The sequence below is a fragment of the Lagenorhynchus albirostris genome, chromosome 18 (genome assembly GCF_949774975.1).
Source record: "Lagenorhynchus albirostris chromosome 18, mLagAlb1.1, whole genome shotgun sequence".
NCBI classification, from domain to species: domain Eukaryota; kingdom Metazoa; phylum Chordata; class Mammalia; order Artiodactyla; family Delphinidae; genus Lagenorhynchus; species Lagenorhynchus albirostris.
This window is the reverse complement of record NC_083112.1, coordinates 31,343,776-31,632,133: the sequence shown is the minus strand read 5'-3', so window position 1 is coordinate 31,632,133 and position 288,358 is coordinate 31,343,776.

The window sequence follows — 288,358 nt, the reverse complement described above, 5'->3', positions numbered from 1 at the left end:
GAGGCTTGTCTGCTCACCCGCCGGGGTGGGCGGGGGCTGGGAGCTGAGGCTCGGTTTTGGAGGTCAGATCTGAGGGAGAAGTCTGGGGATGGCTGCGTGAACACAGCCTGAAGGGGGCTAGTGCGCCACGGCTAGACGGGAGGGAATCTGGGAAAAGGTCTGGAACTGCCTAAGAGGCAAGAGAGTTTTTCTTGCCTCTTTGTTTCACGGTGCACAAGGAGAGGGGATTAAGAGCGCTACCTATATAAGCTCCAGACATGACCCATGGCTATCAGTGCAGACCCTGGACATCGGCATGAGACGCTAAGGCTGCTACTGCAGCCACCAAGAAGCCTGTGTGCAAGCAAAGGTCACTATCCACACCTCCCCTCCCGGGAGACTGTGCAGCCCACCACTGCCATGGTCTCGTGATCCAGGGACAGCTTCCCCGGGAGAACGCACGGCTGCCTCAGGCTGGTGCAAAGTCCGACTGACTGCTGCCACCACAGGCTCAACCTGCATCCGTACACCTCCCTCCCCCAGCCTGAGTGAACCAGAGCCCCCTAATCAGCTGCTCCCTTAACCCCATCCTGTCTGAGCGGGAACAGACACCCTCAGGAGACCTACCTGCAGAGGCAGAGTGAAATCCAAAGTTGAACCCCAGGAGCTGTGCAAAAAAGAAGAGAAAGGGAAATCTCTCCCATCAGCCTCAGGAGCAGCGGATTAAATATCTACAATCAATTTGATGTACCCTGCATCTGTGGCATACCTGAAGAGACAACAAATCATTCCGAATTGAGGCGGTGGACTTTGGGAGCAATATATATATGTATCTTTTTTCTCTTTTTGTGAGTGTGTATGTGTATGCTTCTGTGTGTGATTTTTGTCTGTATAGCTTTGTTTTTACCATTTGTCTGAGGGTTCTGTCTATCCATTTTTTGTTTTGTTTTGTTTTTAGTAGAGCATTTAGCACTTGTTATCATTGGTGGATTTGTTTTTTGGTTTGCTCTTTCTTTCTTTCCTTTTTTTATTTAATTTTTTTCTTTTTAATAATTATTTAAATTATTAAAAATAATGTATGGATGACAGGGTCTTGGTGCTCCAGCCAGGAGTCAGGCCTGTGCCTCTGAGCTGGGAGAGTCAAGTTCAGGACATTGGTCCACCAGAAACCTCCCAGCTCCACATAGTATCAAACAGCAAAGATGTCCCAGAGATCTCCATCTGAACAACAAGACCCAGCTCCACTCAACTACCAGCAAGCTACAATGCCAGACACCCTATGACAAACAACTAGTAAGACAGGAACACAACTCCACCCATTAGCAGAGAGGCTGCATAAAATCATAATAAGTCCACAGACACCCCAAAACACACCCCAGATGTGGACCTGCCCACCAGAAAGACAAGATCCAGCCTCATCCAACAGAACACAGGCACTAGTCTCCTCCACCAGGAAGGCTACACAACCCTCTGAACCAACTTTAGCCACTGGGGGAGACAGAAAAACAACGGGAACTACGAACCTGCAGCCGGCGAAAAGGAGACCCCCACACACAGTAAGTTAAACAATATCAGAAGACAGAGAAACACACAGCAGATAAAACAGCAAGGTAAAACCCCATCAGACCTAACAAATGAAGAGGAAATAGGCATCTACCTGAAAAAGAATTCAGAATAATGATAGTAAAGATGATCCAAAATCTTGGAAATAGAATGGAGAAAATACAAAACGTTTAACAAGGACCTAGAAGAACTAGAGAGCAAAAATGGCAATGATGAAAAAAATGATAAATGAAATTAAAAATTCTCTAGAAGGAATCAATAGCAGAATAACTGAGGCAGAAGAACAGATAAGTGACCTGGAAGATAAAATAGTGGAAATAACTACTGCAGAGCAGAATAGAGAAAAAATAATGAAAATAATTGAGGACAGACTCAGAGATCTCTGGGAAAACATTATACATACCAACATTCAAATTATAGGGGTCCCAGAAGAAGAAGAGAAAAAGAAAGGGACTGAGAAAATATTTGAAGAGATTATAGTTGAAAACTTCCCTAATATGGGAAAAGAAATGGTTATTCAAGTCCAGGAAGTGCAGAGAGTCCCATACAGGATAAATCCAAGGAGAAACAGGCCAAAACATATATTAATCAAAAATTAAATAAAAGAAAAAATATTAATAGCAACAAGGGTAAAACAATAAAAAACATACAAGGAAATCCCCATAAGGTTAACAGGTGATCTTTCAGCAGAAACTCTGCAAACCAGAAGGGAGTGGCAGGACATATTTAATGTGATGAAAGGGAAAAACTGAAAATCAAGATTACTCTACCCAGCAAGGATCTCATTCAGATTCAATGGAGAAATTAAAAGCTTTACAGACAAGCAAAAGCTGAGAGAATTCAGCACCAACAAACCAGCTCTACAACAAATGCTAAAGGAACTCCTCTAGGCAGGAAACAGAACAGAAGGGAAAGACCTACAATAACAATCCAAAACAATTAAGAAAATAGTAATAGAAACATACATATTGATAATTAGCATAAATGTAAATGGATTAAATGCTCCCACCAAAAGACATACACTGGCTGAATGGAAACAAAAACAAGACCCGTATATATGCTGTCTACAAGAGACCCACTTCAGACCTAGGGACACATACATACTGAAAGTGAGGGGATGGAAAAAGATATTCCATGCAAATGGAAATCAAAAGAAATCTGGAGTAACAATATTCATATCAGATAAAATAGACTTTAAAATAAAGAATCTTACAAAAGACATTGAAGGACACTACATAATGATCAAGAGATCAATCGAAGAAGAAGATATAACAATTATAAATATTTATGCACCCAACATAGGAGCACCTCAATACATAAGGCAAATGCTAACAGCCATAAAAGGGAAAATCAACAGTAACACAATCATAGTAGGGGACTGTAACACCCCACTTTCACCAATGGACAGATCATCCAAAATGAAAATAAAGAAGGAAACACAAGCTTTAAATGATACATTAAACAAGGTGGACTTAATTGATATTTATAGGACATTCCATCAAAAAACAACAGAATGCACTTTCTTCTCAATTGCTTATGGAACATTCTCCAGAATAGATCATGTCTTGGATCACAAATCAAACCTGGGTAAATTTAAGAAAATTGAAATCATATCAAGCATCTTTTCTGACCACAAGGCTATGAGACTAGATATCAATTACAGGAAAAAATCTGTAAAAAATACAAACACGTGGAGGCTAAACAATACACTACTTAATAACCAAGCGATCACTGAAGAAGTCAGAGGAAATTAAAAAAATACCTAGAAACAAATGGCAATGAAAACATGACAACCCCAAACCTATGGCATGCAGCAGAAACAGTTTTAAGAGGGAAGTTTATAACAATACAATCCTACCTTAAGTAGCAAGAAATATCTCAAATAAACAACCTAAACTTACACCTAAAACAATTAGAGAAAGAAGACCAAAAATACCCCCAGAGTTAGCAAAAGGAAAGAAATCATGCAGATCAGATCAGAAATAAATGAAAAAGAAATGAAGAAAACAATAGAAAAGACTAATATAACTAAGAGCTGGTTCCTTGAGAAGATAAACAAAATTAATAAAGCATTAGCCAGACTCATCAAGAAAAAGATGGAGAGGACTCAAATCAATAGAATTGGAAATGAAAAGAGAGAAGTAACAACTGACACTTCAGAAATAGAGGATCATGAAAGATTACTACAAGCAATTATATGGCAATAAAATGGATAACATGGAAGAAATGGACAAATTCTTAGAAAAGCACAACCTGCCAAGACTGAACCAGGAAGAAATAGAAAATATGAACAGACCAATCACAAGCACTGAAATTGAGACTGTGATTAAAAATCTTCCAACAAACAAAAGCCCAGGACCAGATGACTTCACAGGCCAATTACATCAACCATTTAAAGAGGAGCTAACACCTATCCTTCTCAAACTCTTCCAAAATACAGCAGAGGGACGAACACTCCCAAATTCATTCTACAAGGCCACCATCACCCTGATACCAAAACCAGACAAAGATGTCACAAAGAAAGAAAACTACAGGCCACTATCCCTGATGAACACAGATGCAAAAATTCTCAACAAAATACTAGCAAACAGGATCCAGGAGCACATTAAAAAGATCATACACCTAGATCAAGTGGGGTTTAACCCAGGAATGCATAGATTCTTCAATATATGCAAATCAATCAACGTGATACACCATATTAAAAAATTGCAGAATAAAAATCATATTATCATCTCAATAGATGCAGAAAAAGCTTTCGACAAAATTCAGTACCCATTTATGATAAGAAAAGCCTCCAGAAATTAGGCATAGAGGGAATTTACCTCAACATAATAAAGGCCATATATGACAAACCCACAGCTAACATTGTCCTCAATGGTGAAAAACAGAAATCATTTCCACTAAGATCAGGAACAAGACAAGGGTGCCCACTCTCACCACTATTATTCAACATTGCTTTGGACGTTTTAGTCACAGCAATCAGAGAAGGAAAAGAAATAAAAGGAGTCCAAATAGGAAAAGAAGAAGTAAAGCTGTCACTGTTTGCAGATAACATAATACTATACATAGAGAATCCTAAAGATACTACCAGAAAACTACTGGAGCTAATCAGTGAATTTGGTAAAGTAGCAAGATACAAAATTAATGCACAGAAATCTCTTGCATTCCTCTATACTAATGAGGAAAAATCTGAAGGAGAAATTAAGGAAACACTTCTATTTACCATTGCAACAAAAAGAATAAAGTACCTAGGAATAAACCTACCTAAGGAGACAAAAGACCTGTATGCAGAAAATTATGACACTGATGAATGAAACCAAACATGATACAAACAGATGGAGAGATATACCATATTCTTGTATTGGAAGAATCAACATTGTGAAAATGACCATACCACCCAAAAGCAATCTATAGATTCAATGCAATCCCTATCAAACTACCAATGGCATTTTTCACAGAACGAGAACAAAAAATTTTCACAATTTGTATGGAAACAAAAAAGACCCTGAATAGCCAAAGCAATCTTGAGAAAGAAAAATGGAGCTGGAGGAACCAGGGTCGCTGACTTCAGACTATACTACAAAGCTACAGTAATCAAGACAATGTGGTACTGGCACAAAAACAGAAGCATAGACCAATGGAACAGGATAGAAACCCAGAGATAAACCCATGCACATATTGTCACCTTTTTTTGTTAAAGGAGGCAAGGCAATAATATACAGTGGAGAAAAGACAGCCTCTTCAATAAGTCGTGCTTGGAAAACTGGACAGCTACATGTAAAAGAATGAAATTAGAACACTCCCTAACACCATACACAAAAATAAACTCAAAATGGATTAAAGACCTAAATATAAGGCCAGACACAATCAAACTCTTAGAGGAAAGCATAGACAGAACACTCTATGACATAAATCACAGCAAGATCTTTTTTGACCCCCCTCCTTGAGAAATGGAAATAAAAACAAAAATAAACAAATGAGACCTAATGAATCTTAAAATCTTTTTCACAGCAAAGGAAACCATAAACAAGATGAAAAGACAACTCTCAGAATGGGAGAAAATATTTGCAAATGAAGCAACTTACAAAGGATTAATCTCCAAAATTTACAAGCAGCTCATGCAGCTCAATATCAAAAAAGCAAACAACTCAATCCAAAACTGGGCAGAAGACTTAAATGGACATTTCTCCGAACAAAATATACAGATTGCCAACAAACACATGAAAGAATGCTCAACATCATTAATCATTAGAGAAATGCAAATCAAAACTACAATGAGCTCTCACCTCACACCAGTCAGAATGGCCATCATCAAAAAATCTACAAAGAATAAATGCTGGAGAGGATGTGGAGAAAGGGAACCCTCTTGCACTGTTGGTGGGAATGTAAATTGATACAGTGACTATAGAGAAAAGTATGGATGTTCCTTAAAAAACTAAAAATAGAACTACCATACGACCCAGCAATCCCAGTACTGGGCATATACCCTGAGAAAACCATAGTTCAAAAGAGTCATATACCATGATGTTCATTGCAGCTCTATTTACAATAGCCAGGACGTGGAAGCATACTAAGTGTCCATCGACAGATGAATGGATAAAGAAGATGTGGCCCATATATACAATGGAATATTACTCAGCCATAAAAGGAAATGAAATTGGGTTATTGGTAGTGAGGTGGATACACCTAGAATGTGTCATACAGCGCAAAGTAAGTCAGAAAGAGAAAAAGAAATACCGTATGCTGACACATATATATGAGATCTTAAAAAAAAAAAAAAAAAGGTCATGAAGAACCTAGGGGCAGGACAGGAATAAAGGCACAGACCTACTATGGAATGGACCTGAGGGCGCGGGGAGGCCAAAGGGTAAGCTGGCACGAAATGAAAGAGTGGCATGGGCATATACACACTACCAAAGTAAAACCGATAGCTAGTGGGAAGCAGCTGCATAGCACAGGGAGATTAGCTTGGTGCTTTGTGACCACCTAGAGGGGTGGGAAAGGGAGGGTGAGAGGGAGATGCAAGAGGGAGGAGATATGGGGTTATATGTATATGTATAGCTGTTTCACTTTGTTATAAAGCAGAAACTGTCACACTATTGTAAAGCAATTATACTCCAATAAAGATGTTAAAAATAACTAACTTAATAAAATTATGTTTGCTCCTGTTGAGTGGTTAAATTCTTTCTGAATGTGAAATGAGATACTTCTTTTAAAATGTATATGCTGAAGCAGGTTTAGAAATGTGGCAAAGTTGACATTTGTACACAGATGCCCAGCTGTGCAAAAATTTATCTGTAACTGATTTGAACTTTCTTATAACCACCATCCATATAGTGTTAGATGAAATATAAACTTACTAAGTAAATATATCAGAGTGTCATCTAGCTTAAGCCCTTCTCCTTTTGGATTCATATTGAGTCAATACAGAGCTCACCCCATTTGGGGGGTGTTCTTTCCTTGGGAAATATTACAAAGTGCAACACAGACTGGAGGGGGAGATTTCTGTGGCCTTTCTCAGTGTGTGGGTGGAGAGCATGAATCTAGGCATGGGCCCTTGTGTGGACTTTGGTTTCATTGTTCGCCTCTGTGATACGTCTTTTGTTCCATCTACTCATTGAGCTTCCAGCCATCATTTTGGGAAGAGCTGGGAAACTTGGTGACACTTGGAGTACCTCCTGGGCTGAGTTGGCCTCTCCTAGGCTTTCCTTTTTTCTATGAATTCTCTTAGTCTCAACCAAATTCTCCTTTTGCCCTTGGCTTACACTTTTCATCTCAGCCTCTGGCAGTGTCCTGTGGGAGGCAGGCTAGCTTTTACTTCCTAGTTACTTCTAATGTCCCCTGTTATTATATCACATCTCACAGTAGCCCTGGCAATCTCAGTGACCTTAATCCCAGATCTTCCTTTCCCTACACACATCCCACCATCTCTTCTGTGCAGCGGTTAGTTCATGTTGGTGGGAGACATTCTAGGTGGTATCTTCCCAGTAGGGCATACAATTACTTACAGGACCTGATCTCCTTAGGTTGCTTTCCTCATAAACTGTCTAGTGTCTTTTTATCATACCTCCTTTCTACTCACACATGCTAGGAGAGCAAAAAATGAGGATTAACATTTCTCTTTTAGTCTCTCTCTTTTTGTCCTCTACCTTGGATAAAACTCCTATTCCTCTCTTCTCCCCCCTTTTCTTTTGTCTTCAGGAATGTTTCCTATATTGTATCTTTCTCAATTCAATATAACATTTCCTAAGGAGGTATCTAATTACTGAGAAGAAAATTATGTCAGGAAATATTAGAAAACATTATCCTCATTTTTCACTATATTGAGCGGACATGAATTACTGAATTATATCTTAAGGGAAAATTCTCTAGTGCCATTAAGTTGATATATATATATATATATATATATATATATATATATATGTATATATATATATATATATATTTTTTTTTTTTTTTGCGGTACGCAGGCCTCTCACTGTTGCAGCCTCTCCCCTTGCGGAGCACAGGCTCCGGACGCGCAGGCTCAGCAGCCATGGCTCATGGGCCCAGCCGCTCTGCGGCATGTAGGATCTTCCCGGACCGGGGCACAAAACCATGTCCCCTGCATTGGCAGGCGGACTCTCAACCACTGTGCCACCAGGGAAGACCAAGTTGATATATTTTTATATATTATATGTTTTAGTTCAATAGTTACCAAAATAGCCCAATCATAAGCAAAGTAAATAAATTATTTGCTTTTGAAATTTTAATAACAAAATTTAGACATGCCTGTGAAGAGATGCTTTGCTGAGACCTACCACTGTCATAAATATATGCCACATGATTGAGTTTTGAAAAATATTTTTAATAATACTTATTTGATACTTTTTATTTTTCAAAGTACTTTTACATTCATTACCTTATCTTCTAACCTTCACAACATTCTTGTGATGTAGGCAAGGTAGCTGTTATTATCCCATTTTATAGATGGGGAAATGAAAGTGAAAAATGATTAGGTGAATTGCTCTGTATCACATGGTAAATGGATGTTTGTGTTTGAGCAAGGAAGGATCTATAATCTCCCATTCTGCTTCTGATTTGGTATTACATCCTTGAAACTATGTTTGTAATATTTTATTACCTGACAAATAAAAATGAAGAGACAGGGAAAAAAAGGAAAATTAAACCACATTTTTCTCATTTTCTTAAAAAGAGAATTACTAATATGCTTGCTTCTTCTGCACAGACCTTATATATCTGTGCAGGAGTCTTTAACCCAACTTCCCTTGCTCCAAATGCAGGTAGGCTTCTTTTCCTGTTGTACTGACAGCCGTGTCCTGCACACCTCCCAGCCTTGCCCATTTTAAGGTTCTTCTGGACATTCTCACCTCCTCCTTTCTTGACCCTCTACTTGTTTACAGTCTTTGTTTATCACTTGGAAGTGACATTAGGTGTTGTCCCTCCAACTGTGACTCTGTCCTCTCCATGATCATATCTAATGTTGATTTTATTACTATATTTTCAGTTGTTCTGCTTACATACTTGTTGAATCTACCCTGGTGTTTGATATCCTACACAATTTCTCACAACCTATTTCTTCTTTGGTCTAATCTGACATACATGCAAATCAGTACAGAAAAAAAAAGTTTTATTCCTTGCTTCAGATGAAATGTTAAATGTATAGAGCCTATTGGCCTGGATGACTGCATATGCTGAGAATGTCAGGCACTGATTTGCCTTGTTACCATCAAATCTACATAGCTTTCTTTAGTTTTGGTGAATCTTGGAAACCAGCACATTATTCACAATGAACAATAATTCATCACAGTGAGTAGAAAGAAGAGTGATTAAATTCCCTTTATCACCCTTCGTATCAGTCAGCATCAAGGAAGTAAACAGATGACACACTTAGAGGGAACCATTTACTAAGGTGTGGGCAGCGTTTAAGGAATAAAACAAGAGGTGTGGTCAGCAGCTTCTAAGATGATCCCCAGTGATGCCAATTTTGTGGTAAACACTGCCTTATGTAATCTCATCCTCTTGATTAAATTGTTTATAATCCATAGAATATCTTTAGTTTGAGGGTGTGCCACCTCTATGATTAAATTACACAAGATTCTGATTTCTGTGTTGCTAGCAAATGCTTTCCTTTGTCAGTTTTGATGAAGCAAGTAGTCATGTTGAGGAGGCCCACATGTCAAGGAACTGAGGATTGTCTCTGGTCAACAGCCAGCAAGAAATGCAGGCCCTTGGATCAACTGCTGAAAAGGAACTAAAAACAGTCAACAACGATGTAAATGAATTTGAAATAGATTTTTCCTAGGCTGAACCTTCAGATGAGCTCCAGCCTTGGTCAACACCTTGATCTCAGCCTTCTGGGAGACCCTGAAGCAGAGGTTCCAGTTAAGCTGTGCCTGACTCCTAACCCATAGAAACTTTGTGATGATAAATGTATGTTGTCTGAAGCCACTAACCCTAACCCTAGCCCAATTTCTTATGTAGCAATAGATACTTAGTATAGATGGTAAAAGTTGGCAACTGCTAACACCCAGGAGCCTGAAGGGGAAAAGGAATAGGCAGTTCCAGACCCAGAGAGCATAGATGTATGGAGAGGGAGAAATGGCCTAGTCAAAGCAACTAGCAGGAGGGAGCTGGGAATAAATACCTGTCCCCACTCTTTCTCTGCCTCTGAATTTCCTGCTAGAATTTTATTTTGGCCTAACTGAACCAGTTGTGAGAAGCTCATTGTTGCAGCCTGGATGGATACAATGCAGGATGGACAGTGTATCTGTTTCTTAGGGTTGGAAAGAGCTACAAACCAGGTGGCTTAAAACCACAGAATGGTATTATCTTATAGTTATGTAGGTTAGAAGTCAGAATCCAAGATTTTGGCAAGACCATGCTCTCCTTGAAGCCTAGAGGAGAGCATCCTTCCTTGCCTCTTCACAGATTCTGGTGATTTGCCCATAATCCTTGATGTTCCTTGGCTAGCAGCTGCTTTGACCTCTGCCTCTGTCACCATGTGATGTTCTCCTGTCGGGTATTTGTGGCCTCTTCTTATAAGGACACCAGTTATATTGGATTAGGGCCACCCTCATGCAGCATGACCTCATTTTAAACTTGATTACCTCTGCAAAGACCACATATCCAAAAAGACCACATTCACAGGCACTGGGGATTAGAATGTCAACATCTTTTGGGGTGATACAGTTCAACCCCTAACAGACAGGAGGCAATGTATGTCTGGAGGGGCAAATAGAAGACATTCAGTACAAAACTCCATGGAAAAAAGGTACATTCTGGGTGCTTACTTATGGTGTTGCTATTAAATGTAAGCTTGTCACTAATAAAATGAACTGAATGAGCATTTTTCTCATCATTCTTGAGGACAGATTTCTTTTACAATCTATGTTTTGTGCAGAAGAGCTATCACAGGAAAGTGACTGTACAGCTGCCTGAACACAACAGACACAGAAGACAGGTTTGTGGCCTTCATTGAATGCACCACCCTGGGCTTTGAAATTGGCATGTCTTTTATAAATCTTCCAAACCTACTAGAATGAGGCTCATGCAGTTTTGAAAGTTGTGGGAAGAGAAAACTATATCACCCGTAGTAACTACATCTTACAGGGCAGAATATCTAGACTTGTGAAATGCATTTTATAAAGGGTCACACATTATTCAAGCTATTCATTTGTTCTCTTTTTTTAAATTTTGCATATTTAGATTGGAAATAATTTCTAGCAGGAAAATGTTTCATGGATTCTGTGGCTATATTTTTATTTTATATAGACTTTTCATGACGTTAATAGAAAAATATCTGCAGTTTAGCTACTGTATTTTTTTCTTTTCAGAGACACTAAAAATGATTTTCTTCAAGTAAAAATAATTGGGTAAATTTCAGTGGCATAAGAAAGTAGGAAATATCCCATTATCAAATATTAGGACTTTCCATGTTTAAATTTTAATTACTTAATCTGGGAGACAGCTATAGTGATTTAAAATTGTGGTAAAAGTCACTGCAAGCCTTCAAACCCACAGTCAATTTACAAAAATATGCCAGTTCTGAATTTATTGACCATCTGTCAGTCTTCATTCACTACTAGCTAGTTGTCAGTGTTTATTATTTGATGCACTCTATAATGAGTCACTGTAAGGAGCAACCCATATCTCCATCACAATGATTAATGAGGTCATTTTCTATCCACAACCACCTCAGACATCATTCTTTCCTTCCAGGCAGGGACAAATGGCAATTTCCAAATCAGAGGGTGATTCCCAGAGCCATCCCAAAGCACAAAGTTACTTGAGTAATGTGCTAATTCAATTAGCATGTAATCAATGCAGCTACACTCAGTCAAACCTCTTCTATGACAAAGCTTTCCAAAAGTAATCATTAAAAGGGACATTCTGAAAATTCAGGGCTTCTTTTTTTACCCACACACTATAGTTATTTGCCTATAATGTGCACCATGTTGAAAGATGATTAAATTTGAAACAGACGAAGTGAAATCTTGGGGTACTGTTGGCTCTGGTTTTTTGTGAGATACCACAGGTAGACTTAAAGCATGCATACAGCTTTCTCATTGTGAGGCAGGCTGTTACAGTGGAAGGGCATAGACATTTGAGTCTGGCAGGTTAGAATCTGCTATCGATTAACTCTGATGCATTGGACAGCTATTGTTCTTTCATCTTCACTGCCTCTGCATGTAAAATATGGATAATTTTCACTACCTGGTATACTTGTTAGTAATATTAACTGAAATGAGATTGGAAAGCACCTGGCATACAGAGACACTCAATAAATGTCTGTTCCGGGTCTTGGTATTAGTGGCAAAAGAAAGTAGAGTACAGGGAACCAAAGGGAAAAGATTTGGGAAAAAAATCTCAAGTCCAAGTTTCAGCCAGGTGAACCTCCATGTAAGAAAGTTATAGAACTTTATATCTTTTAAAAGAGCAAACTCTTATGGTTTAGGACAAGAAACTCTAGGATTTATGTAAGGACAGTGCTGATCATTTGATAGTTCCCTTAATCTGTTTTAAGGGACATAAAAACACTTAGGAGAAAGGGCAAAACATAGAGACAAAATGAATAAGGGGATATCTGTCTATCTATCTATCTATCTATCTATCTACCTATCTATCATCTACCTACCTATTAAGATATATGAGTATATATTTGGAGTGTGTTCATACACTTGTGCTATTCTTAAAATAGAAGCAGAGCTATCATATTGGAGATGGAAGGCATCCTGAGACATAAATAATAAAAAAAACAGAAGGAACAAATATGGTTGTATCTAGCTAAGAGCCATACCATGTCAACAGAGGGTGTATTTAATATGATTTGAACTATTAACATATCCCTACTCCTTTTAGTAATATATGACAAAAAGACCCTTCTTCCAGACAAGTGATTGTTATTACCTGGATGCATATGTGCAGAATATAGAGTAAACTAAAGCAAGTGATGAAAGTAGCATGGCAGGAAAAGTTTGGTCCAGAATGAGGATGTCTACTTATTCTGACAAGGCTAAGTCAAAATTAGATGTAGAGCTTCTCTAAATGGAAAAAAATCCATCATTTGAGGTGAAATAGTTCTTCAGGCTGTGTGTACAGAGATGAGCTTCCAGGTTCTGGTGTTAGGCATTTAAGTTATTAGATAAGCCTTGATATTGGGTATAACTTAATAATTTGAGCTGTAGTTCCATCATTCACTTTAATTCCTGATCTGGAATTAGGTATTTGCCATTATGATTGTAACCTTCTCACATTTTCTTAATATTTATATGGGAAAAGTTGAAATTTCTGATTGGTGGTTCTTATCTAACACTATTTTTCTATCAAGTAATTCCCTAAGAATTAGGTCTGACATTACAAGAGCCCATTTTTACCTTAACAACTTTGATAGTTGGCTTGAAGCTTGCAAAATACCCAAGGTAGAAGTAGGAAATTACACAATCCAAGAGAAACTTATGGTGAGGTGGGGTCATCACTGGAGCAAGGGCTACTGACTCTCTATTATCAGACTTCAACCATCAGATCTCATCAAGATCCCTGGATGAATTTATCAGGGCCTAGGCATGATAGTTTTGTTGATCCAGTGGTATAGAAACTTGATTTTTGCCAGTATTCTAGAAACATCAGAACCTGAAGGGGTTGTTTCATACCTACCAAACTCACATGAGAATAAAATATTCACCAGAATGCATTTTATGATATTGTGGGAATTATCAGGCAGATTAGAATATTTGTGAAGCCCCTGTATGAAAGCAAATTTTCATGGAAGCAACATTATAATCAGAGGCAGTTTGGTGAGAAAAGAAAGAGGGAAATATTTAGTTGAATAACACAAATATTTACTAACATAAAGAAAAAGCATGCATAGTAGAATCTCGTGATTTGGATGTTGATAATTTGAATTAGTGATATTTTATTTTAGACCATTACTAATGCAGAGTTAATGATATTTTAGGCTGAAGTTACACATACCTAATCTATTAAAAATAATAGACATAGGAAGTTAAGTTAAATATATGTAAGGAGCAAGTGGTTTGATATATATACAAAGTAGAACAACATCATTTGAATACAATGTGTTAATTAGAAATATAACCAGAATCACAATAATTTTTCTTTAGAATGAAAGGATTTTAGGTCTGAAAAACCCTCAAGAGATCATATTATCCACTTCTTTTCTTTTACAGATAAATAATCAGGGTGAATGATGGTTATTAACTAACCCAGTATCACATAACTAATTAGTATTGAGCTGAATTTGGATGCCGGGTCTCCTGACTATTAGACTACTAGAGCTTTACTCGATCTACTTATCCAAATCATCTCTAATCTGTACAGGCAGCAAAATGCATTTAGCAGGAAAAATTAGTTTGTTTTAAAATAAGTATTTGAAAGCTGTAAGTTTTATCAACAATTAATATGAAATTTAGACTTTTTGCTAATTTCTCAATCAGTCCATAACAGTAAAACTTTACTCTACAACCAAAAAGTAAATAAATTTCCCATTATCATAAAATAGTAAATGTGATGGCTAATTTTATGTGCCAACCTACTTGACTGGCCTAAGTGATGCCCAGATGGCTGGTAAATCATTATTTCTGGGTTTGTCTGTGAGGGTGTTTTTGGAAGAGTTGAGCATTTGATTCAGTAGACTGAGTAAGGAGATTTACCCCCCAATGTGGACAAGCATCATACAATCCTCTGAGAGGCTGAATAGAACAAAAACATGGTGGAAGGGCGAGTTGTCATTCTCTTTGCTTGAGCTGGGACTTCCATCAGTTCCTGCCCTCAGATATTGACACTCTTGGTTCTTGGGCCTTTGGTCTTTTATTGAATTTTATTTCCTGGTTCTGTAGCTTGCAGAGGGCAGATTGTAGGACTTCACGGTCACCATAACTTCTTGAGTCAATTCCTATAATAAATCAATCTCTCTCTCTCCCACCTCTCCCTCTCTCTCTTGCTCTCTCCAAATATATATCTCCTATTGATTCTGCTTCCCTGGAGAATCTTGTATATATAGTACACTTTTCACATTTTCTTATCACTCATTGAACACTCTATTGTGCTGTTCAGAAAATTTGTGTTGAGAATTAGAAGTAAAGTGGTATCATAAAAGCCAAAATATAGTGGCCTTCAGGAGTAAAAGCATAAATTACAATTTAAAAAAACCCTGAACTCCCAAGCATTTAGAAAATCACCTTTGAAGAAATTTCTCCACATATTTTCTTAGTGAAGAAGAGTGTCCTCTTTCTCTACTATTGTGCTGATAACAAATCTAATTGTAAAAATATAGAGTGATTTCTTCAATTTTCTTTTAAGCTTCACAATAAAGATAGACTTAGAGATTTCTTCAGGAGCAGGGAGACTTTAAAAAGAAAGAATAATTGATGACATGTTAGTGAATATATCTAGATACCCTTCTCTTACTTCTCAGGTGCACTCAGATCATTTAAGTAATTGTGTTCTTGGTAGTTTTTCCTCCTGGTTCTTATTAGAGACTGTTAGTTTTGCTAGGATTCAGTGTTCTTTGTGCTGGAGTTTTAATGCAGTTTTAGAATTATGTTTCAATCAGATGTTGTCTTGAGAATGATTACCTAGTAAAAAGATGTATATAATACATAAAACATTTTCCTCTAATGTTTAAATCAGTGCTTTCTCTTAACTTAGTTAGATACATCTATTAACTATTAACTATTAGTTTATTCACAATTAATAATGACTCCTAACATATGATCTAATAAATATAGAAGGAATCAGAAAATCACCATTTGGCAATTTTCATATCAATAACTGTTTCAGGTACAAATCATCATTGTATGGTAAAACTAGTGGATATAAGTGTAGTAAGCAATAGGACATTTACATAGCCTCAGAAGATCTCCTTATAAGGTACTTATTGATTACAAATGGAGATGCCCATTACACCATCTTAATCTAGTGATAAAGTTAATATCACAATTTATGGGACAGATTGACTTCATGTGCCTCCTGATATGTTGCAATGAGGAGAATACAATATCACTCTTGTGTTATTTTTGCCAAAAGGGCAAAAACTGAACTGAGTCCAATCATGAGAAAACCTTGGGGAAACCAAAATTAAAGACATTCTACAAAATCATTGGCCTACATTCCTCTTCTTCTTCTTCTTCTTTTTTTTTTTTTGAAGGAGGCAAGAATTTAAGGGATATGCACAATTAAACTAAAATTTCAACAAAATGTCTAATAGAAGTCTTCATGACTAGGTTCAAAGTAGCACAGAATGATGAATTCTGTCCAGGGTCAAGAAAAGGATCATTAAAAGGAGATGCATACATTAAGTTGAATATGAATAAGGGTTCTTATGTAGGGTATATAGTGGGTCAGGGGTGTTGTGAGAAGAGAGTTCTGTCAGTCATTCTAGTGAGTTCTCAAACCTAAAGTTTGAGAAGCCCCCAGATTTGTATTCAGTTGATAAGAAGTACAGATGGCCTAGGGATCCCCAATGTGGCTCGTGTGGCCTATATTCTTTAAAATGTCCAGGTTAACAAATACAAAGAAATATACAGAAATTTTTCCAGATTGAAGGAAACTAAACTGACCTGACAACTAAATGAAATGTATCATTCTGAAGTGGATTTTGGATGAGAAAATGTTGTTTTCTTTTGCTATGAAGGATATTAGTGAGATAAGGGATGAAATTTGAGTAAGGTCTATAGATTAGGTGACAATATTTTATCATTGTTGGTTTCTGAGTTTGATAATTCTATGAGGTATTTGAAGTAGTTTCACATGGTCCTAAAAGTAGGGCATCATTATAACAATTACATAGATAAGGACACTCATACCTAGGAGCAACCACTTAACTGAGACCTGTTCAAGTCACATAGCCAGAAAATGGCAGACATGAAATATGAACTGAGATTGCTTAATTTCATTTCCAACACTTTCTCTACCACATCAGACCATCAGTCTACATTGTAGCAAATGACTTCATCTTCTAAGAGCATTGAATGGCTTTAGAGATAAATGTGTGGAGAGGTCTATCTAGGAGTGATTTTAGTCTCCTGGGTTATAAAGTCAACACATCATGGAAACTGTAGATCCTGAAAGTTTTTGAGTTCCCTGGACAGGGACTTTATTATCTTGATGTCTTTTTTTGAAGCATCTAGAAGAGTGTATAGCAGTACTCAGTGAATAACTTTTGAATAAACAAATGAACGTGAAACAAAATTTTGATATAAGAGACACAGAGGCATGGTGGAGAACAGGTCAGGAAGATTATCAGAGGACTCTAATAATAACAAGATTAGAGTTAGAGTTTCCATTTCCAGTCAATGGAAAGAACTTCTCCCTCTGATCTGTACACAGATTGTTTTGGCAACATGTGTCTCTTGAAGGAGTAAAGACAAACACACCCACATTGAGACCCATGGCTTCTGAAAGGTAGGAATTGAGACAGCAGTCTAAACTACCACAGAGAGCCAAGAGGAAAGATCAGTTTTGAGGTGAGAGTGAAGGGAATTACTGGATCCTCTGTATGAGGTGGAGTCCTGGGAAATTCTGGGAAACTGAACACAGTCTCGAAGTGTCATCCAAGGCCTCCAATTTTTCAGGGCTGCAGAAAGCATCATCGCTGGTTGTCAATGTGATAAATTAGTTTGGAGGTCAAGCCTTCCCAACAATTTTCACTGTTTATTTGGATTCTCTTCACTATACATCTGACATCTGTGTAATCTATTTTGTTGTTGTTTTTGTTGTTGTTATTTAAACAAAACCTCTTAAGTTGGTTTTAAGAAGTTAGTCATTCAAATATTGAGAAAGGTGGGATGAAGCAGGTATGACATAATATTATTTGCCTGTGGAAGCTTATGAAAAATTGAATTCATAGATGTGTTACAAATGAATGAATTTCAATCACGTAAGTGTCACCCTAAAGATTATGACAACACAAGGTCCTGGCAATCCTCAGACAACATATGTGCAAGAGCCTAGCCAGACATGAGACATTTAGGTCCAGTTGGATCATATGTCTTTATTATTTCTGATATCAAACTTGAATAGGTGGGAAAAAATAGACTTTCCAGTCACAACTAAAGTTGAATGATGACTGCATTATAGACAATGCAGTGACCTATAATTCAAATAGTTAGAGATCCCCATTTATTTTCTAGTTTTCTGGTATTTCACCATTGAAAATTTTAATCAGCATCCTTTGGTAAATAACACATTCCTAAAGTAAAAATGTGCTGAAACTAGCTCCAACGACATCCAGTATCTTTAGAAATAAATTGGAAAGCATCATCACTTTAAGACAACGTTTCATGAAATAGCAATGCAATGTTTCACTCCAATTAACTGAATTGTAGTGCACCTTTGGATACCAGTTCAGTAGAGCAGATACAACTAATGACAGGGTCTAATTATAACATTGGTGATATCACTGACATTAATAGCTTTATCTAATGGAGAAAAAATTAGAATAACAACAGACTATGAGATGTACTATGAATCCACTGCACTTGAGGAATTGAGCTACTGGTCTCAGCTGTATAATCAACTGGTTTATGAACTCAGTAAGTCACAATCTGTTTCCCATCAGTAAAATGTTGGAGATTGTACGAGATCTTGAAAAACTAGATTGTAAATTCTGTTATTTGAATTGTGTCTTCATTATGGTACAAAGTAGTGTGAAAAATGATAGAATGAGTTTAGCGTTTCTACCTCAATAGGTACGTATTTATTTACCTTGGGCCTTCAATTTTTCATCCTTCCATTTTGCCCAAAGATGCCACACAATAGAGGCCACTGCTGGCCTTATAAGATTAAGAAATATTCAATTACTCCGTTTTTACTCTGCTTTCTGATGCCCCATCCTTCTAAGGTGCTTAAATAGACAAGCTCTATAGGTCAAGTCCTTTACCAGGACTTTTTGCTTTCATTTTGTCATTAATTGCTCTCTCTCAGACTTTAAAAAAGAAGTAGAAGATTATTAAAATTAATATGCCTTTAAAATAATTTTTAAAAATTGCTGGTTGTATTTCAAACATTGTAACTGGTGGTAGACATAGTGTGGGGAAGGTGCTTATATCTGTCTTCTTTGGATCTCATTGTAGGTGAGCAGACTGCTCCTCTAAATTTGTGAGAACAGCCCTGATTTACACTGTTTCCATGGCTTTTGAATCATGCATATTTACCGTCTATCTGATATAGTATTATAGACAGATAGTCCTGCATTTTTTATTATTGCTTGTTATTACACTGTGCTATTTGTTAAATGTTGCTTATTTGTAAAGAATTTTTTATAAGGCAATGTTTGCAAAATGATCAGAAATGTTCAACTTAGTAGATACAAACTATTATTTTCCCTTACTCTTTTTTGTGATAAGTCATATTCCTCATTTAAGAAAATTAAACAAATGTGAATTAATGAAAATTAAATTCCTTTTTATTAACAGCTGTCTCTTTCCCCTTGGTATTTCTACTGAGAAGTTCTCATTACAAATTTTTAGCCAGAGGTCTGCTGAAAATCATCCAAGTCCTTTAGAAATTTAGGTGTCAAATCCTTCTAGATGTATATTTTAACACTCCGGACTTGTTTGAAACATTTATTCCCTTTAGACCTTTCAGTGTCATGCTTTTAATCAATTTACCTTGAAGAACTTACTTTTTTTCATTTTCTTTTGACTAATAGCCCTGGATTTTTATTTTATTCTTTTGCCCTTCCCTATACAAATTCACTCTGCCAGTTCCTTTCAATATCAAGGGGAATAAACATTATATCAAATAATCCCCTCTCCTCTTTAAAGCACAAGACATTTTTGTGAGGTGTTAGTGATGGCATTGGGTATTGAGACTTACAAGGCGATCTGAAGACAGCATCTGGGTTACCCATCACCAAATTTCTTTCAGGTTTACTTTTTACAGCAACATAAACTTTTAAATATTTTTCCATATATCTGCATTATGATGAAAATTTATTGAATTAGGATCATCTTTTTAAAAATTAGCTTAGTATTTCATGTTGTTATTTTTAAATTTTCTTTTGTAGCATTGGAAATATTTCTGTGTTCAGTAATCAAAGTGCTCACTCCATGTATTAATTGACCTTTCTCCCTTTATTCACTCATTCCATGCCTTTGGCTTATTATCCCTTTTCTTTGGATATCAATATATTAAGTGTAAATAGTTAGTCATTTAGCCATTTTTCTGGTCTCACTTTTGCTAAATTCTTTCCATTTATAATTGTGCTGGTATTTCTAACCACCTACATATTCTTCATATTCTTAGTGTCTCACCTGAACTTGTTATTTTCTGTTGGATTTTGAGTGCCATCAGTTGCTTAGCAAGAGGTACTTTTGGAGTGTGGCAGGAGGGACTCCTCTGGGTGGGACATGTGTGAAAGATGTGTGACAGCTGGTTGCTTAAGCACCTGCTTGATAGCAAACGGAGGAGGGAGCCTTCAAGTACGTGGGCAGAAGGACACAGTGAAGCAAAACTCAAGCAGTGAGGCATAGCTGTGAAACCTGGGAACGTGTCAGCAAGACCCGCCAAAACTGGAAATCAGGGCCTCATTTAGAAATTCAAAATAGCAGCTAACTTTACTGTCTCTTAAGACATGTCATTTTCAAACAAGGCACATTAACTGCCTGGTTTGTAATCAAGAGCAGTCTTCTGTTCTTCACCAGATGAGCAACATTTGCTGGCTGAATATCAGTTTCCTTAATTCCAAAGGTAAAATTTGATTCAAAAGATCTTATATCTGAACATTTTAGTCAACTGATTGTTTACAAAGACATTTAACTTACGGTGTGAAATGCTCTTTCTTTTGGTAGGTTAGTAGGTATACATCTGATAAGATGATGTTGCCTTAAAGGCAATTTACAGAAAGATTTGGAGAAAGCTTTAAGGAACACAGCTCTGTAAAATAACTAGTTCAAGTAAATCTACAGTCAGGCAAAATATAGAATATATGAGCTCAGATACTAAGGAATTTGGCATTCTAGAAATACTGTATATGAATTTAAGATTTTATATGTCTAGGGTTAAAATAAAGGGATATTTGAGATTTAAAACCTGAGGACCTTTATGTTTCCTGTATTACCTCTGAATTAGTGTCTATTAATCCAAAGCAAATATTTTTTAGTATCATACTTGTGGGCTAAATATTTAGTGGGATAGGGTAATAAACAATGCTAAGTTTCTTAAGGTGCTATCACTCCATTAGAAGATAAAAATCCACATCAGTAAAGTGTGGTATAAGAGGGGTACAAATTAAAACCCCACATTTGATCTAGTAAACAGTCCTGGCAATTTTCAAGATAAATTGGAATTGGAGAAATGAATAAAAAATGTCTCCCTTCTGAGAGTGGCCGGCATAGTCAGAAGTGCTCTTACTCTGGGTCTGAACATCATGATGTCATGAGGAGCTACAAAAGTGCCATGGGACTGTCAGAGTACCATGCTCAAATGGTGACAGAGACCAAGTCATGATATACATGGGGTTCACCTTCTACAAAGATGCAGAGGTCTTTAGGAACCTGATGAAATCCTCCCCTTTATGATGATTTATTATTTCTATGTGCTACAGAGCATTTAAAATGCCTTGAAATTATTTTTAAAAATCAATTGCACCATAATTTTCTTTCCATGAAGTGTTTTGTTTCAAGGGTTAGTTCTCCTGTAACTTTCCAATTTCTTTTCATAGCTCTTAGGATAGTCAGGTTTTTTGAGGCAGATTTAATTTGTTTTTTATTTACCTAGAAGTCATAATTTTCAATCATATTTTCCAATTTGCTTTCAGAGAGTTGTAAAAATAGTTTTAGGGATCTTTCAATTCCTGTGGAGATGTATATATATATATGGCTATATGCTCTATATGCATATGCTTTATAGAACATATATTTTTTATATATATATATATATGCTCTAAATTTGTTTTACTGTTTTTTTCAATTCATTTCTTGATATGATAGCAACTTTTTTTTAATTTTTGAATTTTATTTTATTTATTTTTTTTATACAGCAGGTTCTTATTAGTCATCAATTTTATACACATCAGTGTATACATGTCAATCCCAATCACCCAATTCATCACATCAACATCCCCACCCCCCAGTGACTTTCCCCCTTTTGTGTCCATATGTTTCTTCTCTACATCTGTATCTCAACTTCTGCCCTGCAAACCAGCTCATCTGTACCATTTTTCTAGGTTCCACATACATGCAATAATATTTGCTTTTCTCTTTCTGACTTACTTCACTCTGTATGAAAGTCTCTAGATCCATCCACGTCTCAACAAATGACCCATTTCCATTCCTTTTTATGGCTGAATAATATTCCATTGCATATATTTACCACAACTTCTTTATCCATTCGTCTGTCACTGGACATTTAGGTTGCTCCATGACCTGGCTATTGTAAACAGTGTGGCAATGAACATTGGGGTGCATGGGTCTTTTTGAATTATGGTTTTCTCTGGGTATATGCCCAGTAGTGGGATTGGTGGATCATATAGTAATTCTATTTTTAGTTTTTTTAAGGAACCTCCATACTGTTCTCCATAGTGGCTTCATCAATTTACATTCCCACCAACAGTGCAAGAGGATTCCCTTTTCTCCACACCCTCTCCAGCATTTGTTGTTTGTAGATTTTCTGATGATGCCCATTCAAACTGGTGTGAGGTAATACCTCATTGTAGTTTTGATTTGCATTTATCTAATAATTAGTGATGTTGAACAGCTTTCATGTGCTTCTTGACCATCTGTATGTCTGCTTTGGAGAAATGTTTATTTAGGTCTTCTGCCCATTTTTTGATTGGGCTGTTTGTTTCTTTAATATTGAGCTGCATGAGCTGTTTATATATTTTGGAGATTAATCCTTTGTCCATTGATTATTTTGCAAATATTTTCTCCCATTCTGAGGGTTTCATCATGTTTATGGCTTCCTTTGCTGTGCAAAAGCTTGGAAATTTCATTAGGTCCCATTTGTTTATTTTTGTTTTTATTTCCATTACTCTAGGAGGTGGATCAAAAAAAATCTTGCTGTGATTTATGTCAAAGAGTGTTCTTCCTATGTTTTCATAGACCAGACACTATATGGTGTCTGGTCTTACATTTAGTTCTCTAATCCATTTTGAGTTTATTTTTGTGTATGGTGTTAAGGAGTGTTCTACTTTCATTCTTTTACATGTAGCTGTCCAGTTTTCCTAGCACCACTTATTGAAGGAACTGGCTTTTCTCCATTGTATATCCTTGCCTCCTCTGTCATAGATTAGTTGACCATGGGTGCGTGGGTATATCCTGGGCTTTCTATCTTGTTCCATTGATCTATGCTTCCGTTTTTGTGCCGGTACCATATTGTCTTGATTACTGTAGCTTTGTAGTATAGTCTGAAGTCAGGAAGTCTGATTCCTCCTGCTCCATTTTTTTCCCTCAAGACTGTTTTGGCTATACGGGGTCTTTTGTGTCTCCATACAAATTTTAAGATTTTTGCTCTAGTTCTGTAAAAATGCCATTGTTAATTTGATAGGGATTGCATTGAATCTCTAGATTGCTTTGGGTAGTATAGTCATTTTCACAATATTGAGTCTTCCAATCCAAGAACATGGTATATCTCTCCATCTGTTGGTATTATCTTTAATTTCTTTCATCAGTGTCTTATAGTTTTCTGCATACAGGTCTTTTGTCTCCCTAGGTAGGTTTTTTCCTAGGTACTTTATTCTTTTGGTTACAATGGTAAATGGGAGTGTTTCCTTAATTTCTCTTTCAGATTTTTCATCATTAGTGTATAGGAATGTGAGAGATTTCTGTGCATTAATGTATTCTGCAACTTTACCAAATTCATTGATAAGCTCTAGTAGTTTTCTGGTGACAGCTTTAGGATTGTCTATGTATAGTATCATGTCATCTGTAAACAATGACAGTTTTACTTCTTCTTTTCCAATTTGTATTCCTTTTATTTCTTTTTCTTCTCTGATTGCCATGGCTAGGACTTCCAAAACTATGTTAAATAATAGTGGTGAGAGTGGACATCCTTGTCTCATTCCTGATCTTAGAGGAAATGCTTTCAGTTTTTCACCATTGAGAATGATGTTTGCTGTGGGTTTGTCATATATGGTCTTTATTATGTTGAGGTAGGTTCCCTCTAGGCCCACTTTCTGGAAAGTTTTTATCATAAATGGGTGTTGAATTTTGTCAAAAGCTTTTTCTGCATCTATTGCGATGATCATATGGTTTTTATTCTTCAGTTTGTTAATATGGTGTATCACATTGATTGATTTGCATATATTGAAGAATCCTTGCATCTCTGGGATAAATCCCACTTGATCATGGTGTATTATCCTTTTTATGTGTTGTGGGATTCTGTTTGCTAGTATTTGTTGGGGATTTTTGCATTTATATACATCAGTGATATTGGTCTGTAATTTCCTTTTTTTGTAGTATCTTTGTCTGGTTTTGGTATCAGGGTGATGGTGGCCTCATTGAATGAGTTTGGGAGTGTTCCTTCTTCAGTCTTTTGGAAGAGTTTGAAAAGGATGGGTGTTAGCTCTTCTCTAAATGTTTGATAGCATTCACCTGTGAAGCCATCTGGTCCTGGACTTTAGTTTGTTGGAAGATTTTTAATCAGTTTCAATTTCATTATGTGTGATTGGTCTGTTCATATTCTCTGTTTCCTCCTGGTTCAGTCTTGGAAGGTTATAACTTCCTAAGAATTTGTCCATTTCTTCCAGGTTGTCCATTTTATTGGCATAGAGTTGCTTGTAGTAGTCTCTTAGGATGCTTTGCATTTCTGCAGTGTCCGTTGTAACTTCTCCTTTTTCATCTATAATTTTATAGATTTGAGTCCTCTCCCTCTTTTTCTTGATGAGTCTGGCTAATGGTTTATTGATTTTGTTTATCTTCTCGAAGAACCAGCATTTAGTTTTATTGATCTTTGCTATTGTTTTCTTTGTTTCTATTTCATTTATTTATGCTCACATCTTTAGGATTTCTTTCCTTCTGCTAACTTTGGAGGATTTTGTTCTTATTTCTCTAGTTCCCTTAGGTGTAAGGTTAGATTGTTTATTTGAGGTTTTTCTTATTTCTTGAGGTAGGCTTGTATAGCTATAAACTTCCCTCTTAGAACTGCTGTTGCTGCATCCCATAGCTTTTAGATTGTTGTGTTTTCATTGTCATTTGTCTCTAAGGTTTTTTTTTTTTTTTTTTTTGCAGTACGCGGGCCTCTCACTGTTGTGGCCTCTCCCGTTGCAGAGCACAGGCTCCAGACACGCAGGCTCAGTGAACATGGCTCACGTGCCCAGCCGCTCCGCGGCATGTGGGATCTTCCCAGACCAGGGCACAAACCCATATCCCCTGCATCAGCAGGCAGACTCTTGACACCTGGGCCACCAGGGAAGCCCCTGTGTCTAGGTATTTTTTGATTTCCTCTTTGATTTCTTCAGTGATCTCTTGGTTATTTAGTAACATAGTATTTAGCCTTCATATGTTTTGTGTTTTTTATGTTTTTTTCCCTGTAATTTATTTCTAATCTCATAGCATTGTGGTCAGAAAAGATGCTTGATATGATTTCAATTTTATTAAATTTACTGAGGCTTGGCTTGTGACCCAATATGTGATCTATCCTGGAGAATGTTCTGTGTGCACTTCAGAAGAAAGTTTAATCTGTTGTTTTGGGATGGAATGTCCTATAAATATCAATTAAATCTATCTGGTCTATTGTGTCATTTAAAGCTTCTGTTTCCTTATTTATTTTCATTTTGGATGATCTGTCCATTGGTGTAAGTGAGGTGTTAAAGTCCCCTACTATTATTGTGTTACTGTCGATTTCCTCTTTTAGAGCTGTTAGCAGTTGCCTTATGTATTGAGGTGCTCCTATGTTGGGTGCATATATATTTATAATTGTTATATCTTCTTCTTGGATTGATCCCTTTATCATTATGTTGTGTCCTTCCTTGTCTCTTGTAACATTCTGTATTTTAAAGTCTATTTTTTCTGATATGAATATTGCTACTGCAGCTTTCTTTTGATTTCCATTTGCATGGAATATACTTTTCCATCCCCTCACTTTCAGTCTGTATGTTTCCCTAGGTTTGAAGTGGGTCTCTTATATACAGCATATATATGGGTCTTCTTTTTGAATCCATTCAGCAAGCCTGTTTCTTTTGGTTGGAGCATTAAATCCATTCACGTTTAAGGTAATTATCGATACGTATGTTCCTATGACCATTCTTTTATTTGTTATGGGTTTGTTTTTGTAGGTCCTTTTCTTCTCTTCTGTTTCCTACTTAGAAAAGTTCCTTTAGCATTTATTGTAGAGCTGGTTTGGTGGTGCTGAATTCTCTTAGCTTTTGCTTGTCTGTAAAGCTTTTGATTTCTCTATCGAATCTGAATGAGATCCTTGCCGGGTAGAATAATCTTGGTTGTAGGTTCTTCCCTTTCATCACTTTAAGTATATCATGCCACTGCCTTCTGGCTTGTAGAGTTTCTGCTGAGAAATCAGCTGTTATCCTTATGAGAGTTCCCTTGTATGTTATTTGTCATTTTTCCCTTGCTTCTTTCAATAATTTTTCTTCGTCTTTAATTTTTGCCAATTTTATTACTGTGTCTCAGCATGTTTCTCCTTGGGTTTATCCTGTATGGTACTCTCTGCCCTTCCTGGACTTGGGTGGCTATTTCCTTTCTCATGTTAGGGAAGTTTTCAACTATAATCTCTTCAAATATTATCTCTGGTCCTTTCTCTCTCTCTTCTCCTTCTGGGACCCCTATCATGTGAATGTTGTTGTGTTTAATGTTGTCCCAGAGGTCTCTTAGTCTGTCTTCATTTCTTTTCATTCTTTTTTCTTTATTCTGTTCTGCAGAAGTGAATTCCACCATTCTGTCTTCCGGGTCACTTATCCATTCTTCTGCCTCAGTTATTCTGCTATTGATTCCTTCTAGTGTAGTTTTCATTTCAGTTATTGTACTGTTTATCTATGTTTGTTTGTTTGTTATTTAATTCTTCCTAGTCTTTGTTAAACATTTCTTACATCTTCTATGTCTTTGCCTCCATTCTTTTTCCGAGGTCCTGGATCATCTTCACTATCATTATTCTGAATTCTTTTTCTGGAAGGTTGCCTATTTCCACTTCATTTAGTTGTTTTTCTGGGGTTTTATGTTGGTCCTTCATCTGGTACATAGCCCTCTGCCTTTTCATCTTGTCTATCTTTCTGTGACTGTGTTTTTTGTTCCACAGGCTGCAAGATTGTGGTTCTTCTTGCTTCTGCTGTCTGCCCTCTGCCTTGTAATTTTTAAAAGTTATACAGGTTTGTTTAAAACTGAACTCCTGATTTTTTGTCTATTTTTTGATTGTGTGTGTTGTATATTTTATAATTAATAAAATTCTCTCTTGCTTTTCTTCAGATATGTAAACATTTACAAATATTCAAAGACTTAGAATATACAAGTACCTTGTTTTAAGTTGTACTAGTGTTCACAAATATTTGCTGTCACATCCTGAAGGAGGGATATATTTCTATGTCCTGTTGACAGTAGATGTCATCATGTGACTTACTTTGAGCAATGAAGTATGAGAAGAGTAGATGTCATTCTAGTTGAAAACCATATGAACTAGTTCACAATTTACTTTGTTCTTTTTATTTTTTATCCTTCTGCCATGACAACCAGAAATGTTTCATATAGAGGGTGCTCTGTCAGCCTGGTGATATGGAACAGAGCTGCATGCACCCCAGAATGCAGAGCCAAAAGGCAGAAAACAAAACACAAAACAAAACAAAGAAAAAACTTTGTTGGTATAAACCAGTGAGATTTGGGTTTGCTTCTTACAGAAGCATAACCTAGATTCTCTGCCTCATGTATATTACTGAAACAAATAAAAAAGAACATAAAGAGTCAAGTTAACAGTGTGAGAAGTTAAATATCTGAAGAGAGTATTTCTTGATATACAAACTATTGTATTATTGGGCAGAAGTTTGGAATAGATTTTAAAATATCAAATTCTGAATTAGAGAGACTTAGGTTTGGTTCTCCATTCTGATACTTACCATACATCTGATCTTGAAAATTTTGCATAACCTGTTTAAGGCTTATTTCCTCATTTATAAAATGCAAGTAATAACACCTGTATTATATAGTCCTAATAGAAAGAATTTAGTGAAATAAAATGTTTAAAGTCCCTGGCACATAGCAAATAGTTGTAAATGGTAGTTACAATATTGTTGACAGTACATTAAGACTATTTTGCACTTGGAAAGTATCTTTTTCCTTAGAGTCATGTGTGCTTTGGATTCTTGGAATTTGTATTTGGCTTTGGAGATATTTTATTTGTAGTTCTCAAATATTATAATGATTTACCAGTATTATCCTTTAACTTTTTAATCTGTTATTTACAAAATTCTGTTTTACTTTGGGACCCCATGACTTCTTTCCTCTGGATTTCTTATTTATTGTGCTATTGATTACCTTGGAGTTTAGGATTTCTCAGATTTTCACACATCTTACAGTTTCTTAAAGCATTAATAATTATGTATATACATAACTGAATTTACTCCCAAAGTCATCAGGAGGTAAGCACAAGCAAACACACAGTTTATGCTGTAATATGAAAAGCTTTCAGTAGGCACTGTGAGAAAAGAAAGACTTTAATGAACTCTCAAAGTTGCTTTGATTCTCTCCAACCAAACAGAATAATTAGAGACCATTTGAAATCAATTTTCAAAACATAAATCTGTTGTTTTTTTATCATTACCGAACAAATTTAGTGATGTAAGACAACACCTCTAAATTATTTCACTGTTTCCATGGGTTTGTCAGGAATCTGGATGTGGCCATCAGGGGTCTCACAAGAAGTTGCCAGGGCTGCAGTCTCATTTGGAGCTCAGGGTCTTCTTCCAGGTTTATTCAAGTTGTTGGTAGAATTCAATCTCTTGAGGTTATAGAACTGAGGCTCTCAGCTCCTAGAGGCTACCTGCAGTTGCCTGCTATGTGACCTTCTCCACAGGCAGTTCAAACTGTAACAGCTTACATCTTCAAGGTCATTAAGAAAGTCTCTTTTGTGGGAGGTGGTCAAGATGGTGGAGTAGGAAGACCCTGAAGGAGTTGATTACAAGTTACTGAATATTGTTCCCTGTGCTATACAATGAATACAAGTTTTAAGAAGAAAAAAAATGCAAATTTAAATCTCTTTGAAAATTAAAGATGTATGCATCCAAGTGTTTTTATTGTTTTTGCTGTCTCTTAAGAGGGCAATACTTGAAATGGACGGTTTACTACATCCTGTTTCTTCTTTTTCTTGAATAACCAGTTTTCCTCATCTTATTTCAGCCTTCCTAACCTTCACAATTTTAGACCATATCTATCTCATCAAGCCATTCCAGGACAACTCTCTTAGAGGCAATCTGTAGCCACATTTAGTGTGTGTAATTTGGAGATATTGGGATTTCTTTAACTTTCAAACTTGACTTAGAATTTCTGTCATTTCTGGGCTTGCTACCAGCAGTCACTGGTACTAAAATCACCAGGTAATGAAGAGGCTTAGTCACTCTGGTCATTAGGTTCAGGGCTAATGCTTATCCCAAAGTCTTTTGAAAGTGAAATCATCATTCTCTTAACACAATTTTCATCAGTCACTGACCAAAGTACTAGGCTATGCTTCTCACTAGCATCCCCAGAATGCTTGGGAATTCATTGCCCTTGGTTCCATCTTCTCCTTTTTCTTTTAAACACTTTCATTATGCCCCTGGAAACATTGCTTCATAGTCATTACTCCTATGTCCTCATCTTCTTCTTCAAGTGACTATCTGCTTCCTTACCTTAACAGAAAAGAGAGCGCTCCCATGATACTTTTTCCATCATAATTTTTTCAAGGGGTGGTTTTTCATTCTTTCAAAATTTGAAACCCAAGGTCAGCCATAGGATTAGTGTCTTTGTCTCTTCTTATTTGCATGTCAATACATTTATCTCCCTATGATTTTCTAGAAAGTTCTGTGCTTCTCATGTTTACACTATTTAACTTTCTCTCTTGCCTCACACTGTCATTCACCAAACTCTGTCACTCTTTCTCATTAAATAGACACTTTAATGAGCCTTTTCACTCCCAGTCTTCCCCTCATTCAAAGTCCTACAATTATTCTGACTGATTTAATCATTCACACAGACAATGTTCCAGTACAAGACCCTCATTTTCTTCACCTCCAATCTCCAGTGACACGCACATTCCATTTACTTCAGACATGCTGTTCCACAGTCTCTCCCTGCACTTTGTTATCATCTGAAATTGCTCTGCTTCCAAAATCACTAATCAAATCCCCCAGCTTACTATCATCTTTTCTCTTTCTAGTCTACACATCACTACTTCCACAATCATCATACTTCCACCACATTAGGGTCTCCATAGTCAACTGACATTTTAATTTTCCCCAATCCCTCTTTTTCACTTTCTTTATTTTTCTTCTGCTTTTTTTATTAACCGATTTTAATTGAAGTATAATTTACAATGTTGTGTTAGTTTCAGGTGTACAGCAAAGTGATTCAGTTATATATATATATATATATATACATATATATATTATATATATATATATTATTTTTCTTTTTCAGATTCTTTTTCCTTATAGGTTATTACAAGATATTGAATATATTTCCTTGTGCTATACAGTAGGTCCCTATTGGTTATCTATTTTATATATAATAGTGTTTATATATTAATCCCAAACTCTCCTATTTTACCTCCTCCCCCACTGGTATATCTTGAGTTTATTTCTGCTTTGTAAATAAGTTCATTTGCACATTGTTTTCAGATTCCACATTTAGTGACATCATATGATATTTGTCTTTATCTGTCTGACTTACTTTACTTAATATGATAATCTCTAAGTTCATCCATGTTGCTACAAATGGCATTATTTCATTCTTTCTTATGGCTGAATAATATTCCTTTGTATATGTATAGTACATCTTCTTTATCCTGAATCCAACTTTCAGCAATAATCTTCCTATTACCTTAAGGATTACTCATTTTTCATTTTCTTGCCTCCCCTGGAAAACTCTAAACCAGGTTAAATGTTATTGTCATCTTTCTTCATGCCTACCTGAGTATCTGGGCCTTGGAGGCACATCACAGAGAAAGTTAGTGTCAGTATAAATTCATGATCAATAACCTCAGCTTGGCTCTTAATCCTGCCCAGAAATCCATTACCCATCACTTTCTTTGGCTGCTTCTAATTTCAACAAAAACTATTTCAAGTCTTCCCCACTATCATTAAACCTCATAATTCCCACATTTCCTCTTGCTTTCTCAACAGATATCTTTTCTCACTTGTTTTTTTCTTTGTAATCACACTTTCTGAAGGATTATCTATGTTGCTGTCGGCATGTCTCTACCTTCTACTCCTGAGTCACTTCAGTCTAACTTCTACATCATTACTCCTCAAAAGAACTTGCATTACATCACTAAATATCTCCATGTTTCTATGTTCAATGGGCACTTTTTAGTTATCTACTACTTTGGACTTCTAGCATCATTTAATGATGCTGACTATATCCTTCTTAAAACTTCTTCCTCCTTTGCCTTTCTTAACATCATATTGCTCTGGATTTCTGCTGCCTAAGTGCCTTCTTCTTTCTCTTTCTTGTCAGGCTCATCTTCCTCCACCTGGCTTGTAAAGTTGAAATTTCTTAAGGCTTAGTCTACTATTCCTGCTTTTCTTATGCCATATTCTTTTCCTAAGCAGCTCCATTCATGCCATAGCCTTAGTTACCACATATAAAATGATGATCCCTAAATATATATCTCTACCTCAGTCCTCTTCTCTGATTTTCAGAACTTACTGCCTGAGTGCCAACTTAACATTAGCTAGTTGACTGTTTCAAAGTATCTTAAAGTCATCAGGTACAAAATTAAACTCTTTATCACCAAACTATTGCCCAGTTTAGAACATTTATTACACTTTACTTGTTAAACAAGGAAGTTGGGAACAATCCCTAAATACTTCAACTGCCATAGCAGAGCCATTCTATTTTCTTTTCTAAATATTTCATGATCAATCCAGTTCCCTTTATCTTCAACAACACCATGATAATCCAAAATACGCTTGTAAGTTGCATGTATATTGTTCAGGGTTCTTCAGAGAAATAGAACCAATAAGATATACATATGTGTATATATAAGAAGATTTTTTTTTATAAGAATGGGCTCATGCAATTATGGAGGTTGAAAAGTCCCAGGATCTGCCATCTGCAGGCTGAAGAATCAGGGAAGTTGATGACATAAGTCTCAGTCCAAGTCCAAAGGCCTGAGAAGTGGGGGGGCTAATGATGTAAGTTCCAGACTGAATCCAAAGGCCCAAGAACCAGGAAAGCTAATATCCAAGGGCCCAAGAAGATCGATGTCCCAGCTTAAGCAAAGGGAGAGAAAATTTGGCCTTCTTCTGTCTTTGTGCTCTATTTAACCCCTCAGTAGATGGAACTACACCCACCCACACTGGTGAAGATCGTCTTTTTTACTCAGTCTGCTAAATCAGGTGCTAATCTCATCCAGAAATGTCTTCACAAACACACTCAGAAATAATGCTTTACCAGCTGTCCTGGTGTCCCTTAGCCTAGACAAGGTGACACAAAATTATTCATCACAGCCTAGAATACAGAATTAACCAATAACAGTTAACTTTTCCCCTGTGATATATTCTTTTTACTGCAACAAGTAATTTTAAAATACCAACCATGGAGACCCTCATCAAGCTTAAAAACTTTTAATATCACCGATTTTAGAAAAAAATAAAGACTAAAGTCCTTATAATGGCCTGGAAGGCCCCAGTAGCTGACTTCTTGCTACCCTTGCAGTCTCTGGTCTCCCATCTTCGTCTCTGCTTTTCACTACATTGACCTTTAGTCCCTGGGAACTGGCTGTTCATTTCCACCATTTCTCCCTCTCACTTCTCCCTCTCACTTCTGCTCATTTCCTCCCTCTTTGTATGTTAACTCATTCATTCTTAATATCATAGCTAATTATTTCTCAGGAAACTTTACTTGCTTTCCAGTATAAATCAGATATATGTGATATATTTCCTCACAGAACTGTGATTATTTCCCTCAGTACCTCTATCTCAATTCATAACCGTACATCATCACTGTGATTATTTGGTTAATATATGACTCCCCTATTAGAATTCAGACTCACTGAGAATAGGGACCGTGTACTTTTTACTCATCATTTATATCACCAGCATATAGCCTAGTGGTTGTCACATTATAGACATTCTATAAATATTTGTCTAATTAATAAATTAATCTTGGCAGATGATACAAAACAGAGGGGCATCCACTTAAGTTAAACAAATTTGGAAGGAAAATTTACCTGGCCAGATAAAATTAATTATTAAATTCAAATCCTGATGCAAAATGACTTTTTTTTGCTTTTTCTAGTTTGTTCCAATATATGTGTCTATTAAGGTTGGGTATATATTGGTAATTTTTAAGTAAGGCAGAGCAATACAGAATGACTAGGGGAGTTTTTCCAAATAACCATTCTTTCCCCCACTCTCACCCCTAAGGAATAAGATATCCTTGCTGTGAAGTGCAATGAGGTGGGGGATAGGGATAGTAACAGAGAAATCTGTTGTTTTAGGGTGGCTTAGTAAGTGATCCAAAAGTCAATGAATAAAATACTCTTAACATGACTATTTGGGAGACTGAATCAATCTACCTGGAGAGCAAATGATTTGTTAAGTTCAGCCACTCAAAGCCATTAAATTACTGAAGATATTTATGTGTTTATATTCACACACACATATGAAAAGAGTTCTGTAATGCTGTAGGGTATAGGATGAGACAGGAATTATTAAGTTGGTGACATAAACATAGATCTGATCATTGATAGCCATGTGTGCCACCTTAAGGAACTGTTTACAGGTTATCAACAGGGAAGCAACAAAGTCAAATTTTTGCCTAAATTCCTGATTCTCAAACAGTAGGAGAGTGTGGGGATAGAAGTAAGAGGCAATGCTTCAGAAATTTTTGTGGGATTCATTCAAATTACCTTTGCCTGTATAACATCTGGAAGTTATCGATTATGCATCTGGCAAGGAGGGTGTCACCTCTTGCTTTCCTGTATAGTTAAGAATTTTTGGAATAAGTGGAAATGAGCTCTACCTTTGAGATGTGATGAGGATAAACAATTACAAAACTTTAGGAACCACTCAAAAATGTTATCCCTCTATTGGCTGAATGGAGATGGGTTTGAGAAAGGAGAGAGACCATTTGTTCATTCCACAGATATTTGTTGAGGGTCACTGTATCCCAGTTAATATACAGCTACTGCATGACCATGGCATAGTTTTATATCTTCCTTCATGGAGCTTGCATTCTGATGAGGAGATAAATAAGAAACAAGTGAACATACATAAATGAAATTTTATTTAGTGATAAATGCAATGAAATAAATAGAGTCCTATGTTTGAGAGTAATAGGGAGAGGTGAAAATTATTTTTTTTATGAAAAGCTTTTTGGAAGAAGAAATATCTAATCTTATCACTGAAGGACAAACATCCAAAAGAAAGGTGTTCAGACAGAACAATTGAGCCCAAAGGTGAGCAGAGGGTAGGAAGTTACTGTACTGTAAGAACTGAAAGACATTGTAGCCTGTGGCACAGTGAGCTGCAACTACAGATCCAGAGAGCAAGTGTCATGCCCTGAGGTGGAAGGGTGACCAGGGGCCAGGTCATGCAGGTTTGGTTCATGATGACAAATTTGTACTATGTTCTAAGTGAAAGGAGCAGCCGCAGAAATGTTTTCAGCAGTGTGATAAATGACATTATAGCTCCCTTGTGGAGAATGATTGGAGGGGGCAGGAGTGGAAGATCAGTAAGTAAGTTACTTCAGAATTCCAGAAGAATTATGGATGGGGCTTGGGCCATAGTGAGAACATTGACAGTGAGTTGGTTTGAGATTTATATCAGATCTTGATTCTTCACTCTTGTTTCTCTGTTGCCTAGAAAGGAGATTTGGTTGTTACTTGTTAGAGAACAACAGCAGAAGTGACTATGGAAAGAAAGGCTAGGGTTTTAACTGAATGAAGAGGAACAGCTGATAGGTCAGAAGATGGCAGAATTGAAGTGGAAAACTGATAAAATGGCTAAAATGGTTTGTACTTCAATGAGCAGAATTTTGCAGGCAGGAAGGGGAGAAATGATCTGGAAGAAGCAGGAGGACAAGACGGACAACTACTCCATCTCTTCACTGAGACTGAGAAAAAGAACATCTGCTTGAAAGGGCTAAAGGAGAACTTGTGACTTCAAAGCATTTCCAAGTTAGAGTTAAGGCAAGGAGGTGTAGGGATTATTCAGAGAGAAGGATGAGGACTCAGAGGAGTTTACTAATCCTACACTGGGAGTGATGGAACAAGAGAGGAAGCATGTGGGACTGTGGAGAAAATATTCTTATGTTTCTGCACAGCCAGGGCTTTCTGAGAAAATTTTACTGAAACTTGGGATCTGAACTAAAAGACAAACCTGGAAGTTAAATTACGACTGAGTAGATAGTGAGAAACCATCCAGAGATACTGACCTTTCTGGAGGTATGTGTTTATATTTTAAGTGGGGATGAGACCTGGGCCGGTGGTGATACCTCTGGGTTGTGGATATGAGTGTTACCTTTCTCCTTGAGAATTTATTTACATTCCAAAGGGTTAGAACCCAGGATCCTTTCCTTCACATTTCTAAGGAAACTTTCTCAGGAGGGGAGGCAGCAGCTGTCTCTCTCTTGTATAAATGCATAGATTTATGTTTTCTAATTTCTTCCCCTACAGTAAAGAGGGCCTATGAGTAGAATTTTATCTACCTTTCACCATATTCCCTAGAGGTAAAAATTGGGACACAAGAGAACTACACATTTATTATTTGTTGTAAATAAATAACAATAATTTATTCTGCTTCAGAAACTTTGCCTGTTCATTTAGGATATTAATACATATAGATATAAAAACATAGCAGAGATTTTTTTTCAGGAAAAAAAAAAGATAGTGAATTCTGCCAGATTTTGGCAATATCCAGATGAGCCCCACTGATGAAAGGAGGAATGGGGAGTCTTGTTATTCCAGAGGTGATTTCAGTACAGTTTTGCTTTATTTTTTTATTGTTTAATATCTTTATTGGAGTATAATTGCTTTACAATGGTTGTTAGTTTCTGCTTTATAACAAAGTGAATCAGCTATACATATACATATATCCCCATATCTCTTCCATCTTGCGTGTCCCTCCCTCCGACCCTGCCTATCCCACCCCTCTAGGTGTTCACAAAGCACTGAGCTGATATCCCTTTGGAAGCAGATATGCGGCTGCTTCCCACTAGCTATCTATTTTACATTTGGTAGTATATATAAGTCCATGCCACTCTCTCACTTCGTCCCAGCTTACCGTTCCCCCTCCCTGCATCCTCAAGTCCATTTTCTAGTAGGTCTGCATCTTTATTCCCGTCCTGCCTCTAGGTTCTTCAGAACAATTTTTTTTAATTCCATATATATGTGTTAGCATACAGTATTTGTTTTTCTCTTTCTGACCTACTTTACTCTGTATGACAGACTCTAGGTTCATCCACCTCACTACAAATAACTCAATTTCATTTCTTTTTATGGCTGAGTAATATTCCATTGTATATATGTGCCACATCTTCTTTATTCATTCATCTGTCGATAGACACTTAGGTTGCTTCCATGTCCTGACTATTGTAAATAGAGCTGCAGTGAACATTGTGGTACATGACTCTTTTTGAATTATGGTTTTCTCAGGGTATATGCCCAGTAGTGGGATTGCTGGGTGGTACGGTAGTTCTATTTTTAGTTTTTTAAGAAACGTCCATACTGTTCTCCATTGGGGCTGTATCAATTTACATTCCCACCAACAGTGCAAGAGCATTCCCTCTTCTCCACACCCTCTCCAGCATTTATTGCTTGTAGATTTTTTGAGGATGGCAATTCTGACTGTTGTGAGGTGATAACTCATTGTAGTTTTGATTTGCATTTCTCTAATGATTAATGATGTTGAGCATTCTTTCATGTGTTTGTTGGTGATCTGTATATCTTCTTTGGAGAAACGTCTGTTTAGGTCTTCTGCCCATTTTTGGATTTGGCTGTTTGTTTTTTTGATAATGAGCTACATGACCTGCTTGTAAATTTTGGAGATTAATCCTTTGTCAGTTGCTTCATTTGCAAATATTTTCTCCCATTCTAAGGGTTGTCTTTTCATCTTGTTTATGGTTTCCTTTGCTGTGCAAAAGACTTTAAGATTCATTATGTCCCATTTGTTTATTTTTGGTTTTATTTCTATTTCTCTAGGAGGTGGGTCAAAAAGGATCTTGGGCTTCCCTGATGGCACAGTGGTTGAGAGTCTGCCTGCCAATGCAGGGGACATGGGTTCATGTACCTGTCTGGGAAGATTCCACATGCCGCGGAGTGGCTGGGCCCGTGAGCCATGGTCGCTGAGCCGTGTGTCTGGAGCCTGTGCTCCACAACAGGAGAGGCCACAACAGTGAGAGGCCCGTGTACCAAAAAAAAAAAAAAGGATCTTGCTGTGATTTATGTCATAGTGTGTTCTGCCTATGTTTTCCTCTAAGAGTTTGATAGTGTCTGGCTTTACATTTAGGTCTTTAATCCATTTTGAGTTTACCTTTGTGTATGGTGTTAGGGAGTGTTCTAATTTCATTCTTTTACATGAAGCTGTCCAGTTTTTCCAGCACCACTTATTGAATAGGCTGTCTTTTCTCCATTGTATATTCTTGCCTCTTTTACCAAAGATAAGGTGACCATATGTGTGAGGGTTTATCTCTGGGTTTTCTATCCTGTTCCATTGATCTATATTTCTGTTTTTGTGCCAGTACCAGGCTGTCTTGATTACTGTAGCTTTGTAATATAGTCTGAAGTCAGGGAGCCTGATTCATCCAGCTCCATTTTTCTTTCTCAAGTTTGCTTTGGCTCTTAGGGGTCTTCTGTGTTTCCATACAAATTGTGATTTTTTTTTGTTCTTTTTCCGTGAAAAATGCTGTTGGTAGTTTGCTAGGGATTGCATTGAATCTGTAGATTGCCTTGTGTAGTATAATCATTTTCACAATGTTGATTCTTCCAATCCAAGAACATGTATATCTCTCCATCTGTTTGTATCATCTTTAATTTCTTTCATAGTGTCTTATAGTTTTTGGCATACAGATATTTTGTCTCCTTAGGTAGGTTTATTCCTAGGTATTTTGTTCTTTTTGTTGCAATGGTAAATAGGAGTGTTTCCTTAATTTATCTTTCAGCTATTTCATCCTTAGTGTATAGGAATGCAAGAGACTTCTGTGCATTAATTTTGTATCCTACTACTTTACCAAATTCATTGATTAGCTCTAGTAGTTTTCTCGTAGCATCTGTAGGATTCTCTATGTATAGTATCATGTCATCTGCAGGTGAGACAGCTTTACTTCTTCTTTTCCTATTTGTACTCCTTTTATTTCTTTTTCTTCTCTGATTTCTGTGGCTAAAACAGTTTTGCTTTAGTTAAGTCAGAGAAGATGAGAGTCTGGTCACTTTCTCTAAGGAGGGGAGGAATTTGAAGACATGTTTTAGAAGTTTAGATTAGCTGGTCTTGGCGATGGACTAGGTGTGGAATTTTAGGAAGAGAGAAGAATCAAAAGCAACTTTAGATTTTTCCTTATATAACTAGGTTATTGGTATAAATTGACATTAAAAATATAGGTATAAGAAAATATTAAGGGAGAAGATAACAAATCTGAATTCATTTGATATTTTGGTTTTTTAATACCAGGGTTATTAAAATATAATTTACATGAAATAAAAACAACTCTTTTGGGGAAGTATAGTTCTGTAAGTCTTGACAAATATATGTGGTCATATAACGTCTACCAAAATCAAGTTAAAGAATACATTCATCACCATATGTAAGTCCTTTTACAATAAATCTCTCTCATAGATCTTCTACATCTGATAAACACTTAGCTGTTTTCTGTCCTTAAGCCTTTGCTTTCTAGAATGTCATATAAATAGATTCATACAGTATATAATATTTTTTGTCTCACTGTTTTTAATTAGCTTCATGCTTTTGAGATCCATGGGATGTTGTTTCATATTATCAGCAGTTTGTTTTTCTATTTATTTATTTATTTTTTGTTTACTGCTGAGTAGTATTCCATTGTATAGTTAAATTACAATTTGTGTATTCATTCTTTAGTTGATGGGTATTTGTGTTATTTCCAGTGTTTTAGTGATTATGAGTAAAGATACTCTAAACATTCATGAAAAGTCCTCAACTCAGAAGAGAAACCTGAGCTAATTAAAACTTTCAGAGAAATCGGCTTATGTGGAATATATAAACCTTATGAAGTATGCGTACATTAAGGTGATTAAAGGGCCAAAAAGGAAATCCTTAGAAAATCAGCTTTTAAAAAGCAGACAAAGAAGAGGAAGCCCTGACAGAGACAGAGAAAAGATGATAGGGAGACATAGTATGCACCATAACAAAGTGTTGGATCACAGAAACACAGAGAGAAGAGTTATAAGCAGTCAAACAAAGTTTAAAAAGAAAAAGATGTGAAAACTGTCTCATGAAACAAAAGCCAAGTTAAAGTTACCAATGGTGAGCAGGGTTGGGTAGATTCGTCACTGTTAAAAAAATGAATTTAAGATAATTGAATGTAGGGAATTAAAAATATCTTCAGTTTTAGGTGGCATCAGGTTTAGACTACCACCTTCAGAAAAAATGTTTTGGGGTTTGAGATTCCATATTACCGTTCGTATTCATTGTCACCTTACTGAGACTCAGGTGTAAGAGGAAGAGTTGGACAACTCCATCCAGGAGGTCCAGTTTCTACTAGATCAACTGTCCTTCCTGACCTGTCTTTAACTAAGGTAGGCAAGGGTTCTAGTGAAGAGGACTCATCAAGCTGGGAATGAGTAGAAAATCATGTCTTTAAGAAGACTGAATTCTTCCTACAATCTTGTAAATGAGTCTAGAAGTGCCTCCTTGCTCAGCCAGGACTTTGATCTCCAATGAAGGCTCAACTCAGCCATGCCTGGATTCTTTACCAACAGACACTATGAGAAAATAAATATGTATTTTTTTAAGCTGTTCAGTTTGGGGATAATTTGTTATACAGCAATAAATAACTAATATATGTCCAGGTTCTACATTTAGGAAGACTCTTTGTAGCTTGAATTGGTCTCTGGTGGACATTTCTGCATTAAAATTGGTAAATGCTATAAATCAGAGCTTTTGCTCCCCTTGGAGAGCTGGTTGCTAAATATTTACTAGCACACCACTACATACAAAATCAAGAATTTTGGAAGGCAGAGCAGGGATTCCCTAGATATGGGAATAAAGTTCAAGAATGGAATTGTGTGTCTGGGCAAGGAAAAGAATTGGCCTCATAAAGCATGAGCAACAGACAAAGGGTGCCAAGAATGAAGCTTAATAGAGAACAAAAGACATCTTATACACTTCACATCCAAGGCCAGAAGTGGTCTCTTCAGGCAGGTGTACGTGGCTCAAGTATGAGAATACAGTGGCAGGTGCCCAGGTATTATTATGTGGAGCATGAACTGGTGAGCAATGTAAATTTCTTCTGCTTTATTTTCCAACAAGCAGACTTATCACTACTAAATTATCATTTTTAAAATAGCATGATACTTAGCATTCTACTGAGTGCAAAATTCTAATTATTATTTTAAAAAATCCCTGAATATGATTAAAAATTGCCCCAAACAGAAAAATCTAGAACATTAGAAAATTAGTTTAGATTAAAATAAAAAAACAATTAATTTACTCTGTTAATGAAATTAGCAAATGAGATTTGTCTAACAGCAATTAAATATGTTACATTCATTTAGGATTGTTTTTCTTTAATGTGGGATATTCTATTTTAAATTCATATATACTATTAATGATAATTTTGAAATAAACCTCACACCACTATCTTTGTATTAAAATTAGAGAGGTATTTTGTTTCTCTGAATTTTGTTTATTAATTACAGCTACATATATATTACTCATCATTTGTGGTAGCAAGCTGCTGCTATTGGAAAGATTGAATAATAGAGTGTTTCCACAAGCAAGGAGACACAACACAGAAAAAAATACAATGCTCAAGAAACTAAGTATATTGACACTCAGGGAAGCAGATAGGCAGCCAGGTAAATAGTGTCAGAGGTGTCAGCATGAAGCAGAATATGGGATTCAGAAGCAGAAATCTCCAGTTCCTGGGGTGAGAGGAAGATGAATCGCTGGTAAAAAGACAGAAAAACTCATGCCACAGGAACTAGAAAACTGGTCACATTATAAAGATGGAACTAAAGCCAACACAGGGGAGAAAGGTGGGAAAAAGCTTCAAATTAGACTCAGGAAGATGACAGAAACTCAATTCTACAAGTGAGCTGTAAGGCTAGACCCAGGTTAACAGCCGGGGTCTGGGCTGTCAATCTCAGTCTCTATAGTATTGGACAGAACTCCTTCGGTGTCCACCAGCTACAGAGTCAGGATTGGCTCTTGGAAGAGTGAAGCAAAGCTGACTCCTCAGTGAGCCCTCAAAGTGCTTAACGGCAAAGAAAAGCAGATGGCTGAGGACATATAATTTCATGGTCTAAGCCTGAATTTAACTATTTGTCTGCTATTGCTCTGAACACCTTATAAAATTTTTGCTTTCATCTCTAAGGGCAAACAAAAAATGAAGAGTATTGATGAAATTTAAGCAAAAAGCCACCTTTGTCCAATTTTCTTGATATTTTAAGAAATGGTATCTTCGCAATATAATGTTAAGCATTATTCTATCGACTTTGTTGTTGAAATACAAATTCTGTAGCAGTCCTTTTTTGTGTGTTTTCAAGTTTATTACTGAGCATATTTGAACTAAGTACTTTGGGCTGACGCCTTTCATAGATTGATTCTTGGATTAAATGGCACAAAGGATTTAATTAACAGGTTGTCTCTTCTTTCCTCCTGATCATTGATGAAGTTGTTAAAAGAGCCTAAAGGGACCTAACATCAGTCCCAGTGACACATAAAAGACCCTTCCAATCAACTCGATAAACTGTATTTGTCACTACTCTTTAATAACTTTTCAAACAGCTTTTAGTTCATGTGTTAATGTCAGCATGCAAACTAATGTTTATTTTTCAAGCATTATTTCTTGAGACACCCTGTCAAAATATGTCCCTAAAATCAAATTTACTATCTCCAAAATATTGCTTCTAAAATAATACAGTGAAAAAAATATAAACTTTACAAATATTTTAAGATATTATAGATATCAAAATTTTGTAAATTGGTATTTAAAATTTTTTTCACAAATATCATTTTGTAATAATACAATGAAAGATGAATTAATCTTAAAAAAGCAAACATGATGAAAATACAGTCATTCTAATTCTTGATTCAACATTCGATCTAACAGGTGAACTTTGTAGTTGAGAGAAAGAAGTTTCATATAAAATTTTTAGATACAATTAGGAAATCAGAAAATTATTTAAATAATATTTTCTAGGTAATAATTCTCAAGAAGACTTCTTAAGTGCAATATATCCTTCTTTTCCAGTTATCTAAACTTCCCAGAATCTTTTTAGGTAACATTTATATAAGTAAAATAAGCAATATATGCAGATATTTTTGGTGAGAATTAGAAGCTGATTTGCAATTGCATTTCTGAAGAAAAATAATGACATTGGTGGCACCCAAGAGTATGACATTTTTAATGTTTTCTTTTGTAGGCAGAATAAGCTTGGCATTAATTGCCAATAGAAATTCATTTTTTTTAAAGAATTTATAGAGTGCCATCTATCTGTCACTACTCTGAGTTGACTTATGCAGCCATTTTATGAATAATGGTATTTTATTTCAAAGATACAGTTTACGAGTTTGACTGTGTAGTCAAGCATTAGTCTACATTAAGCATTATTATCTATTTTCAGGTTTTATATTCCCATGGTTTTAAAACACATTCTTGGCCATTTTCCAAACTCAACACTATTTTAAGACCAAGGTCTTTGCCAAAGTTAGAATATTTATAATGAAATGAACACTCTCTGCTGTTATCAAATGACAGTATTTCCTACTAGTTATCTTAAATTATAAATACAGTTTTCTATTTTACCGACAAATAAGTAATCATATCCTAAAATAAATTTGAAGCCTATGCCTTTGAAATGATCTTTCCAAGATTTTTATGGCTGCTCATTTTTCTTTGAATAAGCAATTTATAGCAAAAAGAGATTTAAAATATTAAATAATTATACCATGTTCGTTGATGAAATAAAAACTGCTACTTCCAAGTGAGAAAGGATAGGAAAATCTTTAGAAAGGGACTTGGTAACAGGGCCAGGGAAAAAAGATTTTTAGATTCTTATCATCAAATACTACAAGGCTTGATGTTGGTAAGACCAAACAAGGAAAGGCTTTCTACCTTATATGAACATTCTTTCCTCTATCTCAGGATATCTTTTCATGAATTATGCGAGAGAACAATACTAATGTTGTACATGCTGATTGACCGGGATGTTCTCACTATGTTAATCTGGCCAATCACATTGAGTTTTGTCTCATCATCCACACAGTTCCTAGCAGAGAAAATTGTCGATAATCAGAGAAAATCAAGGTAGAAAATTGATGCTTTTTGGACACTTGGAGCAACATAGGTCAGGATGCCCTTCAGGAACGCGCTAACAAGATCATCTAGGAAAGGTACTGCCAATTTGGTTGTGGAGTGTCATTTGATTGTTGTTAAAGCTTTCAAAAGACCTGAAAGTTAGACAGAGAGTTTTCTCAAGATGGTTACAGGCCCAGGATTAACTTTTCACTGTCACCCTTTTCACTGTTTTTTTTTTTTTTCAGTATTGCTCTGTCAATAAATATGGAATAAACAATCTACACATTTGCAATTACATAAAAGAATTGGGGATAGTTTATCCTTCTCTTTAAATCAATATTAAGCAGCACTAGAATGGAACACTCTTTCACACACCTTTGTTACATTATTTTCAGACATAGCACTGGGCTGAGAGCTTAGCTTCATAACAGTAGGGAAAGTAGAACTGGTTCAAACTCTTTCACAGCCTTGTGTGACATCAAGCAAGTTACTCAACCACTCAGTTTCCTTATAAGTAAATTAGAGTAACAAGATACACTTTACAGAACTTTTATAAGGATTCAATCGATAAGAAATACATAGCATTTGGTATCTCTAAAGTTATTTAATTCAGAACATACCTATTATTGTTGACTGTGTTGTCAGTTTCCCTCTCTGAACTTTATGTTGTAAGAAGTTGGCAAAGAATTTCAAGCACACAAGGTCTCATCTCCAAGCACTAAAATCCTTAAACAATACAAATACATAGGAATATAGACACATGCAAAACATTAAAATATAGAAACTCTACACATGAACACTTCATTTTTCAACACTAGCTTTAGACCTAGAATAGAAACATGTTCTTTGGTTTGCCCATGTAGATTTTCCTTTACCTAGGATTCACCTCTGTAATCTTAATAAGCACAGTTCCTTTTATTTGTTTTATAACACCTTATGGCTTAAATGTATAAACAAAATTATAAAGTGTATTTGAAGTGTGAGATATAGTTGAAATACATTTGTGATATGTGTTATAAGTGTTAAGGAAGTGAGAGTCATGTGATTTGCTCAGGAGACCTAGAATTTCATCTCTGTTATAACAGAGTGTTCTTCAACTGCTGAGAAAGTAACACATAACATGTGTCACACCTCTCACTTCAGTAATCAACAAACATACAACAGTACCACTGTTTGAACAACACTGAATGCAATGCATTGGTACCATAAGGGTGTTATACTGCTGTTCCACATATTTCACTGATTAAAATACTCTTGAATCAGATTGTATCCAATTCAACAGGTAGTCTCATACAGCACCTACTATTTACATTTCAAATGACAGCATTTGCTTAGGCAAAGTTCTTATTGAGAGAAAAAGTATGCACCACCATAGCATAGTTCCATGGATAATATTCTCATCATGAAACATTGCTCATTTTTGCAGTGAAATATGTGAAATTTTAATCAATACTGTCACATAACTTTGTTGACCCATCTGTATAGGTCTTGTTTTTCCACTGAATTTATAAGTGCTCAAAGACATTAATATTTACTAGGATCCATTCAGAGCAAATAAGAGTTTTTTTTTCCAAATCTAGATATAAGGAGTTAACAGTTTTAGTTATATTGTTTGTTACCCATCAGCTTCAGCTTTGTGTAAAAATCGGGAGATTCTATCTGTAAAACTATACCTTCTTCTCATTTAGGTACTTGATATAAATAGGCATTTTTAAACAATCATGCTTCAATAATCTGGAAGTCAAAATTTGACCATATCAAACACAAAGAGAAGCAGCAATGACTAGAATGTAAGTAATATGGACCACTGACTATCAAGAAATATTATGAGTAAAGCTCCAAATTTGGTGTATTGAAGAACACATAATTCAGAATTTGGGAATTGTTTTTCACACACTCAATTCTAATCATATTGCTTATCTAATTTTTGAACTATGAATCTAATAATTTGAAAGCAGGTATCTAGCAAAACATTTTTAATAACAGAAGTAGAATCTCACAGAATGTATAACAATACATTAATGCATTCAACAAATATTTATGTGCTTCTACTATATATAAGGGATGAGATTCAAAGATGAACAAACAGTATCTTTGGCATTAAAGAAGTTAAGAATTACTGAATTTTGTTAGTTATCTTCTTCTTAGGAAAAATAATTAAAAACTGACACATAAAGAAAGTTAAATTTTATGAGTTGCACAATTTTCCTAGGTGAACATCCTCCCAAGAATCATACAAATTAGGTGATAATGTATAATTAATCTACTGCTGTAAGTGAGAGTGGATAACGCCACAGCATTGAACCTTAGTTTCATTCACAGAAATTCTGTTTACCATACTTCCTTTAGGTATGTATTTATACCATGTAATGATACATTTGTCATAATTTTAAGTTCATAATTCCTACAAGTGAGTTGTTCTTAGTCTCTTTATCTGCTCATCCACTGTATGTATTGCTTCAGCAATCTCTCCTTATGGTTTTCTGCAGTGTCCCAGATACCCCAGTGGGTTCTAAAGAGGAGAAAAAAATGAAATTTCTTTGTAGAAAGTATTCTTATTCTAAATGTAAAGGCTAAAATGTAAATAATGCATAGTAAAAGCTATAATACAAATATGAAGGAAGTTATTAGTGAGAAAGCTGGGGTAAACATTTCCAGTAGGTTAGCTGGACAAAACTTCATAGGAGATGGGAAAATTGAGTGGGGTACTGAAATATGAGTAGGAGTTTGTCAGATGGAGAATGATTGGGAAGAAAGTATTCCAGAGTATGGAACATAGAGTTTGGATGTAATGATAAAAATTGATAAAGTATTGAGGATTTCTTTAGGCAAATAATCCTAGAAGTGAATAAAAATATTAGCCAAGGGCATGGATTGTTTCATGTCAAAGAAGTTAATGTCAATGTGGCTTTCAGTTAGGGCAAATATCAAAGAGATTATTGAAATAAAAAGCTATTGTCCCTAGACATTCTTATTAATTTGGAAAAAAGACCCCATCAGTCCCTACTCTAAGCATGGAAATCTATTATTCAAATCATTGAAGACTCCTGACTCTAACTTTCTTATGTTTTTGTTTGTTTTGTTTTGTTTTTGTTACAGGGATGTTCTATCAGTTGCTAAGGAACTCTTAATAACATGTATTTCTAGCATAACTAGCTTCTTCCTAAGGAATAGAAACAAATACCATGTAGGAATAGGGACGTAAGATCTTAAAGTCTGTTCTTTAAAAAAGAGACGCATACTTATTAGTACTTAAGATAATAAAATTGGTAGGCAGATACCTATATGAGGCCTGTGATATACCAAGAATTATACAAAATATAGAACCATAAACTTTTAGAGTTAAAAAAAATATAGGGATTATGAAGTCCTACTTCTTTCACAATTAAGATTTTTTTTCACAATATCCTGACAAATGGTCATTCAACATTTTATCAACTTTTCCCAATGCTGTCTTCTTTTAAGGAAATACATTTACCAATCTCTATCATTTAAATGTCTTTCTTAAATGGAGATATAATCTGCCTCTCTATAACTTTGCTCACAGATCTTAGTTTTAACCTCTGAAAATGTTTAGAATGTCTACTTCCCTTTACACAAAATAGGCTTTCAAATATTTTTTGATTTCAATCAGGCACTCCACTCTCCAAGCTAAATATTCCACATTCCCAGCATCTTTATAGACATGATTTTGGGGACCCATTACCACCCATGCCCCCATTTCCTGCTCACTGCTGAGTTTGTTAACTCCATGAACTAAAGGTATAGAAGGCTCGCGCTATAGCCTTGTTCCTCTTTTTGGAATGGCTCCTACTGATTCCATGTTTACTTAAACCTCTTATTTTTTACCCAAATTGCAAACAATTACAGTTTCTTCCAGCCTGAATTTTTATACTTAATTGAATCAAACAAGGATATGTGAAATTTAAATGAAAACTTTACATGTCATGTTTCTGCTATCCAAAAATTTAGCCATCCCACTAATATTATTGCATCCTGAAAATACACTAAATATGGCTTCTATGGCTTCATCTGACCTGTGATTAAAAACACTGCACAGGACAGATACATCAGAAATACATCTACACATTGAACAACTCTTAGAGAACACTCACTGAACGCTGGCAGAAGACCTCAGACCTCCCAAAAGGCAAGAAACTCCCCACGTACCTGGGTAGGGCAAAAGAAAAAAGAATAAACAGAGACAAAAGAATAGGGACTGTACCTGCACCAGTGGGAGGGAGCTGTGAAGGAGGAAAGGTTTCCACACAATAGGAAGCCCCTTCGCAGGCGGAGACTGCTGGTGGCAGAGGGGGGAAGCTTCGGAGCCGTGGAGGAGAGCACAGCAACAGGGGTGTGGAGGGCAAAGCGGAAAGATTCCCGAACAGAAGATAGGTGCCAAGCGGCCCTCATAAGCCTGAGAAGCTTGTCTGCTCACCCGCCAGGGCGAGCGTGTCTGGGAGCTGAGGCTCGGGCTTCGGTCAGAGTGCAGGGAGAGGACTGGCAGCGTGAACACAGCCTGAATGGGTTAGTGCACCACGGCTAGCCGGGAGGAGACCGGGGGAAAAGTCTGGACCAGCCGAAGAGGCAAGAGACTTTTTCTTCCCTCTTTGTTTCCTGGTGAGCAAGGAGAGGGAATTAAGAGTGTTGCTTAAAGGAGCTCCAGAGACGGGCACAAGCCGCGGCTAACAGTGCGGACCCCAGAGACGGTCATGAGACGCTAAGGCTGCTGCTGCTGCCACCAAGAAGCCTGTGTGCGAGCACAGGTCACTATCCACACCTCCCTTCCGGGGAGCCTGTGCAGCCCGCCACTGCCAGGGTCCCAGGATCCAGGGACAACTTTCCCAGGAGAATGCACGGCACGCCTCAGGCTGATGCAATGTCCCGCCGACCTCTGCCGCCACAGGCTCATCCTGCACTCCGTGCCTCTCCCTCCCCACGGCCTGATGAGCCGGAGCTCCCAAAATCAGAGGCTCCTTTAACCCTGTCCTTTCTGAGCGAAGAACAGATGCCCTCAGGTGACCTACAAGCAGAGGCGGGGCCAAATCCAAAGCTGAGCCCTGGGAGCTGTGCGAACAAAGAAGAGAAAGGGAAATTTCTCCCAGCAGCCTCAGGAGCAGCGGATTAAATGTCCACAATCAACTTGATGTACCCTGCATCTGTGGAATACCTGAATAGACAACAAATCTTCCCAAATTGAGGAGGTGGACTTTGAGAGCAAGATTTATTATTTTTTCCCCTCTTCCTCTTTTTGTGACTGTGTATGTGTATGTTTATCTTTATTTTATCCTCTTTCTTTCTTTCTTTCTTTGCTTCTTTCTTTCTTTCTTTCTTTCTACTTTTTCTCCCTTTTATTCTGAGCCATGTGGATGAAAGGCTTTTGGCGCTACAGCCAGGAGTCAGTGCTGTGCCTCTGAGGTGGGAGAGCCAACTTCAGGACACTGGTCCACAAGAGACCTCCCAGCTCCACGTAATATCAAATGGTGAAAATCTCCCAGAGATCTCCATCTCAACACCAACACACAGCTTAACTCAATGATGAGCAAGCTACGGTGCTGGACACCCTATGCCAAACAACTAGCAAGACAGGAACACAACACCACCCATTAGCAGAGAGGCTTCCTAAAATCATAATAAGTCCACAGACACCCCAAAACACACCAACAGACGTGGACCTCCCCACCAGAAAGAAAAAATCCGGCCTCATCCACCAGAACACAGGCACTAGTCCCCTCCACCAGGAAGCCTACACAAACCACTGAACCAACTTTAGCCACTGGAGACAGACACCAAAAACAATGGGAACTACGAACCTACAGCCTGCAAAAAGGATACCCCAAACACAGTATGATAATCAAAATGAGAAGACAGAAAAACACACAGCAGATGAAGGAGCAAGATAAAACCACACCAGACCTAACAAATGAAGAGGAAATAGGCAGTCTACCTGAAAAGGAATTCAGAATAATGACAGTAAAGATGATCCAAAATCTTGGAAATAGAATAGAGAAAATGCAAGAAACATTTAACAAGGACCTACAAGAACTAAAGAGGAAACAAGCAATGATGAACAACACAATAAATGAAATTAAAAATACTCTAGAAGGGATCAATAGCAGAATAACTGAGGCAGAAGAACGAATAAGTGACCTGGAAGATAAAATAGTGGAAATAACTACTGCAGAGCAGAATAAAGAAAAAAAGCATGAAAAGAACTGAGGACAGTCTCAGAGACCTCTGGGACAACATTAAACACACGAATATTTGAATTATAGGGGTTCCAGAGGAAGAAGAGAAAAAGAAAGGGACTGAGAAAATATTTGAAGAGATTATGGTTGAAAATTTCCAGAATATGGGAAAGGAAATAGTTAATCAAGTCCAGGAAGCACAGAGAGTCCCATACATGATAAATCCAAGGAGAAACACATCAAGACACATATTAATCAAACTGTCAAAAATTAAATACAAAGAAAGCATATTAAAAGCAGCAAGGGAAAAACAACAAATAACACACAAGGGAATCCCCATAAGGTTAACAGCTGATCTTTCAGAAGAAACTCTGCAAGCCAGAAGTGAGTGGCAGGACATACTTATAGTGATGAAGAAGAAAAACCTACAACGAAGATTACTCTACCCAGCAAGGATCTCATTCAGATTTGATGGAGAAATTACAACCTTTACAGACAAGCAAAAGCTGAGAGAGTTCAGCACCACCAAACCAGCTTTACAACAAATGCTAAAGGAACTTCTCTCGGCAAGAAACACAAGAGAAGGAAAAGACCTACAAAAACAAACCCAAAACAATTAATAAAATGGGAATAGGAACATACATATTGATAATTACTTTAACTTTCAATGGATTGAACGCTCCCAACAAAAGACACAGACTGGCTGAATGGATACAAAAGGAGGATCCTTGTATATGCTGTCTACAGGAGACCACTTCAGGCCTAGGGCCTCATAGAGACTGAAAGTGAGGGGATTGAAAAAGATATTCCATGCAAATTGAAACCAAAAGAAAGCTGGAGTAGCAATTCTCATATAAGACAAAATAGACTTTAAAATAAAGACTATTACCAGAGACAAAGAAGGACACTGCATAATGATCAAGGGATCAATCCAAGAAGAAGATATAACAATTGTAAATATTTATGCACCCAACATAGGAGCACCTCAATACATTAGGCAAATACTAACAGCCATAAAAGGGGAAGTAGAGAGTAATACAATCATAGTAGGGGACTTTAACACCCCACTTTCACCCATGGACAGATCATCCAAAATGAAAATAAATAACGAAATACAAGCTTTAAACGATACATGAAACAAGATGGACTTAATTGATATTTATAGGACATTCCATCCAAAAAAAAACAGAATACACATTTTTCTCAAGTGCTCATTGAACATTCTTCAGGATAGATCATATCTTGGGTCACAAATCAAGCCTTGGTAAATTTAAGAAAATTGAAATTGTATCAAGTATCTTTTCCGACCACAATGCTATGAGACTAGATATCAATTACAGGCAAAGATCTGTAAAAAATACAAATGCATGGAGGCTAAACAATACACTACTTAATAACGATGTGATCACTGAAGAAATCAAAGAGGAAATCACAAAATACCTAGAAACAAATGACAATGGAGACATGATAACCCAAAACCTGTGGGATGCAGCAAAAGCAGTTCCAAGAGGGAAGTTTATAGCAATACAATCCTACCTTAAGAAACAGGAAACATCTCGAATAAACAATCTAAGCATGCACCTAAAACAATTAGAGAAAGAAAAAACAAAAAACCCCAAAGTTAGCAGAAGGAAAGAAATCATAAAGATCAGATCAGAAATAAATGAAAAAGAAATGAAGGAAACGATAGCAAAGAACAATAAAACTAAAAGCTGGTTCTTTGAGAAGATAAACAAAATTGATAAACCATTAGCCAGACTCATCAAGAAAAAAAAGGGAGAAGACTCAAATCAATAGAATTAGAAATGAAAAAGGAGAAGTAACAACTGACACTGCAGAAATACAAAAGATCATGAGAGATTACTACAAGCAACTCTATGCCAATAAAATGGAAAACCTGGAAGAAATGGACAAATTCTTAGAAATGCACAACCTGCCAAGACTGAATCAGGAAGAAATAGAAAATATGAACAGACCAATCACAAGCACTGTAATTGAAACTGTGATTAAAAATCTTCCAACAAGCAAAGGCCCAGGACCAGATGGCTTCACAGGCGAATTCTATCAAACATTTAGAGAACAGTTAACACCTATCCTTCTCAAACTCTTCCAAAATATGACAGAGGGAGAAACACTCCCAAACTCCTTCTACGAGGCCACCATCACCCTGATACCAAAACTAGACAAGGATGTTACAAAGAAAGAAAACTGCAGGCCAATATCACCAATGAATATAGATGCAAAAATCCTCAACAAAATACTAGGAAACAGAATCCAACAGCACATTAAAAGGATCATACACCATGATCAAGTGGGGTTTATTCCAGGAATGCAAGGATTCTTCAATATATGCAAATCAATCAACGTGATACACTATATTAACAAATTGAAGGAGAAAAAAAACATATGATCATCTCAATAGATGCAGAAAAAGCTTTTGAACAAAATTCAACACCCATTTATGATAAAAACCCTGCAGAAAATAGGTATAGAGGGAACTTTCCTCAACATGATAAAGGCCATATATTACAAAGCCACAGACAACATCATCCTCAATGGTGAAAAACTGAAACCATTTCCACTAAGATCAGGAACAAGACAAGGTTGCCCACTCTCACCACTATTATTCAACATAGTTTTGGAAGTTTTAGCCACAGCAATCAGAGAAGAAAAGAAAATAATGGAATCCAAATTGGAAAAGAAGAAGTAAAGCTGTCACTGTTTGCAGATGACATGATACTATACATAGAGAATCCTAAAGATGCTACCAGAAAACTACTAGAGCTAATCAATGAATTTGGTAAAGTAGCAGTATACAAAGTTTATGCACAGAAACCTCTGGCATTCCTATATACTAATGATGAAAAATCTGAAAGTGAAATTGAGAAAACATTCCCATTTTCCATTGCAATGAAAGGAATAAAATATATAGGAATAAACCTACCTAAGGAGACAAAAGACCTGTATGCAGAAAATTATAAGACACTGATGAAAGAAATTAAAGATGATACAAATAGATGGAGAGATATACCGTGTTCTTGGATTGGAAGAATCAACATTGTGAAAGTGACTCTACTACCCAAAGCAATCTACAGAGTCAATGCAATCCCTATCAAACTACCACTCATATTTTCACAGAACTAGAACAAAAAATTTCACAATTTGTATGGAAACACAAAAGACCCCAAATAGCCAAAGCAATCTTGAGAAAGAAAAACAGAGCTGGAGGAATCAGGCTCCCTGACTTCACACTATACTACAAAGCTACAGTAATCACGATAGTATGGTACTGGAACAAAAACAGAAATATAGATCAATGGAATAGGATAGAAAGCCCAGAGATAAACCCACATACATAGGACACCTTATCTTTGATAAAGGTGGCAGGAATGTACAGTGGAGAAAGACAACTTCTTCAGTAAGTGGTGCTGGGAAAAGTGGACAGGTACATGTAAAAGTATGAGATTAGAACACTCCCTAACACCATACACAAAAATAAGCTCAAAATGGATTAAAGATGTAAATGTAATGCCAGACACTATCAACCTCTTAGAGGAAAACATAGGCAGAACACTCTATGACATAAATCACAGCAAGATCCTTTTTGACCCACCTCCTACAGAAATGGAAATAAAAACAAAAATAAACAAATCGGACCTAATGAAACTTAAAAGCTTTTGCACAGCATAGAAAATCATAAACAAGACCAAAAGACAACCCTCAGAATGGGAGAAAATATTTGCAAATGAAGCAACTGAAAAAGGATTAATCTCCAAAATTTACAAGCAGCTAATGCTGCTCAATAACAAAAAAACAAACAATCCAATCCAAAAATGGGCAGATGACCTAAATCAACATTTCTCCAAAGAAGATATACCGATTGCCAACAAACACATGAAAGAATGCTCAACATCATTAGTCATTAGGGAAATGCAAATCGAAAGTACAATGAGATATCATCTCACACCAGTCAGAATGGCCATCACCAAAAAATCTAGAAACAATAAATGCTGGAAGGGGTTTGGAGAAAAGGGAACACTCTTGCACTGCTGGTGGGAATGTGAATTGGTACAGCCACTATGGAGAACAGTATGGAGGTTCCTTAAAAAACTACAAATAGAACTACCATATGACCCAGCAATCCCACCACTGGGCATATACCCTGAGAAAACCGTAATTCGAAAAGAGTCATGTACCAAAATGTTCATCATTGCAGCTCTATTTACAATAGCCAGGAGATGGAAGCAACCTAAGTGTCCATCACCGGATGAATGGATAAAGAAGATGTGGCACATATATAAATGGAATATTCCTCAGCCATAAAAAGAAACGAAATTGAGTTATTTGTAGTGAGGTGAATGGACCTAGAGTCTTTCATACAGAGTGAAGTAAGTCAGAAAGAGAAAGGCAAATACCATATGCTAACACATATATATGGAATGTAAGAAAAAAAAATGTCATGAAGAACCTAGGGGTAAGATGGGAATAAAGACACAGACCTACTAGAGAATGGACTTGAGGATATGGGGAAGGGGAATGGTAAGCTGTGACAAAGTGAGAGAGTGGCATGGACATATATACACTACCAAACGTAAAATAGATAGCTAATTAGAAGCAGCCGCATAGCACAGGGAGATCAGATTGGTGCTTTGTGACCGCCTGGAGTGGTGGGGTAGGGAGGGTGAGAGGGAGAGAGATGCAAGAGGGAAGATATATGGGAACATATGTATATGTATAACTGATTCACTTTGTTATAAAGCAGAAACTAACACACCATTGTAAAGCAATTATACTCCAATTAAAATGTAAAAACAAAAACAAAAAACACTGCACAGGAAAAGACCAAGGACACCTTCTTGGTCTTGCCCTTAGAGACTGGTTTCTAGATTGAACAGAATTCATAAGTCAATTCTGTTCAGCCATTTATGAGTCTACCTGTGTTGAATATCATGTAGAAATATCATGAGGGATTGTCAAACACCACTCTCCCAAATGATTTCATACTAAACCTAATGACTGGTCCTTCTCCACCCATGAGGTGAGCTGTATTTTTGCCTTTTTCTTTGTTTGTAACAAGTTTTTTTGTTCATTCAGTTTTTACTGAATAAAATGTAAGACATGCAAGCGGTGACCTTATTATGTAAGGGATACTGTTATGCAGAGATACAAAATATCTTATCCATTCTTCAAAATATTTAAAATAACATCAAAGAGATTTGAGGATACTTGAAATAAGAAACATATACAAAGAAAATTACTAAAATAAAGGGTCAGATTCATGTTAGTCAAGGATACTTGTTGAACTTGTATATTATAATAAACTAAGGCGTATAATTTGTTGCTACTTATTGTCTGTTCGAAGCAAGTGTTAAATAGAGTGACTTTTTTTTCCCTTAGTGTCTATACCATATTATGACTCTAGATAACTTATACGATTTTGGCCTTCAGCATTAGAATATAAGTTTCTTAAGGGCAGGGACTAAATCTTCATCATTAAGCAGCCTCAGATTCTTCTAAGCACAGAATCTGGTACTTAGAATCTATTTTTTTCAACAAAGATGTAATAAATGAATGTTTATGAGTTTCTTGGATTGCTAACTGCAAGTTGTATCACTGCTACCACTAGCCCAGACAGCTAAATTAATAATCCTGTTGGATGGACTTCACTCACACTTTTTATCTGCAGGTTGGGAGTGTCTGTCGAAAATAATTTTGGTTTTAGCACAGTAGATATTAAACTGACAGTATTTAGCCAGCAGGCTAGTGGCTTATTAAGGCAGCTCCTCAAACCTAATGAGAAATCCATGTCATCAGCACAGAAGTAGGTGCTTGTCTTCTCATTTCTTGTGGCAGGAAGATATTCATTCAGATAATTTGAAAGCTGTATCAAATTATTTTCACATAAATTAAAAAGAAGGAGAGCTAGGACACAAGTCTCTTTCTTGGCTTTTGATTGGAATTTGATGTTGAGAGTATGTCCCTACCTGCTCTGATTCTCACAGTGGTATGGTTCAAACTTTGAAGGAACCTTCACAGTCTGAGATCTGTGCTGAGATCACATAGTTTGGCCCATAGTGATTCCCGTCTATAGAATCAAAGCTTAACTGTAGATCAATACTGCTGACAAAGGCTTACATTGTTCTCAAATATTTTCCCAGTAAGGTGAAAATTTCTCCACAAAGCACAAGGTGAAAAATTGGGTGATGTTTAGCAATGGTCAACAATGGAATAGCTTCATCTGAGACCCACATTTCTCTCATAAAGGATATTTTGTTGAGGGATCCAGTTCTATAGCATTCCAAAGGATAATCGTCCCCAGGGAGGTTCTCATTCACCCTGTCTAAATTAAGAGTTGTCTGAACATATTTGCAATTTTTAAATATGCTTTTAGCAAACACAACCCTCCGCTCAAGTCAAATTATTTGGATTTATCTTTCTAAATCCAAGAACCTAAAATAGTACTTTAAAAAAAATATATTTATTTGTTTTTGGCTGTGTTGCGTCTTCGTTTCTGTGTGAGGGCTTTCTCTAGTTACGGCAAGTAGGGGTCACTCTTCATTGCGGTGCACGGGCCTCTCACTATCATGGCCTCTCTTGTTGCGGAGCACAGGCTCCAGATACGCAGGCTCAGCATTTGTGGCTCATGGGCCCAGTTGCTATGCGGCATGTGGGATCTTCCCAGACCAGGGCTCGAACCCGTGTTCCCTGCATTGGCAGGCAGATTCTCAACCACAGCACCACCAGGGAAGCCCCCTAAAATAGTACTTTAGTACCCACAGTTAACAAATAGATTTTGTCAGTTGTGATTCCTTGAGATGTAAGGGACAAAACATCCAACTAAAACCAGAATTAAAATGAAGAATATGCTGGCTCACTTATCTGAAAAGTCCTGAGGTATGGCTAATGTCAGTCTAAGCCAGATCCAGTGGCTCAGCTGTTGCTGCCCATTTCTCTTTCTACTCTGTGCTCAGCACCCTGTTGTGTTTGTTTCGGCTTTGTCCTCACACAGTCTCGCTTACTGTCCACTGACGTGCCGCCCTTCTCTACACTTTCCCACTTGGTCCCTTCTTTGGTCCAGAGATAAGTGGGAGAATTAATCAATTTCCAGTGACATTGAAACTATGGCTTTTTAGTTTATAGACTTTCTCAAATGAGCAACAGTTACTTAACAGTCTTCAAGACACTTTTAGATCGATGATTTTACCTGATCCTGACAACACTCCCATGAAGTAGATAGAGCCCTAATCATTGTCTTCATTTCACAGTCAGGGAATTAATTTCCTGATTGAGGTCACAGTTAACAAGGGTCTAAACAGAAAGTAAGTAAAGTTTCTCATCCTAGACCTTATGCACTTTTACCTCTATCATGATACACCTGAATTGTTCAGAAAATGAGATGACACTATTGTACAAAAAGGAGCCCAGTTTTGATTGGGGTTGATTGTACTGTTCTGGCAAATGCTAGCAATGAATCTGACTTCTCATCTTATGCTGGCACATCCTGTTTCACGTTTGAAAAGGAAAGAATAAAAAGGTGCATGAAAATAAATAAAACAAAGATACATTGACAGATAGTACTTTAAAGGAAAATGAGATGAAACAGTAAAAGTAGACAAGGTGAAAACATAGAATTCAACTGAACAGACAGAATATCCTCAAAGGCCTAAGCTAAGTCTTTTGTCTGAATTTAAAATAGTTAAAAGCAAGAAGTTAGTGCACTGCCAGAGCAAGACTGGGGGCTATTGTAGCAATCAAAGACTAGGGTTGTACAGAAGACTATAGGTGGAATTTCCTGATCTAATATCAGCAAACACTGTGGCATGTGAGGATAGAAATAGGGAGGTTTTTTCAAAAGCTAGAAGTTAATCAAAGGTGAAAAGAAGAAACATAAATCCCCCAAATTTTACAAATTTGGATTTCCTACAGTTTGAACCAATTTAATCTAAATCTCAGAGATAAGGTAACTGTAACTAACATTTTGTTTAAAAGTGAAAGCATTACCTGCTGTCAGAATGAAGAAACTCTTTTAGGAATGTAGCTATTAGCTAATAATGTGGGTTTCCAACCTCAACTAGAAAACAGAAGTAGTTGGAACTCCTGTTAAAAATGCAAATTACGACTATGATAAGTGTCTAGTTTTTTCCAGAACATTGATTTGTTCGTTTCATCAAATGTCAAATGCAATGTTTTGTCATTGTCAGGCATCCTGACCAATTCCACAACATGTTAATGCTTCTATGAGTTGAGCTTAATGTGTTTCTGTGCTTATCTTGATCCTTACAGCAACAGAAATTAATAGTAAAACTTACTATGTATATGTCTCTTTTCATCTTCAAAATGCTCTAGAAATATTAACTAAGTTATGTCCCTCTGCACAAAATGTAGTACAAACCTTATTACTGCAGGGGAAGAAAATCTGTCAGAAATCTGCTCTGGGAGCTGTTGTACTGCTTGCTGTGGGTTATGCAGACCCAGCACTTTGTCAGAGTGCCAGTGGACATTGACAGATAACAGATAGAATTTGGCAAGAAAAAGCAAGAGGGCCGCAGAGCCAGAAGAACAGAGGTTGTGGATATAATATTCATATGCCTTCCTTTGATATTCTGCTTTTTACCAAAGTTGGTATAAGTATACAAGTGTATTATATGGTATTTATTATAGATTCAAGCCCAAATCACAAAAAGGACCCAGTTATTAAGAACTGTTAAGGTCTCATAATAAAATCTTGTTGACTTTTCCAATGAGAAAAATACTTATGTATTTAAATGAAACTTTTCTTTTGACTGGATATTCTTGTCCTTTTGTTTTAACTATCATGCAAACTGATCTGAAAGTTTCCCTTTTGTGGGGGCGTTGTAAAATATTCTAGAGTATTATTATAGTCTATATCCACAAATTACCACTGATCTCTCTAACTCTCTATCTGGGTTTCAGCGTTGTGTTTCTATCACAAGTTTTGTTGGCTACTCAATAACCAAGTTCATGTTCCAGTTTATCTTTAACAACCTCTCTAAACCAACTTTATAGAAAGGCGAAACTTGAATGAGGTATGATTGGTAGTATTTCCTCTGTATACGTATTGTCTCACTAATACATTGCTTCACTCATTATTCAGTCAGTCAAAAATTTCTATTGATGAAATAATGTATACAGAATACTTAACATGGTCACAAAGTGAGTACTCAGAAAAAAATGTTTCCTATTTCAATTATATAATATGTACTGAAAAAAATATTAAGTGCCTAATATGTGCCTGTCACTATTTAAGTTACATTATTTCTTTATCTTTTTACTCTTACATGAAGAGCCTCAGTGCTGAAAATAATTATATAAGCATCTGGATACTGTCCACCTGCTTCTATATCCTGTATCCTTCTAAACTTGACCAAATTCTTTCCTTATTTTGCTCTTATTCCAAAAATTACTTAGTCTTAGGGTATGCATTGATTCTTTCTTACCCAGTGTCTTATTTCTGAAATTATCACCTACAATGAGCCCTGTTGCCTAGCTAGAAGTCACTGATTTCTTATTCCTTTCTAAAAACATCTGTTTGCCTCAGGTCTTGACCTCTACTTTTCATAGTCACATGATTCCTGCAAGGCTGATTCCATTTACTAATACAAGAGTGCATTTTAACTGGTGTAGCCAATCAGTGCCTGGAAATCCCCAGGTGACTGTTAACCTTCTGGAGGTGAGTTTGAGCTTATATCTTTAAATGACCCAATTGTATTGAAGGGAAGGCCAGTTGAGAGGGAAAAACTTATGAAACAGAAAGCATGCTTCCTCAGTTGTTGCTGGCAGCCATTTTAGGACCATGAGGAAAACTCACTTTAGGATGAAAGTGACCCAGCTGATGGAAGAAGAGATAAATTTCCTGGATACTATCTCTAAAGCACTAAATCAACTATTCCTATCTATGTTGGGACTGTTATGGCTGAAATAATTATATTTTCTTATTAACTGAGCCAGTTTGAGTGGAGGAGTTTGCTACTTGAGCAGAAGACTTTCTAACTGTTCCATTGTGGAACACTCCTAGTCTCTTCAGCCCCAGTGACATGACACCTGCTATCTGCTGAAAGATCCCTCTAACTACAACTGTGCAATAATTTGGGGGTGAATTGTAGATTCATAAGGTGATAGATCTTAATGTTTTTTCATCCAATCACCCATCTGATATTTGACTCTTTTCTATTCATCTCCATCAAATGGACATCTTTTCAAGGTGATACGTTTTATCTTTGAGAAGCAAAACTCAACAGATTTTTAAAAAATTGAGCCAAGAAAGATAGATCATTATGCTACGAACTTTTAATAAACTTTCATTTAACCATAACCACCATATAAAGAAGGTTACTGTTACTGTTGCTGTTGTTTTTATACCCATTATAGAGTTAAGGAAATAAAGAGTTCGAACAGTGAAGTTGTCCACAGCTATAAGGCTTTTAATAAACATCACAGATTATACTTTAGTTTCATTCAGATTCTCAAGCTGAATGATGTTCTTTGTAATTATTCTTTGAATATGGTATTAAACCAGTTACTAATTCATTGGCCTTTCTTCTTTCAAAGAACTTTTATAACTACAGCTCTCCTTAATTCCCATTCTACATGAGAATCTTTGTCAACTGTTTTGATAAACAGTGATGTACTCTATCACGATTTTTTCAGTCACAATTCTAATAACTTGAAAGATTATTCTGATAGAATTTATGGTAAGATGATTTATCTTTGAGGCTGACAGCTGAAGGGAAAGCCGGGGACAGGATCTAATAGCCTCACACTTGATCTGAATCATCATAAACATCTAGAAAGGGTGTGTGTGTATGTGTCTGTGTAGGTGTGTGTGAGAGAGAGAGTGAAAGATACTATGAGTATGTGAATGAGTGTGTGACTGTATTTGTGTGAGTGTGTACAAGATGTTTGGAGCTAGCAAGAATTGCCCTTGACCCTGTCTTTTCCAAATTTTAATACTTCAAATGTATATCCAGAAATATCCAGGTTTTGCTCCCCTTTTATTGTCTCCACATGGAAATTAACACACTAGTAAATCTGAAGCTCCATGTATAGGCCAAGAAGGATTCAGAATTAATCTCTCTTATACCTTAAATTAGCTGAGAAGTGTCAGACTGTTTCCACAAATTGGCTGAAATTTCCACAAATTATTTTTGAAAGCAATGAGCATTCCAACTTTTCCATCACCTTTCAGGGTTCATTTTCAATTCCCAGACAACTTGCTGAGTCAGGCTGCTGGGTCCCAGTCCTATTGTCTGCTCAAAACCCTGAAAGAATTTCCCCCACTTTGCATTCCCTGGAGCTCTATTTTGACACTGTCTCTCAGTGTCAGTTGTAAAATTCAGCTCCTCTTGCCTGCAACTTACCTTGTTTTCTCATATTTTTTGGTCAGGTTCCACACTTTATTCCATATAAGTTAATTATTGCCATACCCCCAGCTTACCTTGCAATCAAAGTGGGTAGGTGATTAATGGCAATCCACAGCAAATTAGGGCTGGGAGCTTAGGGTTAGCTTTAGGTACTGAAATATCAACAGAAAATAAGATAGTCAGCCAGGCATATTTACTGGCCTAACACAGAGGATTTAGGAAAAGGCTACAGCTTTGGGAAAAGTATGGAGACATGGAGACTCAGGGTTTATTCAAAGCACATGGGCTTCCAGACCTTAGATAGTTCAGTGTCATTTATGCTACATCTTACCCAACAGTAGGGTGGAAAATTCTGACATATTCTTCCCTGGTCAGTCTTGACTAAATAATTTTGTAGGGACAGCTGGACTGATCTGAAAAAAGGCAGTCTTATTTTACCAAAGACTATTTTCATTTTTATTATCCAAAGGTAAAAAGAAAATCCTGGTTAAAGAGACTGAAGAAAAAAAGGACCTTCTAATATCTATATATTAACTTTTATCAATGCATTATGATTCACAAGCAGGGGGGCTTACTTCATCCTGTCTGAATATCATCATAATCATCATGTTCATCAGCCTGAAGTGACATTTCTTGATTATTAGAACATCCCACATATTGTGCATAACACTTTATGTACATTGTTTTCTTGGTTGTCTACCAACTCTGGGAAGCAGAAAGTGAAGTTTAGGGAACTTGAGTAAATTGTCCAAGGTTAAATAGGTAAAAAGTGACCTATAGTAGTCATCACAAGCCTTTTGGATATAAAGCCTGTGTTGCTCACCACTGTCTTTCTAAAGTGATTAGAAATCACTCCCTGACATACCCCATCCTTTTTGTTTTTTTTCTCTAGGATAACTGTCTGCCATTTGGACTTCCAGATGCTGTTTTTGGTTGGATTGTTATAGATCATTGTGAATTCTTCTCAGCTACAGGTTATGTGCACCCATCTGGCCTCCTGTCCCTTGGACAGATTTCAGGTTGATCTTCTGGATTCAAACCCATACTGGTCTAAACCCAAAGTCAAGGCTGCCTAACTTTGTCCTTTGGTTTTGACCCGTAACCTACCTGGGGCCTTGGCACATCTTCCCTCTCCTTAGCCTGGCTTACCTTCTATTGCCTGAGCATTAATTCTGACAGCCCGCACCCTAACTGCTACCTAGTTTCCATTGACAATTGCTATAAATTCTCAGTATTACTTAATAAATAAGAGTGAGCCACCAGTGTTGTATATTAAAATGTCAAAGTTAAGTTGAATCTAGGTCTAACAATATTTTTCGTCCACAGTGCTGCATTGTTACTTACATGTTTATGAGATAGTACATGAGAAGGGAACTGATGCCAAGTAATTAAAATGAAATGTTTTTATGCAAACTATTACATACAGAATGGATAAACAACAAGGTCCTACTGTATAGCACAGGGAACTATATTCAGTATCCTGAGATAAACCATAATGGAAAAGAATGTAAAAAAGGATGTATATATATGTATAACTGAGTCACTTTGCTGTAAAGCAGAAATTAACACAACATCATAATCAACTACAGTTCAATAAAAAAATGAAATGTTTTAATCTCTGATTTCCGTCTTTCAAAATTTCATGTCTGAAGTTTATAGTCATCTGCTCCATGAAAAGGGATAGTAAGTGTTATGACTCTGGCCTACTGATCCTGACTAGCCTTCATTCCTAAAGACTGGAAACCCCAAAGCTGAACAACAAAATGTTATAGCTCATGATTTGCCCATAAGCTTAGACAGAGCCCTGTTAGGACCCAGTCTCATACCTTAAACTTATGTTTTTTATCTAGCTGTTTATTCTGGATGAAAAATAGTGTGTAGGGCTCAGATTGCTCTTTTTATACCCCAGGGCATCCACTTTTCAGCTGTGAGACTCTGAAAAAATTACTATTGACCCTTGAACAATATGGAGGATAGGGGTACTGACCCTCCATGCAGTTGGAAGTCCAAGTATAACTTATAATTGGCCCTCCATATCTGCACATATCTGTGGTTTCCACCAATCACAAACTGTGTAGTACTGTGGTACTTACTATTGAAGAAAGTCCCCATATAAGTGGGCTTGTGCAGTTCAAACCCCTGAGTTCAAGGGTCAACTGTACTCATCTTCTCTGTACTTCACTCTTCTCATCTCTAAAGTGGACTAAAAATAGTACCTATACCATAGTAAAAATTAACTGTCTAAATTTCTTAAGAAATTGTCATACAAACAGAGGTATTATTATTTTATTAATGTGTTATTTATAAATGATTATTACCAACATTTATTATTTATTATTATTAATATTTTTCATTAATGTCATGTTTGAAGTTCCAAACCCATATCTTCCTTATCTACTGCTCACTCAAAATCTTCAGTCACTGAAAAATCAACACCTCTGATCTGGGTACATTCTCTTTTCTCTCCACCTTCTACCTTCCCCCCAATGTTTCCACTTTAAGTGGAGAAGTCCATGATTCATTCAACAGCTCACGTCAAAAATCTAATTTTCAACCTTGCTAGTTCCCTCTACCTCAATGCAAACCCTCCAATCTGATAATTCATCAAGTACTATCCATTTTACTATGTAAATCGGTCTCAAACCCCTCCACTTCTCTCATTTCTACTGCTGTCTTCCTACTCTACTAATCCAAGTGTGCTCCATGGGCTAGTGCCAGCCCACAAACTTTCTTTTTCTTGGGGAGATAAACATTGAAATGTAGAGTTACAATTTAGGAATTTTTAATGGAATTTTAAATTGCAAGGCATTCAAGCATGTGATCATTTTCCTAGTCTTTCACATTTTACTGTATTTAAGATCATTTAAACTACAGCAGTGCCCCCTAATGTGTCCTTTCTTCATCATTTACCCCACTTTGACCCAGGTCTCACTAAAGCTGAGGGCTTTTTCAAATGCCAATAGTTCTATTACAATCCATGGCCTCTTAGGTTCCCTCAATAACCTCTCATTGATATTAGCAAGAAATTAAAACTCCTTATCAAGAATCACCTGCCTCTTGGCTACTTATCTAGATTCCTCTTACACCCCCATCCTTTCCCACCTAACATCACCCACTCTGGCCCTCTCTTCTGGGGTCTTCAAACATGCTGTTGCCTTTGCCTTGTGTCCTGTGCATCTTTCAGTTTTTCCTAAAGCAGGACTTTCTCAAGGGGCATTCCCTGAACCCCAGAACAGGCAGAATCTTATATGGCCTTATATTACCCTAGAGTTTCCTCTTGTGGCTCTTGTCACAACTTTAAGTAATTATTTGTGTAATTGTCTTCCAAAACTAATGCCCTCTGCCCTTGGATGTATATCCTTGAGGACAGGTGGTGTAGTGCTGTATAAAGGTTAAGAGCAAAGGCTCTGAAGCTATGGGTGGGGTGCCCGTGTTTGACTTTAGGCTTTATCTTGTATGTCCTTCTGTGTTTCACTTTCTCCATCTTAAAATCACGATGACTGGACTTTCCTTAAAAGACTTTTACAAGGAGTAAATTAATACATTTTATTAGTTAATGGTTCTTCAGAGAAACAGAACCAAGACAGTTATTATAAGGGAATCGCCTCACATAATCATGCAAGCTGAAAAGTCTCAAGATCCGCAGTCAACAAGTCGGAGACACAGAAGAGCCAACAGTATAGTTTCATTTGTGATCAAAGGCCTGAGAACCAGGGATACTGAGGGTGTAAGTTCCAGTTTGAGGGCAGAAGACTGATGTCCCAGCTCCAGCAATTAGGCAGGAGAGATTCCCTCTTACTCAGCATTGTTGTTCTTTTCAGGTCTTCTGTTGATTGGATGAGAGCCACTCACTTTAAAGAGGGTAATCTGCTTTACTCAGTCTTCTGATTCATATGTTAATCTTATCCAGAAACACGCAGAATACTGTTTGACCAAATGTCTGGGCACCTTGTGGCCCAGTCATTAATATTTATGAAACTCTTTGTACAGTGCTTGGCACAAGATGAAAGATAGGAAATATTGGTAAGTAATGGCTCTGTCAGCTTTACGTAACAGTATGCAGTTAGCAAGTGCTGAAAGAATGAATCAGAAACAAAGGGAGTAGGCAGTATGTGTTTTTAAGCCACTTCATCAAAGAGAAGATATTCTTCTTTTGGAAAAGCCTCAGTGAATTATTTTGTGTGTCTCATTCAAATGTCAGTATGTCTAACTGGCCAATCTGGCTTTGCTCTCATCATTAATTTGAGCTGACTCTGAATCTCCATTGAACCCATTTTTTCTTCTTCCTTTTTTCCATCTTATGTAGCTTTCAGGTATGTCTCCTTCTCAGCTCAAGCCAGCATCTTCCTCTGTTAGACCACTTTGGTCCGATTCTAGGTGGTCTCCTGTCTCAAGTGGTGTCCTTTTCATTCTTCCCCACAGCTGCTTGAGTACTTTTCTAAAACAAATGTACAACCATGTCACTTCTTTGCTAAAATATGTATAATCCTTCCCCACTGCTCACCAGATGAAGGCCTGATACCTTGACATGAGATAGAAAGTGTCAAAATTTGGGGCCCAACCTTGGCTTTCTAACTTGAATTTCAATCTCTCTTATATATACCATGTCCAGATCCATCAAGTCCATCTTGCATCCTCTCACTGAAATCTTCCTTCCCTCCTTGTTTACTAAATAAAGCAATACCTAACCTTTAACATTTTGCTCAAACATCACTCTTTTCCTCTCTCCCAGGAAATGTGACTTGCTTCTTTCTATATTTCATACCTCTTAATACATTTGACAAGAACCCTTTGTTATCTGCACATTGTGCTTTAACATTAAGATCTTAATTACAAATACATGCATTTATTTTTACACGCCAGTCAGTTTGGATCTTCTCAAGGATAAGGGTTGCATTTGGTGTACATTTGACTACCCTCTCTCCCATAATCTTGTGCCTGGAACAATAGTTGGAACATAATAAGTGTTAGTTAAATATGTATTGAACACTTGTATCCTGGGCTCCTCCATGTACTCTCCTATCCCCCCACTGACCACCCTGTCATCTTCCTTCCATAATGAAGTAATGCACTTCATTACTTTATCAAACTGGTATTGTTTCTGAAGGCTTTCCAGAGGGCTCCTTCAAACATCAGAACTTGCATTCACCAACCACTTTCCAAATTCTACCCTAACCAGTGGTTGGGAGTGATGGAGATAAGGATGTGGTAAGAAAGTTTTGCCCCAGTTGATATCACACCTGCTTTGCCTTCCAGGGCATTATAAGCAATGAGAAGCACATCAATACTTTGTGAATTATCCTTCTGTGAACTTTAGCACAGACAAAACATATCTCAGTAAACACATGTAGATAAAATTTATTTCTTCTTCCCACTGATTAGTTTATTTTTCAAAACATGTAAATAAAAACTGTGATCACAGTGGGAAATTGCAAAGATAATCATTTTTCCCCTCAAAAATTCTGCTCAAGAAGAAAACAATAATAAAAACTAATGTGCATTGTGCACTTGATGTATGTCAGGCACTGCATCCTGATGGATTTATATACACCATCTCAATTAATAAACACACTAAGCCTAGGAGGTGGGCAGTTTTAGGATTGCCATTTCACAGATGAAGATCTGGTACTTACTGAGATTAAGAGAAATATGCCAGACTCACAAACATAGAAAACAAACTTCTGGATACCAAAGAGGAAAGGGGGTATGAGACGGATAAACTAGGAGTTTGGTATTAGCAGATATACACATTGCTGTATATAAAACAGATAAAAAACAAAGACTTACTGTATAGTGCAGGGAAATATATTCAATATCTTGTAATAAATGATAATGGAAAAGAGTATGAAAAAGCATATCTATGTATAACTGAATCACTTTGCTGTACACCTGAAACTAACACAACATTGTAAATCAACTATACTTCAATTTAAGAAAAAGAGAGAGAAACATGCAACAGTAGTAGAGGAAGAGGAGAGGATATATTATCTTGAGATTTGATTTGCTTGGAAACTGAATTTTGACAGTATGCTTGTTCTGCTGTCTTTCAGGCATTATTTAAAGAAAATAATACAACTGCATGAAAAAAGTTGCAACTGCAATGTCCTAGCTTAGGAACAGACTAGCTTGATTAGAGTTGCTGATGATGGGTTAAAGGAGCAGAAGATATGTGTCACAATTTGTTTGCTCACTAAATTAGCCATTCAGGTCTTTATATAGAATGTCTGTCTCCCTCAGGATTACACATCTCTCATGTGAAGGTGTTAAGACAAAAAAAAAATAATACCATCTACTAGGATAGGAAAAAGTTAATTTCACTGTGACTCTCTTCTTTGTAGTACAAGTTCCTTGGTTTAAGATCTGAGGCACTTCAAAAGCATTGTGAATTTGGAGAAGTAATACATCAGCTAAAATCTAGAGGCTTAAGGCTTGCACTCCTTCACCCCATCAGGCTTTGTGTGATATGTAACAGAAAATGTCTTTTCATTAGTGGAGTTGATAAAGTTAAAACTTTTCTTGATTAATATTCTCTTGCAAACATCAGTTACTGCCATGGATTTACACTGCAGATTTGCCATAGCAGTTCTAATTTCTTCTGTACTAAAGATTCAGCTGATACAGATTTTATTTAATAAGGATAATTGTTGTTGAAGGGCTGAGTTTGTTAATATTCCTGAGGTATCTCTGCTTGCAGATCTAAAAAAAGTTAGAATCTCTGCTACTTGACTATGACCGTCAGTGATATTATGGGGATTTTTACAAGTCTCATTTAGGGAGATGGTGTGGCAACAGGCTGTTGCATTGTTGGAGGCAATGCAATGTGTAGCAAAGGTACATGCCAGATAACTGTATTAAATCCCAAAAAAGAACATGAAAGTTTCTGCTATTCCACTTACCTTTTTGAATTGGCACTTTGTAATAATATATCAGTGAATGTATTTAATTTCATGTATAAATCAAGTTTATTTAATTTCACATTCTCATGTAAGGTATTTTTTAGAAGTAACTTTCTTATCCCTATAAGGTAAATTAATCCTATCAAGTCTTCATTTGTTGCAACAGGACAACTAATTCACAGGTGTTCCATGTGATTAAACTCATTTCGTATGGTTGATCACTGGCTTTTTTCTTCATCATCCTGTCCCATCTCTAGTCTTCTCTCTCACTCTCTAATTGTGTTCATTTCTTTCCATAACTTCTTCTGAAGAAAAGTGTATTTTTCCCAAAACCAGATTTATAAAAGTAAAAATGATTAATTCTTCAAAGGAAGGTTTACTTTTAAGATGAGTTATTTATAAAATTTTTGAAGGCTATCTAAATTTGTGGTCAATTATCTTAAATCCTTAGATGTATAACAGAGCAGAAAAATGAGTGCATTAGTCAGGAAAGCATGACTTTTTCCTGGCAAATTCAATCCAAATTAGGTTTGTTCTTATTTTATAGAATTAAATATTCTTATTGTATTTTCCAAGGAGGGTCAATTACACTCTTTTCAGGAGGAGAGTCTTGCATTCACCTCCCAGTTTTATCTTTTAATAAGAATTGAGATCCATTAAAGAAAGAGGCTTTTCTGTGGCACTCAGTATTTGAGGGCAATTTCTTGAAGAGACGTTTTCTGTATTATTTCAAAAGCTAACGTCACTCCTGTGTTTGTAAAGCCTGCCTCCTCCTTCCTATCAGGCCACCCAAGTTGTAAGTTTGTAATAGGTATATTTTCTTTTCCCACTAAACTTCTTGAAGCATTTTTCCTCAAAAGCAGAGAATTTACATTAACTACCTACAGTAATACTACCAAGCCAAGAAGATCCTCAGTGCTGATGATCAATCGTTTTTGAGTCAACCTCTTTTGAGACCCTTGAAAGACTGATTAAAGCAATGGACTCTGTCCTGAGTTCAAGAATGTAGGATATTTACATTAAAAATTTTTTTTTAAATAATTTTATTTTATTTGGCCGTGCCGTGTGGTATGTGGGATCTTAGTTCCCTGACCAGGGATTCAACCCGTGTCCCCTGCACTGGGAGCTCAGAGTCTTAACAACCGGACCGCCAGAGAGGTCCCTATATTTTTTGATTACTGTTTCAGGAAGTTCATCTTCAAGAAGGCTATCTTTGAATTCCAATTAAGAATTGCCATTTTAGGACTTTGTTCAGTCTAGTGTCCTAGGATCTCTAATTTGGAATATTATTGAGAAGAAATGAGGAAGAATTAAAAGGACATTATTATTTGTCAAATGATGCCATGTCAAATGACAATAGCTACCATTTCCTGAACCATTATTAATGCCAACTACCACTTCCTGGAATTTATGTGCCAGACACACCTGCTCTATGCACGTTATTATTATTATTTTTAATCCACTCAACAATTCCTGCAAGTTGCCAACATTACTCACATTTAAAAATTGTGAAAATGGAGTTTCAAAGACAATAAGATGCTTGTTTACAGACATGCAGTGAGAATATCTTCAGTTGCATGAAAGACATCACCTAACAAAAGTGTGCAATGTAATAGAGGACTGTTGTTCTCTCATGGCTAGAAGTCTGCACATAGGTAGATGCTGGCTTTGAGCAAGAGCTTCAGAGCACTGGGGCTCTTGATCAGCATGCCAGATATGTTTTGACTTTCTTCTCATGCTTAAAACATGGCAGCCTCAGCTCTAAGCAAAGCAGTGACCAAGACAGAAAAAAAAAAGGGGGCTTTCCTGAGGGAAGACATTCATTTCCAGCATTTTGTCATCATATTTTCCTTACATCTCATTGATTAAAACTGGGTCACCTTTTCCTCCCTAAACTAGGAGGGATATTGAAAAAGTTAATCTTGTCTTATGTATCTTCAGTGGTTCTAAACCAAGGGCAATTCTATCCTTCAGTGAACATTTGGCAATGTCTGGAGACATTTTTGCTTGTCACAACTTTGGGGTGAAGGTGATATTGTAAGTATCGGATAAGATTTCACAATATTATGTATTACAGTTTTGCATTTGCTTTTTCAGTGTCTCATTTTTAGTTAGTACTGAATATCTGCTTGAAAATTTCTTTGGCATCTTGTATAAAACATGAAGCCTCAGGTAAGATTTGGGGTTTGCTTCCTAAGCACAATTCTCCTACAATATTGAAAAGATTTTGTTATAAGTACATACATGAGGCTCACTATATTTAGGTTAAATTTAATTAATTTATATTAAATAAGAGAAAATGCAGAATATGTATTTTTTACCTTGCACAAAGCTCAAAAAATAGGATACAGGTTTTATTTGATCAATCTTTAGCCTTATCTTAAGTATATTATTTGTAAAACTATTTCTATGGATTCAGGGAGTAGTCTCCCTGAGACAGCTGCAGTAACCCTGACTAAAAGGTAAATAGAAAAAATGAAGGCTCAGGAGGACAGAGTATTTTTAGGTGAGACTACTCTATGGGTACTATAATGGTAGATACATGTCATATTAAATCTGTCCAAACCCATAGAATGTACAACATCAAGAGTAAATTCTAGGTACTTCCCTAGTGGTCCAGTGGTTAAGAATCTGTCCTCCAGTGCAGAGGATGTGGGTTTGATCCCTGGTCAGGGAACTAAGATCCCACATGCCGTGGGGCAACTAAGCCCATGCACAGCAACTACTGAGCCTGCATGCTCTGGAACCCGCGTGCCACAACAAGAGAGAAGCCCACGCACCACAACGAAAGATCCCACATGCCTCAACTAGGACCCAATGCAGCCAAATAAATAAACAAATAGATTAAAAATATATATACATGTATATATAATAAAAGAGTGAATTCTAATGTAACCTATGAACTTCCGGTGATAAACATGTAACAGTATAAGTTCATTAGTTGTTACAAATGTACTACTGGGGAGGGGGTGTTGATAACAAGGAAGGCTATGCATGTGTGGAGGCAGAGGGTGCATGGGAAATCTCTGTCCTTCTGTTGTTCAGTTTTGCTGTGAACCTAAAACTTCTCTAAAAATGAAAGTATTTAAAAAATGAAGGATCAATAATAGGTCAGCTAATAGAATATATAAATTGGGATGGGTGTGTAGAGACTTATTCCATGGTATTTAATTATGAGTTTCAGAAAGGATGGCTCATTTTCTTAAAGGTCTTACTGAGAATCAGCTACAGATAATGAAAACTAGTACAGTTTCAGAAGACCAGTGTCCTACTGATCTCATCATGTCATTAGAAAGGAACAATTGCTTGTCACAAAAAAATGTGTTTTTTTTTAACTTTACATAGTTTGTTATTCAGATAGTCCTGATTCCCTTGGATTGTGTCAATTACTCTAAATTTTTCATTAATAACATTAAATGTCACACTTTTAATTTTTTTTACAGCTTTATTGGAGTATAATTGCTTTACAATGGTGTGTTAGTTTCTGCTTCATAACAAAGTGAATCAGTTATACATTTACATATGTTCCCATATCTCTTCCCTCTTGCATCTCCCTCCCTCCCACCCTCCCTATCCCACCCCTCCAGGTGGTCACAAAGCACCGAGCTGGTCTCAGACAAAATTAGTTAACTCACGTTGCTTTTGGCCACAAGGAAATGAGGCTGTAATTGGGTAAAAGCTTCAATGTGTGAGGTTCTGAGGTTGTGGGTATATGTGTCTGTTAGACTAGTGTATAAATGGATAATTTAATTGATCTTATTGATGGTGATTTACTTATATGGCATTTTAATTTAGGGATTTAAAAAGACTAGTCTCTCTTCCTTTTGGGCAATCATAAAAAATCAAGCAAAGGAATGGTAGGGAAAAAATTCTAAAACTAAAAGGCAATGCTGGGAAACAAATCCAAATCTTCTGACAGTAGCAGCCTTTCATGCCAAAGTCTTGCTTCCTCTGGTAAATCATGTCTTCCTGTGTTTTTCTTTGTGTCAAAGTGTGTCATAATAATGGAATATTTTCTGAGCACCCCTTTGCAGCAGGTGCATCTGTTAGGATTCATTTACTGTTTGCATCAATCTGAAGAGGTAGGCACAATTATTCACCCCATAATACAGATGCAGTCACAGAAGCAGCAAAAGGAACTTGCACATGTTTATTTAGCTGGCAATTAACCGGGGGAGGTAGAATTCAAAAGAGGACAAGGTCTTGGGTTAGACCTTTTCTTAATCCTTATGTTGTGAAAATGAAATGTTTGCAAAATTATCTTGGACTTTCTCCTCTTTCTCATCCCCTTGCAGCTGGTCAATCAACAAATTCTGTTACTTTGACATTTGAAAGTTTCACATCTCCTTCCTTTAATTCCTTGCTAGGGTTTCAATATGTCTTCTTCTTTCCATCTTCTACATTCTCAGATGCATCATCTCACTGATTTAGATCCTCAAATAAAGCTCATATCATGTCACAACTACCCACAATGCTCAGTAGCTCTCAATGGCTTTCAATAGCTCTCCTCCAACCTCCAAATCCTAACTCGGACTTGCCCTGTCCCCAGGGATCTGTCCCAGATGAACTTTCCAGTTTTATGGTCCATGATTCTTTCTCAGATTCTTGAGATATATTACTCCTATTTCTTGAAGATGCCCTTTTCTTTCTGACCCTGCTTCTGGTTATGGTGTTTCTTTACCACCATCTATCTTTGTCTTTACAAAGAAAAGTGCTTGAAATACAAAATGTACTCAACAAATATTTCCCTGTTGAAGAAATAAAAATTGAGCTCAAATGTCCTGTCCTTCACAGAGTGTCTCCTGAAACTGTCTCCCTGACCTCACTTACATTTTTTTGTCCCCTTTATTAATTCCTGTGGACATAATGCCACTCACCATTTTCAAAATGCTGGTATTTCCTTCAGAAGGCAAGAGAGGTATAAAATAAGATTTGCTAGTAATCACTAGAGTATCCTGAAATTATAATTTATTATTTTAAGGAGTTGTGGTATAAAGATAAAGATACTGGAATTGTTCTCAGATATCTTAAATTTGAGTCCTGGTTCTGTCAAATAAGTCTGAGAGTTTCCCAAGCTTCAATTTTTTATAATCAATAAAATATATCCAATAATATTTTTGTCACGAGGCTATGGTGACAACTAAGGGGATATTAAATAAAACATTTTATAAGGTGAAAAGTGCTGCATGCTTTCAAAGCAATGTTGGTATTCTCAAGTTTAAAATTTTCCTACCATTCTTAAAGGCCTACTCTAGGCCAGGTACTTCACACGCTTGATCTCATCTTGTCCTCCCAATAGCTTCATATTACTCTTCCTATTTTACAAATATGTACTGTAAAATCAAGTTACAAACTCAAAAATCATAAGGCCAGGAGGTTAAAGCACTTATGTTAAAATCAGTCTCCTTATTCTAAATCCTGCATTCTTTCTGCCACCCATAGGAATGCCTTCACCTGGCAAACATTCACAGCACGGAATGTCGAGGTTTAGAGCATGATCTCTTGAGCCAACAGTGCCTGAGATCGAAGCCAAGATTTACCATTTATGAGCTAGGTGACCTTATCCATGCTCTTGATCTCTCTGTGCATTAGTTTTCTCATTTGTGAAATGGGTATAATAGTAGTAATTTCTCTATAAGGTTGAATGAGTCTTAGCCTTTATGTGTCTTAGGTCTGAGTTTTGAGAAACAGAGCTGCAGGCAGAGCTTACTGTGCAAATAATTTGTAGAGAGAGAGCGATCTCAAAGAAAGGAGAGAGAGGGAGGAGGAAGAGGCAGGGGAGAAAACTAAGCAAAGACAGGTTCTCAGCAGGAGACTAATGTCAGCCTTATCCCACTGGGAACCATGAACCACAAATGACATCACAGAGTTGGCCCTACCTTGGGCGAAGGTGATCTTTCTGTGTCAGTCATTGGCTGCAGCTCGGTCCAGGGAGGGCACAGTGCATAAACTCCTAGGCTCATTGGCTTTCTTTCTAAGGAGGGCCCTTTTCTGGAAAATAGTGAGCTTTGAGCAATTTGCAGCCAACGCATATCGCAGCTGGGTGTTGGGAGCACCATGTCACTGACGCAGTTCTGGGCAGCACACCAACAGAATCCACTGCAACATACAAAGTGCTTACAAACGTATCTGGCTCATTGTAAGCTGCCAATAAAAGTTAACTTTCATTACATTATTTTGCTCGTAAGTCTTCTCACACTGTTTCATATGTTTAAATTTGGCTTTCTAACTAGAATGTAAATTCCTTAAGGTCAGGGACCAATTCTAATTCTACCTACTGTGCAGCTATAAATCAATGCATTATGATGGCTGCCTAGCAGCTCTGATTTATGTCTGGCTCTGAGGGTATGACCTCAGCCTACTTTCTTTTTTCCTACTCAAATGCATGTTTTTTATTAAAAAATGAAATGATAAATTAGAAATTTATTATTAAACTTGATCTTGGGGGGGAAATCTCCCCTTTCAGAGGTATGTATGGAAGAATATAATTGTATTTTTATCTGTACCAGACACATTTTTGGCTAACTTTGTGCTCAATACAATTCCTTAAAATGTGTTATTTTATTTGTGAACTGAGTTTGTCAATATTTAAAGTGGAAATGCTTAGACAAGGCAGACATACTTTTATTTTTGCCAATGCAGACTAGTTCTGGAATAATTACTTTTTAATATCTAAAGCAATTCAATTGATCAGAATATTGATCCTGTTCTCATTTTTGATCATTGTGCCATTGATTTAACATTATCACTGCCTTACCAAGTAGAGTAGACTATGAGGTGTCTTGCGCATTCATCTTTGTTGAAAGACCAATGCATGAGACAGGATTTAAAAGCTTTTTAAAATGCAAGTTGCTGGAACTGCATTTTCAATCTGCATTCTCTCCTGCTGTTATATGGAATTTATTGAAAATGTGCCTCTTAGAGGTCATATCATTTCTTTCTTCAAGTGGAAAAAAAGATATAAGTAATATATTAAAAGACCTCTAGGATAATATCAAGAAATTAGAAAAACCTCATTCTATATTCAGTTACTCCTCCTCTTGAACATTATGACTCATCAAAAATAAGAATTGCAATTCATCTGTTTCTAGATAACTTCAGACTTTTGCATTTTTAGGTTTTATTAGAACCAGGCATATAGGACATCTTTTTTCCCCCCTTTTTTTCCTCTGTATTTTTCCCTTTTGTCAGTCTCCTCCTATTAAATAATTTAGAAAGACACAGACTGAATTAAAAAGGAAACTCTTACCATTTTATCTAATTTGAAATCTATTAATTGATTAAAATGCTTCTCAATTCATCAGTTTTCCTGAATAATTTAGTGTATTATTCTTTATTAGGAAAACATTCTCCATATGGACAATATTTAAAATGTATCATTTGCATGGTGCTTTTCAATAAGTGTAACATACAAAGAGTTGGTGTCTAAAAAATATTTTTTGGTATTGAAAAAAATGATAAAGTTTTTAAAAATAAGAATGTAGCTAGTCTAACTTACGTATTATTCTAGTTTTCTAATCTACACATGTGCTACAATAGATTCTCTTTATGACTAAGATAATATATACGTATGTATTAATTTATTCAGGGCTGAGTGCTGTTCATTTTTTGCCCTTCTAATCTGGAGAGAAGTTCTTAATCATTTCTGGTCACAGTTGGAAGAAAATATTTCCACCTTTTTTGATTTCCTGTCTTACAGTTTGAAGTACTTTAGTAAGTCTTTAAACATGAACCATTTGCTTTCACCTAGGCAGAGAGAGTCCCTTTTCATTTAGTCTAATTAATTGTTAATAGATTTTTCTCTTTTAGTTATTAAAAAGTTTAATGATTCAAGAGCCATTTGGGAAAGGATCCTATTTTTAAGTATTATAGGTGAGCCAAGCATGAAAAGGTCTGAAGCCAAAATAGGAGTAGAAGGGGGTGGTGGGATTCAATGGCAGTGTTGAATCTGGGGGGGATTTATAAAGCAGTGCTTGAGGGAGATCCACCTGGTTGATGGGGACAAAACTGTAGGCAGAGAGAAAAGTATAGTATAGACTAATGCAGGTTACCAGGATGTGAAAATGGAGCTCTTTCTGTTTGATTTTTTGCATGAAGTCCTAAGACTGAGAAAAAGGATGTCAACTGCCTGTATGACTTGCTTATAGCACTTGTCAAGGAACTCTCCCCAGACTGCCTTGTGAGGCTCATCCCCTCTCCCAGGGATGGATAAAGCAGGTCTAGGGCCTTGTCGGATGGCAACAGAGGTTAGGATTCCTTGGGAGGCATTGTCAAAACTCAGAGCACTTCCTCTTTCGTCTGAGATGCTTCTGTTCCCCTTAAACCCAACATGAAGAGCTTCAGGGGACATTTTGAAGAGCTTGATATTTATCTTCTGGGGTTTGAGGAATCTAAGGGAATGTTTTTATACATATCTGAGAAATCTTAAGATGAGAGATTGTGACTATCAATGTAAGATGGCATAGTTTTGAGAGTGAGGGTGGAGGGAGGAGGGAGGAAATGGCTAGAGAGAGAGAAAGAGAGAGACAGAGAGAGGCAGAGACAGAGAGACAGAGATTGAGTCAGGTATGCTTTGGAAGTGAGCCCAAAGTAGTGGTGTGGGGAAGGGTTGCAGGCACTTTCCTTGAAGTCAGGTGGACCTCTGGGAGGGTGTTGGCCTGAGGCCTTGAGAGTGCCTGAGGTCCAGGTGAGAAGGAGGTAGTAACCAATCAGAGCAGTGGTGCCGCCTGAGGCCCAAGGAGTGAACGAGAGCATTATGGTGGGCTTCCCCGGGAAACCACTTATATCAAAGTTACTGCAGAAGAGCTGAAAGACCCAGAGAGAAAGTATCAGTTTTGAATGCCCTCTTAAAAGCCAGAGGATCCAAACATAGATCACCAAATTTCTAGCCCCTAACTCTTTCTTCCCTTGGGCCTAACCCTGGTAGGGGCAACTTCCGGGTGGAGGCAAGAGCTGGCCGACTACAGAACGATGAAGTCCACCAAACCTCACCTACACCTGGTATAGGTTTAGAGATTGAAGTGCTATCAATCTGGTTGTGGGAGAAGCTCCAGATTAGATAAGAGCTTAGAATTTTGATTATTACACTGAACTGGAGTTATTAGTACCAGAATGAAGTGTTCTTGTGAGTCAAGGTACCTGAAACCTAGTCAATCTGACTGAAATGTATCAAAGGACAAGGACAGAATTACTCTACAGAGTGAGTTTGAAGAGACATTGAGACAAAAGAATCAAATGACTTTGTGAGCTTGTCTGAAGTTCAGTTCATTCAATAAGATGCTTACACAGATGTGAATGATTTAAATTCAGAGCCAGGATTAAGACACTGGGAATGAAAAAGTAAGAAATGGACAACATAGAAATAAGAGTAACGATAGGCGATGTGTGATCAATACTTGATATGTTCCAGGATATCATCTCATTTATTTTTTACAACAACGCTGTGTTGTAGGAACCATTATCCCCATTTTAAAGAGGAAGAAACTGAGACACAAAAATAATCTGCATACAGCTGCAGAGTTAAGCGACTTTTATTCTTCTTATTTGAACCCAGCCTATGTTGCTAACTACTACCTGGTACTACACTTGTTTTAAAAAAGGAATCAATAGAATTTGGTGAAAAAGCAGATGTCAAGAGGGAGGCAGAGGGACAAGTTCACAAGGACTCAGAGGTTTGGAGCTGGTCTGGATAAGTAAACATTGATCTATCACCATGAATTAGAAAATGAAGGGAAATTAATGTCAGTATGAGAATGAAAAGTTTGGTTTTAAACATGATTTCTTCAAAGGCATTGCGGGGCAGGTATCCAGCAAGAAGGAAGAAAGGTGGACCTAAGTTGCACAATGGCAGAGATGCAGACACTCAAGGGTAAGACATCCTTAGGAAAGTGATACTGTCATATCTTCTAGGGAGTTTGAGCCTGCCTTTGTCTACATTCCCCTCCCATCTCTTAGATGATGCCAAAGCAGTGTACGGCTTTATCTATGCACTTTCTGCTCTATTTCATAACAGATGTCTCTGTTACGTGCTCTTTCCTAAAAGACACTGAGTTCTTTGAGGGCAGGGCCTGTGTCTTATTCCCTTTTTTGATCACCAGGTCCTAGCAGAGTGCCTGCTGTTTAGTAGTCAATCAATTAATATGTGTTGAATTAATGAGGGAGTAGATGAACAAGTGAATGTGAAATAGTGAGTGGGGTGACCTCATTGAAGAAGACAATATAGAGAAAAGTGAGGTGTGAAGACAGAATTTTAGGAGCTGACACCAGAGATGAAGTAATAAAGAATGCAAAAACAGATGACAGATCAAGCGAAGGAAAGTAGGAAGAGTTCTGGAATAGCAATGCAGAAAGAGCTTCCAGAAGATTTATGATGCCCTGTGCTTCAGAGAAGTCAAGGAGGGTGTGGGCCCAAAAGACCATAGGACTTAATGAAGAACTGGTTGTGATTTTCAGGAGTGTAGCTACTACAAAATGGTGGAGATAGGAGACAAGGAGCTCCTAGAAAGAGGGACTAAAAACAGCGACAGTAGAATTAAAAAAAAAAAAAATATTACAGGGCTTCCCTGGTGGCGCAGTGGCTGAGAGGCCACCTGCCGACGCAGGGGACACGTGTTCGTGCCCCGGTCCGGGAAGATCCCACATGCCGCGGAGCGGCTGGGCCCGTGAGCCATGGCCGCTGAGCCTGCGTGTCCAGAGCCTGTGCTCCGCAACGGGAGAGGCCACAAGAGCGAAAGGCCCGCGTACCGCAAAAAACAAAAAAACAGTTACAATTGGTGAAAGAGAAATAGAGAACAGTGGAAAGGTAGATTAGTCAAATGAAGGATTATTTACTAATTTATGTGCTAATTAATTGAAGAGAGAGAAATAAGCATGTTTAAAGGAAAGAGCCACTGTAGCATGGCAAAATAAGGTTGCTGCTGAGAAAAGAGTTGTGAAGTCCTATCACTAAGGAATTATTCTTTCTAGAGTGACTTGTTTTTGTTCCCACATAACACCTTTTAGAGAATCACAAACCTGGGCAGAACTAAGGCTTGTGAGAGCAGTGTTCTGTGAGTTGAGCTCAATAGTGGGTATTTGTCATATTTTGTCACTTAGCATCTTTTAATCACACTCTCTCTATATTTTTTAATTCCCTGCATCAGAAGGCAGTCCTCATCTTTTCTGCCTCTGTGGCAACTGGGATGAAGACTTAGGATCTTGATTCAATGACTCAGATGCACCTGAGCTCAGACACACCTAAGCATCAAGAAGTACTGTGGTGGATCTGCACTGCTGCTGTCCTTAAACGAACGAAGGTTGAAGACGTGTCCGGTTTCAGCTGTAGTGAGGTGATTGTTCTAGGGATCATGCTCTGGATTCAGCTTTGGTAATACTTTAATATATTGCATATTTCAAATACAGATTTTACCAGTCCTTCCTGTGTGCAGGGTTATCTATTTCAGCATTGCTTAGAGACCCTCTCTGTCCAGATGCTATCATTCCTTATACACATGGCTATTGTTGCATCATTTTTAACAAGAGCAGAAGTTCACATCTAAGTCCTACTTTCCCTCACATTTTATTTTATTTTTTCAGAGTCTTATTAAAATAACCTCTTCTTTTCCTCCACCATTCACTTTATCTCATACTTCTTACATCCTCCAGTTAGTTCTCTCTTTTAAAAAAAGTTCCCAAGAGAATTGAAGAGTGACTTTTGATAGACTATGGCATAGTCATATGTGTGTATGCATGTGTGCATATTTGTGTGTGTGTGTACAAGTATATGTGTAAGTCTGTGTCTATGCTTATGTCTACCTCTATGTATATGGGGGAGTTGGTATAAACTTGTAGTTTCTTTTCACTAAAGAATTGTTGAGTACCATACCGAACAGAGCCAGGACGATACTTTTAGTTTGTTTTTGCCTGGACTCATTCTTCTTCCGGTACTGTGAAAATCAGATGCTCTTCCTCTGTTTATGCCACATTATGCTCGCTCTACCACTGTCTATGAGAAATGTCATTTCCTTGTATCACTATTTATAGGAAATATCTGGTTGTTTCTTACGCGTTCACTCAAAGGTTACAAAAGACAAATTTGATAAAGATCACAGTATTCTGTTGCTATTCCTTTCAAAGTGCTGATTTGGATAGTAATTTTAAAATTGTTTTTGTTATAATCCAAAGAACAACAAAATTATTTGAACCTTGAGTCAATGTAAATAGAATAATGTAAGTGTTAATTTATCCACTTACTCAATCAACAAGAATTTATTTAAAATGCACTATACTTATTTGGAGGCGACAATGTAATTTTTTAAATGAAAAATGACATAAAAAAATCTGTACTTCATGGATCTCAGCGGGTCCAAGTATGAGAATTAGGGGCATTTGAAATAAAACTTTTAATCCCATGATGACTACATCAATGTTTTAGCTAATTCCTATACATAAAGAATTCATAAACCAAAGACTAGGGAATAAGAAAGAGTCTATGGATGGGCTTTAGAAGGTCTATGAACTCACTGGATCTATATGATATTCTTTTCCTTTAAAGGGAGAGGGTTCGTAGCTTTTATTATATTTTTTTATAAGTCCATATTATGTTATATTTTTTTATAAGTCCATATTTCAAGAAAGTTATGAACCCATAATATAATACAATATAAAAGTAAATAGCTTAGGAATGCCATAAAAATTCCCCAAAGTATCTTTCATTAGTTTATCTTATCAAGCATATTTGGATTTTTTTGCTGAAGCTCTAGAAATTTTTAACACAAAAAGCAAAAACTATAACTTCCTTATCTCTTTCCTCCTTTTCCCTCCCATTATTAGATATTCTGATAGAGAAGGACAGAGCTGGGATACATATTTGTAAAAAAAAATCAATGTTACCATCTAGATGCTGGGTTTTCTAGCCAGTTGCCTTTGTTTTCTGTCCTGTCCATTCTATCCTTGTAAAATAAGAATGATGGCATTATTCCTCACTTTTAATTGGAAGGATATCTACTACTTGAGGTCTGAGCAGAAAATAGATTACCCATGGGGAGCAATATAGATTTTATACTTCTTGTGTATTCCTATATGAGGTACTTCCAAGTTTCAGTGGTTAAGGAAGTTATTTTTATAAATATTTCTATGTCCAACCTGTGCAGATTTATATTTGTAATATTATTTTTATAATTTTCTATTTTTATTACTATATTCAATATAGTATTCAAACAGACCACCTGAACTATGTAAAGGGAATCAAAATTTGGTGATTACTTACTATGGTTTAAATGCTGAGTTAGATATTTTACATGTAAAATTGTATTCACTATTTGTAATAATCTATGGTATGGATATTATTTCACAAGTGAAGGAACAGGTTCAGAGTCAAAATTATTGTCTTGTGTGGCATTTCTGAATGTTTGAAATATTTGAAAACTATATTTATTGAGTAGGGTTTTTTCATTAAATGTTTTGAACACAGTCTCATTTAAACATGAAAGCCAGCAAAAAGATATTCCCTGAACCCTCTTTATATTTTCCAGAATTAGTAGCTAAAATTTAATATGTGATAATATAATCAGGGAAGAATGAGAACCTTTATGGGTGATGGTTTAATTTGAACTCAATCATTAATTATTCTAAGGTATAACGTCAGAAGTTAATTAATTTTGTTTTCTCTTTTTTCCCAAATTTTTGTCTTGCACTGCAGAGTATTGCAATGATGTTACTAAAATTTCAGATATTTTTGTGTACTAAGGCTCTCTAAGGTTTGCAATGAATTCACATGCATTCTTTATGCTATTAGGAAGAGAAGAACAATTGTTTCACAGAGCAGGTGAGGGAGAAAGTACTACTGGACAGGGCACCCAAAGAATGAAGCTGTAAGTGGCATTCTGCCTTTGCTTTGGATGGTGTTGGTGGCATCAGAAAGAACAATACCAATGACTAATTTTATAACCTAGTTCATGGTTTCATCACATATCTTTTTGTTTGTTATGCTGCGACATGAATGAATTATACTTCTGAACCTTTTCCTAGGTAATTACAGAGTAAATGCAAGTTAGATTATGTGAGCTACTATAATCTTGTCAGTATGTTTGGCTAAAATCTTTTTTATTTAATGCTTTTTTTTGTGAAGGCTTTTCAAAGAACTGCAACTTTTAATATTGTTATTCTTCATTGACCTAATAATGGGGAAAAACAAAAAAAATTAGACAATTTGAAAAATAAAAACTTTCTGAGATTAGAAAAATGTTATCACAGAACTTCATTAAGTAATATTCTTTTATAATGTCACAAAGACTCATGACATGTTTTCCTGTTTATAATGTAAACTTGTAAGAAGTTGTCCATATTCAGATACCTAACTGAATCCATCATGGCATTTGAGAAGCTCACACCAAAATTGATTACAATTGTCACTCATATCGTTTTAAAGGACATCAAATATATTTTTTCAGCTGAGCATCTCAGACAATAACACAGACTATAAAGTCCCTTAGCTCAACAAATAACCCACATTTATTAATATCATATATAGAAGCAAGCACTGTGATAGGTCCTGGATGGGGAGAGGAACTCAGCACCTGTCTAAGAGGAGTTTAAGTAAGATATAAGGACACGACAGTACAGAGGAAATCAGTTAGGCCGATTTAGGGGGTGATAAAATAGAGTACTGAATTTCAAATAGAGCTCCTCACAGACCACTCCAAGTTGTATAATATTACTGCCTTGCTCCTCCCCTAATTGGCTTCAGTCTATGCAGTGAGTTATCTGATGTCATCTGCTTTACGTATTGGGTTAACTTTATGTAGTGCATCAGCTGACTAAGCCTTTGAATCCAGAACGTCGTGACTAAACCACTGACTTTGATAGCATTAGGGAATGTTCTGAGTTTACAAAAATGAACCTCAAAATTCCTTTATCTTTTCTTTTATAAAACTGTACTGTGATAAGCCCCTCTGTGTATCTATCCTTACCTTCTGGTGCTTTTGGTTATATGAGACAAATCCCAGGAACTGGATTGTTGGAATGAAGGGCATGTGCATTTTGAATTTTAGCAGATATTGCAGGGTTACTTTCCAAAATTGCTGCAACAATGTATGAGAGTACATTTTACATTCTGACTCAGCATTAAGTGGCTGTCTTTTTTACTTAATTCATACTTTCCTGACACCTATAAACACGGAGCATGTTTTCACATGTTTATCAGCAATTTGGATTTGCTCTTTGCTGAATTGTATGCTCATATTATTTTCATTTGTATGTTGTAGGTTGTTAAGCTCTTTGTTATCATTTTGCAAAATTTCTTTATGCATTCCAGAGAGTTAGTCTTTCATCTGTCATTTGCATTGCAATTTTTTGTAAATTGTTACATTTCTAGCGTTTAATATATTTTGCATAAAAACATTTTTATAATATCTATATTTTATTTCTTAGTTTGGAAAGATCTTTTCAATCTTGTAAGTAGAGTCTCCTAAATATTCGTCTAAGATTTTTTATTGGGCCTAAATTTTTTGAATGTTTAAGTAGTTTCTTTTTTTTTTTTGCTTTTATAAATAGCAGTGTGCTCTAAAATAAGTTACATGATGTTTACCCACCAGACCACTAACATGGCTAGTTATTAAATCAACCAACTAACCAACCAACCAACAAAACTTCAATCATAACAATTTCTCACATTAATGTATTTAAATATTTTTGAGAGTCTATCCTGATCAAGTCAATTCTAGGGGACTCCCTAGTCATCATGGCATAAATAAAATACTCAAATTTCATGACTTAGAATTATCTCAAGTGGAAAAGTGTTACCGAACTTGAAGAAAGATAAGAGATAGAGATATACCTATGAGTTCTCCATTTGTGCTCCTATAATACTCCCTTAATTTATCTTATTGCATTGTGTCAGAATAATTGTTCTATACTATGACTTCCTGCCTATAAAGATCTAGGTTATAGTCTTATATTCTTTGCATCCTTGGTGCACAGAAGGATATCTGAAACATAGTGGGAGCATAGTATATGTTGGACTAAATTAATAAATAAGTTAAAATTTAACCAGTGATAAGACTTCATACTAAGAATAGTAGACTAAATTGGATCTGACTAAGGCTCTTTCTTTTTTTTTTTGTATTGAATGTTTAAATTTTATTTTAGTTATTTTTTTATACAGCAGGTTCTTATTAGTTATCCGTTTTATACATATTAGTGTATATATGTCAATCCCAATCTCCAAATTCATCCCACCACCACTGGCACACCCGCCACTTTCCCCCCTACCGTGGTGTCCACACGTTTGTTCTCTACATCTGTCTATTTCTACCCTGCAAACTGGTTCAACTATACCACTTTTCTAGGTTCCACATATAGGCATTAATATACAATATTTGTTTTTCTCTTTCTGACATACTTCACTCTGTATGAAAGTCTCTAGATCCATCCACATCTCTACAAAAGACCCAATTTCGTTCCTTTTTATAGCTGAGTAATATTCCATTGTATATTTGTACCACAACTTCTTTATCCACTCATCTGTCGATGGGCATTTAGGTTGCTTCCATGGCTATCGTAAACAGTGTTGCAATGAACATTGGGATGCATGTGTCTTTTTGAATTATGTTTTTCTCTGGGTATATGCCCAGCAGTGGGATTGCTGGGTCATATGGTGATTCTATTTTTCGTTTTTTAAAGAACTTCCATACTGTTCTCCATAGTGGCTTGATCAATTTACATTCCCACCAACAGTGCAAGAGGGTTCCCTTTTCTCCACACCCTCTCCAGCATTTGTTGTTTGTAGATTTTCTGATGATGCCCATTCCAACTGGTGTGAGGTGATACCTCATTGTTGTTTTGATTTTCATTTCTCTAATAATTAGTGACTTTGAGTAGCTTTTCGTGTGCTTCTTGGCCATCTGTATGTCTTCTTTGGAGAAATGTCTTTTTAGGTCTTCTGCCCATTTTTGGATTGGGTTGTTTGTTTCTCTAATATTGAGCTGCCTGAGCTGTTTATATATTTTGGAGATTAATCCTTTGTCCATTGATTCTTTTGCAAATATTTTCTCCCATTCTGAGGGTTGTCTTATCATGCAGTTTGTAGTTTCCTTTGCTTTGCAAAAGCTTTTAAGTTTCATTACGTCCCATTTGTTTATTTTTGTTTTTATTTCCATTACTCTAGGAGGTGGATCCAAAAAGATCTTTCTGTAATTTATGTCAAAGAGTGTTCTTCCTATGTTTTCCTCTAAGAGTTTTATAGCATCCAGTATTACATTTAGATCTTTAATCCATTTTGAGTTTATTTTTGTGTATGGTGTTAGGGAGTGTTCTAATTTCATTCTTTTACATGTAGCTGTCCAGTTTTCCCAGCATCACTTATTGAAGAGACTGTCTTTTCTCTTTTGAATATCCTTGCCTCCTTTGTCATAGATTAGTTGACCATAGGTGTGTGGGTTTATCTCTGGGCTTTCTATCCTGTTCCATTGATTAATATTTCTGTTTTTGTGCCAGTACCATATTGTCTTGATTACTGTAGCTTTGTAGTATAGTCTGAAGTCAGGGAGTCTGATTCCTCCACTTCCTTTTTTTTCCCTCAAGACTGATTTTGCTATTCGGGGTCTTTTGTGTCTCCATACAAATTTTAAGAATTTTGTTCTAGTTCTGTAAAAAATGTCATTGGTAATTTGATAGGGATTGCATTGAATCTATAGATTGCTTTGAGTAGTATAGTTATTTTCACAATATTGATTCTTCCAATCCAAGAACATGGTTTATCTTTCCAGCTGTTTGTATCATCTTTAATTTCTTTCATCAGTGTCTTAAAGTTTTCTGCATACAGGTCTTTTGTTTCCCTAGGTAGGTTTATTCCTAGGTATTTTATTCTTTTTGTTGCAATGGTAAATGGGAATGTTTCCTTAATTTCTCTTTCATATTTTTCATCATTCGTGTATAGGAATGCAAGAGATTTCTGTGCATTACTTTTGTATCCTGCAAATTCATTGATTAGCTCTAGTAGTTTTTTGGTGTCATTGTTAGGATTCTCTGTGTATAATATCATGTCATCTGTAAACACTGACAGTTTTACTTCTTCTTTTCCAATTTGTATTCCTTTTATTTCTTTTTCTTCTCTGATTGCCTTGGCTAGGACTTCCAAAACTACATTAAATAATAGTGGTGAGAGTGGACATCCTTGTCTTGTTCCAAATCTTAGAGGAATTGCTTTCAGTTTTTCACCATTGAGAATGATGTTTGCCATGGGTTTCTCATATATGGGCTTCATTATTTTCAGGTAGTTTGCCTTCATGCCCACTTTCTGGGGAGTTTTTATCATAAATCAGTGTTGAAATTTGTCAAAAGCTTGTTCTGCATCTATTGAGACGATCATATGGTTTTTATTCTTCAGTTTGTTAGTAGGGTGTATCACAGTGATTGATTTGTGTATATTGAAGAATCCTTGCATCCCTGGGATAAACCCCACTTGATCATGGTCTATGATCCTTTTAATGTGTTGCTGGATTCTGTTTGCTAGTATTTTGTTGAGGGTTTTTGCATCTATATTCATCAGTGATGTTGGTCTGTAGTTTCCTTTTTTTGTAGTATCTTTGTCTGGTTTTTGTATGGGTGATGGTGACCTCATAGAATGAGTTTGGGAGTGTTCCTTCCTCTGCAATTTTTTGGACGAGTTTGAGAAACATGGGTGTTAGCCCTTCTCTAAATGTTTGATAGAATTCACCTGTGAAGCCATGTGACTCTGGACTTTTGTTTGTTGGAAGAGTTTTAATCACAGTTTCAATTTCGTTACTTGTGATTGGTCTGTTCATATTTTCTATTACTTCCTGGTTCAGACTTGGAAGGGTATACCTTTCTAAGTATTTGTCCATTTCTTCCAGGTTGTCCATTTTATTGGCATAGAGTTTCTTGTAGTAGTCTCTTAGGATGCTTTGTATTTCTGCAGTGTCTGTTGTAACTTCTCCTTTTTCATTTCTAATTTTATTGGCTTAAGTCCTATCCCTCTTTTTCTTGATGAGTCTAGCTAATGGCTTATCAATTTTGTTTATCTTCTCAAAGAACCAGCTGATCTTTGCTATTGTTTTCTTTGTTTCTATTTCATTTATTTCTGCTCTGGCCTTTATGATTTCTTTCCTTCTACTAACTTTGGGGTTTGTTTGCTCTTCTTTCTCTAGTTCCTTGAGGTGTAAGATTAGATTGTTTATTTGAGGTTTTTGTTTCTGAGGTAGGCTTGCATTGCTATAAACTTCTGTCTCAGAACTGCTTTTGCTGCATCCCATAGGTTTTGGATCATAGTGTTTTCATTGTAATTTGTCTCTAGGTATTTTTTTTTATTTCCTATTTGATTTCTTCAGTGATCTCTTGGTCATTTAGTAACATATTGTTTAGCCTCCATGTGTTTTTGTTTTTTTATGTTTTTTTCCCTGTAATTGATTTCCAATACTATAGCATTGTGGTCAGAAAAGATGCTTGACATGATTCCAATTTTCTTAAATTTACTGAGGCTTGATTTGTGACCCAAGATGAGATCTATCCTGGATAATGTTCCATGTGCACTTGAGAAGAAAGTGTAATCTGCGGTTTTTGGATGGAATGTCCTATAAATATCAATTAAATCTATCTGGTCTATTGTTTCATTTAAAGCTTTTATTTCCTTATTAATTTTCTGTTTGGTTTATCTGTCCATTTGTGTAAGTGAGGTGTTAAAGTCCCCCACTGTTATTGTGTTACTGACAATTTCCTCTTTTATAGCTGTTATCACCTGCCTTAAGTATTGAGGTGCTCCAACGTTGGGTGAATATATATTTATAATTGTTATATCTTCTTCTTTGATTGATCCCTTGATCATTATGTAGTGTCTTTCCTTGTCTCTTTTAACATTCTTTATTTTAAAGTCTATTTTATCTGATATGAGTATTGCTACTCCAGCTTTCTTTTGATTTCCATTTGCATGGAATATCATTTTCCATCCCCTCACTTTCATTCTATATGTGTCCCTAGGTCTGAAGTGCGTGTCTTGTAGACAGCATATGTATCGGTCCTGTTTTTGTATGTATTCAGTGAGCCTGTGTCTTTTGCTTGGAGCATTTAATCCATTCACGTTTAAGGTAATTATTGATATGTATGTTCCTATTACCATTTTCTTAATTGTTAAGGTTTTGTTTTTGTTTTTGTTTTTGTTTTTGTTTTTGCCGTAGCGGGCCTCTCACTGTTGTGGCCTCTCCTGTTGCAGAGCACAGGCTCCAGATGTGCAGGCTCAGTGGCCATGGCTCACAGGTCCATCTCCTCTGCGGCTTGTGGGATCTTCCCAGACTGGGGCATGAACCCGTGTCCCCTGCATCAGCAGGCAGCAGGCAGACCATCAACCACTGTGCCACCAGGGAAGCCCCTATGGGTTTGTTTTTGTAGGTCCTTTTCTTCTCTTGTGTTTCCCACTTAGAGAAGTTCCTTTAGCATTTATTGTAGAGCTAGTTTGGTGGTGCTGAACTCTCTTAGCTTTTGCTTGTCAGTAAAGCTTTTGATTTCTTCGTTGAATCTGAATGAGATCCCTGAGGGGTAGAGTAATCTTGGTTGTAGGTTTCCGTTTCATCACCTTAAGTATATCATTCCACTCCCTTCTGGCTGGTAGAGTTTCTGCTGAGAAATCAGCTGTTAACCTTATGGGAGTTCCCTTGTATGTTATTTGTCATTTTTCCCTTGTTGCTTTCAATAATTTTTCTTTGTCTTCAATTTTTGTCAATTTGATTACTATGTGTCTCAGTGTGTTTCTCCTTAGGTTTATCCTGCCTGGGACTCTCAGTTCTTCCTGGACTTGGGTGGCTATTTCCTTTCCCTTGTTAGGGAAGTTTTCGATTATAATTTCTTCAAATATTTTCTTGGGTCCTTTCTCTCTCTCTTCTCCTCTGAGACCCCTATAATGTGAATGTTGTTGCATTTAATGTTGTCCCAGAAATCTCTTAGGCTGTCTTCATTTCTTTTCATTCTGTTTTCTTTATTCTGTTCCACAGCAGTGAATTCCACCATTCTGTCTTCCAGATCACTATCCGTTCTTCTCCCTCAGTTATTCTGCTATTGATTCCTTCTAATGTATTTTTTATTTGTTATTGTATTTTTCATTTCTGTTTGTTTGTTCTTTAATTCTTCTCAGTCTTTTTAAAGCATTTCTTGCATCTTCTTGATCTTTGTCTCCATTCTTTTTCCGAGGTTCTTGATCATCTTCACTATCATTATTCTGAATTCTTTTTCTGGAAGGTTGCCTATCTCCACTTCATTTAATTGTTTTTCTGGTGTTTTATGTTGTTCCTTCATCTGGTACATAGCCCTCTGCCTTTTCATCTTGTCTATCTTTCTGTGAATGTGGGTTTTGTTCCACAGGCTGCAGGATTGTAGTTCTTCTTTCTTCTTCTGTCTGTCCTCTGGTGGCTGAGGCTATCTAAGAAGCTTGTGCCAGTTTCCTGATGGGAGGGTGGTTGGTAGAGCTGGGTGTTTCTCTGGTGGGCAGAGCTCAGTAAAACTTTAATCTGCTTGTCTGCTGATGGGTGGGGCTGCGTTCCCTCCCTGTTCATTGTTTTGTCTGAGGCAACCCAACACTGGAGATTACCTGGCTCTTTGGTGGGGTTAATGGCAGTGTCTAGAAGGGCCCACACCAAGGAATACTTCCCAGAACTTCTGCTGACAGTGTCCTTGTCTTCACGGTAAGACACAGCCACCCCCCACCTCTGCAGGAGACCCTCCAACACTAGCAGGTAGGTCTGGTTCAGTCTCCTATGGGGTCATTGCTCCTTCCCCTGGGTCCCAATGTACACACTACTTTGTGTGTGCCCTCCAAGAGTGGAGTCTCTGTTTCCCCCAGTCCTATCAAAGTCCTGCAATCAAATCCTGCTAACCTTCAAAGTCTGATTCTCTGGAATTCCTGCTACTATTGCTGGATCCCCAAGTTGGGAAGCCTGACATGGGGCTCAGAACCTTCACTCCAGTGGGTGGACTTCTGTGGTATAAGTGTTCTCCAGTTTGTGAGTCACCCACTCAGCAGTTATGGGATTTAATTTTATCATGATTGTGCACCTCCTATGATCTCTTTGTGACTTCTCCTTTGTCTTTGAATGTGAGGTATTTTTTTTGGTGAATTACATTGTCTTCCTGTTGATGATTGTTCAGCAGTTACTTGTGATTCTGGTGCTCTCTCAAGAGGGAGTGAGCACACATCCTTCCACTCTGCCATCTTGAATTAATCTCCTGACTAAGACTCTTGAAGACAACAATTATAAGCTCTGAACAAATTAAGAACAAGTATTCTAAAGCAATGAGAGTGATTGAAACAGGCAGAAATTGGGAGAGAATTTAAACTTAAGACAAGGGAATTAGATGGGTAAAATTTCAAATTACATAAATTTTCATCTGATGGAAGTTAGAAATGAAGCAAAAAACTTCAAACTTCGTGTCTTTTAGAAGTTTAGAGCTTTCAGGGCAGCTGAAAAGTAAGGAGAAAAATGCTGGCAATAAGAGACCCACAGAAAGATCAGTTCCAAAATGTGCCTATAACCTCCACCTTATCCACTCAAACCCTCAAGGAACACTCCAACTTTCTGACAAAAAGCAACAACCAGAAGGCTGAAAGAAATGGGCAAAAATTTCAGCTGCTGATCCCTGCAAGACAGAGAGAATTCAAAGTTTGAGTACATTCAATTTAACCAATTGATAGAAAAGAAACACTTTTGTATTATCACAATATTCAGTGTATAATCAAACATTCCTAGACATGGGAAGAAATGAGAAAATGCCATTTATACTCAAGATAAAATCAGTGAATAGAATTTGATCATGAATGACAAAAATATTGCAGTTAGCAGGAAAGAATTTTAAAACATCTATTATAAATATGTTCAAGAACTAGGAAAAATATATTCATAATGATAAAATAGATGGAGAATTTCAACAGAGAAATGGAGCTTATAAAAGAGAACCAGATGGAAAGCCTAGAACTTAGAATTGCCAAACTGATAATGAAAGATTCACAAAATGACCTTGTAAATTGGAGATAGCAGAATACAGGATCAGTGAACTTGCAGATGGATCAAAATACATTACCCAATCTGACAAACAGAGAGTAACTGTTAGAAAAACCAGACAAAAAGTCAGTAATGGTATAGATGTGAACAAGCCTTCAACCACCTTGACCTTATTTATATTTACAGTACTTGACCTCCTAAATATTTATAATACACACACTTATTCAGTATGAAAGGAACTTTTATTAAGATAGACCATATTTGGGGCTCTAAAAAGAACCTCAGTATATTTAAAAAGATTGAAATCTTACACATATATGACCAAAAACAAAATATAAATCAATTATAAGGTATTGGAAACTGTTTTAATGTTGGTGATTAAAAAACATACTTATAAATAACATAAATAATGCATGAATAAAAAACTGAAAAGAAAATTAGAAAATATTTCAAACTGAATGATAAAGAAAATGCAATATATCACAATATGTGAGGAGTTACTAAAGCAGTATTTACAAGGAAATTGATGACATTTAATTAAGTTTAAAATGAATTATCTAAATTTCCAACTTAAGAAGCTAGAAAGAAGAGAGCAAATTAAACTTAAAATAAATAGAAAGAATAAAATAATAATAGCAGAAATCAATGAAATCAATGCTAGTGGGAGTCTAAAACAGTGCAAACGATATGGGAAACAATTTGGCAGTTTCTTATAAAGTTAAATATATACATACCTTAGGACTCAGCAAATGTGTTTCTAGGTACAGTCAGTTCTGCTATAATGCTTATTTTAAAAATGCAAATTTTATTCAATGCCATTGATATATTACGGAGCAATCTGAGCACAATACACATATTTTACTTGTTTATTTATAATTTTGTCAATGAAAGTGCAGAAAACACTAAGTTCGGCTTAGTGTTTTCTTAGTGAGCTGTATAGAAATATATGCACGTAAATCAAATACACATATGTACATATATCAAACATCTACAAGTTACTTCACGATTCATCCCTGTGTTATGAGCCACACCCATCCACATCTGGTATTACAGCTTTTCTTCTTATTTCCGATAACCCTTAAAATAACTCTCAAACTGCAACCCTTTGAATTCCCACTTCTACAAGCCATCTTCTTTTTCATGAGAAATGAGATCCATACTTGTAGTTTTTGTACTCTTAGTCATTAAATGTGTATAAGAGTTTAACTGTTTTCATAAGGGTTTTTTTTTGTTGTTGTTGTTATGTTTTACTGACAACAGTATTGAGTGTCATGCCCCAAATCTCATTTTCCCCATAAGCCCTGTCTTTTATTATTGCACAATTTTTCATAGCATGGTAATTTTTAAGAACATGTATGTGACATTATAGCAGAAATGACTGTATTTATCTAATGGAAATGACAATAAATAACCACAAAGATATTGTTCAAGAATGTTCATAGAAACTTTATTCGTAATAGTAAAAACTTGAAATATCTAAAATGTTTATCAACAGGATAATGGGTAAAAGAAATTGTGGTATATTTATATATAGAGAAATACTACCCAGGAAGAAAATTAAACTACTGATTAAGTACAATACATGCATGAATCTCATAGATATTATTATGAGCAAAAAGTGCTAGACACAAAGTAGTACATAATGTATGATTCCATTTATATGAATTTCCATAGCAGAAAAAACGAATTTATGTCACCTAGTAAGAGGGGAGGATTGTATAAGAAGAATGCTAAGGAAATTTTGAGGGTAATGGACATGTTCTATATCTTATGAGAGTATGACAATTAAATAGGAGTGTTTATTTGTCAAAACTAGCTAAGTTATAGATATAAGACATGCATTTTTCTTAATGTATGTTCCCCCCTCTCCAAAAAAATAAGAGGATTATAATAAATCCTGAACTCTAGTTAGCAGGTTTGTATTTTGCAGGTGTATGGATTAATAATAATACTGAAACTGCTCTTGATGTATCCTAGGCTTGGGGAAATGAGCAATTATTTTGACAATGATGGAAGTCAGGTTTGTCAGTGAGAGGGAAGTTACAAAAATGAAAAAGTGAAGACAAGAAGAACCTGTGGTTTTGGATTGGATTTGGATTTATCAGTATGAACTACATATACTATATACATACACACATTTTATATAGCTATATCTAAATCTGTATATAGATATATGGATATACATAGATTGAGAAAAAATTATAGACATTATGTGTATATGTATGACTTAGCACATATATCCTCACTGTCTGCTGGGATAGCTTAGAAGTAATGACATAACAGTAACTAAGCTCACCTAATGACCGGACTTTAAGCTTATAAGGGATGTCTGATACTAGCAGATGATTTTGATTCAATGTCTGCATTTTGACCGCAGCCTGGTTTGGTTTGGAATCATAGACTGCCTGGGTTGAAAGGGACCTGAAAGGTTATCTGGTTACCTTTGCTATTTGGTGTTTAAATTTCCTGTTCACCTTCCTTGCCAAGCAGAATATATTAATATTTCTCCAAATATATTCTTTTAAAAAGTAAGAGTGAGTTAGATTAGTGAGAATTCTGTTTTTATTAGACACACCCCCTCTCCCCAAGAAGTTAATAAAATCTACTCCTTTAGAAAAGAATATCCCACTTCCCTAAGAAAATGAAAATATATCAATAGGGCGAAACTTAGGTGAATCATATGTAAGACCCTGTAACACTGCATTATGACTATCATGATTTTGTTTGGATCGTCTAGGATGGACAGGATTTCTCATTTTATATTAAGAGAAAACTTGCACATAATTATTTCTTGGTCTAGTTTTTTAGAGCAGTTTTTTTTAACATCTTTATTGAAGTATAATTGCTTTCCAATGGTGTGTTAGTTTCTGATTTATAACAAAGTGAATCAGCTATACATATATCCACATATCTCCTTCCTCTTGCGTCTCCCTCCCACCCTCCGTATCCCACCCCTCTAGGTGGTCACAAGCACTGAGCTGATCTCCCTGTGCTGTGCAGCTGCTTCCCACTAGCTATCTATTTTACATTTTGTAGTATATATAAGTCCATGTCACTCTCTCACTTCATTCCAGCTTTCCCTTCCCCCTCCCTGTGTCCTCAAGTCTTGGTCTAGTTTGTGTTGGATTTACATTTAACATCCTATCTTTATAAAATTATTTTGTCATGGAGAATGAGATGCTTGGGTCAGTTGCTCCTGGGGTATTTTAAATTTCCAGTCTTTATTTACTTGTCAAATTTAGAGTCTAAATTGTTTGGAAGATATTCATCAGAAATTAAGAATGTATTAAGTGGCAGTGAAACATTGGACCTGGACATCAGGGTCCTATTGAAGTCTATTACAACATTAGTGTTTATATCACTATTCTTCCTTATGTCTTCCTTTTTTGACTTAAGCATGCAAATCCAACTTCTTATTTTTTATATTTTAAAATATTTAAAAGTAGTTAATGAGTTCAACACCCTTTTCTGCCTTTAACTGCATTCATATTCTTTCGCTTGATATTTTAATGAAGAAGACCTGTCCTTTGTGTTAACTTAAAATCACATCCTAGGTTTTTTTTTTTTTTTTGGTTTTTTTGTGTTTTTTTTTTTTTTGCGATACGCGGGCCTTTCACTGTTGTGGCCTCCCCGGTTGCGGAGCACAGGCTCCGGACGCACAGGATCAGTGGCCATGGCTCACGGGCCCAGCTGCTCTGCGGCATGTGGGATCCTCCCGGATCGGGGCACGAGCCTGTGTCCCCTGCATCGGCAGGCGGACTCTCAACCACTGCGCCACCAGGGAAGCCCCACACCCTAGATATTTTTTCAAGTACCTGAGCTTATATTTGGTGTTTGGGGACTTGCAACTCTCCCTCCTTTTCTTTCGATGTTCTCCCTCTCTATTTCAAATTTCCCCAGTGTCTTTCTGAGGAAGGAATCCTAAATTGTTCACCTTTAAATATAATTAACAATTACTTAAAGTGCTATATACTTTAAAGCGTTATACATTTTAATGAAATCGTAAGTTTAAACTAAAGGCAGGTATTCTTCCAGCCATCAGTTAGTAGATGAGGTAAATACTTTCAGTATCTCCCCTTTCCTTCTGAACTTATAGACTATTTCTTACTCTGCTTTTGAAAAAAATAAATAACCAGGAAAAATTGCATAATTATTAAAGTAGTTGGCTCTTGGAGATGTCTAACTTCAGTCTTTGTCAGATAATCCTTTCAAAAATGCATTTTGATTTTTAAACACTGAATAAATGAAAATACTTTTTTTTTTTTTTTTTTTTGCGGTACGCGGGCCTCTCACTATTGTGGCTTCTCCCATTGCGGAGCACAGGCTCCGGATACGCAGGCTCAGCGGCCATGGCTCACGGGCCTAGCCGTTCCGCGGCACGTGGGAACTTCTTGGACTGGGGTACAAACCCGTGTCCCCTGCATCGGCAGGCGGACTCTCAACCACTACGCCACCAGGGAAGCCCGAAAATACTTTTATTGAAATATCCAAATATTCCAGAAATATATGGAGTAAAACATCTAAGTTTTATTCAAATCTTTCTACTCTTCTCTCCTCCCCTGGAAAATTTGATATTCAAATTTGAGTACATTTCCAATGTATTTAATTGCGTGAATTCTTTTACACATGTAATTATTATCATTTTTTTTTGCGGTACGCGGGCCTCATCACTGTTGTGGCCTCTCCCGTTGTGGAGCACAGACTCCGGACACACAGGCCCAGTGGCCATGGCTCACGGGCTCAGCCTCTCCACGGCATGTGAGATCTTCCCGGACCGGGACACGAACCCATGTCCTCTGCATCGGAAGGTGGACTCTCAACCACTGCGCCACCAGAGAAGCCCACATGTAATTATTTTTAAAATATGAATTGGACATAGTTTCCATACAGCTCTAAAACTTGCCTTTTCATGTAAAAATATGTCTTGGAGATCTGTCCATGTTAATAAAATTGCAGGCTATTCCATATTAAGGATGCACATAAGTCTTTTTAACAACTTCTTTGAGGCAGGTATTAAAATCCACAGCCAAAGACCACCAGAAATACACCTGTGGTCCAAAAAAAAAAGTAGTTTTACTGAGCTTGCTGCAGCTAGGGAGAATGTACCTCAGAGCATCTGTAGGTCTTTTTTTTTAAAATTAAGGGATAGGCTTAATTTTTTTAGATGCTCAGATTTTGAAAACTAGAGGAAGTAGCTATATTTCAAAATTTACAATTCAATTTTTTAGTTTAATTAAATTTTTGTGTCTTTGAAATGATCATACATTACCCTGTTTTTAGAATAGGGAATATATATATATATATATATATATATATATATATATATATATACATTCATACACAAATATGTATGTTACTTTTTATATTATTAAGTCTTCTATGTCCTTTTTTGTCTACTTGATTATTGTTTCATTTTTACTTTAGTTGTTTCCTCCTATAGGTGACTTCCTTATTTAATATATTAAATCCAATAACATTGCTAGGTCATGTCATAATACTAGTTGTTAGGCATACATATTTCCAAGAGATGCTGTTCCCTTGATGTGCATATTAAATTTCTCCTTTATTTCAGAAAATATTTTTTCTTTTCTACCTTTGAAAAATTTTTCTATTCCAATTTTTATGTTATTTTAATTTGCAGTTCACAAAGTTTTTGTAAATCTATTTATGCTTTTATGAGTTTGTCGGCCTTTTAATCTATCTGAGCTCATTGTAAATAGTGAAAGTTAGATTCCTTTTCTTTTAAAATTTTTATTGGGGTATAGTTGATTTACAATGTTGTGTTAGTTTCAGGTGTACAGCAAGGTGACTCTGTTATACATATACATATATCCACTCTTTTTTAGATTCTTTTCCCATATAGGTCATTACAGAGTATTGAGTAGAGTTCCCTGTGTTATACAGTAGGTCCTTATTAGTTATCTATTTTATATATAGTAGTATGTATGTGTCAATCCCAATCTTCCAATTTATCCCTCGCCTGCCTTACTTCCTGGTAACCATAAATTTATTTTCTACATCTGTAACTATTTTTGTTTTGTAGATAAGTTCATTTGTAGCCTTGTTTAGATTCCACATATAAGTGATATCATTAGGCTCCTTTCTTTTTAATAAGCATATTGATAATTTATTTTTCAAGTTTTATTGTGCTTTCTAAAACTGCTCTTAAAATAGTGAATGATGGTATGATAATCACAATTTTTTTTTTGATAATCACAATTTTAATATGATTATTTCTTATTTTTTTCAGGTTATAATGTTTTCCTTATAAATTTCTATAGATAAACTTTATCTGATCCTACATACTTTCCTTTGTTTTTAGAATCAGAATTTGTTGTGTCTTTTTCTCTTTATTTGTTTATTATTCTTCATGGAGCTGTTAACATTTGACATTGAAGAATGTCAAAATTTTTATTTATAGATTTCCTACTGTAACCTTCCATGTATTGAGGGTTACTATGTTGATTGTGGTGTATTATTCTTTAAATTCATTTAACATTTAATAACATTTAATTTATTAATATTTTATTTTAGTTTGTAAATGTGTATTAGTCTACTTTTTATTTTTGGGTGCTAAGTTTAACAGCTTTTAGAATTGGATTGATGTTAGTTTCTTATGACAGACTTGGAATCTTTCTAGTTTTCTGTTCTGAGTGTTTTCATAGATATAGGAGTTAGCTGTTCATTTTAAGTTTAGTAAAACTCATTTGTAACCCTACTTGGGCCAGTTTCTTTATAAAGCAAAGACCTTTCTACTTTCTTAAATGGTTATACAACTATTCAAGTTTTCACTCTTTTTGAAGTTAAATGTTAGTAATTTTTTCTCTTTCTTTTTTTGAAGTCCAGAAATTTTTACCAGCATGTGGTTCAGTATTGATGATCCCAGATCAGCTTTTTCTGAGACATGATGCAATGCTCCAGTCTATATATTTGGGTCATCTTTTATTTCTAGAAATTTTAAAATAATATTCTTAAAAGTTATTTTAAAATGTTTTAAAATTACATTTGTTCTGTGTTCTTTTTCAGCTATCACTGTCTTTTGAGTCTTTGATAATTTTGACTTTTATTACCTCTCTTTTCCCAAGTCCTCACTGCAATCCTGACTGTGTCTTTTCCTCTCCTCTCCTCTCCTTTCCTTTCTTTTCCTTTTGAACAACAGAAATTTATTGTCTCACAGTTCTGGAACCTGGATGTCTGAAATCAAGATGTCAGCTGGAGCATACTCTCTCTGACTGAGTCTTCCTGACTCTTCGCAGCTTCTGGTGGTAGTTGTGGTGGTGCTGGTGGGAAATCATTGGCATCCCTTGGCTTGTGGCTTCCTCAGTTCGATTTTTGCTTCTGTCTTCACATGGAGTTCTTTTTGTGTGGCTTTACACCATCTTCCCTCTGTAAGCATCTGTCACTGTATCCAAATTCCCCCTTTTTACATTGCATTAGGGCCCACCTTAACTTCATTTTAAACTTGATAACCTTTTAAGGCTCATATTTCCAAGTAATTTCACATTGTGAGGCACTCGGGGTTAGGACTTCAACATATATTTTTTGGGAAACATATTTCAACCTATAACAATAGAATGGTTGACCTTTAAAAGGGAGTTTATCCAGATGGGCCTAATCTAATCACAGAAGCCCTTAAAAGCAGAGAATTTTCTCTGTCTGGTGGCAAAAGAGGAAGTCGGAGAGATTCAAAGCATGGATGGGATTTGATGTTATGTTACTAGCTTGAAGGTGAGGAGGGCCATTGTCAAGGAATCTGGGCAGCCCCTAGGACAAGAGGGTGGACTCTGGTTGACAGCCAGCAAGGAAAGGGGACCTCAGAATGATAGCTGCAAGAAAATAAGTTCTGCCGACAATCTGGATGATTTTGAAAGTGAATTCTTCCCCTGAGACTTCATATAAGAATCTAGCCCAGTCAACATTTTGATTTCAGCGCTATGCAGAGAAACTAGCTGGGTTTACCTGGACTTAAGACTGTAAGATAATAAGTGGATATTGTTTTAAGTCACAGAGTTTGTGGTGATTTTTTATACAGCAATAGAAAATAAATACAGTAAGGTATAGGGAGTTGTGAGCATCTCTCTAGAGTTGATGCTGAAAGAGCCACACTGGGATCCAGAACCATTTTTTCTTTATTTATTTTTTAAAATTTCATTTTATTGTGGTTAAGAAAACTGAACATGAGATCATCCTGCCTAACAAAATTTTAAGTGTACATTATTGTTGACTATAGGTACAATGTTGTATAGCAGCTCTTGCTAAACTGAAACTTTGTGTTCCTTGATTAGTAACTCCCCATTTCACCCTCTCCCTAGTCCCTAGCAACCATCATTCCACTCTTTGAATCTGTGATTTTGACTATTTTAGATATCACACACAAATGGAATCAGGAAGTATCAGTCTTTCTGTGACTGGCTTATTCCACTCAGCATAATGTCCTCAAGGTTTATGCATCTTGTCTCATATTACAGAATTTCCTTCTTTTTAAAAGCTGTGTAGTATTCCACTGTATGCATATACCACATTTTCATTATCCTTTCATCTGTGGATGGGCACTTAGGTTGCTTTCACATCTTGGCTCTTTTAGATAGTGCTGTCATGAATAGTGCTGTCATGAACATGGAAGTGCTAGTATCACTTTGAGATCTTGACTTCAGTTCTTTTAGATAAATATCCAGACGTGTGCTTGCTGGATTATACAGTAGTTCTACTTTTAATTTTTTGAGAAACCCTTTTACTGTTTTCCATAGAAGCTGCATTATTTTGCATTCCCGTGTACAGTGTGCAAGGGTTCAAATTTCTCTACATCCTCAGCAACACATGTTGACTTTTGTTTTTTTTTTTTGATATTAGCCATCCTAACAGGTATGAAGTGATATCTCACTGTGGTGTGACTTGCATTTCTCTGAGAATTAATGATATTGAACAACTTTCACATGCTTTTTGGAACATTTGTATGTCTTCTTTGGAGATAGGCCTATTCAAGTCTTTTGTTCATTTTTAAGTTGAATTACTTTTTTTGCCATTGAGTTGTAGGAGTTCTTTAAATAGTTTGGATATTAACCCTTATCAGATATATGGTTTGTGAATTTTTTCTCCCATTCCATAGACTACGTTTTCACATGGTTGATTGTTTTCTTTGCTGGGCAGAACTATTTTGTTTGATGCATTTTTGCTTTTTTTTACTCATGCTTTTGGTGTCATGTCCAAGAATCATTGCTAAACCAATTTCATGAAGTTTTTCTATAAGTTTTATACTTCCAAATCTTATATTTAAGTCTTTAATCCATTTTGAGTTGATTTTTGTATTTGGTATAAGATAAAGGTTCAATTTTGTTCTTTTGCATATGGATATTCAGTTTTCCTGAAACCATTTGTTGAAGAGACTGTGCTTCCTCAATTGTGCCTTCTTGACACCTGTTGAAAATCAGTTGACCATATATTTATGAGCTTATTTCTGAGCTCTCCATTTTGTTCCGTTGGTCTCTGGTCTAATTTTATGCAGGCACCAGATTATTTTGATTATGGTAGCTTTGTATAACATATTTTGAAATCAGGAAGTGTGATACCCCTAGTTTTGTTCTTTTTTCTTAGGATAGATTTGGCTGATTGTGGTCTTTTGTGGTTCTATATGAGTTGCTTTTTTCTATTTCTGTAAAAAAAAATCATTAAGATTTGATAGGGATTACACTGCATCTGTAGATTACTTTAGACACTGAACATTTTAACAGTATTATTAAGTACAACATATGGGATGTCTTTTCATTTGTTTGTGTCTTTTAAATTTTCTTTCATCAATGTTATGTATTTTTCAGTATACAAGTCTTTCTTCTCCTTAGTTAACTTTATTCCTAAGTATTTAATTCCTTTTGATACTATTGTAAATGAGATTGTTTTTCTAATTTCATTTGCAGATAGTTAATTGCTAATAGAAATTACAATTGATTTTGTATGTTAATTTTTGTACCCTACATCTATACTAAATTTTTTTTATTAGTTTTAACAGTCTTTTAATGGAGTCTTTGATGTTTTCCCTATATAAGATCATATCATCTGCTAAAAGGGGAGATTTTACTTCGTCCTTTCCAGTTTGGAAAGTGGAAAGCATTTTATTTCCTTTACTTGCCTAATTGCTCTGAATGGGACTCCCAGTACTATGTTGAAGATAAGTGGTGATAGTGGGCATCCTTTCCTTGGTCCAGATCTTAGAGGGAAAGCTTTCAGTTTTTCCCCATTGACTATGATGCTAATTTTTAACTTTTCATACATAGCCTTTATTAGGTTGTGGTACATTTCTTCTATATGTTCTTTTATCAACAGGTGTTGATTTTTGTCAAATGTTTTTTCTCCATTTATTGAGATGATGATGTGATTTTAATTCTTTATTCTGTTAATATTGGGTATCACATTAATTGATTTTCATATGTTGAATCATCCTTGCATCTCAGGGATAAATCCCACTTGGTCATGATATATGATAATTATAATGTGCTGTTGGATTTGGTTTGCTAGTATTTTGTTAAGGATTTTTGCATCTATATTCATCAGAGAAACTGGCCTGTAGTTTTCTTTTCTTGTTATGTCTTTGGCTTTGGAAACAAAGTAATGCTGACTTCATAAAATGCATTTGGAAAAGTTCCCTCCTATTTAATTTTTTGGAAGATTTTGAGAACAATTGGCTTTAATTCTTCTTTAAATGTTTTATAGAATCCACTAGTGAAGCCAGTTGGTCCTGGACTTATCATTGTTGAGGGTGGGTAGGGGAGGGTTGATTCCTCACTCAATCTCTATACTAGCTGTAGGTCGGTTTAGACTTTCTATTTCTTCATGATTTAACATTGGTTGATTGTATTTTTCTCAGAATTTGTACATTTCTTCTAGGTTATAGATTGCTGGTGAATAATTGTTTATAGTAGTATCTTATTAACCTTTTATTTCTGTGGAATCGATTGTAATGACATCTCTTTTATTTCTGATTTTATTTATTTGTCTTTTTTTCTTAATTATTTTAGTTAAGGGTTTTGTGATTTTGTTTATATTTTCAAAAAAACCCTCAGTTTTATTGAGTTTTTCATTTTAATTTTCTATCTTGCTTATTTCTGCTCTAATCTTTGTCATTCCATTCCTTATACTAACTTTAGGTTTACTTTGTTCTTCATGAGCTCCTTGAGATGTAAAGTTTAGTTGTTCATGATGTTCCTTATTTTTTAAATAAACATTTATTGTAATAAACTTCCTTTTTAATATTGCTTTTACTATATTCCATAAATTTTGGTATAATGTGTTTTAATTTTTATTTATTTTGAGATATTTTCTGATTTCTCTTTTGATTTCTTCTTTGACCCAATGATTGTTCAAAAGTGTGTTGTTTAATTTCTGTGTATTTGTGAATTCAATTTTCCTTCTGATATTGATTTCTAGTTTCACTCCATTGTATTCAATAAAGATATTGATATGATTTCAATCTTTTTGTCCATTTTCTTACTCAGATTTGGAAAATTTTCAGCTATTATGTTTTTGAATAATCTTTCTGTTTTTTTTTCTGTTTCTCTCTTCCTTCTGAGGCTCTGATAATGTATACATTTCTGTTTAATGTTGTCTCATAAGTTCCTTAAGCTTTCTTTACTCTTTTTTTTTCTTTTAAAATTTTTACTCCTTTGAATTTTTTTCCAGTGGCTTGTCCTTAAGTTTACCAGTCCTTTCTTCTACCTGATTTAGTCTGCTGTTGAACTACTCTAGTGAAATTTTCAATTTAGTTATTGCATTCTTTAGCATTGTGATTTCTGTTTGATCCTTTTTTATACTTTCTATCTCTTTGTTGAAATCTCACTTTGTTTATAAATTATTCTCTTGACATCAGTGAGCATCTTTATGACAATTATTTTGAATTTTCTGTCTGGTAAATGTTATAACTCCATTTTATTAGATTCAGTTTCTTGAGATTTATCTTGTTCCTTTGGAACATCTTTGTCTGATTCTTCATTTCCTTGGATCTGTATGTTGGTGTCTGCACATTAGACAAAGCAGAGACCTCTCCCAATCTTTACAGACTGGCCTTATACAGGAAAAGCATCCCACTAAACAGCTTAGCCAGATTCTGGGGCTGTTTCTTTTTAAAATTTTACATATTTGATTGAAATAAATTGTTGGACCAGTATTTGCAGGAGGATCACATGGGGGTCAAGGTAGAGCCATGTTTCACACTACCAGGTATTCTGGTTCATAATGAAGTTTTCTTTGTAGGTGCATTACATGTAAGTAAAATTTTTGGCTCTTATCTTCTACTGGTCCAAGGAGATCAGAAGCTGTAGAGTTGCCAACAATGTAGAATTTCTTTCTTTTGCTCTGCCTTGCTGAAAGACTGCTTCCTGAAAAATTGAAAACAATTTTTCAACGGCAAAATTGTTTTGCCATTGAAATGCCTCATACAAGTTAATCTCTCTGGCATCAACTTGTTGCCATCTAGGTCCAGGAAGCTTCCTGCCACCAGCTTGTACTTATTTTGTAAATAACAAATTGCTGGATTTCTTCCAAAAATATATGCCATCTACTATGGAAAACTACACTTTGCTGGTTTTGTCTGAGATCTGAAACCTTGATATCCTTTTTCAGCAACTTTCTGCATTCTTCTTTGACCTTTATTATGTTTAGGGTTACAGATATCTTCTGGCTTCACAAAGATTGAAATTTATCTTTTGATTATATTTTATTTCATATTGTGATAGCCAAGGAAAGAAAGGGAAATTCAATGATTGTTTTACTATCAGAAAATAGGAAATTGAAATTTTAAATTAAAAAAATACCATTCTAAACATTAGCTATGTAGATTATGTGCAATTGTTTTCTAAATCACATTCTGGTTAAATTTCTTTAAATTGAATTATGAGATAAAGGCCATAAATACTTAAGAATCAATACAGATTGACAAATTGTGGAAAATATGCATCAATTTATGCTTCCTCTAAAATTATATAAAGTTTCATGATCTCCGTTCCTTCATGTACATGGGTATTATTATATGCTGAAATCTTTGCTAATTTCAAATCAAGATGTTAGCTTAGATTTTGATTTGCAATTTTAGTAAAAAAAAAAGGATAAAGAATTTTTTCATATTTTAGTAGAGTTATTTTTCTTTCTTTTGGAAATTGACTTTTCAAATCTTTTGCTTTTTTTCTCTTTTCTGTGTTTTTCTACAATATTTTTAGACATTTTCTATTAAGAAACAATGCTTTATAATCTATATTGTATTTTAATAGAGTTTATCTTTTGTATCATAATTTTATTTTTATTTATTAAAACTTAGTTACCTCTTTGTGTGATTTCCTGATGATTCTTCAAACCCAAGTCCTTCATTTCCAAGTTTGCAATGGCATTTTCACATGAGGGGAGGTTTGCCAGTTTTGCTAACACAACATACACGGATGCCGCTCATCATTTTCACCTTACAATTTAGCTCCTCCTTCTGATTTTTTGCAGATGATTTCCAATATTCACTTTTAGTCACAGAAGCTCAAGACCTCTGAGTGTTCTTTGATTTACCTCTCTTCTTCCTCCCATTACCAATGATTCATCAGGGGCTGTCAATTCCTTCTTCCTACTGCCTCACACTGCCCTTTCTTCCTGTACATTACCCTAGCCCTAGTTAACAGTCTTATTACTGCTTACCTAAACTATTGCTATAACTCTTCTCCCTGCCTCCAGTCTTGTTTCTAATCTAATCATTCTGCATTTGGCTGCCAAATTAATCTTCCTATAGTACAGCTTTGATTATGTCACCCCTGCTCAATAACCTTCAAATCTCTCTTCTTTGCTTACCAAATAAAGTCCAAACTTTTCAGCCCTTGACATTATCATCTAGGCTTATTTTTATGGGTTTAGCATTAATATTTTCCTTTTGTTGAAACTCTAGCAAAACTGAACAATTCAACATTCTGCAACCAAGCCTGGAAACTTCCTTCCAGCAAAGGTTTTAATAATTATTTTTTTCTACCTAGAATGTTTTTTATGCTATCTATTAAAACCCTCTTCAGCTTTTCAGTGGGAGCTTTGGCTTTCATTGAAAGATCTTGGATACACAGGCTGGAGTATTCTCACAAGGACAGATGAGGACCCAAAACGAATGAAGTAGAACCAGAGATAGAAAAATAAGGGAAGAAGATGGAGTAGTAAGGGATGAAAGCCAGAGGCAAGGAAGTTTGAGAATTCTAATATGAATCCAATCTTCCAGGTCATTGTGAAATTATGCTCATCAAGGTAGGATGATGAAACATACTTTATTTAATAGTTTGTTAGTCCAATTTCTAAATATTCAGGCATGTGATATTGAGGTCTCTATTTATATATTCTTGCTCTGGGCCAAACAAGTATTAGAAGCAGGCCTACATTTTATCCATGAAATCCAAGGCTAGAGCACATTGTCTGTCATCTGGTAGACCTTTATTAATATTTGTTGACTGTAGGAAATAGTCTGCTGCTCTTTCCTTGAAACTCCAGAGCATTTTTTATATACCTTTCCTATGGTACTAATCACAGTCCTCTTTAATTTCTTGCATTTTGTGTATGTCTTGGCATATGCATGTGTAATCTCTGTGAAAGAAATATGTGTAAAACTGTACATCTTGCATTCGGGAAGATGGCGGAAGAGTAAGACGCGGAGATCACCTTCCTCCCCACAGATACACCAGAAATACATCTACACGTGGAACAACTCCTACAGAACACCTACTGAAGGCTGGCAGAAGACCTCAGACCTCCCAAAAGGCAAGAAACTCCCCACGTACCTGGGTAGGGCAAAAGAAAAAACAGAGACAAAAGAATAGGGACGGCACCTGCACCAGTGGGAGGGAGCGGTGAAGGAGGAAAAGTTTCCACACTCTAGGAAGCCCCTTCGCGGGCGGAGACTGCGGGAGGCGGAGGGGGGAGCTTCGAAGCTGCGGAGGAGAGCACAGCCACTGGGGTGCGGAGGGCAAAGCGAGGATATTCCCGCACAGAGGATCGGTGCCGACCGGCACTCACCAGCCCGAGAGGCTTGTCTGCTCACCCGCCGGGGCGGGCGGGGCTGTGAGCTGAGGCCGGAGCGCAGGGAGAGGACTGGGGTTGGCGGCTTGAACATAGCCTGAAGGGGTTAGTGCACCACAGCTAGCCGGGAGGGAGTCCGGGGAAAAGCCTGCACCTGCAGAAGAGGCAGGAGACTTTTCCTTCCCTCTTTGTTTCCTGGGGCGTGAGGAGAGGGGTTTAAGAACGCTGCTTAAAGGAGCTCCAGAGACGGGCGCGAGCCGCGGCTAAAAGCGCGAACCCCAGAGACGGGCGCGAGCCGCGGCTGAAAGCGCAGAATCCAGAGACGGGCGCGAGCCGCGGCTGAAAGCGCGGAATCCAGAGACGGGCGCGAGCCGCGGCTGAAAGCGCGGAATCCAGAGACGGGCGCGAGCCGCGGCTGAAAGCGCGGAATTCAGAGACAGGCGCAAGCCGCGGCTAAAAGCGCGGACCCCAGAGGCGGGCGGGAGACGTTAAGGCTGCTGCTGCCGCCACCGAGGGGCCTGTGTGCGAGCACAGGTCACTCTCCACACCCCTCTTCCGCGGAGCCTGTGCAGCCCGCCACTGCCGGGTTCCTGGGATCCAGGGACAACTTCCCCGGGAGGGCGCACAGCGCGCCTCAGGCTGGTGCAAAGTCACGCCGGCCTTTGCCACCGCAGGCCCGCCCCGCACTCTGTGCCCCTCCGTCCCCGCCGGCCTGAGTGCGCCAGAGCCCCCAATCAGCGGCTCTTTTAACCCCATCCTGTCTGAGCAAAAAACAGACGCCCTCCAGCGATCTACACGCAGTGGCAGGGCCAAATCCAAAGCTTAGCCCTGGGAGCTGTGAGAACAAAGAAGAGAAAGGGAAATCTCTCCCAGCAGCCTCAGAAGCAGCGGATTAAAGCTCCACAATCAACTTGATGTACCCTGCATCTGTGGAATACCTGAATAGACAATCAATCATCCCAAATTAAGGAAGTGGACTTTAGGAGCAAGATCTATGATTTTTTCCCCTTTCCTCTTTTTGTGAATGTGTATGTGTATGCTTCTGTGTGAGATCTTGTCTCTATAGTCTTGCTTCCACCATTTGTCCTAGGGTTCTATCCGTCCATGTTTTTTTTTTTAATTTTTTTTCTTAATAATTAATTTTAATAACCTTATTATACTTTACCTTCGTTCTTTCTTTCTTTCTTTCCGTCCTTCCTTCCCTCCTTTAGACAACGAATCATCCCAAATTGAGGAGGTGGTCTCTGACAGCAAGATTTAGGATTTTTCCCCATTTACCTCTTTTAGTGAGGGTGTATGTGTATGCTTCTGTGTAAGATTTTGTCTGTATAGCTTTGCTTCCAACATTTGTCCTAAGGTTCTTTCCGTCCCTTTTTTTTTTTTTCTAAATAAGTTTTTAATTCAATAACTTTATTATACTTTATTTTATTTTTACTGTATCTTCTTTCTTTCTGTCTTTTTTCCTTCTTTCCCTCCTTCCTTCCTTCCTCCCTCCCTCCCTCCCTCCTTTCTTTCCTTCTTGCCTTCTTGCCTTCTTTGCTTCTTTCTTTCTTTCTTCCTTCCTTCCTACCCTCCTTTCCTTCTTTCTTTCCTCATACTTCTACTAATTCCCTCTACTTTTTCTCCCTTTTATCCTGAGCCTGTGGATGAAAAGCTTTTGGTGCTCCAGCCAGGAGGCAGGGCTCTGCCTCTGAGGTAGGACAGCCAACTTCAGGACACTGATCAACAAGAGACCTCCCAGCTCCACATAATATCAAACGGCGAAAATCTCCCAGAGGCCTTCATCTTAACACCAGCACCCAGCTTCACTCAACGACCAGCAAGCCACAGTGCTGGAAAACCTATGCCAAACAACTAGCAAAACAGGAACACAACCCCACCCATTAGCAGAGAGGCTACCTAAAATCATAATAAGGCCACAGACGCCCCCAAACACACCACCAGACGTGAACCTGCCCACTAGAGAGACAAGATCCAGCCTCATCCACCACAACACAGGCACTAGCCCCCTCCACCAGGAAGCCTACAAAACCCACTGAACCAACCTTAGCCACTGGAGACAGTCACCAAAAACAACGGGAACTACGAACCTGCAGCCTGCAAAAAGGAGACCCCAAACACAGTAAGATAAACAAAATGAGAAGACAGAAAAACACACAGCAGATAAAGGAGCAAGATAAAAATGCACCAGACCTAACAAATGAAGAGGAAATAGGCAGTCTACCTGAAAGAGAATTCAGAATAATGATAGTAAGGTTGATCCGAAATCTTGGAGATAGAATGGACAACAGATTGGACAAAATGCAAGAATCAGTTAACAAGGACCTAGAAGAACTAAAGATGAAACAAGCAACGATGAACAACACAATAAATGAAATTAAAAGTACTCTAGATGGGATCAATAGCAGAATAACTGAGGCAGAAGAACGGATAAGTGACCTGGAAGATAAAATAGTGGAAATAACTACTGCAGAGCAGAATAAAGAAAAAAGAATGAAAAGAACTGAGGACAGTCTCAGAGACCTCTGGGACAACATTAAACGCACCAACATTCGAATTATAGGGGTTCCAGAAGAAGAAGAGAAAAAGAAAGGGACTGAGAAAATATTTGAAGAGATTATAGTTGAAAACTTCCCTAATATGGGAAAGGAAATAGTTAATCAAGTCCAGGAAGCACAGAGAGTCCCATACAAGATAAATACAAGGAGAAATACGCCAAGACACATATTAATCAAACTGTCAAAAATTAAATACAAAGAAAGCATATTAAAAGCAGCAAGGGAAAAACAACAAATAACACATAAGGGAATCCCCATAAGGTTAACAGCTGATCTCTCAGCAGAAACCCTACAAGCCAGAAGGGAGTGGCAGGACATACTGAAAGTGATGAAGGAGAAAAACCTGCAGCCAAGACTACTCTACCCAGCAAGGATCTCATTCAGATTTGATGGAGAAATTAAAACCTTTACAGACAAGCAAAAGCTGAGAGAGTTCAGCACCACCAAACCAGCTTTACAACAAATGCTAAAGGATCTTCTCTAGGCAAGAAACACAAGAGAAGGAAAAGACCTATAATAACGAACCCAAAACAATTTAGAAAATGGGAATAGGAACATACATATCGATAATTACCTTAAATGTAAATGGACTAAATGCTCCCACCAAAAGACACAGATTAGCTGAATGGATACAAAAACAAGACCCTTATATATGCTGTCTACAAGAGACCCACTTCAGACCTAGAGACACATACAGACTGAAAGTAAGGGGATGGAAAAAGATATTCCATGCAAATGGAAGCCAAAAGAAAGCTGGAGTAGCAATTCTCATATCAGACAAAATAGACTTTAAAATAAGGACTATTAAAAGAGACAAAGAAGGACACTACATAATGATCAAGGGATCGATCCAAGAAGAAGATATAACAATTGTAAATATTTATGCACCCAACATAGGAGCACCTCAATACATTAGGCAAATACTAACAGCCATAAAAGGGGAAATCGACAGTAACACATTCATAGTAGGGGACTTAAACACCCCACTTTCACCCATGGACAGATCATCCAAAATGAAAATAAATAAGGAAACACAAGCTTTAAATGATACATTAAACAAGATGGACTTAATTGATATTTATAGGACACTCCATCCAAAAACAACAGAATACACATTTTTCTCAAGTGCTCATGGAACATTCTCCAGGATAGATCATATCTTAGGTCACAAATCAAGCCTTGGTAAATTTAAGAAAATTGAAATTGTATCAAGTATCTTTTCTGACCACAACGCCATGAGACTAGATATCAATTACAGGAAAAGATCTGTAAAAAATACAAACACATGGAGGCTAAACAATACACTACTTAATAATGAAGAGATCACTGAAGAAATCAAAGAGGAAATCAAAAAATACCTAGAAACAAATGACAATGGAGATACAACGACCCAAAACCTGTGGGATGCAGCAAAAGCAGTTCTAAGGGGGAAGTTTATAGCAATACAAGCCCACCTTAAGAAGCAGGAATCATCTCGAATAAACAACCTAACCTTGCACCTCAAGCAATTAGAGAAAGAAGAACAAAAAAACCCCAAAGCTAGCAGAAGGAAAGAAATCATAAAAATCAGATCAGAAATAAATGAAAAAGAAATGAAGGAAACAATAGCAAAGATCAATAAAACTAAAAGCTGGTTCTTTGAGAAGATAAACAAAATAGATAAACCACTAGCCAGCCTCATCAAGAAAAAAAGGGAGAAGACTCAAATCAATAGAATTAGAAATGAAAAAGGAGAGGTAACAACTGACACTGCAGAGATAAAAGAGATCATGAGAAATTACTACAAGCAACTCTATGCCAATAAAATGGACAATCTGGAAGAAATGGACAAATTCTTAGAAATGCACAAGCTGCCAAGACTGAATCAGGAAGAAATAGAAAATATGAACAGACCAATCACAAGCACTGAAATTGAAACTGTGATTAAAAATCTTCCAACAAAGAAAAGCCCAGGACCAGATGGCTTCACAGGCGAATTCTATCAAACATACAGAGAAGAGCTAACACCTATCCTTCTCAAACTCTTCCAAAATATAGCAGAGGGAGGACCACTCCCTAACTCCTTCTACGAGGCCACCATCACCTTGATACCAAAACCAGACAAGGATGTCACAAAGAAAGAAAACTATAGGCCAATATCACTGATGAACATAGATGCAAAAATCCTCAACAAAATACTAGCAAACAGAATCCAACAGCACATTAAAAGGATCATACACCATGATCAAGTGGGGTTTATTCCAGGAATGCAAGGATTCTTCAATATACGCAAATCTATCAATGTGATAAACCATATTAACAAATTGAAGGAGAAAAACCATATGATCATCTCAATAGATGCAGAGAAAGCTTTTGACAAAATTCAACACCCATTTATGATAAAAACCCTGCAGAAAGTAGGCATAGAGGGAACTTTCCTCAACATAATAAAGGCCATATATGACAAGCCCACAGCAAACATCATCCTCAATGGTGAAAAACTGAAAGCATTTCCACTAAGATCAGGAACAAGACAAGGTTGCCCACTCTCACCACTATTATTCAACATTGTTTTGGAAGTTTTAGCCACAGCAATCAGAGAAGAAAAGGAAATAAAAGGAATCCAAATTGGAAAAGAAGAAGTAAAGCTGTCACTGTTTGCAGATGACATGATCCTATACATAGAGAACCCTAAAGATGCTACCAGAAAACTACTAGAGCTAATCAATGAATTTGGTAAAGTGGCAGGATACAAAATTAATGCACAGAAATCTCTGGCATTCCTATACACTAATGATGAAAAATCTGAAAGTGAAATCAAGAAAACACTCCCATTTACCATTGCAACAAAAAGAATAAAATATCTAGGAATAAACCTACCTAAGGAGACAAAAGACCTGTATGCAGAAAATTATAAGACACTGATGAAAGAAATTAAAGATGATATAAATAGATGGAGAGATATACCATGTTCTTGGATTGGAAGAATCAACATTGTGAAAATGACTCTACTACCCAAAGCAATCTATAGATTCAATGCAATCCCTATCAAACTACCACTGGCATTTTTCACAGAACTAGAACAAAAAATTTTGCAATTTGTATGGAAACACAAAAGACCCCGAATAGCCAAAGCAATTTTGAGAACGAAAGAAGGAACTGGAGGAATCAGGCTCCCTGACTTCAGACTATACTACAAAGCTACAGTCATCAAGACAGTATGGTACTGGCACAAAAACAGAAAGATAGATCAATGGAACAGGATAGAAAGCCCAGAGATAAACCCATGCACATATGGACACCTTATCTTTGATAAAGGTGGCAGTAATGTACAATGGAGAAAGGAAGCCTCTTCAATAAGTGGTGCTGGGAAAACTGGACAGGTACATGTAAAAGTATGAGATTAGATCACTCCCTAACACCATACACAAAAATAAGCTCAAAATGGATTAAAGACCTAAATGTAAGGCCAGAAACTATCAAACTCTTAGAGGAAAACATAGGCAGAACACTCTATGACATAAATCAAAGCAAGATCCTTTCTGACCCACCTCCTAGAGTAATGGGAATAAAAACAAAAATAAACAAATGGGACCTAATGAAACTTCAAAGCTTTTGCACAGCAAAGGAAACCATAAACAAGACCAAAAGACAACCCTCAGAATGGGAGAAAATATTTGCAAATGAAGCAACCGACAAAGGATTAATCTCCAAAATTTACAAGCAGCTCATGCAGCTCAATAACAAGAAAACAAACAACCCAATCCAAAAATGGGCAGAAGACCTAAATAGACATTTCTCCAAAGAAGATATACAGACTGCCAACAAACACATGAAAGAATGCTCAACATCACTAATCATTAGAGAAATGCAAATCAAAACTACAATGAGATATCATCTCACACCAGTCAGAATGGCCATCATCAAAAAATCTAGAAACAATAAATGCTGGAGAGGGTGTGGAGAAAAGGGAACCCTCTTACACTGTTGGTGGGAATGTAAATTGATACAGCCACTGTGGAGAACAGTATGGAGGTTCCTTAAAAAGCTACAAATAGAACTACCATATGACCCAGCAATCCCACTACTGGGCATATACCCTGAGAAAACCATAATTCAAAAAGAGACATGTACCAAAATGTTCATTGCAGCTCTATTTACAATAGCCCAGAGATGGAAACAACCTAAATGCCCGTCATCTGATGAATGTATAAAGAAGATGTGGCACATATATACAATGGAATATTACTCAGCCATAAAAAGAAACGAAATTGAGCTATTTGTAATGAGGTGGATAGACCTAGAGTCTGTCATACAGAGTGAAGTAAGTCAGAAAGAGAGAGACAAATACCGTATGCTAACACATATATATATGGAATATAAGAAAAAAAATGTCATGAAAAACCTAGGGGTAAAGCAGGAATAAATATGCAGACCTCTTAGAGAACGGACTTGAGGTTATGGGGAGGGGGAAGGGTGAGCTGTGACAGGGCGAGAGAGAGTCATGGGCATATACACACTAACAAACGCAGTAAGGTAGATAGCTAGTGGGAAGCAGCTGCATGGCACAGGGATATTGGCTCGGTGCTTTGTGACAGCCTGGAGGGGTGGGATGGGGAGGGTGGGAGGGAGGGAGACGCAACAGGGAAGACATATGGGAACATATGTTTATGTATGACTGATTCACTTTGTTATAAAACAGAAACTAACACACCATTGTAAAGCAATTATACCCCAATAAAGATGTAAAAAAATAAAAAAAATAATAAAATAAATAAAAAAAAAAAAAAAAACAAAACTGTACATCTTGCATTGCTTGCATAGGAATGGGGGTTAAAAATTATTTGTTGGATGAAAAATAAAAACCCAGAGTTTGCTTTAGAAGAGATATAAGGGCCCGTGGGATTTGAGAGCTACAATATAGCTTAGACATGAGAAACTAACTCCAGAAAAGTTAAATGGGTTATATAGGGCTTGTGACTATTAGTAGCCACTGTGTGGCTAGAATTCAAGCATTATGATGCCCTCCTTTCCCAGTGAAGGCTGTGTTAGCACACTGTATTAAACATTAATCGGGAAGTGTCATTAAGAAAGATGTAGAATTAATATTGTGAGTATCTGTAGCAGTACTTCCTTTCATGGATGCTACAGTCAACTTCTGGCATAGAATAAACTCAGATACAGATGCTAAGCTTATAAAGATTGAAACGTTCCAGAAAAGCTTAGTTTGGTCACATCCATAATTGCCACGCATTGAGAATTTAGCCAAGTGTACCCAGTGTTGACATACAGTTCACTCAATAGACAGCAGGATTATGTTGTGGCAGTTATCAAGATTTAGTACTAATGTCATTTAGAACACCCGACCTGCATTTGTGTTTGTATAGGGCATTACTGTGAGCAAATAGTGTCAGCTAAGGTTTAATTTCTATAGCAATAAGGCACTTGACAAAGATGGTTTACAACCCTAAAATCTGTTTAGGTATATAAAACACAACAACCCTAAAATCTGTTTCATCACATGAAACAAAATTCTTGGAGATATACATATATAGTAGCCATGTATTGCAATATACCCATCTAACAGGTGGGGGTGAGGAAACATAATATTTGAAATTGTAATGGCCTGTGAGAGTGATCTCAATACTGGTCCTATAGCGCTTGATAAGTCATTTATTTAGTAAAATAAATCATAGTTGTTTTTCATTGTTTCAAGCTGTTACCAAGAGAAAATAAGATTAAAGTGTTTGGCAATGTATACACATTATTTGTGTTAAGAAAATATCAAGTGAAGGAAACTTGGTGGTAAGAAGACATGATATTGCAATTATTTCCAAGAGGGATACTTCCTTCTAGCATGTTGATACTGTGATAGCACTTAGCCTAGGTGTTGAATATATACACTGAATTGTGCTGTTTTACTTTTAACACCTTAGTTCAGATATCCTTTCTCCTTGATAATACCCAATAATACTTAAAAAATAGGAGAATGGAGTTAGGCCTGCTTCTGAAACATATGAATGAGACTAGAAAGCTAGGTGTCTTGATAACTCACCTGATTGGACACTTTAAAGTCATTGTTGTCTAGAATGAGATTGTGAGGTCTGCTCATCTTGTAAAGGAGGATAAACCTTAGCCATCTGTTATAATTTTGATTGGATGATGCCAAAGTACAGTAGACAACAATAACGAAAAGAAAGGTGGATTATATAGGGGAGTGCTCACATTTGTGGTTTCAATCATTGGAACACACAGATTCTGGAATAAAGTGGTCCTAGATTGTGTTTCAGTGTGAGGATTTTGAACTTAGTATGGCTTGAAACAGGGTCACTGAAGTGCCACACTAGGATGGAAATGACAGTAGAACGGATGCATTTCCAGGGCATGTCTATAGTGCACCTTGCAAAGACCAAGGGAAATGGAGCTGTGCTCTTCAGGGAGGTGTGGGAGCATTGCCATATCCCTCTCCTCCCTAGGGTAGCAACCTTGTTTCCAACTACTAGCTGGGGTTCCTTAGCTCATCTTGCTCTCTCAGGTATCAGGCTGCACACCTGGGAAGTGGTTACATGAGCCTCAGGAGGCTCCTGTGCAAATCTAGGGAACTATTAATTGTGTCCCTTGCCATCTAACTTAGACACCTACTTCCTTTTCACTTGGCCAGTCTCCACCTATGCCTCGAGACTAATGGCTTCAGCGTGATCTCATGTTTTTCAGTTACCCTCCTGGTACTGCAATTAAATGATACCCTGGTATGCTATCTGCCATAGAGAAAATTCAGCATCAATTTTGGACCTCATTGCTCACCATTTAGACATCTGGGTACCAAAGACTGCTCCATAAGAGAGAACAGGGAAGTTCAAGTTCAGATGAAAGAGCACTGTCCATCTTAATGTCTTGAAGTTCTGATTTATTGAATTTCATTCGTTTAAAAGTTAGATATTGTTATTCAGTATTGGATAATAGACTTCTATATATAATTATTTCCCATGAAATGTGACACAACATAGATAAAATGGAAAAAAAGTGATAAATGCCAACCTAGATACATAATTATAGCTATGCCATTGAGTGTTGTCTCTGGCTCTAGGCTGCCTGGGTTTGAATATTGCCTCTTCTACTGATTGGCTGTGTGATTTAAGCAACTTATTTAACATCCTTGTGACTTACATCCTCATTTGTAAGATGGCAATAATAATGGTACCTAATTCATGGGGTTGGTAAAGGGCTTAAATGAATTGACATATTTAAAATACTTAGAAAAATGACTGGAACTTAAAGAACATTGAATCACCATTTTTAAAAATGTTATTTTGTTCTACTTCCTGTAATTACTTTTCCTGTTATTTTTTTGTATAAATTACATTTTGGTTATATTTTATTTTAATTATGTAACATTATAAATAGCTTCATGTGTAACATGTTTTTCTAAACAATATTTTTAATTTATTCATTTATTTATGTTAGACTGCATTGGATCTTTGTTGCTGCGTGCGGGCTTTCTCTAGTTGCCTGTTCTCTAGTTGCGGCAAGCGGGGTTTACTCTTCATTGAGGTGCACGGGCTTCTCATTGCAGTGGTTTCTCTTGTTTTGGACCACAGGCTCTAGGCACTCGGGTTTCAGTAGCTGTGGCTCATGGGCTCTAGAGCGCAGGCTCTGAAGTTGTGGCACACGGGCTTAGTTGCTCCACGGCATGGGGGATCTTCCCGGACCAGGACTCGAACCCATGACCCCTGCATTGGCAGGCAGATTCTTAACCACTGTGCCACCAGGGAAGTCCCTAAACAATATTGTAAATAGCTAAATAATTTCCAATTGAACGTAGGTGTTAAAACTTATTTAACCATTTTCTGCTTGCTGGTTACCTAGGTTATTTCCTGTGATTTGTTGCAATATATAATGAATTGACGTTTCTTTGTAGATAAAATAGCTTTCATACTTGAATTAATTTGTAAGTGGAATTTTTGAGTTAAATGGTATGAATATTTTAAAGATTTTTAAACTGATTTTCTAAAACATAGTGGTACTTTAAATTGCCACGAACTATAAATAATCATTCAAATTTAAATTAAACTTAAATCATGCAGTGGGATATAGTTTAATTGCTTTATTTTATTCCTAAGTTGAAGAAGCTTATTTGATAAATATCTACGGTGTTTAATGTATTATGTTCCCAAGAAGAGGACTTAACAAGATGGCAGTTAAGTGAAATGTCCACATTGAAGCTGAAGTACATTCCTCAGCTTAAATATACCACTTTTTCTAGCATGCAGCTCAAACACTTGAAGTGTCTTATGACTTAATTCTTCTTAAATCTTATCTTAGTTTAGCGATTTTCTGATATTGATTTAAAGATTTGTAATTGTGCATTTTGGAATTATTTCATGACTCTCCTTACTTCAAAATCTGTTGAGTGGTTCTTGTTTTCACACAATTTTATTGCAGATTTTACTTCTTTATTCACTCAACAAATAATTCTTTTTTTAAAACTTGCTTTTTAATTAATTAATTTATTTATTTTTGGCTGTGTTGGGTCTTCATCTCTGTGCGAGGGCTTTCTCTAGTTGCAGCAAGCAGGGGCCACTCTTCATTGCGGTGCCCGGGCCTCTCACTATCGCGGCCTCTCTTGTTGCGGAGCACAGGCTCCAGACACGCAGGCTCAGTAGTCGTGGCTCACGGGCCTAGTTGCTCCGTGGCATGTGGGATCCTCCCAGACCAGGGCTCGAACCCGTATTCCCTGCATTGGCAGGCAGATTCTCAACCACTGCTCCACCAGGGAAGCCCAACAAATAATTCTTGAGCTCCACTGGTTGCTAGGTTCTAAGACATAAAGGTGAATAAGAAATGGTCCTTGTCCTCAAAGAGCTCTCAGTCTAGTGAGAGAGAGACACAAAAATGGAAGAGGGAGGTGATAAGTAGAAGGCTATCTACAGTGGATGATCTGAGACCTGAGAGATATAAGACTGTCTAGTTAAAGAGAGTGAGATGGAAGACATTCAAAAAGAGGAGATAGACTGCTACAACTTTGTGTCCTGTAAAGAACAAACTGTTTCTATTTTCTTTCACGGTGTTCTCTTTAAAACTAAAAACCACTTCATAATTCTACCAAACTTATGTTAATACACATTACAGGTCATACTTTGAGGCTGGTGGGGATTGTGTAATAACAGATACTTTTATTCTTAATCCCTCCCATTGACAAGATTGATTACCTAAAGCGAAATCGGGGCAAGGAGGGGACTATTAGTATCATTTTTAGTATTGACGTTTCATCTGGATTCTCATCTCCCAAACCTCAACAAGCCTGCTGTAAATCACCCCTCCTTTTTCCACCTCTCCAGGCCCCATGGGCATTTAGGTATACATCCCTAAATGCAAGTATGCAGTCTCTAACCGGGATTGGAAATTGGTTTTAAGTCTCTATACCATTTCCTGTCCTACTGTTATGAACTCAGATGAGCAACATATCACTCTTGCCCTTTAGTCCAATCTAAGGTTGGCAGTGTTAGAAAATAAAAATATAGAAACAATTACAGAAAAAAACTGAATTTCAGATTAAAAAATGATTTTTAAGTATAAGTATGTATCTTGCAATATTTAGAACATACTTACAGTTAAATAATATTTATAGTTTATTTGAAATTCAAATTTAACTAGACATCCTGTATTTAATCTGGCAATTCTAATCCAATCTTTAGAGCGAAACTCACTTAAACTGCCCATATCATGGGTCCTTACTCTTCATTCTACCTTCAATAAAGGAGGGCTCCTTCAAAGTGGAAATCCACACTGGATTCATCTCAAGTAACATGGAGAAGAGAGAGACTGGTGAGAAAATACAAAAGAAAGTATCCCTTGAGAAAGAAAGACCTTCCCTACTTCATTTCTCCCACAGAAGCTCCCTGTTTCTACAAACTGCATTTTTGAACAATATGACGAGTGCTTTATCTAGAGACTAGTCATACTATCAAAGATACATTTTCTAAGATGCTTTCTCTTGTTCCAATTGCAAAGTAAGCAAAACAGACCTAGAGGTTAAATGAAAGGAAAGATACTTCCTCCCTCGTTTGCCTCGTTGCTAAGAAAGTGAAAAATAGCAGCCCTGAATATTCCCCAAAGAAGTGCTGCTCTGCCGAAGTGTAACATCTGGGATGCACATGACTGACGATGTAGCAGGCAGCATGTGTAAGGCCCCTGGAATATTCATTTTGACCTCTTGCAGGGTGTAATTGTTGAGAGAAGTGGGAATCACAGTTATAAAGAGTCTTTGCTAGTGACAAGTTCCAGGGTGGCCTAAATCACAGAGGCAGAACCATATACTAAAGCCAAGGGAACAAAGTCAGATGGAAATCAAAGTATGGCATTATGTACCTGGGCGGTGGGTGGGGCTACATGGCAGGAGAGTCTTTACTTGTATATGACCTAACTTAGGGTACAAATGTTCTTTAAGTTTCTGAAGATGTTTAAGTACAAAAAGAAGAAAGTCTGTATTCACCTATCACCCTGAGCAAAGATTTAGCAGATGAAACCACAGGTGTTTTACTCAAAAGAACGTGAGGGGAAGACTGGAGTCAGTTAAATGTTTCATTTGTTCCTCATAAAAATCTCTAGTCGAGGACATTCCTAGACTTTTATAGATTTTATACAGCATTTAGTCTTTGAAAAAAATTTTTCCAGGACTTCTGTCTATTATTAGATAGTTATACCTAGCTTAATTAAGCCTAATCATTTAAAATATACTACATACTGTACAATCCTGAATGTAGGTTTGCAAATACATGAACATATTTATTAACGGTATACTGCTAGAGTCTTTTATTTATTGCAGGCAAATGGTTGTATGTTCTACACTCTCATTTCTTGTGCAAAGAATATTCTCATCTATTCAAAGACTCAAAATTATACAGCACAATGCCTTCTGGATTTTAAGAGGAAACAAAACTAAAAGCTCAAAATAAAGAATCATAATATAAAAGGGCTTGTAATATATATTACTGTCAATTAAACATTTTGTCAAGTTTAAATAATTGTTGTAGATATAATTTTATATAAATATTTTTAAAATAATATTTTGTAACTAAATTAGAGTGATGCAGCTAGGAAGTGAGGAAAGTGGAGAGAAGAAATCTAAGGGGATGGACCAAAAGGGGCACCTCAGTTTTGGTGTTTACAACCAAAGATATGTGGGTGGAACTGTAGTTTTTAAATTTTTAAATTGTTTATCTCTATAGCCCTGAAACTTTACATTGATAAAGAAATATACCATGCAACATAAGACCAAATAGAGGGAGCAAAGAAAAAAAGATGTTTAAAGTCTCAGGGGACATATACAAAATGTATTCTTATGGTGAATCAAAAATTATCTCTGTATTCTTCTCCATGTTGAAATTGAGGAATGCTTTAAAACTTTAGATGCTCTAAAACTCAAAATAATACTAAAACTTTAAATAAACTACTCAAAAATTAAAAATCCTCTGAAATAACTAGTTGGTACAACTGGAGATCTAAACTAGTGTTAATGCCCTTTGACACTTTTGTGAATGTTGTTTCCATTTAAGAGACTGTCAAAATTGTATGGTTAGTAATGGTCATATATAAGATAAATGTGCAAAAGTCAATTGCTATCAACCATTAGAAAGTGACCATTAGAAGAGGTGACCATTAGAAGGTAAAATAAATGACCATTAGAAGATAAAGGGGACCATTAGAAGATAAAATAAATAGGAACCATTGCTTATACTCAATAGCAACGAAAAAAACTTATATATTAGTTAAAAATAATCCTAACAAGAAAATGAATAGGACCAATAGGGAGAAGTTTATAAAACTTTACTGAGAAAGATAAAGTATTTAGGTAAACAGAGAGCTATATCAAGTTTCTGAATGCAAAGCCTGAATAATGTAAAGATAGCTTTTCTTTCCAAATTAATGTGTGGATTTGTAATGGGACAAGTCTCTTAGAAAACACTTGATCTCTACATATTCCTCACTGCTTATGTTATTTTGATTCTACATATGCTTCCACTATCAAATGGAATTATTAAAGATTTTTCTGTGATCATATCTTGAGCAATATTACTGAATCGTTAAGTTACAATTGTTCAGTTATGCCTTGGAATATCACGTACCAGGTTTAAAATGTGTGTGTTGGGAAGGGTGTGGGGATCAAAAACTCATGAATTTCTCGAATGCACAGAAATAAAGATATGGGATTTCTGGTAAGGGATGATTTGCCCAGATAATTTCTTTTGTTGCTTGTCCATATCACTTAAATTTTGTCCCAAATTAAGCATTAGATTTTTCTTTTTTTAATTTAATTTTTATTTTATATTGGAGAATAGCTGATTTACAATGTGCTAGTTTCAGCTGTACAGCAAAGTGATTCAGTTATTCATATACATATACCCATTCTTTTTCAGATTCTTTTCCCATATAGGTTATTACAGAATATTGAGTAGGGTTCCTGCTCAGTAGGTCCTTGTTGATTATCTATTTTATATATAGTAGTGTGTATATGTTAATTCCAAACCCCTAATTTATCCTTCCCCTCTCTAAGCACTTCAGATTTTAAAGAACCCACTAAAGAAAGCCTGAAGTTCCTTCACCAAGACAAGTGGGTGAAATGATTGGGATGGATGGGTGCATATTTACTGATTTGGAAATAATGATTGTGGCCTCGCTCTGTGCTTATAGACCTTCTCCAGAGTGGACAGTGGTACAGCCCAAGCTGAGGTCAAGCAGGTCAGTAATGATCTGAAGAGCTTATCTAAACTCACACTGTTTTTTGTAGGTCTCGGCATATAAGAGAAGCCTGTCTCTAAAGGAGAGGAGTGGCAATAAGAACAGTCATATGATCTCTTTTTTCCTACGTGACTACTGAATCCAGAATAACTTTGTGTTTTAAAACAATGCGTGCCCATGTGTTGCTTAGGGAACATGAAGAAAGGCTATGGCCTTTGCCCAGCCAGTTTTGATTAAGCTCTTTGAACATCTGGATTGAAAAGCCTTTGGGGTGGCACCCAGACAAATACAACCTAAGCCTCTTTGTTTGGGCTGCACTAATGAGATCAGACTCACCTTATTCTCTGACACACATCCTGTTAGTTTACTTCATATCTCTTATCAACATCAAGTGGTTAATTATTATTCCAGTTTTTTGTCTAGCTGTTCTTGTCTATTTTCCCCCAATAGATTCTCACCTTTTTGCAGCAGAAATCATATCTTGTCCTCCATTATACTCTCAGCTTCTGCCGAGGCAACTCAAGAACATTCATTAAATAAACAAATGAATGAATAAATGAATAATAAAGAGATGGTCTATTTAATAGATATTTTAGTATGGAGACATTTGGCCTTTGAGGGGAAAAAAGGTAATGTTGATCACATAATCTCTATTAACAATATAGATTTGTAATCTGGGTACTTGCTGCAAAGACACACAAAAGAAATGGATGGATTGCCACCAGATTTTGAAAATATATTTCGTGTTATCTGACGTAAGTTATATGTTCTACATGAAACTGACCTGGAGAGCCCTGAAGGCACTGTGAAACCTTGTATTCCTCAGGGTCAGAGAAGCGGAGGAGGACTGAGGGGGCCGCTGAGTTGCCTGTCCAGAAAGACATGCCACACATATTGGGACATCCTGAACAAGGCCATTAACAGTTGTTTGAGTCTCAAATTAAAGGTCGCTGAGACAGAGGCACTTGCTTGCAGCAGTGATTTGTCCTTAAGATGCTTTTTCTTGGACAGCTCTATATACCAAGGAAGCTCTGGTGAGGAGTGAATACAAGTGTGGGGAACCAGGGTCCCCACTTCTTGATGTTCATGCCTTTGAGTAATCCACGCACTCCCTTGGGTGTAGATGGGACCTGAGACTTGTTTCCAACCAATAGGATATGGCAAAAGTTACAGAAGTTACTCCATGATTATGTAACATTATATAAGGCTGTTCTTTTCAGCTCTCTCTCTCACTCTCTTTCTGGCCTTGAAGAAGCAAATGACTTGTGAACTGTTTATGGCAAGAGTCACGTAGCAAGGAGGGACTGATGACCCCTTGTGGCTGAGGGTAGGTAGTCTCTGGTCCACAGTCAGCAAGACATTCAAGAGCTCTGTTCTACAGCAGTAAGGAGATGAATTCTGCCAACAACTTGAGGGACATTCAAAGCAAATCTCTCCCAGTGGAGCCTCTAGATGAGAAAGCAGCCTTCCCAATCTCCCAATTCATCCCACTCCTCCCTTCTCCTACTGTGTCCACACGTCCGTTCTCTATGTCTGCCTCTCTATTCCTACCCTGCAAATAGGTTCATCTGTGCGATTTTTCTAGATTCCACATATATGCCTTAATGTACGGTATTTGTTTTTCTCTTTCTGACTTACTTCACTCTGTATAACAGACTCTAGGTCCATCCAGGTCTCTACAAGTGACCCAATTTTGTTCCTTTTTATGTCTGAGTAATATTCCACTGTATATACGTATATACACTACCATGTGTAAAACAGTTAGCTAGTGGCAACCTACTATATAGAGCAGGGAGCTCAGTTCGGTGCTCTGTGGTGACCTAGATGGGTGGGATGGGGGGGTGTGAGGGAGGTCCATGAGGGAGGGGATATATGTATATGTATAGCTGATTCACTTTGTTGTACAGCAGAAACTAACACAACATTGTAAAGCAACTATACCCCAATTAAAAAAAAAAAAAGAAAGAAAGAAAGAAAGCAGCCTTGTGGACATATTAACAGCAGTCTTGTGAGACCCAGAGCAAAGGACTCACTTAAGCTGTGTCTGGTCTCTGACCAGTAGATACTGTCATAATAAATGTGTGTCATTTTTAGCCATGAAAATTCTGAAAATGTGTCATATAGTAGAGAAAACTAATATAAACAGATTAATGAATTTAGTATTAAAGATCTCATTAAGCTCCTGAGTAAGACTGAGTAAACCTGCTATGCCTATATCTACAATATATAGCAATTATTAAATAAATTGTGATACAATTAATTGGCTATTCAAAAGCATGCTCTGAATGAAGATTTAATGACATTAGGAAATGCTCGGTCTATTGATAAAGCAGAGCTTTGTAAAACCAAAAGTAACTATAAGAATATTCACCAAGATATTAACTATTACATCTGGACAATGGACTTACAGAAAATGTTTATTTTCTGCCTTATCTTTTTCTGAAGTTTCCATATTTGGAAAGTATTTTGTATAGACAGAAAAATATCTTGTTCTTCATTTCACTTTGGTCATATATTAAGATCTTCTGCATTTGGTTAGTGCGAGATCCATGTCACAATCTCTTCTTTGAGAGGTGGAGTTCAATCAGTGTACCATCTAAGCTTGGAAACTGACTACTTGGTTGGGAAACCCATCTCTGCCACTTAGGATTAGTGTGACCTTGGTAAGTTACTAACTGCCCTTTCTAATTTTTCTCAATCTGAAAAATCAGAATATTATCATAATAGCTTACCTTATAATACTGTTTAAAAGATTAAGTAATTTAATAGATAAGAGCTTATAAGAGTGTTTGACAAATAATAATCAATCAATCTTCTCATTCCTTTTAAAAACAACTTTGATAACTAAGATGTGCAGACAAGGATTTCAGGCCCCTTCCAACCAAATTCTGTTACTTTTCAGTGTATTGCTTAGAACTAGTGAATTACAAATGTATGTATGTACGTATGCATATATGTATCTGTATCCTCTCACGTAAGTCAAATGATGTAGGATATTTATTATGAGAGGACTAGAGACTGTCATTCTCCACCTTTTGATATTTATTTGACATTTATCTTCCATTCTATTTTGTTCTTAATATATTAGGGTAATAAAAATTTGGAACTGACAAGACCTTGGGCATTGTCTGGTCCATTGTCTGGTTTTCCATTTCTATTTTGTGAATATAACTAGTGACATAACTGTGGGAATGTTAACACTGAAGCCACACAGAATATCAGAAGATCCAGGAATTAATCACCTTCTCATTCTCTCTCTGTCTCTCCCCTTCTCTCTCTCTGCTCCCCTCTCCACATATACACAAAGTGAATATTTATGCACATGTTTATTTTCCATTTCTTTAGTTACAAGCTCACTTATCAACAGTGTCAAAGCATTTCCTGTCTTGGCTTCATCCTGAAGGAAATGTTTATTATGAATTTTTAAAATCCACAAGCAACATAGGATTTCATAGAAGAAGTGCTGACAGAAACTTATTTATCCTCTTGAGAATGCAACACTGTGCATAATAAACATTTAGTAAATTGTTAAACAGCATATGATGAAATGTTAACATAAATAAAAGAGAGTACCTAAATGAATTTTCATTCCTTTTGTTTTCTCCTTGTTGAGCTACAGAGCCATTTCAATAAATAAGAAGAAAATAGTGGGAGAAGTGACAGCAAAACTTACAAAAAAAGCATGTCTATCCTCCACTCCAGTTCTGTTTCTTTCTTCATGTCTTTTCATTGGTAAGAACTTGTTTTATCAGTGAACAATTAAAACCACCACTATAACAACAATAACAGCAATAGCAACAACAAAAGGTAGTTCCCAAAGACTAAAGCAGTTTTAATAGGCACTTAGCACAAATGTGGACAGCTTAACTACTTCAGGAATCTCTTCATTCAGGGTAATAATACTCTATCAGACACAGAGGAGCCTTTTTTATGAGCAGGGTCATTAAAACATACTCTCATGAAGATTTGCTGGAAAAAGGAACCAATGGGCACCACTTGACATATTGAAACATTCATTGTAAAATACAATTTAAGTATAATTTTGAACAAAGCATGGGTACCACTTATAATTAATTAAATGCTCAAAATATTTCAAAACTCTCCTTTACAATTACATTTTAAAAAAATACAACAGGAAAAAATCTGCTAAGATTTCAAAAGGAATGTGTTCACAGAGGTGCATTTGTAGAACTTTTAGAATAATAAGCAGCTGTCTTGCCTCTGATTTATAAATTTACTATTACTGCTACTTGGGAGCCAGCTGCTAGCTTTAAGTGTCTCATTTTCCTTGCTTACGTGGTTTAAGAATTCAGTTGTGGGTGGTCTTGGAGCTCATTTTCTGAAAACACTGGGATGATATTCCTACTCGAAGATCTTCAACTCGGGATTTAGGGTGTGTTTCTTTCACTTGTCGCTGGTGAGGATTTTACACCTATTACATTCTGAGGTTTGGCACTTTTTTTCCAAGTAAAAGCTATAGCTTCTGAAATGGTTTCAACTAGCTAATGTTTAAAACAATTGCAGAAGTGATCAATTCCAGGGTGTAGATATGATTAAGGAGATAATGTTTCATGTCTTTTGGAAAACTCCCAAATATGAAAAGTGGCTTTCTTAACATAGTGTCAATAAGTTGCCTGCATATCTGCCTCACCAAACTGCTGGCTGAATTAACACCTTTGACCCTGTACTTCAGGTCCTCTTTTGCAGCCTGAGACCAACAGCCCTTTCTCTGAAGGGAAATATGACATTTTCTCTCTCTCATATTTCATATGAAGGATTTTTTTTTCAAAGTTTATGTGTAGGATTTGACTATTGTGCATCTTTCTTTTTCACTGCTCTGAGCTGGCGTGGATTCTGTCACACAGAAAAGGTAGAACTTGTCTTACAGAGGTGGTAATGTGGAGGCAAGGAGGTAGTCTGCAGTCTTTACCGCATATTAACTATAGGATGTTTAATGAGATACATTTCCATTTAGATTTTCATTTCTTAACATATAAACATCATATAGCATATATGCTATAAATATATATTGAGGAATAAAATAAATACTACATGTAAAGTACCTGGCATATAAGTACTCTTCCATATTACCACACTATCTACCTTCACTTTCTTTTTTTTTCCCTACAGAATAATAGAATTATTTTCATTGAGTATTCTAAAAAATGGGTTTTAGAGCCAAATCACTTTTTTGTGCATAAGTTCTTCAAATTTCTTTAGATTATATATATGTGTGTGTGTGTGTTTATATGTTACCTTTAAACAGTAAAATAATCTCTATTCTTTTTAAGCATATGTTTTATGTCTCAATTTTCCATTGACACCCAATAACTATCTAATAAGCCATGGAAGTTACCACTAACAACTTTGGGGAGGTTTCTGGTTTAGTGTCTCTAGACTATCAACTTTACATCATGATCTATGAAGTGTCCTTTGCCCCTCAAGAAACATAAACTTTCCTTGCTCACTTGTTCTTCCACTCTCACATGAATGAAAGAAATAATAGGGGAAAATATAGGAAAAATTATAATATTCCAAAGAGGTCCAGGAGGTAGACACATGCTACATCACTAGGGAAGAAAAGGTAGAAGAGCATCTTTGGATGAGACAGCCCTGATGCTTCCAAATAATTCATAAGCAGCCATTCCAAAGTGGAAGCTGTCAGTGAGCAGAAGATATATAAAGTATGTTAAGTGGGAATAAGACGGCTGCTCTATCACTTACAATTTACTAGGCTAATAACATTCTTATATTCTTCTTTGAAATATTAAAAATATGTATAAAATGGATCTGAGTGTCATTCCACTATAATGTAGCTCTGTATATCCATGTTGATATGTATCTAGGGATTTTATTTACTGATGTTTTGACATATGAGATTTTGGTTGTTGCTGAATGATAACTTAAACCTGCTACTCTGGAATTCAAACAGATTGGGCATGGCTTCTTTTTATACTGATGGTGATTGCTTCATAAACATTTACTGTTTATTTTTATATATTCTTATTTTGCTTAGGTACTTCAAAGTGAGGACTGAAGTTAGCTTTTCTACTCAAGAAGGACTATTAAGAAATACTGGTTACAGTGAGCAGAGATTTTTGTGCACAGACTATAGTGACCGAATGCCTAATCAGGGAGAGTCTGGGAAAAATAAAAGAATTGTTTTGGGTGCAAGAATATGCTGACTAGAGTTGAATATAAGCTCTACAATTTAGGGGCTTCTTTCCCTCTAGGTACCCAGAGACGAGAACATTCCTAGGCACATGGTGATAATAAAAGAACATTTGTTAAATAAATATAGTGTTCATGCTTGATGTAAACTTCTATATAGTATAAAATATATATTTATTTGAATACAATGGGAAGGTATATAAAATCATGTAATATTACTATTTCATTTTAAAATGAAGCTCAGAAATTTGAAATGATTTTCTCAAAGTTTCACAGCAAAACTTAGCTTAATTATCTAGTACCAAAAGTAGATGGGCTTGGTAGAGATGATTATCAAAAAACGTTTCTTTATCAAGAGGGACTGAACAGTCTCTTTGGGGAGAATGTATCTAAGGAAAGAGGATCCCAGGCATGATGCATGTACCCTAGGAAATTTCTGAAACTGGAGGGACTCACTATTCTGAGTCCAGCTTGATGGCTCTGATTTGAATCTGTCCCCAGTCCAACCTCATAGATTCATAGGAGAAAGGTCCAGAAGAACATACCAAAGTTAGCTGATTCTCAAAGGTCTATATAAACCTTTGGGATGTAGTGGAATTGCTTTGAGTTACAGTTAACAATACAGAGTATAAAACAGTATTACAAAGAATTATTTTGTTAAAATCATGGCTATCATAGCTGTGGGGAAATTGAATTACATAAATTGCTAAATACTATAGAATATAAATATATAATACAGCCAGTATAATTCATGATTCATCTTCAGTAGTTAAGAAAATATGTAGATTAAGAGTCTGATAAATAAAACATATAGTCAAATATATTTAGTGACTTATGATATGAAAGGCACAGTGCTCCTGCAGAAGATTTAATGTATTTATTCTTCATTTTGGAGAAAGATGGATTAGATATAGATTGTTATAGAGGAAAATTATATAGTAAATATATTCAAAACATGTAAGTGTACACAGATAAATGTTGAATCTCAGTAAATACACTTAATTTATACTTGTTTGGATCAGTTCTTCAGGTGTTTTGTTTTTTGGGGTTTTTTTGCTATGCCATCAATTTGACTTCACAGCACAATTAATTTGACTTTGTTAAGGTGTAGAATTATTATTTATGATTAAAAAAAAATTCCAGGAAAGAGTCAAAATTGCATAACAATATTTTGCTGATATTTACTGGTCAGCAAGTATTGAAAAAACTTGTGTTTTTCCTAACTTCCTTGAGTCCATAGATTTTAAAAAAAAATCTAAAATGATTTTTTAAAAAAGTAAAATTTTGGTGATATTGGAAACCAAGTTTAGAAGATGTCAAAGTAAAATAGGAGCAAAAGCCCTATTTAATACAAAATAAAGTTTATCTATTTTTTCCTCTAAACTATATCACTTTTAAAATGCTGTCACTGGTTCATTCTCTCATAGTATAGAAAAACATTTGTCTCAAGTTGTATACGTATGGAGACTTTGGACATATCATTTTGTTTTCTCCCTCTCTCATAAAATGATGAGTAAATGGTTACTTATAGATAGTATTGAACATTGTTCCCCTCATGGGTTAAGTGCAGCAAGTGGGAAGGAAGAGAAAAAAGTACAATGAAGTGCTCATGGACCCTGCCAACACACTAAATTATTATAATTGGGGAGGTATATACTAGTGCAGACACTTGGGGGCTCCCAGGAGCAGAAGTTTTATCTTGATTAGAGTACTACTAGTGCTGCATTCATGAATCCTGGCTACATGCATATAGCAAGATGTGGCTTTAAAAGTTGGGTTGTAACAATACAGGAAATATTCACTAATTAAAAAAAAATCTCTTTGCTATGAGTCATCCTGGCCCTCATGTTGTTGTAGGGTAATTGATATCACTTTAATGGATGCTGTAAACCTCAGGCTCTCTTCCTTTTCTCTTCATTTCTAAAGTGAGCATAGTTGTTACCAGTGAGTATGAGCTTTGTGAGCAAGGATGCTAGGACCTTATGATGATGAAGTCTCATTACTGCATCATCTTTAACATCACCTCAGCTGTGAAACTTGAATTACTAAATTCTCCCCTTCTAAATTCAAGTCACTCCTTTATTTTTATTAATCTTTTCCCTAAAACTTGGATCCTTATCATTAACACATTCTATTTTAAATGCCAAGCATTAGGTAAGAAGTGTGTATATATGATTCTAGTTAAGTATACATTAAAATATTCAAATATTAGAATTCAACCATTACGAAGCGCTTATCAAATTCCTTGCTGTTTGTACAAGGATCTGGCATCATATGGATGAATCACATCTTCTATTGTCAATGAACTTTCTGTCCCTAGATGGATTTGACAAAAAGCTGCAACTAAAGGAAGATTCTTGACTGGCAGTAGAGAAATTTCCCAGAACCACTACAGAAACCCCACTGTTATTTGAAACTTAACTGCCCAAAACTGATTGGGTTGTCACTGGTATTTCCCCTCAGGGGCAGAGCCTCATAACTACATTTATATTTTAAAAAGCCAATATTAGAAAGCCAGGAAACACTGAATTCAGTCTCTTAATTATGTCTTAATGCTAGTAAAGCCATGTTATGCTCTGGGGGATGGCAATATCAATTTCAGTCTAGAGGAAAATGTAAAATGGGAGCAAGCAAAAGTGGTTGAAGTACAAATATAAAAGTAGGGGATCTATTTTTAAATGTACAAATGACAGCAAATATTAAATTAAAAGGACATTTTACACTGGCAAAATATATCATTTACTGAAATTCTTAGAGCTCAGTGAAAAATCACAAACCTGTGAGTGAAAATGAAAGAAATTATACCATTAAATAAACTTTCTAGAATACTACTAAGCAAATTGTCAGCAAACAAGATATTAAGACATTGGCAAGATGGTGGGTAGTCACATTTTAAATGAGAACTGTTGATTCAGTTTTTATGGCTTTAAAAGAATTATTAGAGGGGTTTCCTTTAAGCTGCTTTGACTTGCATCTTTCTAAGTATACTAATTTCACATCCTTTTCTTGCCTCAGTGCAGTTTTACCATCCCATGCAGGGGTCCATATTTAAGGCAGGGGGTAGAAGGAGTCACAGTAGGTTGGAAAAGCTTGAGATCCATTTCCACAGCTTAGCCTGGGGTAAAGTATAGTTATCCTGTGAGATACTACAGAGGACATTCAGAAGCAGAATGATTTTCTTTAGAAAGGAGAAAATGGCAGGATGTTCCTCACACTGTTTTTAGGCCATTCATTGGGGATGTGTTTATAAAACAGTATGAGAAACTTGCATGAACGATTTGGGTAAGAGTGAAAGCAATAGAGTGACACCTCTCTGGAACAATTGACTAGGTTATTTTCATAATGTTGGGGCACAAAATATAAAGGGTAAATGTTATGGCTTGAATTTAAATGGAGAGCCAATTTTTATCTCAGCTCCTTTTCAATAGGAGTTGTAGATAAAATTTACTTTCCCCCTACTGCATTACGATTTTGCCTTCTTTTTGCTCTCAGCTCACTTTTTCAGTTTATTAATTTATTTTTAAGTTTCTTACTTAAAAAAATTTACACCAAAAAACAAAACAAAGGTATAAAATGTCATAAACACCATCAATAGGATGTCAACATGACACCAAACAGCATAATATATTGTTAAGATGAGTGTTTAATCTGGTGACTAAAATTTCTAGACGTTTGGTATTTTCATAGAAGAGAAAAATGCAAGCACTTTTCCATTTTATTACCACCTTCTTCAGACAAATAATAATTACTTTGAATTCATTTCATTTTGCCACAGTGGGAACAGAATGCCTGGCATAGGAGGAATTCCACCTCGCAAAGCTCCTACAGTGGAAGAGAAAAACATGTGTTTGATAAAACTGAGCAAAGTCCAATGTTCCAGGTTGTAGAGAATTTAAGGTACCTTGTGTTGGGGAGACCATCCTCCATGAGCCCTGAGCATGTCTGCCCATTCTTGCTGAGTGCTCCAGATTACAAGGCTTATGCTTGTCATATAGGCCACTAAATAGGTCACAGTGATCAAAATGTGCCTATCTGGTCACGCTCAATCCCAGGCAAGGTAGACGTGTCTGCTGCTTGCGCAAACAGAGCTGGGTTCTTGGCCTTGAGTTTCTCTCCTTTAACACAATTCACTGTTTATGTAGGTGTCATCTGCTCCTTTTTGTCCTCTCCAGGAATTGAGCCTAGAGAAACTGAGCCAAATTTGCTGACCCTCTGGCAACTGCTTCTGTTGTGAGTAATAAAACCTTTAATCTCTGATCCATCAGTCCTGTGTCTTCTCTCAGCGTTCAGAAAGCTGTAGCAAACTAAGTTGTTAGCTTGCAACCAAAGTAAAATCTAGACCTTTTCCAGCTCTTGAAATGTTAGAGATTCAAAGGTGAAAATAGAAAATGTGTTCATAGAAATGTCTGGTCGATCTCGATATAAATATTGGAATCACATGTACATAGGTAGAAACTGAAGTTGTGGGCATAAGGAGAGAATAGAGTCATAAGAGTATAGGCTAGAGTTTGGGTTTTGGGTAACGCCAATAAACACAGGTTTGCTAGAAGAGCATGGGCCCAGACAAAGACAAGAAGAGAGAGACCGGAGAGGTAGGAAGTTAAACAAGAGAATACTGTGTCATAGAAGTCAAGAGAAGGGAATTTTTCAAAAAAGGTAAATATTCAACACTGTTGAGAGTTAAGTAACATACCAGTAAAACCACCACTGGATTTAATGAGATGAGGAAGAGAGATACAGAAAGTTACTAGAAGGGAGGGGTTGAATAAGGCTTATTAAAATACTGGGGAAGGATCTATGGACAAGTTGTGGTTGACTACACCAAGGGAACACATAACCTATTCTCTAGAAGCCAGGATAGGATGTCATGGGATGAAGAAACATAGATCCATGGGATTGCATGGATACATTGAAAGCACAGGTGAAAGGAATTCCTCACATAGAAGGAGGAACAACTTGTCCATTATTACAGGAAGAAAGGAAAACAAGATGGGTGTGATATTATAGGATTTAACATTTGTTAGCTGGAAGATTAAGTTTTAATGGCTTCATTTTCTCTAGGAATAAAGTCAAAACATGAATTGACATATACTGGGCCTTAAAGTTTTCATCAAATTTTAAAAACATGTTTTGATAGAACATGAGTAAGTCAATCAGAGAGTTAGAGAACCACAGTTAGACAGTGTTGAAGACCCTTTTCAAGGTTATGGCTTTGTATTACAATTTCATTGGCGACTTTGTTCACAGAATTTAGCTTTGAAGATAGAGGAACTTAGTATACGTCTGGGTTTAGCAAAGGCAGTGGTTTTCAACCATGGGTTGTACATTAGCATCATGCTAGTAAGTTTTGAAAATCCTAATGCCTAGGACACATCTCAGACCAATTAAATGAGAATCTTTACTGATGAGACTCAGAAATTATATCTTTATAACTTCCTAGATGATTTCAGTGGGATAGCAAGGTTGAGAATCACTGACGAAAAGAATGAAAGAGGTAAAGTTTAAAGGTGAGAGGTATAAGTTTCTTTGCATGTTAACAGGTAAGTCATTTGAATTTTTGGTTTCTCTGAGTGGAAGCCCTAAATAAACCCTCAAAGTGTCTTCTGCAGACAGGAAGCAGTCAACCAGTGATCTTGCTTCACAACCAGGCTAATAAAACCAAACAAGGAATCCTACTAAACTTTTTGTCAGAGACAAAACTAGCAGGACCCTTCAAAATAAATCTTTATTATTCACCACAAAAATTTATAGTTTTAACTTATGAGTTATTTTCTTGCTACAATCACCACCAGGGGCAGGGAGGTGTGGGGATGGGGAGAAGTTGGTCAAGAGGTACAAAGTTTCAATTATGTAGGATAAATAAGTTCTAGAGCTCTAATTAACAGCATGGTACCTGTAGTTAATAATACTATACTGTACAATGAAAATTTGCTAAGACAGTAGATCTCAGATGTTCTCAGCACAAATCAAAACCAAACAAAACAAAACGAAAGGTAAGTATACAAGGAGATGGATAACCTTAAATATACACAATTTTTGTTTTTTAAAAAAGTACAAAAATAAACCCTGCATAATATTGAATTTAAAATGGATAGAATGATTTCTTTTTTTAGGTATCGTGAAAACAGAATGAATAATCGTTGCATATTTGATCCTACACATCACTTGAAAATATTGTATTTTGACACATTTTGATTTGAGAACATCCACAGCAATGTGAAACACATTTCCCCTCATATATCTTGCTTTAAGCCCACTGGAATCATTAGATTGTATTTACTCAGGGTTATATACTGCTGTTACAGCACAAGTACCATTGACACGAATGCTATTATGTCAATCTAAATTTACTTAATTATTTGAATAATTTCATCATTAAATAAATTTTTCATTGAACCATTTTAAAGAAAAAAAGCCCATTTAACTGATTATATTTTAATTGGGTTAATTTCAATTACTTTTTGCTTTCAAACTTATTGTTGCAAATTTTTTTTAAAAATGTTGTTCCAGTTTTCTATTTGACTAAGTTTAATGTGGTAACCAAATAATCCGATATCTTTCTGACAATGTCATGCCCCTAGAGTGACTGAAAATTATAATTCAGACTATCAATTTTAATTGTACAATATTACAGAACTAGAACACTGGAGAGCATTGTATTAGTCACAAACTACATCTAAAGTTTCTTTTTGTTTTGTCTTTTGTTTTTAGTTAAAATATAAGTCATGATACTTGTTTATTTTCTTATCACCCAAGAAGAGGCAAGGCAATTCCACTCCTAGGTATGTACACAAGAGAAATGAAAATATATCCACACTAAAAGTTGTACACAAATGTTTATAACAGCATCCTAATAGTCAAAAAGTGGAAACAACTCAAATGCCCATCAACTGATCAACCGATAAGCAATTTGTGGTGGCCATACAATGGAATATTATTTGACAATTACAAAAATGAATTATTGCTATATGCTATAATACAATATGCATGAACCTTGAAAACATGCTGAATGAAAAAAGAAAAGCCAGTCACAAAAGACCATGTATTGCATAACTCCACTTATATGAAATGTATAAAATATTGAAATCCATAGAGGTTGCAAGTAGATTAGGGGTTGCCTAAGGAAGGCAGGTTGAGGAATTGGGAGAAAATGGAGAGTGACTGCTAATGGGTATGGAGTTTCTTTGTGGGATGATGATAATGTTCTAATATTAGTGCTGATTGCATTACTGAATATACAAAAAAATACTGACTTGCACAATTCAAAAGGGTGAATCTTATGATAGGTAAATTTCATCTCCATAAAGCTGTGATTAAAGAAGAGGCAGGTAGTTTTAAAAATTATTGAGGATTTTGTTAAAGTTTAATTCTAAAGAGATACATTTTCTTCTTTTTCTCTTTTTACTTATTATAGCTAGAGTAGATTATAGTTCCCCCAAATGATGAATTTTTAAAACATTCTTTGATGTACTACTCCTAAATTTGCTTCTGACTCATCCGTTACTCAGTACTTCAGCTTTTCTCTATCAATAACTGCAGTCTTGTGAATCACTTTTCTAAGATTTGTTTCTGTCTTTCTTTTAAACATAGTCTTCTGGAGCTGTTGTGCATGGTTTAGTGATAAAATTTTGTAAATTTTTATTACACAACTATAGATTTGCTATTGTAAGTACTACATTTCCCAGGTTTCTCTATAAATAATTCTCTCATCTTTTACTTTTGAAATATATTTTGAGGAATCTGTGTCTTTACTAAAGAATAAGCATAAAGCCCTGAAAGAACTTATTTGAATAGAAATAACAGTTAAAAATGTTGCATTCCAAATTTATGATTAAATGCAAATGCCTCATTAAAAAGCAAATCCTTCATTTAAAGTTGTTCAGTGGAATGGGACTCAAAATATTCAATCTGGTTAAATTTAATATGCTGAAAAATCATATTCAGAAATATTTAATGGGCTTAGAGAAATGTTAGATCAATCTGCTTCTACCTCTAAATTTCTAGTAAACTAGTGACTTCGTTTACACAAAACCTTCTTATCGACAGAAATTCCTTGCTTATCTTAATCTATTTACATCATTTTCTGGAAAAATATGGTTCAAGTTTTATCTCATCTGGAATACCTTTACAGATAAACCTGTCTTCAAGATGTCCTGATATTATACCATTTAAATACTGAAACACACCATTTGTGTGTTACACATTTGAACCTCATAATATCTTCTTTGTGATGGTTCTCAAGTTATTTCATGTTATATACTTTGTCTTATAATTAGATTTTCAGTATTTCAATGGCATGTCTATGTGTCTGATTTGTTATATATTTTAGAGTGTATAGACATAAAATGGCCATTATACACACACTGGATTATTTACAAGGCAGATATATATAAATACATTAAAATAACACGTTTATCATAATATATTTTGTCTCCTACCTCCCTCCACTTCCTCAGTATTTCCTTTGTAACTATTGCCCTTCTAATAATAATAACAAAGGAAACACTGAGGAAGTATAAATGGTATATGGCTGCAGAAAAGGAGGTTTTCTGTATAATCATAATCTACTTTGTCAAAAACTGAGGGAAGGTCAGAGAGAAGCAACACCAAAAAAATGAATTTTAGCTTTGGCAATATCAAAATTGTCATTAATAAGTGCAATTTTGCTATTGTGGAAATGACAGAGCCATGGTAGAGCTGCTTAGGGAAAAATCAGCCAGTAGGAAATTCGTAGTGCTGAGTTTCAGAGACAAATGCTGAGGGGAGAAAATATGCTGTTTATGCAGCATCCCAAACTTACATATTATTTTCTTCCTTTGAAAATCGGAGTGAACTAAGTGGAGAGAACAGGATGCCTGGCGAGTATATTGGATGGGTTGGGTTCTGCCATTGCCTACCCACCACTGTAACTGCCTTGCTTTCATTCATTTAGTAATTCACTCCTTGGCTGAAGACTTCCTTTGCCCTGCACCTTCCTAGGTGTTGGAGCTGATACAACATATGCCTCCATTTGTGTCTCTTCAGCTTTTGATGAAATGGATAAGCATTAGCTCTTGAAAGTGAGGTAGCTGTGCATTGGGAAACAAGCAGGTTCTGTAGAAGGAAGTAACTAAGGTTTAGTGAAAGGGCATGTATATTTTTACAACAGGAAGAAAATGTACAGTTGGATGGGATCGTGTGTTGTAGGCTATAACTGGCTTATTTTTCCAGGAAGTTTTAGTGTATAATCCTCATCACATTTCATACTCAATGTCTTCAAATCCTGTTTGCACTTTTTATTTAAAGGGCTCTTTCATCCCACTGAGTTGTTTATCCTAAAACCTCATCATGCCTTGCGTTAAGATATAATTCTCCGCATGGGTATTTGTTTTTTAAATTAATTTATTTTATTTATTTATTTTTGGCTGCACTGGGCCTTCATTGCTGCATGCAGGCTTTCTATAGTTGTGGCGAGCAGGGGATACTCTTCATTGTGGTGTTCATGCTTCTCATTGCGGTGGCTTCTCGCTGTGAAGCACAGGCCCTAGAGCACGTGGGCTTCAGTAGTTGTGGCTCGTAGGCTCTAGAACGCAGGCTCAGTAGTTGTGGCTCATGGGCTTAGGTGCTTCACAGCATGTGGGATCTTCCTGGACCAGGGCTTGAACCTGTGTCCCCTGCATTGGCAGGTGGATTCTTAACCACTACGCCACCAGGGAAGTCCCTCCACATGGGTTTTGTTCATTGCATTTCAGCACAATGACCCTTTTCATTTCACCCGTGTCCTGCCCATTATGCCACCTGCTATCCTGGGGCAAACCTGGCCTTAAAACATCTTCCTAAAGCAGACCATAGAGAGTATGTCACTCTATCTGGTTTTTTCAATTTAATATTTTGTAATTTAAAAGTTAAAAAAGTACTTTTTAAACAAAAGTTACATCCTTAATAGGATATCTCTTTTTCACTCTCAAGGAAACTGAGATGTGCCACGTGTTCATCTCCTATGTCAAACTCACCATGTATTTACTTTGCCTGGTTGACTGCTTCCTGTACGTTTCCTTTACTCCATCTGGATGTTTACAATTGTTCCTTCCCGGGTAAACTACTCCAGTGAAATCTTTTCAAAGCCCTCTTTCCTGCTCCCTTCTCCTCTTGTTATATTCTCCTGCTTAAGCACGGGGAGCCACAGTTACAAATGGGAGACTGCAGACATATTTATTTCCATTAACACAACCCTCCAGTTAAAGAACACTTCAGTGGCAAACAAGGGATTGTTTCCATAACGTATCTTTTAAAGGACATTGGACCAATGTTTCTTGGTATGCTGAAGGTTTTTTCTCCCTATATTTAATTTAGTTCTCTCATTTGATGATTCGTTACCCTCTAGTTTAAAAAAAGTGCTACACTCTAAATTAAAAAGAGATTCTAATTATCTCTCTTAGAAGGAAAAAAGAATCATCCAGTAATTTAAAAATATTTGAGCTATATTTTGATGTGTTAAGCAAATAGACATATATATATCATTTTAATGAAACATAGCAGGATGCTTTAAAACATGTTTTCCTTAAGAGAGTTGTAAGCACAGCTCTAGACAGATATGTTTTCACTTTAGTTTTAAAGGCAGAAATGACAGTGCTCTATGAATAAAAATCAAAAGTAAATTTCCGAATCAGGGAGCCTACTTGCTGCAAACTCTTGTTCCATGGGATTTGAGATTATACATCAGGCAAACTAATAGCCTGCTGATTTCAACCTCAGTGAGTGACAGGCGACCAGTGGTGACAAAAGATCTAAAAATATATCAGGCTTTGGCCATTAAAAGCCTTATCAGCAAGTAACAAAAATCAACAGAGCTTTAAGATTGCCAGTGCAGGGATTTAAAAAGGCTCCTAGCAAGGGAATATTACTAACCATCCTGATAATCTGTTGACATACAATGCAGGCCGCCTCTGTCACCACTTTCTGGCTGAGAGCTTTAGGTGATGAAAGGCAAAGTGGTTGGTGGTGGGCCGTCAGCGTTAATACTGACAGTCTACAGCGGCGCTGGATCTGTGGTGAGGGGACATGGGCACTAAACCTGTGGCAAATTGTAGCCATGGTTCTGAAGTCAGCAGGTGTTTAGATTTGCATGTTTCTGAAAGAGGGCTATATCTATTTTCATATTCTCTATAGCATCTTGATAGCTAATCTTTAATTTTAATACTGTAAATCCTATTTAGAGTCAAAGCTTTTTCCATTAGTACAGTAAGTAATTGGTTCTTTGTCTTGTCCCCCAAGTGCATTTTGGCACAAAAAACTGTAAGTAAACAGAAGTGCATTAAAATGTTAAGTCACTATTTGTGAATTCTAACTATTCCCACTAAAGGGATATAAAAGTGGTGTGCCAAGGATATACTTGGGTAGAACCAGTAATTGTACAGTGTTTCCTGTTTGCATTTTCCAGGTCTGTCTCCTGATAGATTCTTTAAAGTGCCACATCAGAGATCTGTTAATGAGTTGATAAGTGACCAAGGTTGAAAACTGACATCTAGTGTAGTCTGTCATCTAGTGCAGAGATGGTTTTCTATCCATTCTGCCAACGCAGGCACATTTCTAATGTCTTCCCAGATATAGAGTGGAGATGAGAATCAAACTATTTAGCTAAAGAAATAGAAAAAATAATTTGCCGTCTGATGCATAGAATAAGATACTTAGCTGGAAGGCTGAAAGGAAGAGAGAGAGAGAAAACTAGGGACAGTGGGTAAGACAGATGAGAAAAGAGCTGATGATAGTGGGAATATGAAACATAAACCAAAACAAACAATTAAACACCCACCAATGTAGCTACTACCAGACTCAAGGAGTCAACATACATCATCAATAGCAGAGAATTAGTGGGGGAGCCAGTTAATGAAAGATTTTATGACACCCTTATTGGCAAGTCAGTTGCCAAAATTTTCTAAAGATAGCTTCATGAATAGCAGTAAGGAAATCCTTGCCACACAAATAAATGTATTTTTTCCTTTTTGTTTGAGGTATATATAACGGCTCCACTAGTAATTTCTGTCAAGAATCTGGTCAGGTGTCATCAATCTGATGTATAGTAATGGCTGAGTGGAGAAAAATCAGTGGAATCAAATTAAGGAGTAAGACACAAAGAAACACATGAAAAACTCCACAAAGAATGGAGAAAATACAGCTGAGGATGTCCTGATGACTCTAAATGAATTGGTGCCAGAAATAATGTCATATTCTCTCTCCACCTCCACATTAGTGTCTCTCTCCCGTTACTTCCCCCCATCGCATTCTTCACCACTTTTTTCCAAAATAGGCAGATCAAAGGCAATCTTAAGGGGGAAAAAGCAGTTGCATAAGGGTGGACTTCAGCCTCAATAGAGTTCACACGGTGGAGGTGAGGGGGAGAGAACTTCCCCTTGTGTCTGTCATGGTGACGACAGGGAGATAGAAGAGCTTAAATTTTTCAGTGATGGAGGCCAGCAGGGTTCCTCCTCCCCTCAGCATCATCCCTCACATTTCCCTATCTGCCCCAGAGTCTGAAATTCACTAATTCCAATTCTGCTGTTTCAAAATATCTAAAGATAGTTCTCACTTGTGTTTTGGTAGATCAGTGGTTGCCTCCTTCTATGTAACAGTTTATTTGATATTCAATATTTCCAAAATTCAACTGAAATAATCCTTTGAGAAGATTTTCTCCTTGCTTTTACCCCTTATTTTGCATACCTCTTGCCATGCTAGTATTGACTTGTCTCATTCTGTGTCCTAGAGCAGGAACTATAGAAAATCAGAGAAATAATGATCTGCAACAATTTGGTTAGTAAGGGTCTAAGAAAGAAAGGTGCTTTTAGGACAGGGATGATATAATAGAGTGTAAAACTGCTAAACATTATGTTAAAAATTTAATTTCACTTGATAACATTTGTTTGCTTGCTCCCTATACAGCCCTATTACTAGTACAGTGCATAGAAAAATTCTTTTCATGGTCACAGACTATCTACAGTTATATTATAAGACGTGGTTGGAGTAGCAAAGTGTCAGGATGTTTTCTAGCTCTCATACCCTACGATTCTACAGCTGGTATTTAAAAATATGCATGTTGTTCCAAAGGAAAATAGAGAGAGGGAGAGCGTTCCTGGAAAATAACTCTATTTCAATAAGTGAATATATATTATCAACTTTGAAAAAAACATTTTTCTACTGGTATTAAAATCAAGGATGAGTAGATCCTTCAGAATTCTTTGCTTTATGCTAAGAATGTAACATAACCAAATTCCTAAGATGAAAGCTGTTTTTGCAAGAAAGAAAGAAAGAAAGAAAAAAAGAAAGAAAGGAAGAAAAGAAAGAAATAAAAAAGCAGACCTCAGCATTTACTATATCTGGAAAATAACATATAGAGTATATTCAACTCTGTTAAATGTCTGTGAATGTAAAAATAACTTTCCCTCAGAGTATTGGATGAAATGATAAAAGCAAAAATAAAAACAAAACAAAGAGGGCTTTTTGAGCATTATCTGCACTTTCCTTCACCACAACCTGGTGTCCATAGATTGGCTTTACTGTGCACAGGCTATCTCACTGGAGGTGTCCTGCAAGGTTGGACATACAAGGCTCAAAAGAGTGATCTGGGCTGGAGATACAGATAAAAGGAGTTGCTATCATACAGAAGACCTTCAAGATGGCAGAAATACATCAAAATACATCAAAAATACATCTACATGTGGAACAACTGCTACAGAACACCTACTGAACGCTGGAAGAAGACCTCGGACTTCCCAAAAGGCAAGAAAATCCCCACGTACCTGGGTAGGGCAAAAGAAAAAAGAAAAAAACAGAGATAAAAGAATAGAGATGGGACCTGCACCAGTGGGAGGGAGCTGTGAAGGAGGAAAGGTTTCCACACACTAGGGAGCCCCTTCACTGGTGGGGACAGAGGGTGGGCAGGGCAGAAGCTTCAGAGCCATGGAGGAGAATGCAGCAACAGCAGTGCAAAGGGCAAAGTGGAGAGATTCCCGCACAGAGGATCAGTGCCAACCAAAACTCACCAACCTGAGACTCTTGCCTGCTCACCTACTGAAGTGGGTAGGGGATTGAAGCTGAGGCTCGGGCTCCAGAGGTCAGAACCCAGGGAGAGGACTGGGGTTGGCTGTGTGAGGACAGCCTGAAGGGGGCTAGTGTGCCACAGCTAGCTGGGAGGGAGTCAGGGAAAAAGTCTGGAACTGCTGAAGAAACAAGAGACCATTGTTTTGGGAAGTATGAGGAGAGGGGATTCAAGCTCTTTGTGCCAACAGAAGGCAGAGCACATCCTAAGTGAGCTTCAGAGATGGGCATGAGCTGCGGCTATCAGCTCGGACCCCAGAGACGGGCATGAATTGTTAACGCTGCCACTGCTACCACCAAGAATCCTGTGTGCAAGTGCAGTTCACTGCCCACACCCCTCTGGGATCCTGTGCAGCATGCCACTGCCAGGGTACCATGACCCAGGGACAACTTCGCCAGGAGAACACACAGCATGCCTCAGTCTGTTGCAATGACATGCTGGCCTCTGCCACTGCAGGCTCGTCCTGCATTCCAATTATGACTATAGCACCCCTCCCTCTCTCCAGCCTGAGTGAGTAAGAGAAACCTTATCAGCTGCTAATTTAATCCCATCCTGTCTGGGTGGGGAACAGATGCCTGAGGGTGACCTACATGCAGAGGTAGAACCAAAACCAAAGCTAAACCCCACGAGCTGGGAGAACAAAGAAGAGAAAGGGAAATTTCTCTATGCAGCCTCAGGAGCAGCTGATTGAATCCCCACAATCAACTTGATAAACCCTGCATCTGTGGAATACCTGAATAGACAATGAATGTTCCCAAAATTCAGGTGGTGGACTTTGGGAGCAACTGTAGACTTGGGGTTTGCTTTCTGCATCTGATTTGTTTCTGGCTTTAAGTTTATCTTCATTTAGTTTTTAGTGCTTGTTATCATTGGGGGATTTGTTTATTAGTTTGATTGCTCTCTTCCTTTTTTAAATTTTTAAATTTTCTTTTATATTTTAATTTTTAAAATTTATTAAAACATTTTTTCCCATTTTCTCTTTTTCTGATTGAGTATCTGCATGTTTCTTTGTGTGATTTTCTTTGTTTAGTTTTGCTTTTACCATCTGGTTTGCAGTTTGATCTGTTCTTTTCTTGATTTTCTTCTTGTTTTTCTTCCAAGCTATGTGGTTGGCAGGACTTGGTGCTCCGGCCAAGTGTCAGACCTGAGTCTCTGTGGGGGTAGAGCCGAGTCCAGGACATTGTACCATCAGACACCTCCCAGCCCCACATATTATCAATTGGCAAGAGCTCTCCCAGAGATCTCCATCTCAACACTAAAACCCAGCTCCACTCAACGACCAGCAAGCTCCAGTGCTTGATGCCCCATGCCAAACAACTAGCAAGACGGGAGCACAACCTGAACCATTAACAGAGAGGCTGTCTAAAGTCATACAAAGCTCACAGATACCCCAAAACACACCACTGGATGTGGCCTGGCACACCAGAAGGGCAAGATCCTGCCCCACCCAGCAGAACACAGGCATCAGTGCCCTCCACCAGGAAGCCTACATAAGCCACTGAACCAGCCTTACCCACTGGGGGTAGACAACAAACATAACAGGAACTACGAACTTGCAGGCTCAAAAATGAGACCACAAACACAGTAAGCTAAGCAAAATGGGAAGACAGAGAAACCCACAGCAGATCAAAGAGCAAAGTAAAAACCCACCAGACCAAACAAATGAAGAGGAAATAGGCAGTCTACATGAAAAAGAATTCAGAGTAATGATATAGTAAAGGTGATACAAAATCTCAGAAACAGAAAGGAGAAAATAAAATAAACATTTAACAAGGACCTAGAAGAAAAGAAGTACAAACAAATAATGATGAACAACACAATAACTGAAATTAAAAATACTCAAGGAGGAATCAACATCAGAATAACTTTAAAATAAAGACTTGTACAAGACACAAAGAAAGACACTACATAACGATCAAGGGATAAATACGAGAAGAAGATATAGCAATTGTAAATATTTATGCACCCAACATAGGAGCACCTCACTACATAAGGCAAATGCTAACAGTAATAAAAGGGGAAATTGACAGTAACACAATAATAATGGGGTACTTTAACACCCCACTTACAACAATGGACAAATCATCCAAAAAATAAATAAGGAAACACAGATTTAAATGACACATTAGACCACATGGACGTAATAGATATTTATAGGACTTTCCATCCAAAATAATAGAATACACTTTCTCCTCAAGTGCTCAGGGAACAATCTCCAGGGGAGATCTTATCTTGGGGCACAAATCAAGCCTTGATAAATTCAAGAAATTTGAAATCGTATCAAGTATTTTTTCAGACCACAACGCTATGAGACTAGATATCAATTACAAGAAAAGAACTCTAAAAAATACAAACACATGGAGGTGAAACAATACTCTACTAAATAACCAAGAGATCACTGAAAAAATCAAAGAGGAAATCAAAAAATACCTAGAAACAAATGACAATGAAAACATGACAACCCAAAACCTATGGGATACAGCAAAAGCAGTTCTAAGAGGGAAGTTCATAGTAATACAGTCTTACCTCAGGAAACAAGAAAAATCTCAAATAAACAACCTAACCTTACACCTAAAGCAATTAGAGAAAGAAGAAAAAAAAACCCAAAGTTAGCAAAAGGAAAGAAATCACACAGATCAGATCAGAAATAAATGGAAAAAAAAATGAAGGAAACAATAGCAAAGATCAATGAAACTAAAAGCTGGTTCATTAAGAAGATAAACAAAATTGATAAATCATTAGCTAGACTCATCAAGAAAAAAAAGGGAGGAAACTCCAATCAACAGAATTAGAAATGAAAAAGGAGAAGTAACGACTGACACAGCCGAAATACAACTGATCATGAGGAACTACTAAAAGCAACTCTACGCCAATAAAATGAACAACCTGGAAGAAATTGACAAATTCTTAGAAAAGCACAACCTTCAAATACTGAACCAGGAAGAAATAGAAAATATGAACAGAACAATCACAAGCACTGAAATTGAAACTGTGATTAAAAATCTTCCAACAAACAAAAACCCAGGACCAAATGGCTTCCCCAGGTGAATTCTATCAAACATTTAGAGAAGAGCTAACATTTATCCTCACCATCACCCTGATACCAAAACCAGACAAAGATGTCACAAAAAAAGAAAACTACAGGCCAATATCACTGATGAACATAGGTGCAACAATCCTCAACAAAATACTAGCAAACAGAATCCAACAGCACACTAAAAAGATCATACACCACAATTAAATGGGGTTTATCCCAGAAATGCAAGGATTCTTCAATACATGCAAATCAATCAATGTGATACACCATATTAACAAATTAAAGGATAAAAAACATATGATAATCTCAGTAGATGCAGAAACTTCTTTCAACCAAATTCCACATCTGTTTATGATAAAAAAGCTCTAGAAAGTGGTCATAGAGGGAACTTACTTCAACATAGTAAAGGCCATGTTGGACAAACCCACAGCCAACATCATTCTCAGTGGTAAAAACCTGAAACAATTTCCTCTATGTGCAGGAAGAAGACAAGATTTCCTGCTATCACCACTATTATTCAACATAGTTTTGGAAGTTTTAGCTAGAAAATCAGAGAAGAAAAAGAAATAAAAGAATCCAAATTGGAAAAGAAGAAGTAAAAGTGTCATTGTTTGCAGACGACATGATACTATACATAAAGAATCCTAAAAATGCTACCAGAAAACTACTGGAGTTAATCAATGAGTTTAGTAAAGTAGCAGGATACAAAATTAATGCACAGAAATCTCTTGCATTCCTATACACTAATGAGAAAAAATCTGAAAGAGAAATTAAGGATTACCATTTACCATTTCAACAAAAAGAATAAAATATCTGAATAAAACTACCTAAGGAGACAAAGAGCTGTATTCAGAAAACTATAAGACACTGATTAAAGAAATTAAAGATGGTACAAAGAGATGGAGAGATATATGATGTTTTTGGATTGGAAGAATCCATATTGTGATAATGACTATACTCCCGAAGGAATCCACAGATTCAATGCAATCCCTATCAAATTACCAATGGCATTTTTCACAGAACTAGAACAAAAAGTTTTACAATTTGTATGGAAACACAAAAGACCCTGAATAGTGAAAGCAATGGTGAGAAAGAAAAATGGACTGGAGGAATCAGGCTTCCTGACTTCAGACTATACTACAAAGCTACAGTAATCACGACAGTATGGTACTGGCATAAAAACAGAAATATAGATCAATGGAACAGGATAGAAAGCCCAGAGATATAACCATTGACCTATGGTCACCTTATCTTTGATAAAGGAGGCAAGAATATACAATGGAGAAAAGACAGCCTCTTCAATAAGTGGTGCTGGGAAAACTGGACAACTACATGTTAAAGAATGAAATTAGCATACTCCCTAACACCATACACAAAAACAAACACAAAATGGATTAAAGACCTAAATATAAGGCCAGACACTATGAAACTCCTAGAGGAAAACATCGGCAGAACACTCTATGACATAAATCTCAGCAAGATCCTTTTTGACCCACCTCATAGAGAAATGGAAATAAAAGCAAAAATAAATAAATAGAACCTAATGAAATTTAAAATCTTTTGCACAGCAAAGGAAACCATAAATAAGATGAAAAGGCAATCCTCAGAATGCGAGAAAATATTTTCAAATGAAGCAACTGACAAAGGATTAATCTCCAAAATATACAAACAGTTCATGCAGCTCAATATCAAAAAAAACAAACAACCCAAACCAAAAATGGGCAGAAGACCTAAATAGACATTTCTCCAAAGAAGATATTCAGATTGCCAACAAACACAAGAAAGGATGCTCAACATCAATAATCATGAGAGAGAAATGCAAATCAAAACCACCATGAGGTTTCACCTCACACCAGTCAGAATGGCCATAATCTAAATATCTACAAACCGTAAATGCTGAGAAGATGTGGAGTAATGGACACCCTCTTGCACTGTTGGTGGAAATGTAAATTGATACAGCCACTATGGAGAACAGTATGGAGCCTCCTCAAAAATCTAAATATAGAAGTGCCATACGGACCAGTAATCCCACTACTGGGCATCTATCTGAGTAAACCATAATTCAAAAAGAGTCATTTACCAAAATGTTCATTGCAGCATTATTTACAATAGCCAGGACATGGAAGCAACCTAAGTGTCCATCAACAGATGAAGGGATAAAAAAGATGTGGCACTTATGTATAATGGAATATTACTCAGCCATAAAAAGAAATGAAATTGTTAATTGTAGTGGGGTGGGTGGACCTAGAGTTTGTCTTACAGAGTGAAGCAAGTCAGAAGGAGAAAAACTAATACTGTATGCTAACACATATATATGGAATTAAAAAAAAAGTTTCTGATGAACCTAGGGACAGGACAGGAATAAAGACGCAGACGTAGATAATGGACTTGAGGACATGGGGAGGGGGAAGGGTAAACTGGACAAAGTGAGAGAGTAGCATTGACATATATACACTACCAAATGTAAAATAGATAGATAGTGGGAAGCAGCCGCATAACACAGGGAGATCAGCTCAGTGTTTTGTGACCACCTAGATGGGCGGGATAGTGAGTGTAAGAGGGAGGAGCATGAGGGGGCATATATGGGGATATATGTATATGTATAGCTGATTCACTTTGTTATAAAGCAGAAACTAACACAACATTGTAAAGCAGTTATACTCCAATAAAGATGTTAAAACAAAACAAGACAATACAAAACACCAAAAAACTTCAGTTTCACTCTGAATAGCAAATGTATCCAACAATCTCTAAAGACTTTGTGTTCATCAAATACCATCCTGAACACAAACATGAAAGGCAAATATTCCTATTATCTTTCAGTGGTGGCACAGGAACTTTGTGGATCACTCTCTCAAGCTGTGTCATACCACCAAGGTCAACGATTCAATAGAAAACATTCATAAGCAGTCAATTATAGAGTGTTTAACTCAGCCTGTGTGTACAAAAAAAAAGCAAACACGTGTTTGGAAAGTAATAAATCAGTGCATTCCAGAGTAGGCATTAGATTCTTAATGAGAGCTTCATATCAGCTCAGCAAAATTTTCCATCTGCCATTCTCTCTTATCTATTATTATTACTATCTATTATCACTATCTATTATCTGCCAGATCTCTCTATTTTAGCCTAGTTAGTGGAGAAATTAAGTCACACCAGTATTTCAAAAACTAATAATGCTGCGTCTCTGTATATGAGAATTCCATAAGGATAGTGAATAATGAATGATGTTATCAAAGGAGACAAAAGGCCAATATGAGGCTGGATGAGGGTGATTTTTCAGATTATTAATTCCACAAATAAATTTGGTTTTCAAAAATATAGTTGGGATTTAATGCAGGTATGCAGTAAAAGGAAAATGAGTAGGAAAGGAACAGAATGTTCATTGTTGCATCTGAAAAGACTTCTTTTCAGTAAACAGGGTATGAAGACCCCACCCATTCATTTTATGCACAAGATATCCTCAGATACATGAAGAAATCAAATTATTTATATGAAAAGTGCTTCAGATAAGTTTGAAGGATAAAGAGAACTGTTACCTCTTTCATGCCAGGAAATGCATTTTGTATGTATTAAAAGAGAAAAAATATCCATGACTTCTATATTCAGGCTTTTGTTCCCTTTCTGGTTGCTCCAGAGACCTGGAGAGTGATGATCAGGTTTTGTGAAGGTGTTTTGAGTTCACAGAGTACACTTTTGAAAACATCTGGGCACAGACTCCTGAAAACGCTGGATCTCAGCATACTAAAGCCCAACCCTGATTTCTCCCCTAAACACCATTGGTGAGACCAGTTTATACTACACTGGGACTTATCTAGAAATAAAGAGTCAAGGGTTTTCGCCTTTTTAAACGATTCTCTACTTTCTGGTTTTCATGCAAGTCTGAATCTGGATGCTAGAGTAAGGATGGGTTTGGACACTATTATACTGTGAGGGTGGTGGGGACTTCTCTGAGGCTTGGGGTGCGTATGCAGAGTTGGTGATGGGGCTTGTTTTCCTCTGATTCAATTCTCCTTTTGGCTGGGAATAGTTTTGGACCACCATCATTGAGTCTCAGCTTGAAGAAAAAACTTGATTGTGATCCTGGTTTTTAAGAGGATTACATTATGTCATATAGTCATATACCCATTGGAGGCTAGCTTCCCACAATGGTGGTGGTGGGGAAATTTGTATTTGTGTGAGGGGATGGAATAAATAAATCCATTGTAATTTCTTATGTTCTTTTCCTCATTCTCATATTTTCCAATCTATTTATTCCTAGGAATATAAACACTGTTTGTTTTTTTTTCCATGTTTTTTTTCTTTTCTTCTTTCTTTTCTTTGTATAAACACATTTTGAGCAGCTTGAAATATCATGACAAATTTGAGAGTTGAAAACTGAAAATTTAATAACTTGTCTAGTCTCAGAAACTAGATATCAGAATCCAGATCTTTTGTCTAGCCTCTCTTTTTGCTATAAGCAATCAAAGGCCTTGAGCTGTGAAGTGATTTGTTCATAGTCATACTGACCGAGTTACTGACAGAGTCGGAGTCAACTTTGAGTCTCTTGTCTCCCAGTTGTTGCTACTCAATCTTGCCAAATAATGAACTCAAGCATCACATAACAGTTTTAGTGGAATTTAAAATGACCAATTGTAGTACAGTCCTTAGGATAATGGAAAAGATAGCTTTTCAAAGTTTAATATTTGTGGCTCACTAAATGATGTATCTGCCCTTTATATGTGGCTATTGCTTAGTAGCAAAAGCAAATTACTTATTTTGATCATTCATCCTATAATTTACCACTTGAGGGTGGATTATTTTGAGTCAATTGTCATAGTCAGTTCATTCGTATTTTATAGCCAAGTCTGTAGAAAGTAAAATTCATCTTTTTCAATGACATGGCTATTATGGTCAAAGCAATTGTGTAGGTTGACACAGTGAAAATATGACTATAGAAGATGTCTAGGGTGCAAAATTTTTAAAAATGTATACTTTGTGCTTTATGACATCACAGAGATTCAACCAGGTTCGTGGCTCCAAGAGCAACAAATCCGGTAATTTTTTACCTTCACAGGTCACTGAGTTTTATGATGACCTCAAAAGCAAGGAGAGCTTTTCTTCCTCATAAGCTAGTCTAGATGTATGAATATACTATGTTAGAAATTTCCATATATTCTACTGCAGTGTCCTTCTTGTAAGAGGAGAAATAAAATGAGCCTCCTTGTCATATACACATATACCCGTGAATTAAATGACACCCTGACATTTCATATTTCAGACTCTTTATGTGTGAAATGAATTTGTATTGTGTTTTGTTGTGAATGCATAGAACATTTTAAATATTTATGAAAGTATCTATATGCAATTTTTTTCTTTTGTAAATCTAAACAACCTGTTGCTTTTCAATTTTCTTTATTTATAGTAGAAAATGATTGCAGATTTCCTTAAAATCACTTGGCCTGTTTCTTCTTTTATGATTTTCTTTCCCACAAAGCTATTGCTGCTTGAGCAACTAAAAGTTAATCTGTGGATAAATCTTTATTCATCCTTGGTCTTATGTAGCAACAGTCAAGTAATCATTAAGATAAAATGGACATCAATCCAAAAATTTTGACCGTCAATTAACTATTATTTCTGATTATCTATTTATTTATTATCTTTCTAGTCAGCTCTTTTCTGATTTTATTGAAAAAGATATGGAAATATTTTTGAAGCTAAATACTTACTCTAAAGCTACATATATAAATGTGTGTGTGTGTGTGTGTAACTTAGATTTTTGTATTAACTTTGAGAGGTGTTTGATGTAATGCAGTTACTTTTTAGCAAGACATAATGATCACTGTCTTTATGGGGCACTGAAATATAATAAATTGACAGTTTTGGATAATGAAAGGCTGGGGAACTTTTTAATGATCGCCTTAGCTTTTTGGAGATCATTTTCACTCTTGCTGTGCTTAATCATTTTCTTCAAGCTCTTTTCCCACCAACTTGAATATGTGCTTAAACTTCAGTGTAAACAATACATGTTGTGTATGAAGAAGAATCTGTCAGAATTCTCAACATTATATCTATAGTAATAACAGAAAATGCTTAGATAGCAGTATATGCCAGACACTAAATTCTTTACCTAAATAAACTCCTTTAATCCTGACAAAAACTCTATGAGGTAAGTAGTATTATTATCCTCATTTTACTGGTGAGGAAACTGAGGCACAGAGAGATTAAATAACTAGCCCATGGTGCCACAGTTTGTAAGCATAGAGCCTGGATAAGAACTGAAGCAAGTCAATCCAGAGTCTGCTCTTAACCCGTTTGCTAATAGTTAATAATGTGCTTTGCCTTTGATTCCTGCTGCAGTTCTCTTTGGCAAGTACACGTATCTTATTTCCTCAATATGTAGATGAGGACACCGGGGCTCAGGAATAGATAATGTTGTGCTCATCATCACTCGCCCACTCAAAGGAGGAACTGAGATCCCAGGTACCTGTTGCCAACAGCAGAGTGTCATTTAGGTTTGATGTAACGTAAAAACATTTATGAAAGATGGTTGAATTAATCCATCTTGCTCCCTTGAGACCAGAGTCAGAATAAATAATATATTTTCTCTTTTTTCATATACTTTGTAGAGCTTAAAAATTCATTTTTAGAGATAACAAGGACTATCCATTTTGTGAATCTAAGTAGTAACATCACTCAAGTTTAGGGTTGGGAGAGTAAGTGGTGGAATGGTTTAACTATTAAGATTCAGCCTTGTACTTTTACCACCCTGGGATTCTTCCATCCATTTAGCACATTTCCACTTTCCCCTACTTTGCTGCAATATGAATATGGTGGTGACTTCTTATTTCTCACATTCTTTCAGTTTATTTACATATTTCAGGGTGAAAATTGCTTTTTAACCTCATTACTGTATTGCTAACTCATGACTCTTGATTATGTTAGTTTTTTTTTTGTTTGTTTTTGTTTTTTTTTTTTGCCTTAATTGTACTTGAGTAGTTCTTGACAACTTGTATTTACAGAATTGGGACCTAGGACCCTGCACCGGCACTGACTGTATTCATTCTGTGGATTTATCTTCATTTCTAAGCTTACACCTGCCTTTTAAATTCTGATAGAGATCTCAGAAATTACCTTAAGAATACCTTGAGGTTAAAAAAAAATATTAAAAGACACATGCATACAAATCATAATAATTAAAGCATTTATTTTCCACATCAAAATCATTATTGTCCTCACAATATAATTTTGCCATGAACTCCATGCTTTGTCAACTGTGAAGCATAGCATGCAATTCCTTTTGGGCTGAAGTGAGTAGAAGTATCAGTGAATTTTCCACATTAGCCCTTTCTTCATAGACTAATATTCTTTTACAGATGGTATAATGCAGTTTATTGTGCCCTTAAAAATGTAGGAAGGAAAAAGTAATAATCAATAAAATGCTTTTTTTCTGTTACATGCTTTGATATTAGTTGTCCTGTACTGAGTACATACTTACATGGTGCCAGGCTCTTAGAAAGCATATCAGGAAATCTCATTTGCAAAAACATGGATGGATCTTAAGGGCATCATGCTAAGTGAAATAACTCAGACAAAGAGAGACAAATACATGGAAACTAAATAACAACCACCCAAACTCATAGATACAGTGAACAGATTGGTGACTGCCAGAGGCAGGGGGTTGAGGGTGTGTGAAATGGGTGAAGGTGGTCAAAATGTATAAGCTTCCAGTTATAAGACAAGTAAGTCCTAGTGATATAATATACAACATGGTTTTTGATTTTGTTAAGATTAATTAATTTATTTATTTTTGGCTGTGTTGGGTCTTCGTTGCTGTGCGAGGGCTTTCTCCAGTTGCAGTGAGCGGGGGCCACTCTTCATTGCGGTGTGTGGGTCTCTCACTGTCGTGGCCTCTCCCGTTGCGGAGCACAGGCTCCAGACGCGCAGGCTCAGTAGTTGTGGCTCACGGGTTTAGTTGCTCCGCGGCATGTGGGATCTTCCCAGAACGAGGGCACGAACCCGTGTCCCCTGCATTGGCAGACAGATTCTTAACCACTGCGCCACCAGGGAAGCCCAGCAGCATGGTTATTATTGTTAACTTTAGTTAACAATACTGTATTGTATATTTGAAAGTTTCTAAGAGAGTAGATCTTAAAAGTTTTCATCACAAGAAAAATATTGTAACTATGTGAGGTGATGTTAACTAAATCTATGGTAATCATGTCACAATATATACATATATATATATACAGATATATATATCAAATCATTGTTATACACCCAAAACTAATACAATGTTATATATCAATTATATCTCAGTAAAATAAAGTAAAATAAAATAGTCAAAATTATAAAAGCAGAGAGTAGAATGGTGGTTGCCCGGGGTGTAGAGGGAGGGTGAAATGAAGAGGTGTTGATTAAAGGGTACAAAGTTTCACTTAGGCAAGATGAATGCATTCTGGAGATCCAATGTACAGCATGGTGGTGAGAATTAACATTAGTGTATTGTATACTTGAACTTTGCTAAGAAGATAGATCTTAAATCAACGAAGTGAATTTTAATTTTTTTCTTCTCTCTCCCTCCCTTATTACTGGGTAATATGGTGACAAAGCTGGCTTTTAACTACCTTACAGATAGTATAGTTTTCGCAGGTGTGGTGATTTCATTGTTTCGAATATAGATAAGCCAAAGTAGCTCTGTAAAGAGTCTTAAAAATCATCTTAGAAGAACCCATTACAATGCTTATGTTTACTAACTAGCAATCAAAAATGCTAATGTGCAGAAAGACTGGGGAAAGCAGGTTTAATTCTTAAAACCTAATGCATTAAAGGAAGTGATGCTGTTTTGATGGATTTTTAAAATATAGCTTACACTCAGAAGTTTTAAATTATTTAAGAGTAAGCTTGATTTCTCTTAAAATTCATACTTCTACGGAGATTTTTCAGATTCTTTCCATGGGAGAGAGACTGGAGAAATTAATAAACATTAAAATGAAAGGTGGATTTTGTTATTCCAGCACTGTCAGAAAGCTTCCACAGAAGGAAATACTCCACATGTATTGTACCATCCATAGAGATAGGCTATAGAATCAAAGAAAAGGGAGAAGAGAACAGAACTCACTCAGAATGCGGGAATGAAATTAATGATTTTAAACTGGGAAATTTTCATGATCCTTTGTTGAGTCCGATCTAAAGTTTTGCATTAAGCAATTTAAAAATTTTTATTACATTAGCATAGCAACCAATTGTATAACTGTCTACATATAAACCAATACGCCTGGATCGACTAGGCTATAGGCTCATCATTTACTGTTAACTTAAAAAAATGCACAACGTGAGAGCTGCGAGTTAAGTTTTATTTGGGTCAAAACGAGGACTGCAGCCTGGGAGATAGCATTTCAGATAGCTCTGAGAAACTGCTCCAAAGAGGTAGGGGGGAAGGTCAGTAAATATGTGATTTTGGTAAAGGGGAGTACATGCAACCAAATACATATTTTTTGCAGAAGGTTTCTTCTGCAAAAAGTCACGAGGAGCAGTCGTCACCATGAAGGATTTCAGTGTTTTTCTAGATATGAGGATATACAAGAATTGGGCTCATAAAATCAGCTCCTTAAAATATCTAACTATCTAGAGACCTGTTCTGCCAGTTTTTTCCCAGAGCACAGAGTGCCTCATTTCTGCTCTCTACCCTGAACTCCTTTCAGGGGTTGTTGAAAATCAGCAGCTGCAGCAACATATGATTTAATCCTTGTAGAGGTAGATGGCAAGTGCCAATGGCAAGGGCCAGTTTGTAGTTGACAGTTTTGTGCATAGTATCACAGACTTAGTTTTCTCAAGAGGGGAAACCATAAATACACAAAATCAATGCAAATCAAAATGGGGTTCCCATTTTCACCTCATTTGTAACAGTATTTATTTATTTTTATTTATTTATTTTTTGCAGTACGCGGGCCTCTCACTGTTGTGGCCTCTTCCGTTGTGGAACACAGGCTCCGGACGCGCAGCCTCAGTGGCCATGACTCACGGGCCTAGCCGCTACGCGGCATGTGGGATCTTCCCGGACCGGGGCACGAACCCGTGTCCCCTGCATCGGCAGGCGGACTCTCAACCACTGCGTTACCAGGGAAGCCCTGTAATAGTATTTATATTAATTCAGGCTCTCTATTCAATTTCTCAATACTAGTCTTAAAAAGGATGATTACAGGTATTTGAGTGTAAACTCACACTCTACATACTAAGGCTGACCAAAAACCCCCTTGCATCTTGTCTTATCATTGGGTAAAGTAAATATGAGTACTTTTGCTTTTGAAATGAAGTGCTGTGGCTGGTTTCCAATTCACATATTGACCACAGGTCATCACTACTTCATTTGTGCCCAGTGGCAGTGACAGAATGTTAGCTATCCAGGGAAATGAAGGTTTGGCTTATGCTTTCTCTCTGGCTTTCCTGGGCTCTGGAATGGTTTAATATTATTCAAAAATTATCAAAGTTGTCTACTAATGGGCAAGCGATGTGCTTAGGGCTTAAACTGACCAGCTTAAATTGTTGCCACAAGGAGTGGTTGCAGTGAAGAATGCCAAAAGAGCATTGTAATGTAGCTGGATTCTCCAACTCTCTTGCTATTTACTACAGACAATTTGAAAAACAAAACAGACCAAAATAGGTTTTGTTTCACTCATCATAAAGCAAAGTCCTTTGGATGCAAGACAGTGGAAGATTGTGCAGGAGTCAGGTGCTGGGAGAAGTCTTACAAATAATTAACATTTCAACCTAAAGCATAAAGAGTGGGCGGGTGGGATGTTGAGTTTTTTTTACACTCTTTTTTTTTTTTCCTTCTTACAATCCCCCTCCCCCTTCTTTTGTTCATTTTTCATTCCCTTTTCTGTTATGGAAAGTCACAGTTCAGGTGCAGCAGAGTGTAAATCATCTAAAGCAAATCAGGCCAGAAATGGGCTGATAATGAAGGCCAAAAAAAAGTGTGGTTGCTTTTTATAGGTGAATCATCAGTGTAACAATGGAGTCTAAAGATTCTATTAGCATTACAGAAGCTCTCAGGAAGCAATTTACTTTTTCTCTCAAAAATTTTTACTCTAGTGATATAGAACCTTGATTGTTAATTGAGATTGGTGTAGCTGAAGCTCAGCATGATGATTTTTTCCCCATTTTTTGTTTTTTGGTTTGTTGTCTTCAAAGAACTTTTGCATTAGTTACTCTATTTGCAGTTTCTGTTTCCAGATCTCATAAATTGGAATTCTCTTTTATTGATCATTCAACAAATTTTTATGCAAAGCCTACTATGTGTCAGACACTGTACTGGATACTGGGAGTAGATATGACAATATTTGCCTTTACAGAGCATGAATTCATTTTCTATATTTACTCTAATTATGCTATGTATAACTATTCAAAAACACATCTCCATTGAGTGTCCAATGTGTAAAGACCACATGGTAGGTGGTTTCTAACTTACTAACATGGTATGAAAAGGTGCTCAACTTTTTCTTCCTTATAAAGGTACTGTTTAAAAGTAAATTGTTTGAAATTTGGATATTTAACAAGTTAAATAATTTTATAAATTTTAAATTGTATAGAATATTTTGATACTTAGGATGTATTTGACACATAATTTAACTGACATATTACATGTTTGTACTAAAATATAGTAAAAATTAATACTATCTTTCCAGTTCTGGATAGAGTTTCAGCTCTCCGGAGTCATATAAAAAAATTCAGTTTCACAGTCCTTCTGACTCTCAGCAGTTTATAGAGGGACAGAGAGCAAGACTGCCACTCTGAGCACCATCGACATTGAATTGTGCATGATTGATAACTGTCTTTGTGTCAATTTAATGGGAGCAGACAGCAAAGAAATTAGGGAGGGAGTGGAAAAATAAGTGTATTGACTTTGTGAAGGAAAGAAGGCAATAGGAAAATGGTTTTAAATTTCATATTGTCTTGATCATTGTGGTCCCTGACACTTTCCCCACATTTTGAAGAGCTGTCATCTGTATACTTCCTGTGATGTGCCAAACGTTTGGGGAATGAATATAGAGAAAGTTACTCTGATGCTAAATTGGACAGGGCATTATTTGCTTTGAATGAGAGCGAGAGGGGAGGACAGGATTGAAGTTACCCAGGGATGTCTTCTTATAAGCTGATATGATTATTAGGAGCCAGGATCTGGTGAGGATCTTCTCCAGGTGAGTGTGAGGAAGGAATCTCCCAAATGAAAAAGACTTGGAGGGAGTAGCCTGCCGTGGACTCTTCTCACTGTAAATGTGAACGCACACCTGGATATACACAAACTCAACACACAGGCACACAGTTCGTCCTTCCAAGTTGGTTATTGTTGTGGGGAGGCTCTGTGGTGGATAGCTGTTGATTCTGCCATCCCTGTGTCCATTCTTCCTTCTTAAGTCAGAACCTGACTTCCTGTCAGGGATTCCCTCCCATTTCAGTGGTGCTGTATCCCCCTCTCCTCTGCCAGCACCTTCTGTGGGCAATGGTCCAGGCTGGGCCAATCTGCACATTCTATTTCCACTGGACATAATGGTTCTGGAACAAACACATGCACCAAGCCTGTCCAATAAGGCTTAATTCTGGGATTTTCTTTTGAGCTCAAAATAAATAGACATTTATTTCCTAATATAATTCTTAAAATGATATAAGCAGGGAGCTACTAGGATCCCCAACTGTAGACAGAAGTAACAAGAGAATAAGGCCCTCTAGAGGGAAGTAGAGCAGGGAAAGAGAGTAGTATTCGAGTCTTGGTGATACTGTTGGAGACCCTGGATCAAGCAATTCCTGAAGACAGATACCACTGAACCTTTGGTCATACAAGCCAAATAATTCTTCTCTTATTTTCTTAAATTAAGTGAGTTGGATTTTATTTTCTTGCAATAGAAAAGGTTCTTACTCATACCCACTGAAAGCTTATTATTTTCTCTTTAGATATTTCCCTCCCTTGTTTCCCAGTTGTTACTGGGAAGCCAGCATGGAATTCTTTTAGTTTCTTACTTACATCCAATAAACACTTCTCCAAAATGGTCTTTGTCCCTCAGGAAACTAAAGCACCACCAAAGGAAAGGAAAGTTCACAAGAAGAGGAAGCTGATTCTGCAAAATATCTGATTATTTTTCAATTAGCTTAAGGCAAGATTACTGTATGTATGATATATAGAGAGGGAAAAGATGCTTGGAGGTTTTTGAGTTGCATCTGTGCATACTTATGTCTTGCAGTAGCTTTTGCCTCTTTCCCTCCTTTTCGTCATGTTTCTATCACCTTTTATATATATGAAATTTCTCATTAGACATCCCTGCCTCCAATTCAGTATACACATATCAAAATCCAGTATCTTCCTTCAAACATAATGCTCCTTCTCTTTTCTTGGTTTAGTCTGTGCCTCCAATATTCAGCCCTCCACACAAACTAGAAATGGGGGAGTTGAGTTTGACAACTTCTAGTCCCACTCTCTGTCTGAATCAACTCAGGCTTCTGTAAAAAAGTACCAAAAGCTGGTGGCTTAGGCAGCATTTATTTATTTTTCATAGAGGTCTCTCTTCCTGGTTTGCAGATGGCCATCTTCTCACTGTGTCCTCACATGATGTAAAGAGAGAGAGGGAGAAAGAGAGCTCTGGTTCCTCTTCCTCTTCTTATAATGGCATTAATCCCAACTTGGGGGTACCACCCTCATGATCTCTTCTAAACATAATTACCTCTCAAGGCTGCATCTCCAAATACCAACACATTGGGGTTAGGGTTTCAACACATAAATTTTTGGGGAACACAAACATTCAGGCTATAACACCTTTCCCACAAACATATCAGAGATACACCATCTACCATCTTATGCTGAATGAATTGATCTGCTCACCTCCATCTTTATTATCACTGCTTTTACTCAAACCCTCATCATCTCTCACCTGTATAATCATGATAAAGTCCAGTTTGGTCTCATCACCAGTTATGTTTCATGAAAATCTGTTCCCCAGGTTAAAGCCATTATAACCTATCCAGAATGCAAATCTAACCATGCTAGTTCGCTGCATAAAAATATTCAGTGGATTTCATAAATCTCTTGACACAACAGACTTACATGGCTTGATGTGTATCTACCTATGCAGCCTCTTGTGGTACCATTTCATAGTTTACACTTCATGCCCTGACAATCATGAGGTACTTCTTATTCAAACTTAGAAGCACACACACACACACACACACACACACACACACACACACACACACATACACACACACTGCTATTTATCACATCTATAATTAGTGAATGCTGTTCTGATAGAACCCCATTCTTCATCACATTGTTTTTTGGGTATTTTTTTGACAAACACAGCATGTTTGTTTAATTATTTATTATCAGAGTATAATTGCTTTACAATCTTGTGCTAGTTTCTGCTGTAAAACAAAGTGAATCAGCTATATGTATATATGTATGTGATATATATATATATATATATATATATATATATATATATATATATATATATATATATATATATACCCTCCCTCATGGACCTCCCTATCACCCTCCCCAATCTCACCCATCTAGGTTATCACAAAGCACAAAGCTGAGCTCCCTGTGCTATACAGCATATTCCCACTAACTATCCATTATACACATGGTAGTGTATCTATGTCAATCTTAATCTCCTAATTCATTCCACTCTCCCCTTCCCCCTCATGTCTGCATGTCCATTATCTACATCTGTGTCTCTATTCCTGCCAGGCAAATAGGTTCATCTGTACCATTTTTCTAGATTCCACATATATGCATTGATATACAATATGTGTTTTTCTCTTTCTGACTTACTTCTGACATACTCTGTATAACAGACTCTAGGTCCATCCACCTCACTACAAATAACTCACTTTCATTTCTTTTTATGGCTGAGTAATAATCCATTGTATATATGTGCCACATCTTCTTTATCCATTCATCTGTTGATGGCCACTTAGGTTGCTTCCATGTCTTGGCTATTGTAAATAGAGTTGCAATGAACATTTTGGTAAATGACTCTTTCTGAATTATGGTTTTCTCAGGGTATATACCCAGTAGTGGGATTACTGGGTGGTATGGTAGTTCTATTTGTAGTATTTTAAGGAACCTCCATACTGTTCTCTATAGTGGCTGTATCAATTAACATTCCCACCAGCAGTGCAAGACGGCTCCCTTTTCTCCACACCTTCTCCAGCATTTATTGTTTCTAGATTTTTTGATGATGGCCATTCTGACCAGTGTGAGATGATATCTCATTGTAGTTTTGATTTGCATTTCTCTAATTATTAATGATGTTGAGCATTCTTTCATGTGTTTGTTGGCAGTCTGTATATTTTCTTTGGAGAAATGTCTACTTAGGTGTCCTGCCCATTTTTGGATTGAGTTGTTTGTTTTTTTGTTATTGAGCTGCATGAGCTGCTTTTAAATTTTGGAGATTAATCCTTTGTCAGTTGCTTCATTTGCAAATATTTTATCACATTTTGAGGGTTGTCTTTTGGTCTTGTTTATGGTTTCCTTTGCTGTGCAAAAGCTTTGAAGTTTCATTAGGTCCCATTTCTTTATTTGTGGTTTTATTTCCATTTCTCTAGGAGGTGGGTCAAAAAGGGTCTTGCTGTGACTTATGTCATAGAATGTTCTGCCTATGTTTTTCTCAAAGAGTTTGATAGTGTCTGGCCTTACATTTAGGTCTTTAATCCATTTTGAGTTTATTTTTGTATATGGTGTTAAGGTGTTAATGATCCCTTGATCATTCTAATTTTATACTTTTACATGTACCTATCCACTTTTCCCAGCACCACTTATTGAATGCAATGTCTTTTCTCCACTGTATATTCTTGCCTACTTTATCAAAGATAAGGTGACCATATGTGCGTGCGTTTATCTCTCAGGGCTATCTATCCTGTTCCATTGATCTATATTTCTCTTTTTGTGCCAGTACCTTACTGTCTTGATTACTGTAGCTTTGTAGTATAGTCTGAAGTCAGTAAGCCTGATTCCTCCAGCTCCATTTTCATCTCAAGATTGCTTTGGCTATTCAGGGTCTTTTGTGTTTCCATACAAATTGTGAAATTGTTTGTTCTAGTCCTATGAAAAATGCCATTGGTAGTTTGATAGGGATTGCAATGAATCTGTAGATTGCTTTGTGTAGTAGAATCATTTTCACAATGTTGATTCTTGCAATCCAAGAACATGGTATATCTCTCCATTTATTTGTATCATCTTTAATTTCTTTCATCAGTGTCATATAATTTTCTGCATACAGTTCTTTTGTCTCCTTAGGTAGGTTTATTCCTAGGTATTTTATTCTTTTTGCTGCAGTGGTAAATGGGAGTGTTTTCTTAATTTCACTTTCAGAGTTTTCATCAATAGTGTATAAGAATGCCAGAGATTTCTGTGCATTACTTTTGTATCCTGCTACTTTACCAAATTCATTGATTAGCTCTAGTAATTTTCTGGTAGCATCTTTAGCATTCTCTATGTAGAGTATCATGTCATCTGCAAACAGTGACAGCTTTACTTCTTCTTTTCCGATTTGGATTCCTTTTATTTCTTTTTCTTCTCTGATTGCTGTGGCAAAAATTTCCAAAACTATGTTGAATAAGAGTGGTGAGAGTGGGCAACCTTGTCTTGTTCCTGATCTTAGTGGAAATGATTTCAGTTTTTCACCATTGAGGATGATGTTTGCTGTGGGCTTGTCATATATGGCCTTTATTATGTTGAGGAAAGTTCCCTCTATTACTACTTTCTGCAAGTTTTTTTTCATAAATCGGTGTTGAATTTTGTTGAAAGCTTTCTCTGCATCTATTGAGATGATCATATGGTTTTTCTCCTTCAATTTGTTAATATGGTGTATCACATTGATTGATTTGCGTATATTGAAGAATCCTTGCATTCCTGGAATAAACCCCACTTGATCATGGTGTATGATCCTTTTATATGCTGTTGGATTCTGTTTGCTAGTATTTTGTTGAGGATTTTACATCTATGTTCATCAGTGATATTGACCTCTATTTTTCTTTCTTTGTGACATCTTTGTCTGGTTTTGGTATCAGGGTGATGGTGGCCTCCTAGAATGAGTTTGGGAGTGTTCCTCCCTCTGCTATATTTTGGAAGATTTTGAGAAGGATAGGTGTTAGCTCTTCTCTAAATGTTTGGTAGAATTCACCTGTGAAGCCATCTGGTCCTGGGCTTTTGTTTGTTGGAAGATTTTTAATCACAGTTTCAATTTCAGTGCTTGTGATTGGTCTGCTCATATTTTCTATTGCTTCCTGGTTCAGGCTTGGCAGGTTGTGCATTTCTAAGAATTTGTCCATTTCTTGCAGGTTGCCAATTTTATTGTCATACAGTTGCTTGTAGTAATCTCTCATGATCCTTTGTGTTTCTGCAATGTCAGTTGTTACTTCTTTTTCATTTCTAATTCTATTGATTTGAGTCTTCTCCCTTTTTTTCCTGATGAGTCTGGCTAATGGTTTATCTATTTTGTTTATCTTCTCAAAGAACCAGTTTTTAGTTTTATTGATCTTTCCTATCATTTCCTTCATTTCTTTATTATTTATTTCTGATCTGATCTTTATGATTTCTTTCCTTCTGTTTACCTGGCGGTTTTTTTTTGTTCTTCTTTCTCTAATTGTTTTAGGTGCAAGTTTAGGTTGTTTATTTGAGATGTTTCCTGTTTCTTAAGGTAGGATTGTATTGCTATAAAATTCCCTCTTAGAACTGCTTTTGCTGCATCCCATAGGTTTTGGGTCGTCATGTCTCCATTGTCATTTGTTTCTAGGTACTTTTTGATTTCCTCTTTGATTTCTTCAGTGATCACTTGGTTATTAAGTAGTATATTGTTTAGCATCCATGTGTTTTTTATTTTTTACAGATCTTTTCCTGTAATTGATTCCTAGTCTCGTAGCGTTGTGGTTGGAAAAGATATTTGCTATGATTTCAATTTTCTTTAATTTATGGACACTTGACTGTGACCCAAGATAGGATCTATCCTGGAGAATGTTCCATGAGCACTTGAGAAAAATGTGTATTCTGTTTTTTTGGATGGAATGTCCTATAAATATCAATTAAGTCCATCTTGTTTAATGTATCATTTAAAGCTTGTGTTTCCTTACTTATTTTCCTTTTGGATGATCTGTCCATGGGTGAAAGTGGGGTGTTAAAGTCCCCCACTATGATTGTGTTACTGTCGAATTCCCCTTTTATGGCTGTTCGTATTTGCCTTATGTATTGAAGTGCTCCTATGTTGGGTGCATAAATATTTACAATTGTTATATCTTCTTCTTGGATCGATCCCTTGATCATTATATAGTGTCTTTCTTTGCCTCTTTTAATAGTCTTTATTTTAAAATCTACTTTTCTCTGATATGAGAATTGCTATTCCAGCTTTCTTTTGATTTCCATTGGCATGCAATATCTTTTTCCATCCCATCCCCTCACTTTCACTCTGTATGTGTCCCTAGGTCTGAAGTGGGTCTCTTGTAGACAGCATATATACGGGTCTTGTTTTTGTATCCATTCAGCCAGTCTGTGTCTTTTGTGGGAGTATTTAATCCATTTACATTTAAGGTAATTATCAATATGTATGTTCCTATTCCCATTTTGTTAATTGTTTTGGGTTTATTATTGTAGGTCTTTTCCTTCTCTTGTGGTACCTAGAGAGGTTCCTTTTGTATTTGTTGTAAAGCTGGTTTGGTGGTGCTGAACTCTCTCAGCTTTTGTTGTCTGTAATGGTTTTAATTCCTCCATCAAATCTGAATGAGATCCTTGCTGCTTAGTAGGTTTTTCTCCTTCATCACTTTAAATATGTCCTGCCAATCCCTTCTGGCTTGCAAAGTTTCTGCTGAAAGATCAGCTGTTAACCTTATGAGGATTCCCTTGTGTGTTATTTGTTGTTTTTCCCTTGCTGCTTTTAATATGTTTTCTTTGTATTTAATTTTTGATAGTTTGATTAATATGTGTCTTGGCACGTTTCTACTTGGATTTATCCTGTATAGGACTCTCTTTGCTTCCTGGACTTGATTAACTATTTCCTTTCCCATATTATGGAAGTTTTCAACTATAATCTCTTCATATACTTTCTCAGTCCCTTTCTTTTCCTCTTCTTCTTCTGGGACCCCTATAATTCGAATGTTGGTGTGTTTAATGTTGTCCCAGATGTCTCTGAGACTGTCCTCAGTTCTTTTCATTCTTTTTTCTTTATTCTGCTCTGCAGTAGTTATTTTCAATATTTTATCTTCCAGGTCACTTATCCATTCTTCTGCCTCAGTTATTTTGCTATTGATCCCTGCTAGAGTATGCTTAATTTCATTTATTGTGTTGTTCATCATTGCTTGTCTCCTCTTTAGTTCTTCCAGGTCCTTGTTAAATGTTTCTTGCGTTTTCTCTATTCTATTTCCAAGATTTTGGATCATCTTTACTATCATTATTCTGAATTCTGTTTCAGGTAGACTTCCTATTTCCTCTTCATTTATTAGGTCTGGTGGGTTTTTACCTTGCTCCTTCTTCTGCTGTGTATTTTTTCTGTCTTCTCATTTTGATTATCATACTGTTTTTGTGATTTCCTTTTTGCAGGCTGCATGTTCGTAGTTCCCGTTGTTTTTGGTGTCTGTCCCTAGTGGCTAATGTTGGTTCAGTGGGTTGTGTAGGCTTCCTGGTGGAGGGGACTAGTTCCTGTGTTCTGGTAGATGAGGCTGGATCTTGTCTTTCTGGTGAGCAGGTCCACGTCTGGTGGTGTGTTTTGGGGTGTCGGTGGCCTTATTATGATTTTAGGCAGTCTCTCTGTAATGCATGGGGCTGTGTTCCTGTCTTGCTAGTTGTTTGGCATAGGGTGTCCAGCACTGTAGCTTGCTGGTCGTTGAGTGAAACTGGGTGTTGGTGTTGAGATGGAGATCTATGGGAAATTTTTGCTGTTTGATATTATGTGGAGCTGGGAGGTCTCTTGTGGACCACTGTCTTGAAGTTACCTCTCCCACCTCAGAGGCACAACCCTGATGCCTGACTGGAGCACCAAAAGCCTGTCCTCCAAATGGCCGGCCCCCAGTCCCCCAGGACTGTTGCGGCTTCGGCCACCAGGCCCCTCCAGAGCCGCCAGCCTCAGTGAGCCCACCCTCCCCTCGGGCTTTGGGGCAGTTCCATGATGGCAGATGGACGAGACCCCGAGCTGGGAGTTCCAGCTTTGCGGAAATGCAGGCTCTCTATTGTATATATGTACCACATCTTCTTTATCCATTCATCTGTCAGTGGACACTTAGGTTGCTTCCATGTCCTGACTACTGTAAATAGAGCTGCAGTGAATATTTTGGTACATGAATCTTTCTGAATTGTGGTTTTCTCAGGGTATATGCCCAGTAGTGAGATTGCTGGGCCATAGGGTAGTTCTATTTTTAGTTTTTTAAGGAACCTCTGTACTGTTCTCCATAGCGGCTGTAACAATTTACATTCCCACCAGCAGTGCAAGACGGCTCCCTTTTCTTCACACCGTCTCTGACATTTATTGTTTCTAGAATTTTTGATGATTGTCATTCTGAGCAGCATGAGGTGATACCTCATTGTGGTTTTGATTTGCATTTCTCTAATGATTAGTGATGTTGAGTATCCTTTCATGTGCCTCTTGGCCATCTGTATGTCTTCTTTGGAGAAATGTCTGTTTAGGTATTCTCCCCATTTTTTGAGTGGGTTGTTTGTTGTTTTGATATTGAGCTGCATTCATTTGGCTAACTCATTGATCTTTCAAAAATCAGAGAGAGATATTTTCTTTCTGTGAGACCCTAATTCTCCATGCATATCACATTCATTCTACTTCTCACTCTCTGTATTATAGTAATAGAACTGTATTTGTTATATAACTTTTTTCACCACAAGATTCTTTGTTCCTTGAAGACAGAATCCACATCTCACTTTAATTTTTATCCTGTGTCTGGTATATTATCCAACACAAAGAGTTTACTGAAGTTACCGGAATCCCCAAATCTCTAAAACCTGATAATTTATTATGTGAATTCATTATAAATATAATCAATCATTTAGTTTCTTTTTTTAATTGTTGAGCTTGATTGACTTTAAATAGAAACAAGTATTTAAGGAAACATGCATTAAGCAGAAGCATCAGAGAAAACTAAGTTTGACCTTCAACTGAACCATTACTCAGCACTTGGTGAATATGAACTGTAAACAAAATATGAAAATTGTAAGGTAAACATGAATAAAAGAAAAGAAAGAATAGAGCAGATATCAAGCAGCTAAGAAGAAAGTGAAGGTGAAAATCTTATTAAAGAGCATTGGTATAGCCCAGAGAAGTATATATCAAGAATAAATAAGAACTTTTGAATTCTTTGGGCTTTCTTTTTAGTTTGGAGCTAAGATAATTGCACAACTTTGTTAAAATGCTACCATACTTTTCCTTCAAATAGTATTTTTCAAAGCAAAAGCATGATTTGAACAAGAACTTCTCTAGCACCCTTGTTATATGTCCCTTTCCCATCAAATCTAAAATAGCTTTTATAAAATGGTGTAATTATATTGGGACAGAAGAGGATGGTGAATACATGCATGAATTCTTGAGTCAAGTCAGCCCTGAGTCTTACCAGTTATATCAATTTCAGCAAATTCTTAATTTAGCAAAGCTTTTATTCACTCATCTGCAAACCTGGGTAATAATAATACATATCTCCTAGAGTGGTTATGATGATTAAATGATAGAATGCAGGTAAAGTGCTTAATGAGGTCCATGGTACATAATCAATTCTTATTATTTCTAATAAGTTACATGGTAAAAGTCATATAAATTTGAAAAATGATGGCTAACCATGTTAAAGAGCATTCGTTACTGTATGATTTCTCAGGACTTTTAATATACTAATGCACACATTGAATTTCTAAAGGGTAATGGGTTATGTAGTTTTTTCCAGGCTTATTTGACTATGGTTCCATTTTATTGTAGAACATATCATGGAACTACTGTTTCATGCCTCTCATTTAAGAAAGTGTTGCTTTAGGTGAACATTATTAAACTAAAATAGAATTAGAATAAAAAATTGAGAAAGGAAAAAGGAGTACAGGCAAAGCAGGTGAAAGCGAGAAACAATTGTATATATTTACTAGCTTAGAGCAAATAGATTTGTTAATAAACTTCTATACTATTCTAACATACTGGCTGTCTTTACCCTAAGGCTAGCTAAAGTGCTGAAGTTTCTAAGACTCATCACACAATTTCCATCACAGTTATAGGTATTCTCTGCAGGAATTACAAATAGACATTCAATCATCTAAATGTCAAAATTGGAAATTTTCTTTGAGGGAAATAGGTTTTTGAACAGTGTGTTGCAATGCAATTTTAAAAAATTTTAGGACATATTTGCTTCACTAATCCCTTTCTATTAGTTTTATAATTTTAAAATTTGTATATAACATATTTCTTAGGAGCTACTAATGACCTAAGAAAAAGATTGATTGCCCCTTATCTATATTAGAATGACATGGGAGCCATAATGAAATTTTGGCTCAAAATCATATGCCAATGAATTGTTTTTATTTGCTAGCTCTATGATTTTGATAATGCACAACTTACCCTTTTATTTTCTATGATTCACATAATTTATACAGCTTTATCAAAGGGCAAGACTGAAACACAGGATACTGGCTAATGATTTGCAACTTAACAATCACGTGACAAAGGAATTTGATGGAAGTATAAAACTAGTCATTTTTCTGAACCACATTATTTGAGCACAAATTATATTGTGAGAGTTTTTAAAACTAGAATTACATAAAATTATTAATATTTGCTATAGCTACTTATTTACCTCTTTTACTATTAAACTGAGATAAGCAAGGGCTATTCAATTTCACTATTTAACAAACGTTTATGGAGCAAAGTACAATTTTAGGGGTTGTGAGTGATGATGCATCGATCAATAAGACTCAGAAAATAAGAAAACTACAAAATATCTATTTAATAAAAATTGTGATAAAACATAAGAATGATATTTGTATGACATTCCATAAAAGATCCATTTTTTAAGAAGAATCAGAGAACATGGTATTCAATGGGTACTTGAAGAATGGAAAAGACCCTGAAAGAGCGAGCCAGTGGATAGGGTTCTCCAAGCATAGAGAAAACCTGGTCATGTTAAATAGTGCACTATAGCAAGAGAAAGGTAGTCTTGTCAAAATTACAGGGTTTTTTTTTGAATTTAGGTTTTAATAAAATATTTCAAGAAATGCCAAAAATGATAAAGTTGTGTTTTGTAGTATAAAGCCAGCAGTGGTGGCACCAAAGGACAGCTTGTGGGCTTTATGATCTTCACGATTTCTGTCACTTTGCTCAAACCCATCCCAATAACAACACATCGTAATTTAAAAATTAATGTGCTTGCTATGGGACTATAGCTTTCAGATAAATGCTCTAGTTCTGCTTTTCAACTTCATTTCCAGCCCTTTCTATACAGAAATTTTGAAGTCATTACTGGGAACTAGGCTACCTTCTAATAGTTACATATGAAGTTTCAAGTAATAGTGAGGTTAGCTGTTTGTAGAAATTATCAATTTAAATATTTTGGAAACACCCAAAATGTGTGGCCTCCTGTCAGCTGCTTAGAAATTCAGGTGAGCCCAGTGCCTGCCTCCTCTCTGCTCCCACACTTCCTGGTTAGCACCTGTCAGGCCATCTTGAAACAATTTGGCATTTCATTTACTTTGAGAACAATGAGCTCCTCAAAATCAGACTGTCTTATTTGTCTTTATACTTTAGGTGGCAATGTACTGCTTAATGTATAGGAATTGACCTGTAAATACCTTGTAAGCAGAAAGGGGTTTATCTGTGTGTGAAATAATAATACATAAAATTTACTGATGTCTTATCATACTGCATTAAGTGATTTTCATGTCTTATTTCATTTAATCCTCAAAACCTTATGATGTAACAACTTTCATTAACCTCCAGTGCTCAAGTTCACCTTCCCAGTGGTAGAACTGGGATCCAAGCTCAAGACTCTGACTCTAGAACTCCAGTTCAGAAATCCTTTCTCTGTGCTCTTTCTGAGATGTTTAGACTATGAATACTTCCAGAGATGGGGAGCTCTCCCCTCTAGGAAACATTGTTAGACATTTGAGCACACACAGGCTTCCACATGACTGATTCCTGATGATTATCATTCAGCCCTTTGGAAAAAAGAAGGAATAGCTCTATCCCACAAAACAGCCATTCTAAATCTATCTTCTGCAATTTTTCTTTTCTTGAGAATAAGCATTTCCAATTTCTTCAATGTCATTTTATATCATAGTCTTTAGAGACATAGTGTTGGTATTTTTTAATGATGTCATATATTTGTTCAGGGAACACATAGCTGGTTTCATACTTTTTATGAAACGCAAACCTATCAGTCTAGAATCTATTCCATTGCTCCCTAATATGCCTAAGCTTACAACAATTTACAAATTTAATATATTTAAAATGGATACAATAAATCTTAGCTTAAAGAGTTGTTAAAAATGACTGACACAATTTACTTGAATAAATTTTGAAAATATAATACATTATATTAAATTATTGCATTATTAATATTTCCTAAAATTCATTTATAACAATTTCATAAATTCATTTATGAAAGTTTCTTTATTTTTCATAGCTGTTTGGTTTCCAAGTTTGTCTATTACAATTTTCCATTTTTTGATAGAGTATTTTTTTCTAAGACTATTTCTATTGTTTCTTTCAAAAAATGGATTAAGCCATTGAGGGTAGGACAGACTCAATATTTCTTTTATAAGTCTGGATGGCTTAATTGTAAAAAATATAACTTGGAGGATAACCTAAGTGGCCAAGAGTATATAAGTAGGTTGAAGCCTTGAAATATGGTTGCTAAGTATGGCAAAACAGACAAACAAAGAAACACAGACACTTTTTCCCACCACAACAGAGTTCTCAACTGAAATTTGAATGCACTAATTAACTTGTCGCTATTGTAGTAGTAATAACTCAGGTATTTCATGGTCTAATATCTAGTTGAGCCCTTGCAGACAAGACCTACTTTATAAAAGTGTCTTTATTATTATAGTGTGCATTAGATCTCTCTTTTTTTGAAACCATAGAGAGTTTAGTTAAGATGCATGTGGTACTTTGTGACGATTGAAATGAATAGGGAACTTATGAGTGCATACCTTATGACAAATATATGGCCAGATTTGTCTTCTGTATCCAAGTCTATTGCATTTTCTACTAATACAATATTGCTTTCAGTAGAAGTATGCATCATGGTATAAATCTAATATGGTCCATTGGTTTAACAGCATTTGACAATCCTTGATATTTCTCTGAAAGATTCTCTATGACACTGAATTAAGACAAATGGTTTTTCTCAGATATAGCAAATTTTACTATCTCATGCTTTATTTCTGACAGAATTAAAGATAACTCAAACAATTTGAAGCTCAAAAAGCATGTTCAGCTCTGAAGGAAGTCTTCATGTTAAGTATTAAGTTAAAATCTCTTAGCATTAGCGAGAAATCTTTCTTAGATCATTTCCTGTTCATTAAAGTACAGGGGAAAATAACATTTTTAATAAAGGCAGGCTTCCACCGCTGTTACATATTATTCATTCCTAGAGTGGATTTCCTTATGTGTCACTGGAAACAGATTGCTGCAAAGAAAATAAGCTTAAGAACAATCAATGATGATCTATTATAACTTTCCAGGTGACTCTAAACAAGTTGTTTTTTTTTTTAACATACTAATTCCTGTAGAATATTTTTCATTCTCAGAAGAAACATTTCATTTTTACATTATTTTCAAATGTGCCTTTTTTAGAACAATTATTAAAAGGAAAAGTCCTCTAAATTGTCATAATCATGTTTTGGAATTCATCACATGTGATGGACGATGGTATAAACATTACCTCAAAGAAATTCTGCCATTAAAGTGATTTTTCTTAAACCTTATCAAAGAGGAGGCACAGCAACCAGCCTTCTAGCCTGTACTGAAATAGCAAATGCTGACAAGCTTGTTAATAATTCAAAAGTCTTTTCAATGGATTGTGTCTATCCTTAAGTTTTAGTTTTATAGAAATGTTCAAATATATTACCTGCAGTTCTTTGCAATTTTATTTTTTTAGAATTTTGTATTCCCTCTTATCATAAAACGGACTGCTTTTGAAACTCACACCAAACACATCTGCTAAAGCACCTCTGTTATTTTTACTTCACTCTGCATAGGTGTTTTTTCACAGCATCCAAGAAATAGTTATCTCAGCTAGAATGAGATAAAGCCTATTGCCAAAAAAGAATATGTATATTTAATATTTTTCTTTTGAGTTAAGGAATCCATGTGATTTATTTCATAACTGGACCATAATTTTTGTCTGTAATTTTGGTCAAACTATTTAGCTTCTTTATCTCAATAGTCTTCATTTTTAGTTGAAAGTAAAGCTTAGATAGAAAAAAATATAGGCATAAAAATGAGAAAATTGTGTAGGAATACTAATATAGCAATTAATTTTTGGATAGTGTAACAGTCCAGGTTGGGGATTATTCATGGAAATTATTGAAACAACAATTTCCTCATCTATAAGATGGTAGTTTGTAATATAGTCAGAGGGTTATACGAGTATTAATTGAAATATGAATGGTAAAGCAAGTCACATAAATTGAGTCTTCAATTTCTCTTCATTTCCCTTTAGTTTTTTTTTTTTTTGAATGTTAGCATTTTACCTGTTGTTTGCAAGTGGAGTTGTTATTCTAACTCAAATATGCTAGTGAATTAAAGGTTAAAGTTTTTCTTCTCATTTCTTATTTCTACCCAATAAGTTCTAAATTTGAGGAAATCAGATTTTCTGTGTTTTCAAAGCAAAAATGTTAATTAAAAGGACATTTTTCTATCTCCCTTTTTATTTTTTTTCCACTTAGAGTAGGGCTGAAAAAGGTAGTCTAAACAAAGGAAATATTTTATTTCAGAAACCATTAAAGTACCTTTTTCTTTTTTTTTTTCTGTACGCGGGCCTCTCACCACTGCGGCCTCCCCCGCCGCGGAGCACAGGCCCCGGACGCGCAGGCCCAGCGGGCACGGCCCACGTGACCAGCCGCTCCGCGGCACGCGGGACCCTCCCAGACCGGGGCACGAACCCACGCCCCCTGCATCGGCAGGCGGACTCTCAACCACTGCACCACCAGCGAAGACCAGTACCTTTTTATAAAATAATCCCTAGAAATGTGAGCCAGGAGCAGAAGAAAGATATCCACACTCAGGAATGCAAAGGTTTTAAATCAACTGTCAGAAAGAATACTGGGAATTTAATTGGATTATTTTAAAATCTGAAGTATTTCAGAGAATCTAATAAGCTTACTGGAATTAGATATTATTTATCTTTGATTTCATGTATCTTAAACTATGCAGTTTGGTTCTTTTCATCTTCCTTGCTGAAACAATTTAAGAAATTGGTCACTTAAAAGATAAAGGAGTTGTATATTGACATCAACCAGCCACAAGAGGGAAGTCTTGGCTATATTGGAAGTACTGTACATATAGGGAGGGGTCCAGTTTTGCAGAAAAACAGAAATAAAAAACAAGTAAAAAAGAAGAGAAAAAGTATTTTATCGTTTATTTATTTATTTATTTTTGTATATCCTGATGCTATACCAACAAGAGAAAATTATTTGTAGGTCTGGTATGTTATTAGACTTTGCAAGTGTAGAATAGTACTCTTGTCACACAGTATGTTTTCCTTAAAATTTAAATCATTTGTTCTCTGTGAAAGTCAATATAAATCTACTTTAAAAAATATATACATGAATATATTATTACTCATGCATCTATATTTTATTCACACAATATAATTCATAAGAGTAATTATTGCTTAGGTCTCTGAGCTATACCCATTAGTTCTCTCTGTTATGTATTAGTGGCATCATTGGAATGAATTCTGACTGTATTTTATCCTCCTTGAGAATCCAACTTGTATAATTAAGAGATTTAGAATCTCAGATATACATAGGCCAAGAAATAAATGAAAAGGATAAAGTATTTGGAATAAGATCAGCTATTAAGCGATTTGGAAATTCATAGTGAAGAAAGTTCTGAAATAGATACTGGGCTCTAGAATGGCATGTTTTAATTGAAAGGTATTTAATTGGAAGTTTCTATTTGGATTCACTATGGGAAAGTTTCTGTTTGAATTCGTGATCACTCACCAAATAGTCAGCCTCACATGGTATTATTAGACAAAGCAATCATCATATCTACGGAATAAAATGTTCTAGTATTTGTGGCAAGACGTGGAACACAGAACTCTTAAATCTTGACTCTGGTTTTTAAGAACTTTGCTAATGACATAGGCAATAAATACTAAATACTGTTTAATGTCTCTGCTTTATCATCCTAAAAAGTATGTAATTTTGTTCTTTAGCTTTTCATTGAAAAAAGATAGTAAAGTTCTGTGAAAACTTGAAGAACTTCCATTCATATAGATAAAAAGAATATTACAAACTTTTAGTACACATAGAACACATACGAATTATGCTGTTTCTCTTTCTCTGTATTTATCACTATACGCATTTAAGTTTGTGAGCTTTGACGTTGTAGCTGCTTTGAGTATATAAAGAATTTATCATAAGTTATTTCTTCAATTACTTAGGGAGAAGTTGTTTTAGCCTAACTTCTAGTAACTGGTTCAAGTTGGTTAGTGGGCTGGTGGTAACTCAGAGTAATAAATGTTATGCCTTTGCTTAGATTTAACTTCATTTTTAAGTGCATCTCTATAGTCACCTGAAAATCATAAGATTATTTCATTTAATATTTGGTAAAATTATTATGACTTTTGACATAGAATAATATACAACATATTGAACATAATATAATAATCCCATATGTTTAAATAAGTCCTGTTTGGGCTAAAATTTTATTTAATATTAACATTGTTTTGTTTCTTTTTCAGGTGAACAGTGTAATAAACTGTGAAGTGTTTATATTTTATTGGCATGGAGCTCATCAGTTCCCAGTTTGAAGGGAGTCAATATTACTCTCAGAATTTTTCTTTTTTTTAAGCATACAATTAGCAATCGTTCATGTTCTGAAGGAATTGTAGTGGCAGAATTGATAGACTGTCTTATGTTTCCCTTCTATTAGGATGGATCACTTACAAATAATCCTGCTGCGATTAGGCATTTATTTTACAGTGCAAAATCTATATGGGGATCATTCTTAACATGTCTCTGGAGTTTGTTTTCATCATCAATCAAGAAATATAGAGGTAAAGGAAGAACATTTAGAGAGGACATAGAATGTTTAAGCATAGTTCTAATAGGTCTGCCAGAGAAAATGCTTTTACGAAAGATGTGTTTTATCTTAAACTGTATATGGGCCCAGCTATAAGTCCACATATGACACTTTTATTTTTGTTTTAAGCCTTCAAAATTAAAGTTAAGCCGTATTTAATGGTGGAACAGGATTTAGTATTAATAAAAGATATATTACAGTCATACTACTGATTTAGACATTAAGGTAAGCAGAATTTTAGCTGCCAGCCTATGGTTACATAAAGAATTAGTAAGCGGAATGAAGGCTGTTCAGTTCCCAAATCACTATTCCAATTACTGGGGATTAATACTGTCTTATTTTCTCCTTGTTTTCTGAGTGTATTGCATGAATGTGCATTTGTTGAAACTTCGATAAATTATTATTCTCAGAGAGACGTGTGTTTCCTTACCAAACAAAAATCAAAGTGTCTTTCTTGAATGTGGTATAATGTGTATTTTAATATTGTATACTAGTATTTTAAACAATCTTAATACAAATGATTATGTGTTTAAATAACAGCTAAATTTTATTTTCTATCAATATATTTGGTATAGCACAGGACAAGTTTTTTTATTACTATCTATGAATTGAGCTTGTTTTCATTCCAAAGTATCATTGATGGTCTCTGATCCCTTTTCCAAACTTTTATAGGAAATTAAATATTTCCACCATCTTCAATAAAGTGGTCATTTTGCATTTAAATGCAAAAACAACATTTTGCATTTAAAAATCAAACTGCAGCTTCACACAAACACTTTTTAGCTAAGGACTGCTAAAAAATTGAAACTATAGCATTTTACAAAGGTACCACATATGTCTAATAAATGAGTATACTAACAAGAACATTAGGGTAATCCTCATATATTAGGGAAATGAATGTTTAATGGAGTAATTAACATAAAATTTCCAGAAATATTTACTATTACATTTTTCTAGGGCTTTATAGATCTGAATGATCTATCAACAAATTTAGGGCATCTAACCATTTACAGAACTTCGTGTTCTGATGAGACTTGTAAAGGATTGTTTCTAGGCAACACTATGAAGAAGGAAAAATTTATTGGTCTGGGGCTCTCCCATTTAACTGATGTCTCTTTATGTCCTTATGAGACACATGTTGTCACATCAAATTATAATTCCACACATCAGAGGTTAACCAGAAGGAAGAGAAATTTTGGGGTTTTTTTTAGCTGTCAGACTCTGAACCCTTTTTCTGGTTTGGTTAGTCTGCCCCCAAACTCTTGTTTGGAGGCAGCACTGACTAAAAGCTCTCCCTGATCTCTGGCAGCTGTAGCTGAATATTTGGTCTTAGTTCAACCAATCAGATGCTCTTGTAAAACTTAACTTAACCAGAGTTGTTCCTGTTATTTAAAACCACAAATCCTGACCAGACTTTAGATTTATTTAGAGATTATATCATTTATCTTCATGTAACCCAGAATAAGAGTGAATGGGGCACTATTGAAGATTATGCCATGACAAAGGGTGTAAACCAGGACTGTCTTGGCTAAACTGCTGTACATGTTCACCCTTCTTAAATGGGCACCTTAACTATAAGCTGACACCAATTTAAAATACTGGCCACCTGGCAGAATTTAGGTTTTACCTTGTGGCTCTTGATTTGAACGACATCCAATATTTGAGGAAATTAATCTAAATGGTAATGGTGAAATCACCGGGGTTGACATTTTAGAGCAAAAGGCCTCTTACAAACTTCCTCAAAACACATGTAGAAGACTGCTTACTCAAATGATGCATCAAGTTCTCTCTGTGGGTAGAAGAATTCTAAAGAGAGCCCTTTTCTTCTTCAGAGATAGTGGAGCTGTGCTCAGCCCCTTGCTCTGTTAGTCACCATATTTCCAGGGTGACATGACAGTGTTTCCTGAGGATTCCTCTTCACCCAGCTGCAAAACTGATCATCTGGTGAATAGGTAATTAAGGCTGAACTAGGAATCATGCCGGGATGTGAATGTCTAGTAACCACATAGTGTTTGCATTGTAACTAATGAATACTCCCTTGCCTAATATAACCCAACCTAATTACCCATAAAGCTTCGGGTAATTTTCATTTGACCCTAAACTTTGTACATTTAGCTGCTTCTCTACTCAATACTAAATGATAACTCAACAAGAAGGCAGTGAGCATCAATAGGTAAGGTTATTCCCTCTGCAATATATCGTTATGCTTACACTATTTTAATCAGAGAAAATCAGTTGTTACAGTATGGTCTCATTCACTTACCTAATTATCAGTTGTCATTTGGAGAAAAGCCAGCCCAAGAAAGAATGCTTCAAATAGTTTTGCCAGGGCTTCCCTGGTGGCGCAGTGGTTGAGAGTCTGCCTGCCGATGTAGGGGACACGGGTTCGTGCCCCAGTCCGGGAAGATCCCACATGCCGCGGAGCGGCTGGGCCCGTGAGCCATGGCCGCTGAGCCTGTACGTCCGGAGCCTGTGCTCCACAACGGGAGAGGCCACAACAGTGAGGGGCCCGCGTAAAAAAAGAATGCAAATAGTTTTGCCATTTGTCTCTTTTGCTATGTTCATCAATTCTTTTGTACAAATTGCGTTAACATCCACTGTAAAGAAAAAGAAGGAAAGTGAGGCCACTCTAATATATGAAGAAAGCAAACAAAGGAGTCTCACTGGGGAGAGTTTTGGGACAATGCCTTACTCACCTCTAAATCTCCAGTGCCTGACACCATGCCTGCAGCATAAGACAGGGCTCAATCAATATTTACTTCTTCCTGTGTTCACATGCTTTGAAATTATTCCAGACTGATACAAAGGGTTATATCTAAGCATTAAAACATGCTATAGAGGTTATTTTTAAATTTTTAATTTTCTGATAGAAACTGTAGATATTATAGAGAGGCTGATTATGACAGAATTTTAATAAGAAATAATAAAAAATTTTCAATAGAACAGCTATTTACAGATTGTGTTCTCTAACACCCAGTGTAAATGAAACTTTCACAGTATGTCTTTAGCCACAATCCAGGCACCATGGAATCATCCCTAAATCCAAACCAAGATGGGAAAGGAAAAATATACATCAAACTGTGGTCATTAGGAACATGTCTAACATGTACGACACTAGTGACTACTTGATCTACAAAAGTGATGGAATTAATAAGAGGACAAATGAGGAGCTTGAGAGAGAGGCCTCTGAGATGAGAAAGGAAATCCTTTAAATATACTTAGGTTTGGGTGAAGCTAAACATATGGTTGATATACTTCTGGGGAAATTTGAGATTAGCACCATCGATGAGGCCATTACTGAGATCCTAGGACCTAAGGCCTTTGTTAAAAACATGCTTACAAGCACAGCTCAGTGAGTTAGCTTGATTATTGCTGAGGATGATGGTGAATATGAAACTTCTATCAAAAAATGTGGCCAGAATTGTGCTGTGAAAATATTCTCCCTTTCACACACAGTTAGTGTTTTTTATTTTTTTCTTTAATATATTACACTGACTCCCTCCTTATGCCCAGAGGAGATATGAGGAAATGAATAAAGATGTCAGTAACTACATTGAGGAAATGGTCTACAACTGAAAGTCAGATGCATTTTGTGCCAGTTTTTGGTTGGAGTGGTGACAAGATACTGGGATCCAAGCTTTAAAATGCTTGGAACAAGAGTACAAAATCAATCATCCACAGCATTTCTGGAACTATATAGCCCTTTTTTTTCCTGTTTTTTGTTAAAGGGATCAGTTTATTAGGATTTGATATAGATGTAAGGAAGAACTGAATATCCATAAAGTAGCTAAGACAATCACCTTTGGCATGGACTCCTAAGTCTTTCTTCCCCTTTGCTATGAGGAAAAGAAAAATTTAAAAATTTTAAATTCAGTTTCAACTGCAAGTAAATGATGATATAAGAGATAGTGGGACATTATCCAAAGAACTTTTCCTATTTTTTCAATGCATCTCTAGACTGCTAATGAATTACCATTGCCTAGATTTTGGTCATGTTGGCAAAAAAATAAAGCTTCTTATTGTTACATTCTGAAACATGTTCAGAGCCTGACAGAATGTTCTCTAGGGGCAAGATTCTACTTTTGTTAGAACATGAAAGATCATCCACAAATATGAAGTCCATTGCCAGTTTATCTCACAGCCTGCTCATGAAAGTACATTCACATTTATGAATGCTACTGCCACAAATTTTTTGAGGGCTGGAAGAAGAATCCAGTTCTCAGATTTCCAGGTGCAATATGTTTTCAAAGATCATCTGCTTCTTCACTCAAAGTTCATCTGTGGTCCAGCAGCATTGGTATCACCTGGGAGATTGTTAGAAATGCAGAGTCTCTGATCTCACTCCAAAACAACTGAATTAGAATCTGAATTTTACAAGGTCCCCAGATGATTTGTATATACACTAAAGTTTGGTAAGCATGGAACTATATAGCTTTAAGAATTGGATTCTATCCTGTCACCAACTCATGCAATTTAAGAACTCTTAATCTGCCCTTCCAGGATGACTATGAAACTGGTACTCTTGGTGCTGTACAGGGAGTCAGATATGGATCTTCTAGCACTGGGTATGGTGGAGCATCTTTTTCCTTTCAATGTTGGAACTGAAGAAAAGTCTGTCAATATGGAGTTTGATACTCAGAATGAAGTTCTGCATGGTAATAAGGTGGATGTCCATATGATTAACGGTCTTCCCAGCTGTCTACTGCAGTATGTGGCTGGTGGTGGGAATAACAACCTACCATGGGAGGTGCTGGCTTTAGTGGTCACCATCCTGAACCACCTAGGCCTGACTCTTGCTGGCCATGAATTGATGCTGCATTGTCACCTCTCATTGCTGGAAAGTTTGCTGGGATTGAACTGGAAGATTGATGCCCATTTTGATAAAAAGATAGCCTGAAATCTTTAAATCTGATGATGTGGTCCTCATTATCAGGTCCCAGGCAATCTTCTGTGGGTGGAGGTCACCTCCAACTAGTCTTCCTAGGATGTTTGCTATACATGATATGAGACTAACTGTAGATTTAGGGGTTATTTTGATACATTTGTTAAAAGGCTATTGGAGCTTCCCCAGAAAACTCTGAAGAATGGATAATAATACCAATGCATGGAAAATGTTTTGGGAGGAAAGAAATTTTTGGTAGACAACTCTATTTTATGTTTGTAGCAGCTTTAAGTTATTCATCCTTAAAATCAGAATACTTTCAGTGGAAAAATATACCAAAATTCTGACTCTGAATTTTGAGGCCATTAAAACAAATTTAATATGATTTTAAAAGCACCAATTATGACATGGATGACAACAACAAAATGTTGAAGGTGTTCTGATTGTATGCTTGTTCAGTAATTTTTTTGTAATGTGTTTAACATTTCCATCCACTTTATAGGGAACAAAGTATAACATCACACAAGAAATATCACAAGGGGTGTTTGCTGCCACTCCTGTAGAGAAAGTGTGCTAAAGAGTCAGTGATTTAATAGCCCGGAGACTGAATTACTCTCCTGCATCTGGAGTTGCTCTCTGAGGGTCAGGGTTGAGGTCTGTGGATAAGGTAAGGAACAGGGGAAGAGAAAGGAAAACCATGTACAACTCTCTGTGTTATAAATGGTCTGATGACAAATAGGAAACATTTTTCCCTAAAGACTTGTAATCTGACACCTGTCAAGAACACTAAATTCTTTTTTTAAGAATAAAATGGGGCCAAATTGACCTCTTGTCTTAGAGGTTCCTGAAGGAAAGAAGAAAATAAAAATATGGCTTAAGTCATTTTGCTATAACTTGCTGAGTGTGGCGTCCTAGAGGCCATTGTATCACATTTCCGCGGCATGTGGGATCTTCCCAGACTGGGGCATGAACCCGTGTCCCCTGCATCGGCAAGCGGACTCTCAACCACTGCGCCACCAGGGAAGCCCCCTTGTATCACATTTTTAAATGAAATTAAATGATCCCTTGAGATTAATAAGAGTAAAAAGCCTGCAAATATTGTGGGGATTTTTTGGATAGAATGTCTATGGATTATTTAAATAGTATTTACACCGAACATTTTTTCTGTGCTATTGTCCAGTAAAAACAGCTGAAAGCAGAAGAGCAAGAAACATGTATATCAATGAAAACCCAAAGAGGTAACAAGAGGATAAGCTTCAGATAATATAAAATGATGATTTAGAAAACAAAAACAAAATGTTTCATTTATTTATTCATATGACACACTTTTAATGAATTCCTTCAAGTGCTAACAATTCTGATAAAAATTGAGAGATACTAGCATGAGAAAAAATAAAGGCACATATAGTCGGGTAATGGAAATAAATAGTGATTAAAGAATCATAAAAGAACATGGAAAATTCCATCTCTCATAATGGCTACAAAAGGACGGTAACTGGATCTTGGCTATCATATACAAGGGGAGTGTTGGCCTGATCTGGAAGGTCAAAGGAGACATCCCTGAGGAATGATGGTGAAGAATGGGTCTAATTTCAAAGTTATGATAAACCAGATGAAGAACTGGAGGAAGATAACTGAAGCTTAAACTGTAAGACACAGTTAACACTACATATGAAGTTGTTGAACCTAAGGTTACATCAACAAAGAAAAGATGATTGAAAGCTGATGTTTTTGTTCAAAGAACAGTTTTATTGTTTTACATAGTTTTTACTAATGCTGGAGCTGCAGAATTCATATGAAAATTGAAGGTAATGTTTAGTAAAGGTTCAAATGCGGGAGACCCTGATCTAGGTTTTGTGTGACCTAATGGATATGGTTGGACAAAGGGATGGAAAGCAAACAGTTGGATATAGTTCTTGCTCTCTGGAATTTTAAAATATAAACTATTAAATGCAATTGATATAAGAAAATATGTGTGACATATTTCCACCAAATAACATGTAGAGTTATGATTTTTTTTAAAAAGACAACTAAGCTTGGAATAAAAAAAATCTCTTGGTTCAAATATTAGCTTTGACACTGCCTTTGAAAATGGTTTGAAAATTCTGATGGACTAGACTAAAGCAAGGATGAAAATGAAAATATAAACTAACAGCTCTGAAGGAAACTGACACAGGATCCTTCCTTCCTTCTATATCACATTTTACATAATAGTGCATGACGCTATACTCTCATTTGCACAAGTCAAAATTATAGCATTATTCTATACACTTAATTCTCCTTCTATTGGTCATAAAACTAGTGTATTGTTTCTAAAATGATACTCTGCTACTTTACCTCTCTGCTTGTATTTTTCAGTAGTTGCTTATCTAGTTTTCTTAGTGAGGCACTTATGGCCTACTAGAACTTGAACTTTGCCTGCCTCTTCACATTTATTGCTACACGGCCTAGAACACATGGTTCCCAAGGTTGCTGGCAAAGGGGAAGAGAGGACGTGGAAAATGAGCACCTATTTCATCTGCCCAGGACCGTTGGTAACATATCACTTCCTCTCCTATTCTATCAATGAAAAATAAATCACAAAACTCTTCTAGATGCACTGCTATAATCAGCAAAACATTTCATTTTACTAGGCTCACATCTATACTACATTTCCCAGTATAGCAATATCCCCAGTAAGATGAAATGGGTTAATAAAGATATATTTTCTCTAGCCCAGTATCAAAATTTTAGTTTACAATAAAAAATGACTTTCCAAGAATGGGAATATTTATGTTTGCATGATGAACATATTTTCTCCCTATTAACAAGCAATATGTAATATAGTATTAAACATGATTTAGAAAATTCCATTATAATTGAGGAATTGAAGAAAAGGAAGTAGATTAATGAAATGTTTACTAGTAGGACTAAGATAACGTGGTAACTCAAATCGGGATGATTTTGCCAGTAGGACCAGAGATATCTGAAGTCTTTTGGAAAAGGATGTCTGTTGAACATAGCTTCAAAGCCTCACAAATGCCATTTTCCTTTGTGAACCTCCTTTTTCTTTGCTTCCTTATAGACCAATCCCACCCTATCCTCATCCCCAGTGCTGTGATATAGTCCTTCTTGAAATATACTAGTACCTTTAGTCATGTACAGCAAAATTTTGCTCATCAAATCTTTTAAACATAATTATGCACATACATTATTATGTGTTCATTTTAGGGGTCAAGTCCCCAAGTATTATCTATTATTTACCATTTACAAAGTTTTAGAAATGCCACTCTATGGACTCCACATAGTAAAAAACCAAAAAGAAAATGTCTTAGTGTCAGAATAAGGGCTACCAGCCATGGTTTGCAAATCTGTTCAGAGAATTTGGGAAGTATCAGGGCCTCACTGACACCCCCAAATCATTCCACCTATATTGATCTATTCCAGACATATGTGTGAAGAACTCTTTGTCATCTATGGAAAAAGGAAACAAGAAGTAAAATTGAATTCAATTAGTGATGGAAGAGTTTTATGCCACACACATACACAAAGGAATGAAAAAGAAAACAAAGAGAGACTAAGTATATTAACAGACAGATATTACAAATACTATTAAGGAAAGCAAAAAGGGTAAAAAATGATTTCTGAACAAAATACACATAAAAATGGAATTAATAATTATCAAGATGGATTGTGTATTCTCAGAAGAGCTAGCAATGATTAATAGAAACCAACATAGGTTCACTAAGAATAAGTAATGTCAAATTAATTTTATTTCCTATTTAGATAATTTTCTTAGGCAGAGAGATCAAGTGAATATTATGGGAAAAAAATCTAACTTTATTATTATTTTTGACAGCCTCTCAGATTATCTTTGTGGACAAGATGAAGAATGTGTATTAGAGATATCATATTAGATGAATTTAAAATTGGCATAGTTGACTAAACAGTCATACTAGAAGAATGATGGAGAGAAGTTTCTCCAAGACTCTGCCTCCAGTCCTATTCTAATCAATGTTTTAATTAATTATTGGAATAAAGATATGCGAAACAGGGTTTATTCAGTTTACTGATTGAACAGAACACTAATTCAATGAATCAAATATTTTTAGGTACCTATTATGTGCAAGGAGAAAAAAAAACAGATTGTATATGAAGGCTACCAAGGAATTTTAAGTTATTATAAATAAACTCAATATGAGTATATGAGTAGTTGTTAAAATCAGAAAATACAACCTGAGCTTACCTGAATAGAAGGCAAGTAGGACAGAGGAAAAATAAAAGTGGACTGTGGTTTCAGACTGCTTGAGGATTTATATGATCTCCACTACTTCTTAGCTGTGTGACTTTGTACAGGTTAATTTTCCTAAGCTTCAGTTTACCATTCTTTAAAATGAGCTAATATCTACATCATGTTTGTTTGTAAGAAATAAGTGAAATGCACCACGTAAAGTATTAAGCATCACTGTGCCAAAAGATTACCACTCAGTAAATATTTGCAATTATTCTTAGTTTACCGTACAGATCAAGAGATATGCATGCTGGACCAGGAGTCATGAGGCTTGTGTCTCCGTCTTACCTCTTCCTATCACTAACTGTGACACCTTAACCTATTACTAAGTGATTATTCTTCATTCTTGATGTTTCATTTTATTGAGTCTTGAAAAAAATGGAATCCATTCAGAGAAGAGGAACTGAAATGGCAATAGATCTAGAAACCATGTCATGAAAGAAGTATTTTGAAATATGTAAATTAATTAGTTGATGCTTTGCTTTGTTCCAAAAAAAGTTATCTTAAATTACTGATAAATATGCATGCAATGCAATAGGATAAAAATAGCTAAAGCAGTTGAGGCAAAGAAGAAAGAATAGCATGAAACAGGGATTACTAAATTAATCACAGTCGCATTAAAATGTGAAGCAGGGAAGATTTAAGACCAGGGTAGTACACAGTATCACAAGAAATTGCTACTTTTACTCTGACCTAATATTCCAACTAATATTCCAACTCACTTGCCCAAATGCCTCCACAGCTCTAATCCTTTGACCCCATTGAGACATCCCATCCTTTTACTCCACAACTTACAACCTGTCAACCTTGTCTCTTCATTTCCATGTTCCATAGTTTAGATGGTATGGTTTTACTATTATTGCTTACCCTTTTCTCTGTCAGTCATACTCCAAATCCAAACCAGAACCCTGGATAAAACACAGTATTTGTCTTTTCTTAGCCTACAAAGGCAATTCACACCCACATTGACCGGCCACACTTGAAATCAATGATCATTGAATCTGCTATACTTTCTTTATCAGCTTGGCATTCCTGCTTAACTGTTTTATTCCTACTCACCTATTATTAAAAGTCTTTCACCCTCTTCTTACTCCTACTTTGCTCTCACTTTACTTAGGGAATCTCAAAGTCATTAACTTCCCATCACTCAGTCTGTAAAACTACCTGCCTCTGAAACTCCATTGTTTCCTCCCATCATGTAAAGATGAAGGAATGGATTGATCTCATTAAAGTCCAACTTCTTCACGTGTTCTCTGGATTCCATCCTTTTCCATCATCTCAAGGAATTCATGCCTATGGCTATGATTTTTTTCTAGTACATCGTAAATCTCTCTCCTCCTATAGGATATTTCTATCAGTGTGAAACAGATCTAGTGCCTCGCATTCTTTAAAAAACCCTCCATAGATGCACAACACTTTTTAGGAATTTTCCTATTTCTGCTATCTTTTTCAATAACCTCAATTTACTAAAGAGAGGCACACATGCCTCTAGCTGTAACTCATGTGTTACCCCTCTTGGTCCAGATTCTTCCTTCAGTCACTATTTTCAAAATCTCTAAGAGCCTCTCACATTACCAAATTTAATAAACACTATTTTTCTCTAACTTGGTGTCGCAACACCATTTGGCACTGTGACAAATCACTCTGTTTTGGAAAGAGTTAATAATCCCCGTTATACCATTTCATGCATTCTCCTCTTTCTCACAACAGATCTTTTGCAGTCTCCTTCACTGGCTTTGCTCCTTACTCAATTCCTGGATTTTGATATTGTCCAAGGCTCAATATTGTGCTCTCACTTTTCTCTCTCTATATGCTTTTACTAAGAAATTATATTCATATCTATGCCTTTAAATGACATTTATGTTGTGATAATTCACAAATTTATATCTCCAGCACAGATTTTACCCTTGAACTTCAGTCATATATACTCAGTTGCCTACCAGACATCCATTTGAACATTTCAAAGCAAAACAAACTTAATTTTTCCAAACTTGAATTCTCCATTTCCACTCACTATAACACCTTTTAAAACCTGTCCCTATGTCAGTCTTTCAGGAAATAGCACACAGAGGTTACTCTTTATTCTGTCCTCAATCTCAAATTTTATTCTACTCCATCGGCAATTCCAACTGATTCCATTCTCAAATTAAAATTTTAATATGGCCACAATCTTCATGGCTATTACCCTAGTCTAACCACCATATTGTCTCCCATGATTACATCAAAAGTCTCTTAGCTGTTTCTTCTCCTTCCACCCTTGCCCCTTCTATTTCCCATAAAGTAGTCAGAGTGACCTTTCATATGTGTACATCACATCTTTGCCTACGAGCCTGCAGTTGACCCCTACTGCTCTCAGAACACATTAGTTGTTCAATATTCTTTAGCTCATACTGGCTTCCTTTCAATATCTGATATACATCACATTTTTTCCCTTTAGCTTTTTGACCATGTTGTCACTACCCTTGTTCCATTCCTACTTTATCCAAAACCTCTCATAGCTTGTTAATTCTCATATTTTTCTACCTTCAGCATAAATTTCATGTCCTTACAGAAGGGTTTTTAAACATAGTATCTAAATCAGACTCTAACTTTCCACTCCCCTTCTCTCTATTATAACATTTAATTAGTTCTCTCCATTACATTCATCTCAATCTCTAATTCTTTATTTGTGTTAAAAACATTTAAAAAATGTTTTTTGTTTTTTTTTTAAAGAAGATGTTGGGGGTGGGAGTTTATTTATTTATTGATTTTTGATGTGTTGGGTCTTCATTTCTGTGCGAGGGCTTTCTCTAGTTGTGGCAAGCGGGGGCCACTCTTCATCGCGGTGCGCGGGCCTCTCACTATCGCGGCCTCTCCTGTTGTGGAGCACAGGTTCCAGACACGCAGGCTCAGTAGCTGTGGCTCACGGGCCCAGTCGCTCTGCGGCATGTGGGATCCTCCCAGACCAGGGCTTGAACCCGTGTCCCCTGCATTAGCAGGCAGACTCCCAACCACTGCACCACCAAGGAAGCCCTGGTTTCTTGTTTTTATGTAAGTTCTACACAGAACTTACATGTCTGTCTTGTTTACTGCTGTATCCCTAGAACCTAATGATGATTGGAGATGAAAACATGTTTGATGAATGAATGAATAAATGAGTGAATGCATTCACAGTCTTTCAGGAGAGGATAGACTATGCTGTAGTTATAAACAACAGGCACACATCAGTGACTAATGACACAAAGGCTTATTTCTTGTTCATGTTTCTGCAATTCTTCTCAACATGGTTTTTATTGCAAGAATGTCACTGACAGAGACGCTCCTGCAGCCAAGTGAAGGGAGACATGGCAAACCATGAATTACAACTATTTCTTGAAGCTTCTGCTGACAAGTGACGTATTCAATTCCATGCACATTTCATTGACCAAACTAAGTCAAATACCTACTTCAGAGTTAGATTTGACACTATAATCATCCTGCAGGGAGGGGGGAAATTGGGTCAGCATCCCAGAGGGAGAATGTGAATATTTTCAACAATTACACAAATTATTATATGTACCACTGACCATCCATTGACAGAAATTGCCCACAAAACTTAGTTAAGAACTCTAAAGTTAGATCTAAATTCAGCAAGAAAAATGGTTTGTATTATATGATCACAGTATGGGGAAGTGGCAGCATATGTGCTGATATTTGTAATCGCTGACATATGTAATGTTATTGTTGTAAACAATTGAAGGACTGTCGTGTGGAAGAGGAATTGAATTGAGATAACAGATCAGAATTGAGTTTTTAATGAGAAGAAAATTTAGTGGGGCATGGATACTCAGTTAAGGTAAAAGCATTCTATATTTACACCTGTTGAAAAATGATATCATCTGCTTTGTAAAAAAAAAAGGGGGAGCTTTTTTTTTTTCAATCACAAGAAGTATTCACAAAGTAGTTGCATGTCAGGCTATCAACAAAGCTGTAAATTTCTACTTTGAGTGTTGGGTAACTCCTTATTTACTTCAAAGTTTGAAAATCTATGAGTCCATCATCTAATATAAAGGACACTGGACACTTTCTGTTGGTCTGGATTCTAGTGTGACAGTGTTATGCCATCCACAAAGAGAGGATACTCCAAACTCTATTGAAAGACAACAAAGGTATTAGACACACATTAATTTCTAATTCTGGAAAACAGGGTGGAAGACCATTAGTATAAAGTAATTTTAATGTTTCTTTAGAAAACAGAAAGTAGTTGGGATATGATTGAAAAATCTGAGCAGAGAAAAATGCCATCCAGAACACAGGTAGGAAAGTGTTACAGTAGAGATTACAGACATTCTTCTCTTTAGCTTTGTGACAGCAATTTGGTACTTTCTTATATTTTCTATCTCTTTGTGAAAGTTCTCACTGTATTCATCCATTCTTCTCCTGAGTTCTTGAGCATCTTCATGACCATTACTTTGAACTGTTTATCAGGTAAATTACTAATCTCCATTTCATTAGTTTTTCCCTAAGGTTTTATCTTGTTCTTTTGTTTAAAATATATTTTTCTGTTTCCTCATTTTGCTTGACTCTCCTTGTTGGTTTCTATGCATTAGACAAAACAGCCACTTCTCCCAATCTTGAAAAGTGGTCTCCTGTAGGAGATGAATCTTATCATTCAAGCTTGCCCTAGCTCTTGGTTGTCTCTTAAACCCTTTGTGGTTGTTCAAGCAACCAATCTTATTCTCAGTGGCTCCCAGTAGTTGAGGCTGTGCCAAGACCTGTCAGTGTTCCAAAGGGGAGGATCTCAGTCAGCACCTAGATTAAAGATGATTGGAAGCTGAACCCTCAGGCAGCAGCTTTTAAAGTATGCAAATATATACAATGTATGGGACCACAAGTATAATCTCCACTGGCCACCAATACCAAGGAGATCTAGAGGTGCCCCTGGGTGGCAGTCACAAAAATTGCTACTGATGTGTAAGCTCCTGTCTATGAGATTCCGGTGAGCTGGGTGAGGCAGAAGGAGAGTGCTAAGATGGTGTGCAGTGACTTACAGTCCCTGAGAGCAGGTTCGTAGGCCTCTAGATGTGAGCCAAACTAGAAGTCTTCCCCTCAGGCTGAAGCTTCAGAACAAGCAGATAGACCTCTTTTACAGAAAGACTGAGGGTGTGTTTCAGTCTGTGCAGTGCCCTGGGAGTGGCTGCCTGCCAAGAACTATTTCTCTGATTGCTACAGTCCCATGGGCCTCAGGAATGCAAGCCCCCTTGATTACCAGAGGTAGGTGATCAAGGAACATCTGCCAGGCAGCAGCTGCAAAACCCAGGGCACCAGAAGTAAGAACAAGGGCACCAGGCATGTGTGAAATCTCCATTGCAAGAGATACTGGAATGTTGGAGCATGGCAGAGGAGGGGTACAAAGATAGTTCCTGCCAGTCTTCAGCTTCCAATAGCTCCCCAGCAGGCTCCCAAATGTGTGTCAAATCAGATGCCTGCCCCTCAGCCTGACACTCTAAGACAACCAAATAAAGTGCCCACATAGAGTTCAGGCACCCCTCAATGGGCTGCTTCTGCACTGGACCTTGAGGTGGGTGAGTCCAAGCATGTGAGCCCTAAAGAGCCATTTCTCAGATCAGATGACTACAACCCCGTGGGTCTCATGGGCAAGAGCCCTGTTAGATTTTCAAAGTGAGATGTTTGGGGTGTTTATCTCTAAGATACAGATCAGAAAAGTTGGGGATGGCCAATGTGGGGTTCAAACACTTTGCTCCTCAGGGAGAAGTTCTAGGTTTTGAGTTTCCTCTCAACTGTAATTCACTGAGCTGGGAGTGAGGTTTATGGTGAGATTGTGTCCCTACCTGCAATGATGTGGGGTTTCTCTCTATCTCTCAATGTGTAATTTTCAGAGGAAGTTGTTCCATCTGTAGCTGTACATTCGATGTGTTGTGGGAGGGGGTGCAGGGTCCTTTTATGTCAACATTATGAACTGGAACCCCATTTTTCTCATAAAGAAGCTGAGCAGAAGGACTACCTAAAGATTTCTCCCAGGATATAGAACCTCAAGTGATATTATCCTTGGATTGGTTATATTTATATGTAACAAGTGTTGATAAACTATCTATGAAACTGAATGTGGTTGTTAGAAAGTATTCTGCCAACAATAATGTCAAAAAAAATATGATTCTTAGTGATTTCGAAAGACATGAAACATTTTGATAGTTTTGATAGCTGAAGTTTTTCATAGAAGATATACATTTGAATATATATTTTAAAATCCAAGAGCAACTTATATGAAGGGACAAGAAGATACATAAATTTCAATTAGAGAGAAAGACAAAAAAGTGTAACAATAATAAAACTACATTACACCATGAAAAGAGAGCCTCTTAAGTTCAGTAAAATAACTATGTAGATGAATAAAGCTATAATTTCTTAACTAGTTTTGTATCTAAAATAAAATATACAAAAAAAAAGGTTGAAAATAAGAGGTTGTCAAAGATATATGTATCAAGTTAAAAATAATTGACAAAAGTGTGAATTTTAATATGAGGCAAAGCAAAACATAAGACAAAGAGTTTTGAATGGGAAAATATGCTTAGTATACATATATATATATACACACACACATATATATATATATATATATATATATATAGCTATATTAATAATTTGAAGAAACTCAAAATCCAGAGATTTTCCCTGAGGAGCAAAGGGTTTGAACCCCACATCATGCAACCCAACTTTTAAGATCTGTATCTGAGAGATTAACCCCCAAAACATCTAACTTTGAAAATTCAACAGGGCTCTTGCCCATGAGACCCGCTGGTTGTAGCAATCTGAGCTGAGAAATGACTCTTTAGGGGTCACATGCTTGGACTCACCCACCTCAAGGTCCAGTGAAGAAGTGATCTATTGAGGGGCATCTGAACTCTATGTGGGGATTTTATTTGGTTGTCTTGGTGTGTCAGCCTGAGTGGCAGGCATCTGATCTGACACACATTTGGGGGCCTGCTGGAGAACTATCTGAAGATAAAGACTGATAGATACAGAGAGAGGCAAATGCAGAGACGCAGACTGAAAGAGGGAGAAAGAGACAGAGAGATCAAAGTAATAAATTAAATAGCGTAAGTGAATCTGCCCAATTTCTTATCAATGAACATTTCCCAAAGGAACCTGAGATGGAAGACTTATTTAGTTTTACTTCTCCATTTCTTCTCACATCATATATTATCAGAGTTAATATTTTTTCTATTGCTTAAATATACATTTTCAAAAATAGAAGATACCCTTTAAATGCAAACCAATAACTTCATTCTGTACTGATCAGAAGGCCCATTGGTCTGTTCCAGTATATTTTTGTAGGTCACCAAACTGGAACACTCAAAGAATTTTAAAATAATACTGACTCTTGTTAGTTTTTAAGTTACACAGTAACTGTAGATTCTAAACCCTGCATAAGATACCATATTACTATATGTGTTTATGTGTGCTTTTGAACCTACACTAGAACTTTTCAAATATTCTGCAACTTAAAAAAAAAGGATCATTAAAAAATATAGTCACCAAGAAAACTGGTAACTGCCAATATTGTAAATCACTTTTGTTACATTGTATGATCATGGTGTAAATAGATAAATAAATAAATATCAAATCAATTAATTATAAAAACAAAATGATACCTTTGAAATATGTATATGGGAGTTTAAATAATGATGTTTTAAGAAATGGTTAAGAGAGAAAATTAAAGTAGACATTAGAGATTGTTAAAAGTGGATTCTAGTGTATAAATTTCAAAATTATTAGAAGATGATATTTAGAGCAAAATATATTACCTAAGTATATTTATGAGATTATAAAAAATACTTCAAATAAATAAAATAAGTTTCAAGTTCATGAAGATGAAAAACATGATGGCAAGAACTTTCTTAGTGGAGAAAACAGCTAGTGCATAGGCCAAAAGATGGCTGGTGATTAAAATTGTGCTTTTATGTTCTAAACATAGAAAGAAAAAGTCAGTGTGTCTGTGGCACAGAAATCAAAGAGGAAGAAAAGTGTAAGACATGAGATTGGGGACCAATTTTATACAGGCTTTTTTAGGCTAAGATATCAAGTTTGAATTTTTTCTCAGGGTTTTGGAAGACATTGGAGGGTTTTAATCAGTAAAATGCTGAATTGCTTCTAATGAAGCAAGATCAGTTGGGAGGCAATTGTAGTCATTGAGAAAGGAACTAATGGGGTCTTGGAGTAATGTGCCAACAGTAAAATAGAAAAGAAGTGGGTAGATTCAAAGTATATTTTGGAGATGAAGCTAAGAGTAATTTGTAATGGATCAGATGAGGAGTGAGGGTGAGAAAAGGGGAAATCAAGTATGATGGACATGGGGATGGGTTTTGGAAGGACAGATCTTTCTGGTCTTGATATGTTTATGCTACCTAGCAGTTATAGAATTTGAGATGTCAAGTAGATTTTGAAAATATGAGTCTGGAATATAATGAATAGATAAGAATAGGAAGTATATAAAGGCATAGTAAATATTTAATACACGTTGATAAATGAGTGAGTTTGCGGATACCTTTTTTCATGATGATCACAGATAAGGGAAAATACCTTTTAAGTGCTAGGAAAACAGCTTGAAGTATGTGATCTGTTGTTACTTGGTCTGTTGCATGATAACTGATCTTTCAATGATTTTGCCAAGAGGACTCCTCTACTCTTGAGGTTCTGTCTGACAGAGTTACACTTACTACAAGCCCAGTTTGAATGGGAAATGAAGTGCTGCTGTATCAATACCTGAACAAATTTTTTTTTAACATCTTTATTGGAGTATAATTGCTTTACAATGGTGTGTTAGTTTCTGCTTTATAACAAAGTGAATCAGTTATACATATACATATGTTGCCATATCTCTTCCCTCTTGCATCTCCCTCCCTCCCACCCTCCCTATCCCACCCCTCCAGGCGGTCACAAAGCACCGAGCCAATATCCCTGTGCCATGCGGCTGCTTCCCACTAGCTATCTACCTTACGTTTGTTAGTGTATATATGTCCAGGACTCTCTCTCGCCCTGTCACAGCTCACCCTTCCCCCTCCCCATATCCTCAAGTCCGTTCTCCAGTAGGTCTGTATCTTTATTCCTGTCTTACTCCTAGATTCTTCATGACATTTTTTTTTCTTAAATTCCACATATATGTGTTAGCATATGGTATTTGTCTTTCTCTTTCTGACTTACTTCACTCTGCATGACAGACTCTAGGTCTATCCACCTAATTACAATTAGCTCAATTTCGTTTCTTTTTATGGATGAGTAATATTCCATTGTATATATGTGCCACATCTTCTTTATCCATTCATCCGATGATGGGCACTTAGGTTGTTTCCATCTCCGGGCTATTGTAAGTAGAGCTGCAATGAACATTTTGGTACATGACTCTTTTTGAATTTTGGTTTTCTCAGGGTATATGCCCAGTAGTGGGATTGCTGGGTCGTATGGTAGTTCTATTTGTAGTTTTTAAGGAACCTCCATACTGTTCTCCATAGTGGCTGAATCAATTCACATTCCCACCAGCAGTGCAAGAGTGTTCCCTTTTCTCCACACCCTCTCCAGCATTTATTGTTTCTAGATTTTTTGATGATGGCCATTCTGACTGGTGTGAGATGATATCTCATTGTACTTTTGATTTGCATTTCTCTAATGATTAATGATGTTGAGCATTCTTTCATGTGTTTGTTGGCAGTCTGTATATCTTCTTTGGAGAAATGTTTATTTAGGTCTTCTGCCCATTTTGGGATTGAGTTGTTTGTTTTTATGTTATTGAGCTGCATGAGCTGCTTGTAAATTCTGGAAATTAATCCTTTGTCAGTTGCTTCATTTGCAAATATTTTCTCCCATCTGAGGGTTGTCATTTGGTCTTGTGTATGGTTTCCTTTGCTGTGCAAAGGCCTTGAAGTTTCATTAGGTCCCATTTGTTTATGTTTGTTTTTATTTCCATTTCTCTAGGAGGTGAGTCAAAAAGGATCTTGATGTGATTTATGTCATAGAGTGTTCTGCCTGTGTTTTCCTCTAAGAGCTTGATAGTTTCTGGCCTTACATTTAGGTTTTTAATCCATTTTGAGCTTATTTTTGTGTATGGTGTTAGGGAGTGATCTAATCTCATACTTTTACATGTACCTGTCCAGTTTTCCCAGCACCACTTATTTAAGAGACTGTCCTTTCTCCACTGTACATTCCTGCCACCTTTATCAAAGATAAGGTGTCCATATGTGCGTGGGTTTATCTCTGGGCTTTCTATCCTGTTCCATTGATCTATCTTTCTGTTTTTGTGCCAGTACCATACTGTCTTGATTACTGTAGCTTTGTAGTATAGTCTGAAGTCAGTAAGCCTGATTCCTCCAGCTCCGTTTTTCGTTCTCAAGATTGCTTTGGCTATTCAGGGTCTTTTGTGTTTCCATACAAATTGTGAATTTTTTTGTTCTAGTTCTGTGAAAAATGCCAGTGGTAGTTTGATAGGGCTTGCATTGAATCTGTAGATTGCTTTGGGTAGTAGAGTCATCTTCACAAGGTTGATTCTTCCAATCCAAGAACATGGTATATCTCTCCATCTATTTGTATCATCTTTAATTTCTTTCATCAGTGTCTTATAATTTTCTTCATACAGGTCTTTTGTCTCCTTAGGTAGATTTATTCCTAGATATATTATTCCTTTTGTTGCAATGGTAAATGGGAGTGTTTTCTTGACTTCACTTTCAGATTTTTCATCATTAGTATATAGGAATGCCAGAGATTTCTGTGCACTGATTTTTTATACTGCTACTTTACCAAATTCATTGATTAGCTCTAGTAGTTTTCTGGTAGCATCTTTAGGATTCTCTATGTATAGTATCATGTCATCTGCCAACAGTGATAGCTTTATTTCTTCTTTTCTGATTTGGATTCCTTTTATTTATTTTTCTTCTCTTATTGCTGTGGCTAAAACTTCCAAAACTATGTTGAATAAGAGTAGTGAGAGTGGGCAACCTTGTCTTGTTCCTGATCGTAGTGGAAATGCTTTCAGTTTTTCACCATTGGGGATGATGTTGGCTGTGGGCTTGCCATATATGGCCTTTATTCTGTTGAGGAAAGTTCCCTCTATGCCTACTTTCTGCAGGGTTTTTTTTTTTATCATAAATGGGTGTTGAATTTTGTCAAAAACTTTCTCTGCATCTATTGAGATGATCATATGGTTTTTCCTTCAATTTGTTAATATGGTTTATCACATTGATAGATTTGTGTATATTGAAGAATCCTTGCATTCCTGGAATAAACCCCACTTGATCATGGTGTGTAATCCTTTTAATGTGCTGTTGGCTTCTGTTTGCTAGTATTTTGTTGAGGATTTTTGCATCTCTGTTCATCAGTGATAATGGCCTGTAGTTTTCTTTCTTTGTGACATCATTGTCTGGTTTTGGTATCAAGGTGATGGTGGCCTCATAGAAGGAATTTGGGAGTGTTCCTCCCTCTGCTATATTTTGGAAGAGTTTGAGAAGGATAGGTGTTAGCTCTTCTCTAAATGTTTGATAGAATTCGACTGTGAAGCCATCTGGTCCTGGGCTTTTGTTTGTTGGAAGATTTTTAATCACAGTTTCAATATCAGTGCTTGTGATTGGTCTGTTCATATTTTCTATTTCTTCCTGATTCAGTCTTGGCAGGTTGTGCATATATAAGAATTTGTCCATTTCTTCCAGATTGTCCATTTTATTGACATATAGTTGCTTGTAGTAATCTCTTATGATATTTTTTATTTCTGCAGTGTCATTTGTTACTTCTCCTTTTTCATTTCTAATTCTATGAACAAATCTTTAACAACCTCTGAGTTACAGCTATGGTAAAGTTAAATTGGAAAAAACTGCTTAAAACAGGAGAACCAAACAAGACTTCTTGTTTCCATTACCTTTTCTTGAATCTAAAATGAGTTGGATTGTGTCCAGGTCCCCACAGTTACTCATAAGAAAGATGGAGAAGAAGAGGGACAAGATAGGGTTAGAGGATTAAGAGATATTAACTACTATGTATACAATAAGCTACAAAGAAATATGGGACAACACAATGAATATAGCCAATATTTATAATATATTTAAATAGAGTATAATCTATAAAAATTTTGAATCACTATGTTGTAAGTTGAAACTTATGTAATATTGTAAATCAACTATACCTCAGTAAACTAAAAAAAATAAATGTAGAGAAGAAAGTGGTCAAAACAGGACCATTGGAGAAAGCTGCAAGATGGCAGAGGAGTAAGACATAGAGATCACCTTTCTCGCCACAGATACATCAAGGATACATCTACATAGAACAGCATCTAGAGAACACCTACTGAATGCTGGCAGAAGACCTCAGACTTCCCAAAAGGTAAGAAAATCCTCACATACCTAGGTAGGGAAAAAGAGAAAGAAAAAAAGGAGACAAAGGAATTGAGACAGGACATGCATCTCTGGGAGGGAGGTGTGAAGGATGAAAAGTTTCCACACACTAGGAAACCCCCTTATGGCAGGGACGGAGTGGGGAACTTTGGAGCCTCAGAGAAGAGAGCAACAACTGAGATGTGGAGGGAAGAACAGAGAGATTCCCACATGGCGGATCAATGTCAACCAGCACTCACCAACCTGAGATGCTTGTCAGCTCGCTCACTGACAAGCAGGTGGGGGTTGGGAGCTGAGGCTTGGGCATTGGAGATCAGACCCCAGGGAGAGGACTGGGGTTGGTTGCAGAGGACAGCCTCGGGAAGCTAGTGTGTCACAGCTAGCTGGGAGGGAGTTCAGGAAAATGTCTGGGCCTGCTGGAGAGGCAGAAGAGCTTTGTTGCATGAGGAGAGGTGAGGGCTTGCTGTAAGAGCTTCCCAACCCATGCACTCACAGACAGCAGGGAAATGCCTACTGATAATGCTGGTTGTTATTTTGGACCCCAGAGGCTGCTGCCAAGGGTCCTGTGTGCAAAGCAGTTCCCTGCCAACACTTTCCTGGCAGCCTGTGCAGCCAGCCACTGCTCAGGGTCCCGCAACCCAGGGCCTACTTCCCCAGGAGAGTGTATGGCATGACTTGGGCTGTTGGAAATTCATGCTGACCTCTGCTGCTGCAAGCACTCCCCACACATCCCAATTATGAGTGCCGTATCCCTCCCTACACCCAGCCTGAGTGAGCAAGTGAGCCCTAATCAGCTGCTGCTTTTGCTCCCTCTTGCCTGGGTGGGGAACAGATGCCTGAGGGTGGCCAACATACAGAGACAGGGCCAAAATCAAAGCTGAACACTAGGGGTCATGTGACCAAAGAAGAGAAAGGGAAATATCCCTGTGCAGCTGCAGGAGCAGCAGATTAAATTGCCTCAATCGGCTGGGTAAACCCTGCATCTGTGGCATACCTGGATCAACGAATGTTCCTACAATCGAGACTGTGGACTTTGGGGATAAGTACACATGGGAGTAAGGCAAGATCAGCATTTGAGCTGGCCCCACAGTGCTCACAGTAGGTCCAGAGAACTACCTAGAACTATTGTAGGACTTACTGGGGAAGCAGGGATTGACTGTGGCTCACTGTGGGGGCAGGACACTGATAGCTAAGGCCACAGGAAAATATCACTACTTTTTTTTTGTTGCTGCTTTTTTTTATTATTATTCTTTTAATTTTACTTTTTTGTTTACTTTTTCTTTTCTTTTTTTGATTTTTAAATATATTTTGTATTTTATTTCTTATTTTTTAAATTCTACTGTACTTTTTCATTATATTGTGTTTTTCCATGTTTGTTTTTTCCTTTGTTTTGCTTTGTTTTCATTTTTCACTATATTTTTTATTTTTACTTGACTACTTTGTTGTTTTGTATTTTTTTCTTTTGTTTTCATCTTTCTTTGTTTTTACTTTTTTCAATCATTTTTGTGTGTTTTTTATGTTCCCATTGCCTTTTTTTGTTTGCTTTATGCATTTGATTTGTTTCTGGATTTATATTTTTGTTTGTTTTTAGAGTTTGTTTTGATTTTGGATTTCTTTATTGGTTTGGTTGCTCTCTTCTTTGTTTTCTCTTTTTAGTTTTTCTTTTTGTGAGTGTATGTGTGTATATTTCTTCATGTGATATCATCTATTTAGTTTTGGTTTTACCATTTGTCTTGGGGTTTTGTCTGTTTGTTTGTTTCAGTTCTTTTTTTGTTTTGTTTTGTTTGTTTTTGTTTTGTTTCTTTTTCTTCTTCCTTTTCCTCTACTCTGTGTGGCTTGCAGGGTCTTGGTGCTCTGGCCAGGGAGCAGGCCTGAGCCTGTGAGGTGGGAGAGCCGAGTCCAAGATGTCAGAACACCAGAAAAGTCCTGGCCCCATGGAATATTAATTGATAAGAGCCTCCAAGAGGTTTCCATCTCAACATTAACCCAGCTCAACCCAACGGCCAGCAAGCTCCAGTGCTGGACGCCTCACACCAAACAACTAGCAAGACAGGAACACAAACCCACCCATTAGCAGACAGGCTACCTAAGATATAATAAGCTCACAGACACCCCAAAACACACCACCAGTTGTACTCTTGCCCATCAGATGGAAAAGATCCAGCTCCACCTGGAAGAACATAGGCTCCAGTGCCCTCCAATAAGAAGCCTACACAAGCCACTGGAACAACCTCATCCACTGGGGACAGACAACAGAAGTAAGAGGAACTATGACCCGGCAGCTGGAAGAAAGGAGACACCAAGCACAGTAAGTTAAACAAAATAAGAAGACAGAGAAATATGCATCAGATGAAGGAGCAAGGTAAAAACCTACAAGACCAAACAAATGAAGCAGAGATAGGTAGTCTACCAGAAAAAGAATTCAGAGTAATGAGATTAAAGATGATCCAAAATTTCAGAAATAGAATGGAGACAATACAAGAAACATTTAACAAGGACCTAGAAGAACTAAAGAACAAACAATGATGAACAACACAATAACAGAAATTAAAAATAGTCTAGAAGGAATCGGTAGCAGAATAACTGAGGCAGAAGAATAGATAAGTGACCTGGAAGATGGAATGGTGGAAAAAACTGGCATGCAGTAAAATAAAGAAAAAAGAATGAAAAGAAATAAGGACACTCTCACAGATTTCTGGGACAACATTAAACACACAAGAGTCAAATTATAGGGGTCCCAGCAGAATAAAAGGAAAAAAAAGGTTTTGAGAAAACATTTGAAGAGATTAGAGTTGAAAAGTTTCCCTAAAATGGAAAGAAAATAGTCAGAGAAGTCTAGGAAGTGCAGAGAGTCCCATACAGGATAAAACCAAGGAGAAACATGCCAGGACACATATTAATCAAACTATCAAAAATTAAATAAAAAGAAAAAAAAATTAAAAGCAACAAATAACATACAAGGGAATCCCCATAAAGTTATCAGCTGATTTTCAGCAGAAACTCTGCAAGCCAGAAGGGAGTGGCAGGACATATTTAAAATGATTAACTGGAAAAACCTTCAACCATGCTTACTCTACCCAGCAAGAATCTTATTCATAGTCAACAAAGATATCAAAAGCTTTACAGACAAGAAAAAGCTAAGAGAATTCAGCAGCACAAAACCAGCTTTACAACAAATGTTAAATGAACCTCTCTAGGCAGGAAACAAAAGAGAAGGAAAAGACCTACAAAAACAAACCCAAAACAACTAAGAAAATGGTGACAGGAATATACATATCAATAATTACCTTAAATGTGAATGGACTAAATGCTCCAACCAAAAGACACAGACAGGCCGAATGGATAAAAAATAAGACCCATATATATGCTGTCTACAAGAGACCCACTTCAGACCTGGGAACACACACAGACTGAAAGTGAGGGGTTGGAAAAATATATTCCATGCCAATGGAAATCAAAAGAAAGCTGGAGTAGTAATTCTCATATCAGACAAAATAGACTTTAAAATAAAGACTCTTACAAGAGACAAGGAAGGACAATACTTAAGGATAAAGGGATCACTCCAAGAAGAAGATATAACAATTGTAAATATTTATGCACACAACATAGAAGCACCTCAATACATAAGGCAAATGTTAACAGCCATAAAAGGAGAAATCAGCAGTAACACAATAATAGTAGGGGATTTTAACACCCCACTTACACCAAGGGACAAATCATCCAAACAGAAAATAAATAAGGCAACACAATCTTTAAATGACATATTAGACCAGATGGACTTAAGTGATATTTATAGGACATTCCATCCAAAAACAACTGATTACACTTTCTACTCAAGTGCATACAGAACATTCTCCAGGATAGATCCCATCTGGGGTCACAAATTAAGCCTGGGTAAATTTAAGAAAATTGAAATCATATCAAGCATCTTCCAACCACAACGCTATGAGACTAGATATCAATTACAGGAAAAATAACTAAAAAATACAAACACATGCAGGCTAAACAACATGATACTAAATAACCAAGAGATCACTGAAGAAATCAAAGAGTAAAGAAAAAATACGTAGAAACAAATGACAATGAAAACACGATGACCCAAAACCTATGGGATGCAGCAAAGGCAGTTCTAAGGGGGAAGTTTATAGCAATACAAAGCTATCTCAAGAAACAAGAAAAATCTCAAATAAACAAGCTAACATTACACCTAAAGCAGTTAGAGAAACCAGAGTAAAAACAACCCAAAGTGAGCAGAAGGAAAGATATCATAAAGATCAGATCAGAAATAAATGAAAAAGAAATGAAGGAAACAATAACAAAGATCAATAAAACTAAAAGCTGGTTCTTTGAGAAGAGTAACAAAATTGATAAACCATTAGCCAGACTCATCAAGAAAAAATGTGGGCATAGAAGGAACTTACCTCAACATAATAAAGGCCATATATGACAAACCCACAGCCAACATCATTCTCAATGATGAAAAACTGAAAGCATTTCCTCTAAGATCAGGAACAAGACAGGGTTGCCTACTCTCACCACTATTATTCCACATAGTTTTGGAAGTTTAGCTCTACCAATCAGAGAAGAAAAAGAAATAAAATATGCCAAATTGGAAAAGCAGTAAAACTGTCACTTTGCAGATGACCTGATACTATACATAGAAAATCCTAAAGATGCTACCAGAAAATGACTAGAGCTAATCAATAAATTTAGTAGAGCAGAAATATAAAAAAGTAATGCACAGAAATCTCTTCCATTCCTATACACTAACAATGAAAAATCAAAACGAGAAATTAAGGAAACACCCACATTTACCATTGCAACAAAAAGAATAAAATACCTAGGAATAAACCTACCTAAGGAGGCAAAAGGCCTGTAGGCAGAAAACTGTAAGACACTGATGAAATAAATTTAAAATGATACAAACAGATGGAGAGATATATCATGTTCTTGGATTGGAAGAATCAACATTGTGAATATGATCTACTACACAAAGCAATCTACTGATTCAATACATTCCCTATCAGATAACCAATGGCATTTTTCACAGAACTAGAACAAAAAAATTACAATTTATATGGAAACACGAAGACTCCGAATAGCCAAAGCAATCCTGAGAAAGAAAAATGGAGCTGGAGGATCAAGCTCCCTGACTTCAGACTATAATACAAGGCTACAGTAATCAAGACAGTGTGGTACTGGCACAAAAACAGAAATATAGACCAATGGAACAGGATAGAAAGCCCAGAGATGAACCCATGCACATATGATCACCTTATCTTTGATCAAGGAGGCAAGAATATACAATGGAAAAAAGACAGGCTCTTCAATAAGTAGTGCTGGGAAAACTGGACAGCTACATGTAAAACAATGGAATTAGAACACTTCCTAATTCCATACACAAAAATAAACTCAAAATGAATTAAAGTCCTAATGTAAGGCCAGACACTATAAAACTCTTAGAGGAAAACATATGCAGAACACTCTATGACATAAATCACAGAAAGATCCTTTTTGACCCACCTCCTAAAGAAATGGAAATAAAAACAAAAATAAACAAATACTACTTGATTAAACGTAAAAGCTTTTGCACAGCAAAGGAAACTATAAACAAGACCAAAAGACAACCCTCAGAATGGGAGAAAATATTTGCAAATGAAGCAACTGACAAAGGATTAATCTCCAATATATACAAGCAGCTCATGCAGCTCAATGACAAAAAAGCAAACAAAAAATCCAAAAATGGGCAGAGGACCTAAATAGACATTTCTCCAAAGAATACATACAAATGGCCAACAAACACATGAAAGGATGCTCACCATCACTAATCATTAGAGAAAGGCAAATAAAAACTACAATGAGATATCACCTCAAACCAATCAGAATGGCCATCATCAAAATATCTAGAAAAATAAATGCTGGAGAGGGTGTGGAGAAAAGGGAACACTCATGTCCTGTTTGTGGGAATGAAAATTTATTCAGCCACTATGGAGAACAGTATGTAGGTTCCTTAAAAGACTAAAAATAGAACTACCATATGACCCAACAATCCCACTACTGGGCATATACCCTGGGAAAACCATAATTAAAAATGGGTCATGTACCACAATGTTCATTGCAGCACTATTTACAATTGCCAGGACAGGGAAGCAATCTAAGTTTCCATTGGCAGATGAATAGATAAGGAGGATGTGGCACATATATACAATGGAATATTACTCAGCTATAAAAAAAATGATACTAAATCATTTGTAGTGAGGTGGATGGGCTTAGAGACTGTCATACCAAGCAAAGTAAGTCAGAAAGAGAAAAACAAATACCGTATACTAACACATATATATGGAATATACCAAAAAAAAAATGGTTCTGACGCTCCTAGGGGAAGGAGAGGAATAACTACGCAGACGTAGAGAATGGACTTGAGGTTATGGGGAGGGGGAAGGGTAAGCTGAGACGAAGTGAGAGAGTGGCATGGACATATATACATGACCAAGTGTAAAATAGATAGCTAGTGGGAAGTAGCTGTATGGCACGGGATATTAGCTCCATCCTTTGTGTCCACCTAGAGGGGTGGGATAGGGAGGGTGGGAGGGAGATGCAAAAGGGAGGAGAAATGGGAATATATGTATCTGTGCAGCTGATTCACTTTGTTATACAGCAGAAACTAACACACCATTGTAAAGCAATTATATTCCAATAAAGATTTAAAAAAAAAAGGTCTATGCAAAACATTAAAAGGACAGAAAAAAAAAAAAAAGAGAGACATGTACCAGAATGTTCATTGCAGCACTATTCACAATAGCCAGGACATGGAAACAACCTAAATGTCCATCAAGAGATGAATGGATAAACAAGATTTGTGTCATATATACAATCAAATATTACTCGGCCATAAAAAGGAATGAAATTGAGTTATTTGTAGTGAGGTGGACGGAACTTGAGTCTGTCATACAGAGTGAAGTAAGTCAGAAAGAGAAAAACAAATACTGTATGCTAATGCATATATATGGAATCTAGAAAAATGGTACTGATGAACCTAGTGGTAGGGTAGGAATAAAGATGCAGACGTTGAGAACGGAGTTGAGGACACAGCGGGGAAAGGGAGGCTGGGATGTAGTGAGAGAGTAACATCGACATATATACACTACCAAATGTAAAATGGATAGCTGGTGAGAAGCAGCTGCATAGCACAGGGAGATCATCTTGGTGCTTGATGATCACCTAGAGGGGTGGGATAGGGAAGGTGGGAGGGAGGTTCAAGAGTGAGGGGGTACAGGTATATGTTGTGTGCATATAGCTGATTCACTTTGTTGTACAGCAGAAACTAACACAATATAGTGAAGCAATTATACTCCAATAAAGATGTATAAAAAATAAAATAAAGAATGGGTGATGATGGGAAGGTCCCTGCAGCCAGATTGCTGGATTCAAATACTGGCTCCACTATTCATATCTCTGTGATGATGGGACATTTACTTCAACACCATTCCTCAGTTTTTCCTTCTACAGAGCAGGGATATTGATACCCCTATTTCATAGGATTTTTGAGATATTAAACCCATTAAATGTGTAAAATGCCCCAAATAATGGGATTGCTATTATATAAATAACAATTAATAAAATACAGAAAAATAGAAATGTAAGTCATAACTTCAATACCCAAAGATAACCAAATTTTACCATGTTTTTCCCTATTCTTGTTTTCTCTGACATAGTTGTGACCATCGTGCAAATATAATTTTGTCATTTTTAACTTAACATTAAATTGTAGGCATTTTCTTAGCTTATTAAAACTCCTAATAATAACCTAAAAAAATAATAAACAAAAACACTGAACCGTTGTCTGGATAGAAAGCTTGCCTAGATATAATCTGAACACTATAATCTGAAAACTGCACTTGTTCTATGACTTCTTTTTTTTTTTTTTTGCGGTACGCGGGCCTCTCACTGTTGTGGCCTCTCCTGTTGCGGAGCACAGACTCCGGACGCGCAGGCTCAGCAGCCATGGCTCACGGGCCTAGCCGCTCCGCGGCATGTGGGATCTTCCCAGACCGGGGCACGAACCCATGTCCCCTGCATTGGCAGGCAGATTCTCAACCACTGCGCCACCAGGGAAGCCCATCCTATGACTTCTAAAGCATTAATAGTAAAACATGTTCCCAAATAATATCTCGGGCATTGGCCACTCCACTTAGTAATAACTCCTGCCTTAGGGAGGAAGCAGTAAAGGATGTGGAGCTTTGGAAACAAGGGGAGAGGAGCCTGATGAGACACCTTCTCTTGCAGGTAGAATATTTTAAATGAATATTCTTGAATATTTTAAAAAGCTGTTTTTCTGGTTCTATAATAGAAAAGCAGGGGGAGAATCAAAGGAATTAAAACACAACCAATTCCAAGTAAAATAGTAGGAAACACTTTTTAAAGCAATATATAATTAACATGTCAAATGCTTTACCTCACACATTATTCAAGCAAACAGCTTAGAAATATTCCATCGACAATAGAATGTAAACTGTTTTGTTGCATAGGACTACTTGTAACTATACTTTTAGTGTTCTACCTGTGTTATGTATTTTCTGTTGTGACATACAAGGAATATGAATAGCATTTGTAGTTACATTAGCATAGATAAAATTACAAAGATTATCAATCCCTATTTTGTATGACACACATTTGTTATCTTTTATGAAGATAAAACTACCCTTCATGATAAAAGTTAGATAATTTTATGGAACACTCATTTGGGGTGTGAGGGAGGCAGAGAGGGTGAGCAATTGGAAATATTTTTCTGACCAATAAGAGATTCTCTTGACTTTCATGATTCTTGTTTTTGATAATCTTAGAAGATGCTTCAAAATCAAATCCAAAGTACAAATTAACTGACATAAATCTTTTTAGAGCAAAAAGGCATGTATTGAGTAGAATCTTACATATACAAACACTCTCATATAAATAATTCCCTTAATATAATACATATGTCTCTTTATGATCTGCCTATTGCATTTTTGTCTCATTTCATATTTGTTATATACCTTTCGTTCCAGCCAAAGTATGTTACCTACAGACCCTCCCAATCCAGCCACTCTGCACCCAATATTTTTGAATATGCCTCTTAAAAATATCTTGTAGAAGCTTAAAATACTATACTCACTCCCTTCACCACCTACACACTCCATTTTATTTGGCTACATCCTGCTTGTTCAGGGGGATCAAAAACTGAGATGTCATCCCCTGGGGAAGTCTCCCTGGGTCTCTCTAATCTCTGTCCTTTGCATGCTGTGTCTCCCTCAGTTATTCTAAGCATCACACTACAGGGCTACCTTGAGTTTGCCTGTCTGTCTTGTCTACTCAGCTACTTTGGGTGGGTATGGTATTGAGGCAGAATATAGATGGGCCCCAGGCTGAACGGCCGGAGTTCATCCCCTGTGGACAGATAATCCAAAATAGCGGGAGGGAGGAGAAGCTAAGCTTCGCCCAGATAAGAGATAAAAGACCACACATTCCTCATTCTCTAAGTCAAAGAGACCTTCCTAACTGCACGTGCTCAGAAAGCCTCCTTGAAGGTCAAAAAGAGAGGGAGCGTCATCTCTTAGTAAGGGATGTCAACCTACCCGTAGGCCTCTTCGCTAGAATCCATCTTGTCTAAGAGATGCACACACACATGGGAAGACCCTGAGATAAACCAAATACTACTCAGAACCAGGCAAAGCAAGATGATTGGCCAAAGGAAACCTGGAAGAAATGCCCCATATAAATGATTCAAACTACCATGAGGGTGCGCCTCTCTCTGAGCCCGCTCGTGTGTCTATCCACACGTACCACTTTTCCTCCTAATAAACACTTTACTTGCTTCACACTTTCCATCTCTATGTGGAAATTCATTTCTGCACAGCTGATGGGCCAGGGCCTTGTCACTGGCCACTGGTCCCTGGTGGTCTAGTGGTTAGGATTTGGTGCTCTCACTGCTGTGGCCTAACTTCAATCTGGCTGGGAACAGAAATCCTGCTTCAAGCTGCTGCAGGCTGAGGTCACCGTCAGTATGTTCTAGTTCCTAATGTTCCTGGAACCTGACACAGTGCTGGTCATGTGGTAAGCACTCAGGAAATATTATTAAATAAATGAATAACAAACCATGTTATTTTTGGAAAATTTTCTGAAGGAAAACAAAATTTTTTCTAACCTGTTTACTTTAGAAAGATGATATTAGAAATCCGGTTGTAATAAAAAGAATTAGAATGAAGGACTTAAGAAATAATATCTATATTCATATTCAATAAAATGTGTATAAATTCTTCATATATATGATTCCAAATATTTACAGAAATGATTATATTTTGATATTATTTTGATAGATAGTTTATTACTTACTTGGATGTGAAGTTTTCTTCACATTTGTTTTTTTCATTATTTGTTTTTTAATCATATCAGGAAAAATCAAACCATGCATTGAAAAACATCCATTATTATCACCTAGGTAAGGTAGTCCTTTCATAGAAGAGATGCAATTATCAAACAGAACTGTATCCATTATTTCATGCTGATTACCATTCAACTTATGAAGCAACTCCTTTTGCTGTTAATTTTATTGTCCTGATGATTTGATATTCCTCTCTGGGTTTCCAGAGCAAGACACATAATTATTATTCTAATTGATACTCTCTCCACACCCATATGCGTGTAGGCACAAATGCACACACACACAAACAGAAAAACTTTTCATTAAAAATTGTGTATTCTATTTATATTTGTTTGCCTCCTTCTCTCTATGTAGTCTCTTTTCTATATATACAACTTGCCTGTTTGCCACATATGTACAACGGAATTGTCATATACTGGATGTGACAATATCAGTTGCTAGTACTATTTCTGCCACTGACTGGCCAGGTTAGTCACTGAAACTTCTGATAATTCAATATTTCCATCTATAAAATAGGGATAATAATAACTACACTATTATGAGACCATATGAAGACTTAATTATATAAAATACATTAATGTTACATTACATAGTTGTACTACATTTTAGCAACATTAAAGCAGCAATGATCACTGTCCGTTGATATGTCTTCAACAACTGTGTAATTTATTAGCTAGAAGAGACAGGGTCACCAAAAATTAGCTTCTTTCTTGCTTCTGCCTAGTATGAGGTGGCAGGAGTATACCTCTAAGTCTTTCCCTCCTTTTATATATTTACTTCCTCCTATTTGTCTTAAATATAAGGAAAATCTTTACTGCTTTTTTCCCAGCACATTTGTATTAAGTTCAAAACATGGGATCTGAGGATATGTACTTGATTTCATCTTCTCATTCAAAGAAAAGGATTCCTGAAATGTCAGCAGCCTTTGCTTTCCAAGTGATTATAATTAGTATGTATTCTTTTTCCTCACATAAATATATGCATAAAATTAATTTAAAAAGTTATTTACTTTGGCCAATTAAAAACACTAAACCTAGGAAGGAATGTTAGTCAAGCTAAACCTTTCAATTGTCCTTTGAATAACTCAAAATGACTTTTGGCTTTTTTTTTTTGTATGCAGTGAACAAACTATTTAAAAACGTTGGAAACTAAGTGAATAGATGTTGTGGGAAAGAGGAAATTTTAATGGCACACTTATCCAGATAATTATAATAATTCTCTAATCCAATCTTTATTGGTAGCTATAATCTCAAGGCAAGTGTAAATGAAACAAACATCTCTAAATTGCTCTGGTATGATTTGCTTTACTTAATTTTTTTCTTATGTTTTTCTATCTAGTAAAAATATATTTGTGGCAGCAGAATAACAACCCAGTGTTTAATGTCCATAAGACTTACAAAAGGAATTCCTCACTTGTAGCCTGTGAACCTAGGGTGGGCGTCAAGTGTTCCTAAATCTACTAGAGGTCATGGGCTAAAGAGGAAACTTCTACTTCTAAGCTGTCTGAACCTGCAATTTCTTGGGAGACGTTTTAAAAATGATTATGAAGTAATTAAATTACACTTTCAGTAATCTATAAATGCATTCTCTCAAACTAAGCACTGTTTGTCAAGCCTGAGAGTTGTCTTCTTTCTCTCTATATGTCCAATACTAATCAATGAATTATCTGGCTTCAACTATGTTCTCATCATATGAATACAGAATACTTAAGTAAAATTAGTTCTGTTCACTATTTTTTATCAATAGTGTCAGGAAAATTTCTAAGGAGTACTTTTCCAGTCACACAAATAGTAGCACACAGATCAATAAGCATCATGCAATTTGAATATTGAATTCACTCTTTGAAATGGCCTTAGAAGGTTAGCTCATTGATGTGGGAAATCTTTAATTGCAGTTGCCACCAGATGAACACAAAATCCAAATGTCAAAAGCTGCTTTGCAATTGGGAGAGCAACGAAGTTAAAATAGCCATGTTCATCAAAGTGCTGAGTTCAGGAAATTCCAGGAAATCACAAGAGTCCTCTGAAAAGCCAAGGGCAGTTGGGTCAACATTAGCATACATTGTGTGAATAAGGGGCTGCTTTTATTCACTGTTATGTTCCATTTTTTGAAATGTAAAGATATATTTCAATTAAAGTGCCAAGATGATAATGTTTAAGAACATTTGAATGGCTTCTCTGATATGAAAGATTAAAATCCGTTAACAGAGCTAAGTAGGCAGTTTAAGACCCTAGATTTGAGGCTAGGAAGTCAGGGATGAGGCTATCAAATACATACATAAATTATGAACTTCTGTGTCTGCAGGTTTCTTAGCACTAAAGAGCTTAAATCTGTGATAAAAATTGAGCAAAGGAATAATGACATAATTTAAATTGCTGAGGAGTATAATTTTTCATTCAGGTGGTTAGACTGGAGTTGTGTAGATGGTGGAGGGGGAAGAATTGGGTTCTAAAATTTCAACCTGAACTTTTAAAATTGATTGTCACTCTGAACATTCATAAATTAGTTTTTATTATAATCACTTTCACATAGTGGAAGCTCAATAAATATTAGTGAAATTATATAAAATAATGATGTAGGGAGAGGAAAAAAATCTTATCCTTCTACTTTTTTAGGTTCTTGGCTGAGGACCCTGTTACAAAAGATAGATTAATAAGAAAAAACAGAAATTAATTAATATGTATATCATATATATGTGTGTGTATATATATATACACACACACACAGGAGAAACAGGGATGAGTAAACTCAAAGAGGTGGCTAGAACTTGAGCTTAAATACAATATTTAATTAAAACATAGAAGAGGGCTTCCCTGGTGGCGCAGTTGTTGAGGGTCTTCCTGCTGATGCAGGGGACGCGGGTTTGTGCCCTGGTCCAGGAAGATCCCGCATGCCGTGGAGCGGCTGGCCCTGTGATCTATGGCCTCTGGGCTGGCGCGTCCAGAGCCTGTGCTCTGCAACGGGAGAGGCCACGGCAGTGGGAGGCCCACATACCGCAGAAAAAAACAAAAACAACAACAGAAAAAACAAACAAAAAAAAACGTAGAAGAGTGCAGAGGAGGAAAGTCATGGGATGATTACTAGAAATAGTTCAATAAACAAGTGTGAACTTTGTTTTGCAGACTTGAGTCTGTGCCTTCTCCATTGATAACAAGTTGCTTGTGATTTACAATCATCCTTCTGTTCCTGGTAGAGTGAGAGAGACACCCTTAAAAAGGGAGAATTCCCTTACAAAAGGGTAACAGACTGTTTCCAGAGTTTATCCTGTATCTGTTTTTCAAAATACTCAGATCAAAACAATCCTTATGCCAAAGAGACATATTTTCAGAAGCATATTCTGGTCTCCTACAATGATAAAATCACAATAACAACTAATACTACTAAAATTTACTGAGTATTATGATATGCCTGAGGCTTTGTTCTAAAAGATCCTATATGCCATCCCATGTAATCATAACAAAACTATACAAAACAAATTTATTACTGTCCACATTTTAGAGATGAAGAACTTAGTGAATTAAATTCCAAAATTATAATGTGATGGAAGTCTGTATATCTCATCCTCTTTCTCATTATTCTCCATGATCCTCCTGTGAAATTTAAAGCAGTTTTATTTATCTATTTATTTTATATTTATTACTCTAAGTTCCAAACTTCAGATTTGGACAACTGAGCAGTTTTTGTTTTCTATTAACAGTTTTATTTCCAATAATTTTAACTTTACTTATTCACTATAGTTGTCAGCTACAACTGAGTAGTTTTTTTATTTTACTGCATTTATTAGTATAATTTCTCCTCTTTGGTGACTATTTATTCATAAAAATCATCTAGAAATTTTAAGGACAACTTCGTCTTCTCTTTTACAAATTTGATTGGTAAATTCGTGGAGGAAATTTATATACTGCTTCTTTCATGTATAGCCAGAAAGGGGAAAAAAAGATGGGATTTGTCCTAAACAATGAAGCAGCATGAGTACCAGATATATATGTATTGTAAACAAAACAGAGACATAATACATTCAAGTAGAAGCTAACTGAACCTCATTCAACATGAAAGAAAGTGTTGTCAATTTCTCTAGTGATTAAAAATTTCAATGTCAAAAGGCTGATGTTGTAAAATAAAATTCCTATTTTATGGCAAGGCTAGAAAAAATTAACATTAAAAATTTTTCTCGGGGGTTGAGGAAGATGGCAGAAGAGGAGGATGTGGAGATCACCTTCCTCCCCACAGATACAACAGAAATACATCTACACGTGGTACAGCTCCTACAGAACACCTACTGAATGCTGGCAGAAGGCCTCAGAGCTTCCAAAAGGCAAGAAAGTGCACAGGTACATGGGTGAGGCAAAAGAAAAAAAAATAAACAGACAAAATAATAGGGACGGGACCTGCACCAGTGGGAGGGAGCTGTGAAGGAGGAAAGATTTCCACATACTAGGAAGCCCCTTCGTGGGCCGAGACTGCGGGTGAGGGAGGGGGGAAGCTTCAGAGCCACAGAGGTAGAGCATAGCAACAGGGGTGCGGAGGGCAAAGCGGAGAGATTCACGCACAGAGGATTGGTGCCGACCAGCCCCAGAGGCTTGTCTGCTCACCCGCCAGGGCAGGCGGGGGCTGGGAGCTGAGACTTGGGCTTCGGTTGGATCGCAGGGAGAGGACTGGGGTTGGCAGCGTGAACACGGCCTGAAGCGGTTAGTGCACCACCACGGCTAGCCAGGAGGGAATCCAGGAAAAGTCTGGAGCTGCTGAAGAGGCAAGAGATTTTTTATTCCCTCATTGTTTTCTGGTGTACAAGGAGAGGGGATTAATAGCGCTGCTTAAAGGAGCTCCAGAGATGGACGTGAGCTGCAGCTATCAGCGCGGACCCCAGAGATGGGCATGAGACGCTAAGGCTTCTGCTGCCACCACCAAGAAGCCTGTGTGCAAGCACAGGTCACTATCCACATTTCCCCTCCTGGGAACCTGTACAGCGCACCGCTGCCAAGGTCCCGTGATCCAGGGACAACTACCCCGGGAGTATGCACAGCATGCCTCAGGCTGCTGCAATGTCACGCTGGCCTCTGCCACCACTGGCTCGCCCCATGTACATACCCCTCCCTTCCCTGGCCTCAGTGAGCCAGAGCCCCTGAATCAGCTGATCCCTTAAACCCTCCAGTCTGGGTGAAGAACAGACGCCCTCAGGTGACATACACACAGAGGTGGGGCCAAATCCAAAGCTGAATGCCAGGAGCTGTGTGAACAAAGAAGAGAAAGGGAAATCTCTCCCAGCAGCCTCAGAAGCAGCAGATTAAATGTCCACAGTCAACTTGATGTACCCTGCAACTGTGGAATACATGAATAGACAACTAATCATCCCAAGTTGAGGAGGTGGACTTTGGGAGCAAGATATATTATTTTTCCCCTTTTCCTCTTTTTGTGAGTGTGTATGTGTATGCTTCAGTGTGAGATTTTGTCTGTATAGCTTTGCTTTCACCATTTGTCCTAGGGTTCTGTTTGTCCATTTTTTTTTTTTTACTTAAAAAAAAAACGTTTTTCTTAATAATTATTTTTTATGTTAATAACTTTATTTTATCTTTATTTTATTTTACCCTCTCTCTCTCTCTCTTTCTTTCTTTCTTTCTTTCTTTCTTTCTTTCTTTCTTTCTTTCTTTCTTTCTATTTTTTCTCCCTTTTATTCTGAGCCATGTAGATGAAAGGCTCTTGGTGCTCCACCCAGGAGACAGTGCTGTGCCTCTGAGGTGGGAGATCCAACTTCAGGACACTGGTCCACAAAAGACCTCCCAGCTCCACATAATATCAAACAGCAAAAATCTCCCAGAGATCTCCATCTCAACACCAACACCCAGCTTCACTCAACAACCAGCAAGCTGCAGTGCTGGACACCCTATGCCAAACAACTAGCTAGACAGGAACACAGCCCAAATCATTAGCAGAGAGGCTGCCTAAAATCATAATAAAGCCACAGACATCCCAAAACACATCACCAGATGTGGACCTGCCCACGAGAATGACAAGATCCAGCCTCATCTACCAGAACACAGGCACTAGTCCGCTCCACCAGGAAGCCTACACAACCCACTGAACAAAATTTAGCCACTGGGGACAGACACCAAGAACAACAAGAATTATGAACCTGGAGCCTGAAAAAAGGAGACCCTAAACACAGTAAGATAAGCAAAATGAGAAGACAGAATATAACACAGCAGATGAAGGAGCAAGGTAAAAACCAACCAGACCTAACAAATGAAGAGGAAATAGGCAATCTCCCTGAAAAGGAAATTCAAAATAATGATAGTAAACATGATCCAAAATCTTGGAAATAGAATAGAAAAAATGCAAGAAACATTTAACAAGGACCTAGAAGAACTAAAGAGGAAACAAGCAACGAAGAACAATACAATAAATGAAATTAAAAATGCTCTAGAAGGGATCAATAGCAGAATAACTGAGAGAGAAGAATGGATAAGTGACCTGGAAGATAAAATATCGGAAATAACTACTGCAGAGCAGAATAAAGAAAAAAGAATGAAAAGAACTGAGGACAGTCTCAGAGACCTCTGGGACAACATTAAATGCACCAACATTCGAATTATAGGGGTCCCAGGAGAAGAAGAGGAAAAGAAAGGGACTGAAAATATATATGAAGAGATTATAGTTGAAAACTTCCCTAATATGGGAAAGGAAATAGTTAATCAAGTCCAGGAAGCACAGAGCATCCCATACAGGATAAATCCAAGGAGAAATATGTCAAGACACATATTAATCCAACTGTCAAAAATTAAATACAGAGAAAGCATATTAAAAGCAGCAAGGGAAAAACAACAAATAACAAACAAGGGAATCCCCATAAGGTTAACAGCTGATCTCTCAGCAGAAACCCTACAAGCCAGAAGCAAGTGGCAGGACATACTGAAAGTGATGAAGAAGAAAAAGCTGCAACCAAGATTACTCTACCCAGCAAGGATCTCATTCAGATTTGATGGAGAAATTACAACCTTTACAGACAAGCAAAAGCTGAGAGAGTTCAGCACCACCAAACCAGCTTTAAACAAGTGCTAAAGGAACTTCTCTAGGCAAGAACACAAGAGAAGGAAAAGACCAACAATAAGAAACCCAAAACAATTAAGAAAATGGGAATAGGAACATACATATAGATAATTAACTTAAATGTAAATGGATTAAATGCTCCCATCAAAAGACACAGACTGGCTGAATGGATACAAAAACAAGACTCGTATATATGCTGTCTACAAGAGACCCACTTCAGACCTAGGGACACATACAGACTGAAAGTGAGGGGATGGGATGGAAAAAGATATTCCATGCCAATGGAAATCAAAAGAAAGCTGGAGTAGCAATTCTCATATCAGACAAAACAGGCTTTAAAATAAAGACTATTACAAGAGACAAAGAAGGACACTACATAATGATCAAGAGATCAATCCAAGAAGAAGATATAACAATTGTAAATATTTATGCACACAACATAAGAGCACCTCAATACATAAGGCAAATACTACCAGCTATAAAAGGGGAAATCCATAGTAACACAAGCATAGTAGGGGAATTTAACACCCCACTTTCACCAATGGACAGATCATCCAAAGTGAAAATAAGTAATGAAACACAAACTTTAAATGATACATTAAACAAGATGGACTTAATTGATATTTATAGGACATTCCATTCAAAAACAACAGAATACAAACTTTTCTCAAGTGTTCATGGCACATTCTCTGGGATAGATCATATCTTGGGTCACAAATCAAGCCTGGGTAAATTTCAGATAATTGAAAGCGTATCAAGTATATTTTCCAACCACAATGCTATGAGACTAGATATAAATTACAGGAAAAGGTCTGTAAAAAAATACAAACACATGGAGGCTAAATAATACACTACTTAATAACGAAGTTATTACTGAAGAAATCAAAGAGGAAATCAAAAAATACCTAGAAACAAATGACAATGGAGACACAATGACCCAAAACCTATAGAATGCAGCAAAAGCAGTTCTAAGAGGGAAGTTTATAGCAATACAATCCTACCTTAAGAAACAATAAACATCTCAAATAAAGAACCTAAACTGCACTTAAAGCAATTAGAGAAAGAAGAACAAAAAGTTCCCAAAGTTAGCAGAAGGAACAAAATCATAAAGATCAGATCAGAAATAAATGAAAAAGAAAAGAAGGAAATGATAACAAAGATAAATAAAACTAAAAGCTGGTTTTTGAGAAGATAAAGAAAATTGATAAACCATTAGCCAGACTCATCAAAAAGAAAAAAAAAAAGGAGAAGACTCAAATCAATAGAATTAGAAATGAAAAAGGAGAAGTAATAACTGACACTGCAGAAATACAAAGGATCATGAGAGATTACTACAAGCAACTATATGACAATAAAATGGAAAACCTGGAAGAAATGGACAAATTCTTAGAAATGCACAACCTGCTGAGACTGAGCCAGGAAGAAATAGAAAATATGAACAGACCAATCACAAGTAATGAAATTGACACTGTGATTAAAAATCTTCCAACAAACAAATGCCCAGGACCAGATGGCTTCACAGGCGAATTCTATCAAACATTTAGAGAAGACCTAACACCTACCCTTCTCAAACTCTTCCAAAATATATCAGAGTGAGGAAAAAATCACAAACTTATTCTACGAGGCTACCATCACACTGATACCAAAACCAGGTAAGGATGTCACAAAGAAAAAAAAAACTACACGTGAATATCACTGATGAACATAGATGGAAAAATCCTCAACAAAATAGTAGCAAACAAAATCCAACAGCACATTAAAAGGATCATACACAATGATCAAGTGGGGTTCATTCCAGGAATGCAAGGATTCTGCAATATACACAAATCTATCAACATGATACACCATATTAACAAATTGAAGGAGAAAAACCATATGATCATCTCAATAGATGCAGAGAAAACTTTCAACAAAATTCAACACCCATTTATGATAAAAACCCTCCAGAAAGTAGGCATAGAAGGAACTTTCCTCAACATAATAAAGGCCATATATGACAAACCCACAGACAACATCATCCTCAATGGTGAAAAACTGAAACCATTTCAACTAACATCAGGAACAAGACAAGGTTGTCCACTCTCACCACTCTTATTCAACATAGTTTTGGAAGTTTTAGCCACAGCAATCAGAGAAGAAAAAGAAATAAAAGGAATCCAAATCAGAAAAGAAGTAAAGCTGTCACTGTTTGCATGATACTACACATAGAGAATCCTAAAGATGTTACCAGAAGACTACTAGAGCTAATCAATGAATTTAATAAAGTATTAGGATACAAAATTAGTGCACAGAAATCTCCAGCATTCTTATACACTAATGAAGGAAAATCTGAGAGTGAAATTCAGAAAACACTGCCATTTACCATTGCAATAAAAATAATAAAATATCTAGCAATAAACCTACCTAAGGAGACAAAAGACCTGTATGCAGAAAATTATAAGACACTGATAAAAGAAATTAAAGATGATAAAAATAGATGGAGAGATATACCATGTTCTTGGATTGGAAGAAACAACATTGTGGAAATGACTCTAATACCTAAAGCAATCTACAGATTCAATGTAATCCCTATCAAACTACCACTGGCATTTTTCACGGAACTAGAACAAAAAATTTCACAATAAGACCCCAAATAACCAAAGCAATATTGAGAAAGAAAAACAGAGCTGGAGGAATCAGGCTCTCTGAATTCAGACTATACTACAAAGCTACAGTAATCAAGACATTCTGGTACTGGCACAAAAACATAAATATAGATCAATGGAACAGGACAGAAAGCCCAGAGAGAAACGCATGCACATATGGTCACCTTATCTATGATAAAGGAGGCAAGAATATACAGTGGAGAAAAGACAGCCTCTTCACTAAGTGGTGCTGGGAAAACTGGACAGGTACATGTAAAAGTATGAAATTAGAACACTCCCTAACACCATACACAAAAATAAACTCAAAATGGATTAAAGACCTAAATGTAAGGCCAGACACTATCAAACTCTTACAGGAAAACAGTGGCAGAACACACTATGACATAAATCACAGCAAGATCCTTTTTGACCCAACTCCTAGTGAAATGGAAATAAAAACAAAAATAAAGACATGGGACCTAATGAAACTTAAAAGCTTTTGCACAGCAAAGGAAACCATAAACAAGACCAAAAGACAACCCTCAAAATGGAAGAAAATATTTGCAAATGAATCAACTGACAAAGGATTAATTGCCAAGATTTACAAGCAGCACATGCAGCTCAATAACAAAAATACAAACAACCCAATCCAAAAAAGGGCAGAAGACCTAAATAAACATTTCTCCAAAGAAGATATACAGATTGCCAACAAGAACATGAAAGAATGCTCAACATTATTAATCATTAGAGAAATGCAAATCACTACAATGAGATATCATCTCACACTGGTCAGAATGGCCATCCTCAAAAAATCAAGAAATATTAAACACTGGAGAGGGTGTGGAGAAAAGGGAACACTCTTGCACTGTTGGTGATACATTGATCATTGATACGTAGATTGATACAGCCACTATGGAGAACAGTATGGAGTTTCCTTAAAATACTACAAATAGAACTACCATATGACCCAGCAATCCTACTACTGGGCATATACCCTGAGAAAACCATAATTCAAAAAGAGTCATGTACCAAAATATTCATCGCAGCTCTATTTACAATAGTTAGGACATTGTAGCAAACTAAGTGTCCATCATCAGATGAATGGATAAAGAAGATGTGGCACATATACACAATGAAATATTACTCAGCCATAAAAAGAAGTGAAATTGAGATATTTGTAGTGAAGTGGATGGACCTAGAGTCTGTCATACAAAGTGAAGTAAGTCAGAAAGAGTAAAACAAATACCGTATGCTAACACATATGTATGGAATCTAAGAAAAAAAATAGTCATGAAGTAACTAGGGGTAAGATGAGAATAACGACAGAGACCTACTAGAGAATGAACTTGAGGATATGGGGAGGGGGATGGGTAAGCTGTGACAAAGTGAGAGAGTGGCATGGACATATATACACTACCAAACGTAAAATAGATAGCTAGTGGGAAGCAGCTGCATAGCACAGGAAGATCAGCTCGGTGGTTTGTGACCACCTAGAGGGGTGGGATAGGGAGGGTGGGAGGGATGGAGATGCAAGAGGGAAGAGATAAGGGAACATATGTTTATGTATAACTGATTCACTTTGTTATAAAACAGAAACTAAGACACCATTGTAAAGCAATTTTACTCCAATAAAGATGTTTAAAAAAATTTTTTTCTCTGTCATTTGGACTCCTCTGTCTCCCCACTGTGCATTGTGTACCTGTTTTATGCATCAACTAAACCTCCCCATCAGCAAAAACACCTGCTCAACCATAAAAAGCAACAGTCTCCTAGCACCAACAAGACAACTCCTTGAAAGATAACATTTCTTCTTGTTCTTGTAAGTGGTCACGATGACCCACCACTTTGTACTTGCAGATCTGTATTGTGTAAACTGTCAATAATATGTCACTTAATGTACAGCCCTCTGAAAAAACTTATATAACTGTGCTTTGCCTTCTAATGAGTAGAACTACTCTTGGAGCTTTCTGAGATGCTGTTCCAGGGTTACAAGCCTCAATTTGGCTTGAAAAAAATTTTTCACTTCTTTCTTAGAATGACTGATTAGTTTTTTGTTGACAGTGTTATATACTGGTCAGGGTAGTAAGCAGTAATTAATACTTGGGGTAGTATACTGAGTCTCACTTTATTTCAAGTACAACATGAAAACCTGGACAGGTTAACAGCATTAAAAGTAAAGCAGCAACACTTGGGACTATATTTACCTTCTGATGTGGTCATAGTTTATACTCAATATTAATTCTTAATATTTGTCATTTAACAGTTTATTGATTGGTTGTACTTTGTTGCTTATTAAGATATGAGTCATCAAGTATTTGCTGATAAACTCAGGTGAAAGCTAAAAATAATTTCCTCAGGGAATTGCAGAAAATGTGGCTCCCAATTATAAAGCTGGGTCTCATTATCTAAAAAGTGGGTCTGTGATTTCTAATGATTTTATTCTCCTATGTTGTGTTGCTTTTGTTAGGGATTTTGTATTCATTTCTTTGCAACTGTATGTGAAATCAGTAACCAACTTAACGATTCTGTTATTTTGTACTACTAGTATTTCTTCATTATTTAATCTGGCTATTTCGTTTTGGTATCAATTCAATGGTTGTCACTTCAATAAGCATTCATTAAGGGTTCATTGTGTACTTGGCACTGTGTGCCAGCCTTTCTATTATTTTATTTATTTATTTATTTTGACAGACGTGCAGCCCTAGGAATTGTTTAGTCCTAAAATTCTTCAAAAAATATTGTCAATATCACTTATTTCTTTAGCCATGTCACCAAATTAAAAAAAATATGAGTTTCCCTTTGTACCAGATATCCTTTTAGAAATATTATGAATTAATAATCATAGGTGATAAGACTCCCTATACCCATAACAATTCTTGCCTCTCCACTGTCAACCATCTAAAAGACTAGTTCTAAAGTGCAAATAACATAGATTTGAGTAAGTTTCTTTCCATAAAAGACCATCATGGTTAATCTTGTTATATTGTGCATCCCTCTTTTCTTCAGTCAACATAAGAATTCCAAGTCTTACAGGTGTAGAGAGCGAAAGTATGGGCAACAAATGGGGAAAGTAAGCATGGCGGGGTGATGGTGGTAGGATGAATTGGTAGATTGGGATTGACGTATATAAACTAAGATGTATAAAATAGATAAGTAATAAGAACCTGCGTATAAAAAATAAATTTAAAAAAAATGAAGCCCAAGTCTTCCAGCTCATTCAATATCACCAAGTTATTTTTTTAAAACATCTTTATTGGAGTATAATTGTTTTACAATGTTGTGTTAGTTTCTGCTGTATAACTAAGTGAATCAGCTATATGGATACATATATCCCCAATCACCTCTCTCTTGCATCTCCCTTCCACTCTTCCTATCCGACCCCTCTAGTTGGTAACAAAGCACCAATCTGATCTCCATGTTCTATGTGGCTGCTTCCCACTAGCTATCTATTTTACATTAAGTAGTGTATATATATGTTAATGCCACTCTATCACTTCGTCCCAGCTTACCATTCCCTCTCCCAATGTCCTCAAGTCCATCTTCTAGGTCTTCACCTTTATTCCTGTCCTGCCCCTAGGTTCTTCAGAACCATTTTTTTTTGATTCCATATATGTGTTAGCATACAGTATTTGTTTTTCTCTTTCTGACTTACTTCACTCTGTATGACAGACTCTAGGTCCATCCACCTCACTACTAATAACTCAATTTCATTTCTTTTTATGGCTGAGTAATATTCCATTGTATGTATATGCCACATCTTCTTTATCCATTCATCTGTTGATGGACACTTAGGTTGCTTCCATGTCCTGGGTATTGTAAATAGTGCTGCAATGAACATTGTGGTACATGACTCTTTTTGAATTATGATTTTCTCAGGGTATATGCCCAGTAGTGGGTTTGCTGGGTCATACGTAGTTCTATTTTTACTTTTTTAAAGAACCCCCATACTGATCTCCATAGTGGCTATATCAATTTATATTCTCACTAACAGTGCAAGAGGGTTCCCTTTTCTCCACACTCTCTTCAACATTTATTGTTTCTAGATTTTCTGATGATGGCCATTCTGAATGCTGTGCGGAGATATCTCTTTTTTTTTTTGATTCACTTTTCTCTAATGATTAGTGTTGGTGAGCATCCTTTCATGTGTTTGTTGGCCATCTGTCTGTCTTCTTTGAAGAAATGTCTATTTAGATCTTCTGTGCATTTTAGGATGGGGTGGTTTGGTTTTTTTGATACTGAGCTACATGCGCTGCTTGTATATTTTGGAGATTAATCCTTTGTCAGTTGCTTCATTTGCAAATATTTTCTCCCATTCTGAGGGTTGTATTTTCATCTTGTTTATAGTTTCCTTTGCTGTGCAAAAGCTTTTAAGTTTCAATAGGGCCCATTTGTATACTTTTGCTTTTATTTCCATTATTCTAGGAGGTGGGTCCAAAAGGATCTTGCTGTGATTTATGTTATAGCATGTTCTGCCTATGTTTTCCTCTAAGGGTTTTATGGTGTCTGGCCTTACATTTAGGTCTTTAATCCACTTTCAGTTTAATTTTGTGTATGGTGTTAGGGAGTGTTCTAATCTCATATTTTACATGTAGCTGTCCAGTTTTCCCAACACCACTTATTGAAGAGGCTGTCTTTTCTCCATTGTATATTCTTGCCTCCTTTATCAAAAACAAGGTGACCATATGTGTGTAGGTTTACCTCTGGTATTTTGACCCTGTTCCATTGATCTATATTTCTGTTTTTGTGCCAGTACCATATTGTCTTGATTACTGTAGCTTTGTAGTATAGTCTGAAGTCAGGGATCTTGATTCTTCCAGCTCCGTCTTCTTTCTCAAGATTGCTTTGGCTCTTTGGGGTCTTTTGTGTTTCCATACAAATTGTGAAATTTTTTGTTCTAGTTCTGTGAAAAGTGCCATTGGTAGTTTGATAGGGATTGCAATGTTAATTCTTCCAATCCACGGACATGGTATATCTCTCCATCTGTTTGTATCATCTTTAAGTTCTTTCATCAGTGTCTTATAATTTTCTGCATACAGGTCTTTTTTCTCCTTAGGTAGGTTTATGCCTAGATATTTTATTCCTTTTGTTGCAATGGTAAATGGGAGTGTTTTCTTGACTTCACTTTCAGATTTTTCATCATTAGTGTCTAGGAATGCCAGAGATTTCTGTGCATAAATTTTGTATCCTACTACTTTACCAAATTCATTGATTAGTTTTAGTAGTTTTCTGGTAGCATCCTTAGGATTCTGTAGGTATAGTATTGTGTCATCTGCAAGCAGTGACAGTTTTACTTATTTTCTGATTTTGATTCCTTTTATTTATTTATTTTCCTTCTGTGATTGCTGTGACTAAACTTCCAAAACTATATTGAATAAGAGTGGTGAGAGTGGGCAACCTTGTCTTGCTCCTCATCTTAGTGGAAATGGGTTCAGTTTTTCACCACAGAAAACGATGTTGGCTGTAGGCTTGTTGTATATGGCCTTTATTATGTTGAGGTAAGTTCCCTCTATGCCTACTTTCTGCAGGGTTTTTATCATAAATGTGTGTTGAATTTTGTTGAAAACTTTTTCTGCATCTATTGAGATGACCATATGTTTTTTCTTCTTCAATTTGTTAATATGGTGTATCATGTTGATTGATTTGTATACCCTGAAGAATCCTTGCACCCTGGGATAAACCCCACTTGATCATGGTGTATGATTCTTTTAATGTGCTGTTGGATTCTGTTTGCTAGTATTTTGTTGAGGATATTTGCATGTATGTTCATTCAGTGTTATTGGCCTGTAGTTTTCTTTCTTTGTGATATCTTTGTCTGTTTTTGGGTGATGGTGGCCTCTTAGAATGAGTTTGGGAGTGTTCCTCCCTCTGCTATAGTTTAGAAGAGGTTGAGAAGGATAGGTGTTAGCTCTTCTCTAAATGTTTGATAGAATTCACCTGTGAAGCCATCTGGTCCTGGACTTTTGTTTGTTGGAAGATTTTTAATCACTGATTAAATTTATGTGTTTGTTCTGTTTATATTTTCTATTGCTTCCTGGTTCAGGCTTGGCAGGTTGTGCATTTCTAAGAATTTGTCCATTTCTTCCAGGTTGTCCATTTTATTGTCCTATAGTTGCTTGTAGTAATCTCTCATGATCCGTCATATTTCTGCAGTGTCAGTTGTTACTTCTTTTTCATTTCTAATTCTAGTGATATGAGTCTTCTCCCTTTTTTTCTTGATGAGTCTGACTAATGCTTTATGAATTTTGTTAATCTTCTCAAGGAACCAGCTTTTAGTTTTATTGATTTTGCTATCATTTCCTTCATTCCTTTTCCATTTATTTCTGATCTGATCTTTATGATTTCTTTCCTTCTGCTCACTTTGGGGTTTTTTTGTCCTTCTTTCCTTAATTGCTTTAGATGTAAGGTTAGCTTGTTTACTTGAGGTTTTTCTTGTTTCTTGAGGTAACATTGTATTGCTATAAACTTCCTCTTATCACTGCTTTTGCTGCATCCCTTAGGTTTTGGGTCTTCATGTGTTCATTGTCATTTGTTTCTAGATATTTTTTGATTTCCTCTTTGATATCTTCAGTGATCTCTTGTTTATTTAGTAGTGTATTTTTTAGCCTCCATGTGTTTGTATTTTTTACAGTATTTTTCCTGTACTTGATATCCAGTCTCATAGTGATATGGTTGGAAAATATGGTTGATAAGGTTTCAATTTTCATAAATATACCAAGGCTTAGTTTGTGACCCAAGATATGATCTATCCTGGAGAATGTTACATGAGCAGTTGAGAAGAAAGTGTAATCTGTTGTTTTTGAATGGAATGTCCTATAAATATCAATTAAGTCCATCTGGTTTAATGTGTCATTTAAAGCTTGTGTTTCCTTATTTATTTTCATTTTGGATCATCTGTCCATTGGTGAAAGTGGTGTGGTTAAGTCCCCCATTATTGTTGTGTTACTCTTGATTTCCCCTTTATGGATGTTAACATTTGCCTTAAGTGTTAAGGTGCTCCTATGTTGGGTGCATAAATATTTACAATTGTTATATCTTCTTGTGTTGATCCCTTGATCATTATGTCATGTTCTTTTGTGTCTCTTATAGTAGTCTTTATTTTAATGTCTATTTTGTCTGATATGAGAATTGCTACTTCAGCTTTCTTTTGATTTCCATTTGCATGGAATATCTTTTTCCATCCCTTTACTTTGAGTCAGTATGTGTCCCTAGGTCTGAAGTAGGTCTCTTGTAGACAGTATATATACAGGTCTTGTTCTTTATCCATTCAGCCAGTCTGTGTCTTTTTATTGGAGCATATAATCCATTTACATTTAAGGTAATTATTGATATGTATGTTCCTATTACCATATTCTTAATTGTTTTGGGTTTGTTATTGCAGGTCTTTTCCTTCTCTTGTTTTTCCTGCCTAGAGAAGTTCCTTTAGCATTTGTTGTAGAGCTGATTTGGTGGTGCTGAATTCTCTTAACGTTTGCTTGTCTGTAAAGGTTTTAATTTCTCCATCGAATCTGAATGAGATCCTTGCTGGGTAGAGTAATATTTGTTGTACATTTTTACCTTTCATCACATTAAGTATGCCCTGTCTCTTGCTTCTGGTTTGCAGAGTTTCTGCTGAAAGATCAGCTGTTAACCTTATGGGGATTCCCTTGTATGTTATTTTTTACCTTCCTCTTGTTGCTTTTAATATTTTTTCTTTGTATTTAATTTTTGGTAGTTTGATTAATACGTGTCTTGGCATGTTTCTCCTTGGATCTCTCCTGTATGGGACTCTCTGAGTTTCCTGGACCTGTCTGATTATTTCCTTTCCCATATTAGGGAAATTTTCAAATATAGTCTCATCAAATATTTTCTCAGTCCCTTTCTTTTCCTCTTCTTCTTCTGCAACCCCTATAATTCGAATGTTGGTGCATTCAATGTTTTCCCAGTGGTGTCTGAGACTGTCTTCAATTCTTTTCAGTCTTTATTCTGCTCTGTGGTAGTTATTTCCACTATTTTATCTTCCAGGTCACTTATCTGTTCTTCTCTCTGTGTTATTCTGCTATTGATTCATTCTAGAGAACTTTTAATTTCATTTATTGTGTTGTTCATCATGGTTTGTTTGCTCTCTCGTTCTTCTATGTCCTTTTTAAAGCTTTCTTGTATTTTCTGCATTCTATTTTCAAGATTTTGGATCATCTTTACTATCATTACTCTGAATTCTTTTTCAAGGAGACTGCCTATTTCCTCTTCATTTGTTTGGTCTGGTGGGTATTTACTTTGCTCCTTCATCTGCTGTGTTTTTCTCTGTCTTCTCATTTTGCTTAACTTACTTTGTTCGGGGTCTCCTTTTCACAGGCTGCTGGTTCATAGTTCCTGTTGTTTTTGGTGTCTGCCCCCAGTTGGTATGGTTGGCTCATTGAGTTGTGTAGGCTTCCTGGTGGAGGTTATTGGTACTTGTGTTCTGGTGGATGAGGCTGGATCTTGTCTTTTTGATGGGCAGGAGCATATCCGGTAGTGTATTTTGGGGTGTTGGTGAAATATTATGCATTTAGACAGCCTCTATGGTAGTGGGTGGGGTTGTTTTTCTTTCTTGCTCATTGTTTGGTGTGGGGTGTGCAGCACTGGAACTTGCTGGTCATTGAGTGGATCTGGGTCTTAGTGCTGAGATGGAGATCTCTAGGAGAGCACTCACCGATTGATATTACATGTGGCTGGGAAGTCTCTGGTGGTCCAGTGTCTTGTACTCATCTCTCCCACCACAGAGGCTCAGGCCTGACATGTTGCTGGAGCACCAGGACCATGTTAGCCCCATGGCTTAGAAGAAAAGGGAGAAAAAAGAAAGGAAAAAAATAAAATAAATAAAATAAACTTATTAAAATAATATAATAAAACAATATATTTAAAATAAAAAATATAAATATAATTTTTGAAAAAGAAGAGAGCAACCAAACCAGTAAACACATACACCAATGATTACAAGCACTAAAAACTATTCTATGATAAACATAAAAATCAGAAACTAGTCAGTAGCAGACAGCAAACCCCAAGGTTACAGTTGCTCCCAAAGTCCACCAACTCAATTTTTAGTTGATTGGTTGTCTTTTCATGTATTCCACAGATGCAGGGTACATCAAGTTGATTGTGGAGATCTAATCCACTGCTCCTGAGGCTGCTGGGAGAGATTTCCCTTTCTCTTCTTTGTTCACATAGCTACTGGGTTTCAGCTTTGGACTTGGCCCCACCTCTGCATGTAGGTCACTCTCTGGTGTCTGTTCTTCGCCCAGACAGGAGGGGGTTGAAGGAGAAGCTGATTAGGTGTCTCTGGCTCACTCAGGCCAGGGGGAGAGAGGGATACAGAATGCAGGGCAAGCCTGCTGTGGCAGAAGCCAGAGAGATTTTGCAATAGCCTGAGGCATGGCTTGTGTTCTTCTGGGGAAGTTATCCCTGAACCGTGGGACCCTGGCAGTGGCGGGCTGCACAGTGTCCTGGAGGGGTGGTTTGGATAGTGACTTGTGCTTGCACACAGGATTCTTGTTGGCTGCAGAAGCAGCGTTAGCATTTCATGCCTGTCTCTTGTGTCTGTGCTGATAGCTATGGCTTGCACACATCTCTGAAGCTCGTTTAGGCAGTGTTCTGAATCTCCTCTCCTCGTGCACCCTGAAACAACGGTCTCTTGACACTTAGGCAGTTCCAGACACCATCCCATTTAGCTGTGGTGCACTAGCCCCCTTCAGGCTGTGTTCACTCAGCCAAGCCTAGTCCTCACCCTGGGATCTGAACTCTGAAGCCCAAGCCTCAGCTCCCAACCTCCACCCACCACTGCGGGTGAGTAGACAAACTTCTCAGGCTGGTGAGTGCTGGTCAGCATGAATCATCTGTGCGGGAATCTCTCCACTTTGCCCTCTGCACCCCTGTTGCTGTGCTTTTCTCTGTGTCTCTGAAGCTCTCCCAGCCTCCCACTCCCTGTTTCCACCGGTGAAGGAGCTTCCTAGTGTGTGGAAACTTTTCCTCCTTCACAGCTCCCTCCCAGATGTGCAGGTCCTGTCTTTATTCTTTTGTCTGTGTTTTTTTCTTTTCCTTTTGCCCTACCCAGGTACGTGGGGAGTTTCTTGCCTTTTGGGGAGTCTGAGGTCTTCTGCCAGTGTTCAGTAGGTGTTCTGTAGGAGTTGTTCCACATGTAGATGTATTTTTGATGTATTTGTTGGGAGTAAGATGATCTCCACGTCTTACTCTGCCATCTTGAAGGTCCTCTCATCACCACGTTTTTATCCTCATTTTTTTTTCTGAGCATCTTCTAGTTTGATTCAGGATCTCACCATTCCCCATCTCAACTCATCAAGCTCTTTTACTATGCCCCCTGGAACTCGTATTGACAGAGTAAAATCACTTATTGTATATTTTGCTAGGGCCACCATAAGAAGTACCCTAAATTGGGTGACTTAGAAAACAGAAATTTGTTTTCTGTAATTCTAGAGGCTGGAAATCTAATATTAAAATGTTGGTCAGGTTGGTTTCTTCTGAATAAACGGCTTGTAGTTAGGCATCTTCTCCCTTGTGTCTTCACATGATCTTCCTACTGTAACTCTCTGTGTCCAAATTTCCTTTTCATATAAGGACACCAGTCATATTTGATTTGGTCCCAGCACAATGACCTTATTTTAAGTTAAATGCCTATTTAAAGACTGGATCTTCCAATATGGCCACATTTTGAGGTGCTGGGTGTTAGGACTTCAACATATAAATTGTTGGGGGAACACAACTCAGTGCATAACACCTATATATACAATTTCTTCTCTAAGCATGCTGTTTACCTCTTTCTATAGTTTAAATCTAGCTCTCTCTTAAATCCCTGCTTCCTCACATGTGTTTGCTTGTATATTTTTAGTAATGGTTTTGCTACATAGCTGTATACATACACAACAGAGCCTGGTAATAGAGTAGTTATCTTCCTTCCATGGTCACAGCCTAGACTTTATTATTACCACAATTTTAACACCTTCAATATTGTAATTTTGCATAGTACACTCTTTGACAGCCCACTCTAGAATCCACATTTCAACATTTTCCCACCAATTCTGATTACCAATTGACCTTATCATTTTCCCACTGCCTATACTCTGTCTTATCTCTTTCCTTTTCAACTCAGCTTAGATTTATTTCTCTTTCTGTTATACTAAACTGACCAAATCCCAACACTATTAAACCCAAGAATTTTCTGACTATTCACTAGCATTTGAGAATATTAATAAGGCTAGAGACATATTCCACTGTGGTAATTGTACTATTTTAAATTAAGGACCTAAATTTGAGGTGGCCCTTGTAACAGCAAGCATTCTTACATTATTTACCTGATCAGTTCCTTTTTCTACTCTCTGAGTTATTTTCATACATTTTCTTTTCTCCTTAAACTTCCTACAATCTCTCCCTTATTCTCAGTTTCAGCTGATTATCTCATTTACTATTTTAATTGAGGAAAATAGAAACTATCAGAAGAAAACTGTAGTGAGCTGAATAATGTCCCCTCTCTTTCCCCAAAGATGTCAATGTCTTAATCTCCAGAACCTGGGTATGTCATCTTATATGGCAAAAGGGATATTGCAGGTGTAATCAAGTTAAGGAGCTTAAAGTGGGGAGATTACCCTGGATTGTCCATATGACCCCAATGTACTCACAGGGTCCTTACAAGAGGGACCACAGAAGGAATCAGAGTCAGACAGTAGGGGATGTAAACATGGAAGAGAGATGTTGGAGAGATGTAAGGAATGCACACCACCTCTGTAGATGGAAAGCAAAGAAATAGGATTCTCCCTTGAAGCATCCAGAAAGAAAGTAACCCTACTGAAACTTTGATGTTAGACATCTGACCTCCATAACTGAAAGAGCATAAATGTGTTGCTTAAAGTCACTAATTTTTTGGTGGTTCACTACAGCAGCAGTACAAAACGAATATAAAATCCACATCAGTTTTTGATTCTCAGTTCTGTTACAGTAAACCCCTTTCCTTCTGTCTGTGGTCTATTCCTCCCTGTGGCATAGGATTTCATCACCTATCACCTACTTCAAGGTCTTTATTTCTATGGCTTACCCCTCAATTTTTTAACTCATTAACCTTTATTTAAGCTCATTTATATGAGCATACAAATGTGCCACAATATCACAATATTTTAAAACAAGATCCCATTCAATTTCTTTTTCTGGTCTTTCTTAAAATAAAACTCATCATTTCTTGCCTCCTGTCTCTCATGACCCAAAGCCAATAGGCTTTCATTTTTATCCACTTTTCCAATCAGCTTTTCTTAAAGTCACCAATGACTTTCAGGTCTCTATATTTCTGAGTTCTAAATATGCATTTGTCATATCTCCAGAGCTCAGCCTTTCATCTCTTCTCCTCTAGGACATTATAGATAATTCAAAATTATGTATAATATATAGTAAGCTATTTTATATACAAATTTTCTTTTAGAGAAATAAAAAGGATTTTAGAAATGTGTTCTAACATGAGGGTGATGGTCATGATTGTGTTGAAATCATAGTCACAAATGATCCCACATTCCCTTGGCATGCAAAACTTTCTATAGCTTATTAACTTCTTAAAATCTTTCTACTCCAATCTAGATTCATACTTTTAACCACCTACTTGACATCTCCATTTAGGTTTTTAATAGGCATCATAAATGTAAACCCATGTATTTAAAACCATTTCCCTAACAGACTAAGTCCCCAAATCCCTCTTTTACAAAATGATTCCACTAGTTCAGGCAAGACATCTAGAATTCCTCCTTGATTCCACATTGTCAGCATCCAAGTCCACCACTTAACAAGTCCTTTCTGCCTTATCTTCTTTCTTTTCCACATCTCTCAATATTTCCAAGTATCTTCTCTGTTTTTTTTTTTAATAGCTTTTGAAGAAGTAGCAACTTTTCTTTTTCTCTACTCTCCCTTTTGGCACCCATCTAGAGCCTGGGAGCCTGAGGTCTGGGTGTACAGGATAATCCCCATCTCCTTTCTTTGATCCCTTAACTGAACAAGCAAGAAAATTCATGGGAGCTTTTTGTTGTGCAATTAAAATCAGATAATAGGGACTAAGGCTCTTTTTGTATAACAAAGTGTTAGAGATATGCTAAGAGGCTTACCATTTTTTTTTTTGTAGCCCAAATAGACTCTGACTATTCTAATGAGAATTTTCTTCCTTCCTTCACTTCTTCCCCTTCCCTGTATCTGAAATCTTCTTCCAACTATCCAGGAAAGAAAAAACAAAACAAAACAAAACAACAAAAAAAACCTCAGAAAAGCAAACAAAAAAAACCCATGGAGATTAGAATAATTGATCACCATCACTTAAGTGGCAAGACAAGGCAGGAATAAAGAATGGGAGGAAGGCACTTCTTCATTCAATAGATATTTATTGACCTCCTACCATATTCTAGACATTATTCTGTTGCTAGAGATACCATGGTGAATCACAGAGTGTTTGTGCTGTAAGGAGTTAACAAATATTAAAACAATTCAGAAGGTGATAATTTCTGTGGAGGAATTAGGGTATCCAGGAAGGAGGAGGGTGCTCTTTTAGATAGAGTTACTAGGATGCCTCTCAGAGAAGAAGATGACTTTTGGAAGAGATCTGAATAATGAGAAGCTACCTATTTAAACCTCATTAGAGGAAAGTTGATGGATTCGATAACCAAGCAAGGTGTGCTTCAGGAAGGACATAAAAGTCAGGAAGGACTGCATAGTCCATTGAAGAGGGGAAGGGTAGGAGAGAGCCTGGACCACAGATCATGATGGCTGTTTTAGGCTTTGGCAAAGAGTCTGGATTTAATTCTAAGTGTGATGGGAAACTACCAGATGGTTTTAAGAGGGGAAAAATCTGATACATTAAAAACAAAAAAGAATATGACCTCTTTGTGGAGAATAAATGATATGGAAACACTAATGATTGTAAGGAGACAAATTAGAAGGCTATCATGGCAGTTCAGTGAGAGTAGATGGTGTTTTTGTTCTAAAGTAATGTTTAAGTAGTAGAAAAAGAAGTATTTTTGGATTGACAGGATTGTGGGGGAAGAGGAAATGAGAGAGGAAATGCATGGAGTCTGGGGACATGGGTCTCTCTGAGAGCTTAGGTATGAGTTTCTTTGTGGGCTACCATAGGAGAACAAGGTCTCACTTGCATTTTGAAAATCAGGAGCAAGGGTAGATATTGATGTGATAAGATGCAAGTAGACACTCCTAAGTCTACACCTGGAGTGGATTTCATAAGAATTATAATAGTTTGAGCTCCAAATAAATACTTCCTTTACACACTCTTCTGGATTCTATGTGGGAAAGTCCTTTTTGATAATGGACTATACAATCTGATATTAAAGACCAGGAGCTTATTTTATAGGACATTTGTCTGGATTGTTGAAATGCCAAAGAGTGGGACACTGATCACTGTAATATTTTAGTCATGATATGAATGACTCATGTTCCTTTATGATACCTGTCAGGCCTCTGGAAGCTTGATTGAAATAAGTGAACTCATTAAGTCCTATTCCAACTTGGATGGGAGTAAAGTACTGTTTAGATAAATTCTCCATACCTGGCCTCTGGGTTAACGTACATCATCAAATAGAAGTAAGATGGCACAGGTAGTCAGTCTCCAATTAGTCTGACATGTCAGGCTCCTGATGGAAAAGAGGTGCTTTGGAATTAAATTTATATAACTTCGACTTCTCTGATTTCCTAACATTGCAGAAATGGAATGGAAAATTGCAGGGAAGGGTATAAACTGGGAATCAATGGTTCTTTCTCCATTAGTGGTACATAATGAGAACAGAATGAACGTAGTTGCCAGTATTCAAGACATTTTAGGGACTATTCAACAGGATCATTCTGTTAAAGGTCAATAATTTAAGGACCAGACAAAAGAAAAGCTAACAAATGACATTATATTAAATACTCAAGCTTATTTCTATTCAGGGCACTATCCAAGAAATCTAGAAAGATTATTATATATTTGGAATTTCAGTCACTAAACACACAGCTGGAATCTGGATGTTCTTGTGGCCTTATAGAGAGATAACAATTTTCAGTGATGGTTTTAAAGAACATTACCAGATATCTATTTCTAAGGATGGTAAGAAGATAATCTTTATTTGTCATGGGGTACTTTTCTTAAAATTTACTTTTGGTTGCACTGGGTCTTTGTTGCTGCATGCGGGCTTTCTCTAGTTGTGGCGAGTGGGAGATATTCTTCCTTGCAGTGTGAGAGCTTCTCACTGTGGTGGCTTCTCTTGTTGTGGAGCACTGGCTCTAGGCGCGTGAGTTTCAGTAGTTACAACATGTGGGCTCAGTAGTTGTGGCTCACGAGCTCTACAGTGCAGGCTCAGTAGTTGTGGTGCACAGCCTTAGTTGCTCCACGGCATGTGGGATCTTCCCGGACCAGGGTTCGAACCCGTGTCCCCTGCATTGGCAGGCGGATTTTAACCACTGCATCACCAGGGAAGTCCATGGGTTACTTTTAAATTTTATTATTATTATTTGCAGTTCAAAAGTACTTTGTTTCAGCATCTCCATAACCTCATTACCTTTCAGAGATGTTGATAGAAAAGTAGTTAAGAATAAGGACTGTTGGGAGAAGTGGTATGGTTGATATAATCATTTCTGGAAAGAATTTACAAGAAGATGAAAAATGGCTCTTTAAAGGTTTAACCACAGTGAGAAAACAGTGCTGAGACTCATTTCTAACTGTGTATTATGATGCAATTCACAAGCCTCTGAAGTAATTTATTGAACAGGAGTTGAGTAGGAGTTTCACTAAGCAGATATTCTGAAACAACTAGCAAATGCTTCTGAATTTAATTTGCTAACTCCAACAAACATTAATACCTGTCTGGAAGGACTGGAGGTAGAATGATACCAGAAAGCTGGTTGGAAAATAAAGAAACTCAGAATTTGCAGTAGTCATAGACAATTTGACAGCCACCTGGGATACACCACTCACTAAACCAGTGTTAAAGTGGGCTATCCCAGACACATTTAAGGACTTGGTGGAGAGGATACAATTTGAAGTGTCGACTTAGATGATTGCCTTACTTAATGTTCCTTTATCAACGTCAGATTGGACATAATACTGGGTGGTAAATCTTGGTGGCTATAATCAGTATTTGTTGTTTTTCGGAATGAACAGAGAGAATATACATGTTATTGGTCTTTCTCTTAATAAATTGACACCTTTCTAGTGAGGTATTGCTAGTTATCTAGAAAGATCAGGAGGATGATAGGCTGCAAAAATGACAGCAGCCTGGCTTGAGTAACTAAAGCCTTTCAGTGATATTCCTTCATTCTTTCAGTAGATTGGCAAAGAGCTTACTGTTTCAATTTGGAGGTACAGATAGTAGAGGATGGGAAGAAGTGGGCCTTCAAGTAAGGATATGACCCTTCTGAGATGTGGGAGGGCAGCTCTGCCTTGAGAATTGTAGATTATTGTCACACATTAATGAGATATTATATAAAACATTGGTTCTCAAACTGGGATGATTTTCCCCCCTCTCCCAAAGGAGACATTTGGCAATGCCTAGAGACATTTTTAAAAAATATTTTAATTAAATTTTATCAGAGTATAGTTGATTTATACTAACAGGTATAGTTAAAGTCAATGAAGACTAGATAAAGCCTAGAAATATTGTTTTGGAACTGTATAGTCAATATCTATGCAATATCTTTGTAGCTATGGATCATGTAACTCATTCTATGCATATCCCTCTGTTAAGTATTTGACAAAATAATGAATAACTCCTTTCTCTATGGTTGGCCTAACTTTTAGTTATTTTTAATAAGCCATGAAGCAGATATTTAGGACAACAGAAAGCTAGCAACCAATGGGTCTCCTGTAGTCTGGACATTGTTAATACTCTCTCCTAAGTCCAAGGATTGACAGTGAAGGCAGCCAGTCATCACCCTATTAGATCTTTGAGGCAGTTTCAAAGGCAGGTCTCTTGTTTTTTAATGGCAACAGTAAACAAAATCTGTCACACAGTTGGCCAAGAAATTCTCATACAAACTTTGTAAGCTTCACATGTTCCACTTAATTTAATTATATGATATTCATCTTTCTGAGAAAGGTATACAAAGATTTTCTGGGAGTTCACTTGAGAACCAGAGTTTAATCTGATAATTTTATGTTTTCTTTTCCCCAAGATACAGGAAAACATATTAAATATATGGTGTGGGTTAAGGACACCTTGTCCTTCAAAGCAGATTTTAGCCAAGGATTTCCTACTCCACCCACCTAGAATAAGAAAGCCTCTATTTTGTAGGTGGCTATTGTGGTGAAAGTTTTTGTAGGTTTATGTTGGCTTCTTAGATCCATTCAGAGCAATGGAGAAGTTTTGCAAAATGACCACAGTGGGTATTGTCAGTTATCTAGAATAATAAAGGCATTGAGTATTCCATATCTTCTCCAAGAGGCTGGAGATACTTGTCAGAATCTTATTAGATAGGCTAGAAAGATTCCATCCAGAACGAAAGCCTTTAAAATAATATCCTAGGCCATACATAATGTCTCAAAATAGTGTCACGTGGTTTCTTAGCCCATTTGTTGAAGTTTGGATGAGAGTTCTGGATGATGCTACACTTATGCTTCAAATTAGGATAAAGGCTTGGTGGGACTGAAGCATGGCACTCCGTATAGAGATAAACGAAGGACACCACAAGGACCTTATTTGTTGGTGGATGCTTTAACTTTGGGAAAGAACATTAATGTGGCACCAGTCAGATGTGGTGCCAGGAGCTTTAGACTTGTGAAGGTCTTCAAGTTTTTGTAAGTTAGCAGACCACTGGAAAAGGGCTGTGTTTTTGATAATCGATAAGTAAGAGCCTGCCAAATGATGAAGTACAGCTGGGTTTGGACTGTGCTTATTGGAAGAGTGCATCACAAAAACTTCTACCTTCTGGTGAAAGGTGGGGTGAAGGTAAACCTACAGTGCTGTATTCTGGGCCAAAGAGAACTTTTCTCTAGCTCTTGGGGAGAACAGAGTGGTGGTGAGGCAGTGAAGAGACAAGGCCTCTCAGACCAAACTATGGAGTGGTAACAACATGATTTATCAAAAGTTAACATCTACCTTGCTCATTACCTATTAAGGAGCAGGTGAAAGGAACCAAGCAGGAAAGAAGAGCCAGTCCCAAGGCCTTGTCTCCCTGTGGGCAGGGGAAGGAGACCATGTATGGATGACTTGAGAAGCTGGGTCTGAATCAAAGTTGTATGTCCAAGAATAGAGACAGTAGGAGTAATGGTAAGGGGCATGATTTGAAATATGTGTAGTAGATACGTTTCCTAACTCTTTGTGTTTAATTAGTTGGAGATTTGAAGGGGGTGGGAGTGGTGTCCAGAAATGAAATCAGTTCCTTCCTGCCTTCCAATGAGAGGGGATACATTTTGGAGGTAGACATGATAAGTTTACCTTTAACCATATTTAATTTGATGATCCTGAAGTACATCCAAATAGAAATGTCTGGAAGACCTTGGAAAACACACTTCTGAATGTTAAGAGAAAGATCTGGGCTCCAGCTATGCTAGAAATGATGATGGAAGCCTTGGAGATGGATGCTTTTCTAGGGAGATTGCAAGTACAGTGGACCTAAAACAAAGCAGATGGCCTGGTAACACTGGCCTTTTAAAGTTGGGCAGAACAGAGGAACCTGAACATGAACTAAGAATGGAATTCAGAGGTACAGAAATGAGAAGAGGAGACTCCAGGGTCATAAATGTCCAAGAAAGAAATGTCAAGGAACAAGGAGCACTAGTGTCAAATGTTATGTAAAAGTCAAGTAAGGTAAAGACTAAATGTCCAGATGATCTAGTAAAATTAATGTTAACTTTGATGAGAGAAAATTCAGTAGATTTGTGAATATAGTGGTCAGATTTCTGAATGTCAAGTGAGGAAGAGGGAACAATGTGCATACATGACTTCCAATAGGCTGCAAAGGTCAGGAGAGAGACAAGGAGTCATCGGAGAAGAACATGGTGTTGACAGAGAATAACTGAGTTTGAGAGATGAGTGAGTATGCTAAATATTCTAGAAGAATAGGAAGTAGAGATAGCTTACTGAAGATACAAAAGAGAATGCAATATTTAGTGAGAAGCTGATAAAGGATAGAAGTGGAGTAAATCAGTTTGCCATATTTAGTAAAAAAATAAAACAAAAAGCCAGGATGTCTAGAAAAAATTGTATTCCAGGTAAACAATAAATCTATTTTTTTTAGTATAAGTATATACCAAATATTTCCAGGGACTTATATGAAAACAAAAATTATCTGAAATTCAAATTTAATTGGGAATCCTGTATTTTATTTAGCAGCCCTTAGAGATACCAATCCAGGTGAAAGATTAACTATATTAAAAGACATTTTCTGTTATGACAAGATGTGGCTTAAGTTTAGGTCTCACAGCAGGAAGTTATCACAGAATTCCGTCTAGTAACTTCTGTTTTCTCTGTGAAGTGAGAAACAGGCCACTGGCTAGGAGAGAGGCATGGTGGCAGTATTATAGATTTGAAGGAAATATAGGAGATTTGAAATAACTGCTGTAGAGACTAGGAGAAGAAATTGATTAGGAAAACATAGAATTATCTCCAGGCACATTGAGAGCTTAACTGACATCAGGGACCTTGAATTGATAGAGATACCAATCCATGCAGGTAAGTGCCACTAATCTGCTGAGGAGGATCAACTAGCAAATGGAGCTGCCAATACTGAGAAGAGAATGGGGGACATGCCAGAGCAGTAATCCAAGCTGGACAATGAGGCAGTCAAAGGAGTGGGGAAGGAAGTAGAGGAGTCCAGGAGTGAATATGGCATGAAGACAAAAAGCAAGCAAAGAAGTTAGAGTCACTGAATGACTGAGCTAACTGGAGGCTGCAATATAATAATGGGATGCTAGAATTTAATGTCAGAGGTGTAGCTGTTTTGGGTAATGATAAATTCTAGCTGGGGCCATGAAAAAAACTGAAGAGGAGAGGAGGTGAAACTTGCTAGAGATGAAAAGGTAAAAACATAAAGGCATTGAGGATTTTTTTTTTTGAAAGAGCATATGAAAAGCTCCTCTTAGTCATTGGGCACCATAAGGTGGATAAATGAACAATGTGTTCATTAGGACACTGCTAGCTGCTGTAACAGAAAAGCATCGATAATTTCATGGCTTAACATAAAAAATTATTTATGTGAATACATGTAATTATCCCAGTCATCACCTCTAATGACCAACTTTCCTCCAAGAGGTGATTTAGGGACCTGGGTTCCTTCTAGCTATGGCTCTATTACCATCCCATCAGGTGGTTTCCAAGGCTTCCCTAGAGTGGTCTCCACTGCCATCAGAAGGAAAGGGAATAATTCTTTGGAAGTTTGCACATAGGAAGTTCTTAATGGTTTGGAACTGGAAGCAACACTCAACACTTTTCCTACATGCATTGACCCAAATGCAGCCACATGGTCATGCCCAACTGCAAGGGCTGTGAGGACCTGTGGCCAAGAGGAAAAGCAAAAAGGTTTAGATGAACAGGTAACCAGCCTCAGGCAGCTTCCACTTGTGTGTGTTTCAGGGCTAGTAGTGTCTTCAGGGAGACATTTTACTTAAGGAGAGATGTTAAATAAAACTTCAGTGAAACCAGAGGTCTGCATGGAAAGGTGAAGGAGGGAGAATCACTGTGAGGCCAGTTAAAAGAGAGGAAACACAGACCATGAAGGGATGGCACAGACACCTGGAGGTATTTACATCCTGGTTGAGGATCAGAGTCACCTAGATTTGCTAACAAGGTTTTCAAAGGACTTAGTCTCTGCTCCCATGGACTTGAGCATTGTTTCTAGAAGCCTAGAATACCCTGGGCAGAGGAATTTGGGGTCAAACCCTCAAGGTACTGTGGCACTGGATTTAAGTGTGAAGGCCAGGGCTTTGTGCATCTGAGGTAAGTTTCACCTGCTGCAACATGGAGTCCAGTATTTTAAATCTTTTGTAATGTATTCTGTTGCACTCTGTTACATTAAATTCAATTTTACATAATGGCTTGCTGTGCTGTTCTCCTTTCCCAAGGTATATGTCCTTTAGAAACCTCAGATTATGTAGGTATAACATTTATAGTTGATTAAATATATTTGTGACTACTTTTATAAAAATGGGCATCCAGCCCATTCGGGGTTAGGAATGTGACTTCCAGTTATAATTTTGTTCCAATGGAAAATAAGATGTGAGTATCGTTATTTCAAATTACAGTTCCTTTTCCAAGAATTTAATGTTCAATGTATGTCAAGACTATTTTTAGAAGATAATATGTTAATAATATACTATTAAAAAGAAGACAAAATTTAACTCAGTATAAGACAAGTTATTAGTAGTACTTGTGTAAGTTCTTAGTTGAATGAGAAAAATATTTCTCAAGTTTTAAATTGTTTTTGAAGAGGAGAGACTTCTTAGACTCATGTATTATACTTACTAAACTTTGGAATTAAACAACACCATATTTTTGAGAAATAAAAAAGTATATACAACCATATATTAATTCATTTGTTTTCTCTTCAGTCACTGGGTCATTACTATACATATGATGTTGTCCACATACAAGGTTCTTTGAGCCTTTATTTATAATCAAGTTACAGAGAATGAAGAACTAGAAAACAATAGCAAACAATTAATCAAGAACAAATTGAAAATTAAAAAAAAAACAGAGTTTACTCATGTTCCACAGGCACACATTTTCTAAAGTTTGGATGAAAAATAACCAAAAACTCATTCTCCCAAACATATATTTTCATTTTCTACATCTATTTCCTCCTCCCAATCTCTTCTGAAACCTCTATGTCTTAGTTTTACCAACTAAAATATAACTGACCTAAGTAGACTCTGGCTGAATTTGGATCCTTCCTCTTTTGTAGTAGCTGATGGTCATACTCTATTATTTTTTCTACATATTGTGATTCCATAAATACTTTTTAAAGAATGTAACTAAGAAGAGAGAAAAGCCACACCTATGTCTTCAATAAGATCTCCACTTCCATTAAACCCATGGATATTTTTTTAAGGGACATTTTAAAAGGGCTAAGAGAATAGAAGCTGAAGGGGAAAAAAGAGATTATATTCAGTGCAAAGATAGCTAAATATTGAATTACTTATACATTAAAAGAATAAAATGAATATTGTTCTTGTAAGACACAGATAGGAAGGAAAGATCAATCTTAAAAAAAAAAAAAGAAGAAACAAGCTGAGACTGATCTTCTGCCTGCCTCTGTTCAATTGACTTTAAACCAGTACAAATCAGAATAATTAGAAGAAGTTAAGAAGCTAAAGCCCCATTTTAGTTGGCTTGCAATGCACATAGAATAGAATCATGTAAACAGCTGAGGAAGCACAACTACTATTTAGAAGGCCAAAAGAATCAGAGCTGTCTGGGAACAATAAATTACTAAGCAGAGCTAAGGCAGCAAGAAGTGAACAGAAGGATACAGGGTGTCATTTACACTGAAACACCAGTACTTGGGGGTGGTGGGGGAAAGAGAAGGAGAGAGTAAAACAACAGATGATTATAAATAAACAAACTTAAATCTAGGACATTCTAAGGAAAACTTGGTATATCATGAATAGAGTTGATAAAAGAATATGCTTTGGTTTTATACAGATTTAAGTGGTAATTTCTAATTTCATTAAGTGTATAAATGACACTGGATAGAGTTTTGTTTTTAAATATATAAAGGAAGGCTTCTAAATGTTCTTCATCCAAGTACTATTAACATAGATGAGAAAAAACCTCCTAGGAGAAAAGAAGTAGCTTGGTAAGCAGCCCAAGGCTAGAAATTTTTTTGAAAGCTTGTGCTTAATCTTTTAAATCCATGTGAAACGTTGCAGAAACATTTAGTTTCTTTTTTAATAATGGCTAAATTTGCCAAATGGTAGCTGGTAGCATCCTTTTTGAGAAGAGCCTGGACAAAGAATGAGAAATTGTGGGTTTTATTCTTGATTCTGCTACTAACAAAAGACTTACCTTGATAAACGCAGTTGCTTCAAACTCTCTTAACTTCAGTTTCTTCATCAAAAAATAAGATCATCCATCTCTTCTCACACAAACTATACCATGTGACAAAGAGATGTAAAGAAGGTCGTAGGGTTCATAACAAGCCTCCCCCCAAAATGTGTCACTTTTACATGGTGATTATTTTGAGCTAAAGGCAATTGAGACCCTTCAAGTTCAAGAGAAACTACTGCCCTTCCCTTAACTACCTAGAATAATTTAAATTGGAGACTTTTCCCAGGAGAGAGTTATTACCATAGGTAAGTTTTATCTAAGTGGCCCCATCTGTATGGCAGGGCAAACAGTTACCAAACATGTGCTCTTCTTATTGTCCTGTGAATGACCATCCTGTTCTTGGAAGCCCCAGGTCCCCATCCGAATTGTTTGACTCAGGAATGAGGTATATACCTCATTTTACCCTTCTGTCTTTAAACTTCTCATGTATGTGGAGTTCTCAAATGTACAAAATTAAGTTTGGTATTCTCCTATTAATCTGTTTCATGTCAATTTAATTCTTAGACCAGTCAGAAGAACTTGGAATTGTAGAGGAAAGTTTTCTTCATTCCTGATAGGGTCAAATGAGATGAGCTATATTAAAGGAAGAGTATTTCAGGACATACTGCTGCTAAGAAAATTACATTTATTCCACAGGTATGCACATATTATATATTGTAAATAAAATTAACTGATGTATAGTTGTAACCTTAATGAGTTTGGCAAAATTACTAAAATTTACTAGACCAAGGAAGTCCATGCTGGAAAATGTTCATCCTGTGGGTTTTTCCAGATCAGCTAAAATACTCAAACAACTACAAAGTAGATCCTATACTTCAGTACTTATTTGGAATCAGATGTGCTTAATTTGAATAATAATGTAACCATTTAAGATACATGTCACTTCAGGCAAAATAATTCTCGAAACCTTGGTTTTCTCATTAGTAGAATAGAATTATAAACAATCTATGTCAGACTCCTTTGCACTCAACACTAGTAAATTATTTAGTAAATGCAAGCTTTTATTACAGTTGAGCAGTTTCAGATCACAGTAAAGGCATGCAATGAAAAAACATATTTACTCCTGGCTAAATTGTATTAATTTTTTTTATTGTGGTAAAAAACATAAAATTTACAATCTTATCCATTTTAAGTTACATTACGGTAGTGTTAACTACATGCCTATTGTTGTACAACAAATATCTAAAGTTTTCTTATCTTGCAAAACAGAAACTCTATACCCCATGAGCAACAACTCCCATGTCCCCCTCTCCCAGAAATACAAGATTTTCCTTTTAAAGGCAGAATAAAATTTTATTTTATTTCTACACCACATTTTCTTTACCCATTTGTCCATTAGTGAACTTTTAGATTGCTTTCAGCTCTTGGCTTTTGTGGATAATGGTTCAATAAACATTGATATTATATATGTATATATATATATATATATATATAATTTTGAGATGCTGATTCTCTTTCTTTTTATATATACCAAGAAGTGGGATGGGTATATGATAGTTCTATTTTTTCTTTGAGGAAACTTTTTTCCATAGTGGCTGCACCATGTTACATCCCCATCAACAAGTGCACAAGGTTCCAATTTCTCTACATCCTTTCCAGCATTTATTATTTTCTGCCTTTTAAAAAAATCGTGTTCATCCTAATAGGCATGAGGTGATAACTTATTATGGTTTGCAGTTCCCTGATAATTTGTGACATTAAGCATCATTTCCTATGCCTGCTGGCCATTTATATATCTTTTTTGGAAAAATGTCCAGCAATTCTTGCCCATTTTTAAAAATCAGGTGATTGATTGATTGATTGATGGATAGGTTGATTTTTTTTTGTTAATTTGTAAGAGTTCTTTATTATTTTAGATATGAACCATTATTACAAATCGACCAAATTAACACTTGCTAAGTGGAGAACAGGGTGCTACATGGTAAGCAGTGGTTCAAAAACAGACCACAAGATAAATTGAAATAGAGAATTTTATTACACATAGGTCCTGGGGGAAGTAACTGGCAGACCTTGAAGGGACTTATAGAGAGACCAAAGCAAAGTGTAGACAGAAAGATAAAATTTGGAGGGGAATGGCCAACATGGCAGAGTAGGAAGACCCAGAGCTCACCTCTTCCCATGGACACACCAAAATTTCAACTATTTACAGAGCAATTACTGATAAGAATGACCTAAAGACTAGTTGAAAAGATTTTCTACAACTAAAGATATAAAGAAGGAACCACAATGAGACAGGTAGGAAGGACGAAGATGTGGTACAGTCAAGACCCATACCCCCCAGGTGGGCACCTGACAAACGAGAGGATAATTACAATCACATAGATTCTACTGAAGGAGTGAAGGGTCCAAGTCCCACATCTATTTTTCCAGCCCAGGAGTCCTGTGCCAGGAAGACATTTGGCTTTGAAGGTCAGCAGGGCTTGCTTACTTTCAGGGGAGGTAGAGGACTGTGGGAAATAGAGACTCCATGCTTAAAGGGCTCACACAAAATCTCACACACTCTGAGACCCAGGACAGTAATTTGAAAGGAGGCTGGGTCAGATCCACTTGCTGATCTTGCAAATCCTCGCAGAAAGACAGGAAACAGTTGGAACTCACCCTGGGGACATATGCACTGGCAACAACCATTTCTGGGACCTTTCCCATTATGAGGGCACTGGTGCTGGAAACACCATTTTAAAATCCTAAAATCTAAAATCCTCTGGCTTATTAGCACCAGAGCCTGGTACCATCCACCAGATGATTAGCACTGAAACTCCAGAGGCCAAGCAGCTAGCTGGGCCAGGACATAGCCCTACCCACCTGTGGGCCAGTACTAGCTCTGGGACCACTTGGTCCCTAGCTCTACCCACCATCAGGCTGATACCAAATCCAAAACACTTTGGGCCCCTCAGCCAGTTGCCCCAGGATTTTGTCCCACTCATCAGCAGGTTGGCAACAGCTTTAGGACACCCTGGACCCTACAGCCAGCCATGTGAGGAACTGGCCTGCTCACCAACAGGTTGACACTAGATCCAGGACCCCCAGGCCTACAACCAGCCATTCCAAGACCTGGCCCCACCCACCAGTGGCCAGCAACCTCCACATAAGGCAGGGCCTGGGAATTAACCTGACCAGGAGCCAGCCACACCTACAAGATCACCAACGGTAGTCAGCCTGCTGCAACAGAAGGACCCCATATGATCTACATAGGGGGAACCCCTAGAGTATATAGTTCTGGTGTCCAGAGGGTAGTGCATTGCTGGCACATATAAGACATCTCCTGCAAAAGACCACTTCTTTAAGATTGGGAAACATAGCAAACTTACCAAATACATAGAAATAAAAAGAACAAAATAAGCAAAATGAAGTGACAGAAGAATATGTTCCAAAGGAAGGAAAAAGAAACAAACCCAGAAGAAGAAGTAAGTGAAGTGGAGATAAATCTATCTGCTAGGAGTTTAAGGCAATGATCATAAAGATGCTTAAGGAACTCAGGAGAAGAAAGGATGGAGATAGTGACAAGTTTAACAAAGAGTTAGAAAATATAAAGAAGAACCAAACAAAGAAGAAGAATACAATAACTGAGATAAAAAAAAATACATTGCAAGGAATCAACAGTAGATTAGATAATACAGAGGAATTGATCAGAGAATTGGAAAACAAAGTGGTGGAAATTACTCAAACTGAACAGAAAAAAGAAAAATGAACTAAAAAAAATGAGAACAGTATAAGGAACCTCTGAAACAACATCAAGTGTACTAACAATTGCATGTTAGGGGTCCCAGAAGGAGAAAATAAAGAGAAAGTAGCAGAGAACATACTTGATGACATAATATCTGAAAACTTCCTTAATCTGGGAAAGGAAACAGGCATCCAGCTCTAGGAAGCACAGAGTTCCAAACTGCATTAACCCCAATAGGACCACACAGACACACTGTAATTAAAATATCGAAAATTAAAGAGAAAGAGAAAATATTTAAGTCAGCAAGAGAAAAGCAACAAGCTTCATAGAAGGGAACTCCCATAATGCTATCAGCTGACTTTTCACTAGAAACTCTGCAGGCCAGAATAGAGTGGCATAATGTATATAACGTGATGAGAGGGAAAAACCTACAACCACGAATACTCTACCCAGCAAGATTTAAAGGACAGATCAAAAGTTTTACAGACAAGCAAAGGCTAAAAGAGTTCAGCACCATTAAACCAGCTTTACAAGAAATGTTAAAGGGATCGTTCTAAGTGAAAAAATAAAGACCACAACCAGAAATATCAAAAGTATGAAAGGAAAAAAAATCTCATTGGTAACAGCAAATAAACAGAAAACATAGTGAATTAATCATTTATAATGCTAGTAGGAAGATTAAAAGACATAAGTGGTAAAGTCATTTATACACACAATAAGTAGTTAAGAGATACACACACAAAAAAGATGTAAAATATGAAGTCAGAAACAGTAAATATGGTGATGGAATAAAAATGCAGGGTTGTTAAAATGTATTTGAACTTAAGAGGTCAGCAACTTAAAATAATCCCATATATATTATATATCAATAGCTATATATAAATCTCATGGTAACCACAAACCAAAAATCTATAATAGATACACAGACACACAAAAGAAAGGATTCCAAGCATAACACTATAGATAGTCATCAAATAACAAGGGAAGAGAGCAAAAGAAGAAGGAAGGAAGAAAAAGACTACAAAAAACAACCTAAAAACAATGAACACAATGGCAATAAGTACATACCTATCAATAATTAATTTAAATGTAAATGGACTAAATGCTCTAATCAAAAGACATAGAGTAGCTGAATGTATACACAAATAATACCCATATATATGCTGCCTACAAAACACTCATTTCAGCTCTAAAGATACACATAGACTGAAAGTGAGGGGATGGAAAAAGGCATTTCATGCAAATGGAAATCAAAAGAAAGCTGGAGTAGCAATATTTACATCATGCAAAATCAAGCAAATACTGCAACAAGAGACAGAAGGACATTACATAATGATCAAGGGATCAACCCAAGAAGACTATACAACAGTTGTAAATATATTTGAACTATGCACCCAACACATTAGCACCTAAATATATAAAGTGAATAGTAACAGATCTAAAAGGAGAAATTGACATTAACACAATAATAGTAAGGGTCTTTAACACCCCACTTACATCAATGGACAGAAAATGCAGACAGAAAATCAATAAGAAACCACTGACCTTAAAGGACACATTAGAACACATGCACTTAGTGTATATATATATATATATATATATATATATATATATATATATATATATATATATATATATATATAACATTCCATTCACAAGCCGCAGAACACTCATTCTTTTCAAGTGCACATGGAGCATTCTCCAATGCTCTACCCTAGATTCTCCAGGGTAGATCATATGCTAGGCCAAGAAACAAGTCTCAGTAAATTTTAGAAGACTGAAATAATATCAAGCATCTTTTTCAACCACAGCACAGTGAGGACTAGAAATCAACTACAAGAAAAAAACTGCAATAACACAAACATGCAGAGGATAAACAATATGCTACTGAACAAAAATTTGATCACTGAAGAAATCAAAGAAGACATCACCAAATATTTGGAGACAAAAGAAAATGAAAATCCAAGGATACAAAATCTATGGAATGCAACAAAACAGTTCTAAGAGGGAAGTTTATAACAATAGAAGCCTACCTCAGGAAAGAAGGAAAATCTTAAATAAACAACCTAACCTTACACTTAAAGGAACTAGAAAAAGAAGAACAAACAAAACCCAACGTTAATAGAAGGAAATAAATGATAAAGATCAGAGCAGAAAGAAATGAAATAGAGCTTTAAAAAACAATAGAAAAGATCAATGAAACTAAGAGCCAGTTTTTTTAAAAGATAAATGAAATTGATAAATGATTAGCCAGACTCCTCAAGAAAAAAAGATAGAGAGCCCAAATCAATAAATTCAGAAATTAAAAAGGAGAAATTAAAACAATTATGCTGTACACTTTAAACTTACACAGTGCTGTATATCAATTATATCTCAATAAAACTGGACAAAAAAGATTTGGGGTACACACATTTATTAGGGTCAATGGATGAAGTGATTTGGGGTTCCTGGGCTAACGTTGGATTGGTCAACTTAAAAACAAAAGGCAGGGTTTTGGTATGTTCCATTGAGGTCTCTACTAAGGGTTCCACAAGACAAAGACATTGGAAGGCAGAGAGACTTGATCACAAGGACAGTTGTGGAAGTCATATCAGAAATCACATTCACTTATGGCTCTTTGGGCTGCTATACAAGGCCTACACTCTCATGAAGGATCAAGTGTCAGTTTAAGGAGTCTGCAGGCTGGTTGGCTAAAGGAAATGGATGATGAGGCAGCAACATAGTGGAGTAACTTAGCTAAACTCTTGACAACCTTTTATCGCATATATTGCTTGCAACTATTTTCTCCCACTCCATAGGTTGCTTTTTCACTCTATCGAATGTTTTATTTTTGTGCAGGTTTTTAAGTTTGATGTAGTCCCATTTATCTATTTTTGGTTTTGCTACCTATGTTTTGTTGTCATATCCAAGAAATCATTGCCAAATGCAATGTCATGAAGCTTTTCTCCTATGTTTTCTTCTATGAGTTTTTTATGTCTTTAATCTATTTTGAGTTAAATTGTGTTATAGTGAAAGGTAAGGGTCCAATTTCTTTCTTTTGCATGTTAACATTCAGTTTTCCAACACCATTTATTGAAGAGATAATTCTTTCCCCATTGAGTGGTCTTCACACACTTGTTGAAGATCATTTACCACATTTGCAAGGATTTATTTCTGGTCTCTGTATTCTGCTCCTTTGGTCTCTCTCTATAAATGTTTTTATGCCAATGCCATACATTTTTTTAACACCTTTATTGGAATATAAATGCTTTGCAATGGAGTGTTGGATTCTGCTTTATAACAAAGTGAATCAGCTATACATATACATAAATCACCATATCTCCTACCTCTTGTGTCTCCCTCCCATCCTCCCTATCCTAACCCTCTATGTGGTCACAAAGCATGGAGTTCATCTACTTGTGATAAGCAGCTGCTTCCCACTAGCTATCTATTTTACATTTGGTAGTATACATAAGTACATGCCACTCTCCCATGTCGTCCCAGCTTAACCTTCGCCCTCCCTGTTTCCTCAAGTCCATCCTCTACGTCTGTGATTTTATTCCTATCCTGCCCTAGGTTCTTTAGAACCACTTTTTTTTTCTTTTTTCTTAGATTCCATATATATGTGTTAGCATATGGTATTTGTTTTTCTCTTTCTGACTTACTTTGCTTGGTATGACAGTCTCTACGTCCATCTACCTCACTGCAAATAACTCAATTTTGTTTCTTTTTATGGCTGAGTAATATTCTATTGTCCATATGTGCCACATCATCTTTATCCATTCATCTGTCGATGGACATTTAGTTCACTTCCATGTCCTGGCTGTTGTAAATAGTGCTTCAATGAATATTGGGGTGCATGTGGCTTTTTGAATTATGGTTTTCTCTGGGTATATGCCCAGGAGTTGGACTGCTGGGTCATATGGTGGTTCTAACTTTAGTTTTTTGGGGAACCTCCATACTGTTCTCCATAGTGGCTTTATCAATTTACTTTCCCACCAACAGTGAAAGAGGGTTACCTTTTCTCCACACCCTCTCCAGCATTTATTGTTTGTAACTTTTTTGAAGATGGCCATTCTGACCAGTGTGAGGTGATAATTCATTGCAGTTTTCATTTGCATTTCTCTAATGATTAGTGAAGTTGAGCATCTTTTCATGTGTTTGTTGACAATCTGCATATTTTCTTTGGAGAAATGTCTATTTAGGACTTCTGCCCTCTTTTGGATTGGGTTGTTTGTTTTTTTGTTGTTGAGCTGCATGGGCTGTTTGTAAATTTTGAGATTAATCCTTTGTCAGTTGATTCATTTGCAAATATTTTCTCCCATTCTGAGGGTTGTCTTTTCCCCTTGTTTATGGTTTTCTTTGCTATGCAAAAGCTTTTAAGTTTCATTAGGTCCCATTTGTTTATTTTTCTTTTTATTTCCATTATCAAAGAGGTGGATCAAAAAGAATCTTGCTGTGATTTATGTCATAGAGTGTTCTCCCTATGTTTTCCTCTAAGATTTTTAAAGTGGCCTTACATTTAAGTCTTTAATCCATCTTGAGTTTATTTTTGTGTATGGTGTTAGGGACTGTTCTAAGTTCATTCTTTTACATGTAGCTGTCCAGTTTTCCCAGCACCACTTATTGAAGAGGTTGCTTTTCTCCATTGTATATTCTTGCCTCCTTTATCAAAAATAAGGTGAGCAAATGTGCGTGAGTTTATCTCTGGGATTTCTATCCTCTTCCATTGATCTATATTTCTGTTTTTGTTCCAGTACCATACTGTCTTCATTACTGTAACTTTGCAGTATATACTGAAGTACGGGAGCCTGATTCCTCCAGCTCCGTTTTTCTTTCTCAAGATTGCTTTGGCTATTTGGGGTCTTTTGTGTTTCCACATAAATTGTGAAATTTTTTGTTCTAGTTCTGTGAAAAATGCCATTGGTAGTTTGACAGGGATTACATTGAATCTGTAGATTGCTTTGGGTAGTAAAGTCATTTTCACAATGTTTATTCTTCCAATCCAAGAACATGTGTATCTCTCCATCTGTTTGTATCATCTTTAATTTCTATCATCAGTGTCTTATAGTTTTCTGCTTACAGGCCTTTTGTCTCCTTATGCAGGTTTATTCCTAGGGGTTTTTTTTTGGTTTTTTTTTTGTGGTACGTTGGCCTCTCACTGCTGTGGCCTCTCCCGTTGTGGAGCACAGGCTCCGGACGCGCAGGCTCAGCGGCCATGGCTCACAGGCCCAGCTGCTCCGCGGCATGTGGGATCTTCCCGGACGGGGGCACGAACCTGTGTCCCCTGCATTGGCAGGCGGACTCTCAACCACTGTGCCACCAGGGAAGCCCTATTCCTAGGTTTCTTATTCTTTGTGTTTCAAAGGTAAATAGGAGTGTTTTCTTAATTTATTTTTTAGATTTTTCATCATTAGTGTACAGGAATGCCAGAGATTTCTGTGCATTAATTTTCTATCCTTCTACTTTACTAAATTCATTGATTAGCTTTAGTAGTTTTTTGGTAGCATCTTTAGGATTCTCTATGTATAGTATCATGTAATCTGCAAAGAGTGACAGCTTTACTTCTTCATTTCCAATTTGGATTACTTTTATTTCTTTTTCTTCTCTGATTACTGTGGTTAAAGCTTCCAAAACTATGTTGAATAATAGGGGTGAGAGTGGTCAACCTTGTCTTGTTCCTGATCTTAGTGGAAATGGTTTCAGTTTTTCACCATTGAGTACGATGTTGTCTATGGGTTTGTCATATATGGCCTCTACTATGTTGAGATAAGTTCCCTCTATGCCTACTTTCTGGAGGGTTTTTATAAGAAATTGGTGTTGAATTTTTTTGAAAGCTTTTTCTGCATCTATTGAGATGATCGTATTGTTTTCTCCTTCAATTTGTTAATATGGTGTATCACATTGATTGATTTGCATATACTGACGAGTCCTTGCATTCCTGGAATAAACCCCACTTGATCATGGTGTATGATCCTTTTCATGTGTTGTTGGATTCTGTTTGTTAGTATTTTGTTTACGATATTTGCATGTATGTTCATCAGTGATATTGACCTGTAGTTTTCTTTTATTGTAACATCTTTTTCTGGTTTTGGTATCAGGGTGATGGTAGCCTTGTAGAATGATTTTGGGAGTGTACCTCCATATGCTATACTTTGGAAATATTTGAGAAAGGTATTATCTCTTCTCTAAATGTTTGATAGAATTCGCCTGTGAAGCCATCTGGTCCTAGGCTTTTGTTTGTTACAAGATTTTTAATCACTGATTCAATTTCAGTGCTTGTGATTGGTCTGTTTATATTTTCTATTTCTTCCTGGTTCAGTTTTGGAAGGTTGTGCTTTTATAAGAATGTGTCCATTTCTTCCAGGTTGTCCATTTTACTGGCATATAATTACTTGTAGTAATCTCTCATGATCCTTTGTATTTCTGCATTGTCAGTTGTTACTTCTTTTTCATTTTTAATTGTATTGATTTGAGTCTTCTCCATTTTTTCTTGATGAGTCTGCCTAATGGTTTATCAATTTTGTTTATCTTCTCAAACAACCAGATTTTAGTTTTATTAATCTGTTATTGCTTTCTTCATTGCTTTTTCATTTTTTTCTGATCTGATATTTACGATTTCTTTCCTTCTGCTAACTTTGGGTTTTTTTGTCCTTCTTTCTCTAATTGCTTTAGTTGTAAGTTTAGGTTGTTTATTTGAGATGTTTCTTGTTTCTTGAGGTAACATTGTATTGCTCTAAACTTCCCCCTTAGAACTGCTTTTGCTGCATCCCATAGATTCTGGGTCATCGTGTTTTCTTTGTCTTTTGTTTCTAAGTATTTTTTGATTTCCTCTTTGTTTTCTTCAGTGATCTCTTGGTTATGAAGTAGTGTATTGTTTAGCCTCCATGTGTTTGTATTTTTTACATATTTTTTTCCTGTAACTGATATCCAGTCTCAAAGTGCTGTGGTCGGAAAAGATGCTTGATAAGGTTTCAATCTTCTTAAATTTATCAAGGCTTGATTTGTGACCTAAGATATATTCTATCCTGGAGAATGTTCCATGAGCATTTGAGAAGAAAGTGTATTCTGCTGTTTTTGGATGGAATGTCCTATAAATATCAGTTAAGTCCACATTGTTTAATGTGTCATTTAAAGCTTGTGTTTCCTGATTTATTTCATTTTTGATGATCTGTCCTGTGGTGAAAGTGGGGTGTTAAAGTCCCCTCCTATGATTTTGTTACTGTCAACTTCCCCTTTTATGGCTGTTAACATTTGCCTTATGTATTGAGGTGTTCCTATGTTGGGTGCATAAGTATTTACAATGGTTATATCTTCTTCTTGGATTGATCCCTTGATCATTATGTAGTGTCCTCCTTTGTCTCCTGTAATAATCTTTATTTTAAAGTCTATTTTGTCTTATATGAGAATTGCTATTCCAGCTTTCTTTTGATTTTCATTTGCATGGTATATCTCTTTTCATCCCCTTATTTTCAGTTGGTATGTATCCCTAGGTCTGAAGTGGGTCTCTTGTAGACAGCATATATGCGGGTCTTGTTTTTGTATCCATTCAGCCAGTCTATGTCTTTTGGTTGGAGCATTTAATCCATGTACATTTAAGGGAATTATTGACATGTATGTTCCTATTACCATTTTCTTAATTGTTCTGGGTTTGTTATTGTAGTTCTTTTCCTTCTCTTGTTTTTCCTGCCTAGAGAAGTTCCTTTAGCATTTGTTGTAAAGCTGCTTTGTTGGTGGTGAATTCTCTTAGCTTTTCCTTGTCTGTACAGGTTTCTTATTTCTCTGTCGAATCTGAATGAGATACTTGCTGAGTAGAGTAATCTTGGTTGTAGGTTTTTCTCCTTCATCCCTTTAAATATGTCCTGCCCTCCCTTCTGACTTGTAGTGTTTCTGCTGAAAGATCAGCTGTTAACCTTATGGGGATTCCCTTATATATTATTTGTTGTCTTTCCCTTGCTGCTTTTAATATTTTTTCTTTGTATTTAATTTTTGATACTTTGATTAATATGTGTCTTGGTGTGTTTCTCCTTGGATTTATCCTGTATGGGGCCTCTCTGTGCTTCCTGGACTTGATTAACTATTTCCTTTCCCTATTTAGGCAAGTTTTCAACTATAATCTCTTCAAATATTTTCTCAGTCTCTTTCTTTTGCTCTTCATCTTCTGGTACCCCTATAATTCGAATGTTGCTGCATTTACTGTTGTCTCTCAGACTGTGCTCAGTTCTTTTCATTCTTTTGTCTTTATTCTGCTCTGCAGTAGTTATTTCCACTATTTTATCTTCCAGGTCACTTACGTGTTCTTCTGCCTCAGTTATTCTGCTATTGATTCTGTCTAGAGAATTTTTAATTTCATGTATTGTGTTGTTCATCATTGTTTCTTTGCTCTTTCCTTCATCTAGGTCCTTGTTAAACATTTCTTGTATTTTTTCCATTCTATTTCCAAGATTTTTGAACATCTTTATTATCATTACTTTGAATTCTTTTTCAAGTAGACTGCCTATTTCCTATTCATTTATTTGGTCAGGTGGGTTTTTACCTTGCTTCTTCATCTGCTGTGTATTTCTCTGTTTTCTCATTTTGCTTATCTTACTGTGTTTGGGGTCTCCTTTTTACAGGCTGCAGGTTCATAGTTCCCATTGTTTTTGGTGTCTGTTCCCAGTGGCTAAGTTTGGTTCAGTGAGTTGTGTAGGCTTCCTGGTGGAGGGGACCAGTGCCTGTGTTCTGGCGGATGAGTCTAGATCTTGTCTTTGTGGTGGGTAGGTCCACCTACGGTTGGTGTTTTGGGGTGTCTGTGACCTTATTATGATTTTAGGCAGACTTGCTTCTAAGGGGGGGTGTGTGTGTGTTCCTGTCTTGCTAGTTGTTATGCATAGAGTGTCCAGCACTGTAGCTTGCTAGTCGTTGAGTATAGCTGGGTCTTAGTTTTGAGATGAAGATCTCTGAGAGAGCTTTCACCACTTGATATTATGTGGAGCTTGGCTGTGTCTTGTGGACCAATATCCTGAACTCAGCTCTCTACCTCAGGGGCACTGGCCTGACACCTGGCAGGAGCACCAAGAGCCTGTCTTCCACATGGCTCAGAAGAAAAGGGAGAAAGAAAGAAAGAAAGAAAGAAAGAAAGAAAGAAAGAAAGAAAGAAAGAAAGAAAGAAAGAAAGAAAGAAAGAAGAAAGAAAGAAAGAAAGAAAGAAAGAAAGAAAGAAAGAAAGAAAGAAAGAAAGAAAAAGAAAGAAAGGAAGGAAGGAAGGAAAAAAGAAAGAAAGAGAGAAGGAGAAATAAAGAAAAAAATAAAGTTATTAAAATAAAAAATAAAAAAAATAATTATTAAAAATAAGTAAAATTGGGCTTCCCTGGTGGCGCAGTGGTTGAGAGTCCACCTGCCGATGCAGGGGACATGGGTTCGTGCGCCGGTCCTGGAAGATCCCAGATCCCACATGTCACGAAGCGGCTGGGTCCGTGAGCCATGGCCGCTGAGTCTGCACATCCAGAGCCTTTGTTCTACAATGGGAGAGGCCACAACAGTGAGAGCCCTGTGTACCACACACACACAAAAATAATAATAAAAAATAAAATAAAATAAATAAATTAAATTAAATTAAAAGGTAATAAAAAAAGAAAACAAAAATAATGAAAGAAAGGAGAGCAACCAATCCATTAAACAAATCGACCAATGATAACAAGCACTGAAAACTATACTAAAAAAAAAACAGCCTGACAGAACCCTAGGACAAGTGGTAAAAGCAAAGCTATACAGACAAAATAACACACAGAAGCATACACACTCACAAAAAGAGAAAAAGGAAAAAATATATATATATCGTTGATCCCAAAGTCCACCACCTCAATTTTGTGATGATTTGTTGTCTATTTATTTGTTCATCATATGCAGGGTACATCAAGTTGATTGTGAAGATTTAATCCACTGCTTCTGAGTCTGCTGGGAGGGATTTCCCTTTCTCTTCTTTTTTCCCACAGCTCCTGTGGTTCAGCTTTAGATTTGGCCCCGCCTCTGTATGTAGCTCGCCTGAGGACACCTTTTCTTCACTCAGACAGGACAGAGTTAAAGGAGCATCTGATTAGGCGGCCCTGGCTCAGTCAGGTCGGGGGCAGGGAGGGGTACTGAATGCGGGGCGAGCCTGTGGTGGCAGACGCCAGCGTGACATTGCAACTGCCTGAGGTACACCATGTGTTCTCCTGGGGAAGTTGTCCCTGGATCATGGGACCCTGGCAATGGTGGACTGCACAGGCTCCCAGGAGGGGAGGTGTGGATAGTGACCTGTGCTTGCCCACAGGCTTCTTGGTGGCTGCAGCAGCAACCTTAACGTCTCATTCCCGTCTCTCATGTCCATACTGATAGCTGTGGCTTGCTCCTGTCTCTGGATCTCCTTTAGGCAGTGCTGGCAGACACGGCCAACCCCAGTCCTCTCCCTGGGAACTGATCTCCAAAGCCAGAGCCTCAGCTCCCAGCCCCTATCTGCCCCAGTGGGTGAGTGGACAAGCAGCTCAAGCTGCTGGATGCAGGTTGGTACTGATCCTCTGTGCCGGGATCTCTATGCTTTGCACTCTGTGCCCCTGTTGATGCACTCTCCTCCATGACTCTGAAGCTTCACCCCTGCCATTCCCCTTCTACGTCAGTGAAGGGGCTTCCTAGTGTGTGAAAACTTCCTTCTTCACAGCTCCCTGCCACTGGTTTAGGTCTAGTCCCTATTCTTTTTGTCTCTGTGTTTTCTTTTTTCTTTTGCCATACCCAGGTATGTGGGGGAATTTCTTGCCTTTTGGGAGGTCTAAGGTCTGCCAGGTGTTTTGTAGGAGTTGCTCCACATGTAGATGTATTTCTGATGTATTTGTGGGAAGGAAAGTGATCTTCACATCTTACTCTTCCACCATCTTCACCATAGTGTTTTGATTACTATAGTTTTTTTTAATATGTTCTAAAATCAGGAAGTGTGAGACCTCCAGCTTTGTTTTCCTTTCTCAAGATTGTTTTGGCTATTTGAAAACTATTTAAAAGGATACCTTTCCACTACCTCATTGTTAGCCTAATGTAGTGCTTAAAAATTAGGTCTCTGTGATCTTAAGCAAATTTTCTAATCTTAACGTACTTCAGTTTTCTCATCCATTAAATACAGATAATACTATTTATTGCATAGGTTTGTTATAAAGATTCAAGGAAACAAAATGCATGAAGCATTTATCCTGGCATCCCTGAAGGGCTGAAAAACCTGAACTGAGGTTTTATCATCTTTATTCTTTATGTTGTTGACACTCTCTCCTTAAGATAATTTTCTACTTTTTCTATCTCCCATTCCTCTTTACCAATTTCCTCTTGAACTTACCTCAATTAGTCTTTCATCTCCACTGCTCCATGTCAAGATCACCAGTGACGTCCACATTGTTGGTCAGTTCTTGGCCTCACTTTATTTAGCATATCAGCAGCATTAAATAGTCAATCCTCTTTCCTAAAATGCTTTCTACATTTTGGCTTCCAAGTAATTCTGTTTTTCTTCTACCTTTCCAGCTATTTTATCTGCTTCCTTGGCTCATTCCTCTTCATCCCTTTTTTTTTTTTTTTTTTGCAGTACTAGGCCTCTCACTGTTGTGGCCTCTCCCATTGCAGAGCACAGACTCCAGATGCGCAGGCCCAGTGGCCATGGCTCACGGGCCCAGCTGCTCTGCGACATGTGGGATCTTCCCAGACCGGGGCATGAACCTGTATCCCCTGCATCGGCAGGTGGTCTCTCAACCACTGCACCACCAGGGAAGCCCCTCTTCATCACTTTTGAAGCCTTCGTCCCACCCACCTCCACCACTGAAACAAACAAACACTGCTCCTGTCATAGTCCTCCTCTTTTCAATAAATGGAAGCTCCATAGTCCTAATTTTCAGGCAAAAATATCTGGACTCAGCCTAGACTCTTTACTTATTCTCAAATTCTAAACTCAATCTATCAGCACTAATTGACTCTGCCTTCAATGAATTCCCACCAACTACAAGACCAACACTAGTCCAATCAATGATCATCTCATGCCTAATTATTAGAATAGCTCCCTCTGCCCTCCCTGCTATAGTCTATTCTCAACAGAGTGATCAAAGTGATCTTACAAACAAGTGAGGCAATCATGTCACCCTTGTGCTCAATATTTTTATTCTTCTGTTGCTAATCAGAATTAAAGCCAAAGTTCTTAGAATAATCCATATAACATTTACCCATAGCATCCCACTCTTACATTTTACTACTCACTCTCTCAGTTTTCCAGTCTAGACACTGCTCCTTGATTGTATCAGGCATGCTTCCCTTTCAGGTTCTTTTTCTAAATAGCTACAAAGTTGACCTTGCCCATTTCCCATAAATTTTTACTCAAATGATACACTTTGAGTGAAACCTTCCCTATCTGAAAACATCTCCCTTAACCAACACCTTACATTTATATTCCATGTTATATATTCTTTTCTCCTTGGGAGTCATCAACATCTCACATACTAGGTAAGTTATTTATGTTCTTGATTATTTTCTGCTTTCTTTTTTAGAAATAAGTTCCATGACACAGGCTCCTTTTGTTTTGTTCACTGTTGTATCCTCAGCAAATGAAACACTGATTTTACATAGTGTACACTCAATATAAACATATATGTCAGGTGAAAGTGATGGGACAAGTAAAGGAGTATTTTAATCTCCTATTACTTGCAATCCCCTATTGCACATAGCTATGTGAAATCTAACCCCCTATTTCACATAGCTATGACATTTCCAATCAACAACATTAAGTACTCTTATGGAAACCGAAAGTCAGGGAAGTTAGTTGATATATTTCAGGCTTAATGTCATGTGCTTTTGATTTTAATACAATAAAAGTTGGAAAAATTATTACTCAGGATTCTTCAAGATGAAAACTGGAGTTTAAATAAAACATTGTGTATGCTAGGTTTATATTCAGAAACAACAGGTTCATTTGATTAATTTAATTATTAGAAGCTATAGTCTATAGAAGTCTCTAAACAACATATAGGAACCAATCAATCACTACAAGCTTACATAACTCAACAGTGTAAAGAAATGATTAGCTCTCTGCTTGGCCAACCCTACCTAGATGAAGCACACTGCCTACTTTACGGGATACAGGATGGGTGGAAAATCAGCCCCCATTTGGCCCTGCTGAAACTGTGTGTGTGTGTGGGGAGGTAGGATGGGTGTATTAGGTGTATTAGGCTACCCTTTTTCTGGCCCTTTGTCTGGAGAGAGCAGGCCTTTTTTGGTGTTTATTTTTGTCTAGGCCTTTTGGCAGTTCTGGGTTGGCAGTTTCTGTCAGGGATATATGCAAGGCAATAAGGTCTCCCCAGGAATTCAATACCCTGTCATTCCCCTAGGTCTGAGGTTCCTAGGAATTTTGCCTTCTTCTTTCTACCTTACAGCGTTTTCCTATGCTTGTTTGTTGCTCTATGTACAGAGGTTTATAGTTTTAGTAAAAGAGAGGAATGGGGCTACTCCACCTTGGCTGGAACTTAAAGTCATATTGTATTGTATTGTTTTGTTTTTTTAACATCTTAGTCTAAGAGAAATCAATTTGCTAAAGAGTAGAATTCCAGTTAAATACAAAACATTTATTTTTAACATACTACCTTACCATGAAATGTCTTTAGCAATCAAGTGAATCAGAAGTTTTTTATATGATAACTGATATTAATATTTTTTTAATTGTCATAAATTTTCTGATACTCTAAAGAAATCTCCACTTCTCCTGGTAACCATATCTCAACCACCAGCTTCCTTCCTTAGAACTCTAAAAAAGTGAAATAAATCTTATTTATATCCATTATAAACCTTTGGAAAGGGCTTATTTCAATGTTTTACAAAATATATTCAAATGTTCAACACTCATTTTATTTTTATTATATCTTCTGTCAGTTTTTACAAAATCAAACTTCTATCACTTGTCCTTTTAAGCTGATTTCCTCTTTAGGAAAAGAGATATGTGGAAAATAAACAGTAGTAAGAATTTTTAAATTGGGATTTTTTTTCTCCAAAGTTCCTTCCATTGGGGGGATTGAAATTTAATGATGTAACTTATGTTTGCATTTTAATTATTTATATTTTTGGCTGCGTTGTGTCTTCATTGTGTAGGCTTTCTCTAGTTGTGGCGAGCAGGGACTACTCTTCATTGTGGTACATAGGCTTCTCATTGCAGTGGCTTCTCTTTTTGCAGAGCACAGGCTCCAGGCACATGGGCCTCAGTAGTTGCAGCATGTGGGCCTCAGAGCGCACTTGCTTCAGTAGTTGTGGTGCGTGGGCTCAGTATTTGAAGCTCATGGGCTCTAGAGCACGGTTTCAGTAGTTGTGGCGCATGGGCTTAGTTGCCCTGCGGCATGTGGTATCTTCCCAGACCAGGGATTGAACATTTGTTCCCTCCATGGGAAGGTGGATTCTTAACCACTGGACCACCAGGGAAGTCCTACATTTGCATTTTATTTTGAAATAAAAATAAATGCTCACCAAGGACATGAAGCTTTTGAACATGCTTTTTCAGAATAAAAACAGGAGAAACTTTGAGGCTCTTTTATTCATAAATAAATTAGAATTACAATTCATACTTTTCATCTAATCCCATGAATACTTAGTTTTTGCAGTAAAGGATTAGAAACACTTCTAATTCATGTAATATCTACAGTTAAATGCTAAATGTTTGTAAGATACATATGTTTGAAAAAGCATATTAAAATTCAATGAGTATGTCATGATAACATCCCATAAAATCAAGGACTGGAGTCAGGGACTAAATTATTAAAAACATGACATGATAGTAAGAAAAGTCATCAAACTACTAAGAATTGAAAGCCTGACTGAAAGCTGAAAATGTAATACTTATGAGAATTACAGACTATATTGAAAAGAGCAAGTACCTTTGTGCTAATGCCCAGAGAAATACCAAATGAACTCCTTGACCTGTACATTTACATGACTTTGTATTAACACATTTGTAGTGTCCAGAATATTAATTTACTAGAGATCAGCGTGGTGTCTTAAAGTATAAATATATAATTTATTTTAATTATGAAATATTTGTATATCATTTTGGTAAACAGTTTATAACATTTTGGTAAACATTCTGGATTTTCTAAGGAAAGTTTTATTTCAAATACTCTGTTCAATGTTGTTCAGGTCAAGTGTCATGTATTTTAATACAAAAAAAAATATCTCTACCTTTTTCCTTCCTTTTAGTTTTTGTAATATCCCTATCTCTACAAAATCTCTGGGTGTCATTCAGAAAAAAGTACATTCTTGCAATATCTGCTGCCAGACGTTGAAATTCCCTTCCTAAACACTGCATTTTATCCACTAGTACAAACAAAACCTGAAATTCATCAGAACCCAAACTATTACAATACTATATATTAAAATAATATTTTCTATTATCATGATTATTCACTTTAGAATGCTATTTCTTTTTTCTTCATGTCAGAGAATATTATTTTAGTGGATTATGAAATCAATTTAGTGGGTTCTGCTCAGATTTTAAAAAATGAAATAATATAAACAAGTGTAGAATGGAGTGGAAGAGAAAAAAATTATACCAGAGTTCATTACACATAGTAAGAGAAATATTGTGACAAAAATGTATTTAGTTTATCAAGCACTTAGTTGTTATTTAACTATATTATGTACTGTGCTTTCAAAATATTGAAAGCCATTTTCCTGCAAGACTAGTGGTAGATATGTTTAGCTAATGTTCATTAGGAACTTAGTACGTGTCATATGCCCCACCAAGTGCTTTATATGCATTCCTTTTACTTACTCCTGACCAGAACCCCATGGAATAGGTATTATTACTATTTTGAAAATTTTCAAACAAGAGCTTGTTGAAGTTAAGATGATCACCCTTACAGAGCTAATAGATGGTAGAGGCAGGTTTCAAACCCACAGTAAGTCTGCAAGTTCCATGTTATATATTACTTTGCACTCTGTGTAGCATAGCAATTCCTAAATAGGTGAATGCACACACACATGCAGACACATTTACTGTATGGCATAAATCATTTTTCAACTGAATTAAGACACAGTCTGGGACACGAGACTTCATACTTGTGGGAGAAAGAAAAAGGCTAAGCATGACTTCACTGGATTGCAATGCATCATAATATGAATTAAGCAGGTGTCAACCAAATTGAAAATATCCAAAATTGAGTATTAATAGTGTTTAATTCAATATTAATTTTTCATTGATAAAAATAATATCCAGTACCTAATATGTATACAATACTGTACCAGAAATTTGGGGGCAGTGGGAAACTTAGACAAGATATATTCCTTTCCTTATACGAGTACAATTTCTTATTTTGAAGAAGTTTGAAGGATGGTAACTACAAAAACGTGCTTGAAAGTATCAATAATATTATTTTGTGTGGATTTTATTCCATAAATGTAATGATTTCTGGAAAGAAATATTAGGCGCCTAGCAAAGACACAGCAGCACCACTGAGCTTCCAAGGACTGTCAGACTCAGCATTCACAAGAGACTGAAGTTTCAAGGCCTTCTCTTCCTTTCCTGGGTAACAACAGGCCATCTATTTTCTCCTACAACCTTAGATAAAAGGGGTCAGGAGCTGGAGTAATACTCTGGAGTCAGATTTAAGTTGATTAAAAAACCAAAAAGAAAAAAAAGAAAATCTAAAACAATGGTATACCATCCACATCAGAGTTTTTGAACAAAGACTTTTATTTGTCATATAAGGCAATTCAACTCAAACTGCTAAAGTCCTTGTATAAGTGGAATCTGAAACACAGATTGATTTTAGCCACTGACATTGGAGACAACTGATTCGGAGAACTATTGTGAAGAAGCGAATGTAGATACTCAAGTCATCACTGATTGGAGATTTTCTAGTGGAGTGGGGAGTCTGAGTTTGAAAGATGATACAAAATGAATAAAAGCATTAGACAGAATCCTGGGTAGCACCAGAAGCACAGCTCATACTCGGTAGTAGGCGGCACAGACAACTGTTTGCTTATGGCAGAAATGAGGATGTACCAGAAATGAGCCTTAGGTATCACAGGAACGTTTCAATGTTGATTACAAAACACTGCTCAGTGATGTAGAGGTACTGACTTGCTGGGTGCCTGAGAGCTGTGGTCTCTGGGGCCATTTGCTCTCCCAGGGCCAGGAGTCACATTTCAGTGATTGTAGCCCTATAATGGAATGACTTACAACAGATCTGAGGCCATACTGATCACCTGAGAACCACTTTTCAGACAGATAATGGAAGGAAGGAAGTATGTGTTAATTTTGAGACTGATGATGTTGGGAACATGGATATTGGACCAGGTAGCTTTTGATTGTGTGATGTGGGAAAAAACCCATTTAGAATGGGCATATAGGTGTGGTCAGCTGCTACAAGCCACATTTGACTGAACTTTCTAATACCTTCAGAATTACTGAGACTGATGAAAGGAATGGGAGAAGGAATATTGTTGGTTAGCCTGTGCAAGGGAGACCAGGAAAGTATCAGTTTATTCTTGGATGCTAACCTCCACTCTTGGTCTTTCCAGCTAGGGCTGGGGAAAGCTTGTCTCAGCTGTGAAAATTCCTGGTGGACACTTTTCAAGAAAGCAGAAGATGAATCTCTATTGTAGTCCTTTTCACGTTCCTCCAACTTCCCCACACCTCTAGCGCCCATGCAATCATAAATCATGGTGATCTGTAATATCCCCTTCTTCCCAGTGTATGTATTAGTTGAATAACATTTTTTTTTCATCCTGTGACTCTGCTGACTCCTGTGTAGTTTCTGAACATTGCTGCCGCAGTAGCCATAAAAAGACATTCTCTGCTCTGCCCACCATCCTTTCAGGGAGTCTTTCTTACCTCTTCTGTGAGTGAAACTGCCTGTGCCTTTAAATCCATCCTCATCTGGAAGACTTTTGCTTCAAGTCTGGTTGTTGCTCTCTGAAAGAGTGTCCCAACATCTACTCGGGACTGGACTTCAGTTGTCCTTTGCTTTGTGTCCTTTAGGGAGCCCTGCCCCTGTGACTGGCACCTCTGCTCTAGCAGAGCCTTCAGGATTTCCTTTGCCACAGGAAAAGTAGGGTTGAGAAGGTATAAGTACTTGGGGACAAACAATGCAGCAGTTTGGGCAAGCTGTTTGTGAAAGGCTGAGTCTGTTCAGTAGCCAGTATTTAAATCACTTGATTTCATTTATTATGTAACAATTTACAATAAAAGCAGAGAAGCTTGTGCAGATACTATTTCTTTAAATTCAGAAAGTCTTAATTACAAAGAAATATTCTTTCATTCTGAGGGCTGCAATTAATGCTGCAACGGCACTCTGCCTTGTCAACTTTAGAGTGTAGGGAACATTTCCAGAAATACAGCAGACTTCCTGGCTGTGTCTCTTGTTTATGAAATATTTTATACATTGACATTTAGAAATTTCTATTTACTTGATCTCAGATGGTCATATGTTACATAAAAGAAAATTAGAAATGATTATAACTTTTCCCAAATCAGGGAAAATTCAATATCTAGCACATTGTGCATTTTTTCTATGCACCATTAAAAAATACATTTCTAAATTCCAATTGTCTTTCTAACTCTACCACTGGTAACAATGATGGACTTTGTGATTTTCTAGCAGCAACCCTGAGTGTAATCCAATTTGGCCATTTGCCCTTATATTCTGATGTTTTGTAACAAAAATGCAGGTGATCTAAACTGCAAGAAGGTGTACTCATATTGTATGGATTGCCTTTCTTTGGTAGATTCTTTTGAGATTCTTATTAAGAAAAAATATCACAGTAAGAAATTGTAAGAGTCAAAACAAGAATGTAAAGTCCTTGAAATGGGCTACAGATTGTAGATGGGATTTTTTGAGGATGAATTCAAAGAAAATATGATCAACTCTAATGAAGCGGGGCATTGCTAGTATGTCATACACGTTACATAAGCTGGAAATTGAACTTTTGAGGCTTGTGTTAACGTTTTGCTGTTCAGCTTTATCAAGGCAGAGAACAAAGGGAGAAATGTGCAAAGCAGAAGAACTGTAATATGATAAGACTGTCATCTGTGAGATATTTCAACTGTCAGCTCTCCACCAAAATGACAGTGGTTTTAATACAGTAATTATTTGGGCAAGATATGGCCCTTATTTCAAAAATCCATTTCATATTTAGTCATTATACCTTTTGTGATAGAGTCAGTGGTTGGTTTGGTACTGTCTCAGTAATATATCTTGAATCCTTTTGTTTGCGCTTTGTAGCAAGAGCTCGTTGTCATTTCTGTACGGTACTGAGATAAGGCAAAGCCTTGCCATTTTTCATTACTAAAGGAAGTACAGTAGTATTAAGACAATGGTTTAAAAAACCTTATTTGTGAGAATAAATCAAACTTTATTTATCTTTTCTGCCTTAACTGCTCCTGGAACATTATTATTTTCATACTTTGAATATGCTTTTGTCATCGTTTTTCGATATCGTTATTTTTTAAAGGTAGCTCTGTGAATATTTATATATTTGTTCAATATATATTCACTAATAATCTACTATGTGCCAAGCATTGGTCTTTGTATCAAATTAAATATAAATATCAGAAAATAATCTGTTAGGTGGTTTCATTAATGTTGATTAGAAAAGTCCCTTTATGCTGTGGTTAAGAATGAAACAAAGGAAAGCCACTTTTTTTTTCTAACATCTTTATTGGAGTATAATTGCTTTATAGTGGTGTGTTAGTTTCTGCTTTATAACAAAGTGAATCAGTTATACATATACATATGTTCCCATATCTCTTCCGTCTTGTGACTCCCTCCCTCCCACCCTTCCTATCCCACCCCTCTAGGTGGTCACAAAGCACCGAGCTGGTCTCCCTGTGCTATGCGGCTGCTTCCCACTAGCAATCTATTTTATCTTTGGTAGTGTATATATGTCCATGCCATTCTCTCACTTTGTCACAGCTTACCCTTCCCCCTCCACATAGCCTCAAGTCCATTCTCTAGTAGGTCTGTGTCTTTATTTCTGTTTACCCCTATGTTCTTCATGACATTTCTTTTTTCTTAAATTCCATATATATGTGTTAGCATACGGTATTTGCCTTTCCCTTTCTGACTTACTTCACACTGTATTACAGACTCTAGGTCCATCCACCTCATTACAAAGAGCTCAGTTTCATTTCTTTTTATGGCTGAGTAATATTCCATTGTATATATGTGCCACATCTTCTTTATCCATTCATCTGATGATGGACACTTCGGTTGTTTCCATCTCCAGGCTATTGTAAATAGAGCTGCAATGAACATTTTGATACATGACTCTTTTTGAATTATGGTTTTCTCAGGGTATATGCCCAGTAGTGGGATTGCTGGGTCATATGGTAGTTCTATTTGTAGTTTTTTAAGGAACCTCCATACTGCTCTCCATAGTGGCTGAACCATTTCACATTCCCACCAGCAGTGCAAGAGCGTTCTCTTTTCTCCACACCCTCTCCAGCATTTATTGTTTCTAGATTTTTTGATGATGGCCATTCAGACTGGTGTGAGATGATATCTCATTGTAGTTTTGATTTGCTTTTCTCTAATGATTAATGATGTTGAACATTCTTTCATTTGTTTTTGGCAGTCTGTATATCTTCTTTGGAGAAATGTCTACTTAGGTCTTCTGCCCATTTTTGGATTGGGTTGTTTGTTTTTTGTTGTTGAGCTGCATAAGCTGCTTATAAATTTTGGAGATTAATCCTTTGTCAGTTGCTTCATTTGCAAATATATTCTCCCATTCTGAGGGTTCTCTTTTGGTCTTGTTTATGGTTTCCTTTGCTGTGAAAAAGCTTTTAAGTTTCATTTAGGTCCCATTTGTTTATTTTTGGTTTTATTTCCATTTCTCTAGGAGGTGGGTCAAAAGGATCTTGCTGTGATTTATGTCATAGAGTGTTCTGCCTATGTTTTCCTCTAAGAGTTTGATAGTTTCTGGCCTTAAATTTAGGTCTTTAATCCATTTTGAGCATATTTTTGTGTATGGTGTTAGGGAGTGTTCTAATTTCATTCTTTTACATGTCCCTGTCCAGTTTTCCCAGCACCACTTATTGAAGAGGCTGTCCTTTCTCCACTGTACAGTCCTGCCTCCTTTATCAAAGAAAAGGTAACCATATGTGCATGGGTTTATATCTGGGCTTTCTATCCTGTTCCATTGATCTATCTTTCTGTTTTTGTGCCAGTACCATACTGTCTTGATTACTGTAGCTTTGTAGTATAGTCTGAAGTCAGGAAGCCTGATTCCTCCAGCTCCGTTTTTCGATCTCAAGATTGCTTTGGCTATTCGGGGTCTTTTGTGTTTCCATACAAATTGTGAAATTTTTTGTTCTAGTTCTGTGAAAAATACCAGTGGTAGTTTGATAGGGATTGCATTGAATCTGTAGATTGCTTTGGGTAGTAGAGTCACTTTCACAATGTTGATTCTTCCAATCCAAGAACATGATATATCTCTCTATCTATTTGTATCATCTTTTTTTTTTTTTTTCTTTTTGCGGTACACAGGCCTCTCACTGCCGTGGCCTCTCCCGTTGCAGAGCACAGGCTCCGGACGTGCAGGCCCAGTGGCCACAGCTCACGGGCCCAGCTGCTCCGCGTCATGTGGGATCCTCCTGGACCGGGGCACGAACCTGTGTCCCCCCATTGGCAAGCAGACTCTCAACCACTGCGCCATCAGGGAAGCCCTATTTGTATCATCTTTAATTTCTTTCATCAGTGTCTTATAATTTTCTGCATACAGGTCTTTTGTCTCCTTAGGTAGGTTTATTCCTAGATATTTTATTCTTTTTGTTGCCATGGTAAATGGGAGTGTTTTCTTGATTTCACTTTCAGACTTTTCATCATAGTGTATAGGGATGACAGAGATTTCCGTGTATTAATTTTGTATCCTGTTACTTTGCCAAATTCATTGATTAGCTCTAGTAGCTTTCTGGTAGCATCTTTAGGATTCTTTATGTATAGTATCATGTCATCTGCAAACAGTGACAGCTCTACATTTTCTTTTCCGATTTGGATTCCTCTTATTTTCTTTTTTTCTCTGATTGCTGTGACTAAAACTTCCAAAACTATGTTGAATAAGAGTAGTGAGAGTGGGCAACCTTGTCTTGTTCCTGATCTTAGTGGAAATGCTTTCAGTTTTTCAACATTGAGGACGATGTTGGCTGTGGGTTTGTCATATATGGCCTTATTATGTTTAGGAAATTTCCCTCTATGTCTACTTTCTGGAGGGTTTTTTTCATAAATGGGTGTTGAATTTTGTTAATAGCTTTCTCTGCATCTATTGAGATGATCATATGTTTTTTCTCCTTCAATTTGTTAATATGGTGTATCACGTTGATTGATTTACCTATATTGAAGAAACCTTGCATTTCTGGAATAAAATAAATCTTTGCTATCATTTCCTTCATTTCTTTTTCATTTATTTCTGATCTGATATTTATGATTTATTTCCCTCTGTTAACTTTGGGACTTTTTTCTGCTTCTTTCTGTAATTGTGTTAGGTGCAAGTTAGGTTGTTTATTTGAGATGTTTCCTGTTTATTAAGGTAGGATTGTATTGCTATAAACTTCACTCTTAGAACTGCTTTTGCTGCATCCCATAGGTTTTGGGTTGTCGTGTCTCCATTGTCATTTGTTTCTAGGTATTTTTTGATTTCTTCTTTGATTTCTTCAGTGATCACTTCGTTATTTAGTAGTGTATTGTTTAGTCTCCATGTGTTTGTATTTTTTACAGGTCTTTTCCTGTAATTGATATCTAGTCTCATAGCATTGTGGTAAGAAAAGATACTTGGTAAGATTTCAATTTTCTTAAATTTACCAAGGCTAGATTTGTGACCCCAGATATGAACTATCCTGGAAAATGTTACATGAGCACTTGAGAAAAATGTGTATTCTGTTGTTTTTGGATGGAATGTCCTATAAATATCAATTAAGTCCATCTTGCTTAATGTATCATATAAGCTTGTGTTTCCTTATTTATTTTCATTTTGAATGATCTGTCCATTGGTGAAAGTGGGGTGTTAAATTCCCCTACTAGGATTTGTTACTGTCGATGTCCCCTTTTATGGTTGTTAGTACTTGCCTTATACATTGAGGTGCTCCTATGTTAGGTACATAATTATTTACAATTGCTATATCTTCTTCTTGGATTGATCCCTTGATCATTATGTAGTGTCCTTCTTTGTCTCTTGTAATAGTCTTTATTTTAATGTCTATTTTATCTGATATGAGAATTGTTACTCCAGCTTTCTTCTGATTTCCATTTGCATGGAATATCTTTTTCTATCCCCTCACCTTCAGTCTGTATGTGTCCCTAGGTCTGAAGTGAGTCTCTTGTAGACAGCATATATAAGGGTCTTGTTTTTGTATCCATTAAGCCAGTCTGTATCTTTTGGTGGGAGCATTTAATCCATGTACATTTAAGGTAATTATCAATATGTATGTTCCTATTCCCATTTTCTTAATTGTTTTGTGTTTGTAGGTTGTTTCCTTCTCTTCTGTTTCTTGCCTAGAGAAGTTCCTTTAGCATTTGTTGTAAAGCTGGTTTTGTGGTGCTGAACTCTCTCAGCTTTTTCTTGTCTTTAAAGCTTTTAATTTGTCCATCAAACCTGAATGAGATCCTTGCTGTGTAGAGTAATCTTGGTTGTAGGCTTTTCTCCTTCATCACTTTAAATATGTCCTGCCACTCCCTTCTGGCTTACAGAGTTTCTGCTGAAAGATCAGTTGTTAACATTATGGGAATTTCCTTGTGTGTTATTTGTTGTTTTTCCCTTGCTGCTTTTAATATGTTTTCTTTGTATTTAATTTTTGATAGTTTGATTAATATGTGTCTTGGCATGTTTCTCCTTGGACTTATCCTGTATGGGACTCTTTGTGCTTCCTGGACTTGATTAACTGTTTCCTTTACCATATTAGGGAACTTTTCAACTATAATCTCTTCAAATATTTTCTCAGTCCCTTTCTTTTTCTCTTCTTCTTGTGGGATCCCTATAATTCGAATATTGGTGTGTTTAATGTTGTCTCAGAGGTCTCTGAGCCTGTCCTCAGTCTTTTCATTCTTTTTTCTTTAGTCTACTCTGCAGTAGTTATTTCCACTATTTTATCTTCCAGGCCACTTATCCATTCTTCTGCCTCAGTTATTCTGCTATTGATCCCTTCTAGAGTTTTTTTTTTTTTTTTTTTTTTTTTGCGGTATGCGGGTCTCTCACTGTTGTGGCCTCTCCCGCTGCAGAGCACAGGCTCCGAACGCACAGGCTCAGTGGCCATGGCTCATGGGCCCAATCGCTCTGCGGCATGTGGTATCTTCCCATACTGGGGCACAAACCTGTGTCCCCTGCAACGGCAGGTGGACTCTCAACCACTGCGTCACCAGGGAAGCCCTAGAGTAGTTTTAATTTCATTTATTGTGCTGTTCATCGTTGCTTGTCTCCTTTTTAGTTCTTCTAGGTCCTTATTAAATGTTTCTTGCATTTTCTCTATTCTATTTCCAAGATTTTGGATCATCTTTAGTATCATTATTCTGAATTATTTTTCAGGTAGACTGCCTATTTCCTTTCATTTGTTAAGTCTGGTGGGTTTTTACCTTGCTCCTTCATCTGCTATGTGTTTTTCTGTGTTCTCATGTTACTTATCTTACTGTTTTTGGGGTCTCCTTTTTGTGGGCTGAAGATTCATAGTTCCCATTGTTTTTGGTGTCTGTCCCTAGTGGCTAAGGTTGGTTCAGTGGGTTGAGTAGGCTTCCTGGTGGAGGGGACTAGTGCCTGTGTTCTGGTGGATGAGGCTGGATCTTGTCTTTCTGGTGGGCAGGTCTACTTCTGGTTTTGTGTTTTGGGGTGTCTGTGTCATTATTTTAGGCAGCCTCTCTGCTAATGGATGGGGCTCTGTTCCTGTCTTGCTAGTTGTTTGGCATAGGTTTTCCAGCACTGTAGCCTGCTGGTCATTGAGTGAAACTGGGTCTTGGTGTTGAGATGGAGATCTCTGGGAGATTTTTGCCATTTGATATTCCGTGGAGCTGGAAGGTCTCTTGTGGTCCAGTGTCCTCATGTTGGCTCACCCACCTCAGTGGCACAGCCCTGATGCCTGCTGGTGCACCGTCTGTCTTCCACACAGCTCAGAATAAAATGGAGAAAAAGTAGAAAGAAAGAGGATAAAATAAAATAAAGTAAGATAAAATAAAGTTATTAAAATAAAAAAATAAAATATAATTTTAAGAAAAAAAATTAAAAAGTAAAAAAAAAAAAAAAGGACACACACAACCCCTAGGAAAATGGTGAAAGCAAAGCTATACAGACAAAATCTCACACAGAAGCATGCACATACACAGTCACAAAAGGGGAAAAAGGGGAAAAAAAATATATATGTATCATTGCTCCCAAAGTCCACCTCCTTAATTTGGGACGATTCGTTGTCCATTCAGGTATTCCACAGATGCAGGGTACATCAAGTTGATTGCAGAGATTTAATCCACTGCTCCTGAGGCTGCTGGGAGAAATTTCCCTTTCTCTTCTTTCTTCGCACAGCTCCTGGGGTTCAGCTTTGGATTTGGACACGACCTCTGCGTGTAGGTCACCTGAGGGTGTCTGTTCTTCACTCAGAGAGGACGGGGTTAAAGGAGCAGGTGACTCGAGGGCTCTGGCTCACTCAGGCCTGGGGGAGGGAGGGGTATGGATGTGGGCGAGCCTGCGGCGTCAGAGGCTGGCGTGACGTTCTCCCAGGGAAGTTGCCCCTTGATCACGGGGCCCTGTCAGTGGAGGGCTGCACAGTCTCCTGGGAAGGGCAGTGTGTATAGTAACCTGTGATTGCACACAGGCTTCTTGGTGGCAGCCACAGCAGCCATAGCGTCTCATGCCCGTCTCTGGGGTCCACGCTGATAGCCGCGGCTCGTGCCTGTCTCTGGAGTTCCTTTAAGCAGCGATCTTAATCCCCTCTCCTTTTGGGAGAGGGAGGTCTTCTGCCAGAGTTCAGTGGGTGTTCTATAGGAGCAGTTCCACGTGTAGATGTATTTCTGATGTATCTGTGGGGAGGAAGGTGATCTCCGCCTCTTACTCTTCCACCATCTTCTCAAATCCTCCACATGTATGTTTAATTATTGGTAGCTCTCTGAGATTAAAAGTTCAACACTAGATTTCAAAATTCTTATATAGGCACCTACTACTCATTGGCAAAATAATTCCAATGTTCTTTATTTGTAAAGAAAAATTCTATTAAGATGAGGAGGATGAAGATTGAAATTTGCTATTCTATCACTTACCAAGTATTTTTGATCTTTTAATGAGTTGACAGTATAATGATCACTTTTAAATCTATGAACATATTTTTAATAAACTTTTCATGTTATAAAAGTTTTAGATTTACAAAATTATTGCAAAGATAGTACAGAGTTCATATATGCTCCGCTCCAAATTTTCTCCATTATTAACATTTTACGTTAGTTAGTATGGTGTATTTTTCACAATTAAGGAGGCAATATTGATACATTAATATTAACTAAAGGCCAAATTCTTATTTCTTCAGTTTTTTCCTACTGTCCTTTTGCAGTTCCAATATCCCAACAAAGATATCACATTATATTTAATAGTGATATCTGCTTTTTAGGCTCCTCTTGGTTGTGACTGTTTTTTCTTTTTTCTTCTAACTTAAAAACATTTTGCAGGTTGCTTTTTTCTTTTTTCATTCGTTTCATAATTCTCAGTGATAGAGATGTTTTGTAAATCTGCAATAAGATTAAAAGCCTACTTAATTAAGTAGCTTAATGGAAGTATGTAATCATATGCAAAAGGTAAAAATATCCACAAAAATAAAACGTTTTTTAAAAAAGAATGACATTTAAAGCCCAATGATACTAATATTCTTATTGAAAATATTTTATTTTGCACATGTATTCACAGTTTTACTGATGAAATAATTTATTGTTACATTTAGCATGTACTTAATTAAACATTATAAAAGCTACAAGTCACGTTTGTTTAAAGTTCTTTCATAATTTTAAATTTAATTAGCTGAAAATTATCAGTCATTTTATTAGTCAATACTTGATATTGCATGCATGTCATTATAATTATTAATGCCAGCCCATTTACTAGCTCGTTTACTTTGGCTATGCACAATTATGTGTGACATTTAAAAAATAACACTGTTTTCATCACGATACAAACACTTTTCTGAAGATCAACTAAAGATCTATTTGTTATAATTCTGTTAGTTATTGTTTTCCTGACAAAATTCATAGAATGAGAAGAATCAGATGGTAATGGAAAATATACCAGTGGTAATCTACTTAATTGGTATCTTAAATTGTCTCCTTACAACCCCAGAAGAATCCATATTTTACTTCTTTTACTATTAGAAGGCAAAGAAATGCAGTCTCTTACATTTTATGATATTTTTACACCCACTTCTCATTTGAATCTCACAGGTATTCGGTGATATAAGTAAGGTTAATGTAAACAACATCACTAGGGCTCACCCACCTTTGAATATAAGTGGAAATAAATATTAATACATAGATGCTACTGGTTCTTTTAACTGCATTTGCAAAACATAAGACTTCAATTTGTTTCTCCACAAAGTCTTTCTGTTCTCTTTTACTGCGTGCTTCTTGATGAAGTCCAATCTTAAAAAGCTGTGGGGGGAGAATTCGATTTTGATGCTGATGTATTACTTGATTGATTTTTCTTAGTTTATACATTCCATTTGCTTTTCCTTTGCATCTTTCTTTAAACATATTATATAATGCTTACTATGTGTCCACCTCTGCTTTATATGTAATGGTTTTAGTGTTGAATAGTAGACTGGTTTTTTGACTTTACAAATTTTATATCCTTATAGCAATTGACAAATAATAAGAAATAATAAGAATAATAAGAAATAGACAGATAACTTCAAAAAGTGATGGTTGCTGTGATGAAAATAAAGTATGATTATGTGAGAAAGAGTAATGTAGTTGAGATTCCATGATGAGAGGAAGCCAAGCACCTGAAGAATGAGAAGAGCAGGGTTCCAATCAAAATGAAAGGAAGTTCAATATCTCAGGGAAGAGAAGAAACCTAGTGAACTTGAGGATTTCCAAAGAAATATGTGTGTGTAAGCAGTTAATGAAGGGAGGAGTTTCTCCTGAAGCAGTTTGAGGAGGTCCTAGTAGGATCAAAAAGTCTCACTTTCAGAAAAGAAAACCAATAATAATTCCTATATAAAGTCAATTGTGTCAATTACTATCAAGCAAATTTTCTAAGTTCCAACAGTACTCATATTTTAGCTTTTCTCCAGCCTAGCATATTATTTTAAGGCCTTTACTTTGCTATTTATCTCCTCCACTTTCCTCTTTTCTCCTTCTAGAAAACCCCTATTCATCTTCTGAGGCAAGCTAGTGCTCTCCCTTCTCTGGGGAAGTACTCTTCACATCCTCAGGTTTTGAGCTCCCAGAGCACTCTGTGAATATCCTTTTTATGGAACTTATTACACTGTAATCTGCCTCCCCCAATTATGAGTTTGTGAATGAAAGGGACTTGTCTCACTCATTTTTGCATTCTTTTCCTCCTCCCTACAACTATCTTGCAGAATTGAATTATTTACAAATAATTATTTGCTGAATGTATAAAGAATACATTAATGATCAAGGTAATTGTAAAGAAAATGTTTTTAAAGAAACATTTAATATTTAATTTTATTTGAGATAAAGACAAACTGGCAAATGAAGCCATAACATCACACAGAAGAAATATGACTCTAAAGAAATTGATACCAATGAAATAACAATGCATATTGGTTATATTTTTATTGGGTTTATGGAGAAAGATACAGAACGGTGATAGTCACTTAGTTACTCTTTTAATGGGCCACAAAGTAGGGATCTGGCCATTGTATATCCAAATATTTAAATCAATTACTGCTCATATTCCTTTGTGGGAAGAAAAGAAGAAAACTGACCATTTTTAACTTACTTGGCTTTTTCTTTTTCTTGAGACAAACCTGAAAGCACACATCGCAAAAAGTATGTGTGAAGCCACTTGCTGGCTGGAATTTTATGTTTTTCTGGGTTGATATCGCTCGTTGTTGTGGAGCAGATGTCAGGATGTTTGGTTGATCTTTGACATTTTGGTGACAACATTACTATCAACTGCTAATATCAACTTAATATGAAGAGGTTAAACAGAAATTCTATAAGGGAATGAACACAGTTCCACGTGTTTAGAGACATGGCAGATATTCTTAATGCAAGTGACACAAGTCAGATATATTTTAAAAATTTTTCTTGACTATTCCCAGAAACTAAAGAGTTCAACTGCTGATGTGCTCATGACCAGTTGATTGTTTTGAAAGATAAAACTTACTTTAAAAGACAAAGAATTTGTTTAAAATCACTATAGCTTTAAACAAAGATTTTGTGAATAAACAAAGTACAAGTGAAATTTTCAAATAACCGTGACTATCAGCCAAGCTACATTTAGCTTTACAATATAAAATAGTAACATGGAAAATACCTAGTGTAGTGAAATGGTAATATTTCTTGCAAATGGATACTGGAAACTATTAATATACATCCAACAGCCTTAGGCCCTATAGGAGCAAGAGCTTAAAGTGTTGAAAGATCTGAATAATGAGTGGGGGATATCCCATTGCCACACATATCCATTTTTTTCAAACACAAAATTTCAGAAAACGTGTGTGAGCTATTCTCAAGTGTTATAATGAGCTCATATTTCTGAAAGTAAACGCAGGTGAATGTTCCTGAGATTTTAAATGGGGCATTGAGAGTGATGCAATGGTATTTTACGTTGACTCAATGACCTCATTTTAGGACCTCAGTCACCATGAAACATGGTAAAAGAGGCCAGTAACTCCTTTGTCTTGTAGCCCCAGAGGCTGGAGTGTTCTATGTTCAAGTGAGACTTGAACTTGACCTGGATACACCTTTCCATACTTTGTCTTCCATTCTTTCACTGCCTATTAATAATTTACTTGATTTCACTTAACAAATATTTTGCTTACCAAAGTTAGCAAACTCTTTCCATCTTATAAGGAACACATTTAATTAAGGTTTTTTTAAGGTACAGAAATATAAGGAGGAAGAAAATATTCATTCATAACCCCACTAGGTAGAGACAATAACTATACACATATTGAAATGCGTAAACACAGTATTTAATGTGTGCATAATATTTTACTAAATAGTTGAGTCATAATATTTTCATTTTCCTATTTATGTTGTTTCCAAATTTGTACTGGTAAAAGTAAAGTCACAATGTTATCTTTATGCCTGAAGTTTTGAATGATTTCTTCAAAATAATTTCTAAGGATATTTGCTAAGGTATAAGATATAGTTTTAAATTTTTTGACAAAAAATATTACATTGGTTTCCATAGAAATTCTCCAAAATTATGCTTCACTGAATGATCACTAGTGTATAAACTCTTGAGACTGAATATCATGGAATTTCATTGTTACTATAGTATATAAATGAATAATTCTTCACAGTTTCCATTAACATTAACAATTTTTGATCAATAATGAGATTGGATATTTCATAATATGTACATTAGACAATTGTATTTTTCCTGTTGTGAAATTATTTTTCTTTATCTGATGGATCTTAGGGTTTTCATTATCAGTTGTGTGACTGGCTTTATATTTTTGGTAAAATCTCTTGCACTTACATTCGTTTCCTTTTGCAGATTGATGCATAACCTTTGTCTTTTTCTTGGGGATTTTAACCTACTTTATGTGAAAATAAAAATATCCTTTATATAATTATTTGGGCTCCACTTCAAAGCCACCACTTGGGGCATCACAAATATATGTGGTAGCCTCTCAAATCTCATGCAGCCTTCGAGATGCCAAGTGCTATCTCAACTAATTTTTTCAAAGATTTTCCTAATTAATCACACCCCTAGATTTTTTCACTTCCATTTTCAGAATCTTTTCATTTTAATGAAATATTTCACATTTACATTACATCTTGTATACTTTGTTTTCTTGCACTTGTTTTTAAAGTCATTTTCTTTTCATGTGCAGTCTATTTTCTGCATTGTAGACTCATCAATTTCTTCATGGACAGTGAGGGGTTAGTTTAAGCGGTATCTTAAATACTACCTTTAAGGTGCTCTGTGATTTGAATTTTTAAGGATAGGAACTAGCTCTTTATTATCACGCAGCATTAAGTAAAATAGCGGTATATACAATAAACATTTTTTATAACATAAAACAATAACTACTAATTAACTAATAGTAGTTATTGCTGCTCAGTGTTATGATCCTATACATACTGTGTTAGGTTCTGATGTATACTCATTTATGCTTCTTTAATCTCCCCAGAAAGAAGCCAATCTTGGTGAGGGCTTGTGCTATATTTTTATATAACCTCTCAAATGCTTTGTACACAGTAGGTGTTCAATAAATATGTTTCATTTGTTGGTAGAATAACCAGGGGGTTTATTTCATTAGAGTGCTAATATTAAATGGGAATGAAGCAAAAATTAATCTGAAATGTGAAGCAGAGGTTAAGAAGAAATAATGTTTTGAAATACTCTTAAACACCCTATTTTTTTTTTTTTTTTTTTTTTGCGGTACGCGGACCTCTCACTGTTGTGGCCTCTCCCGTTGCGGAGCACAGGCTCCAGACGCGCAGGCCCAGCGGCCACGGCTCACGGGCCCAGCCGCTCCGCGGCATGCAGGATCTTCGTGGACCGGGGCACGAACCCGCGTCCCCAACATCAGCAGATGGACTCCCAACCACTGCGCCACCAGGGAAGCCCTGAAATACTCTTAAACCACTTACCTTTAAGGTAGCTGTATTGTAGAATAGTTCCAATCAAGCTGTTTTTTAAAATCTTGAGTGAAAAATATAAACTAAAAAAAAAAAAAAAGTGTCCCTTGCCCATCCTAAATTCTGAATTTTCTGCAATTACTAAATCAACAGTGGATATTCTTAGTTCTGGAGTCTTGGGCAAAACATCTATTTAGAAATCTCAATACTGTTTCACACTGAACATTTACCTACTCATTTGTGGAATGGCTGTAGCTATTTCCCCAAATACATTATGCTCCACTCTGCAATGTTTCAGCCAAATTTGTTTATTTAAAATTACTACAATATTTTTTCTGGCTTTCAAAATTAATGTGTATTAAGTTGAGACATATAAAACATAGCTGCAAGAAGACAAATATTTTTCAGGGTGTTCTGTTTTTCTTCACATACATACTCTAAATCAGATTCAATGATGTAGATATTTTGTTTTTATAAAAAATGTGTAGGAGGATTCTGAGACAAACACAGAGCTTTTAAAATTGATTTTTATGTTGTTAGAGTAGAAGAATACAAAATCTTCATTTAGAAATTGATGAAGTATAACAGTACATTTTTATTATATTTTAAAACTGGGCAGTCTACCTTTTGGGGATATAAATGTAGCTTACATCAGAAATACTTCTGAAACTAAAATAGTAGTTTAATTAATGTTATCATCGGATATATCTACATATAAATATTATAAATTGCATTTATAGACATTATACTTCTAATTTATGCATGATTTAAAAATCTTTATAAGGAAATCAGTTGTTTTTACTCTACAGACATACTTTAGATGGTTATAATGTATACCACATATATATGAATGTGGACAGACAGATAAACAGACACAGAGAGGCATATAGTCCTACTGAGAAATATGAGTACCTCCCCGTCTTGGTGGTATGTTCAGGTAAGAATTACTACTTGCTTGCCTATGAATCTATTATATACAGGTTGGCAAAAAAATAATAATAATTGAAGACTTGGCACTAAAAAGCAAATTTCTTAAACCTGGGTTCAAGAGTTTTAAAACTATCATCTTCATATAATTATATTATTGTTTTAATCTAATTGCTGAATAGACAAGAATATGTGGGTTTCTGCCTTGCCTGCTGCAGTATCAGCGTGCCTGATCAAGAGAAGGCAGTCAATAAATATACACTGATGGGAAAATGAATGCATAAACATAGTGTATATAAATGTATCTGCACACGAGAAGGTCAAACTTTGAGACTGAGCTCGATTTCTAGCTGCAACAAGATGAAACATTGCGTCATTGTTAACTAAGGTAACATTTGGGAACTAAACACCTTACCTTTTCCTAACAGACATTTATGACTGATGAAAGCTAGACAACTTACTTCAAATGATTCAGAAGTAAAAATAAGATTAACATAATCGAATGGGCCTTTCCTTTATTCTGGAAGAATGAGTTTTAATTCTATCTTTATCAGAGGCAAGTGCAGTGTATCTCACTTATTCTTTGTCTTTTGTTTCTACTTGGCTGTCCCTTCTGGAGGCATCTGTCACACTGTATTCAGTTCACTCTGCATTCTGTTAATGCTCTGAGCTAGCTATAGGGTATCTGCTTAGGAGCAAGTAGAGGCACTCCCGGTAAGGACAAGTTACATGCAGAAAATAATAAGCAAAACTACCCACGGAGAAACTGGCTTCCAACAATTTTGCAGAAGTGTGAAGACTTGCGGTAGAAAATAAAGCACCTCATGCTGGGTCTGGCTCCAAGCCTCCCCCGAGAACCTTCCACTTAGGCAATCTCTTTTATCCTGTGAGCCTTGTGTTCTATCTAAAAGACTTTAAGTTTCATATTAACAAATTGGCTTAATTATTTTTAACCAAACTGTTAACTACCTGCAGTGACTTAGGAAAAGCTCCCAACAAGTTTTAGTTTTTCTTTTGAGAGGAAATTAAACAAAGCTGTTGACAACTGAATAGTTTCCTCTGGGAAGGAGCATGGATTCCTCTCCCAAGGAGAGCCTGAGCAGCCAGGTGGGCAACTTACAGGCAAGCACAGTTTCAAGGAAAGGAACTGAAAGGATCTGAGCTTGCCCACAGCAACAGGGTTTATTTATCCTGAAACACTTCTTTCCATTATATTGTTTAAATTTCTAATTTGGTAACCACCAAATAGGGTCATTAAGGTATGTTAATTGAGGTGTGTTCTGCCAACCTCCTCAGAGCATGTAGATGTGAGTATTTTACTACAAAGGACCCAGGGCAAAGAAAATAAATTTAGTGGGTTTCATTTTACCCACTGGTGTAGCAGTATTCATTTAAAACTAATTGTGGTCAAGAATTAGTTTCTTTTATTCAATATAGACATGTATCTGTATCATGTCTATGTACAGAACTATATTCACTGTTTTAAACATCAAAAGGTTGAGAAGTTTAAAATGATAAAATATTACATCCATTACTATTGACTACAGAAGATTAATAGCATTATTAAAATGTGAAAATATGAATATTAGCACCTTTTATTATGTATGGTGTTTTTAGGAACATGAGGCTTATCCATTTTTCATCATCATGTTGATGGTGTTAAATACGATTTTGTTTTATTATACTGAGTACATTTGTGTACATACCATACTCTTCTATTATTCTGCGATGTAATGGTGGTTGCTTTATTATGCTATGGATATTGGTATATCCTTATTTTGTTAATCAAAATCTATTTGGAATACTTCCAACTGTCATCTGTCTAGGAGCGAAGCTTCTGGGGCTGTTGAGTGGTACTTTCTAAGAGATGCATACAGTTGACCAATACGGCCTTAATATTCCTCTCAGCTTGACTAACCTTTAGACAGGTTTCTTCCTTTTCTTAGGACATTGACCTTAAAAACCTTGCATTTGGAAATTCTTTCTCTGCCCCTTTGAGATATAAACTTTTCCCAGCTTCCTGTCAGTTTTACAGACCAGGAATGTATTTCTCCAGGACCTGGAAGTCAACCCTTTGAAATGTAATCATGTAATCAAGGAAGATAGAGCCCTTCTCTTGTAGTTTCTATGGGGTAGGGAATCTAACTTCAATAAGATAATTGAAAATTAGCTAATACAAATAATCTAATCATGAATCATCCTAGCATTTAAAAATCTTCTTGACTTTTATTTTAGAGGGGTTATGCATACTGTAATAGTCATGAATAAATTCTTTGCTGGTTTAACTCCATTAGGTGCAATTTTTTTTTTTGGAACATGGAAATTTTGACAATTAGGGTTATGAAAGAAACAAATCATGAGTAAAATGTAAAAAAAAAATGATGGGTGGTCTGTATATGGGAAAATAACTTACCAGATCTTTACAGTATTGGATAATAGGATAATGATAAAGACAGTACAGCAGTGATATCACCTTTCCTCACCTTTCCTCTTAAGGAATCTTAAGATTCCTTAAGAATCTTAAATTCTTCATTAAATTCCAAAATGAGACATTAAATAAAGTTTCCATGATCATAAAGGTAAAACAAATTCAATAGAATCTAGAAGCTTGAACACTTATATTGTTTTTTTTCTTCTTCTTTTTTTTAAACCAAGAACGCCTTAAATTTTTCATCACTAGACAAAGACAATAAATCTTGAATTTTTCCTGTGATATCATTTTAACACCTCATGTTAAATGTGCACACTATTGGCCCTGATACTTAGATTAGAATATACTGTCCATAAGCATTTTGTTGTTTGAATGCCTACTTAAGGCTATATGTCTAGTTTGAATACTGCTGACTGTGTCATTCCTTGACATAACTCTATGTTTTCGAATTTTCTGGAATAAACATGAGTTGCTTTGGATCTTTTCTTTATCCCTATATTGTCCTTTCAATGTGTTCCTTTTGGGAATGGTTTGTGCTTTCCCAAGTTACTTTCTGATTCCCCTGGGGCTTGTTTGAAATCCTATTTCACTTTATATTTAGATATTTTTAGCAAATAACATTCAATGCCATGGCCTGCAGTGTCATATGTATGCAGACAGTACTCAGATATTCTTCCCAGTCCCTGCAGACCTATGAAGCAGCTTGATGTTTGTATAAATGTCTGTGTGATATTCAAGCATGAATGTCTTCAAATTTCCCTGAATTTAGTACAGATAAAATTGGGTTGCTACTGATTGGTTCTCCAGTATAAATGTTTAAAGTGTCAACCATCCTGGTAACCACAAAGAGGTGATTTTCTTTGCTTTAAAATCACACTTTTGACCTTTGGATTACTGTAAAGTTGTGTGTGCATTCATGTGTGTGTTCGTGTGTGTGTGTGTGTGTGTGTGTGTGTGTGTGTTTTACTAACCATATAATTTCATTTTTGTACCGGCCCAGTGCAAACTTGTCACATAAAGATTTTCTGATTCTGGAAGGGTTTCTGTCACAATTTACAATCACTGACCTTCACCTGCCACATTGCAGTCTGATTCTAATAGATCACAAATCCTTCTACACCTTCTTCTTTAGCTAGGAATCTATTCTTTTATGCCTGAGAACTTAAAAATTACTGTTGATTTGTAAGGTTTAACAAAAAAAATTGTTTGATTTAGCCTTTTAAATATTTATTGTATCTTCTTTTATATTAAGTCTGCATAGCACTATGGGATGGACACATGAAAGACACTTATAAATGTAAATGGAGTAGATTGATAGGCCATGTGAAGTGTTTGCAGGTAGTACCATTTTACAATGAGAAGGGCTATTAATGAATTCACGATGATTCTGAGTTATGAATAAATGTACACCAGGCAGCCAAGGAGTGTACAACATTTTGGGTACTACATTAAATAAAGGAGGTAGAATAAAATTGCTATGAAATGGTCTCAATTCATTAGTCTGGTAAAGTTTAGGTATCACTTTAACTAAACGGGTATTCTGGATGATAACTGGTGCTTCCTTCCAGCCCTTTAAAGAAATGGGGCTTTACATTCCTGTTTGATAGCCTGAGAAAATGGAATTAGTTGAGTCTGCATTAAATGGAAAAATACATTTAATTGATAGACCAGAACATAGGAACATCTGAAAGTAATGCTTGCCTTGCCAGATACAGTTATGAGATTTCTGAATCTGATCAGGCTTTTCTGCTGAGAGTTGAGAATGTAGATACATGTGTTGATTAGAAATGGCTATCAGAATTTGTAGGAAACAAGGCCACAAATAATTTGCAGAGCTCTTATGCACATGGCTTTCCAAGCTTACCTTCTGGAGTTACTGACTCACCAGAAAAGTCTGGGCACATCTTCTATCTCCCAAGAAGAGTCTTGTGGCCCTGGGATGCTACTATTTTAGTTAAGCTAAAAGATCCACCCACAAAATAAGAATATAAAATTGTTATTAACAAAGCTAATACAATTATATTTTTCTATCTGTGGTACAAAGACGATTAGACCTCAGCACAGTAGAACTTTGGGTTGCGTTCTTCATTTCCTTTGAGATAAACTAGAATACATGATCCTTGTTCTCATCTGAGAGCATTGATAAGCATGGTAAGAACAATCCTTACATCTCACATGCTCAAAGAATGCCATCTAGGAGCAGTTATGTATACTGTGTTTAAAATGTACTGAGATGTATCTAGTTACATTATTTCCTATTGTTACATATACTGCATGATACTCCTTGGCATCTGCTTTGTAAGAAATAATAAATTTCAGGGTGTGTTTTTCAATTTTATCCCTCTCCTTCCTCATCCTTTGTCTTTCAAAGTATCATTCTTTCACCCCTACCAGAGTCATCTCTGAATTGTATAAAATTCTTACATTCTCATTATTTGCTATGGCTGCTGAATGACTCAGAAACAAGTGAAGGGGTTTCATGCTGACCAGCTCCAGCATCATTCTTCACACAAACTATGTTATCCTTGTCATGGTTTTTGCCACGGTGCAGCCTTACCTGAGAAATTCCTTTGATATAACACAGCAGTATCATACTATAGAACTTAATTATTCAGATTATTTTATATTCTACAGTACCATATACTGGATGAGTGAGAAATTACCAAACCTTTTTTTTTAAAAATTAATAAATGAAAGGAAACTAAAATTAAGAGGAGCTAAGCTACTTGCCCAGATTCATAGCTAGTAGGAAGTGGGAGCAATATTTTTTTTTCAACTCATGCTCTCTCCACAGAACTAACAGTCAAACCTGTGAGTATAGGTTAGAAGGGAAACCAATACCTTGATAGCAGAATATTCATAATGTATCTTTCATGCACAGTGTGGAAATGGGCTGGAGATTTGCACAAAAATGATTCTGGGGACTCACTTAGGTTTATAACTGTCTCTCCATCTTTGATCAGTCCTCAGGTCTCAAGAAATCCACATATAATTATACATATATACACATACACAGGTACATATATATGTGTGTGAATATATGTATCCATTTGGTACTTAAAAATTTTTTAATGACCATCTGCCCCTCAATACCACCAAGATAAAGTAAATAATTGTAATTATGGTCTATGGGCCTTTCATAAACTGGTCCCTATCCACACTCATCTCTCAATACTGCCATCCTCATATCATAGCTTCTTGTCGGAGTACATTATTTGCTTCTCCTCTTATGCATACTCTGCTTTTCTTCTGAGTCTTACAAGTTTCCTCAGTTTGAAGCACTCTGATTCCCACAGCTGGGTCAGGTGACTCTCACAATGCCCTGTATCTGCCACACGTCATAATTGTCTTTTCACTTATTAGATTTTAAACTTCCTGAGGAGAAAGATTTGTGTCTTTTTCACCAGTGTGACCTTAGCTTATATAATAATGTAAAGCTATATAACAGATACTCATTATATATTTTGAGGTAATTGTAAAGGTAAACATGAAAGATTCCGAATGAGCAAATGTACCAATGCAACCCACAAAAAAGCCTTTAAACTCCTAGGGATCTCATAATTTGATCCTACCTCCTGGGAAGTCTTTCTGACTATGAGCCCACTTAGGAAATAAAGCACATCATGGAAGTTATGATTCCCTTTATGATAATTTTGGCTAGACCTTTAATTTAGAAGAGCTCAATGTTCTAAGGTATAAAACAAGAGACTGTCATTATCTTCATTCATACTGCTGGTCTATAGTCACCATCCAAGGCCTGTTGGTCTACAACAGGGTACTTGGGATTCATCTCAACATGTATATGCCTTAGCCACTCTTAAAACTAAAGAAGAATAGTAAATAAAATGTTTAAAATGAGAAATAGAGGCAGGGATAGCAAAAGGAACAATTTTAGGGGGAGCAAAGTACTGGGAGTTTGGATTAACAGATGCAAAATACTATATATAGTATGGATAAACAACAAGGTTCTACTGTATAGCACAGGGAACTATATTCAACATCATGTGATAAACCATAATGGAAAAGAATATATATATGTATAACTGAGTCACTTTGCTGTTAGCAGAAATTAACACAACATTGTAAATCAACTGTACTTCAATAAAATTTTAAAAAGGAACAGTTAACTTAAAAAACATTCACTATTTTACTTTCATATTCAAAATTTATTTCTAAAATCTGATAGTAAAACAAAATGACATATGTGTCCCTAATGAACAAAAAATGTATGAAAAAAAAAAAAAACTCTCTTCCCTCCAGAAAATTCTGAAAAAACAGGCTGAATGAATACTTCTTACACGTGCTCACACAGATGCATCATATATGCTGGGAGGACAATGCATATGTGTGCATGTGTAGTAATCTCTTATTATGCTATGCTCAATAAGCAACTCATGAGATGCACACATGAATATAACTGAATCCATTGGTAGATAGGAGGTATAGGAAATCAAGACAAAGAGTTTTAAAGAAGTTTCAAAGCTTTGGAATGGCATCAAGAAACGGCTAAGGCCTAGTGAATCCAATGAACAGAATATTATACAACATTTTGAAAGTTGAAAGCCTTGAGTCTGGGCCCACCTTTTCCTACTGTCCTATACCTGCTCAGTTTATACAGGGATTTTTCCTGTTTTGCTTTGTGTGAAGGTTAAAAATCGGTTATGAGAAGTTTTGAGATTTTAGGAAATAAATGAAAGAAAGAGAGAGGAAAAATGGAAGGAAGGGAGAGAGGGAGGAAGGGAAGGAGGGAGGGAGGGAGAGAAGAATGAAAGAAAGGAAAATTTGCTTCTCAGCTCAGCCACTTATAGGGGCCCCAAATGGCATTTTATGTTGGGCTCCTATCTTACAAATGCCTCTGTCATAGTTATGTGAAGGGATAATTTACCTCATCCAAATTAAGGAATGCTTTAATATCATTTAAATGCACATAGAGGAAAACCAATTTCAAAGTACCCTTTGTGTGGTATTTAAAACTAGCAGATACCTAAACTTGCTGTCATATTACTGATCCATTAAGGGACTATGGCATTTAAAGTTGTTCATTCAGAAAATTACGATTTGAAGCAGGAAATGAATGAATTATTACATTATCGTCAAAAGAAAATGTTATACATGGAAACAAAGAATGCTGGGAAAAAGCCAATGCATCTGGGTCATTTATTATTTTTCTTATTATGAATAAAAGTGAAGAGATTTTTGACATAGAAGGTGGTTTCCCACAATAAAATTAGCCGGAAATGTAGAAAGAGCATATCAGAACAAAAATTCCCTATTAGAAAAAATCTGAAGCTTAAACTCTTCATTTTGGAAAAGGGACGAGGAAGGAAATGCATGCCCACCCCTGCAGCAGTGTAAGCACCACTCCCAGCTCCCTTTGCATCTCTCCTTATCCAGCCAGCCAGGCTGTGCATATTTATTTTATTTTATTTTTTTTAGTTTTTTTTTAACATCTTTATTGCAGTGTAATTACAATGGTGTGTTAGTTTCTGCTTTATAACAAAGTAAATCAGTTATACATATACATATGTTCCCATATCTCTTCCCTCTTGTGTCTCCCTTCCTCCCACCCTCCCTATCCCACCCCTCTAGGTGGTCACAAACCACCGAGCTGATCTCCCTGTGCTATGCAGCTGCTTCCCACTAGCTATCTATTTTACGTTTGGTAGTGAATATATGTCCATGCCACTCTCTCACTTTGTCACAGCTTACCATTCCCCCTCCCCATATCCTCAAGTCCATTTTCCACTACTGGGCATATACCCTGAGAATACCATAATTCAAAAAGAGTCATGTACCAAAATGTTCATTGCAGCTCTATTTACAATAGCCAGGACATGGAAGCAACCTAAGTGTCCATCAACAGATGAATAGATAAAGAAGATATGGCACATATATACAATGGAATATTGCTCAGCCATAAAAATAAATGAAATTGAGTTATTTGTAATGAGGTGGATGGACCTAGAGTCTGTCATACAGAGTAAAGTAAGTCAGAAAGAGAAAAACAGATACCGTATGCTAACACATATATATGGAATCTAAGAAAAAAAAAAGTTCATGTGCATATTTAAAGCTCCACTTCCATTTTCATGCCTGTGAACAAGCAGGTACTAACAGCACACCTGGGAACAGGAGGTGTTATGCATATGCAATGTTTATCTGAAGTTATGCATATGCAATGTTTACCTGAAGACAGAAGTTTTGATGAACACTTGGAAAACAAATATTCATCTCACTGGAATACAATTTGTGAATTTTTCAGCAGTTTCATGAAAAACTGAAAACTACTTGAGAAGAATAAATGAGCAATTTCACACAACTCTAGTTTGCTTCCTCTTGTTTCCTGCTTTACTGTGTTATGCATAGTAGAAAATCTTTAAAAAATGCCTTATGTTACTGACCCAGCACTTTCTGAAAGTGGTTTTGTCATCCTTCAAGTCCTTAAAGAATAGATGAAAGTAAAAATCTGAAAGTGTTTGCATTGAGAAAAATGAAAGTTGAAAGCCACAAAGAAGAATTAGGAACACAGAGGTGGCAGCTACTGATAAACATTCAACATTTAATGAACATTTCAAAATGGATCTTCAATGAAAAGAAAAGAAATGGTCTGCTTTAGTAGAAAAAGAAGAAAATTAGAAAATAATTCCTAGAAGACAGAGCTTATGTAGAATTACTAAAATGTACAAAGGAGGATTATAGCCTGTGGAATCCATAACTGAATTAGCAAAGACATTATTCGATATAATATTTTACCCAGCATTGAAAAATGAAAATACATTTTGTCCTAATGAAATTTAAGAATATTTTCAAAATTCAATGGCAAATACAACTGAGCACAACCTGATAGAATTGTTCTCTTTCAAAAGACTATATTTAGATTAGATTTTAATGTCTTTTTTTCCTGAGAAGTGAGAATAGTAGTTTCCAGATGGATTGGAAATTAACTTTCACTTCTTCCCTCAAACATCAAAGATGTTACCCTGTTGAAAAGGAATCACTGGCGATGAACCACAATGTAGGGCTCTGACTATGGGGAAAATGGTAAAAGAAGAAATTTTCGCATACTGCAATGTTTTAGCCCATCTTTTATTCTCTCTAAATAATGACAGTGTATGATAATTTATTGGTAGTCATATTCTATATCAAAATCCACATGTACCAAATCCCTCCCAAAGCAGTTGTACAAATAAGACTGTACTGTGAATTGGAAAAGGAAATCTCCAATCTTCCTTAGTAAGGGGAGAAAATGTACTCAGATATCATTGCAACAGAGGTTGTTCTTGCCTTCACTTTCCAATTTCCAATTCCAGAGGAAGAGAAGAGTCAAAGTCAAAAGATGGTATGGTAATATGCTAAGAGACTAATATGATATTCTGTTAAAAAATCCTCAATTTTAGGTTATGGCATAGATTATTAGTAGGAAGTTTAATGACTGGAATGTGACTTGATTCTGGTAGATCCCATGAAAAATATGGACTAACTAGGATAAACACTGGGAGTAGGGATATTGATTTTTTCTGATGATGTTTACGATATTTTCACATTTGTGATTATGTGACTATGCCATTGCTGTTACATGGCATGGATTTAGGATACAGATCTATTTTACCTGTAGTTTTAATAGTACAAGTTGCAATTTATCAAATGCTCAGTATGTGTCATGCTCTATTCTAAGCCTTTTATAAGTCTCTAGTTAGTAATTCCCATGATGATGCTGTAAGATCTGATTATCTCATTTGTGCAGGTTTAAACATAGACACACAGAAAGATGCAGTCACTTTCTCATGGACACAAAGCTCACAGAGTTAGGCTAAACCCTGAGCCCAGCCTGTGAGGGGCTGAATTTGAGCTCTTAACAGCCCTGCTATTTTGCCTGTGTCACATTAGTCTTATTCAAAATTTGCTAAAGTTCTATGAGTTAAAACATTTGGCTGAATCATTTGACTTGATTTTTGAAATGACCTTAATAAAATTTGATAAATCACGTTATATCTGTCAACAAAGAACCTAACAGCTTACACTGTAAAATACATCAATGGAGTTTTGTTTCTTCACCTACATTGCACCACTTAAATTATTTTAAGTTATTATAAAACATTAGTTGTGGTGAGAATGAAATATTTAAGTACTTTTATAAAATGTTTTGAATGCAGTGGATATATTATATGGCTCTTTGTAAATCCTTAAATATGTAATGACCCTTTCAACTCTACATCAAGCTCTTAGTTTTGATACACACACACAAATTATTTCTAGTTCTTTAGGTTCCAAAATTTACAAGACACATGATGAAGGGGCCTGTATTTTACAACTGTGCTTACTGTTAGGAACCTTTTTAGATCACTATTTTATTCTTTGGCAAAGATCAGTAGAAATCACTTATTTTGCTTTTGGTAGGCAGAAATAGAAGGGAGACCATTGATGGGCATAACTCAAAATCATGTACTATGTGGGATAAGTATTCGGGAGTCACTGGAACAGTGAAAGTGGCATCCTGTAAAAGTATTTTGGATTCATTTGAAAAGGAGCATGGCAGAATAACCCATTCCACAAGATTGGACTGTCTCTGTAGACATTTTAACGGCTCTCTGCAATAAATGTAAATGTGCATAGATTTTCTACATGTTTGAGTGATCTAAGTAACTTGTATATAAAGCATCTGTACCATGGTGCCTCCTAAATATCCTAAAATCTTGAGAATATAATGAAATTTGTTGAGCAACAGCATTTGGAAGTTTCAGAGAGGCAGGGAGAGATAAAATATTTGATTTTATTATTTTTAATTTATTCATTTATTTATTTATTTTAAATTAATTTTTAAACATCCTTATTGGAGTATAATTGCTTTACAATGGTGTGTTATCTTCTGTTTTATAACAAAGTGAATCAGCTATACATATACATTTGTTCCCATATATCCTCCCTATTGCATCTCCCTCCCACCCTCCCTATCCCACCCCTCTATGTGGTCACAAAGCACCGAGATGATCTCCCTGTGCTATGCAGTTTCTTCCCACGAGCTATCTATTGTACATTTGGTAGTGTATATATGCCCATGCCACTCTTGCACTTCATCCCAGCTTACCCTTCCCCCTCCCCTTGTCCTCAGGACCATTCTCTATGTCTGCATCTTTATTCCTGTGCTGCACCTAGGTTCTTCAGAACAATTTTATTTGTTCGTTTTTAGATACATATATATGTGTTAGCATATGGTATTTGTTTTTCTCTTTCTGACTTACTCCACTCTGTATGACAGACTCTAGGTCCATCCATCTCACTACAAAAAACTCAATTTCGTTTCTTTATATGGCTGAGTAATATTCCATCGTATATATGTGCCACATCTTCTTTATCCATTCAGCTGTCCATGGACACTTCAGTTGCTTCCATGTTCTGGTTATTGTAAATAGTGCTGCAATGAACATTGGGGTACAAGACTCTTTTTGAATTATGGTTTTCTCAGGATATATGCCCAGTAGTGGGATTGCTGGGTCACATGGTAGTTCTATTTTTAGTTTTTTAAGGAACCTCCATACTGTTCTCCATAGTGGCTGTATCAATTTACATTCCAGCCAACAGTGCAAGAGGGTTACCTTTTCTCCACAACCTCTCCAGCATTTATTGTTTGTAGATATTTTGATGATGCCCATTCTGACTGGTGTGAGGTGATAACTCACTGTAATATTGATTGGCATTTCTCTAATGATTAGTGATGTTGAGCATGCTTTCATGTGTTTGTTGGCCATCTGTATATCTTCTTTGGAGAAATGTCTATTTAGTTCTTCTCTCCATTTTTGGATTGGGTTGTTTGTTTTCTTCATATTGAGCTGCATGAGCTGCTTGTAAATTTTGGAGATTAATCCTTTGTCAGTTGCTTCACTTGCAAATATTTTCTCCCATTCTGAGGGTTGTCTTTTCCTCTTGTTTATTGTTCCCTTTGTTGTACAAAAGATTTTAAGTTTCATTAGGTCCCATTTGTTTATTTTTGTTTTTATTTACATTTCTCTAGGAGTGGGTCAAAAAGGATCTTGCTGTGATTTATGTCATAGAGTGTTCTGCTTATGTTTTCCTCTAAGAGATTTGTAGTGTCTGGCCTAACATTTAGGTCTTTAATCCATTTTGAGTTTATTTTTGTGTATGTTGTTAGGGAGTATTCTAATTTCATTCTTTTACATGTAGCTGTTCAGTTTTCCCAGCACCACTTATTGAAGAGGCTTTCTTTTCTCCATTGTATATTCTTGCCTCTTTTATCAAAAATAAGGTGACCATATGTGTGTGGGTTTATCTCTGAGCTTTCTATCCTGTTCCATTGATCTATTTTTCTGTTTCTGTGCCAGCATCATACTGTCTTGATTACTATAGCTTTTTAGTATAGTCTGAATTCTGGGAGCCTGATTCCTCCAGCTCTGTTTTCCTTCTCAAGATTGCTTTGGCTATTCGGGGTCTTTTTTGTTTCCAAAGAAATTGTGACATTTTTTGTTCTAGTTCTGTGAAAAATGCCAGTGGTAGTTTGATAGAGATTGCATTGAATCTGTACATTGCTTTTGGTAGTATAGTCATTTTCACAACATTGGTTCTTCCAATCCAAGGACATGGTATATCTCCCCATCTGTTTGTATCATCATTAATTTCTTTCATTAGTGTTTTCTGCATACAAGTCTTTTGTCTCCTTAGGTAGGTTTATTTATAGGTATTTTATTCCTTTTGTTGAAATAGTAAATGGGGGAGTTTCCTAAATTCCTCTTTCAAATTTTTCATCATTAGTGTATAGGATTGCAAGAGATTTGTGGGCATAAATTTTGTATCCTGATACTTTACCAAATTCATTGATTAGCTCTAGCAATTTTCTTTAGGATTCTCTAAGTATAGTATCATGTCACCTGCAAACAGTGACAGCTTTACATCTTCGTTTTGGATTTGGAGTCCTTTTATTTCTTTTTCATCTATGAATGCTGGTGCTAAAACTTCTAAAACTATGTTGACTAAGAGTGGTGAGAGTGGACAACCTTGTCCTGTTCCTGATCTTAGAGGAAATGGTTTCCGTTTTTCCCCATTGAGAATTATGTTTGCTGTGGGTTTGTCATATATGGTCTTTA